Source organism: Pelmatolapia mariae, linkage group LG15 (assembly GCF_036321145.2).
Source record: "Pelmatolapia mariae isolate MD_Pm_ZW linkage group LG15, Pm_UMD_F_2, whole genome shotgun sequence".
NCBI classification, from domain to species: Eukaryota; Metazoa; Chordata; class Actinopteri; order Cichliformes; family Cichlidae; genus Pelmatolapia; species Pelmatolapia mariae.
This window is the reverse complement of record NC_086240.1, coordinates 30,527,479-30,815,836: the sequence shown is the minus strand read 5'-3', so window position 1 is coordinate 30,815,836 and position 288,358 is coordinate 30,527,479. Positions and strand designations below refer to the sequence as shown.

The 288,358-nt window shown below is 40.2% G+C and overlaps 7 protein-coding genes across 12 annotated transcripts; 6 read left to right on the top strand and 1 right to left on the bottom strand.

Moving 5' to 3' along the window:
- The first annotated feature begins 98,613 nt into the window (after positions 1–98,613).
- Positions 98,614–131,375, top strand: lama4 (laminin, alpha 4). Its single transcript, XM_063495680.1, has 40 exons — positions 98,614–99,182; positions 105,294–105,395; positions 105,473–105,600; positions 105,681–105,761; positions 106,419–106,633; positions 107,242–107,342; positions 108,244–108,424; positions 109,407–109,490; positions 109,594–109,745; positions 110,363–110,473; positions 110,725–110,836; positions 110,972–111,136; positions 112,133–112,326; positions 114,790–114,906; positions 115,588–115,736; positions 116,178–116,319; positions 116,412–116,505; positions 116,608–116,724; positions 117,723–117,908; positions 118,073–118,212; positions 119,595–119,759; positions 120,337–120,482; positions 121,323–121,485; positions 121,576–121,709; positions 121,977–122,148; positions 122,350–122,481; positions 122,577–122,719; positions 123,140–123,269; positions 123,442–123,579; positions 123,718–123,851; positions 124,803–124,967; positions 126,972–127,119; positions 127,225–127,418; positions 127,510–127,699; positions 127,793–127,948; positions 129,117–129,276; positions 129,717–129,844; positions 129,952–130,045; positions 130,515–130,634; positions 130,714–131,375. The coding sequence occupies exons 1-40, from the start codon at positions 99,090–99,092 to the stop codon at positions 130,857–130,859; spliced, it is 5,622 nt and encodes a 1,873-aa protein (XP_063351750.1). The 5' UTR covers positions 98,614–99,089; the 3' UTR covers positions 130,860–131,375.
- Positions 131,376–132,483: 1,108 nt separating this feature from the next.
- On the top strand, positions 132,484–149,150 carry tube1 (tubulin, epsilon 1). Of its 2 annotated transcripts, none has more exons than XM_063495769.2 (12): positions 132,484–132,641; positions 132,814–132,887; positions 138,098–138,150; positions 138,262–138,319; positions 139,034–139,149; positions 140,675–140,796; positions 142,126–142,313; positions 142,431–142,603; positions 143,130–143,270; positions 147,079–147,219; positions 147,993–148,167; positions 148,593–149,150. In XM_063495769.2, the coding sequence occupies exons 1-12, from the start codon at positions 132,617–132,619 to the stop codon at positions 148,749–148,751; spliced, it is 1,425 nt and encodes a 474-aa protein (XP_063351839.1). In that variant the 5' UTR covers positions 132,484–132,616; the 3' UTR covers positions 148,752–149,150. The 2 variants fall into 2 exon arrangements, with proteins under 2 accessions (XP_063351839.1, XP_063351840.1); XM_063495770.2 differs by lacking the exon at positions 132,484–132,641 and adding an exon at positions 136,232–136,451 and having other exon boundaries at positions 132,849–132,887; positions 148,593–149,149.
- Positions 149,151–149,163: 13 nt separating this feature from the next.
- Positions 149,164–156,376, bottom strand: ccn6 (cellular communication network factor 6). The gene is made up of 5 exons (XM_063495771.2): positions 156,329–156,376; positions 153,619–153,898; positions 151,612–151,848; positions 149,560–149,732; positions 149,164–149,445 (listed from the first exon to the last, which is right to left on the bottom strand). Exons 1-5 carry the CDS (start codon positions 156,374–156,376, stop codon positions 149,164–149,166), a joined length of 1,020 nt encoding a protein of 339 aa, XP_063351841.1.
- Positions 156,377–161,733: 5,357 nt separating this feature from the next.
- si:dkey-119m7.4 (uncharacterized protein LOC560629 homolog) lies at positions 161,734–178,538 on the top strand. Its single transcript, XM_063495934.1, has 10 exons — positions 161,734–162,084; positions 163,406–163,509; positions 163,650–163,804; positions 165,656–165,824; positions 166,220–166,343; positions 170,771–170,877; positions 173,944–174,155; positions 174,271–174,379; positions 176,834–177,046; positions 178,311–178,538. Exons 1-10 carry the CDS (start codon positions 161,734–161,736, stop codon positions 178,390–178,392), a joined length of 1,626 nt encoding a protein of 541 aa, XP_063352004.1. The 3' UTR covers positions 178,393–178,538.
- A 6,746-nt stretch (positions 178,539–185,284) lies between these two features.
- fynb (FYN proto-oncogene, Src family tyrosine kinase b) lies at positions 185,285–264,175 on the top strand. 5 transcript variants are annotated; one of them, XM_063496556.1, is made up of 14 exons: positions 185,285–185,438; positions 202,940–203,008; positions 232,465–232,721; positions 240,337–240,433; positions 245,019–245,117; positions 247,424–247,527; positions 247,835–247,984; positions 252,715–252,879; positions 253,213–253,368; positions 254,529–254,708; positions 256,816–256,892; positions 257,740–257,893; positions 260,349–260,480; positions 262,579–264,175. In XM_063496556.1, exons 3-14 carry the CDS (start codon positions 232,475–232,477, stop codon positions 262,785–262,787), a joined length of 1,770 nt encoding a protein of 589 aa, XP_063352626.1. In that variant the 5' UTR covers positions 185,285–185,438; positions 202,940–203,008; positions 232,465–232,474; the 3' UTR covers positions 262,788–264,175. The 5 variants fall into 5 exon arrangements, with proteins under 5 accessions (XP_063352626.1, XP_063352622.1, XP_063352624.1 ...); XM_063496552.1 differs by lacking the exon at positions 253,213–253,368 and having other exon boundaries at positions 185,286–185,438; XM_063496554.1 differs by lacking the exon at positions 253,213–253,368 and having other exon boundaries at positions 185,286–185,438; positions 202,940–203,038.
- A 4,863-nt stretch (positions 264,176–269,038) lies between these two features.
- Positions 269,039–271,010, top strand: LOC134642926 (probable G-protein coupled receptor 139). The gene is made up of 2 exons (XM_063495020.1): positions 269,039–269,117; positions 270,001–271,010. Exons 1-2 carry the CDS (start codon positions 269,039–269,041, stop codon positions 271,008–271,010), a joined length of 1,089 nt encoding a protein of 362 aa, XP_063351090.1.
- An 8,183-nt stretch (positions 271,011–279,193) lies between these two features.
- Positions 279,194–282,567, top strand: traf3ip2a (TRAF3 interacting protein 2a). Its single transcript, XM_063494704.1, has 9 exons — positions 279,194–279,209; positions 279,306–279,737; positions 280,626–280,767; positions 280,880–281,064; positions 281,182–281,270; positions 281,356–281,424; positions 281,514–281,618; positions 281,959–282,033; positions 282,421–282,567. The coding sequence occupies exons 1-9, from the start codon at positions 279,194–279,196 to the stop codon at positions 282,565–282,567; spliced, it is 1,260 nt and encodes a 419-aa protein (XP_063350774.1).
- The last annotated feature ends 5,791 nt before the right edge of the window (positions 282,568–288,358 follow it).

Genomic DNA, 288,358 nt, shown 5'->3' with positions numbered 1-288,358 from the left:
CTTTTATCCCCCTATTTAAAACAAAAGGCTGTTGTTACAGTAGCAGTCCCTAAGATGCTCAAAAAACACTTTGCCAAAATTGACTTACTCAATGTAAACTTTGCTTGAACTTTGCTTAAACAGAATAAGAATATTAGACGAACTCTTGCCACGACCACAAACCTTCAGGAATGCATGTCAAAAGAATATGTCTTTAATTAATTGCACATTACAGTGGCTCTGACTCAGATTCTACAGTCAGGGATATAATGTGTTCCATGACATTGAAGAATGCACTGATTGGTTTCTTTCTGGCTAAGATGAGACGATGGTGGAAACATTTGACTACTAGCTTGGATTGCTCTAACATGCTCTCATTCTGCACTTTTACCTGGCTGTCCTTGTCACCAGTGCTGTATAGGAACAGCTGATGTAGTCTTTGGCAGGCCACGCTGCAAAAGGAAATATTCAAAGTAACAGAGAAGTAAAAGCAGATTTGGAAAGCTGATTTTGCCATAAAGCTAATGGAAGGAATTTTATCTCTGTACTTGCCAAGGAAAGACTTGAACTTATGCAGATTTTTATGTATTTTAGGCCCTGTAATGAACTTTTAGAAAACATTTCTCTTTTTTATTGGTTCTCAATTCTCTATATAGTCTCAAATGTTAGATGTAGAGGTATTTACATGTGCTTCTTTGTTGCATGGAATTTGGTCCTTCACTACTATATTTGGTTGGAAGAATGTGTAACAGTTTGTTTCTCCCCCAAGAAATCTCTATCTCACAAAACTATGCCAATGTTGACAGTGTTGCTGAGTAGAGTAGCAGTATCCCAGCAAGAAAACCTCATAGCAACTTATCAAACAATGTCCGGTTGGGGTATATAAAGGAAAAAAGGTTTTCTGAGTCACATCATTGCCATGACAACTCCACGTAGAGCTTCTCTTTGATCTGGTAGAGTTTTCTCCATAATCATTTTTCTTCTATGAACAAAACACTTAAAATTTGAAGAGTTACTGTCTCAGCAACACACAGCTGAGACATTTACATTTGAACTACTTTATTTTCATATGTCCAAACAAAGACTATGAAACTATGCAACTCAAATTTATTAACAAATATTGCAGATGTGTACCTTTTTCTTCTTCGGACCATATATATACCTTTTCAGTCTTCACAAAGGTACACATGGGGTCCAACAGTAGAATGTGACTGTAGAGGAAAAGTTATTTAGGCATCAGTCCACATCATCCAAGGATCACAATCAGATGTTGCTGTTTTGACATTCTTAATGCAGTACAATTTCAATATGGAGAAATCATTTTGAGAAACTGAGCATGATTCATTGAGATACAAAATTCAGATGAGCTTTTTGGTGATTAGACTCCAGTGACCCATCATAAAACAGAATCCCAGCAGTGATATGAATTAGCTCCCCCCCCCCCCCCCCCCAAGTCTAGATGCTGGTGGTGAAAATGAAAATGGAAGCTTGGATGGAGCTCTGAGTGACCTGGTTGAGCCGGAGCTAGGGAGGAGGTGGGATCAAGAATGAGAGACTAAAATAACAAAAGAACAGTGAGTTCAGAACAGTCTAGTAGCCAAACAGCCAGGAAAGCAGGCCAAAGAAATGTCACACCATGAAACTCATCAAAACATTGGTGTCTACACATATGCAGATACTTACAGTTTTATTTGGGAATAGCCCTTTAACAAATGAAACACCGGTGTTGTGTTTATACAGTGATGGACAGATCAGAACTTCCACGACTTGTGGTTTAGCCAAGTGGCCATTTCTGTTGGAGACCAGACCTTGAGCTACTTGTAACAGATATAATCTAAACTGCAAATTGCAAAACATGAAAATAAAAGGTTCAATGAATTACAGGCCTCTTGAGAGGGTCTTATATGAATAGGGAGACAGTCATGTGCATAATCTATTCTCTGTCCTGTCATTAGTAACAACACTGAGACCTTGGTGACAGTTGAATGACTGGTGCCAAAGTGTGACTCATTCTCTGGCAGGCACTCTCTGTCCAGAACAGGACTGCTGATGACCAGCCATGATGGCTAAAGCATTGTGGAGAGAATATGTCTGATCGAGGCCTCTGAATTCTGCCAAAGCTCTAGCTCAGTTGCTATAATGACAATAATAATATAATATAGTTAGAATACATGCAACTGTTTTTACAAAAGCAGACATGTGATTGTCTTGGCAGAAGGGAATAGATGCTGATATTTAAATAACAAAAAATCCAACATAAACTAAAAGCAAAATTAGAGTCAGAATGAGCTCAAAATCTTGATTTATGTAAGCTCTTATTCATACATACATTCATGAATGTGTGTACTTTTACCTGGCCAAACATTCAGTTTGAGTGTAAACAAAACTATTATCCTTTGCCATTGTCAATTTTTGACTCACTACTGCTATAATAGCCTGAGGATCACCTTACACACATCACTTGGATGTATCTGTTTGTCCCCACAGATTGGAGAGGATTTCACCATTGCAGTGAACAAGTGACCTTTTACCTCAGCTATTGTTAAAAACACCTGAGGTGGATTGTTTTTGTGTGTGTCTGTGTGTAGTACCATAGAAAATAAAGAGCTACTGTTTTGTCAATGCTAAGAAACTTGTACTGCAGCATATCTATTCTTAAAAATGACAGGACCTTACTTTCAACACCAAATCCGGTAGATTGATCCATTATGTTAAAAAGCAAGCATGAAGGTCCCCAGAGTTGCACTGTTTTTCTGTATATATGCTATATGTTAGCATGTTAACACATGCTTACACAGTGTTGACATGCTAACATATAGGGGAAGGCATTAAGGGGAAGGCATTAACATTGTTTTTAAAACAATTCAACAGCATTAGCACTGGGGTTTCTTGCAACTAATTGTTAAATATGTCCAATACAAATTTAACTTTGGTTACCTTTGACACCTGAGAAAAAACTTGAATTAGTCCTCAATTAGTGTCTTTTGCCTAAAATATAGTTTGAAAACAAAACCCCAACTAGAAATCCATCCATCCATCAATTAAGGTTCTTACACATTTAGCAAGCTGGGCTTCTAAAAGGAAAGAAATTGCCAATCACAATGGTCCCAGCAGGACACCAACTCTTTATTGCATCTTCTGTTATTGATTCTGACACATGAATTGTTACATTTTATAGTGTTTTCTTAGCAAAAGCTAAATTGCTCCAAACCAATTTAATTTAATAAACTGCTGTTTCTATATCTTTCTCTATCAAGCACATTTAACAACTGTGGGTGCTGTCATTGCCTCAACATACAACTGTCAAAAAAAAGTTATCTGAAAAATTAATTCAGAATGCTTAATGGCATTTCTTTTCTGCCAGAATAATCCCATAGGAACCAGGAATGTCAGTCCCCCAGTTAGATACATATCTAGAATCACAGTTCCAAGTTCTGTTTTCAAAATCTCTAGGAATCATTCCTCCCAAGGATGATCTCAGTGTCCTCAGATGACTTTCTAAAAGAATGAAAACTAATGTACACTACGCTTTTTAGTTCATTTAAAATGTCTTAGAACTGCTGTGGTTCAGCGCTCAGCTTGGCAACTATGATTCTCTGGTTTTCCAATTTGGCACGTTGCACGTAGACGTGGCTTCTGAAAACCATGACAGAGGCAGATTTTTATATTCCTGACACAAGAACCCTTCCAGGAGTCCCGTGTGAGGACTTTACACAGCACACAGAAGGCTTTAAAGGCACATTTCGCGTGACGTTACTTTGGGCTTTAGTGGTAATGTGATTGACAAATGCGAATTCCACTTGATTCATTGATGTTTTCAGTCTTTTTTAAAGTATGATGCTGTCACAATTTAACTCTGAGTCGGCTGAGTTACTTTTATACTACATAATCTTTGGGCATGACTGAGTAGAAACATCTGGAAAATGAAAATTGATTTGGGACTTTGTCCATATCCTTGAACTGTCACTAGTCTACTGTGTATTATATGGCTGGAGTTGGAAAAAGTCCATGTTTTACCTTAAATTAGTGGTCACAGCATTCTTTTTGTTGTTAATTAAACAATAAACACTTGTGACATCACAGATTAAAGGTTTGCTTACTGGCCAACAACGTAACTGACGAACTGGTCATTGCATAATCAGCCAATTTTTAGACCATTTCGTGTTCAACACTCTCCAGTTTGCATAAAATGGTCCAAAGTTAGAACATATAATGAGTGCTGTGAAATTTTAGCTTCATATATCAGTACTTTTCAGTAGTATTTTAATATATACCATTCAGAGTTTGTCAGTAGTTGTCTTTTGCCATTTTGCAAGTTTTTTATATTTGCTCAAATATGGGATTTTTTTTTTCCACGTTTTAACCCGGCAGTACTTTTTTAAACATTAAAGATTGAGAATTTTTTTTAAATTTGAGTTTACTAGAAGTTAGGGGTAACAAAGCCTAAATGTAATAAATTTTACTTTTTATGCAACCTGACGACTCAAATTATTTACTTAGTTATTACCTGCGTCTTCTTGACTGCTTTCTGGAGGTCAGGTTCTTTTGTTGTGAAAAGGTTCAAACCTTTCATTGCAAATCTCAGTGAAAGTGCACATAGACAGTTATTCATCTTTTATTTTCTTCTTTTCTTTCTCTATGCAGGGTTTAAAAGGTTTTCCTTGCTGGGAGATAATACTTGAGTAGACTGGCTTAGCTCTCAGAGCTAATTGCTAAGAGCTAACACCAACAGCAGTGTGGATTAAAGTTTTTGTTAATATTGTAATATTTTTTCCTTTTTTCTTTTTTTTTTTTTTTGAAGACTTTTGTAGAAATAAGCTAACTGTCTAATTTTGAGCAATCTAGGATAAGTTTTCAATTGGAACCAGGTCTTATTGGCATCAGTATCAACATAAAATGTGAGAGACTGATTTGAGCGGATACACTAGTGTAGTGACTTGTTAGAGAAAACCATATTCCCACCCACAAAATAAATCAGTTAGGTATCAAACAATATGTCACACTATGGAAATCTATCAGGCAAAAAAAAGACTTTTTCAATATCACACCAATTATCAGTATTGTTTTCAGTATAATAGGTCTGTGGATTTCCTATTAGGGAGGGGAAGTATTGCTGTTAAAATATGAATGGATATTATTTTATGTCATATTTGATGTTTTCTGGTCTTTACTGTGAAATGATTGCTCAGTGGCTTTTCATAAAGGTACTGATGTGATTACACTAACCTGCCACCACAACTCAGGCGTCTTTCTGTTACCTTACTGTGCCACTGTCAGAATCCATTTCTGCTTACAAGGTTTAAGGAGATCAGGATGAAAGCTTTTCTGGTTTTCACTGCTGTCAGCAAACCTGTCATTCCCTGATACTTTGGGTATTTGTTCCTCCCAGTTAATCTGCCAAATGACACATCCTTAAGTTCTTAACACTGCCAATTAAAAACTGATGCGAGTAAGTCAGTAATATACATCTGAAGTGAAGTGAGTCATGGAATTGACTGATCTGAATTACATGGATTACTATTTGTTTTACTGGAGACTTTACTAATACCCAAACATGCCTGCCTCTGTTTATTCACACAGTATCAAGAAGCTGAAAAAAAGGAAACAAGTGTGACGTTTCCATGGCAACTGTATCTGAAACAAAACTGAAAAGCCTATAGTAATCACAGTTACTGGATACATGAATCATCCTGCTTTGTGAGGGAGCAGAAATTTGCAGCAGGATCCAAACTAAGTGGCTGTTATTGCTCAAAACTGACAAGAGTTTTGATTTCAAATACAGTATGTTCAGGGAAAAAAAAGTACTGGAAGTCTGGACAAGTAGATGTCCTTCAGAGGGGGCCGGGGGTGGCCGATGATGGCCCGAGCAGTTTTTATCACCCTCTGGAGAGCTGCTCTGTCTGCTGCTGAGCTGTTCCCAACCTAGACAATTATACAGTACATCAGGATGCTTTCTATTGAGCAACAGTAGAAAGACTGACAGATTTGCAGACAGACAGGTCTTCTTCAGTATTCTGAGGAAATAAAGCCTGTGTTGTGCCTTTTTTTTTATAATAGCAGCAGCGTTTGCTATCCATTTAAGGTCCTCGCTGATGGCAACTCCCAGAAATTTAAAGCAAACCATTCTCTCTACCTCCTCACCCCGAAATTCTTCACTGTTGCCTGAAATTAAATTAAATTAATGATTTCCTTTGTTTTTTGAATGTTCAGGGAGATGTTGTTATATGAGCACCACGCAGACAGGATTTGTACCTCATCTCTATAGGTGACCTCATTCCTATTTGAGATGACCATGATTTGAGGTGACCTAGGACTAGTCTTTCAAATCATTTAGATATTACAGATGTGAGAGTAACAGGCCTGTAGTCACTGAGGGAGCTTGAAAATATCTGAAAAATATAGTGAGCTGGTGTCACAGTTCTGGAGCACCCTACCTGGGATCTCATTCGGGCCAACAGCCTTCCTGGCATTGGCTGCCCTCTGGGCCTGTTTTCACCTCGTCTACCTGGAAGATAAGTTGTTGTTCAGCAGGAGTCACCTGGGAGAAAACAGTTCAGTCTGGGAGAGCTCACAGCAGCAGTGTCTGTGTGCACAGCCATCTCATCACCTGTAGCTGAATATACCATTCATCTACAGTTTCACAGCATACATATTTATTCGTATTTTTAAAAACAAGTCATCATTTCACATAGTAGCATTACATTTTTAGAATTTCAATGTAAAAAGGTTTTTGGATGGAAATATTGTAATTCAAAATGTAATAATGTTACAGCAGTGATATGACATTTTATGGGCAATAAATCATTTCAATGCATTAAATATGAATTTAATGTACAAGATATTCCACATAAACAAATAATAATGCATAATAAAATCCAACTAAAAATAGTAGTCTATTGCAATTTTGAGCTTGACTATTTGTATTATGACTATTTATTATTATTTGTCGTTATTTGTCAGTCGTTCACAGACTTTTGAATCTGAAATTTTGCTTAAAACACAAATATCAGCTGCAGTGTTTTTAGAGGAAAACATGGTTTGTGATGGTGAAATACCCCTGCACTCAGAGGCCAATTCATCTCTCCTTATTGCATCATCTTGCAGTCCAGCATTTCAGCATCGTAACAGTTTACTGCGTGCAGCTATCTCGAGTGTTTTTGTGTTTTTTGTTTTGTTCTTCATAAAGGCCTAAGATGGCACCCAAACACATATTTAGGGTTAAAACATTCACGGGGGACTCTATGAATGTAACTCCTGTGAATTTTGGGGTCAACTGTATATTTATTATTTTATTATATTATTCATATAATATTTCAAAAAATACACAATTGATTATGTAAAACTGTTTTTTAGTTGTGGAAATTTTCTGAATTTGTATAAATTCACTTCTGTCATTTTACAGGTGACAGAATATAACACTTTTTGTTTGTTTATGTGATTGCAGTTTGTTTTTTTTTGTTTGTTTGTTTTGTATAAAGACATTGGATACATTTAAAGGAAATGTATCTTTTCTCATCAACATTATGGTCATCATAATTCTCATTGTAAATGGATGAATAGAAATAAATGGATACCTGAAACATCAGGAGGTAGATATCTGGGTGGATATGTTTACCCAGAGCTATTTAAAAAATATTTAACTTTGAACATGCACAATTCAGCTTTTTACAATGTTCTGATGCTCCTTAAAGATTCCAGCTTCTAATCCCATGTAGCTCAGTCTAAGAAACTAAAGTTCTTTCTCTGTTTGGCATATGGAGTGTCTGTCTAATGTTAGAGCTGCTCTTTGTGTAATGTCACATGTCAGATTTTTTGTCTGAGTTTGAGAGGAAAGGTTTGGGTGCTGGTAATAGGGTGCAATCTCACTCATAGTTCTTGGTTTAGCCATCTCCTCAGGGCTTCACCCAGTGCCCTCAGTTAGTCAGCCTGACTTTCATGTAACCCTTTAACACAATGAAAGTGATTCACAGTTGAATATCTGGCTGTTAATTGTAAATTGATTGTAACATTTGTATTGTAACTTGTTCAGGGACACTCACAACACAAAGCTGGACTGTTTGCAAAGTCTACTAGCTGTCTGCCACACTGGAAAGAATGACAACATTAGTTACTTATTTCCCTAGCAACTATTGTATTTGCTGACATTGATCTACAGTTGCAGTACACAACATACAGTTGTAAATACTACTTTATACTGCACTGTTAGTTGGAAACTAGATTAAACTAGACTAATATAACATAGCAGCCCTCAGCAGGGCGCACTCCTGTTTCGTCTTTCTCCATTAGGCGGTTCGTGCATCATTGCAAAGAGTTACAGTAGACTAACAGTCCGTGCTACAAGCTACAGCTATCAGGGCCACCAGCATCTTCCACTCTCCATCTCTCTTTGTATTCAGATTTGTTTTCCACTCTCAAATGTAAATCCAAACTGGTCTCAAACCTTCCATAAGAAAACCATTTCCCAAAGTTGTTGCAGTGCACAGTTCAAGAAGCTGTTTTAACATTGGCATATTATACCAACACCATATTTTTTTCATGGACTAATTGAGAATTTCTTTATTGATTCATACTAATCCTTATTTATTCTATTTTTGTGCCTTGATGGAGTGTTGGCTTATTTTCTGTCTGAAACAAGATGTTTTAGCTCCTCACTCATGCGCCTCTTAAACCGACTTTCTTCTGAATGGCTGCTAATTTCTCAAATGTAAGATTTGGACACCGTGTGGGTGGGCCTTCTGTGGACAAAGTCAAACCTGTGTGCCTGAAATGACCACATTAGAAATTATACAGAGCCAATAGTAGTAAAAGCTGCTTGGAACATGGTGGTTAGAGCAGTCTGAAGCATGAGCTTTTTGATCACAGGTATTGCTCACATACACACTGTCCTAATTTTTTTTGTGAAACTTTGGCAATATTTATTAAGTACATCATATATTGTATATGACAGAAAATAAGAACAAATATATAACAGGTCCCCTTTAACATGTCTTTAGTGAGTATGGACCATTAAGAATTTCTCCATATGCACTGTTGTAATGACGTCTCGCACTTTACTCTGGTACTATTGGATTTGTCAGCAAATTGCTGGGATTGCAGAGATCAAACCACTGACCTTATGATTAGAAGCTAACCATGGCTACATCCTAAGCCACAGCCAACCCTTAGGCCTCAGTATCATGTTCCTAAAAAAGTCTTTGCTGACTGTGTACATCGAGACATTAAAAGGAAACATGAACATTATTCATTGGAAACTGTGTTTCTAGCCTACTCACATTTGCCTCTCCTGAGAAACCCTGTGGCTCTCTGTCTACTGCCCTTCTGGGTGGATGTGTGATATACTTCTGTTCACTGCACACAGCAGACTTGCAGCTGAGTAAGTTGTGCATAGTGACATTTATAAGAGCTTTTTCTCAGAAAACACCTGCAGTGGCTGAAAACGTTGAGTACGCCATAATTTATATTTTTTGAGAAAGCTGACACTATTTTACTTAATGTTAGAAAATTGAATCATTATCAGTAATAATTTTATTATTGTAGGGTCTGCCTTACAACATAAAGTGCCTTGAGGCAACTGTTGTTGTGATTTGGCACTGTATAAATGAAATTGAATTAAAATTAACTGAAATAATTTACAACAGCCTGACTGACTTTCAGTATACAATCAAGTGTCAAGGTGATATTCACAATATTCTGTGTCATGTATTAATGACATAGCATTTATTAATTATTGTTTGTAGTTGTGTTGATGTGGGTGTCTGGTATTCCATATGTAATTTTAAATTTCTCTCTCTCTCTATATATATATATATATTCAGTCATTTGAAAAAGATTTTATTCACTGGATTCTATGCAGTCATGTGAAAAGCTAAGTACATCCTTACTGCTTATAAGAGCCTGTCATTAGCAAGTGTGACCATATCAGCACAACCACCTCAAACCAAGGATGGTGATGGAGGGGTGATGATTTTGGTTTGTTTTACAGCCACAGGACACGGGCACCCCACAATCACTGAGTCACTTTGGTATACAGAGTGAACTTCTCTGTATACCAAAGCATTCAAAAGTCAGATGTGAGGCCGTATGTCCAACAGCTAAAGCTTGGTCAAAGATGAGTCATGCACAAGGATGATGATACTAAGCACACCACCAAACCTCAGTGAACTGAAGCTTATTAGAAAGAAGTGTCCTCTTCTTCCACAGCAATGTGTAACACTGGTCACAAATACAAGCTACTGAATCATGGGGTCTATTTAGATTTTTAGGACTGAATAGAATCGTGTCAAAACGTTTTTCCACATGGCTGTATATTCTTCACATATTGCTACTGATAGTTCAACAAGAAGAGCACCCAAACAAAGACAGGACACCAGTCACATAAAAATGTCAAATTAAAATCTATAAAGCTGGACTTGATGTAATACTTTAAGGTCAGAGTTCATTCAACAATTAAAAAAAGACTTGGCAAAAATGGCATTCATCCAAAAAGAACACAAAGACTCACATTTACCCATTAAACATGCTGATGATTCCCAAGACATTTGGGAAAATATTCTGTGGATTAATGAGACAAAAATGTTCTATTTGGTATAAAACTAAAACAGCAATTTCATTAAAATAACTTCAACAGGATAGATACCTGCTACAGATACTACTGGCTGCCAGCAAGAAAGCTATAACACGCAAATGGCTGAATGAGGAATCACCAGCTGTTTCGGACTGGACAGAAATAATACACGAAATTCACACTATGGAACGACTAACCTTCTCTTTGAGACCATCTTCAGAAAAATATGAACAATATTGGGAGAAATGGAAATGTTTTCACAGAGAAATGACTCTAGACTCCAGTGTTATTTCTTTGTAACATTTGTATTAATAAAATATTTTTTTGTGTATATATAACTCTGAATTGGTAACCAAATACATGTCAATTTTCTCCCCGATGACACAACTTTTTTTTGTTGTTTTGTTTTAATTTATTTATTTATTTATGTTGATCCTGCTTGTGTTACTTCATGTTTAAATGAAAAAAAGAACAAAAAACCAATAAATATTAGTTTTAAAAAAATAACTTCATACCAATATTGTGACGGTCTGATCTGGTCATACTGGAAAACCTTCCAGTGTTGCTGAATTAAAGCAATCTGCAAAGGAGATCGGGACTAAATTCTTCCACAGTGATGTGAAAGGCTCATTGCCACTTATCACAAACACTTGATTGCAGTTCTTGCTCCTCAGGGTGGCACAACCAGTTATTAGGTTCAGGAAGCAATTACTTTTTCACAGTACTGTAGTCACTACTAACATAACAAACCGTGATTTCTGATTGAGCTCTTGATGATCAAGTTTCACTGTGGGCAGTGAAGCTTGATGATTTTGACAAGGAATGAGAAAACAGAATACGTTTTTTTAAACTCTCCTTTATGATAGAGCTCGGTTAGTTGTTGGTTGTGTTAGTGTTGATTTCATGGGAAAGGTTTTCATATTGATTAGTGTTCCTGTTCCTAAAAGCACTCTGTACACTGAATGCTCTTGGTAATTATTTTAACATTTGCTGCCACATTTTTTAAAGCGGGCTCTACTCTTGAAAGCCTAACGGTTCATTGAGTTCTGAACAGAACACAAAGCTGCCATTCATTTTTCAGCCCTTTGTATTTCTTTGTCCTCAACAGAGAAATCTTGTTCTCTTATCCCTGGGAGCTTCATTTATTTCCCATTATTTTGCGAGATGTCTATTTGTTCACCAAATATAAGTCCGATGTCCTTGGAGACAAGTGCACAAAAGATCCCTCTTGGTGGTTTGAAGTTAATTCATTACTCTGTAGCCTCCTCCCACCATATGCCTTTAAGCTTTTCATTGCTCACACAAGTAGCAATGAAATTACACAGTGGAGGAGAATAACACCTTCAGTGTCTTGTGAGAAACCCAGTAGGATACTTTCAAATGGATAGAAAAGCTCAGCTAAATATATTACATTGTCTCTCTTTTTTTTTCTTTTTTTTTAACCACAGAGGTCAGGTAGGGATGACAACAGTACAAGAGGAAGCACACTACTAATCCATACACTGATATGTAATATCACTGCTATTATCTAATGCTGATATCAGGAAATCTGAGACTGAGGACTTTATTTTGGTGTGGATGCAGCTCGTGCATTGATCACACTGGCACGCAGTGGACAGTGGTTGTGGCTTTTTCTTTTCTTTTCTTATTGCCAGCTCTCATTTACAATCATCAGCAACATTCATATAATGGCATCATTGCTTCTTTTTCTTTCTTTTTCTTCTTTTTACTGCTGCCTTTAGAAGTTGCCACAGTGGATCATCTGCTTCCATCTCACCCTATCCTTAGTATCCTCTTCTGTCACACCACCCCTGTGCATATCCTCCTTTACTACATCTGTAAATCTTCTGTGTAGCCTTCCTCTTCTTCCTGGCAACTCCATCTTCAACATCCTTTGTCCAGTAAAAACACTATCCCTCCTCTGCACATGTCATATGTTCAGTCTAACTTTGTCTCCAAACCACTCAACCTCAGCTGTCCTTCGGATATACTCATTCCCGCTCCTAATGAAAATCTTAACATCTTAAATTCTGCCACCGCCAGCTCATCCTCCTGTCTTTTTATTATTGCCAACATCTTCAAACCATACATCAAAGCAGGTCTCACTACCATCTTGTAAGTCTTACTTATGCTGCCACTAATCACCCTTGTCTTCACCCACTCCACTCTGTCTGCACTCTCTTCTTTACTGCTCTTATCCACTCTCTGTCACTTTGGATGGTTGACCCCAAGTATTTAAATTAGTCCATCTTCACTATCTCTACTTCTTGTAGTTTCACTGTTACACCTCCACCTGCTCCTTACAATCGCTGCAGGTCACAATGTTGTCTGCTGTCCAGTGCTCCTGGCCTTGCTTTCCTTCCATCTTGTCTCCTGCAGACATTTCACTTCAGTTCATTTTTATTTAACAGCAATCCACAACAAGGCACTTTTTAGTGTTAAATTCCCTACAACACTGAACAGAGAAAGAAACCCCAGCAATCACACGACTCCCTATGAGCAAGCACTTGGCGAAAAGGAAGGAAAAACTCCCTTTTAACAGGAAGAAACCACCTAAAGAATCAGGCTCATGGAGGGGCGGACATTTACCACAACCAGTTGGGGGTGAGGGGGAAAAGAAGAGAGCAGAGTGAGACAGAACAATAGGCAAACTGAGAGAGCGAGAGCCAGAGTTTAAAAACTGCTGATGAGTAAGTACAGTCTTCAGCCAACAGTAGTATAGTTTGCTCTGTTGGCCAACAGTACCAGAAGCAGTTGTTTACCCAAGCCCTGACTGATGAGGTGTGGAAATGTCATAGCTGATGTTTTGTTTTATGCTGAATCCCCTTCCTGATGCACCCCTTCAGATTTATCTGGGCTGGCAACTGCATTGCATTGGGAGTACACTGGCATGTGACCCCCAGAGATGACAAGGACTATATTACATTAACCTTTGTTAGAAGCAAAACCTGCACAACTGAACTGCACAGCATAGTTAAGAGAAGTACTAGAATTAACAGGCAAATATGATAATCTAATACTGTCCATACAACTGAATGTATGCTGAGCTTTAATCATCAGAATATTACTGCCTGTGTGGTGAGAAGTACAGAGAAAGAGTCAGAGAGTAAAAGTACAAACTCAGAAAGCCTGAGAGTTTAAGTTCTTGAATCTTTTGGTAAATGAGATGTGAAGTTGAAATCGTAAATACTGCATAATGATTTTCTAAAAAAGAAAAAAGGAAGAGCTATTTGCCAGCTATGGCAGAGCGTCTACTTAAAAGCCCTGGGGCTTTCAAGTGTTGTGTGTGGGTGTTTTACTGCAGCATAGTTCCTTTACTATAGACCACTGCTGGTGTCTGTGCCTGTGAAAATGTAAGTATGATCAATTTAGGCCATTCGGGGATGATAGAAATCCTCTTAGTTTCCAAATTATTTGGCCATTAATCAAAATAATGAACAAATTAAACTTTTGACCTGCTGGTAGTGTTGGATGAGAAATTTGCGCTTCACCCAGTCATTACTATATTCATACAATTTTGAGACAGTTTTAAAGTCAAGGTTGAATTACTGAATTTAATTGTCTTTTTTGACCTCAGTAGGAGAAAAATAAGTGAATCACCAGCCTGATAAGGATTTATCAGCTCGAGCTAAGGACATTTGAGCCAAACTTCCTTGTAGGCATATGTTTGGAAGTGATGATGGAGCAGTGTTGTTGATAAGGATATGGTTTGCTTTTGTCTGCCATCACTTCCAGCGAGCAACTGTTCTGTTTTTTCTGAGTTATGTTAATGGACCCAGAGCCAAATACATTCTGTAGACAGAAAGCATTGTTATTTTAGCCCAGTATTTAACTCGGCATTAGGAAATATCACATTCCAAATGCTACTGTGAAACAAGCTGCAAGCAATGCACGCTGGTGACACAAACAGCAAACTGCTGATCCAGCCTCAGAATGCCAGTTTCTTGAAATGTGGTTTGATCTCAGCAATCCTGTTAGATGCATCATTTAGCCGCCTGTGTGTACATCTCAGGGTACCTACTTGAGACACATATGTCACTGTTGCCTTGCCTGGGATGTCTCTAATATGCCATAAAATCATCCAGCTACTGCAGGAATTTAGATTTAAATCAAGGTTTAAGATTTAAACAAGAGTACAGAGGCCTGAAGACCCACGACCATGTTCATGCAACATGTAGACAATGTCCTCAGTGACATTATCTGTCAACAGTTAGCAAAATAAACTGTGTTATTAAACGAAGCTAATACTAGTAGCAACATGGGAGTAAACATCTAACTTAGAAGAGATTTAGATAGGTTGTTTTTTTTACCAGTTAGAAATCCATTAAGAGCTTGGGTAACATTTAGGGCCAGAGTTGCTAAATGGGGCAAAATAGCGTGTGACCTCAATCCCCAAATAGCACTCATAGGGTTTGGTTAGTTTAATGGCTCATTTACAAAAACTGACACCAGTCAGTTCATTTTAATATCACCAGTTAACCAACCCCACTAACTGCATGTCTTTGGACTGTAGGAGGAAACCAAAGAACTCAAACAGAACATGCAAACTACTCATAGAAAGGTGCTAGCCAGATTGTGGAGTTGAACTCAGGACCTTCTTGCTGTGAGACAATAGTTCTAAACACCATGCTGTGGTATTTAAACGCAATTTAGCTGCTAAACACTGCATGCTTTTTTCTTCTTCTTTTTTTTAGCAAAAAAAAAAAAACTTTTCTACTCTACTGGAGCACTCAAAGGTCTTTATACAACTTGTCTCATTCATCCATTTATACAGGCACTTTTTTTCTATGCCCAATGCTTTCTAAGATTCACACTCTGATAAATGCACCTGAGAGTGACTTGCCCAAGGACACTTTGGCATATAGACTGAAGCACCCAGGGATTGAACCACAAGCCACAAGGTCATTAGTAAATAACCTGCACCATATCCTGAGCTAGAGTCGCCCCAAACAGTAAATATTAAAATAGCAACAAGTAAATTGTAAAGTGTGTATCATTATTAAATCAGTTTACCCTTGATATAAATACATTCCTCCCTATATTTTGTTTCATAAGAAAGGAACTCCCAGAAATACATACTGTAAGCATCAGGGTCAGTCACAAAAATCTTTCCACATCGTGCATGTAGTCTTGTTACTGCGATCTACATCCTGATGCACTGAGATTCTGTGCTGCCACACCACATTAGCAAATCTGGCCCTTCGAGTAAAGATTTGGGTGTCCTTCAACTTTTCTCAACCTCTATAGAGAAAAGTATTGAGGTTTGGTCAGTATTATTCTGCTCTTTGGTTTAGTTTAGGTAATAAAACTACTTGGCTAACAAAAGATCACATTTACAACTCCTGTCAACGCTACCCCTGTTTACCACTGATATATCTGTGAACTGCTGAAAAAGAGCTTTGTTTATTTACTGTAGTGGCAAGTCAGGAGAGCTACTGTTTGGCAATGGATGATGTCAGTTCGATTTAGCACCCAACCACAACAGTTCCCTTAATGCGCTCATGTGCAACACATAGGTATTTAATGCTCTTTTGGGGGCTTTCTAATGCATTTCATCGATTTATGCCAACAATTCTAATCTGTCAAACTCTGTCTATAGAAATATTTCTGCTGATTTCCTCGGTTCTGTGCCCCTACTGGCTATCATGATCAGTGTGTTGAAATCAGTGGCCAAAGTGTTTGGCTTGTCATGCTGTGAAGGAATTTGGTGCAGCTCTCCAGATGGCAGTGGTCACTCTGTCCCTCTTGGCCTAAAATAATGAATTTGAGCAGTATTGTGCAGGCATGTTAGTCTGTATGTGCCTGCCCAGCAAAACACCAGTGCCCTGACCAGCAGACCATAGGAGGGAATGTACTGAGGGTCACAGACAGGCCAGTCGGCATTTCAGGCCATCTACTGCTGACGCGTCGCTCCCCTCCAGCCTCTCCAGTCAACTGTGTGCACAACCCGTCACACTGCCCGACCTGCATATTGATGTAGATACAGAGAGCCTGAAGCTGTACACACTGCACAGTCCAAAAAAATAGCAATCAGACCAGTTGAATCGCCCTCAGAGTGTCACGTATTGTTGCTTTTGATGAGTTTTCTGTTGCTTGGTTTCTGGCAGAAATCCAGCCTACATTAAATCACACAAGTCTTTTATTCTTCGAACAATGAGTTTGTGGTTTCAGGTCCAGCATGAAAGTGTGTTTGCTCAGCTGTTCTCCACTATCTCCACTTTGACAGAATTCAGAGCTGTGTCCCAGTGCTGAGGAACCATTCGTTCGCTGATCTTATAAACTTTTTGACAGCCAAATGTCAATATTTGGTTACTAACATGATCTATTTTCCAAATGGATTATTTGTATTTGGAAATGATGGATATACTTGCAGAGAAGAACTCTAGCTGCCACACATGAAAAACTGTTTCCTAGAAAGAGTTGATGATTTGGAATTTGGAAAATCCAAGTAATCCAAGCCTCATCAGGTAGTGTAAGCACCCTAAGACTGCAAATAAACTCCCATCCCACAAAGATTATTGTACTGTGGAGCTGGAGCCTTAGGGAACACTGGAAAAGAAACAATATTCATATTTCTTTCAGCAATCCAAAAAACCAGAGAGCCCACAGCCACAGTGATTCTTAGGAAATGCATGCATGCTGGTGGGCTGTGTTTCACATCAAGATCTCCGTTCTTTTATACACATATGTGGTGTGATTGAAAAATCAAATCACAACCAAAATTTCAGAAACTTGTAACTTTATGCGAAGTGCTGTTGCTTTTTGCATGTATTTTAATTACTTCATCTTCAGTTTTTCAGTTGTTTATTTCAATTAGAGAAATCTATTTGACATGTTCTGTCTAATTTCCAACAATTCTGCCCATGAATGAAGAGATTTTTTCAGATGCTCTTTATCCCAATGTTCAGTGATTGTGCATACAATGGATGCTGAAAGATCAATATGCTTGGCTGAGATTGGTTTGAAATTTGAATGACCAAGGGGGGCAAATAAGGAGGTACAGGCTCTGTGAAATGCCACTATTCAGCTTTTTAATCTGAAAATAAAAAGGACCTCCAACTTTGTCTATTACTTTTCTTTTGCTTATACAGTTATGTGAAAAATAAAAATTTTACAGGACAATATGTAGTAATGTTAGAAACTAAGTAGCGCTAGTAACAGTGGTCCAAAGCTCTTCTGCAATGTCGTGAAAGAGAGCTAGAAGAAAACCATTACTTCCAATTTTGCTGCTGCTACAGGTGATTCTCAAAGCTACTGAATTTGTGTGTACAGTGTGTACTTAGTTGTTCACAGGCCTAAAGAGTCCTTTGAAAGCTTTCTATTTTACACTACTGCAGCTGCAATAGCAGTATCTGGTCATACTATTCAGCACAACAAATTGGCTCCTCGTGCTGCAGTAGGGCATTCTGTTAAAGCTGTTTTAGCCTGTATAGTGTTACTGCACAGTGTAAGCTGCTTTACAACCCACCTCTATCCCAGTTTTTCATTTGATGTTGTGTCTGAATAATTAGTTTCATGTAAGTCATTAATGCCTGCTTTGTTTTACGCTGGAGGTTTTGCTATACGCTCCCTGTTGCCATCTTATTCCATGTCTTCACAAGGCAGAGCACAGACAACAGAGCAATGCTGGTAAATTTAAATTACAGCAGCTAGAGAGATTTTATTTTACTATGTAGAATTATCATAGTTATTACCATGAAATTTTGTACTAACCCTGTTAGTCTTCTGAGGTTGAATACTGCTGACTTTGCTGTTCCCAGAATCAGTCAACATTTCTGACATATCGTGCCCATCTTAAAATTTAATATCCTTTGAATCTGAATTTAAATGACTGGGACTAACATCTGTCCTGTGATACACATCAGCCAATATATGTAAAACAGAATTATGTGTGCGTGCATAGGCCCCAACCAGGGATACATCTGGCTCTGCGTATGTGCCGCAGTTTATCGCTAAGTGTGGTAACACAATCGGAAAAACACGTTTATTTTTTGCTTTATATTTGTTCTTGAACCATTATTTGTTGCAGAAATCACAACATCCTGAAATCCACTGTTTCATTTTGTCATAAAATAACCATACCTAATTGTGCTACAGTATGTTTACTGTACAGTAGTTACTGTACAGTAAATAGTGATAAGCAAACATTATCTCTGTGCTAAAAATGTAAGCAGCCATTCTTGAAAATACACAGACTCCTGGTTGAAACCAAAACAAATCAGACAACATAATCACGGCGTAGAAAAGTTTAAAACAACAAAACAATATTCTGAGGTCATAACTTCAACCTGGTCAGTGCAGCAGACCAGTCTGTTTACACTTGGAAGAGGAAGAAATTGCAAGTGTAGCCACAGTCAGAGAATGTGTGTGATTGCTATCTCACATGTCCTACATACATTTTGAGAGGAGGAATGTCAGTGGTTTTTTCTGCTAAATGGTAACAGCTGTCCCTGAGTGATGTTTCTGATGGAGGTCGAAAGAGGGGTTTGCTTTTATTTACTTTGGCCACAGCCTTGGAAGGGGAGTACATCAAACAGACGCAGACTGCCATCAGACGCCAGGCCCAGCGGTCAAACATTCTTTGGTTTCCTGCAGCAAATCATGGCATGTAACCCGGGGTGTTTAGTTTCAATGAGAAATATCCAGCTTGTGTTGGGCACCACAAGGCCCACAGCTGGGATTTTACAGGTCAGCACATTTCAGCTGCCGGCTCTGATTATGGGAGAGGAAAAGAAATAGATTTACCTCAGCCTGGGAATGTGTTTACGGGCTGCTGGTTATTCTCACAATTCACACTCTGGTTTTAGCTCTTACTTAACATATGTACATGTAGTGAAATGAAATGATTCGAGATGTTTTATGGAAAAAGATACATTTTGTCTTGTAAATGTGTGAAGAGGAATGTTGTGGGAAATGTCATGGATTATTTGAAGTAAATTTTTGTATTAAAGTCCAGTAATAGGCTTCACAGTGTGGTTCAGTAGGTAGTCCTTAAGAGTTATTTTTTTAACCTCCTAAGACCCGAACTCTTCCATGGCATGCATTTTTAATTTCTTTTTGATATTTGGGCATATTGGGACCTGATGAATGTAAAAACAAAGAATTACAAGATTTTTTTTTACCTGATTTTTGTTTCTAAGAAAAATGAGAGCCACATATGAGGATATTTGTTTAAAATTTTGATAAGAAGAGTAGCAGTATAAGGTCCTCGTAAGTGGATATCAGGCCCTTGTAGAGCAAAATTGAGTATTTTAGTCTAAATAACCCAAAATGTGATGGCCAGGTCCTAGGAGGTTAATGTGAAGTATAATCCCTCATTGTCTAAAACAGCAGCAGTAACCCTTTATTTATTTTCTGAAATAAAGGGTTATTGCTTTGAAAGGTGTGCTATAAAAAGCAAAGTATTGTCCATATCCACAAATTTCCTCCTCCAACACAAACTGAAATCAGCTGATAGTAGCACAAGTGCAAGAACCGATAAGTGGGATCGATAGGCAGACAGGCTAACAATTCCAAGTTAGACTACTGGGAACCGGTTCTCTACAAGAAGTGGTTCTCGATTCCCATCCCTAGTACTGACTGACTGGACAGACCTGTATAGTAAACTGGTAAGCAAAGGCAGCACTTGCAATAAGATACTGCCTCAGTAAGTATTTATCAGGATATCAGAAATTTGAGCTCTCTGTTGATAATGAAGCTCTTCTCCATAACCATGGGTTACAAAATGATTTTGTTGCATATAGAAAACCTGTTTTACTACTTAAACAAAAAAGAAAAGGAAAAAATATTCTTTCAGAAAAGAGTTTGGAACCAACCTATTTGGTTGTATTGATTATTTATAGGTACAAAGCTTATATGTGTACTTATCAGCAATTCTGCAATACAACCACAGACATGGCCTTAATAGTTGAGATATAAACTGCAAAGTGAGATAGACTCTAATACACCTACCTGTCTCATTTCCATGTGATTATTAAATATTTCTCAGGTAAGAAGGTGAACAAACAAGTTAAACTTTTTATTATATATCAGGTCATCAGGAACCTACCTATTGAGTTGCAATGTCAAAGTCACTGTAAGGGTCTGCATTTAAAAATTTTCAAGCAATATTCTCACTACTATCTGCTAAATCAAGAGGACTCTGATGTATGGTGAGATCTTAAGTGACAAACTGTTTGACCTGCGCTTGATTCCAATTGCTTTTGTCCTGCAGGGCTTGATAAGGTTGACTTTGGAAGAAGATTCTAAAGCAAAACAAGTGCACTCTGGTTTTGTTCAGCACCCTTAATTTGTGTCTGTAATGTTCAGTGTTCATCTACACATAATAATGACCGACTGCCTGACATTTTTTACATATCTGCGGTGTTGTTGGTTGCTCACTATGTTTGGTATTTAAAGTAGTACATTTTTGTGTTAAGTTTCTTCAGAGCAGCATAGCTGATATTAAATACTGCTGTCTGGATGTACATGACATGTAGGGCTGATGTTTAAGGATAACTGATAATAACTGTGAAGTATCATAACCCTTTCCTCTACTACACGTAGTGTCCCCCTGCATCACCACTCAAGTAGTACAATCACATTTATAATATCCTCACGGCAGCTATGTCGATCTGTTTGCAATTAAAGCGATCACAATGAAGTTTTTGGTGCAGCATCCTCTTTGTGACCAATTTAACCTGGTGACAGCCAGGAATCCGCCAAACACCAGTTGCCAACCAGTCAAGAAATACACGTTTCCCTAGTGACCAGAGGTTGCCAGGAGCTTGCCTATCAGTCTAGGCCTGCATGTTGAGTGCTGGATATCAGCCACTTTCTGCCTTTGGTACATACTGTGCAGGGGCCTGTCCTTCCATGATGGTTCCTCCTCTTGCTCCTATTTCTTAGGTTTCTGCTGCCTGAGGTATTTACTGAGCACGCGCTCAGTTGTGGCGATCTTCCTGATGTACGTGTACAAGTTTGCCATCTCAGCCTGGACTGTGGTACTGACACTCACTAGTCCTCGGCCCCCTTCTTTCCGATTAGCATAAAGCCTAAGGGTGCTTGACTTGGGGTGTAGCTGTCCTTGATTTCTGCAATGTTGCTTTCTGGTAGTTCAAGCCCCTCCGTTCTGACTACTTTCCCTCTCTTCGTTACCATCCAACCACACTTCTTCAATCCGAATGACATTCCGATGTCCTTGCTGTATATCCTGCTGGTGTGGATCAGTGAATTGATGTCTTGTTCACTCTAGGCATAGAGCTTGATGTTATCCGTATAGAGGAGGTGGCTGACGATTGCTCATTTCCGTAGTCGGTATCCGTAACCAGTCTTGTCTATAATTTCACTGAGTGGGTTCAGGCATATGCAGAACAGCAGTGGTGACAGAGCATCTCCTTGGTAGACCCCGCACATGATGCTGACTTGTGCTATGGGCTTGAAGTTGGCCTCTAGTGTTGTACACCACATCCCCACTGAGTTGCTGATGAAGGCTCTTAGGGTCCTGTTGATCTTGTACAGTTCTAGGCATTCCAGGATCCAGGTTTGGGGCATCAAGTCATATATATACATGTCTACAGTACTGTGCAAAAGGTTTAGGCAGGTGAGAAAAAATGCTGTAAGCAAAGAATGCTTTCAAAAATAGAGGTGTTAATCATTTATTTTCATCAATCAGCAAATACCAGCAAATGAACAAAAGAGAAATCTAAATCAAATCAATATTTGGTGTGACCACCCTTTGCCTTCAAAACAGCATCAATTCTTCTAGGTACACTTGGACACAGTTTTTGAAGGAACTCGGCTGGTAGGTTGTTCCAAACATCTTGGAGAACTAACCACAGATCTTCTGTGGATCTAGCTTCCTCACATCCTTCTGTCTCTTCATGTAATCCCAGACACACTCAGTGATGTTGAGATCAGGACTGTGGGGGCCATACCATCACTTCTTGTTCTTCTTTACGCTAAAGAAAGTTCTTTAATGACTTTGGCTGTATGTTTGGGGTCGTTGTCCTACTGCAGAATACATTTGGGGCCAAAAAACAATCATTTATATTTCTGAAATTTTTTTTGTTTACAGCATTTTTTTCACACCTGCCTACAACTTTTGCACAGTACTGTATATATTATAAATAAAATATCTCAATCCTGCAACTGTCTATGTCATGCTGGGTTTTTGCTTTTTCATATGGACCAAGTTAATGTCACTACTCCAGTGAGTGCACAAAGTCTTGTACGGTTGGATGGTACTTAAATTTGTTTTGGTCTCAAGGTCTTTGCAGCAAATTCAAAATACATTTTCTCAAGTTCTGTTTATATCAGGTGTAGTCAGTGGTTCAATATGGATAAGATGGTGCAGACCCTATAACTGCCAGTGTTGTGCAAGTTACTTTGACAAAATAATTTGTTATAGTTACTAGTTACTTCATCAAAAAAGTGAGTTACAATATTATAAAAGTAACCGATTACTAGGAAAAGTAATGATTGTGTTACTTTAAAAAAATGTTTAACCCTCTGGGGTCCAGGGTATAATTGGCCATTTTTGACTACTTTTGATTTTATCTCTACATTTCACCTTTAAAACTGTTTACCTTACCTAGTTTGGTATCATTCTTTTCAGCACAACCTCACATGTCTGAATTTACAGTTATTTTAATTTTGACATACTGTATTAACACGATTAATCCAAAATTAGACTAAAAACACAAAATCCGAGTAGAAAATAATCATACAGCCCGACTGATGTAAGCTCTTTTTTCATGAGCAGTTGAAGATGAACTTAGTCAACCCTGCTAGTAATCTCTACTTCTTACACTGTCTTCACCCCCCCTCTATCCCTCCCTCTGAGACACAGAGAAGACAAGGGGGAGCTGAGGAATGCACTTTAGCACCAGCACAATGGAAGCCTTTTGTGGAAGATGAAAAGAATATTAGTCACCACTAATGAGATTTGATGTTGGACTGCCATTGTCAGTTCAAGCCAGATGGGTAGGGTGCACAGTGGAGCCGCCAGTCACCACACATCAAAGACAAGGGGAACCCTGTATTGCGTACTCTTTCGGTATTTAATGAAGTGACAAAAATGAACAGATTAATTAAAAGCATGGCTTTTGTCAGCCCAGTGCTAATGAGCACACAGCTTTGTGCACAGCCTCAAGCAGCAGCCACCTACAATCCATAGCAGGCTCTGAACTTGACAACAAAACATCCTCTAGTCTGTTTTCTTTTCATCTTCAACACTACACTTTCTCCACCCACTGATTCTTGCCTTACCTTTCTTCACTCTTCCGCCTAAGCTTTGTTTGCTCACTCAGATAGTGTATGATGACACACGTCTGAAAATTCTGTAAATCTCTATCATCTAAATGTGTCTCTGTCAAGGCAAACTCAAAGCAATTTTAGTATACTGAAATAGAAGTGATACTGCACCAAAAACATCGCGCCGAGAATATACAGCACACAACTACAGATGTAACTAATGCTTGTTTTCCTATAATCTGCTGAGATTATATGAAATCTGAATCTCCCAAGCAGAAGTATTGTTGGCACAGAAACCCCAGTAAGCTATAAAAGCATTATCTGAGTTAATCTGGAAACAAACCCAAACCTGTTTGTCCAAAGATACGCTCATCATCTGTTGACTGGCAGATACATAATAAAAAAAGTTGAAGGCTGCATACCTCCACCGAGGTAAAAAAGGAGAAAAATTCCCACCTCACCCATCACTGAATATATTAAGAAGAATATCTGAATATTTTCTTCATATGAAGACAATATTCCCCAGTTTTATTACCATTTCAGATGTGTTTGTGAAAATAAGAGACAAAATGTTCGACCCTGCCCTATTTTTTTCACACTACCCATAAATGAACATGGAGCCTGAAGAAAGGCAGCTCACAGTTGGTTTGACCCCAGCCCTTTTCTTTGTGCTTCTCGCTTACTTCCCAGGGCCAGTGGTTCCTGTGGGGCCAGGTGGATGTTTTACTGACCCCACAGGGAGATAACCCAAAGCATTCTCTTGTTGTTCCCGCATTGCAGCCTTTTCCTGTCTGAATCTCACCAACACTGATTTATGCATGTTAAGTATTGATGCAAAGACTGTGAAAGTTTAAGGCTATTGAAGCCAAACTGATACAATGGACTTTAAAATCAGTCCTGTGCCACTTGCAGATTTTTTTTAAATGTTATAATGGCTTTTTGTTTTGTTTTGGGGTTTTTTTTGGGGGGGGGGGGGGGTTATGACAGTGTTATAAATTTAGAAATGAAGCTGTTAAGCGCAAATGAGAATGTTCTGGGCTGTTTATTTTAACTTGTGACCTGGAATTGTCACAATGACCGAAGGCTGGTCCAGAACTGGACTCTAACGCAGAAACCCAAGGCAGAGATGGCAGAATGTTTAACAATGTTTATTAAACTAGCACAGGTTAGATTTAACAGTACTGGGCACAGGGAGACATGGAATGTAACTATGATGTGGTGTGAGTGGTGTGGTGCCGAGGTCGTGGGCCTAGAGAGGGGAATGGTGCTTGGAGGAGCGACTAGAAGGTGACAGGTACGTCTAGAGGTCGTACTGAGGAGAGAGGAGAATGGCGTTAGAATGGTGGAGTAGAGAGGAGCGCATGAAGGATCAGGCCTTAAGGGAGAGGCGGTGAGTATCCGAGTGAGGTGATGGTGCAAGCTGGCAGACCTGAGATCCGTAGGATACGATAGCGTTCGATGGCTGGAGGGCAGGCAGGTGAGGTTCATAGAGATTTTCAGAGTGAGAGAATTATCCAAGACGAGAAGCTGAAGCCAAAGGCAAGTGTCGTGGAGAGTCCAGGAGAGCTGAGGCACAGGAAAACAAGATAAGTAAGGCACATAGTAACAGGAACATGGAGCATGGGAGCCAATTACCAACTTGGAGTAGCTGAAAAACTGGCGATGAAGGAGAGTCCACATAAAGCTTCAATCTCTCATTCTGATTGCCTTGAATCAACTCCAGGTGCGTGGAGCTGGTGGAGAGGTAGCAGCCCTGCCCAGGGGTGGAGACCAGAGAAACTCAGGAACCTGGCGGAAATTTCCAGCTTCTCAGCCGGATCATGACAGGAATGACTATGCAGTTTCTGATTACTGTAGTTTCTTAAATTCAGAATAACAATATAAAGTTCACTATTATGTCTGCACTTAGTTGAGTAACCGAACAGTGGCTTGGAACGACCTCTGGTACCAACACTAACTGTGTCCCTACTGACCTACCGTTAAGATTGTTCTGTTTAAAGTCTTCACAGCCATGTAACAATGTAAACCTCTCCTATAAAATGAAAATTTGTCATCAATGAATAACTGCCTTGATGACATCACATAATAACATATTTTTACTAAATATAACTTATTTTTAACATTTCATGTCTTATTTATACAATTATTAGTTAGTCTGCATTTTATATTTTTGCATTATATATTTTTCTTTTTCACATTTCCAACTATTTGAAACAGGATTGTACCTTTGATGTACCGTTACTGTGTCTTTCCTTCAAACTTAGCCGCTGAAAATACCTTTGACTGAAAATAAAAACATAATAAGTTTTGTTCTGGAGCCCATGTTTCCTTAATGCCAAAGGGACAGTGCAAAACATTTCTCATTTACTGCAGCAACATGTCTGAGTAACAAGCCTGATTTATGCTCTAGGAAATATAGAAACATATGACATGTCCAGCAAAACCTGCAATTACTGAACCACGGATCTGTAGACAAAGTAATATGTGGTCCTAGGCACACCTACTTTGTCTTGAACTACCACTAAGATCCTTTCAAGTGGTTTGACAGATTGGTTACATATGTCTGTCAGTCTAGAGTCAAAATGACAAGCATAAGAGCCACTGACCATGCTCATATAAAGTACGTTTTAACTGCTGTGTTAGCATACAGTATGATGGGATCACTGAAAAAAAATTAAGCCACAGTGGATGTGCCTGCTTTGAGTTTGACTCAAAGCTGTGGCTGAGGTCTAGCAGACACCAGTTGGCTTTAGGTGCCATGGCTGACACCATTCAATCAATTCAGCCAGACACCTAATTTAAATATACAATGAGTTATAAACACATTTAAACCACTGAGTAGTTACAAGCGTGGAAACTATCAGTATTTTATATCAGGCTGTAAATATGCTTCTTTGCTGGCCAAGCTGGCCACAGAATCCATGGGGATTGGAATAAGCTTCAAGTGCCTGAGGAACTGCAGTTTGCATTTACGAATTTCTGTCCTGGCTTGATTTATAAGCTCCAGAGGTTGCCCTTTAGTTAAAAATCACTCAGCTAAAGGCATTAAAATCATATTTAATACCTAGCACAAAAAAATGATGTTGTTCCTCATTGATAGTTTCCCCCGTAAGAACCATGCAGTTTGTTAAATGTTTGTTATAAAGTACTCATTTAGGCACAGGTAACTGAAGATTGATGCTACAGTAGAAAATCTACACCATGGTGATGTAGATTGGTGTCACTTTAAGCACAAACCCCTCTGTAACCCTACATACAGTAATAATCTGCTGGACACTACCCCAGAAATCTAACTACACAAACACTGTAGGCTCTACAAAGACTCACTGCAGAAGTCTAAATCGACACTACGGCCCAAAGTGGTCACTAACTAACAAGTGGATGCAGTAGCTGCTAGCTCTCTGCTGGGTTTCACCTCTTCTATTGGAAGAAACTGAACTGGACCTCTCTGTTGTGTTTGCACTGTTAACTCCTTTTGAAATACTTTAAATGAAATTATCTGACACATAATATCCTCTGATGTGAAGTAAATTTTAGTATTTTTTTATACTGTTTAATAGTGGATAAGGGCCTGTCTGTTGTACATATACAGTTTATGGATACTGCATTAGCAGTCAGCTAGCATTAGTATTCAAAAAATACTTTAAAATGTTATGTTTATATGCGAAATTTATATATTTATAGGACTTCAAATACCTCACAGAGTAAGGATATGAGACATGGGCATAAAGTGTCTTCCCCTACCATTTTACAAGTTGGACCACTCCAACCCACTTAATAGTGTTGTAAATGTACAGACACCTATAAACCCTAGGTGTTTATATTATAAACACCTAGAGTATTCAAAACTACAGCTCCCACTCCAGTGGGTGTGTCAAGGAAGACATATAGTTAACTTAATATATCACTTTATAGTCATGGATTAATTTGGGTCCAGAAAGCTAGAGATCAATTGTGAGAAATGGACTGGTTCTTATATTACACTACCTGAGTACTCAAAGTACTTTATACAACTTGCCTTTGCACCCATACATACAAGCACATTTTTCTTTGTAAGTGCTTTCTATGAGCGACTTGGTGCTGGCATCTTGCCCAAGGATATTTGGCATGCAGAGTGGAGCAGCCAATGATTGAACCATAGTCCTTCTGATTAGTAGATAACGTGTTCTACCTCCCGAGCTACAGCTACCCCGACTCCAACCACAGTGACACTATACAATACACCTGCAACAGACCAAAGTTTTACCTTAGGAAAGACTTGTTATAGGATTTTAGTTTATAATTTATACATTTTTTTGATGTGCAGCCAATTTCATGCCAGAAAGCTTGGCAGTAGAGTGGAAACACAGGGAAACTGTAGTCTGATTTGCTAAGGACTTATGACTGACAAATGGTAAATAGACTCCCAGTGTCAATGCAATGTTTCAGAGTGCCAGCTACAAAGGACAATTTCACTTTTTTTTTACTTTCTGTATGAATTGTCTAAAATGTTATATCCCACCACCACCACCTCCCACTTCCCTTAGCACTTCCTCTGCCTGTTAAAATAAGTCATCTTCTCAACTTCCAAAAACGGAAGCTGCTCAATCAGTCTTCAGATTGCACACAGTGTAACCAAATGCTTTAACAGAATGTCATTGTGGCGACGGGAAGAGTGTTTATCCTGAATTATAGCTGAAGCAAATGACACAAATTTTGTGGTGATTGGGAAAAAAGAATGGCCTTCTACAATTTGATGATGATTTATCACAGTGCTTAATTTGTTCATCACAACACAATTGTTCTAAAAGATTTTAGGAACATCTACATTTTCTAAAAAAAATACAAATAAAAATTAGCAGAGAAGCCCAGGTCTCTCCCTCTCCAAACACTTACTCCAGCTCATATGGAGTCAAAAGAAACAGTGACAAAGAAAACTATACTAATACTAATGTCAATTTTAAATTCATCCTCTGCATCAAACAAAGACCTTGAAGTTCACCCTCAGCCACTTCAATGATAATACACTGAGCAGGCTTCCAAAGGAAGACAAATCCTGAGGCATCAGAGGCTTAAGAAGAAAGGAGTGTTTTTGTTTAGGCACTCAAAGGGGACCATAAGCCGTCTGTCCCTCCCTATCTCCCTTCTGTCTGAGCAGAAGAGGGGGGGCTTAGGGGTGCGTGGTGACTTTTGACATTGGGCATCTGTTGCTTAACCAAGGAGTTCCTTCTGGAGTCCATGTGCAAACAAATACTGTACCAAACATCCCCCTCCCCTGCTGGCTTTTGACCCCAGGCACATGGCCCACACGTCTTGCATTAATGTTACACAAAACCTCAGTGGATCTAATTTCAGTTAAAGGTTTCTTTTGAAATTAGTTTTAGAAACACTTGAGAATTATAAGTGTTTTTTGGGGTTACTTATTGTAAGTCTCCAGCTTATTTTATTCTAGAAAATTAGTTAAGAAGCCCATGCACCCTTGGGAAGACACAAACTGTTTCCAACTGCTTTCCAAACACTATCCAGTAAAAGTCTAAAATGAATCCTATTAGTTGCCAATCACTGTCAATCTGTGCTTTTTCTCTTAATTAAATAAGAGATGTTTCTTTCTTTCATTTTTCTGCTCTACTGACTATGTCTTCTTCATTAATGCTACTGGTGTAATAAATGGCCCCATTTCAAGTAGGCAGTGTCCTGCACCTGTTGTCCTCTCAGTTGGGGGGCACAATCTTCTCTAAGCAATCTTTGCTTAGAGAAGCAAAGATTTGGCTTTGTGGGAGGTGGTGGAGACTGAAATAATAGTAAGGACTTGAAAAATGAGTTCATTCAGTAGTCACAATGAGCGTGAGCCCACAACCAGCCAAAACACATTGTGGGCCAAGTCCTGTCATCATCCCAGGTTCTTGCTCTGTATTTGTTGAGTTTCGTTTTGCTCTTTAATCATCTTTTTTAATCATATTTCCTGGTGTTCCCAGTGCCTCCCTGTCTTTTCCTCCTGATTACTGAATACACAGCTTGTGAACTAAAAAATCTGTGTTTACATTTGAATGAGAAAACAGAGGTTTAGTTTATTTTTACTCCAGAGAAACTCTGCTTCTCTAGGATGCTCTTAATATATACCAATTCTACTCTACCTATTGCCAATTAACCATCTTCTTGTCCTTTTGTCTGCTCACTTTAGGGGTCAACACAGCAGATCATCTGCCTCTGTCTTACCCCATCCCTACTATCCTCCTCTGTCACACCAATGCTCTGGATATCCTCCTTCACTACTTCAGTTAATCGTCTTTGAGAGCTTTCTTTTCTCTTCCATCATCAGCATCCTTTGTCCAGTATATCCATCATCCCTCATCTGCACATGTTCAAACCATCTCAGCCATGTTCCTCTAACATTGTCTTAAAACTCTAACATTTAAACATTTTCCAGCTTCTTGTTGCGTTAACCCAACTCTTTTGAGACATGTTGCTGGCGTCAATTTCAAACTAACCTAATATTTTTCATGAAATAAAAACACTTCTCAGTTTTTTGATACAGTATGTTTTCTGTGTTCTATTGAATTGATGAAATTATGGCTTTATGTGGTTTATGCAATTTGCAAAATGTTGCATTCTGTTTTTATCTACATTTTATACCACATCCCAAGTTTTTTGGAATTGGGGTTGCACTTAATAATTAGCAAGTGACTGCATCTGCATTTCTTAGTTGCATTTGCACAGTTTATGGTTGCGGTTTGCTAACCTTATTTGCTACTGTTAGCTGAAAACAGAAGCTTCTTGGCCAGATAAACTAACTCAAGGCTTCAAAATGTATCAAATCTTCATTTTCCACAAAAAATTTGGAAGATGCTACAAAACACACACAATACTTAAAATGCATCAAATTTAAAGGTCTGATTTTCTGACATATTACATGCAACAATAGTCAGAAGGGACAGATTTTTCCTGGCTTGTATTTGGGGAAAGTTTGGTTAGTACTGTTGCCTCACAGCAAGAGGGTCCCCCCACCCCCATGACCCTGAGAGGAGGATGGATTATGTCTTCCTAGACAATTTTTTTTAGAACTTTATATGGTTACACATATTTTTTTCTTTTTTTCACATTTTCTTTTTCTCTAGTGAACAATGCAACCTCTATTTGTAATTATCAGCAAAGGCAAGTGTTTGACAGGGTTATACAGTAAGTCACTCTGAAAGAACTAAAGGGGTTTTCTCCAGGAGCTAGTCTGTTCACTGAGCCAAAGAAAGCTGTCAAGTGCACCATTAAGCCAGGCTCAACCACCAATAAATCTGACTGATGTCTCATTCTACACACAAGAAAGACACACTGAGGGAGAGCAAACCATGCATGGAAGAGTTTGAATGGTATATGGCAGGCATTAACATTATTTTAGTGAAAACAGGCTGTGCTTCTTAGCACAGTGTTTATGTTCAATTTCCTTCGTGCACAGCACAGCATTATTGTATTCAACACAAGAATGAACTGCAATATCACATTTTAAGCACTGCTTAGCCAGTAATTTGCACTTATAGAACAGTGAATATTTAATTCTATTGATCATGTCCCAGAGTACTGAACTCAGTATTAAGTGCTTGTGAACAGGAAATTAAATGTCAGCCACAAATGTCTGGCACTGTTCCTTCATATATTACATTCTAGCAAATCTGTGACTCTCAACTAAATCAGCTCGTTAATAATAATATACCCTCTAATTTCCATTCTAGAACGCCTACATTTTCTCTGTTAAAACTTCCTGTACAGAACACCATGAAACAAAAGCTGTACTGAGGGGGCTTTTCCTTGGAGACACTAGAACCTTTTGTCGACTCCATTCCTCTGTTTCATTTACTCTTGTTTACCCGCTGAAAAGTCCCTTTTCAAGGCATAGTGCTTTGGAATGATAAGGAACTTTTAGAGTGCAATGCAATCATGTATAACATGAAATGTATAAAAACCAAAAAAGGTTTTTCATTTTAATTTAAAGTGCTCTGGTATATGACAATGTAACAATCTCAGTCTCCTCACCTTGAATGTTTACTGGTGTCACCTTGCGAGGAAGGTCAATCGTCATTTATTGTTTCTTGCTTTAATTGAAAATGGTTCTCTCAATGTTCACCATTCAATGAAGTTGGTAATAACCCACCTGTATTGGTGTATTGGGTCGCTCCCCTCAATCAATGATGACTGAGTATTTATAGAACGTTGGAGATGATAAATTGTGAACATGGTGTCTGAAGCCCAATGTGTAGAGAGTGAAAAATTAATGGATAGCACGGTACCTTGTGGGGCCACTGTGCTGCAAAATACTACTATAGACACACAGCCATGAAGTCTAATGTACTGCAGTCTGTTAGTATGACAATCAATGACACTTTACAGCAATGGCCGTATTGGATTGAAAGCACAAGAAAAATCGAGGAAAATGGCTCAATGACTCTTCAGTGCTCCCATTGTTATCTAGGTGATAAAGAAATTGATGGAACAGAAACATGATTGCATTCTCATTTCAGGATTTAGATTACGATGAAAAATGACCCAAGTTTGGTCTGTGCTGTCCCTGAGAAGTCTGGAGCTGATATCATCCAGGCCCTTTGCCTTCCTTACTTTCATCTCCCTTAACACATTTCTCACCTTGTCTGTCATTATGGAAAGCAGCTGGGGGGGTGACTCCTGAAGGCTGAGGTATAGTCGATTCCTCTGATGTGGAGTGGAGCGGGTGATAGTGTAAAGTGAATGCTGCTGGTGTTAGTGGGGCACTGGGGAAATGGAGGCGAGGTGATGGATAAAACGGACATATCTGGATGGATGCATCTTCTGTTCCCCTTACCATGGACATAGATTGTTTTGAGATCCCTTTAGACCTTCCTAGTATTTTTCTCAGAGAGATGCTCCTCCAAGTCCACAAGTTAGTGGACATGGAGAACGCATTCGACTGTGTCCCTCGGACTGTCCTGTGGGAGGTGATTGTGAGAGCTTGGTCCGCATAGCCAACAAAAAGTCGGACTCGTTCCAAATGGGTGATGGGCTCTGCCAGGGCTGCCCTTTGTCACCAATTCTGTTCGTAATTTTTAAGGATAGAATTTCTAGGCGTAACCAAGTGGCGAAAGGCTTTCGCTTGGGTGGTCTCAGAATCTCGTCTCTGCTTTTCGCGGATGACGTGGTTCTGTTGGCTTCATTGGGTGATGCCCTCCAGCTCGCACTGCAATGGTTCAAAGGCGAGTGTGAAATGGTGGAAATGAGAATCAGCGATAGGGTGATCCGGGAGGGGGTCAGAGTAGTTGAGGTGGCTGGGGAGTGGGAGGTCTGGGCTTCTCTGCTAGGCTGCTGCCCCCACGACTCGGCCCTGGATAAGAGGATGGGTGGATGGATGGATGGATGGATGGATGGATGGATGGATGGATGGATGGATGGATGGATGGATGGATATGCTCCTCCATGCTTTCTCCTGTGGCTGTCCTTTCCTCTTCCTGATTTCCCTTTTCAGCTCCTTTTGCACGCTCCTTTTTGTTTCCAGAGCCAAAAACTCTCTTCTTCAACTTCAGTAGGGTTTAGTTCTGAGGTCAGCTTTGGATTATTGTTTTGTAAAAACAGCATCTTTTTGACAGGCAGTGTTGTCTACACAAAAGCTTTAATGATTTTTGTTAGGGATGATGGTATCCGACAAAACTGCTTTGAGAGGCCTATTGGTTAGACTACATGAGCCCTACATGGTTTTCAGTGAGCGAATCCCCTCTAGGGTGCTCACAGAAATCTTTCTTAGAGGACAAAAAGTGCAAAATTATTATGAAAACCACAAGGGGTTTCTGTGGATTGAAAGCCCATATAGGGGCCCCAATGGAGACTGGGCTTTAAGTGGGCGATTGGGGTTTGTACCCTCTGTGTAAACATTATTACATCCCCCAATGAGGTTATATTTTTGGTAGTGCTTGTGTGCATGTGTCTGATTCAAACATGATAACTTGAAAAAGTTTTGAATGAATTCTTATAAAACTAAGCCTCTGTAGGGTGGGATAATGTTAGCAATCCATTAAAATTTGGCTTTCTGCTGCTTTTAAGTTTCTGATTTTTTGCCTGCTACTGTTGTAAAATTGGTACTGATGCTGTGTGAGAGAGCTACCCTCAGCTTTTTAGCTAAGACATTTTAATGGTATTAATATCAACATTTGTGGTTTTACAATAGTATCATAGATTCAGGATGTGTTTAACATGTGTGGTTTCACAAATGACAGTACTGAGAAAGCTTCACCAACTTGGCAGAGGTTAATCTTAATATTTACTAAACTGAGACTGACTGGAGCAGGTTGCACCACGGAAACAATTCTTTTGGGTAAATTAACTGTTATGGTGTTAAATTATATCAACCAAGTTGCTTCCTGAATCCCACAAGCTAACCAAGCCCAAACCTGTGCAGCCACCTCAATAATGGAGGTGTTCCGCTCTGGGAGGGAATTAAAGAGGTCTACTAAACAGGGCCTCTGCTAGATCCTCCACAGCATAGCTTTACTATATATTTGGGTATGCTAGTCCTGTTCAGCATCATCCCCTGCCACCTGATCCAACCAATGGATGAGTTGAGAGCTCAGCTCCTTCCTTCATTCTCCAGCACCACATCCAGCAACTCAAAGACACCTGGGTATTTTGAACTGTCATTCAGTGCTTAACCACAAATGACAGTAAGGACCCATTTCCCAGCCCGAAGGCAAAGGGAATGGGTCCTAGGAAATACTCCAATCTACACATAACAAACCAACGGGATACAATTTTACCTACCCCTCTCTCACCTAGGACAATTCCAGATTGGGACAGTCCAGTCTAAACTTCAGCTAAAAAACTGAGTTGATGCTTGTCATTGCAGAGTTTTGCAACAACAGCAAAGGTACAAGTCCCTTTTAAAATAATCATACAAATGGTCAGGAGCAATTAAGAAGCAGACCACTGTATTATAGTACAGCTGTCACAAAAAACTAAACTAAACAGGAAAACACACAGAAGAATAAGCTCAACAGAGGAAACAACACAGGAGGTAGAAACAGAAAACACTCACAGATCAAAAGAACTCTTAATATGAACAAGGACTGAACTAATAACTTAAGACTCAAAAATATAAAAGACTATACATTAGGATGAAAATGTAACAAATAAACCAATTAAAATCCAAATGACAAATATTAAATAAACAATCACATATATGTCCAGACCTCAAAACTCTAGATCCAAGATCCAGGACCATAACAGCACACTTTTTAGCTATTTCTGCAGAATATGGCAAACAGGAAAGAAAATACTTGGTGTGCTATATTGTCTTCATTAAATATTGATAGAAAAGAAAATACATTCTGTATTCATCAACACCCTCAAAGTCTCTACCATCTTCCAAGGCATGAGCTTCTGAAAGCCTGTGAGATGGTGTTCACTGCCAGCCATCTGTATAGGGAAAGAAGTGGGTTATATTTAGATCTGGCTTGGATTCATGTGTAGATGCCCACCGAGGCAATCACAGTTACTATCAATACACATCCTGTCTGTTTCATTTGTAGGCTGAGTTACAGGCGGCTTCCTTGGGGAGCTAATAATACAAAAAGCCAAGGGGTGAGTTAGTCAGTCTTCCAAAGCTATATCAAAGAAACATATTGCAATTTATCTTACTATTTTACATTTTGAAAGATCATAGCTTTAAAGGTGCATGATTGTCGTGCATGCCTTCATATGTTTATACATTTTTTTAAGGATTTTAAATTTTACAAACCTGTGGTTGTATAATGATAAAAAGTTAAACTTCTTAAATTTGTCCAGCCCTAGGCCCACTGCTTAAGAACATCCATGAATGAAGAGAAACATCATTAATAAACAAAATTTAAAATATATCTTTACAGGAAAAAAAATCAGACATATTCATAAAAAAAAACTTCTAATAAAAGCATAGGATGTAAGGTTGTTTGATGCAGTGTGCAAGAAAGTTCAGATGCCTTACACCATAATGGTCATAGTTAATAAATGTACCAGTGGTTCATTTGACAGACTTGAGAACTTGAGACCTGATGACCATATATATATAGATATAGATATAGATATGTCAAGATTTGTCTGCATTTGTGGTTCATGGTCATCAGGTCTCAAGTCTGTCAAATGAACCACTGGCACATTCTTTAATTATAACCATTATGTTATAAGGCAATGAATTGATTTTTACCAGGCGTATCAATGCTGTTGAGCATCAGCATTCTGACAGATATTCAGAGGGATTCAGATATACAATGCACAGGAAGCTTCCATGTTACTCAAATCATATTCTTGTACTGGACTGTTCACTTTTATGTAACCCTGTAGTTACACAAGTAGTGCTTGTCACAGTAATGGCTTTCCAACCAAGCATTTCAAGTTCTGACACTTATGTTTGATCTGTAATATGTTTCTGTTTGCTGCTCATTTTGGGTTTTGTATTCTAGCATAGTCTCCTGTTTTGATTGCAATTATACCATTCTCAAACTTTCCCTGTCTCAGTGTTTTGATTAGTTTCAGCTGTGTATCCTGGGGTTTCATTTCTTTGTGATTACATTGTGTGGAAGCAGCCAGTGTCTCCCCTCAGTTCTGTTGTTATGTACTGTCTGTTTATTGAATATTTTTTTATTATTTTTTCATTGGCGTTACTTCACCCTCCATTAAGTTAGTTTTCTACAATGCTGGAAGTCCTTCAACAGCGATGACTAGATGAAGCCTCATGAAGCCTTGAAGCTTTCCATCCAGTTGGTTCAGAAAAAGTTTCATTTATCTAGATTTCATGTGCACACAAACCCCCTGCTGGTCAAAACCTGTATTCTAATTTCAACTATTTGTCATTCCTCTTGGCTGTCTAACAACAGTGTCAGCATGGGAATAAGCACTACCAAGAAAAACAATAAAAACACCTTCATCTGATTTTTGTTGCTGTTGTTGTTTGTGTTGAATTAGTGTTGAATTAATGTCTTCGTATTGGGAATAGAAGTCAATATAAAAAAAAACATGATTTCAGTCAGTCTTTCAATAAATCCAACAGTCTGGTACAAAATGTAGCTAAACAGCCAAAACGCTCTAGAAATATTAAATCACTGAAATCCTAAACCTGACAAAGCAGCCAGTGAAATGTAACTGAAGATAATCTAAAATCAACGATCTTGGTATTCCAATTTTCTTATATCACGGAACTGCTAATACAGTTCTGCAAGTTTTGTTTCACCGGTTCAGGAATGAAAATGACCAGCTAAGTGTTTTTAAGCTGGATGTTGTTGTACTTTTAAACGGGAAACACTACTATCTATGTACACAAGCATAACAGAATTTCATAAATTTAATGTCAAATAAATTATGAACTTATGGCTCTTTCAAAGCAAGTATTACTGATCTTAAGGATTCTTTTTATAACTTTTGTTCCAACAGTATTTGTTTTCTACAAATACTGTTGGGAGGCAAGTCTCAAATACATTAGGTTTCAGGAGCATGGAGGTGTGTATTCTGTATTCTTTAAACAAGATGTACAACAAATTATTCAATCATAAAACTATAAGTAAATCAGACTTAAAAGACAATAAAGATCACGACAATTGACATTAACTTCAATAAATGTCACATGGTGACAAAGTGGCAAGTTTTAGTTTTCTCACTTCCCCATTCTCCTGGAAACAGATTTTCTGAGATGCAGATTTATGTAGTTTTCCTCCATTCCTTAGTAATCGCAACTAACCTAGTCTGTGTTGTGAACCTGGGTGTCATTTACTGCCATGTGAACAGTGCTTCAAGGACATGTGTGCGCAGCCGCTGTTAATCATGGACCACAGCTGCACTCTTGGTTCAACTACAGGACAGGTGGACTTTTAAAGTGTCTCTAACTGATTCTCCAGGGTGAAGAATACACTGCTTAACCTCTACACTAGTGCATGCTCAAGCTGCATTGATTTTCTTTCTTTTTTTTCACATTTATCAACGTGCTTGTCTTGTAAAACCAAATCAGGAAACCGAATCTGAGTATGATCCCCTGCTGCAGCTCCTCTCTTTCCAAATTTATTTGTGTAATTTTTCAGATGGATAAACAGTTGTTCAAAGCAGTCTCATTTTGTTATTTGTGCTAAACCTATTTGGCAGAATACTGACATGTGTCCCCAGTTCATCAACATCCCCTCTTTCAGTCTATAAGAATTTACGTAGCAGAACATAATAAAACTGAATATTTATTAGGTCTTATAATTAGGTAAATAATCATGCAGTGTACTTAGTTTTTCACACATCTTTCACACATATTTTATCATTTTAACATTTTAAAACCAAGTGTTACAAACATTATGTCTAGACATGTCTGGTCAACTTGGATCTGGAAGACGGTCCACTTTTTTCCCCCACCCTAAACAGGTCACCAGTCTGTCGCAGCACTAACACATAGAGACAGACAGTCATTCGAATTCACATTCACACCCATGGGCAATTTAGAGTTATGAATGAACCTAACCTAACTACAGTTGGACTGTGGGAGGAAGCCAAAGTACCCAGAGAGAACTCACGCAGACACGGGGAGAACAGAAAAACTCCAGAGAGAAAGGCCCCAGCCAGGTGGTGAAATTTAATTCAGGTCAGAATGGTGGGACAGTGGTTAGCACTGTTGCCTCACAGCAAGAAGGTACTATTTGTATAAATTTGTCAAAATTTCAGTCTGCACCAAGTTGTTTTAAATCCTCATGTACATGTCACACAGTGGAAATTTGTATTTGTCTTTTATAATCAGTTTTATTCTGAGTGTTTTTGTGAGTGTAGTTGTTATTTGCATGATTTTATTCTGATGTTTGTATTGCATGTTTCCAGTGTTTTTATATGACATTGTTTTAATCCACTGTGGACTGGCTAGGCATGAGACAAATTGGCTGATAGCAATCACCTGCTGAGGTGTGGGTGTGTCCTGAGGTGGCCTATCAGCTGGGTGAAAGGACCTATATAAAAGGAAGCTAGCTGAGCATTGTGAAGGCTCTAGATCTTAAGAGGACTGTGTAGAAGCAAAGTGTGGAAAAGATGGTACTGCCTGATTGTCAGGGGTGTAACGCGGTTAGCAGGAATGGCAACAGTAGGAGACGAAGTGTGTGATCAACAGCACAGCAGAGGTAAACCTCTGACTGCGTTTGTGAGTAGTGTCTCCACTGTTGTTCACCAGGTGCAGCTGTGTTCAGAGGGTCGCCATGGCTATTAGCCAGGCAAGCTTCCTAGACGATGATTCTGGCCAGTATTTGTCAGCTTGCAGTGCGATGCCACAAGGAAAACCGCAGTGGAGCAACAGACCCAGGTGCGGAGTGTAAGCTGGGCTGTGACGAGATGAGGATAGGGGGCTTCTCCTCGTCTGCCTGAGACGAGGCTGCCGTGGTCCCTGCTCTGGAAGAGGAATTTCTCTCCTGGTTGTAAACGCATAAAAAATATTTGTCCTGGGTTGTGAGACAGTGGCATTTTAGCGTACTCCAGCTAGAGGGGACAACACAATAGAAGGAAATGCTCACAATATATACACAGGATGAGATTAGGGCAAAGTAGGCACACCTGGGGAACACAGCTGAACAGAATCTGACTGATGAGCAGTGTTGGTCAAGTTACTTGAAACAGGTAATTACTAACTAATTACTGATTGCTTGTCCAAAAGAGAAATCCCATTACTTTACTGATTACTTATTTCAAAAGTAATTAGTTTCTTAGTTACTTTTTAAAAACATGATACACAACCTAAATACGTAATAAAGCAATAGACCTTTCAGCCCAATGGAATCAAATGGAAACCCTCTTTTTAAAATTTATTTGGAGTTTTAATCTTTTAATTTTATGCACATTGCATTAAGCAAAAAATTAAATTGCAACTGTCTTTGACTTGAGGAAATTGTTTAACATTTAAACCTATTTTCTTCATATTCCAGCATATAAAATGTTTTGTTTACACTCACTCTTTCAAGTAGATGCAAGTAAAACACAGCAAAAATAAATAGTGCCGCTGAATCTTTGATTTTAAGTCCTGTTGGTCTTAAATCTATTTTCAACTGTTTAGCAGGAGTGGGGCCGGTGGCGGTTTGCCCGGTGTCGCAGTCATGTCAGCAGGGCGATCTCAAATTTCACATTCCCCTGGTGGCATGCTAGATGCTTGCTCAGATTTGAAGTTTAATTTTTCGCTGTAGAAAGAAATCTTCTTCCCACGCAGAGTGTACAGTGGACGCTAATGTTTTTGTCACTTTTTTCGGACTAAAACTTAAAGTAATGTACGTCCACGCTTTAAACGCTGCATGATCGTAAACTCCCCCGCACTCCATATTATCCATTGTTGATCTATACACATCTGTTGCTGCACGGGCGTCGCACGTGCTTGCATCACAAACTTTAAATCCTAACTTTAAATCTTTTACTCAGCCTTAGCTTATCAAAGCCAAAAAAATAGATTAAACAAAATCCCATGGGTGTTTTTTGTTTTGCTTGTTTGTTTGTTTGTTTTTTCCATGGACTTCTCCTGTTTATCTGTAAGACTGAAGGTGATTCTTAGCTCTTTGGTGGGACTTGAGTTGGAAGTTGTTCCAAAGAATAATAAATTAATCAGAGCTTCTCATTACTGGTTCCTGAGGAGCAGCTGGTACTGTCATCAAAACAGGGCTCAGAGGGGCTCACAATGTTTCTACCTGATCATCAGGAGGGAGAAAATGGAGAGAAAACTGACAAATTGTAAAAGCCTTTACTAATGGATGGTTCTCTGAACACCCCACCCCAAATTACTCCTCAGAGGAGTTCATGTGCAATTTGTGAGCTTTTTATAAAAAAAAAATCCTGCTTAGTGGAGCACTGGTTTCTGCTTGTAATTCATGTTTGGTCTGAGCATAGACCCACTGATGGAATGGAAACTAACCTTCTGTCAGAAGCAGCATCTGAGTAAAAATGATATTTTAATGCCTATATCACTTATAGGAAGATATTACAGCGGCGTCTGAGTGCTGCAGTCTAATAGCAATAAAATGGGTGTAATTAGAAAAGTAACTTGTAATGTCCTGTTAGTGTCTGCACAGCTATGACTAGTGTAAACAGAGTAAGTCATACTGTAAACCAATAAAAAGATTTGTTAAATTACATATTCTGATTAAAGTTACTCTAGCTTCTTGCATACTTCTTCTGACACACATTTTATGATATAAACATTCCATCCTAAGCGCAGAAATGCACTCATGTTATCTGAACACCAATATAAACCAAGGTTTATAGTACACCTTGCCAGTTCACATCCTCCATTCTTGGCAGTTAGAATTAAAGAAAGACAAAACTGCATTTTAAACGCATAAAAAATCTCAAAGCATAGGATAAATTATCCTCAGTAATTAGAGATACCGAGTGTATTCTCATTTCACTCTGCTCATTATTTATCAGCGTCTCAAATATTGATGTGTGAATCTACTGCCTCCCCATTAGCAACCATGTGGGATTTGAGAGCAGATTTTTCCAGTGAGGCTTAAGGAAACAAATACAGCTGATTGATTAGTCTGTGTAACATGTTTATCTTTGCTCCAGGGTAACAATTTTATACTACATGTAATGCTGCCAGCATAATTTACCTTAATCTCCATTTGAACCATTTGTAGTGGAGAACAAGATCCTATCAGTCAATCGTGTGACAGCAGAGCAGTAGATAAACTCTTGCAAATATCTGTCAAAAGCTTCAGTAAATGTTCAGGCAACATCAGGATGGAAAAAAACATCACTACTATTGTGGTGTTATAAAAAAAAAAAAAAAAAGCCTGATATTTCCATCTGCAGTAACTTATTATTGGCTCTGTTCTGGAATTTCCACACACTTCGAAGTGCATATGTGGAATACATACTTCGATGAACAAAAATGGAAAGCTAGAGGCATCAGCAGCAATACTTTACCAAAGAAAAGAGCAGGGTAGAGTGACAACACGGTGTGACTGTCAAGTGCAGACTATGTAGACAAATTTAATAAACAACAGACAAACCTTCAGCAGCGGTTTAAATGGCAGCTGAAAACAAAGACCATGAGAATACAAGCAGAAGAAATACAGAAGTAAAGCCAGACAGTAATACAGTACAATGAAACGAGAAACAAACAGACTGAGGCATTGAATAGACAGGTAGTCAAAGGAGACGGGAAACACCAATGTAAAAGAGACCACTAAAACAAATTCATGATGTAAAGACAGGAAATAAAAATAAAAATACTGGACAAAAAAGACACAAACTAAAACAGTTGATAGTGGCATTGATTAAGACCATGAATGATTGATCCTGCCCATCATAAATATCTGCAGTCCAAGCTGCTGGGGGTATAATATTTTCATGACTTGAATGCTTCGTCATTGTTCACCATGTCTAGCTCTTTAAGATCACAGCCTATCATCCCCTTATAGTAAAATAACAGAAAATGAGTTCAATAGATTTCATTCACAAATTTCAATGTGTGAGTCAGTGACTGACATAATGAATGTGCACTTGACAAATTTGCTGAAATTATGTGACATAATCATGTGGATATGGAGTATAGTCTCTGTTGAATCTTTCAAATAGTGTGTGGAATCAGTAATACGACAAATTAAGACTAACTGAGAGACAAGGGAGGCTTGTTCCAGTATTAGTAGCAGCAGCATATGTTACTGTACATTTACACCTAGGAGCATTAGCATTAAAAACTCTAAAACTGTGTAATGCCCACTTGTGTCACTAAAATGGTTTTTGGTGCATCAGTGCACCTACATGGAACTCCTCAGGACATTCAGTGATGTGTGGGACCAAGATGTGATTTAGACTTATCCTGGCACATCGGTTGCTCGGTCAGAAAGGTCATGGTACTTTGGAGGTGTTGTTAAAGACTTAGGCTCTTTGTCACATTCCTTGAGCTATTGAAAAAGGCCACTGCTCTTTAAGTGCAATGTATCATGTTTCGAAGTAACATCCGTATAAATGCCAGCACACAAGATTTTTCCAGCAGAATATTTTTAACTAATTGGTGCTAGCCATTTCACCTGTTGCTTTTAAAATATAAAAAAAATCTAAATTTAGAAAGCACGTGGTCGCCAAGTGGTGGGAGGCTTTTACCTTTGCGGCATCAGAATTTTATCTCTGCTTTTTGCAGATGACATGATTTTGTTGGCTTGGTTTTACTTACACTGGAGCGGTTGGCAACCAAGAGTCTGAGGCCATGGTTCTCAGCAGGTAAAGCATGTAGTGCAAAATCCTGGTCCAGGACAAGTTGCTGCTTCAAATTGAAGACTTTAAGTATGTCAGGGTCTCATTCACAAGTGAGGCGAATGGATTGGTTCAGCGTCTAGCAGTGATGTACCGGTCTGGTGTGATGAAGAGAGAGCTGAACATTAAACCAAAACTGTCAGTTTACCAGTTGATCTATGTCTCTACCCCCTTCTATGGTCATGAGTTCTGGGTAATAGCAACAAGAATGAGGCCACGAATACAAATGGTTGAAATTAGCTTTCCCTAAAATGTGGCTGGGTTCACCCTTATAGATAGGGTGAAGTTCAGTTAATCGAGAGGGACTTCATGAGGAGCCAGTTGACTTGAATCGGGCATCTGATCGGGATGTCTCCTAGGGTCTTCACAGGAACGTAGGTTATGTCATACCAAGTGTTGTTGTTGATGTGAGTACGGCTGGCAGCGGGAGAGCTGCGGCCGTTGTTTGTAAATAATGTGGTGAATAGAAGATGCTGGAAAGCATGAACGTGTGGCCGGGTCTGCCGTGGATTCATTACAGTCCTAAACTGTGTATATTAAACAAACATCTCAGACTGCTTGTTTCCATTTTTTTCAAAATCTCTCAAATTAGAAAAACTAGTTTATGGATTTATTACTTCTGGGTGGCAGAGCCTTCAGTTTTCAGGACCCTTTTCTGTGGAATCAGTTTCCAGTTTGAATTCGAGAGACAGATACCCTGTCTATGTCTAATATTAGGCTTAAAACTTTCCTTTTTGACAAAGTATAATGTTAAGGCTGGATCAGGTGACCCTGAATCCTTCCTTGGTTATGTTGCAATAGGTCAAGACTGATGGGGTCTCATCACGATGAGTGCTTCTTTTTCATTCACATTTTTTCACTCACTATGTGTTCACACACCACTTTACATTTAAACATCAGTTGTTATTAATCTCTGTCTCTCTTCCATAGTATGTCTTTTGTTCTGTCTTCCTCCCCTCACCCGACCTCAAACGGCCAGTCAGGGACAACCAATCGTTGTGTTCACATCCAGTCCTCGGGTCTCATTTGTTTCTGTGGAGCCATTAGAGACTCCCCTGAGAGTCTCTCAGGACCATATGGCAGATGACATTAGACCTCTGGGAGTGCGTAGTACACAGCCCTTCTCATTATCTGAAGCCTTGATAAGAATACTTTAATATTCTCCTCCCATACTGGAGATCACGCAGTGCTGAAGCAGAGAATGTAGCTAGGGAATAGTTGTGGTGGAGAATAGGGAAGGAGAGGGTTACCAAGGCAACTGGTTACTCAGCGACAAGCTCACCATAGAAATACGCTCAACGTTACATCAGTTTTATTACTCCATCACTCCCCTCCCCCATCATATCAAACTGAGAGCTATTTTAGAGAGTCACTGAATAAAACCGTCAACAAGTCATGACTCCACTATTAAACTTAAAGGATTCCCCTTGTATCCAACCTTTAAATTAGCTGGCAGAATTAGGCACACAAAATCATCTAATTCTGGTCAGCCCTTACTAGAGCAAGTGGCATTCTTTGCTTTAAAGAAAAGGCACCTACAAGGACTCTTTTGCTTGCAAGTGCTGAATAGTATTTAGGTTACCATGGAAACATCAGGAGCAAAACTAAAATAAAGGCAGTGAGTGCAGTGGGCCTTTCCTGGGTGACAAGGGAGTGATAGTCTCTTTGTAGTGGAGAGGAATGTGAAAGGCACCCTCATCTGTATGCTGGTGCATGAACCAAGCCAAAGATATCATATGCATAATGGCTGTCACCCAAGGCTACTTTAGAGGTAGAGGAAATCTCTGTTTTCCTTCTGATCCATTTAAGATTTCAGAGAAATTGTTTTTCCAATAGTGCTTCCTGGACAATTAGCAGATATATTAACAGCAGCACTCGTGAACCTGAAACTTATCACAGTGAAAAACAGCTTCTCCAGACATCCTGGATTCAAGCTAGTGAGTGGGATAATGAACTGTCTCAGTCCCTGTGCGGCGGCTTCTCTACAAAATGTAGTTACCTCTCTGAACTGTGCTAAATGGCACCTGAGTGGCTAATTTGAACAATTTTTGGGCCAGTGCCATTCTAAGCTGGACCTGAGCCACTTTCGTTGGAAGGCTATAGAAACCTGAATCCCTACACAAGTGATCCAATTGGATGACTTGGATTCCACTGTTGGATGATTTGTGCAACACTCAAGTGTCAAAACATTTGCCATTCCAAGAAGCCCTGCTTGTTGATGTAATTAACACCACAGCAACAGCAAAAAAAACCAGTGCAGAATATGCAGATGGAAAACGGTAATACTTTTCAGCAGTTTTAATTATTCTAGCAGTATAATAATAAATAATACTCAGCGCATTATAGGTTTTTCTTTTGTTTATTTGCTTCGTATTACCTAAAAATGCCGTTTCAGAGAAAAAGAAAGTTATTTCACTTATGTCTTATAATTTTGAGTCATCTGTGTGGTTTCTGCTTTTATGAACCTACAATCGATGTGAATAGAATACCACTTATGGTTCAACAGGTCAAGTGGTACTTGTTGGCTAATGAGAGTACAGTACTTAAAAGCAGACGCAACAGGCAGCAGATTACTCAGAGCAACGACTTTATTTAACACAGGAGGGTTGGTTAACAGGTAATCACGAGGAGTTACTGCCACATGAGAGGGATTCACTGAAAGGCAGGAGAACTGGATTAATCCACTTGTTCTGTATTGGTGAATATGGACGATGTTTTCTGAGGAACAGGAAAGGTTGAATGTCTTACTTGGGAAACAAAGAGCAAAGAGTCCAGCCAGGTGAGTGCCTGGTAGAGCGAGTGAGCGTGGAGCTGAACAGTCCAATTCTGTCCAGAGTCAGAAGAATGGTGACTAATAGGAGGGAACCAGGGAACCATCAAGGAACCAGGTGAATAAACATGTAAGCCGCAGATACTGAGCCCAAGGTGTGTATAACTGAAGGCACAGAGGATTACAAAGTTAAATAGGAAAAGAATCAAAATGACAAAGCAGTAACATGAAAGCCAACTTACCACCGAAGGGTAGCTGACAATCTGGTAGAGCATGAAGGCTCCAGCTGGTCTTTAAATGCTGGATCATAATTGGAGACGATGACCTCTAGGTAAGATGGACAAAGAGTAGGAAGCCTGAAATCCACCCAGGAGGGAGGAACCTGGATCCAGGGGCAGGATCAGAAAAACACTCTCCACAGCTTGATATTCAGCCTGGATTATGATATTTTCAGGAGAATGTTTTTTGGTTTTACACGAGAAAATGCTAAAGCTTAAGGCTAACTAGTTTGCTTTCCAAATCTATCTTTGTTTAACTTCCCCACTGACATTAAAGCTGATTCCCTGGAGATTTTATGTGGCATCTTCCACCACTGACTGAATAAAAACAATGAACATAGCCAAGAGGACATTTATGTAAAAAGCCCGATGCTAAAATTGAAGTGTACTTCAACTTTAGCATTAGGCTGTTTCTAAGTTTGGGGTTTTTTGGAGCCAGAAGTGGCATTTGGATGAGAGGTGGAAGTGCTAATTTATCAGCCGAAGTTCTAAAGCTACAGCTGAGTATCACAAAATATGAGATGACTACAAAGTAACAGAGAAAATATTACAATTTAATTGATCAAAGCTGGAGAACAGACATCATGGATGGGCTGTTAGTACAATTAACCACACACATTAGTGTGATTCTCTTATGGTATGAGTTATGAACCTGAAATTTTCATTTTCTTTCATTGTATTGGCATTGAAACCTTAAAAACCAACACTGAAAGCAGTTTATAAGGCTAGGTAAATAGACACAGAAAACGTCAACATTTTAATATATCTCAAATGACAAAAGCATGACAGTATTTTTCTTTCAACAGCTCCTTACAGGTAGAAACACACATCTGTGTTCAGTGGCGGTCCTAGCCTGTTTGGCGCCCTGGGCGAACACTCCCTCTGGCGCCCCCCACCCCACACACACACAAACATAAAACATATTAAGGATTGTACATTAACATAAAACTGTTGTCGGAACCATACTGAATTTCACCAGAGAAACATACACACATATGAAGAGAGAGAGAGTATGCATAGTATGCAAACGGCTACCAAACAGCCATCATAATTTGTCATACAATGAGAACAGGACAAATCAACAATTGACAATGACTAATTAATATTAAAATCTGTAACATAATGTATTGTTTGGAGTTTAGTCTGTTACTGTTACTATGTTTACCATTTATTCTTGGAGCAACTGTAACCCACATAATTTCCTTAGGGTTAATAATGTCACGGTTTGTGGGGACAGACCATGCGGAGGTGTGTGTGTGGTGGACCCAGGTGCGAACACAAGCGAGGAGACGGGAGTGAACTTAAACAAAAAGCGAGCCTTTTATTGTGGCTGATGAACACGAATAAAACAAACGAGAACGAGCAATAACTAAACAGAAACCTAAACTGGGAACAAACTATGAAAGCTAACTATGACAGTGACCGTGACTATGGCGAGGAAAACAAACGACCTGACAATGACACACCGAAAACAGAGGACTTAAATACACGGGAGGTGATTAGGGGAAGAGGAAACACACGAGGGCAACAGCTGACATACATGAACCTAAAGACAGGACAGGGGAGAGTAAAACTAAGCACATGAACACAGAACACAAGACCTTTTTTCAAAATAAAACAGGAAACACACCGACTGAACGCTACACACGCAAACTTAACACAGACTGGGGGACACAGAACATAGGAGGCTGAAAAGTGGAACAGGGGAGTACAATGGACACAAAACACTAGGGATAATCATAAAAAGAACCCCAAAATAAACAAGACCACAGAATAATAATAAACTTAAACATAAACACTGAGTCCACAGACTCTGGATCATGACAAATAAAGTATTCTGATTCTGATTGTTTCAGGATACATGACCTGCCATTATCCAATGACACATCTGCTTACCTGTATCTTTTGCTCATTTCTCCAACTCCTCTTTTCTCTTTTTTCTAAACTGAGCACCTGATGGCTTTGAACTTTTCTTGTCCATCTTGGTTTTAATTTTGCTCTCCAGTATGAACACCCATTCCCCAACCCGAGAATCACCACAACATAACCTAATAAACCTACACCTTAGTTCACAGATTCACTTTGTCTAAGGTTTATTTCTGGGATTTCACACAGCCCAGGATTCAAATCATGAATACATAATGGGCTTGGATTTACAACATTATGAATGAAATGTGCTCTATTTGGAAGCAGCAGGTCTCCCTCCCCTTTCGATGGGTTGTGTGTGAGACTTTAAATCATCAAACTATAAAATATAAATTTTAAATTGTTATTGATCCCCTTACCCCTGGTCCTAAAGTGTATATTTATTTTCTTACTCTTCTTATATTCATTGTTTGTTTACTTGCACTGTTGTAACTGGAGCCTCGTCGTCTCGTCTCTCTATATACTGGACTGTATGTAGCGGAGATGACAATAAAGTTTACTTTGACTTAAGCAGCGAGCAGGCGCACCGAGGGCTCTCGCGCTCACTTTTCGTGTGTAGAATTTCGAAAAAACATCGGTGCAAATTATAAGTCTGTATCATGATGTCTGGTGTTTTCGTGTTTGTTGGTTTGTTTTTATTTTGTTTTATTTTGCGGGTTGGTTATTAGATGCTGCTCCAGCCAGCCAGAGAATACCCCGCCGCCCCGCCCTCTCCTCCCTGTGCCGCAAGCAGCAGGCGTACCCCGCAAACGGAGGGCGCCCTTACTCCCAGCAAATGGGCGATAGAAAACCGATCGGTGCCTATGCCATCCCCAGTATGCGCTGGCATGACGTCGGGGCAGCATGAATACGAGCAATTTCTTTTTCTTTTCTTTTTTTCCGATGCCGTGATGCCGCCCCCACCACAATGCCGCCCCGGGCAACCGCCTGTGTCGCCCGTATCAAAAACCGCTACTGTCTGTGTTATTTCTGGAACAAGCGTCGGTGGACCAAAAACATGGCAAACATGAGTCAACTGACCCCTGTCCACAGTCTACTGTAGTCATACCACTGATCTTAACTGATGCTTCTGTGGAAACTGTTCATTATCATATTTCATTCCTGCACTTACGTCGCCTGTCAAACACAAACAAAGTAGGGCATTAACCTTTCTCTGCACATTTGTTAACTAGTAATAAGCCAAAGTACATGGACAAGAGCTGGAGCCAGCATGTGTCCAGATGACGAGGTGAGTCATGTGAACCATGCCTGGCATTTAAGTTGCATGCTGCTGAAAATTCACCAGTGTATTAGGCCTTGAGTTTGCCTTGAATGCTTTATTTTTTTAAAAACAAACCAGCCATAGGAGGCCGCAAGCTAGTGTCAATCCCACACACTGAAAAATTGTAAAGGTTGTGTGAAAAAGGGCATCCGGCATATGTAGAAAACCAGGTGGAAGGGAATCATGACCAATAGCGCAGGGGGTAGATTAGGGGTAATGTAGAAGGAAGAGCATGTGAACAGTGTTGTGGAGGTGAAGACACTGTCAGGCAGGCTCATGAGTTTGAAGTTGGAAAGTGAAGCTATGTTTCCCTGTCATCCTGCCAGAATCCCATCCCCAAAGACTGTCTGCTCCCAGACCACTAAAAGAAAAACCAAAAACCAGCAAAAAACAATCTGAGGATTTTCAGGATATTTTGGCTGAAGGTTAACATTATACTTATATTAACACCCAACAGGTCACTAGTGAATCAGTTAGTTGTAGGGTTGGGATTCACTTTAAGTACATGCTAAACATGCACAATTTTAAGAACTACAAGATATTACCTTTTAAATCTGCTTTTAGTTTTATGTTCTTGTGATGTAAAGTATAGTTGCAAATTCTGTGTAAAAGTAAAGAAAAGAATTAAACCAAGAGGTTAAGAGGCTGTTACGAGGTTTAAATCTAGTAGAAACTGTGCACATATATAACTTTTATTCATTGGAAACATATGTATCAATTTGGTTCTTGCAAAAGGGATACAAAACATTCTATGGCAACGCAATGCATGTACATTCCCCAAGTGCATGCAATGTGACAAGCCCAGGCAGTACCTAAAAAGAGATCTACTTTAACTACCTCAACCTACAGGTTTTTGCAAAACATGCCATTCCTACTAAAGGGGGAAACATACATTTGTTTTGCCACTTACAAAAAAGACACCATTAAGTGCAAACAGGTTAGGAAGGAGGAAACATTAGCAGCCGGTAAAGGATTCCACCGAGTGTCGCTGGAGCACTTGCCACTTCTACTCAGCAGGTACACTCGCTACTTGCATTTAATATGACAGAAAGATAGTGCTAATGTTTGATTTGTGCTGTGTCACTGGATAAAATGCTGTGTCACTACTGTTATACTGTAGTTCACCTGGCACCTTGTTTCAGTAGCTTCAGCATTCAGCGGATGGGGTGTACTTCAGATATTTCAATTCCAAATATTTTGAGTTCTCTACTTTAAATGACTCCACTGACATCAGGGCCACACACAGAAACACTTCTGTACAGATAAATGCCACATCAGTACAAAGAGTCTCTTCCTCACCACTCTTTCACTTTCCCGTCAGTCCCAGCTCGTGGTTCAACTACAGGGGGTGAACGGGCGACCCTTCCTCTTTCTCAGGTCACAATAGCCTTTGATAGCCAATGGTGGGAAAGAGAGCAAAAGGGTCCACATTGCACATTCAGCTGAATCTGGGCAGTTGTGGCCAGAGCAGCCACAGCACTTAGATAGATGCAGCCATTGATGGTTAAATCAATTTGGGATGGTGATGGCGTAGCAAGGCTCCAGACTTTAACAATTGCAGATTACAAGAGTACTACACCCCTCCCCCAACATACCCCACTCCGCCAGTCCAACCTCACACTTGCTTCTTGGATAAAGTGTGGGGACTTCAGAAGGGTTTAGAAGGGGTGGGGTTTGAGGGTGAAGGGGGACTTAAGAGAGGCGGGGAGGGTTTAGGGTGACAAAAGAGAAAGATCTCCGATGAAAGAGAAAAGGGCGAGAAGAGAAGGCACATTCAGTACAGCTAAATACACAATACCGTTTCACTTGCTTCTGAAAGAGAAAATAAAAAGACAGAGCTAAACATTACTCAGTGACGAGAGAGCTGCTTCACTCAGCTGCTCCTCCGTCAGTCTTTCATTCTTCTTCTTGCTGCTGAATATGCATGCATATGAACACACACACATACATATACATATAGATAGATAGATAGATATTTACTGCTGAATAGGTGGTCCTCCTACTCTCATAGTTTGGTTTGTGACACAGCAAGTTTGCATGGATTTTTATAAAAAAATTTAGAATTTTGTTTTTGGGGTTCTTTTGTTTGTGCGTGTGTGGTAAGAAAACAGGGCTGCCTTAGAAAAGGATCAAGGGTGCCCTCTTCAGATAAAAAAAAAAACCGAAAAAACAAAGGGCAGTTTTGCATTGCCGTCTCAGCATTCTTGCCTCCACTCTGCTACATGTGCAGAGAATGGCGTCAGAATGGTGAAGTAAAACTCAAAATGCAAGATATGACAATTTGATTGGCGTGTAATTTTGTATTCTTATTAAACATCTCGCATTTCGGTTCTTGTTATGAAGGAGCAAGACAGTAGCATGTTTGTGTATTGGTGGAGGGGAGGAGTGTGGTACTAGCTGACAGATGCACTAGAAGCCAGAGGTGGTCCATGGTCACCATGGCAACGGTGTGGGCTGAAGGAGCTGTGAGCATATTGAGTTTGCAAAAAAAAACTGACCCCAGAGATCTCTGAGTGGATTTAAGATGGCTGTCAGAGGGAGATCTGACTGGATTTTCATTTGCTTTGATGGCAGCATAAGAAGGCACACTACAGAAGGATAATCAATCACTTCATTTAGGCTTCTAGTGCATTCTTTAAACAATGGGCAATAGATGAAGCGCAGTTTCCTTTTTAGAAAAAGATCTATTGATGACTTCAGTCTGAACACGACTTCCTTTAGTCTAGATCCAACTGTTATTTCAGTGCCTCTCAGCTTATACAGAGCTGAACTCCTGTTGAACGCTGCCTTTGCGCAGACCCCTGTTGCCATGGTCACAGCAACTACATGACAAAGCAAAGGAAATAGCTGATGCCTTTTCCAGATGTTGTCTTTCCAGATGTAGTCTTTTTTTATTAACAGGCAGGAAAGAAAAAGAAAATGTGCCGACTTCAAAATATAGCAAAGAAATGTCATAACTCTATATTTGTTATTGAGAGCATACAGTTACAAAAACAGCCTGTAATTGCTTCATTAGCATCCAACAGCAAAAATATCAAAAACTGACTATTTTTTATTGCATGTAATTTAGAAAGAAGCATTTAGCAAAAAGAGCCAATGTAAAATTCTAAAGGATTATTAAAAAAATAAATGTAAGCGGAGAACCCAGATAATCAGAAACAAAAATAGACATATGTATGCTAAAACTGAAGTGAATGTGAATTTAATCTGTTTGCCTAATGCAAAGTTCTCCAGTTCCACTACTTTAAAACCTGCTAAGGTATCTCCAGAGATTAGTCAAAATGGACATAATCCAAAGATAACTGCATAAACAAAATCATTGCTAATACCTGCTAATGCTAAGTCAAGCGCTATCAGCATGCTGATGCTTGTTTTAACACATAGCTTGTGCTTGCAAGCTAGTATTGACCAGAGCAGTGAGACATATACTGTCATGCTTTTTCATCACACATATCAGATCACACACTCAGATAGGTTTTAAGTGATCCGCAACGTTTTATTAAACGTAAGTCAATTTCATGAGGTATTTTGGTTCCATAGTGCAAAAAAGAGATAGATAATGCACTACAAAATTAATGAGACCCATCTGGCCCAGTCTGGCTCTATGGATAAGAATCTTAGCATCTAAAGTACTTGAAAGTAATTGTGTGGTTCTGTATTTAATTAAATTAATAAGAAAAATTACAAACATCACTGTTTTTATTGGGGGGTTTTATGTATCTCTGATGATTGAGCGGATAAGCATGTCTGTTTAGGGGACACAGAGAGCTTTTAAAAGTTACTTACAATAGATGTAAAAGAAAAATAATAAACAGAAAAAAGTTAAATGAGTTGCAACATGAAAAGGAAGATGTCTCAATATAGTCAAACTATAACATAAAGCCTATATGTGAGCATGTTTCTCTAACAGCAGCAGCAGCAGCTGCCACAGAAACACCTCCAGCATTCCACCAACCTCTGTGTGGGCAAAGGCCACCTATTACAGTGGCACATCAAACAGCGTGGTCTCCCATTCATCCCACTCCATACTGTTATACTTATAGATTCATTAAGCCTCTTTTTAGACCTCCACATGACTTCACATGCTATCCAGAACTGTTTCCATCAGATGCCACCAATAAATGCATGTGTTTGTGTGGGGGTGTGTTCTTTCAGACTGTGAACAGATGTAGTTTAGACGGATACATGTGCCAAATAATACACTGTAGTAGCACTGATGAATCAACACTGGAGTCCTGCTTTTTTTTTTTTGTTTCTTTGAAAATCTCAGCGGTTGAAATCACCTGTTAGGCTTTAGCATGTCATAAACAAGGTCCCTTGTGGCAGTAATGTAAGTCTGGAGCACAGTTGGAATCTAGCGCAGTGCTGCAGTCTGACAACAGTGTGCCACCTTCCTGGTGATGTCCCTTCTTTTATTTTGCTTCAAACACTTGAAACCACATGTGAGAAAATATTCCTAATTGAGAAGCGAACATCAAATTCTGCAAGCTGTGCTTGGAGTTTGCTTTCACTCGGGCAGAACTTCTGAGACTTTTAAGCAACTGCAGTTAATTTATGAATTTCAGTTTTCACATTTGAAAGTTTACACTCTCTGTAGCACAAGTCCAGAACAGCTAGTTACTCCCTTACATTGTATGCCAACAGAAGCCACCTGGACATACCTCCCCTGAGTTCCAGTCTACTGCAAGTGGCTACTTTTATTGCTCACAAGGCTCATGAAAAGACCCTTTGATCTGTAGGACCTGTCTTGAACATGAAAAAGTTGCATTCACACTTCTGTACATTGCTGAAACAGCTGTGAAGTTATGCCTTTGTGAGGAGCCTCTTTTTATCGTCTCAAAGCTCCTGGACACAAAACCACATTTCCCTTTTATGGCAGAAGGGAACTTGTTGAGCTGAGCACCCTGAATCCCTTTCTTCCTCCTGTTTGTTCATCCTGTGTTCCTGCTTATAGAATACGCTTTAGAAAATAGCTTAAAAGCTTTATGGAAACAGAACATTATCATTCCAGTGTAGGTTCACGCATTCTTCATCTTTCAATGGACCTTTTGGTGGTTAAATGAGAGATTGCTCCCACTCATATGTTTTTTCCTCCAGAACAAAGACCCTGCTTCCACTCTTTATCCTAAATGAAGTTAACCCCTGGTTTCTATTCAACTCACCATGGGTTGGAGCCACAGGGCATAGCTAACATCACCTAAGTTTTTTTTAAAGATGTATACATTACATTTACGAAGGCAGTGTTCATGGATTGTATGTCACAGTAAGTGCCATGGGCAATGTCTGACTCCTGTTCAAGTATTGCAATTCAATCTGCCAGATGACGGACACACATCAGCCACACAAACACTAAATCTTTTGTATATCAAGTGACAAAAATAAAAAAAATATATATATATATATTGAAAACCGTATGTTTGAGTTCCAAAGTCTAGGATTGCAAAAGGTACAGTATAAGGTGAAGATGAACATAAATGGACTGTAATGGTTTTCTACTCTGAGTGCACAAAGCACTACATTTACCCATTTACACAAAAATGTATTCTGTGCCTTTAAGTACTTTCCTAACTGTCACACATGCTGTACTTCACAAAACTGACCAGAAGGAAAAAACTGAGATATTAGCATTACTTTGTGTGTTCAAGTGAGTGCAAAAATATTAAATAAAATAAAATTATCTGCTATTGACTCAACTCAACATTCTCTAGGGTGACAGTCTTTTCAACCTGTCATTAATGGCCACTCAAGGCGGGCCCCAAAAGCAGCAAAATTAATCCTCATAGTTAAAATGAGACATGGAAGTGACATGTTTGTAATCTTTACAAAAACAATTATTGTCCATCTTGGTTATTTACAATTTTTTTAATAAATTATACATTTGGATAGTGTTAGGGGTTGAAGTTTGGAGGTTGGCCAAAACAGGCCAAAATTCAAAATCAGTTTAATTTCCACTGATTTAAGTGAATAAACTGGAGGAATGCTATAATAAATGTCGGACTCTGTAGTTTTCTCTCTAGTGATGGGATTTCCGGCTCTTTTTAGAGAACCGGCTCTTTCGGCTCGGCTCACTAAAAAAAGCCGGCTCTTTCAGCTCCCAACTGGCTCTTCAGGTTGCTTTGTTGCTTTAATTAATTTATTATTAACAACAATATAAAATTATGCACAAAAGGAATTACTAATGTAAAAAAAACGTGGTTTTATTTATATATGTTTATATATAAATATACACGGTGGCCCCTAGAGACAAAACACGTACAAATTCCAAAGCTCGTACAAACTCCAAAACACATTTCTAGCGTTAACTGAACTTCCAAAACAGAGCTACCTAGATCACTTAAATTACACAATTGAAAGCATATGTGTATTGTTTGTGTATTTATACACAAGCACTCATATATATATTCAAATAATTTAATAAAATGTTCATTTACCTGTTACTACCACACACCAAATCCGGTCATTGGTACTTCCTGGCTTGTGTAGCCACTAGGTAACAAAAGCTCAACACTGCGCCTAGCATCCTGGAGCACTTCTGTTGTATTTTGTACGTGTTTTGGAGTTTGTACCAGCTTCGGCATTTTTACGTGTTTTGGAGTTTTTACGTGCTTCAGGGTTTGTACGTGCTATGGAGTTTTTACGTGTTTTGGAGTTTTTACGTGTTTTGGAGTTTGTACGTGCTTCGGAGTTTTTACGTGTTTTGGAGTTTTTACGTGCTTCGGGGTTTGTACGTGCTATGGAGTTTTTACGTGTTTTGGAGTTTGTACGTGCTTCGGAGTTTTTACGTGTTTTGAAGTTTTTACGTGTTTTGAAGTTTGTACGCGCTTTGTCTCCAGCGGCCACCGTAAATATACTTTTATTTATTCACTCCACATAAAATGTAATAAATAAATCATATAATACAAAAACCAACTATTTACATTTCAACTTTTAACTATTTAAATTTTAAGTTTTTCCCTTTTAAACAAATTTAAAGTGAAACAACACAAAACACTGCAAACCACAACACAATTAAATATAAATTAAAATATGAAAACAAAAAAGAACATGCACATTCTCTGTCATATGGGCCTGCACGAATAAACTTTCTGAATCCTTTATCATCCGCAACTAAAAAATAGTTGTGGATGATTACTATACCTTTCTAATGTGACGTTGTTGTCCCTGGCTATCTTTCTCTCTCTTTCCCTCCCGCTCTGTTCCTGTGCTACTGCGAGTGTAACTACCGCCCCTCCCCCCTCTTCCCAGCGCAAAGCGCAAGGCTCGTGTGCGGAGTGAAGCGGAAAAAAAGTGCGAGAGAGAGAGTGTGAGAAAGAAAAAAAAAACACGGCTCCCAATAAGGAGCCGGCTCGCGTCGTTCACTTCAAAGATCCAGCTCTAAGAGCCATTTCGTTCGCGACCGACACATCACTATTTCTCTCCTCCCCTCCCCAATCAGACCAGGAGTGACATGTTTAGCCGCATGTTCTCCTTAAATTGCTGGCTGTCTGATTGGTGTCCAAAAAACGATGTGGGCTTCATAGATAATTGGCAAACTTTCTGGAGGAAACCTGGTCTTGTTTGGAGAGACGGCATCCATCCCACTTTGGATGGAGCAGCTCTCATTTCTAGAAATATGGACAAATTTATTAAACCCCCAAAAATGTGATTATCCAGAGTTGGGACCAGGAAGCAGAGTTGCAGTATTACACGTCTCTCTGCAGCTTCTCTCCTCCTGTTACCCACCCAAAAACCCATCTCCTTAGAGCAGACCTTCCCAAAGTGTGGGGCCCGCCCCCTAGGGGGGGCGCAGAGCCATTGCAGGGGGGGCGCGGCATGAAAAGGGGGAAAAAAAAAAAAACCAAGGCTTGGACACTGCTAGCACGGGCGCCTACACAAAGGCGATGAAGCATCACTGAATATGTTTCCAAACCAACTTCATTCTAAGCCAAAGACTAGAAAATCTGGTGAAGCATATCTTCCCTTTGGTTTCACCTGCACAAGTGCCAAGGTAGGTCTCCCCTGCAGAATTGGTTTTCCCTTTGTCGGGAGCAGTGCTGGGCTGTTCAAATCACGGGCAAACAGTATCCCACATTCTTGATTTTTAGTTCACAAACACTTGTTGTAATGACTAACTACTCCTGACATTTCGGAGATGTTAGCTCTTTATACAGTAAAGTTACAGTGGGATACAAATAACATCAGGCTGATCCTGCCACAATTTGTTCCCCCTGTTCAAATCGGACAAACAGTTGTTTATGTTTTTGAACCCATTTTGCAGAGGGATTGAAAAATGTATTGATAGCAATGTTTAATATTATTACACAGGAAAAAAAACAACTACATGTAAAATAATTACACCGTGATGCCTCTGCCTTTCTAAATGGAGGGACAGTAACTGCGTGTGTATATGTAAGGGTGTAAAACCTGCAGATAGTCAGATTAACAGTATTGTGTTTCTATCTGCTATTCTGCAATTCATCTCGTTTAAACAATACTGTGGCGCACAGCGTGATGTGAAAAAGGCACATACCTTTGACGTTGCGTGACGAACTCTGTATTCCTCGTCCACACGTAAACGCAAAAAAGGAGTTTTAAAAAATCTCCGTTTTCGGTGATTCGAAACGCCGTTTATGTGTGGACGAAACAGCTGCGTTTTCAAAAATACCCGTGTAGGTGCGGACGTAGCGTAAAAGAGTTAGTAGTTTATTTTCTTACTACCTGTAATTTATTGCAGATTACTTGTATTTGCTTAATTGTTTACTAAATGTTTGAGGTGTGAAAGAAACCGCAATGGAGCAAAATATGGGTGTGTGTGGTTGGAGGATGTGTTCGTGCGCGCGCGCGAGGGGGGGCGCGAACATTTTTCTTGTAAAACAAGGGGGGCCCAGCAAAAAAAGTTTGGGAACCACTGCCTTAGAGACTGTGTCAGCTCCCAAACAGACAAAAAACAAACTAAAAACCAGCAACAAACAACTTAAACATAAAAAATCACAAAGAAAGAACAACACAGTATCCACATCGAACCAAAGAGTAAAACAGTGAAATGTGGATTATTAAATATTAGGTCTCTCTCCTCCAAGTCTCTGTTAGTACATGACTTAATAATTGATCAACAAATCAATTTACTCTGCCTTACAGAAACCTGGTTGCAGTAGGATGATTATGTTAGTTTAAATGAATCAACACCCCCGAGTTATTCTAATTACTGGAAACCTCAAAGCACAGGCCGAGGGGGCGGTGTGGCAGCAATTTTTCACACCAGCCTATTAATCAACGAAAGACCAAGACAGACTTTTAATTCATTTGAAAGCCTGATGCTTAGCCTTGGCCACCCCAGCTGTAAAACTCAGAAACCAGTCTTACTTGCTATCATCTATCATCCACCTGGGCCTTACACAGAGTTTCTGTCTGATTTCTCAGACTTTTTATCTGATTTAGTGCTCAGCTCAACATCCATGTAGATGCTAAAAATGACAGCCTAGAAACTGAACATTTAACAGTGTTTCCTGAAAACCCTCTCCTGTCTGATCATTTCCTGATAACATTTACATTTACAATAATTGATTACACAGCAGTGGGGAGTAGACTTTATCACAGTAGATGTCTTTCTGAAAGTGCTGTAACTAAGTTTAAGAATATAATCCACCCACTGTTATCATCTTCAATGCCCTGTACCAACACAGAGCAGAGCAGCTACCTGAAAGCTACTCCAACAGAGGTCGATTATCTTGTATCAACACTTCAACTTGTTAATAATTTTACCTCCTCACTACGTACGACTCTGGATACTGTAGCTCTGGTGAAAATTAAGGCCTCAAATCAGAAGTACCTGACTCCATGGTATAATTCTCAACCACGTAGCCTAAAGCAGATTACTCGTAAGCTGGAAAGGAAATGACGTGTAGTAGATGATCATTTAGCCTGGAGAAATAGTTTGTTGCTTTATAAGAAAGCCCTCCACAAAGCCAGAACATCTTACTACTCATCACCGATTGAAGAAAATAAGAACAACCCCAGGTTTCTCTTCAGCACTGTAGCCAGGCTGACAAATAGGGGGTCATATGATTGTTGGGTTCTTCTCTGTATGTATTATTGTACGAATATAAAGCGCCTTGAGGCGACTGTTGTTGTGATTTGGCACTATATAAATAAAATTGAATTGAATTGAATTGAATCTCTCAGTCATGGTTGTGCTGTTAGTGTCTTTGGATTATTTTAATGCCATTATGTGACAAAAACACAGACCGTCCACACATTCAGTAAGAGAAATTCTCATATTTGGTCAGTTTGTTTTCCATCTGAAAATATCTCAATGATGAAGAGTACAGAAAGTCACAATGGTCAATCTTCTACACACATTTGCTGATATACAGAAGCAAAGAGCAGTGACTACTGTAGTTCAATTTCTTGTGGAAACATTGCTTTGTGTGCTGAATGCTGCCCAAATAGTCCCAATTTCTTTGGTATATTAGGCTGAAGAAGACACTGTGATAGATGGAAATTATTATACATATATTACATATATATGTATAATAATTGTCATTGTTCATTATGTCTAAGTAATGTGAAAATGTGTGAATACTTACAGAAGAAACCATCTAATTCTGTTTTCACCCTGACAAAGAAGCATTTCAATTTAATTTTTCACAAAAGTTAGTGGATCTAAGTCCCACTAACAGTTACATGAGGCATTCCCAAATATTCAAGCTGTAAGGTTGGCCAGGATTTAATTAAGCAAAGGAACAGCTCTCTCCTCTGCATTTGGCAGTACTTGATAGTTCACCGATTCAGCTCATTAGCAAAGAAATCTCCATGACAGCAGAGAAAAATGTGCTTTCAAAGGCCAAAGGGCAACGTTCCTTTTGACTGCTCTCACACAGGCAGTTCCTCTGTCAACCCTTTTCAGTTCCTTGCTGCAGACAGCACAAATGGTCATGACAAATATCGCATCTGCATGCCCATGGTTCCTGGTTGCTGCTTTCATTGTGTGTAAATGAAAATGGTTGCTGGACCATGACATTTGCAAAATGCACTTTTCCTCAGTAATCAAACCCAAATCCAAGTCTTGATCTTATATTTAGCATTAAAATAAAAAGATACCTCAAACAAGTTTATTAAATCAACCAATACAGAAGAAGAGAAGAGAAATTAATATATATATTTTAGCACTGTTGCCGCACAGCAAGAAGATCTTGAGTTCAATTCCACCATCAGGCCCGGGTCTTTCTGTGTGGAGTTTGCATGTTCTCCCCGTGTTTGTGTGGGTTCTCCCTGGGTACTCCGCCTCCTCCCACAGTCCAAAGACATGCAGTTAGTGGGGACAGCTTAACTGGTCAATCTAAATTGCCCATAGGTGTGAATGTGAGTGCGAATGGTTGTCTGTCTCTATATGTTAGCCCTGCGACAGACTGGAGACCTGTCCAGGGTGTACCCCGCCTCTCGCCCTATAACAGCTGGGATAGGCTCCAGCACCCCACGCGACCCTGAAAAGGAGAAGCGGAAGCAGATGGATGGATGAATATTTTCTTTCAAAAACAGGGATCTGAGGAAGAACTCCAAACTGGCAGAAATAGTCCAGTCCAGTCAAAGAGACCAGAGACCCACTACAGTGACATTTGTAGTAGCTACGATGATCTGAAGTGTGGAAAACTGAACTAGTCCTTAAATACACAGGAGCTTGATGAGGGAATGATAAGCAAATGCGTCCAGGTGGAGTGGCCAACAGCTGACTGGAAAGCCCTTACCTGTCAAAAGACAGATTGAGAGAGAGCAAGAAACAAAGGAGGTGGAAGGCAGGCTCTGCCAGGCCGTATCAGTGACATAATACTGATATGCACATGTGTCAGTCTATGACTCTCACCAAGCATTAGACATTTGGAGCAGGTTGGTGTACATTTGTTTCACAGAGCAACATCAACCATGTGCCTTGCCTTCTTCAGACATTACATGTATTTACCAAATATTCAAATATGTTGGTCACACCAGAGCCACGCTAGGGAAGATACACCAATTCCTATGAATCCCATTGTACAGAAAAGTGCTGCAATTCAAGCAGGCACACTCCTCAAGGAATACAGATAAATGACTAAAGTAATTATTTTGTTCTCTACCTGGCGGATGTTAATTTAAATAATGTTGAATATCTGAAACTTTCAAGATTAATGAACTATAATAAAAGATGATGCTGTTATACAATTAAAGTAACATTAGGGTTTAATTCAATTCAATTCAATTTTATTTATATAGCGCCAAATCACAACAAAAGTCGCCTCAAGGCGCTTTATATTGTACAGTAGATAGCACAATAATAAATACAGAGAAAAACCCAACAATCATACGACCCCCTATGAGCAAGCACTTTGGCGACAGTGGGAAGGAAAAACTCCCTTTAGCGGGGGGAAGTTCTTTTTGTCAAGAAACTCTACAACAAAGATTTCACAGATGTCTTTTTATTTCTCGAACAGAAAGGAAATGAGTGTTTACAATCTAAGACTTCTCCAAACATGGTAGAGACACAAATGGTGACCAAGGAACACAGGTCATTGCCTTCCTCCTCCCCCACAGCTGTAGCTGAGCTTCTGTAGGCTAGTCAGTCTCAGGGCCTCCCTGCTTCCTGACCCTGGAAGCCAGGGAACTCTGGGCTTCCTTGTCTAAAAGAAAGTAGTCATGAACTGTGAAATATCTGCAAGGTAGTAGTATTGCTCAGCCACAATGGCAGAGCCCAGCACACAATGCATGGAAGTTCTGCACAGTAGTGCAAGATGACATATCCGGCGTGGGCCAAAAGAACACATCATCCTATTGTATACTATCATTGTGTGGATGGGTGGGCGCTCTCATTGGAAGAGAGGTTGGAAGAGAGGCAATGTGTGCTCTTTGGCTTTATCTCCAACTGTCTTAATCCCTACGTTTTCATAGGGGCACTCTGGTTCAGACTTGGCCCATAGAACAGTTACAAAAAAACCAAAAAAAAACTGACAAAAGCTGGCAAGAAACTTCCTCCCACTCGAGTCAGGCCATCATGGCAGCAACTTTTATGTATTTGTGTTTTGACAGTGAGCTAACCTGAATTTCATCTTATCTGCTCTTCTTCAAATATACAGTAAAGCAGAATCTTCCTATCTCTAGAGGAATGCTCTAATAAAATTTCATTTCCTTGGCACTGTGACAGTTTGGCCTTGGGTCAGGTGAAGATTCTCCTTAAGCAAATGCATAAGTAAACATTATTATACCACTAATTATTGTACTCTAAAGCTATCATAGCGCATGTTGGTCTGCAAGTCAGGGCCAATAGACAGGAAGCACAAAATTTAGTTATTAATGCTCTCTTTTCACCATAAAGCGGTACTCGGGACAAAGGTCTGTAAACAGCTTGGATCTGGTTCAACAGGTACACTGATGTCTCAAATGAAAAGTGTGGGAAAGTCACACAAATGGTTTTCATAAAATGTTAGACATGCAATAACTTGCATGTGTAAACATGCACGCTGGTGTCGTTTTGAGCTTCCTGGATTGCTTTGTTTATGTTGTAATCTCCTTAGTGGAACTGGAAGTACATTATAAACTTCTCTTTCTAACAACACAGTAGCTGTCGCCCAAGGAAATCAACAACCTTGAGCAAACAACCTAGATGTTAAACAAGCTCAGGCTTGACTATGGGGTCACTGGAGTTTGTTTTAAGCCAAATCCTGGCAAGAAGAAAAATATACAGTATTGCTTAGTGTGGCCTTTGCAGAATGCCTTCTACCATAATAAATGAGGAAATGCTTGTATTTGAAAGGCACAATGCTACTATTACAGTACTAATGTATGTAGCAGCATTAAAATTTGTTAGAGTGAAACTGCAATATAGATATATAGATATTATATAGATATAGATATTATTGGCCATAGTTCTGACCTTTGTTTTCTGACCTGAGGGGTGGCAGGCTTGTGTTCACAGGGTCAGAACACTGTGCTGCTCCTCTAGTCAGTGTGGACAGACTGAGTGGGAGCCAAGCCATAAGAGCAGCCGTGGTAGCCGGGACCTATGCCAAACAATGTGGGCATGCATTTCAGCCGGATGCAGCAGGAAGCTCATTTACACCTTTTGACTCAAATCTAAAGTGGGCAAAGTTCCCTTGTTACCTGACAAGTAGTCTGTTAAAAGTCATTGTAATGACACAGATGAATAGTTTTGTTGTTCATGGACAAGCAGTAATACTGTAACCAAAGACTGGACAGAGAGGTTTGATGAGCTGATGAGTTTTCACATTTCATTTACTTTTATTTTTGAAAAACAGTATTTTATCACTGCTTTAATGAGGTTAAATCTAATAAAGCTTAAGGGTTGCAGTAAGTGTTTTGAAAATAACCTTATTAGTCTTTCTAAAAAGATGAAAATTTATGCAATTTATGCAAAGTCAGTCTTGACTTTGGAAAAAAGCAAAACCTTTTTCAGCATATTCAATTATTTCTTACAGTCTTTGAGTTTCTGCCTTTACATTCTTCCAACATGTGTAATGAATCTTGGCAAGTTATCAATAACCAGTATATTGATTTTTTGGCTCATTTTGATCTCACCTGAAGTTCACTTTCAGGTGGCCTGTGACTGACAGGGACCTGCAAGCCCTGGCTGGGCTAGACCAGCTGTACCAACAGGAGGGATATTGATCCTCTCCCATCCCATGTTTTCCTTCCACTAAGACAATCTTCAAACAATGACCTCACTACTGTGGCAACACAAAAACAATCAAGAAGAGAGTCCAAGCTGAGGTAGGGACAGTTTAAGCTGAAGTCAAGGGCATCACAGAGCAAAGGGAGACTCCCATCACACAGGAAGCAATCATCAGACATTTATTGAAATATTTCAAGTGTTTTATGAAAACAAACTCTGGTTTGTTCTTTGCAAAGAGAGAAGAATCATGAAGCAGCCCTGGTGACTGCACAGTATTAAAGAACTGTTTGTCTGTCTTGAAATGTGGCAGCTCATAAAGTGAATTTGAGTTGTGCCACTTCTCACTTTTTAATGCCAGATTGACCCCATGAAAAACCAAGAAGTGAAAGTGCCCTGCTTCTTGTCTTTAACACTTTGGGCACTGTTAGCAGTTCTGATTTTTGTTCTGTTTTTTGGGGTTGTTTTTTAGGTTCTGCTGTTTGCATTTGTGGTCAGTATTTGGCTTCGAATTGTACTATACTTACTACATATTTAGTCTTTTTCTCTTTTGTTTTGTTTTTGTGTTTTTAATGCATAACCAAGCAGCTTGCTGTAATACACTTTGGTAGGTTCACAGGTACAGCTATTATCATCCACAACATCATCATTATCATTCACTTCTCTTTCAAATAGTGTGTTGCTGATGGATAACAGCTTTTGTTGAGATGTATTAATCATTAAAAGCTCACATTCTTTTGGCTGAATGATTTATGGAGTTGTTATCACCAACACAAGGACACAAAACCATGGGATTTGGGGAAGGTTGTGGAAGGGTAGACAGCGACTGAACATCCATATCTAGCCACTAAAGACATACTGTCAAAAAAACCAAAATCATTTTCCCTCAGTTTCTGCCACCTCCAGCGTGATATATTATAAAACATATTTTCCCTCCCTTCCCTCTCCAGCTGTGAAAATATTTTCCCTGTCAAACATCTGTTGGAGGAATGTGAGGACAGAAAGGGGGCCCACTTCCTGTCAGTAAAGCTACAGAGTGGTAGACTCTCCTAGCCCCCCCAGTGCATACACAGTTGCTGCCAACAGCTTCTCACAGTAGTTTCACGACCATCCAACCCCACAGGTGTCCTATCATCCTTATACTCATTTACAAACATCGTTTTCTGTGTGTAATAATACTGTACTGAGCAGCAGTTTAAACCAGCTGGACCACAGTATAACCGATGAAAATGAAGAACTCTTTGACCTGTAGGAGAAGAAGAAAAGTTTCCTAGTTCAGTGAGTTCGATTTTAAATTCACTTCATCATTGAACCGATGAACTGTTTTGTGAAAAGGGGTTCCCATAAAAAGTGAGGCAACCCAACTCTTCCCTTTAGTTCTATGGAGCTTGATAGACTTTTTTTAATTAACTGTTTTGATTTCCACAAACTCCAAGATCAATCTTGTTTTAAGCTGCAGCTGTTTCGTGGAAGAAAAACGACTCAATGCCAAACTCTGCTCTTTCAGATAGAATGATGATATTTATGATACTTAATGTAAATTCCTGAGTTAAAAATAGTTTAAAACTTTCCACAATTAACAAATGCTTTCAGCAGTTTGGAGTATTCATTTTTCTTCCTGTGCCTGTATTGCATTTCATCGGTGTGTCTGTGGCTCAGGAGGTACAGCAGGTCATCCACTAATCAGAAGGTTGGTGGTTTGATCCCTGGTTGTAAATGGTAAATGGCCTGTATTTGTATAGCGCTTTACTTAGTCCCTGTGGACCCCAAAGCGCTTTACACTACATTCAGTCAGCCACCCATTCACACACTGGTGATGGCAAGTTACATTGTAGCCACAGCTGCCCTGGGGCGCACTGACAGAGGCGAGGCTGCCAGACACTGGCGCCACTGGGCCCTCTGACCACACCAGTAGGCAACGGGTAAAGTGTCTTGCCCAAGGACACAACAACCGAGACTGTCGGAGCCAGGGCTCGAACCGGCAACCTTCCGATTACAAGATGAACTGCCAACTCTTGAGCCACGATCGCCAACGGTTGCTCCAGTCTGCATGCCAAAGTATCCTTGGGCAAGATATTTAATACTGAGTTGCTTCATGTGTTTACGGGAGTCTGAATGGTAGATAGAAATAGATGTTAGATGAGGTGAAGTTCCTTTCTTCTATATCAATTCTGTATATTGTTGTTGTTATCGGTGATATGACCTTGTTTTCCAGCTTATACGTATTTAGTTTGCTCCATGCACGTTTTACATTTATTTTGCCTTTATCTGAGTGCAGTTCAGATAAGGCTCAGCAGAAGTCCATCATTCACTCAGAAGTCTTGCACTCAAGGCTTTTTGACCTTCCATCCGTTGTCTGGGTAACCTCCAAGGTCAGACAGGCCAGGAAGCAGATGGGCAGCAGACTGAGATATCACCACGGGCTATGGTTAGTTGTGATTGGCCACGTTCCTGTGTGGCTGGGATGATGAGATTGTGTTAGGAGGACAGAGAGTGAGGGGCCTGCTGTTTGGTTTTGGCTACACCGGGGCCTGACTGGAGCAGCTGGGCTGCTGCACAGCATTCCCATTATTCATGTGAGGACCTGACTCACAATCCTACACGTAACTGCCCTGTGTGTGCTGCACCAACTGCTTCTTACTGTACTAAGAAGCAGTTGTCTGTCAAGGACACAGCAATGAAGAGGGTATGCGGAGTGGATAGGCAGGTTTCATGCTGGGACTCCTGAAAGACAACAGCAACACTGTGTATCTCTGAGTGTAGATCTGACACAACAGATACTTTTCATGTCATGGCATTCAGTATGGAAACTGGCTGTAAAATTTTGTAGCTACGTGCACTCACTTCATCAATTACGACACCAGCATCTTAACAATTTCATCCAACGCAAGAAATGTCATTGACTAAGTGTCCACAGCAACCCTGGCCCTGGCTGTGGATGTTGTTTGAAAATCCTGTAACACCTATATTTTTCATCTTTTGTGAATTTGAAGGTCTTTTGTCTTTATCAGAGGATCAGCTCTTTTATATTTTCAGACTTTTAAAGTTTTCTATTGTCGTGAGCTATATTAATGACAAGCATGAAATTAGATCCATGTCCCAAGTATAAATACCAGCGCAGCTATTCACTGCATTTCAGACAATGTAAGTCCTTGCCCTAACCCAGGACATAAAGCAATTACCACGGATTTTAGTTTCTCCTTGGCAGTCACTTCAGTGCATACATGCTCTCACAGTTATTTTCTACTTAATTTTGTAAATGAACAATCAAAAAAGCAATGATCTCCTTGACTAACGGCATCAGGTAGCTGTTTTACTGATTTACACTTTGGCAGGGACATAACAAACATTCTATAACCTATTTGTTTCTAGGTATAATTCCACTGATTTGTAAAGTAAGGCATATTTCTGTATTGCCCTTGATACACAACAGTGCAGATCACAAAGCACAGACCCAGCTGCATCATTATATATTCCACAGACACTCTGATTACAGTTGTTGCCTCCTATACTTCCTTTCTGTGGAGCACCAGGACACTTAAGCCTCATTTGGTTGAAAAGCTTGTCCTGTCTTTGCCTTTCTTTTAATGAGAAAGTACCATTCAAATGTGGACAGTGAGCATATGGCATTAGATCTGGGCTAGTCATCACTGTCTGTTTCCTCTGCCCTCCTCTCAGGGTAATAACCTCCTTCCTTGCACGAGTTATGTGGGGGTGCAGTTTACCAGAGTACAGTTCTAAAATATTGTTATTACAAGACCACTAACTACAAGAACCGCTGGACCAAAAGTCTCACATCTAATCTTAAGTGCAGTGTGATGATGATCTTCTGCGTTTCATCCATAGACTGCTATCATATTTGGAGAAGAGGGTGGAGTTCTAAATGATCAACTATAGCTCACAACTTTGAATGGCAACCTGCATCCGTAAATGTGTAGACACAAATTTAAATTCGATTCACAACAACAGTCGCCTCAAGGCACTTTATATATGACCCCCTATGAGCACTTTGGTGACAGTGGGAAAGAAAAACTCCCTTTTAACAGGAAGAAACCTCCAGCATAACCAGGTTGGGGTGCTACATACTTTGATCTAATCCAAAGTTTGTAGCACAAACTTCTTTGACAGTATGAAAGATGAAGCAAGTCATGTTATTTGTCAGAGAATTCTATAAATGCTTGAAAAGTCCCTACAATTGTCTGAGAGGTTGATTTCACAACTCAAATTAGCAGAAGTAAGTTCTGCCGGACAACTACCAGCAATAGTCCCATTGTCAACATGCCTGATTTGGCATCCTTAACAAACTCAGGCAGAGGAACCGGCATAAAGTGGTCAAAAGAGGAGCCTCATTTTTTCACCCCAACGTTTGAACCTGATGTCCAGTACCTCAAAAGATACAGTGGTGTGAATACATGTTTCCCTCTTCCTGATTTTCTTTATTTTTTGTCTGCTTGTCACACTTAAATGTTTTAGATCATGAAACGAATTTAAATGTTAGACAAAGATAACACAAGTAAAGGCAAAATGCAGTTTCAGATCTCTCAGTTTGAGGAAAGGTTATAAAGCAATTTCTAAAGCTGTGGGACTCCAACGAACCACAGGGGGAGCCATTATCCACAAATGGCAAAAACACAGAACAGTGGTGAACCTTCCCAGGAGTGGCTGGCCGACCAAAATTACTCCAAGGGCACAGCGACAACTCATTCCAGAGGTCACAAAAACAAAACCCCAAAAAACATCCAAAGAAATGCAGGTCTCACTTGTCTCGCTAAGGTCATTTTCATAAGTCCACCATAAGAAATTGGACAAAAATGTCTTGCATGACCGAGTTTCTAGACGAAAACTACTGCTGAGCAAATGGAACATAAAGGCTCATCTCAGTTTCCTAGAAAACATCTTGATGAACCCCAAGACTTTTGGCAAAATTCTCTGTGAACTGAAGAGATAAAACTAACTTTTTGGAAGCATTTCAGAAAACATCATACCAACATTAAAATATGGTGTTGGCAGTGTGATGGTCCGGGGTTGCTTTGCTGCCTCAGCACCTGGAAGACTTGCTGTGGTAAATGGAACCATGAATTCTCCTGTCTACCAAGATATCCTGAAGGAGAATGTCTGGCCATCTGTTCATGACCTCAAGCTGAAGCCCACTTGGGTTCTGCAGCAAGACAATGAACCAGTCCACTTCTAATTGGCTTAAGAAAAACAAAATGAAGACTTTGGAGTGGTCCAGTCAAAGTCCTGACATGAATCCAATTTAGATGCTGTGGCATGACCTTAAAAAGATGGTTCATGTTCAAAAACCCTCCATTGTGGCTAAATTACTACAATTCTGCAAAGATGAGTGGACCAGAATTCTTCCACGGAGCTGTGAAAAATGCATTGCCAGTTGTTGAAAACATTCGATTGCAGTTGTTGCTGCTAAGGGTGGTCCAACCAGTTATTAGGTTTAAGGGGCAATCGTGTTTTCACAAAACACCATGTAGGTTTGGATTTTTTACTTTTTTCTCTTTTTTTTACCTTGAAGATGTTTAATAAACACTTTCATTTAGAAACTGCATTTTGTGTTTACTTGTGTTATCTTTGTCTAATATTTTAATTTGTTTGATGATCTAAAACTTTTAAGTGTGACAAACATACTCAAAAAAATGGGAAGTCAGGAAGGGGGCAAACACTTTTTCACACCACTGTAGGTTAATATTCTTGTGCTTCAAAATAACAGAATAGCCTGGGATGGAGTTCATTTCTAGGCCAGAATTAATCTTTCAGTCCATCCAGTACAGGGAGAACTTTTTTTTTAACATTAAATAATGATGCAATGTGCTATCAATAGATGTAGTCACCTAAGGATTTAGTTCAGCAGCCGCCTCAGCTGAACTAAAAACATAACTTGTTAGTGTGTGAATGCAGGTGGTAGTGTTTTCAAAGCAAGGGTGCCTTACTTTGGAATGAAACTCTTGCTTCCTTAGTATGAGTCACATTATAATGCAGATTTAATATTTGTTCAGAGACTGAGGGGTTATAACCAGAAACACCTGTGTACATGCTGATCATGTCCCAGTGGATAGAAAACAGCCTGTACATCAGCTACTTTTACAGCACATTGTTTTCCAACGCCTACAAAGAGAAACATTGGGAAGGTACCAAAAATGTCTTGGATGAATCACATCATTAATAATAACAAATAAACCCCTTTTTTGTGCCGTAAAGATCTGCTCCATGATCACACCTTTTACCTTTGAGTTTGCTGGACTGTTTCACTGTTGAGGTTCTTTCTTAACACCATTTTTTAACATTGAAAAAAATGCAGGAGTACAAAATGTACCTGGTTCACTTAATCATTAAAATGTTAACCCATATTGGAATTTATCACACATGACCTTTTCTGTCAAATGGCTTATTACATAAATATGAATTAAATATGTGATGGAGGGATTGATGTGTATGGATTTTCCAATTGGACCAGCAGAAAATGGAAAAATATGTCCAGTTTCTGTTGAATTATACTGTTATTGCAGTATTATTGTTGTACTCTGGTTCAAAACCAGCATTACATAGTTTGTCTAATCCAGCAAGCTTGTTTTTAATACTTCATAGAATAATAATTCCATAAATCCCTTTTCTGTGGGAAATTCTGAAAAGCATGTTACAGCATGTTTGCTCTTGATATCAGAACAGTGAAGTAAACTGTTTTTTTCAGTTAGTATGAGTAGTGAAATTTTTTCCTAATATAATATATGGCAGATATGTAATTTTGTTGCAGGTACTGTAGGCACCCACTGCAACTGCTGTAATTTTGTTAAATACAAATACAGCAAATACATGGATCGGTTACCAGTTTCACACAGGACTCCTTTTTCTTTGTTAAGTGCCATGATTTAACCACAGACAAGTGAAGTGATTGTTATCTAAGAACAATGGTACATTTCAGCAGTATTTAAGTTGCCGTGTTGAAAGCAGGGAGCATAACAACCAAAGCTCCTTTGCGAAAGGATATGTTTTGATGTATCATAAGCAGATGCCTTCATTGCTGACACCCTGCCCTAACCAAACATCTGAATTACCTGACACCAACTGTACATATGCCACACTGAGTTCCACTTAGTTGTATAAGCACAGTTAGAACATATTGCTAAACACCAAAGCAAAGTTTGTTATGTCACAGTTTAATCTAATGGTGTGGTCAAACTGAATGAGCTGTAAATGTTCCATTTGCTAGTATTATTACTAGCACTGATTCAAGTACTCAAAGAAGCTCAACACAGTATAGTAATATCTAGCTCTCAGAGAAGGCCAAGCACTGAAAAAATTGTAGATAAAGTGGAATATACAACATTTTTTTTTCAGCTGGATTTTATTTGTACAAAAAAAAAATCAGTGAGACAATATGGAACCTTTTATTTGGAGATTTGTTTTGTAGACACGATACACTGCATGTATTAAGGATAACTTACACCATAAAGCCTTGCTTTGAAAAAAACTGTCACAGACTTAACTCTGACAACTGTGAAGCTGGATTTAAAAGATAACAGTTTGTAGTGCAGGTTTTTAGAGCATGCTCAGCGCCATCTTGCACAAGTGCAGAATGTGACATCACTGGGTTGGTTAGTTGGTTAGTGCTACTAGACTTACATTAGTTGATCCTAGCTAACTATTGAGAAAAGCGATAACTCATTGGAAAACAAGAAACCTAATACTGAAAAGCAATCTAAGGGGTCACTTTTGTACTGCCCCAGACTGTAGAAATGAGTTTTGTGTTAAAAAAAAAAAAGAAAAGAAAAACTGAGGCTATACTGTCCATTTTCACTCTCTTTGTCTTTAGCAGTAAGTGGTTCTTCAATGTTAGCTAACTGTGTGCAAGAAAATTCACACGTTAGCTGAAATGTTAGGGTCTGTAGCACTTTATAAATGAGGACTGTGTGGGGGAGACCTTTTTTGAGTCAGGTGGTTCACCGGACCAACATGCTGAAATCTGGTACTGTCACCTCTGCATTTGATTTTTGCTCATCGAGTCAGGTGAACAGAGCAACCAGCACTATCAGCTGAAAGACCAGACGTCCACAAGATGTGATCAGCACTATTTTATGCAACATTAAGATGCATTTTTAACCCCCAGTTATCTCAGGATTGAGCCTCTTTTACCAGGCACAACCAAGCTGTTTAAAATAAGAGATGTTTACATGTGCATCACAAAAAAATCTTACCAGGATCAAGAAGCCTGGATCTACATATGTATGCAGTAAATTACAGTTTTTGAAATAAATAATCCAAAATGTGAATACGCAAATCATCCAAGAAAAATATAATTATTGCTGCATCATCTCCAGTGTTTCTTCTACCTCTGTAGGAACTGATATATTGTCACATTAAGAAGCACTAACAGTTGATTGGCATAGTGGCAGTATGACAGTTATTATTTTACCTCCAGAGAGTAAAACTGTTTCTCTGGTAGTTATTATAGCAAATATTGAAATATGGTGCTGCTTCAGGCGTAATTTCAGGGCCTGTGTTTTGCAGTTTTTACACAAATTTGTAATATGTTTCTTAAACTCTGAATGTGGAGAATGAGAGCTGGATAGCTATTATCCTGTTTGTATTCTGATACAAACAGGATAATGTTGACAGAAGCAGTGCATTTAACGATCAGCCCTCCTCTCACATGTGAAATGCAGGAAACATAAACATCAGCAGTTTATCAGTTTACCGGTGTTTTTGCTGATGTTTGTTGCTTTTTGCGCCCATGATCTTCATTTTGCATGACTTATGCTGTATTCACATCTGTGTAGTTATATTGACACATCTTTAGTTGCAAAGCTGGGGCACATCATCATGATGTTTTGGGGTCTTTCGAACATCACTCTGTGACGACCCCTAGGCACAATGTGTCTCTGTTTTGGATTTGGTGTGGTGGTTTGTACTGTGCTTTGTTCTTCAAGAGCTGATTGTGGTAATGGACTGCATGAGCTTCACCTTGGCCCAGTGAGCCTGGCTATAAAATGTCCCTCTTTTCTGCAGTGGGCCTCTGACTTCTCTCCGGTTCTCTAATTCGCTCTCCATCCTGATTTGGACACCAGTTTCCCAGACTACACCAACGCAGCTATAATGCGTGCTTTTGAGCCTTTCTGCTTTCTAAAGACTTTGCCACACACCCATGCATGCTTTGCACTACTGATTTGCTGACAAACATTCACTTTAATTATATCCTGCAAAATAAATCACTCTTTACTCGTTACTACCTCATCCAGTCTCCCTCTGTTTTGTTGCAGCCTATGACCTGTGTTGTAACACCTCTTTCAGACGACCCAGATTAGGTTGATCAAAGCTGAGCTTGTGCACTGGTAGCACACTCCCACAGATCTGTTCTCTTTATACAGAGCTACCTGCTGCCTTTATGCTATTAGAGCTGGCCCTTCTTTTCATTTCACCTGTGGTGCCAAGTACAGTAACAGCCTCTGCAGCAGCACCTTGCCTTCCAGCCTTCTCTGTAGCAGTCACTGATTAGTTCTTGGTACCTCTCCCTACTCTGCTCAAAGGTCTTCTCCATTCACTCTTCCCACAGCACAGTGAACATTACAGTGTTCTTTGTTGCCGCTAACACCGTCATCATGTCAAGTGTGAGGGTGGTCTTGATGGCATGCTAGGGAGAATTGGGAATTGTCTGCCAAGGTCCACTAACAGCTGTCAGACCTGTGCAGTGTTTAGAAGCCCCAAAGGTGCCTGAGATGTTATTCTTGGCTTCTCTAGTTCTCTGATGAAGCTGGTGGCTTTCTTTTTGTGTTTTGACCTTTGGCAGTTGGTGATCACATTACAGATGCTCTCGGCGATGGTCTTAAACCACTGGTAGCAGCCTTCTCCCAGGGCAACAACTCAGAATATGCTTGAGGTTCCCTGTCTTCTGGCAAAGGGACAATGAAAGCCAAGCCCCAGCAGTGCTGGTAAGATGGCCCAGAAAGAACGTCATAGAGAATCTGAACCAAGACCCTGATGCAGTGTGGGTCTGTCTGCCATCAGGACTCCATGGCACAGCCATTCTGTCTCTGCTCTCTGTTTCCTGCTGGTCATGACTGGCACTCCTGCCCCAGAATCTTTAGGGTTCAAATGCTTTTACCAGCATATACATTGCCAGAGAAAACAGGGTCACTAATATAGTGGTACCTGGCATGATTCCGACCTCTAATTTGTGCTGCTCTGATGTTATTGACCCTGTTGAAAATCTCAATCTGAACTGACTGTAAAAAAATGATGCCTCTTACCGTGGCTGGAACATGGTGCCTCCAACATCAGCTTGTGAGATATGCATTACTTTGCTAAGGTCCTGACCTATTTTCATTCTACAAGCAGTGCATTTGAATACAGATTAGGCAGGAGTGACATTGAAGGATGTATTTGTCATTAATCTCAGACAAGAGCTTGATGGGAGCTGAACACTGCAAATGGAAATGTCCATCACTCTGAGTGAGCACTCCGTTTAAGACAAGCAGGTTAAATCATTCACTCAGATATTTGAAATGGACACTTTCTCCTGTGTGGGTTCAGTTTAGGTGGGTGGATATTAATTTACAACACAAGGAATGTTGGAATGCACTGTGATGAATCACATACAGAATTGTACTTGAAGATAGTCCATCTGGTTTCAACAGTCTAAATTTGTATTAAATGCATCAATGATTCCTTTTATACTCTGTCAATATCCAAGCAAGTAAGGATGAAGCAAGCTACTGCCAAAGTTGCAGTTCCCACTTGAGACTGGATCCAAAAGCAACTCTTCCCTATATTAAAATGCCAAAGTTTACATCAAAAATGGTACGAAAACTGTCACTGTGGACAATTTCATCCTTCTTGACAGCTGTACAGGCATAAAAAAGGCACATGATATGTTTGCCAGCACAGTTGGCTACACCTCCTCCATTGTGATTGTGGTGTTGTTGCCATTTTAATTACTTTTAATACAATTATCTGAAACACAATATGGCCTGCTGTCAGATGCAGACTGTCTTGGACACAAATAAGTTTAGTTTGAATAGACTTTAATTTAGCACTCTAATTACTCTAATATACAGTCCCGATGAAAAGTTTAAGGCCACTTGAGCAACGGCAAAAAATCATATTTTGCATGGTTGGATCTTAACAAGTTACCAAGTAGAGCTTCAACATGCAGCAAGAAGAAATGGGAGTGAGACAAAAACAATTTTTGAGCATGAAATTTATTGAAAACAACGCTTAAACTGAAACAGGCTGTTTTAAAGCTGATCAAAAGTTTAGCATCACTTGCCTTTAAACGGCCAAATCTGTGCAAAAATGTGGATTCATTGTCATTTTCTGTCAGGTAGTCACACTAACATTGACGTTCTGATGGCAAAGGCAAAAAAACTTTCCCCTTTTTGCATAAGCAGGGTCTCTCGCAATGCGCCATCGCTGCTGAGGTGGGACGCAATAAGACGGTCATTAGGAATTTCTTAAATGAGCCTGAGGATTATGGAACAAAAAGGTCAAGTGGAAGACCAAAAAAAAAAAAAATACAGTTATCATACCTTATTTTTCTTTTTACTCTAGGAAGTACTGTGGTTACTTTTTCCTTCCTCTATAAATACACTAAGAATTAGTAGAGATAGAATACAGAAAAAAAACTCCAAAACCTAAGAAAAAAAAATTCAAATCTTTTTATTTTTTCAATTTTATTTATAAATCAACAAATGCCAACAGTCACCTCAAGCTGACTGTTGTTGTATTACTATATTATGATGAGCAGGTACAGTCCTCAAGTATCCTAATAACATTGACAGAGACAACTAATAGAATAAAACTAACCCCACATGCAGCTCTTCAGCGTACACACTGAAAAATCTTTACTATGCCTTTGGAAACAATAATGACACATAAATTCCATATTAATCAGATTAGACAACACAGTCCTCCAATATCTTGGTCCAAAGTTAACCTCTGTGAGCAATGATTCAGCATGCAACAGTTTGACAAAAATGACAGTTAAACACTTGTGAAGGCTGCACAAAAAATGCACACATCAACACTTTCAGCAAGTTGTTAGTTCATTTTACTGAATATTTTACCATTTTGTAACCGTTGTTGAGGTGGTGTTTCTTGACACCAGCTACATGTATTATTGTCAGTGTTAGGAAGGTTTAGTCTGCTAATGATGGAAGAGTTGAGGTTAAGAGTAATAGCTCCCTTGGTCTTATCTGAGTGCAGGCTCATGGCTGTATAATATGAGGTGGATGAAGGAACTATATGTTAGTTTTTTCTTTCCCTGTTGTGTAGTGGGCCACACAGAAGGTTACCAAGGACCACCTTTGAGTTAGAGTTCTCCCTCAGTCTCGTCATGAAATTGTAAATAAATAGCATGCTACTACTGGCACATTTTGCAAGTCAAATTCCTGCATTCTCTACTTTTTACATGTCATTTTAAGGTTTTATCTGACACATGACACGTGATCAAGGGTATAATTAACCACAACGCATGAAAACACATGTTGAAAATAGCCTAACATTAAATGTCACAAAGTTCTAATGTCATAGAAATTGAATGATTTCATGATACTAGACTGAGCACCCAGATATATTAATATACATTATCACAGATGGAAAAATCTTTAAAGGAGATTAATATCTGGATCAATCTGCTTACATATTTTCAAGGATTAAGAAAAATTCCCTTGGGATTTGATCACATGCAGCATGCAGGATTTTTGTATTGTTGAATCATCCAAAATCTCATCTAAACACTGATAGTTTCTCTTTCTCTGTAGCACACCATCTTTCCAACCTTTCCCCCTTGAATTGTAAAGAACCCTCCTCCACATATCCAGAGTCGAAGTCCCAGATGAAAGTGTGGAGGAATACATTTGTTGTGAACCGACATAGATAAGGTTATCCATCTTTGTGCTTTAACAAAATCAGGTGTCTTGTAGGGATCAGACATCTGAAAGCAAACACAATACATAATTCATCACTTTCAGCTGACACTTAAAGTTTTCCTTCCTTTGAGGAAGGTTTTCTTTTTCATCTAAGCATCTATTTACCCTGTTCGAAACCCTGGGGGGAAATACAGTGCTTCTCTATTGACTGACCTGGGCCATAATTGCTGTATAGCTACAGCTATAACACTCAATAAGGGAGCTCGGCCAGTGCTACTGATTTGTGATCTGCCAGCTCTGCCACACAGGTCTTTCTTCTGTCTTAATTTTTTCAAGGGAAGGTTGGCAGGAGTCCTATCCGAGAGCAACTGGGAAACAAAAGAGGAAGGCAGCCTCCTTCCTACATTCCAGGAGCGCCCTGAGGACACGCAGCAGCTGGTTCCTGTGCTTAAATATGAGAGCAACACTGCCCTCTAGAGTGTCTGTTGCTGAACTTGCAGCTTAACAGAGATGTTCGGGAGACACAGTGGTAAACAAGGGGCCCGCTCTTGGTGATAGTGTTGGGCGATGAGAGCAGTGGGCCTGATGACAAATTAGACTGTTTATCTCAACCAGGGTCTGAGTCAGTGCTTTGTTTTCCCATCCTATCATCCCATTTCCCATGCTGTCAACCAAGCAACTGCATCTTTGTGTCTCTCTGTGGGCATGTGTATGTGTTTGCATGTCTGTCCAAAATCATTAGCATAGATCTTAGTGCTCTGATGACACCCGGGGAAATCATTTCAAACACAGTTCAGGGTTTCAAGCTCAGCTCTTTAGCTGATTATCTCAGACTGGGTGACAGTCATTGACTCATTAAACTGATTGAAACCCAGTCTTCTTCCTCCTCTACATGTGTATTCTTGCTTCATCTTGTTTATCTCAGCTGTCTTAGGGTAGGAGGCAGGGTATACCCTGGACAAGTTCTCAGCCTTTTACAGGGCTAACACAGAGAGATAGACATAGCCTTTCATAACCTATGGACAATATAGAATCACCAATTAACCTAACCCCACCACCTGCAAGGGTACCACCGCACCCCGATGCTGCCCATGTTCTTGCCATATGACATTTAAGGTTTTATGTCTGGTTCTTGAGTAATGAGTTGCTGTTTTCAGAGCAGAAAGATGACTCTCAGAGCGCTCTTGTTTTCTGGTTTTGACATGGACCTAGAGCACCGAGGTATTTTTCCATAGATGTACAATAAAGCTAATAAGAAAGCCATGTTGACCAGTCAGAACCAACATTCTGAATAAGACAAAGGTTTTCTTTTCAGTGACCAAAAGCTGCATTTTCATGTGGACAATGGCCAAAATCCAGTATACATATACTAAACCCTACGCCCTAATCCACACATATACTGCAGCCCACATTGCTGTCTTGTGTGAGTTGTGAATGTGAAAATGCATAACCCAGTCCAGATGGATCAGATATTCAGTTCTCTTCAACACAAGTGCTCTTAAGTCTGCATGATGTCCAGCTCTGCTAGGTAACTGTATGACCAGTACACAGCAAGTATGTGGGCTTCATGTGTCCTTAAACCTGCATGCTGTATCCAGGCAGAACTTCTCTTTTGTCTTAATGATGACTCTTATTTCTCTTCTTGCCCCTCTGATATTTCTCCAATATTAAAATTACCTTACTAATTTTTAAATGTAATAATTTTCTCATGTCTTTTTTTGTATGTGTTCCTTTCTCCAAAGGAATAAGGGTTAACTCCAGGCAGTATTCTCATTCAAAAAATCTAATCGTATTGTAGCACAGTATCCATGCTGATAGCAGTAGATTCAACTCAGAAGTAGCTGTATATGATGCGAAGGGGGAAAAACATCTCAGAAATCATTCTGACTTATGCAGGCATATGTTTGATCAGAGCATCAGTCATCTTCCATTAGAAAAACAGACTTAACAATTTGAGTTTAAAGAGATGTTTATGAAACAGAGTATAGGTTTATTGTGAACACACATGACTATATAAAAGTTACTGTGGTGAACCTGCTAGCAAACAGTTGGCAGGTTACACAACAAGCTAGTAAGCTAGTACAGAGTTTAGTTGGAGTTTAGCTTCAGCTCTCCTGATGAGTAAAGCTTTTTCAGCATTTATAACTTACTGCAAATGCTTTACTTTTTTAAAGTCTGGTGTGACCAGGATTACTTGGTGAATCTGAATATGAAACAACGTCGCACTTCGGACTCACACATTAGCAATTATTTCAAAAACGTAGTTGGCCCACCGTACATGCTTTATTGTTCTTTTCAACTCTAATTGAGACCACTAAATAAATGTAATATTCTATTCAATAAAAGTTGAAACCATTAATAGATCTCATAAACTCATGAGAACACTGTTTACTGAGGGAATGGATCAAGACAGCCAAGGGTTATTTTCCTATAGACGTCATGTATCCAGACCTCTGCTGCCACTTGTACACTGGCTTAATGTCCATCTTTTCTATACACTATATCAGTGGTAGCCAACATTGTGCCTGCGAGTACATGGTAGCCCAACAAGATATCTTCTAAAAATACCACTAGTCACCATGGAGATCCCTCTAAAAATTGTATTTAACTGTGTACAACAGTCACACATCACAGCTGATAATGTTTATCCAGGTAGCATTTTGATGATTTCTCCTCAAAATAAAAGCTCCTGACACTACTGCCCATGTATACAACAATGAAGGGAGTGGACATCTATCACATGGAAAAGAAGTTCTTTGTGGAGAAAAAGTTGGCGGGGCTGCTTGAGGACACTGAAATCAATTCCTTTCATGCAAGTGGAGCGTTGGTGAGAAACTAAGTGCAACATTCAGTTTGCATGCTGGACAGATTAAAATCCTAATGTTGCAAAATGACCTCCACCTCCACCTCACGGTGCACCAGACTTTTATTGCCTTATGGACACAGAAAGCACAAAGGTGTATGCACAGCAGCTATGAATGTTGCCTACCTGTTTTGGTTCAACCTATCTCTGTGAATCATCCTTTTCTGACATAAACTTGATCAAGAGCAAACACAGAATATGCTTGTGAGTTACAATGAAACCAAAATATTTTTTAACCCTACATGTAACCTATCGTGCCATTCAGTTGTTTGTCCTGTGTCAGCCAGATGTGTAGGTACATTTCTTGGGAGGTGCACGTAAGGCTATGTGGAACATTAAAGCATAAGGTTTAAAAGGGGTTTCCAGTTACAGTTAAAAAGGTACTACTACAAATGTACTAAAGTACAAAAGTGACATGAATTTAAGATCCTCAAATGTTACAGCAGTCATTTGTACAACATTATAATAGGTGTGATATCAAGCACAAGGCTACAAATCAATAACAGAGAGAAAAATATTGAAAAAGATAAAACTACAAAGAGTGAAAGCAATTGGTGTACTTTTTTGAGAACAACACTAAACAGAAATAGAAAGAAACAGTGGCAATAAAACAACAGAAAAAGTAAAAGGTAAAAAAGGGTAAATAAAAATAATAACAATACAATCACAATAATACTAAACAAACAAATTACAAAAAGTAATAACTAGTAAAAACTAGCAGAGACTAACCTTTTTTAAAAACTGGGGGAACTTATGGAATTATGGATTAGACAAGAAAGAAACAGCACACACTGGAGAAATAATTAGACATGAAAACAAAAAACAAGTGTTAGGGTTCAACGCAGGGGACTCAAACGCGGGACTCCTGAATCAGCTTAAGACAAGGGTTTATTAACAGGGGTCACCAAAGTGTATATACAGAGAGTGCGGGGTAGTGCTATATACAGAAATGTGAGGGACGGGCTCCAGGGGATCCAAGGGGGGAATCACTCGCTCTCCAGCTCTCCACATACACGACAGCAGTCCTCTTCTTTCACACTCGACACAGATTCACACGGGAGGGGTTATCCAGGGGGGTCTGCAGATCAGAAGACAGGAATGAGAACAATATTTACAGAAGGCACTTGACTTATCTTGAGCTGAGGTTCGACTTTCACTGACGCGTGGCAGACAACGATCCAGCGAAGACCAGCAGTCACTTCCTGGCTTAAATGCTGTTCACCTTGATGGGCACCAGGTGTGTTCTTTCCCGTGGGCGTGGGCCGAGGGCGTGAACCCGCAATGAGTTCCGCCCCGGCGACAGAGAGGAGGAGAGAGAGAGAGAGCACAAGAGCGAGAGACAGATGGAAAAGGCCAATCAGCGTCTCGCTGATCCCTCAGGCCGTGACAGTACCCCCCCCCCAACGGGAGCCTCCCGGCGACCCCCAGGCTTGTCAGGATGGGCCGCATGGAACGCCCGCACCATGCCACGGTCCAGCAGGGCAGACCGCGGAATCCAGGACCGCTCCTCCATCCCGTAGCCCTCCCAGTCCACCAAATACTGCAGGCCACGCCCCCGGCGCCTGACGTCCATGATCCGAGAGACAGCGAAAGCCGGGCGGCCAGCAATGACCCGGGCGGGTGGCGGGGGCCTGGAAGGAGGGCACAAAGGACTGGACAGGCAGGGTTTCACTTGAGACACATGAAACACATTATGGATCCGCATATTCCGGGGCAATTTGAGACGAACAGAAACCGGGTTAACCAGAGAGTCTATAACAAACGGACCAACGAAGGTGGGAGATAGCTTCTTAGATTCAGCCCGGAGCGGAACAAACCGGGTTGACAGCCAAACCTTTTGTCCCGGGACGTAGGCAGGTGCAGGGGTCCGGTGACGGTCCGCCAGGCGTTTATTGCGATCAGCCGTGCGAAGAAGAGCGGCCCGGGTGGCTCTCCAGGCGCGTCGACACCTCCGTAGATGCTGCTGGACAGAGGGGACAAAGTGCTCACCTTCTACAGCCGGAAAGAGAGGTGGTTGGTAGCCCAGAGATGCTTCGAAGGGGGACACCCCGGTGGCTGAGGAGGTGAGACTATTGTGGGCATACTCTATCCACGCAAGTTGCTCACTCCAAGTTGTCTGATTGGTGGATGCCAAGCACCGGAGGGCCGCCTCGAGTTCCTGATTGGCCCGTTCTGCCTGGCCGTTAGTCTGCGGGTGGAACCCAGAGGAGAGACTGACCTGCGCTCCGAGGGCGTGGCAGAATTCTTTCCATACCCGAGATGTGAACTGCGGTCCTCTATCAGAGACGATGTCCGTGGGGATTCCATGAAGGCGAAAGACATGGTTAGTCAGGAGTTGAGCCGTTTCTAAAGCAGTGGGGAGCTTGGGAAGGGCGACAAAGTGAGCAGCTTTCGAAAAACGATCAATGATAGTAAGGATGACTGAGTTACCTGAGGAGGGAGGGAGACCCGTGATGAAGTCCATTGCAATATGTGACCATGGACGGCCAGGGGTCGACAGGGGTTGGAGAAGGCCGGAAGATGGCTGATTGACGCTCTTGTTTTGAGCGCATGTAGGACAGGCAGCAACGTATTCGTGGACGTCCTTGGCCAACGATGGCCACCAGGCGAAGCGTTGTAGAAAGGTAATGGTGCGGTGGACCCCAGGGTGGCAGGTGAACTTGGCTGTGTGAGCCCAATGCAAAACTTGTGATCTGACGGTAGAGGGAACAAAGAGTAGGCCCGGGGGACCCGTACCAGGGTCTGGTTCCATGCGTTGGGCCTCTCGAATAGCTGACTCAATCTCCCAGGTTAGGACCCCGACAACACACGTGGAAGGAAGAATGGGGGTGTCCTGGGCAGTGTCTTCGGAGGTAGCAAATTGGCGTGAGAGGGCATCGGGTTTGACATTACGAGAGCCGGGTCGGTAGGTGATTGTGAATTGGAATCTAGTGAGAAACAGAGCCCACCTAGCTTGCCTGGCGTTGAGTCGTTTCGCGGACCGGATGTATTCCAAGTTCTTGTGGTCGGTCCAAACCACGAACGGTTGGGCAGCTCCCTCCAACCAGTGACGCCACTCTTCAAGGGCCAGCTTGATGGCTAGTAGCTCACGGTTCCCCACATCATAGTTCTTCTCTGCAGGGGAGAGACGGCGAGAGAAGTAAGCACAAGGATGAAGCTTACCGCCCTGTCGCTGGGAGAGCACCGCCCCCACTCCGGCGTCCGAGGCGTCCACCTCCACGACGAAGGGTTGACTGAGATCGGGTTGGATAAGGATGGGAGCAGAGGCAAAGCGCTCCTTCAGACACGAGAAGGCCTGGCGAGCCGGTTCATCCCAGCGGAAGGGGACCTTGGGTGAGGTGAGACGAGTCAGGGGTAGAGCGAGCTGGCTATAGTTGCGGATGAAACGGCGGTAAAAGTTGGCGAAACCCAAGAAACTCTGAAGCTGTTTGCGATGGGAAGGAGTGGGCCAGTCTAACACAGCCTGAACTTTGGCGGGGTCCGCTCTCAGGTTACCTTGTTCAATGACATAGCCCAGGAAGGAGACTGTGGACGTATGAAACTCACATTTCTCCTCCTTCACAAAGAGACGGTTTTCCAGAAGGCGCTGGAGGACCTGCCTGACATGGCGTTCATGCTCGGAGACAGAATGAGAGAAGATGAGGATGTCATCCAGATAAACGAAGACGAAGTGGTTAATGAAGTCCCGAAGTACGTCGTTGACCAGGGCCTGAAAAACAGCTGGAGCATTGGAAAGACCAAACGGCATGACCAGATATTCATAATGACCCAGGTGAGTGTTAAAGGCTGTTTTCCATTCATCCCCCTCCCTTATTCTTACCAGATGGTATGCGTTGCGTAGGTCCAGTTTGGTGAAGATGGTGGCCCCCTGAAGGAGCTCGAAGGCAGAGTGTAACAGAGGGAGTGGATATTTATTCTTCACTGTGATATTGTTAAGGCCCCGATAATCAATACAAGGTCGTAAGCTCTTGTCTTTCTTGGCAACGAAGAAGAAGCCGGCAGCCACAGGAGATGACGAGGGACGAATGAGACCGGCAGTGAGTGATTCGTTGATGTACTTTTCCATACTTTCTCGTTCGGGCTGAGACAGACTGTATAGGCGGCTGGTAGGGAGGGGTGCGCCGGGAAGGAGATCAATGCCGCAGTCATACGGCCGATGCGGAGGAAGCGAGCGTGCTCTATCCTTACAAAACACTTGTTTGAGATCATGGTAGACGGGTGGCACGGAGGAAAGGTCCGGCGGCTCGGAGAGAGAAGAATTGGTTGGCGGTTCAGAAAAGAGGGTGGCAGCTTTAAGACAGGACATGTGACAATCTTCCCCCCACCCCACAATGCTCTCCTTTTTCCAATCGATAACGGGGCTATGTTGACGCAACCAAGGGTAACCCAGAACTAGCGGTGTGAGCGGGGCTTGAAACACATACAACTGGATAGTCTCGGAATGATTGCCAGAGAGAGTCAGTAAAACGGGCTCAGTGATATGAGTGATGTTAGGAAGCCGCTGGCCACTGAGGGCGGTGACCTGGAGTGACTGTGGCAAAGGCTCGGTGTTCAGGTTAAATCGTCGGGCCAGCGAGGCATCAATGAAGTTTTGTTCTGCCCCTGAATCGATTAGAGCCTTAAGACGGTGGACCTGAAGCTGTACAGTTAATTTAGCTGCTAGCATGAGCCGTGGAGGAGATTGTGAACTAGAGACCTCGCCCACCCGTATTCTCCCCTCTACTGGTGGGCACGACCTTTTGGCAGGGATGGGCAGGCATTGGCAACATGACCCCTTTTGCCGCAATAAAAACACTCACCGGCCCTCCACCGACGGTGCCGTTCTTCGGGTGAAAGACGAGAGCGACCCAGCTGCATAGGTTGCTCACCCTCCTCCATGTTGTGCGCCTCCGAATTTCTTCCGCCACTCGTGGCACTTCCGCCCGAGGCTTCTTCGCCGCGTCCCAGAGACCTCTGGGAAATGTAGTCCCCGGTACTGCGGCGCGCACGTAAATGCTCGTCCACCTTAACACACAACGTTATCACATCAGATAAAGTCTTCGGTAACTCTCTCATCATGAGTTCGCCCTTTAATTCATCACACACGTTATTCAACAAAGTACTTATCAAGGCTGGCTGCCCCCACCCGGTCTCCTCGGCCAACGTCCAGAACTCAATGGAGTATTCCGCCATACTCCGTCTTCCCTGCTTGAGATTTAGTAAACGGTGAGCAGCTGCCTCGGCGCCAGTACCTCTCTCAAACACACATTTAAACTTAGTCAGAAAATCCTGATAGGAGATGTTGGCGTCAGTTCTAAGAACTGCTTGAGCCCAGTTTAAGGCTGGTCCACGTAAGAGCTGGACAAAAAAGGCAATCTTTGCCCCATCAGTTTCATATGTCCTCCGCAACTGTCTAAACTGCATTGTTATTTGGGTTAGAAAACCGGCACACTTGTGAAACTCACCCGCAAAGGGCTCCGGTGTTGGCAGAGCTCGTTCCGGAGGCTCCGATGGAGCGGGGTGAGGCTGAGCCGAAGATCCGGGTATCGGAGGCTCAGAGCCCGGTAACTGTGAGGAGACAGAGGGAGGAGAAACTGTTGGGCTTGCCAAAGGTACGTGCTGGGCGAGGGCCTGCGTTAGAGCAGCCAACTGCTGATTGATGTGCCGCAGCATTTGTTCGTGGCGTTCCAACACTTCCCCGGCCGTGACGGCGTGCTGCTGGGCGGCAGAGTCCGCTGAGTCCATATTCTGGCTGGATCGTTATGTTAGGGTTCAACGCAGGGGACTCAAACGCGGGACTCCTGAATCAGCTTAAGACAAGGGTTTATTAACAGGGGTCACCAAAGTGTATATACAGAGAGTGCGGGGTAGTGCTATATACAGAAATGTGAGGGACGGGCTCCAGGGGATCCAAGGGGGGAATCACTCGCTCTCCAGCTCTCCACATACACGACAGCAGTCCTCTTCTTTCACACTCGACACAGATTCACACGGGAGGGGTTATCCAGGGGGGTCTGCAGATCAGAAGACAGGAATGAGAACAATATTTACAGAAGGCACTTGACTTATCTTGAGCTGAGGTTCGACTTTCACTGACGCGTGGCAGACAACGATCCAGCGAAGACCAGCAGTCACTTCCTGGCTTAAATGCTGTTCACCTTGATGGGCACCAGGTGTGTTCTTTCCCGTGGGCGTGGGCCGAGGGCGTGAACCCGCAATGAGTTCCGCCCCGGCGACAGAGAGGAGGAGAGAGAGAGAGAGCACAAGGGCGAGAGACAGATGGAAAAGGCCAATCAGCGTCTCGCTGATCCCTCAGGCCGTGACAACAAGAACAACATGAAAAAAAGAAGAAACTTCAGTAACACCACGAATGGAGGTCAAAAGACAAAAAGTAAAGCATAAAACAAAAACTAAAGAGGCAGGATACATGAGGAACAGGATATAGGAGGAAATAGACACAATAATAGAAAATATCAAGAGACAAACCGTAATAACCTGGGTAAAAAGATGAGGAAACAGGAACTAGACAATGGGAAAACAAAAAAAAGTGACTGCTTCAGTCTCAGCTGACTACAGGTTTCCCCAATCTTAGAAATAGTACATTTGCATAATGACTAAAACTAGCTATTAGTACTATTAGCTGGTACTATTAGTACCATTCACAGAGTTGGGGAATGGCTGCTATCACAGGATTGTAAGATGGCGAAAGATGTACCCTAGGCTCCCTTCTCAATTCAGAGATGTTCTTAATCTTTTCACGTAAAAAGCCTCTTTGACTCCCCACTCAAACCAGCGTTCCTCCCTGTTCAGGATGTGTACATCCTCATCATTGAAAGATGATGACACCTACCTGGCCTGTAGGTGTAAATAGACTGTAGAGTCCTGGCCTGACACGGTAGATCTTCAGTGTTGTGCCATCTGCTTAGAGGTTCTTTGGTTTTCCCGATGTATAAATCATGGCAATCCTCCCGGCACATAACAGTGTACACTATATTACTCTGTTTGTGCCAGGGACCCGATCCTTGTTCACAAAGTGACAAGGATCGGAACCCATTGTTCCTTCAGTGGGCTGGTTTCAGTCATTGTGCAAATGTACTGTTTCTAAGGTTGGAGAAACCTGCAGTCAGCTGAGACTGAAGAAGTCACTTGGATGAGTGACGAAACGTTTCTCCGACTGAAAACACTACGTCCAGATGAACAGAATCAACTTTTTGGGATTTGCTGAACTGGATAATTGAGCATGCATCAAGACATGTAAAATCACTTGAAAATGTATAGTTATCATTTTCATTTGAAAAAGTTTGGAATATTTAAAACACTGTCAAATTTTTAAGTTGTGTTAAGAAAAGCACAATAAACAGACAAAGTGTACAAATGTGTTTGCAGTTGATGAAAAGCAGCAGCTGACTCACCTGAGTTTCTTTCAAAAGCTCCAGGATGAAGGATGTTTATCGTCTCATACACCAGGTTCTTTGGAAACTTGTTGAGTGCAGCAGTTTGAGAAAAACTCCATAGCAAATATTCAGAAGCTGTCTCAATGTCACAGATGAGTGTGTAAGTGAAGTGTTTGATGATTCTGCTGCATTCTGCAAACGTGGAACAGGCTCGACAAACCAAAGCTGCTGAAATCTGAACAGAGTCTGAGAGCGAATGAAACGGGAAAGTTTAAAAAGTTTCATGCGATGGAGTCTACATTTGTTCCCATGGAATAGAGTTTATGTGACACATCGCTTCTATGCTTTCTTTCCAAGCTGTTAGATTACCATTACCTGGATGATTGAGAACCTAGGAAAATAAAAATGAAGAAAAATAAACACGGCGTAGATAAAAACATGAGGAAACAGGGTTTGCACAAGGATATTTGGCATGAGGACTGGACTTAGGGATCAAACAACCAACCTTTTTTCTAAGTGTTTTCCCCATGCTATACTCCTACATCTGATCGCGGGGTTTCCCCACCTGACAATTTTTACATTAATTCATGAGTATACTGTATATATTATGGAAAGCAAGGAAAAACATAGGTTCCAAGGTAAATGGTAAATGGCCTGCATTTGTATAGCGCTTTACTTAGTCCCCAAGGACCCCAAAGCGCTTTACACTACATTCAGTCATCCACCCATTCACACACACATTCACACACTGGTGATGGTAAAGGTAAGACTGTTGCTGACATGAGTTCAGGAAGGATTTAATTCAGGAAGTTTGTATCAAAATAGGAGCCCCTCATATTACTCAGTACCCTTGAAGTTGCTCTCAGTTTGTAAAATGTTGGTGACCTCAGCACTAAATGCTTAGTTATTGTAATTAATGTATTGATTTGGTGATGCTCATTTGATTTGACTGAAGTCGAGAGATGTTAGTCAGGTGAGAATCAGCTGAGAGTCAGCATCTCTGTGCTATGTTAAGGAAAGTCTAAGGCACCTCAAAGCAGGCTGTGCAAACATGCATAACACTTGAATGCATGACTGAGCGAATAAGTCTTCTTCACAACATCAGCCACTTTCTTTTTTACTTGACCATATCCAAAGCAGAGGTACAAAGAGAACAACCAACAAGCCTTGGGTCTGTTATTTATGAATGTTAAAACATATAGTGTATTATTTAGTATTGTTATTGGGCTTACTGTATTCTTGGTTATATCTCTTACATGCATTTCAGACAACTAAAATCAGCTTAAGTAAAGTCAGACTGTGTCAAACAGTAATGAAGACGTCGGAGAGACTCAGCTCAGACTGCAGGTGTTTTCACTTGGCAGATCGAGCGGCCCGCTGGACTCACTGTGAGGCTCCCTTCTAAAGATAAATGAGAAGCAATTTGTTACTCCTGCCAGACTAGACACTGACAGCATCTGGTCAGTGTGTGAAACCATTTAGATAAAAATGAATTTGGTGACCCAGAATTTCTGCAGGTCAGGCTTTTCATGACGGGAGAGATGGATGAAGTTTGTGGTGCAGATGGAAATAAAATGAAGTAAATTTGAGTTTGTGCAGTGGCGGACAGGTTGGTTTGTCTTTTAGGGCAATGTGTGATGCTGGACCCACTCAGAGACTGTGTTGTGTTCACAGCAGCAGAGCAGACAGAGTGGACAGTACGTAGATAGACTGAAGTGGAGTCTGCAGCTCTTTGATGTGTGGGGTCAGTGAGTCTAAAGTGGCTATGCAATCTAACCTTGACCATATGTATATGTGACTCACTTAAGGCTAGGTGGAGAGGTTAAGGTAAAGAGGTTAGTGGAACCAGCTGTGAATGGGTTTTTTGGCCAGTCTTGCCTGAATGCATATAGAGTGAGCTGTTACTCAGTGATGGAAAAATCAGCATGCACAGGTCATTAGAAAAATATTAAAGAGCAAATAAACAGTCAATTTGATGAGCAGGACAAATTTTTTCAGTACAAATTTCACAGTTTTTAAAGAAAATAATGAAATGTGGCCCTGTGCAATTCAAACTTTTATTTCCCTGCTGCTTTTTACACGTTTTATTTATCTGAGTTTATTTGACCAGGTGGCTGTTTTTAGAGTAAGTAGACCTGAGCATCTTTGGGCTTGAAACTAAGGGGCTTAAAACTCTTCTTTAAAAGTCCTGTGTTTAAAAAAAGATCAGATTTGTGGTTAAAACAAACAACTACAGTTTTCATAGCCTTAATAATTAATGTATCAGTTAAAATGATTAAAATGTAATGGTTTAAAGAAACAATACTTATTGTAGTCTGATGATAATGTCCTTTGCCATCTCATCAGGTTGTGTTTTTGGTAGTGTTTGGATGTGTGCATACATGCATGTCATCATTCTGACAGTAAACATGATCCAGTTGTTAAGTAATGATGTATGAATCCTGCTTCCCGGTCCAAACTACTCTGAGTTTATTAAGGCTGTTGTGTTTTTAACATGCTTTATATCTTGTTCTATTTAATCTGAACAAGCCCCTAAAAGTAGTCAGTGATCACTGTCGACCTGTCTCGGTTTTTATTACCACTATTCATTTTAAAGCTCAGTTTTTAAAACCTTAAGATGTAACTACAGCCCAGCCCATGCAGCAGTATATTGTTGACTAACCTCGTATTGTGGATGGATTATCTCAGTTGTTCTCTTGACTGAAGTTTGGTCAATTTACAGCATCCTGCCATGCGATTGCATTTGTCCCTAACTTTTGGCAACCTTCATGTTAACTTTTATCGAGTGGAAAAAAGTTAGCGTTCATCCTCTAGCTTCACTGTGTTTATATTATGCTAACCATAGCTGTTAAACTTCATAAATTCTGTTTTCATGGATGCCTGCATGTTAAACTTAATTGTTACACGTGTAGAGCAGCCACACTGATAATTTTATTAAAGATGAAAGAATTTAGACAGTTTGTAACTCTCAGTGATGCCGCAGTGTTTTATTTGACTTTGGGACCAGAAGCGAAGTTTGGACCCGGAAACAGCAGACTTAAAGACCGGATTACTTGAAAAGTTTTGAATGAATTCTGATAAAACTTTGTAGGGGTGGAGAGTGGGGACATGTTAGAAATCTACTAAAATTTGGCTTACATCCACTAAGGTCTCCAAGGTTAACTTAATGATTTATCAGTTGAAAATTGACAGAAAGCCATATTCAGTTAAATTCAATTCAACTGTATTTTTATATAGCACCAAATCACAATAACAGTTGTCTCAAGGGACTTTATATTATAAGGTAAAGACTCTACTGTATAAATATTCAAAATATGACACATTTGATTTTTAACATATATCCTAATTTCATGTAGAGCTTTTTAATACTATGTTTCCTACTGCCATTGTTAGTACTGACAACATATAAGCATATAGGAAGTGGTAAATAGGGATTCTAAATATATATATGTGGATATTGTAACTTTATGACTGTTATGTACATTAGAGCAACAGATTATAATTGTTTAAATATATAACTATTTTAATACATGTACAATTTTTCGGAACTTTTGGGGTTTTTTTGGTAAACAAAAAAAATAACCTTCTGATCAAAATCTAACATTTAAACAAATTTACGGTGGGCCCATGGTCAATAAAGGGTTAAACAAATTTACTAAACAGTAAAATGAATGCTTCACATGTACCATTTCCACATAAATACAAAATAATTGTATTCAAAATTGTGTCAAGTATATTGAAATGGGTTTCAACGCAGCAAATAACAAAGCACAGAAAACAAAATGAATATACAGACACTATGCTATTCCTTTAAGAGAAAGCATTGCCTACGTACTTAATTAGTTGCCCAAGTGTATAAATATAATATAAAATAAAGACTTTTGTTCAGTCATGGATAAAAGATTTTAAAGGATAACAAGCACTAATATTACATTCATGATTTCCAAAAAGAATTTCTAATTTGGATTGGTGAGTCCACAGTTTTCCACTTCACAAAAGCTTCTTCAGGATAGTGGAGGCACCTGTGGTTCTGGTTTAGGTATCTTTTAACTTGCAGTGGCATTTTATATGCTAAGAGTTAAGATTTAACTAAGAGTTAAGATAATATATTATACTGGCCTGAGCTTCACTCAGCAAATCACTTTGGCACTGCCAACATTTTCACATGTGGTTTGCAGCAATCTTATCTGTCGGGTAGTTTCAGTTTTACACAAGTGAAGATTAAATCATTCAGTTTTCCCATCAAGTCAGACCTCTGCTCTACATTTTTGAAATCACTCTCTCACACCCCCTCCTCCTTCCATCTGTTTTTAATCAACGCTCACTGCCAAAACCAAGATACACTTCCCTGAAGAGGCAACTCACATGCAGGAAAGTCATAAAGCAGTCTGCAAGCTGGACCTTAAGTGCAGGGTCCCACAGGAGTATTTTTTATCATAGTATATCAACACCTAGTTCCAGCATTTCAGAGAAATTAACATCTGTGGTTGTGTTCCAACTGGGTGTTCGAAGGAATCATGTCAGGCTGTTTGGCACTGACATATACATAACTAAAGATTTCAGTCATTGGTTGTAGTTGTGCTTCCATTGAAATGTGTCCAGTTTGATCAAGGACAGTAACATTAAGTACAATTAGGTCCAAAATTTGTTGGGCGGAGACACATCTATAGGTTTTCCTGTGTATAACGCCACGTTGCTTTTTGTACAAACTTGCAGCTTTGATTCGGATTTCACACATGCATAGAAGCCCATTTTCAGATACTCAAAATTAACTGGAGAAACATAACAATTTTAAATACAAGGATTGTTTTTAATACTTGGATGACTGCCTGAAGTCTTGAACTCTTGAGATGCACTGCCAGGCCTTTACTGCAGCCAAATGCAGTTAGTCCTGGCTGGTTGGTCTGTTAGCATGTATTTTGTATTTAATAAAGATAAGCATGCCCTATTGGGGTGAACGCAGGTGACCAACTTGGCCATTAAAGAAGATCTTCTTTGAGAAACTCTTGGTCTGCTTCTGGAGTATTTTTTGGGTCATTTGCACTGTGATAATCAATCCGGTCAGTTTTGAATCTGTGCAGAGAGTTAGCCATGTGCACTTCAGACTTCATCCTGTTTCTGCTATCAGCAGTTACATCATTCAAGTATAATTCCAGTTTAGTTGAATCAGTTCAGCAAAATGCTTACAATACTGAGTCTTTCTCACACCGTTTGAATTCCTAGTATGTAAAATAATGCACTTTTGTCAAAGCCACCAGTGCTTCTCAGTTACACTCGAGGGGTCAGCTGGCAGAGGTGTGCGACATGCCTGGTCATGACCTTAGTGAAATGGAGCTGGCCCTCCCAGCACTAGTGATGGGATTTCCGGCTCTTTTTAGAGAACCGGCTCTTTCGGCTCGGCTCACTAAAAAGAGCCGGCTCTTTCGGCTCCCAACCGGCTCTTCAGGTTGTTTTGTTGCTTTAATTAATTTATTATTAACAACAATATAAAATTATGAACAAAAGGAATTACTAATGTAAAAAAAAACGTGGTTTTATTTATATATGTTTATATATAAATATATATGGTGGCCCCTAGAGACAAAACACGTACAAACTCCAAAACACATTTCTAGCGTTAACTGAACTTCCAAAACAGAGCTACCGAGATCACTTAAATTACACAATTGAAAGCATATGTGTATTGTTTGTGTATTTATACACAAGCACTCATATATATTCAAATAATTTAAAAAAAAAATGTTCATTTACCTGTTACTACCACACACACCAAATCCAGTCATTGGTACTTGCTGGCTTGTGTAGCCACTAGGTAACAAAAGCTCAACACTGCGCCTAGCATCCTGGAGCACTTCTGTTGTGTTTTGTACGTGCTTCTGAGTTTGTACGTGCTTCGGAGTTTTTACGTGCTATGGAGTTTTTACGTGTTTTGGAGTTTTTACGTGCTTCGGGGTTTGTATGTGCTTTGGAGTTTGTACGTGCTTTGTCTCTAGGGGCCACCATAAATATACTTTTATTTATTCACTCCACATAAAATGTAATAAATAAATCATATAATACAAAAAACAACTATTTACATTTCAACTTTTAACTATTTAAATTTTCAGCTTTTTCCTTTTAAACAAATATAAAGTGAAACAACACAAAACACTGCAAACCACAACACAATTAAATATACATTCAAATATGAAAACAAAAAGAACATGCACATTATCTGTCATATGGGCCTGCATGAATAACTTTCTGAATCCTTTATCATCCGCAACTGAAAATAGTTGTGGACAGGGGCGATTCTAGGATCAGAGCTTTGGGGGTGCTGAGCACCCAGAGAGCTGCCCATCCAGGCAAGGTAAACTTTACTCGTCACAATGAGACTTCTTCCCTGTCTCTGTCAGTCCCTGCATCCTTAAATGTCTCCAGTTGTCCCGAGTTCCCTCTGACTGTCTCCTTGGTGCATTTAAACCCCTGTTCCTCCCTGTCCTCATCGTCTGTTGTCTTCATCTCCATTATCAGTCATCATAATTTTACCATCTCTGTGCAAGTCTGCAAATTTCTTTATTAAATCATAAGATTCTTAAATTCATCAAGTCTCTCTGTGCCTGGGTCCTCGTCACAAAACATGACATGACTGTTTTGTACATTTTAACACAATTTAATCCCACATTTGTGAAAGAAAAGCAAAACACTTTTTTGAAAAGTCTGTAACAAAACCATCAAATCTGATAAAGGTTATTTAAATGTTGCAAAAGACTGCTACTGCCAAAGAAGAATGGATTGGAATTTTAAAAAAAAATACATATCCTAACCTTAATTACTGCGGGAGAATAATGAATGATGCTCACAGTGAGTAAAAAGTAAACAGTGCATTTTTTGGACAGAGATTCACTTTTAAAGTGTATGTATAATATAATACAGACACATAAAAAAATACACTCCAAAAATAGAAGAGTCCTTGAATTTACAAAATATTATTAAAAAATTTTAAAAATTGAGACACCTTGGCCTATGGTACAATGTATACAATGTACGAAAAGATCTTTACTGCAGATACTACTATGGCTCTGCAGATTTTTTCTTTTCTTTTAACCTATGTCGCCTCACCTTGAGGTTGGCAAATCTGTCTATCACATTTTGGTGGTCAACTCTCTCAAGCATCTCTTTCTCAACTGACATCACAGCCAGGTGCTGGAGTCTGCTTTGACCCATGGTCCTTCTCAGCCAGGTATGAAGCTGACTTAAGACACTAAAAGACCTTTCACAGCTACAGCTGCTAACTGGGTTTGTTAGGGCAACCTGAATAACAGTTTTCAGTGTGGGGAAGATCTGATTATCCAGAAGATTGTACAATGTTAACATATCTGGAATAGCACCAGCCTCACTCTTCAGCTTCAAAAAGTTTTTGGCAACCGTGACTTCCTCTGACTGAAGCTCAATATGGTAATGCAGTGCCAGGGCTGACAACCCAGTTTGTTTTGCAGATTCTGTATAGCAGCTTTAATATAGGGAGAACACAACTTCCAGATTATATGAGTAAAATTAGTTGCTTTTTTTTTTCCTTTGCCAGTTTAACAGTTTCTGTTTTGCCTGTTAGTATTCCCTGTCTGTTTTCTTACCTGGTTCTTCCTGACCTTGTACTTTCTCCTCATGTTCTCCTCTTTCCTCTCTCCCTCTTTGGACTGACAATCATACACAAATAGATTATATTCAATTAGATTACAAAAATACTATTAAGATCACTAATAAAAAAGTCCTCTCTCAGTGTACTTTCAACCAAAAGGCAAATAACTAAACCACATGTACATCTAACAAAAGATATAAATATTGAAACACACAACACTTTTACCTGAATGTGGCTCCTTTTTTTGAAAAAACTTCCTCATATCCATTATGAACCTGGCTGTCTCTCTGTACACACACACACACACAACAGGAGCTATAAGGTTAATGGGCATCCAGTCAGTTAGCTAGTTAGTACCTTGGGTTCAATATCGGCACATGCACATATGAGAAAATAACCAGTTTCTCTCATTACGTTTCAAACAGGACGGTGGTAACAGCAGCAGGCTACGGACAATGTTAAGTTTTAGATTTTAAATAGGCTGTATACATTTCAATGGGAGCAACAGGACGGTCAAATATCGCTGATTTTACTACAGAGCAGGACGGATTGTAGGGTAGCAAACATAGTCGGGAAACACGTTTTCAACCCAGCAGGTTACCTGGATGTAATGTTTTTCAGCTAAAAAGAAACATGACCTGACTCCTACCTAACTATATAAAGAGTAACTGAAGGTTAAATGCAGCTAATATGTCCTGTTTTAAACCAGGCGCTTCCACCTCCGCTCCGCTGCGTTTCAGCCACCATCTCTCTGGCAGCAACGGAGCCAGCTAGAGCCAGAGCAGGGAAGAGCCGAGCTGGAACAAACCATTTTGGGAGTAGGGGAGGGGGGGTTATCTATACTTTTGTTGTTAAAATGTTCCATCTCAATTACGTACTGTATGCTTTTTATATTTTTAGTAGTGTGTCACACAAACAGCAAATATTGCCAAAAAAAGTAAGAAATCTTTGGGGGTGCTTTGATTCGTTTTGGGGGTGCTGAAGCACCCCCAAAAATGGGCTAAAATCGCCCCTGGTTGTGGATGATTACTATACCTTTCTAATGTGATGTCCCTGGCTCTCTTTCCCTCCCGCTCTGTTCCTGTGCTACTGCGAGTGTAACTACCGCCCCTCCCCCATCTACCCAGCGCAAAGCACAAGGCTTGCGTGCTGAGTGAAGCGGAAAAAAGGGTGAGAGAGAGGGTGAGAGAAAGGGCAAAAAAACCCCACGGCTCCTCGCGTCGTTCACTTCAAAGAGTCGGCTCTAAGAGCCGTTTCGTTCGCGACCGACACATCACTACCCAGCACATGATTTTTGAATGTCTAGAGTTGCTGTTACACAGTCTTGCCTAAACATAGTCAATTAGTTTTTAGTGCCTAAACCTAATCAGTGGGTAGAAGTCAAAGTACTTACCCAGTGAAAAATCAATAACAGGTTTTTCACTCCAGTGTAACTGCAGCGCTTTTGTACCCTCCCACCATCTTATTCACAGGATCTTACTGAGTCTTCAACACTCTGTCAAGCATAGTGTGTGATTTTATTACAACTGAGATCTGAGGTCTTTGCTCTGATAGAGGTTACAGTTTTCTCTGTGTTCAGAGAGTAAGGAAACACCAGAGGCAGGAGGCGCAGGTCTGACCCCTTGGACTTTTTGGCCTCTTAGGTGTCTGAAACTAAAAAGCAGTGTGGAGAAGCATGTAGCAGGCTGCTTTCAGAATCACTGCGAATTAATAATTCATTCTTTGTCTTTCTTTTTTTGGGGGGGAAAGAAGTTACTCAAATGTAACTTTGCAGGAAGTCAGAGAAATTGTGATGAATGCTCAAACTGCTCAAACATAAGGGTTTGTTTGTAAACCATTTGCAATGGTTTTATGTACAGCAAAAATAGTTCACAAGATCTCATTTGTAATTATTAGAATTTGCTGTACTGCAGGACAGACATCAGAAATACATGTGTTTGCTGTCAGTAACTCCCTGTGGTTGTGGCAAAGCTTTACCGATTATATTAAGTCAAAGCAGTGCAGACGGATTTCTCCCTGTTGGTTTTGGCTCAGAGGGCGGTGTTACTCTGTGTTATACACTGTGCCACGCACACTGTATCGCTTGGCTGCCAGACCCAGCAGTGGCCTTTGATTACATGAATAGCCTTAGCTGAATAGGTTGGCAGAGAAGACCACCCAAAGGGACAACCTCGTTGCTTTGTGGAGAAGTTAAGAATGCAGTGCTGCTGCTGTGAAAACCTCCCCTATCACTGCCTATGACCCTGGCCCATGAGTGATCGTTGGTGTTTATACTGTGGCTGTGCTGAGAATACCAATGTGAAGCCGACCAAACATGGAGAGAGAGCCTCCACCCTCTTAGTGAGCTGGTGAAATAAACAGAACGTGGATGAAGTAACATTAACTTAAGCCTCCTGGTTGTTAGTGCAGTTCAAGGCTATTTACCTTTCATAGAAGTTTTATGAAGGCTGAAATTGCATTCAGAAAGTCCTCACTTAAGTACACAGTTATTCTTAAGGTAGCAATTAACTCTGATATGGCATTACTGCTTTTTCAGGCAGGTAACACAATGCTAGGCAAAAAAAGTGATTCAGAACAGAGTCAGGGCTGATACTTTATATTTTAATTTTTACTGAAATTTGCCCATTTTAGTGCTATTAAACAAAAAAAAGAAAGCTGGAGCTTAAATGGTGTGAACGCTTTTTCCTCAGAAAACAGGAACTCAGATTTTTAATGCCCTAATTTCACAGTTTTGAAAAAAGAAGAATTCAAACAAAAAAATCTATGCCTAGCTTATTCGAGAATACTTATGCAGAAACACAGAAATTAGTTTAGATTAGTAGCTTCTGTGTTTAAATATGGTCATATTCAAAAACAACCTTTTAAAAGAGGAACCCAAGTGCACGACTCTAAAGACAGACATGAATTTGAGAAACAGCTTTATTTCTGAACTACACAACCCTAGAACAAGATGCACCAATGCAACACAAAACCAAGGCATGACTAGAACTAAGAACTAGACCACACAGCGAGAGGGAAGACATGACAACATGACAAAGAACAGCAAAAGACTCAGACGACATATACACAAGAGGTAATCAGAGCAGAGGACACATCCAGGGAATATGGCTGAACATAATCTAACTGATGGAACATGATGCATAGGAGACAAGGGAATGTCAAAATAAAACAGGAAGTAACATACACTGAGACCTAAGACACGTGAACTTGACACTGGGACTGGGGCAATAAACGGAAAACACACAGAGGGATGAACGTGGGAACAGGAAGGAAACAACACATGGACCAGGACTACAAATGTATCATCTAGACAAGACAGGGAAAGCACACAGACACTAAGAAGAGACGCTGAAGACAGAACACAGAGACAAGACAAAGACAGACTTGATATGAATCATGTGAAATAGCTGTAATACTTAAAATACTGTAGGAGTGAGAAGAGTCAGATTTTATATCAATTTTCTGTTCAGAGGGGTAAACCTGGGCTGGCCTAACAGGCCTCTTAATCCTGTTGTTTTAATGCACCACTGCCAAACATAACCAGTGTTTATTGGTTACTTGAGACATGGAGCATAATAGGACATATTTGGAACTGCCTACAACACGATCTTTGTGGTGTTAAAAAAAAAAGTCTGTCTTGGGACCAGTGTGACTCGCAGAGTTATGAGTTATACCTACCCATCGGTTTGAATCTGAATCTAAAAATACCTTCCTCAGACTCTGACAATGCCTTCTCTGTGCTGGAAGTGTCATGCTCAGTCTCTTCCTGTTAACAGACTCACACTGTGTCTGCAAACTTTGCAGCTTTTGATGATCTAACCTTGCAAAACAAAGAGAAGGCTCATGTCTGGGATTGTGAAGAGAAGATGGGCCAGAAAATCAGAGCAGCTTTTTCTTTTCAGCCTGCTGAGCGCAGAGTGAGTGCTGAAGGTTTAGACCCTCTGCCCACCCTGGCTGACCAGAGGGGAAGGGGAGGGGGAAACAACAGAAGGAGGGATCCTGTGTTGAGCTCAAGGTGAAAAGGGTGCCAAAGTCCTGCAAATGGAGACGAGGGTTTAACACTCAGTCTGACTCTGACAGTTGAGTTGGGAGTTGAACAGTTTGGATGGCTGCACTGTCCTAGCGTGCTCAGCAGACACAAACCCTCTGTGGCTCATTTCCCGCTCTCTCTGCTGTTCTGTCTCTCTCACTGTTTGTCTCGGTTTCCAGTCTTCCCATCTGTATGTGATTTAGGCACAGGCTCAGGGGAGAGGCAGGTCCACTAGGGGAGAGGAATCGGGGCAGGGAGGGAGAGAGAGAGAGAGAGAGAGAGGAAAGGAAGCAGTCAACACAAGTTTGTTTTACAGGACTCAGCTAGGGCCGGGATAAGGGGCAGTGGTGGATCTGGACGTCGCAAGCTGTGGAAAAGCGAAGCCAGAGGGTGCAGCCGATCATAAGGAGCTGCCCAGGGACTTCCCTACAGCCAGAGGACACTGAATGAGACTTAAAAGGAGGATCAGTGGGCAAATACAAATATGGCTGCAAAATCTCTGCCCTTCTGCTTTCTCTGCATCTTCTTATCGACTGCAAGAATAACTTCTGGGGAACAACAGCAGTTAGTTCTCAAAGTAAGACACATTTGGTTTTCCTTCTTTTTGGCTTGTATACTGTGAATGTTATCACTTTCTGACTTTCTTTGAGTTATGATTGAGTATATAGGCTTTTGGAAAGCTGGAAATGATGTCTTGGGAGTTTGGGTTCTTTGCAAAGCTCTCTGAGGACACAGAAACTCCACAGTGGTCTTGCAGTGTGTTCGCATGTGTGTTTATACCATCAGAGGTACCCCAAGGCAACAACTCTGATAGGCTTTGAGTTACTGTATGTGATTCAGGCACAGGCTGCTCCTCCTGCCCCTCCCTGACAGTTCTCTAATGGAAAGCAGCTACAAAATGTTGAGCAACAGCACAGGGAGGGGGCACAATACACAGTAAGGGCATGGAAGCCATTAATGACTACTGGCACACACTCTACAGTTCCATTGGCAATAGTTTTAATACTTCTAAGCTCACACACTTAACTTAAAAGTATTGAATTTATGATCATAATAAACTTAGAGTGTGGGAAAAGATGCATGGAGATAAATAATGTGATAATGTGAAAGTCTGAGGTTGTTGCATGTGCATTTTCACATAATATAAAAACCCTGGCATGATCATACGGCACAACACTGGTCTTCTTTCTTTTTCTTTATGTTATAATACGACTCAGGCCGGTGTTTGTTTGTGAGCTGGTCTTCTGGCAAAGCAGTCAAAGATATGTTTCTTTCCTTCAGTGTTCAAAGAATAACTTGCTATTAGATCCCGAAATCAAAGTTTGCTCCGACCCCACAAGTACTCAAATCTTTGACGGACTTCTAAAAGTCCATTTATGCATCTTCATTATAGGCTGTTCTGTTTATGACGACCCAGTGCCTGATGTAAATACAATGACTGCATTGTCTTGTGCAGCTACTAGACCTCGAAAGTGGTTATGGTTAAGGGCAGTGTTTATGGACCTTGTCTGAGCTTTGCTTTTCTTGTCTAAACAACAGAAAGAAAATATAGCAAAGGTCTGACACAGGACAGTAGAGAAGAAACTGGACTTTCATTTTCTACTCTACTGAAGGGCCTACTCTTCTATTCATCTACTCTTTGCTGGAGCCTCATCAGAAATGGTCTCAGTGAACGAGTACTTGTCATGAAGTCATTCTTCAGGAATAGAAACAGGGAGAAAAAGGCTTAAATATGCCAGTGAGAAAAGGCAGTGACAGGTTTTATCTAGTGGTGAATCCAAACGTAAAATTTTATGTTCATATCATCATCAGTATGTACAGAAGATGTGTGTCTTCAGCCATCTTTAAAACACGCTCAAGGCCCTATCATAGTTTGGGGCTGTATTTCAGCCAGCGGTGTTGGAAGACTTGTCAAAATTGATGGAATTATGAAATCAGAAAAGACTGGTAAAAGAAATTACAAGAAAACCTGTCTAAGAGGGTTCAGACTTTATTGAAGAAAAAAGCTGATTATACCAAATACTGATTTTCAAGCTCATTGGAATTGGACAAACGCTGTTTTTACATTCTATACTGTGTTTCCAAAAAATATATGCATGTTTTAAGTATAAAAAAATGATCGGTGGGTGGTTCAAGACTATTGTATAATACTGCAAATCACTGCAAAAATTACGTTTTTGTGGTGCCTTGGTAATGCTTGGTAATTATTAACATAATATAAATTTATAGTTAGAGATAAATCTAGCACTTTAAGCAAATAGGGATATTTATTAACTATAACTTTACATTGTGATAATAAATATGAGATCTGTATGAGCAAAGTCACTTATAGTCGGGATGAGATTCTCATGACCCAGGGTATATCCGGATGTTCAGAAGAGTTACAATGACTAAATCCACTGTCTGAACATCCCTTCAAGGTCAGTCTAAGTACAGCAGGTAACTCCATTTGGGAGGCAAAGCGGAAATGACATTCAACCCTCAAGCATTAACATTTAATCAACTTATAGTGCCCTTGTGCTAGGAAAATCTCAAAAAGCAGGCAGAAGTACATATATTATAAGCAACAGCACTCTACAGATCCACGATAAGAGCTCCATGTACACACTACATTGACGTGGCATGACTGTACAAATTTGAACCTACATTATGGGACAGGGTGTTGATTTTAGACGAGCTAATCTGTGGAGCCATATAATGTTTTTTGCGTGTGATACCTGCCTTATGGTCCATCCTCAGAGCCTAGGTCAACACACAGATAACACATACTGATAAATACCTAAATGTCAGAGTGAGTGAATCATTGGAAAAGTTATCTTCAGTTAAAAAACAAATCGAGGTTATATAATATACTGAATGTAAGCTTTGTCCTGCCCTCCCAGTGTAGGAGGGCCACAGAGATTGTTCACATTACTAAGCCTGTTCACAGCTGGCAGAGAGCTTCAGATGTTTGTGAACGTTATTAATGCTTTCAGGTTTAAGGTTTTTTTTCTTCAGGTTTAAGTTTCTATCAAGGCTATCAAATCTATTTCTATTTGGCATAATCAAAGGGAAATCTAATAACACAAACACTGTGAGGCCGCAGAATTCATTTGAAAGATGTAGTTTCTGAAATTATGCTTGTTTTAAATGTTGCTCGTTTACCCTCTTTCATTTTTTTAATTTTTTTTTTAAGAAGTGGCTGAGAGGCTATAGATTTTTTTTAAGTTTGTTTGAGCAACATAAGCATTCTTACAAATCAAAGTATGCTGAAACTGTAGTCAAAAGCAATATTCACCTAAATACACCTAAATATTTTGCTGAGAGTAAAGTTGTAAGATTGATCCAAACTGTTTGTCACCAGTTCTGTTCGTAATTGTTATGATCTGAATTTCTAGACTTAACCAAGTGGCAGAAATCCTGGTAAACAAGACTGGTAAAAGAAATTACAAGAAAACCTGTCTAAGAGGGTTCAGACTTTATTAAAGAAAAAAGCTGATTATACCAAATACTGATGTTCAAGCTCATTGGAATTGGACAAACACTGTTTTTACATTCTATACTGTGTTTCCAAAAAATATATGCATGTTTTAAAAAAATCACAAGTATAAAAAAATGGTCGGTGGGTGGTTCAAGACTATTGTATAATACTGCAAATCACTGCAAAAATTACGTTTTTGTGGTGCCTTGGTAATGCTTGGTAATTCTTAACATAATATAAATTTATAGTTAGAGATAAATCTAGCACTTTAAGCAAATAGGGATATTTATTAACTGTAACTTTACATTGTGATAATAAATATGAGATCTGTATGAGCAAAGTCACTTATAGTCGGGATGAGATTCTCATGACCCAGGGTATAAGAAAATTGTTATGATCTGAATTTCTAGACTTAACCAAGTGGCAGAAATCCCAAAAAGTTTATTCTGTTCATCTGGACGTAGCATTCTCAAAGGGAGAAACGTTTCATCCCTCGGTGGCTTCATCTTGGCTTTTTGCAGATGATGTTGTCCTGTTAGCTTCATCAGGTGGTGCTGAGTGTGAAGCAGCAGGAACAAGCATTAGTGCCTCAAAGTCTGAGGCCGTAGTCCTCAGCCACAAAACGGTGGAGGGCCCACCCTGGTCAGGGAGAAGTGGCTATTCAAAGAGTGCCTTGCAGTTTTATTCATGAACAAGGGGAGATTTGGCTTGTCTCTGCCTTAAAAATTGGCTGAGTTTGGTGATTCTCAAGATAGACTGACAAGAATCAGATGAGGTGGTTCAGGCATCTGATTAGGATGCCTCCTGAGTGAGGTATTCCGGGCATGTCCTACCAAAAGGAAGAGCAGACCCATGGCACACTGGAGAGATCACATCTATCAGCTGCCCTGGGAATGCCTCAGCATTTCCCCAGACAAGCTGCATGAGGTTGTGCGGAGAGGGAGGTTTGGTTATCAGTTTAATCTACTTCAGTCTTTATGCTGACCTAAGCTATCTGGTTACCACTGTTTTGTACTTCTTGGGGAAATGTCAGATTATCATGGCGAAGAAATTGAACTGACAAAAATCATATCACAAATACGGTCATATGACATTGATGATTTGTATTCATATCAATTGTAAGAAATCTGTTTTATTAAGTATGAATGTGATTTGCATTTCTCTTCTGTCTTTCTGTTTATGGCCAAATAAACATAATGTATAATGTAACTGTTTGTTCTTCTGTTTAGGCCCTCTTGTAAAAAGACATAGTCCCTAACATTCAAGTCTAAAGATGTCCAAGTCCTAGCAGTATACCATCTGCTCTTCGGCTCTCAGCCCCCCTTCCTCTATTCCCCTGTGTATATGAACTGCAGCTGTTTGACCCATCACAGACTGTCACACAGTTAATAGGTCTGAACTATTTCAGAAGACTTTAATGTGCTTTTACAAATGATAGATAATTGGGATCTTTGTGGTTTTCCCATAAACTTTAGGCTCATTAGTTCTAATAGCTTGAACTAACATTTGGGGCTATTTTATATTTTTTTCCTTTGAGCACTGATCCCATTGCCACAATTAATAGGAGTATGTGTATACATGGAAGGTTTACACATAAGTGTTTACGTGATAATAATAGATGTCTCGGTGGATGCTTTTCCTGTAGACTCAGGGAAGCCTACAGGAAATGGATCAGCAAGAATAAGAAGAGCTCCTGTTTGCAGGATGTTTCACATCAGCTTGCAACATAATAACGTCTTTGTGTCGCAGCCCATCTGTGAATAAATCAAAGGAGAGTATGAATCACATGTGGGTATACACTACTGTATGTCTTTGGAATGTTCCGTCGTCTGGTTATTCTGAATGCAAAGCATCAATATCCAGCAGAGTGAATGGAACAAGGAGATCAAACTATGGTGGTCTTGCAGACTACTGCAAACAAAGTGCTACTGTACACCTCACTGAATGGTGCTGCTTCAGAAAATCAAAGATATTCAGAGGGCCGAGTGTGTGCGTGACGCCTCTGAACTCTTGCATCACATTGTCGTCAGAAAGCCTGGTGAACAAACATCAGACAGGATGTAGTGTTTGGACTGATCTTCTGTAAAATGTCGGGATGCTGCATTTTTATCGTGTTGTGTGTTGAAACTGCTAAATTATCAGCCATCGATTAAAATGCCCAGAAAGTGAGAGCCATGACTGAGAACCCTGGGTCAATAGCATTCTTATATGTTGATAGATAGCACAGGATATGTTAGCGGTATTTATCTGTATTTGGTTCTATAATATTTTAATTTAACTGAACATCAAGCAGCTTCTTGGTGATTAAAGTTAAGCTGCATTTTAGCCACATGCTAAAACAGCATACTTTAAGAAACTGAGAGATGTTACATTTCAAATCAAGGCTCTTATTGTGGTCTATTTTGTAAACTTAACTCTAACCCTAATCAGCTTTAAGAGATTAACTCTGTGCAGTCATCATTAGCGATGACATCAGTCCTAGCCCCAACGCTAAATGCTAAGGTCAGTAGCTCAGTCCCTGAAGAAAATGCACCCGAACATTCTCCCTCTATCACCACTATCAGTCAACATTTTGCATTTAATGAACGAATATTGCACGTGGCACATGACATATACATCAGTTTACCATATAACTGAGTCCTGGTATAAAACTTAGTTATGTGGCAGATTCACTCGTATTAAGTTTTGCTTTACCCTGACAATATACTGTATATAACAGATGGACTTAGCCGCTGATGTTCCACACACTGTTTTTACACTTGGCTTCAATGTTAGTATTTTATTTTCTGTCATGTTATATTTTCGTTTGTTTTTTTGGAGCTGGAGGCGACTATATATATATATATTCAAATTTTACTCATCAAAACTGAAGCACAAACTTCCTATAGCTGCTGTACCACAAACTGTTTGTCAGATGATTCCATTATAAATGCTCCAAGTTCAGTGACTCAAGGAGAAGCCTAAAGGGCAGCTGCCAGCCACATTTGCCTTTGCCAAGATCCACCAGTCAAAGTCTTAAACTTCCAGTAAAGGAACCACAGTTTTAGCATTGTTATTCCACTTTTCACGCCCTGAGGATGTTGTTTAAACACAAGTTTAAACAACCAATCAACTTAACTTTGAGAGTTCCTCGACTCTTACCTGCAGTTAGTTGGGTTAAGTAGACACACTAGAGTTTTCTACAAATTTTTACTTTACAGAAAACTGACATTTCTGTTCCCACTGCAGGTGTGTGGCAGGGGATTTTTCCTCAGTGAGCAAAGCGAATGTCTGCCATGTAACTGTAAGGGGCATGCTGACTACTGTGAAGACATCACTGGCATTTGTATAGTAAGTTGACTGCCTTTCACTCAGTAAGGTGCCCGGGTACACAAATGTTGTCGTAAACATAATATTTCCTCTCGCAGAACTGCAAAGACCACAGCATGGGTGATTTCTGTGAAATGTGTGAAGATGGCTACATTCTGACTCCTGGCCTGGGTGGACGCCACACCTGCCAACCATGTGCCTGCCCCCTCCCCATCCCATCCAATAAGTAAGCTGCTCTGCTGTTGCTTGTGTTGCCACAAGACTGACAGACATCTCAAAAATATTTTCTTCTGTGTGTCCGCCCAGCTTTGCAGTGCACTGTGACAAAGGAGGTGCCACTCTACGGTGCAAGTGCCAAGAGGGCTACTCTGGAAATTACTGTGAGAGGTCTGTGCTGAGAAGGCCTTGAACAAGCAATCAGTAAATTATGTAAATCAATTAAAACATAACTGCATTATCTGCGCATTCAATAAAAAGGTACACTTTACAGACTGAGCAGAGTTTCATGTCAATGCAACACATAAAATATATTTAGGTTCACAACATTCACACTTATTTTATCTTACTTACTCAATATTGGAATGGCCACAATATCTATACAGCATCTAACTTTAACTATAGCTCCAACTGCCATATATAGCCCTAAACTTTTAAACACCACAACATTCATGAAAACATAAGATCTCTCTAAAGTGCAACATCACATACACTGTCATTTATTTGCATAGGACTTATGCTCACACCCAAGATGAATAGATTTTGCTAGTAATTTGCTAAAGCTTATGGATCACTTCTAACTGGTTCATGAGAACAGCCTTAGCTTTGTTTGTTTTGTTTTTTTAAACAACGAGGAAGAAAGTCATGAGCTTTTAGTGATGTGTTAACATTTAAAACTGAATAATGTCCAATTTAGGCATAAAGCTACAACAATCATTAGCTTTGCTTGTCTTGTACCAAAGGTCAAAAAGATTATCCAAAAGTAGATTTTACTTTACTGTGTTAGACAGTGAGGCTCTCAGTCATCTGCAGTTTTCTTCCATCCAGGTGTGCTCCAGGTTACTATGGCAGCCCGATGACGACTGGTAGTTCCTGTAAGAGGTGCGACTGCAATGGTAACACTGACCCCAACCTGATTTTCAACGAGTGTCACAATGTGACGGGCCACTGCCAACACTGCTGGGGTAACACTGCCGGTGCCAACTGTGAGATGTGCGCCCCGGGGTTCTATGGTGATGCCATCAGTGCCAAGGACTGCAGAGGTGGGGATAATGGGTGAATACCCATACTTTGGGGGGTATTTCATATGGGATAGCTAATGTTTGATGCGTGAAAGCATTGTTGCTCAATGTTTTATGGCAGCTCTCACACGATACCCCGACAATGTAATTTGTGTATCTTAAGCCAGTCGCATAGATGGGCGTGTAATGTAATGATGGGAGATTAATGAAGTTTGTTGATGCAGTTGTTCTGGCTGGCTGTTTGACATTCTTGTCATAAACTCAGTGACAGTAGTCAGGCATTCCAACAGTTCACTGCAGACTGCACACACTGAGCTGCACTATTGTGTCACACTGTCCTGAAGTCGCCATAAAGCACTTCAAAGGAGGAATATTTTTTACAACTTATTTACTCAGTTTAACCTCAGCTGCTTGAAAGAGATGACAAAAGGTGACAAAAGTGCAGTTTTTAGCCTCACTCAACCTTGAAGTTGCTCTGTGGCAAAAACACATGGTCTCAATTCCATATCAAGGATTATCGTATGCCTTTAGAGGCCCTGCGAGTCCAAAAATAACCCTTTCCACCATACTCGTGACATAATTTGACCTCTGGTGTTCTCATCACTCCATACATCCCGTGTCTTTTCCAGAGTGCGAGTGTGACAAATGTGGCACCTCTTCATGCGATGACAGGACAGGAGTGTGTCACTGCAAGCCGGGAGTCACTGGACGGCTGTGCGACCAGTGTCAGGTGAGACACAGAACGTGAGCTTCTTTATTGTAGCTCTTATTTCTTCTTTATTAATAAAAAATATGTCCCTTCGTGTACAATTAGGCACTGACAACTAGGCTTAGGCAAGTTCCTGGGTTAGGTAAGAATAATAATAGAAGATCGTGGTTTGGGTTAAAATGCATTTTGTATTCTTGGCTACCATGGTAACACCTTCCAACTTTCTCTGATATCAAAAAAACTTTCTGTCAAAATAGATAAGTTAGAAATTGATCCTCCCAAACAAGCAGAAAGCCTTTTTCCCGACTATTTCATATTCTGTTATGAGACTGGGATGGAGTGGCTACAGGGCAGGACCACCCTTACATCACTCAGCCACTGCCCAGGATAAAACCTCATAGAACATATGAGGAGCAGACTCAAGAAGGCAGTTCAAACATATTATAAATAAGCCAAGATTCTTTAGAAGAAAAGGCCAACATAAAAGCCAAAATAGGTCTAGTTTATTTTTTGTGAGTGTATGTATGCGTGTGTCGATGAAAAGATGAAAGAAGTCGATACATGAGTTCAAGCAAAAGCACAAAAAGCTGCAGTTACGAAATGTCTGCAAGGGTCATTGTGAGGTTAAGGGAAAAGTACTGAAAACAGGGCAACTGTTACATGAAGTGTGAAAGCTGCAGATGAAAGCAGCTGAAATCTCAAGTGAGAACATAAAAAAGATGGAAGCAGTTACAGCTGAATGATTTGTCTAAATTTTTTTTTCTAAGATCTACAGTAGTTACTGCGAACTGTATTTTGACCCTTACATTGACATCTGAGCACAGCATTTATCTCTTATATTATGCACCAGAGCATGCTTCAAAATGAACTGGAACAGCCCAATAACTGGAGTCTAACACTGTTTTTCACTCTTGTAATCTAGGAAGGCTACTCGGGTTTCTCCAGCTGTCAGGGCTGTCGGAGGTGCGACTGTGGGCCAGCTTCCCTCCGGTCCACCTGCCATCCTCTCACCCACAGCTGTCCATGTCGCCCGGGGGCTGGAGGTCGTTACTGCGAGCGCTGTCTCCCAGGATACTGGAACTATAGCCCCTCTGGCTGCCAGAGTAGGTTATCTGCCTGTACACAGTAGGGCAGATAACTTGACATAATCAGCATTTGTTAAAAACATTCAGTGTAGATTCCCAGAGGAAAAGACTGCACTGAATGCTCATGTTCCCACACCCACTGCTGCTGTAATGTTCATTGGATGTGGTAAAAGTACAAACTCTTCACTTAAGTAGAAATAAAAATTGTTTTTAAAAACACTCTGGAAAAAATTGGAATATAATAATATTTTTTAAAAATACCAATTCAACTGAATATAAACTTTTCACATTTTTTGATATTGCTGAGCCGTTAAGAGTGTTGTGTTTTTCAGTTTTACTTTTCAACAGCCACCTTGACGCCCAAGGAAAAACTCCCTTTTAACAGGAAGAAACCTTCGATAGAACCAGACCCATCTGCTGTGGCCGGTTTAAATTTTAAAAGTAGAGAGGGTGTCTCCCTCCCACATCCACACTGGGACACGATCCCATCAGACAGGGGACTGACATCATGAAATTAGATGTGGGTTTTTTGCCTTTTTAATCTGTCGTGTAGGTGCTGGACATAATAATAGAATTGTCTTTTATGTATTCCTCTCAAATGTATTAAACCTAATAGCAATTAGCCTTTTTGGAAAAAGTAAGGGATCCAAAGTAAAGTAAAGCACAGACACCCAAGATTCAATGTAAGGACAGTAACAGTAAGTGTTTTATTTTCTTACTTCTGACCTCGGGTGTTAATGATGTCAGAGGAACATCTGCTGGAAGCTGTGATAGTCTCTGTGGCCAGTGACTATCACCAGAGAGTTCAATGACATCACCCCCCAATTCCAAATCTATATACATACACAGCTGCTAAGGAGTCACACACTAAAGAAACCACAAGACAGATGTGCAGGCCTCAAGCCAAGTGAACATCTGTAGATTTTACATGTCTTGTTTCCAGCTGGTGAAAATTTTAAACTGAATGAAGTGTCTGTTTTTTGTTGGGTTTTTTTAATAGAGTGTGACTGTGAGAGTGGCTTCTGTGATATGCATACAGGAGGATGCCTGGCAGAGTCTTCAACGGTCAACCTGTGCAACATCAGTAAGTGCAACAAACAACAGCAGCAGAAATTCACTAACTGAAGGAAAATTATGTGAACAGCTGTAATCCAAGTTGGGTTTTTCGTTCTTTTTCCTGACTTTAGCTTGTGATCAGTGTATCTGGCATCTGATTAAAGACATGGAGCACTCCAATAAGACACTGGACCAGCTAAAAGTTGGAGTGTTGAACATTACCACAGGTGCTGCTGCTAACGATAGAGTGAAATACTACAACTATACTGCTCATCAACTGCAGGTACATGCACATTTACATGTATTACTGCTATAAAGATAAAATAAAACTGCACTAGTAAAACCTTTTTATACAAATAATGTGCAAAGTGTATGTGTGCTGGGAAGTACATTGCTCATATTGATGAATCTAAGAATTAGTCATGCAGCTTGACATTTGCCACACAAATGTATGAAGCATTTTAGCTTCAGTAGCATCACTGTTTAAGCTCATTGTTTTGGTTTTCGACCTCACAACTTTACTATTTTGATTTGATTTTTCAATTTCAATTTCATTTATATATCGCCACATCACAACAATATTGTAAGGTAAAGACCCTACAATAATACAATTTGCATAGCACCAAATTAGCAAGAATTAGCAACTACATCCAAAACATTCAGTTTCTGTTCATAGTTTACCTTCAAATTAATTCTGATAGTTCGGCTTTATTTTTGCATAAATATATTACAATGTTAGCTCTATCATAGTTGTAGCTTCCTTTACATTTTTAGCTTTAAATGTGTGGAATGTAAGACATTTCTACAGAGACAGACAGAAATGCTGCTATTTAAATTCTGATGCATGAATTCCTGCAGTGAGTTTTCACCATTTCTACTTCACTCCTGTCTTCCTTTCAGGCTGGGTATCGAGTTTGGAGAAACAAGTCGTCTGTAGTGCAGGCCCAGACTGAGGAGCTGAAAGAGGCCGCAGATGTTGTGGTACTGGACATCAGAGAGCTAGGGAAATCGGTGAGCACCATCAAACCTTTAGATGTTTAAAGCTAGTGTTTGTGTGTCTGCAGTCTAGCTATTTTTTCACTTATAATAATGTAGAAATTATATTACTCAATATCAACTTGCAGGTCATACTTTCCCGATGCATATTCTTATGCTTTTATAAATAATAACCTGTCACAGCATTTAAGATGCTACATTTATTTACATTTATTAAAATGTTTGATTTTAGGCTTTGACTTATCTCTTTATTTGTGGCTTTTCAGGAAAGTGTGGTGAACATTCTGTGGAACATGTTGGATAATGACACACTGGAGACCTTCACACTCGCTGAACAGCTCAGCATAAGTCTGACTGATCTAAACATACGCATTGAAGGTATCGAACAACTGAGCTCAAACGCAAAAGCCTGTTTTGTTGCTGTGTCCGGTGAATTAAATAGTGAAATTGTGTGCTACGTCTAAATGTATTTTACCTAGCTTAAAAGGGTTTTGATGTTACACGTTCATACAGAGATGATCCACGATTGGGAGGTGTACAGTATCCAGCAGGAAGTGGATCCTGAGGTGGTGAGAAAGAGCACAGCGGACGCTGAGGAAATAGTGGCTTTGATGGGGAAAATAGACCTTTCTCCAGGAGAACCAATCGCCACTGGCGAGTCCACAGAGGCCCATGACTGTAAGACACACAACAGTTACACGGCAAACACCTGCACATGATTACCTCACTATATCCCTATTACACTGTAGTGAGCAAGGGTTGGAGATGCGAAATTATATGAACATTATTTTCATATTCAAAGCATGCACATTTTTTGTAAACATGCACATGTGCAAAACAGGCTGGTGGCCTTAACTATTTAGCATCGAGCTGAATGGTGGCAACCTTTTAAGGTATCGGGTTGGGTTCATACCTACCCCCTATATCCCAATGGAATCATACCACAGGAGAACTGTAAGGCCAAACATGCATGTAGGAGACTGGTTCAGTGGTTCAGTCATGACCTGGTAGATGTTAAAAGGTTAAAAGAATACATTTGCTGCATCACATTGTCAGGGTTCCTGGGTCGGTGACCCAGTGCTTTCAGTTCTGTCACGTTTTGTTTCTGTTGCCACATCAATGTCTTCACTTCCTGTTTTGTTCCCATGTCAGCTTGTATCATTAGTCAGATTATGTTCAGCCCTGTACTCACCCGTTTCCAATCATTGTCATCATTCCACCTGTGTATTTAAGCTCCTCTGTTTCACCACTTCTCTGTCGTGTCATTGAGGTTCTCGTGATGTTAATGTCGTATGTTCAGATCAGTCAGCCAGCCATTCAGTTCTTCAGTCAGTCGTCCACTCAGTCAGCCATTTCAGTTCGTGTTCTGTTCATCCAGCCTGCTTACAATAAACTCCATTATCCTGCACCGTGAGTCCAGCGTTTGGGTCATCCTTTCCTCGCCTCCACACACGACACCCCTGACACACATAGTATAAAAATGTATGTAGCAGGTCGCTTTGAGTGCTCAGATAGAGAAAAATGAGCTACATAAGAACCAGTCCATTTACCATTTACAATATAACTGCTGTGGATGAAAAGACTCACAAGTTCTACAGAAACAGACACTGAGTCACTCCAATGTGTTAGCAGTGGTGATAAAATTTCAGCTAATGTTTCTGGTCGTGTTTGCAGTGCTGGGCCGCATTCGGCAGTTGGAAAAGAAGCTGATGATCACAAACAGCCGCCTCCCGTCTGTCCGAGAGGTCTTGTCCCGCTTTTCCGGCAGACTGTCAGAAGCTCAAGGCTTTCTTGCGAAAGCAGACAGCAATGTGCACGAGACGGAGAATAAGAACCGAGCTAGTGTCCTCAAATTCCAGAGGCATGAGGTAATTTCCCGTGACCCCCCTCAGCTCTTACAGTGCCCTACTTCCCTCTCCCATCTACGCCCAGCACTCTGTGCTAAGTTTGATTCTCTGTTAGTTTTTAGTTCTATAGAATGGCTTCTTTCTTCCTTTTTTCAACTCAGAATACTTCAAACAGTGTTGAGTTGTGATTTTTCACACTAGTACCTGGCATTTAAAGACAGAAGTACAGTGTGTCCTTAGTCCGAAATGCACAGTTGCAAAAGAGCAGTGAGAGAAGGAGATCTGGTTGTACTTTACCAGTCATGTCAGAGAACTCTATTACTGTGGTATTTAGGTGATGAGAACAGAAACTTAAAACCATCTGTGGGAGTTACATTAGAAGGGGGGCCTGCACAGGGGAAAAAGCAACATTGCAATGCAAGTGTTTTTCCCACGATAATATCCACAGCCTATCCACACAAACATGACTGACTTTCTCATGATGCACCCAGCCAATTCACAGAGTTATGACTGTTAGTCTTATCCCCAGAGGAAAGAAAAACACAAAATACTGCTCTGCTAGAACACTAAGATGCACATAATGTACATGTTGAATATACCGAGAGCGGGGGTGTTTTTTTTAAACATCCGGGAAGCATTTACTCTATAACTTCCTCATTATAACTTTGAAGCATCTGCAATATCTCTCACTGCCATAAAGTTCCCATCACACTATTGCATGATAGAGCAAATGTTTAAAATATTTTCAGTTGGAAGGGATCTTGTTGTTCATCATAGCAGCTTGGCCTTGCAAGACTACTTGCATAAATGAACCCTTTTCTCATCACATTGTAATGCCACTTAGTATATTTCACACTTTACTTGAATTATCAGAGACCTCAAGGGCAGTAGGTCTCAGAGTCGTAGAGTAGGTTCAGTTCAAATCAGATGACACCCGCTGTTGCACTTGGCGACAGCAGGAAATAAAAACTCCCTTTTAACAGGAAGAAACCTCCAGCAGGCTCAGGGAAGGCCAGCCATCTGCCCTGAGTGGTTGGATAGGAGGAGAGGAAAAGGTCATAAAAATAAAAAATATGTACATAATTAACAAATTAGAGATATTTCCACGATACAACTTGTTGTGTTTGTTCAATCCAGCATGAAAGTTGATTTAAAATATAATTTCCTTCCTTTTTGTGACTAAGAATTTCATGTTAAAACAATATTCAAAGTTTTCTTTTGCATTTTTATGAAATATAACCATATGTATGCCCATTCAGACATTGTCACTAGTTGCCTTTTGCAATGTGAATTTAGTTAGCTAGTGTGTGCTCAAATATTTTTTTTAACTAGTGAATACTCCATAAAATTTTTAGGCAATTTAGAGACGGTTGAGCAGAAAATGTAAAAATTTGCTGACTTGAGATGGAATGGCCCAATATCTCTCCTCTTCAGACCAGATACTGAGGGATTTCTATGAGTCCTAAAATTAATTTTAAAGTTTAATTGGTCAGAACAAAGCTTTAACCATTTTTTTATCTAGCTATAGCACAGTTTTTGTTTTTATAATAGAGTCAAAATTTTAATTGTCGACATAAAAACGTGGTCATAATCGAAATCCAGGGATGTAGCAGAGCAGCTCCTGTTGGACTCTGCATTTGGTTACTTGTGAGAATGCATGTTATCAGGAGTGGGGATCCCCATTATCAGGGTGTCTGCCATGAATAGCTTCCTAGCCAAACACAGAGCCTCTCCTAATCCGGGGCTCTACCTAGCCTCAGCAGACTGGTCGACACCAGTATGCTGCTGTATGCTGCTGGCTGACCACAGCCAATCAGATGATCTCATCTCTGTGCAATACTCAGTCATGCGGTCAAATTAAAAGTGGGGTGTGGATGCTGAATCTATTATCTGTAACATACATGCCTAATATACTGCCTGAATGGAACAGCATAAATATTATGATTCCAATAAATAAGATTATTTATTAAATAGTATAGCTATTAACTATGTGACATTTAAAATTACTTGCAACAAAAATATACACAAACACAAATACTTCTACGCTGCATATGAAAGATTAACATTGCTTCCAAAGTAATGCCAGTGATGAAGTGTCTTAGCCCTTTAGTCTTTTTAGCGCAGTTATTTCAAAAATGCATCAGACTCAAAACTTGGCTTAAAGTCTGTGGGAATATCAGCTTCATTGATTTTTGACCTCTATAACCACTTTAACATTTGTTTAGTCTTTAAACAGGACTAAACAGGAAAATCTTTAGAATCTTCTTGTGAATTTTATATGTATTTTTGTAAACCTATTCAATGATAATCACATATTGGCACTTATTAGCAGTATTTTCTTCAGAATCTGCAGGAAAGCCTAGAATTTTAACATGTTAAGAATATCTAACAAACAAACCCCCAAAAAAGTATTGGACTCTGGTAAAAAAAATAAATAAATAAATAAAATAAAAATGGTGCTCTCTTTCTTTTCCTGCATCCTAGGTGAAGTTGCAGAGGCTAATGGAGGACCATGACACTGTCAACGACACTCTGGAAGCAGCCAGAGACTTTATCGCCCAAACAGAGAGAACTGTGGCTGAGGTGGACGCTTTGGGAAAGGTGAGGCAAATTACGGTCTGATGAGACTAAAAATATCTCAGGCCCTACTTTTATAATGATGGTCAGGTTTCTTTATGGCCTACTGAACAAAGCCTATGTATCATACCAAGGTAGCATAATCTAATACGGTGCCAAATGGAGTTGCAATATCCCAATATCCCAAGGATTAAATTGAATTCATTCCAGAAATGATTCCTAAGGCTTGACCTGGTCTGTGTTACATTGCACTGCTGGGCAATTTGATTTGGAAGCAATTTATGGATTGCTGGAAAGAAAATTGAATAAGCAGCATTCTCAAAGTGCTTTCCTGTTTTAGTCAAGTAGCTCTGTATTAAGTTTCTCTGTAGGGAATTACAATAATCTGAAAGTAACAATGTTAGCAAGTGTGTGTGTGTGTGTGTGTGTGTGTGTGTGTGTGTGTGTGTGTGTGTGTGTGTGTGTGTGTGTGTGTGTGTGTGTGTGTGTGTGTGTGTACATCTGTTACCTACAGTAGTTACCAGCATATTACGCTAAGCAGAGATTGCTGAGTCTGATAGGCTGGAACATGAAAGCACGTCTCGAGGTAATTGAGATATTTGTGTGTGTGTGTGTGTGTGTGTGTGTGTGTGTGTGTGTGTGTGTGTGTGTGTGTGCGTGCGTGTGTGTGTGTGTGTGTGTGTGTGCGCGCGCATCTGTGTGCAGAACGTGACTGAGTACCATGCAGCAATCGATGGCGCCAGCCAAAAGCTGACAGAGAAGACGGAGCGCCTCTCACTGGTTGACAGAGATCTGGTTCAGAAGGCTGACAGACACGCTGAGGGGCTGGAGAGACAAGCCAATGAGCTGGAAGAGTGAGACACCCATCTGAAAAAAACCTATGTAGCACACAGTTGCACATAGTAGCTTTTAGTAGACTTTTGCCCAGATAGGACCCGTTTATTAAACTTATTAAACATTTAATGCTTCATATAGTATTTAATTGAGACCTATGAAGTTTGTCCTAATTTCTATCATATATAAAATGTTAGAATAATACAGTTTCTTTGCATGTTTTTTGGTGACGATGATAAACGTATGGAATACACACTTTGAAACAATAAATTAGTTGTTAAGTGATGTTATATATGCATTGTGGAGCAGGAATCAGCTGGCTCACCAGAGAGTGGACAGATTCTGATGCTGCTGTCTTGCAGTGCGACTAGTGACAGCAGTCCGTGTTCTGCTCTGCAGTTTCAGTGAGCTTGAGGTAGCAGACTATGAACACTTGAGTTGAATCACACTGTCTCCCCCAGGGACCTGAGAAAGAGTGACGCCAATGGCTTTGTACAGAGGGCTATAACCGCTGCCAACGTCTACAACAACATAGTGAAATACGTCGACGATGCCAACATCACCTCACTCACCACCTTCAACTTATCCGAAAGAGCTGAAGATGTATGTCAGATCATGCAGTTTTAAGGCATTCATTTACTGCATTCAACTTTCTATCAGTCTTTGTTATTTTTCTTCATACATCTGTCTTTTAGGCCACCAGTGGGATCAATGCGCAGCTTGAATACCTCATAACACAGAGTGACAATGTTTTCAAGGAATCTGTCACACTGCGTTCAGAGCAAATTGGTATGGATATCAACAGAATTATATATTACGGACATATTAGTCATATTTAAGCTGTATACTGTTCATAGTATTTTTGTTGTCTAATACATTTTTCTGTAACAGAGCTAAAACATGAGGTGACTGACAAGCTAAAATACATTGAGGAGACCAAAGAGACCATGGGATACAACATGAAAAAACTCTCAGAAATTGTGCAGGACATCAGTGAACTCCAAACAGGTGAGAATATACTTTTCTTATATGTTTCAGAAGGAGACCCGTGGCATTTTTAAACTATATTTTATCACACAGACTGGAACAGTTGTAATAGCTAACAAGGCAGGCCTTGCTAGGATTTCCAATTGAATGTGTGATAAAAAATAAATAAATAACACACAAAATAAAATGTTTTTTGTTCTTTTACTTGAGTGGTTTGGTCCTAAAGTCAGCCAATGCATGAATCCCCCAGGGGTTTTATATAGTTAAAATTTAAAAAGTAGCTTTCTTTGAAAATCAGAGATGTAGGCCTTACAGAACTACAGGAGCAATAGAGGATATTCACAATTAGCTTGATCTGTTGAAATTCAGCTAAAATGGTTAGACCTTTTATTCTAAAATCCAGTCTGACTTGAATAAAGTTGCCACTTTGATGAAACTGTGAAACGGTGAAACTCAAGCTTGCATATACACATGGGTGCGGGCTTGACCGATACGCTCTGCTACTTAAACAAATAGCACTATACCTCTGTCAGGAATGCATACTAGGAACAATATGTGTAGATTTTGATTTTAAACTACTTTAACTACAGCCTTCTCAAATAAACTATCACGACATCGTGATCTGTTATCAGCTAGCATAAAAACCTAGCATATGGCCCACTTTGTCTTAAGGATAATATTTTCTTCTTCCATCCAAAAATTCTGCATTTAGGTTTGTGCAGTTTCCTAGTCTGTGTGCATGGTTTAGCAACTCATTTAGCTGCATGCGCCCACAATATCTGTTCCCCTATTTTAAAAATACGTGCAGACAGCCTCACTTCACAGATATGTCTTCTCTGTTTTGGCCATAGCAATTTTTTTCCCATAGTTTGGCAATACTGACCCAAATTAGTTCTTTACCTTAAAGTTTCTGCATTATCAGGACTAAGGAGGACATTGGCAGAAATCTCCATCAATTGAATGCTTTAGTTGCTAACATGCGAGTTTGCGGTTTGTTATAAATGTGCACTAATTTTCAGACAGAACACCACAACGTCTGGAGTTTACCTCAGAAGTGGCTTCAGAGACTCTGAATCGCTCAGCAGAAGTTCTTCAGTCTATCACCCCCATTAGCAGCAAAGTAGAGGAGTGGAACAACAACATGAAAAATAACGAATATTCCACAGCTGCCTATGAACAGGCTGTTGCCTCTGCAGGGGAAGCAGGTATATATCAAAATTACTACATTTTATGAGATTTGTATTCAATGAGTAGAACACACTATTCTGGTTTTCATGTTAGCTATTGTTATTCCTATCGGCTTTTTTGACTTACAGTTCCTTTCCACACCACATTTAAAGTTGATTTTTCTTCGTTATTTTTTTGGCAGTGGAGAACCTGAATTTGCTTGTTCCTACCCTGCTGGACAAGCTGAAGGTTGTTGAGGATAAGAAGCCTGTCAACAACGTGACCACCAACATCATGAGGATCAGAGAGCTCATAGCCCAGGCCCGGAGTGTGGCCAAGAAAGTTAGTTCATTCCTTTTGACAAATGATATCCCAATTTAGTCATTACCACTATAGCAAAGGATGACTGACTTCCATGTGCAATCATTTTATATTTGATGACATGGCTCTGTTGTTGCACCCCTCCTACCCTTTCATTTTGAGCCATAGAAGAAAAGACAAAAGAGGGAGAACAGCAACATCACCTTGATTCCATTAGACAAATTATATAAGGATCAGCTGGACTGGAATTGGATTTCAAAGTGGCTTGCAGCAGCTGTGGCTCGTATAAAGCTGCTTAAAATCATGCCATATGGTGCAGTCAATTGGTAAAAAGTTATCTGACAAAATTTTAAACACTTTCAATTAAAAAAAATGTTTTGCTGGACTAAAAGAAGGAAAAAAGTAAAGTTATTAAATAAAAATAGTAAATATAGCAATACAACACAAAAACAGAAAGCAGAACCACCAACTGTAGCTGCAGACTAAATAAAGCCAACAAAATATTAATCAGAGAATTTAAAAGATGATGATATATGATCATGATAATTAATGAGCATTGAAATTAGCTTTAGCTAGCCTGTAACTAAGGCCCAATCAAACAAAATGTTGTTATACCACAATATTTAGAGGAATTGATATTAGTTAATAAGAACAACCCAAGGTCCTTGCACCTTAGTCATCGAGCTGACCATGAGTTGACATCCAGTTGACCATGAACTTTTCTGTATGCCACAGTATTCTGGAGTCAGATGTGAGGCTGTCTGTCCAATAGCTAAAACTTGGCAGAGACTGGGTCATGAAACAGGACAATAATCGCATCACACAACAAATCTACAACAGCTGAAAAAGAAAAGAATCAGAGTGTTGCAATGACTCAAAGTCCAGACCTCAACCCAATTGAAATGCTGTGGTCAGACCTTAAGGGAACTGTGTATAGATGCAAAGATCGGTCAACTGAGGGAACATTGTAAAAAGAAGAAAAAAAATGGGCCTAAATTCTATATGATAATAATCTATTGAATCATTGGGTATCCATAGTTTTCACACATGATTTCTGTATTTTTGCTTATTTTTTGTTTTTCTTTAAAATTTTAGAAATGAAATTTCTTCTTACCATGTCTACACAGGTGACCACTACAAAAAGAAAGGAAAAGTAAAAACTGTCCACATACCTGACGTGTTAGCTTTGTTAGTATTTCAGCATCCCCTCTTGACTATCAAAATACTTCCCTATAATTTTTCTACTTAATAAAACCCTTCTACTCCACTCCACTACTCCAGTTAAAATTTTCACACCAGTCATTATGAAGCTGTAAACCTTTTTAAATTCACGTTCTGCTATCAGATATCAAGATGATAATTGCTAACAAAGAGAACTCAGTTTCCTGTATTTTCTGCCCCAGGTCCAGGTCTCCATGAAATTTAACGGACAGTCCTCAGTGGAGGTTCATCCTCACAGCAATTTGGAAGAACTGAAGACAATGACATCCATCAGTTTATTCATGAGGGTGGACCCTGACAAGGATCCCATAGAGGACCGATTCATCCTATACTTGGGAGACAGAAATGTGAGGAATCCAGGCAGAATAAATTTTGTTCCTTTCTCTTTCTGGGTCATCAGTTATGATAAAATAAATGCCAACTTTCAAAGATGAAAAGGAGCTTGTGTGCATGAATAGCATGTTGTGATCATGAGAACAGAAATGACTTTGAATGGCTTTGAAAGCACCCATTTGCCCCCTTCCAAAGATGTCCAAGAGACGCCTGAGACAATGGTGCATCTGTGTGACTTCAAAGTTCATTTACATAAATACTGTTTTCCCCTGCCTGCCAGGGTATAGAAACAGTACAGCATACCCAATGTGAGGCCTCTTTGTTCTCTTTAACAGCGCTTCACCTTGGTGATTTTACCATCACTGTAATCTATGCAGTGATGTTTTTCACTGTGGAATAATAGGCCCAGCAGTAGTTAGTCACAAATGATGCATAGTTATGCTTTTGAAACCACTGTACACTGAAATAAAGTAACACCACACAGTTGGAAACTCGTACCACCATTATAACATGCTGAAGTGTTTTAAAATGACACAGCTAAAGCCTTTGTAGTAAAATGAACACTCTGTTTTCTGCTACTCCTGCCTTCAGGGTGTAAAAGACTACATGGGCTTGGCCATCAAGAATGACAACCTGGTGTTTGTTTATAAACTTGGAGCTGAAGAAATTGAGATCCCATTGAGTTCAAAGCCTGTCAGCCAATGGCCAGCAGTCTTCAATTACGTCAAAATAGAGAGGTAAATGAGCTTTAACCTCTTAACATCCACATGATCACTGGCAGCATATCTATAGTTAAGGTTGGGGTAGGTTGGGTTTTGGGTTATCATTTGGCCCCTTTTTTTTTAGAATTTTTATGTCTTTGAAACACTCAAATTTATGTGGCTAAAAGAAAAAAAAAACAACCCTAATCTTTAACCAAAAGTGGTTGCCATTTTAATTGTGCTAGGCATTATTTGAAAATCATACATACAGATTTGTTGTAGCACACAAAAGTGACTGAAACCTCTAAAGCCTTAATCGTCATCAGAGGTGACCCTAACCCCAGTACTAACCCTGATTATAATCCTAGGCAAATGGAGTATGTAATAAAATATAGGGTTAGGATCCAGTTTGGGCTAGATTCAACACCTGAAAGGCCTAACTAAAATTTATATACATATATCACGTGAAGTTTCTGAACAGTAGCAGAACTATGGGGCCATTTATATCCAAATATTTAAAGTCCAGGAAAAATGTCCCATATACTAGAGCACCTTCTAGCTTTACACTCACTCAAAAAGGTGAGCGTGATAGAGTCATAGAATGATACATATTGTTGGGCTATATTTAAAATCTTTGCTATATAAGTTACTAATACACTGATCTTGACAAGGAACTGAAAATTTGTTCTTGGTCCCAGTGGTTTCGCTTCTCCTCAAAACACAAGGGAAATCCTGCTAACACACATCACAGTTGGTGTGGCTAACTTTTGTTGTGATATGTGCATTAGCAAATTTTGAGAAAGCTGAGCAGGTAGCATTCATGAAGTTCAAGCTAGGAGGAGGTCACAGTGGTAACTTGCAGATCTTTGCTTGCAGACTGGGCAGGCATGGAAAAGTCTTCCTAACAGTCCCAAGTCAGAGCTCCACTGATGAACAGAAGTTTATCCAGAAAGGTGAAGCTCCAGGCACTGAATCCCTGTTTGACATTGACCCCCAAGATCTAGTGTTTTTTGTTGGGGGTGTCCCACCAGATGTTGAGGTAATATAAATTACAACATTTCTTCAATATAAAGAAATCTTTCTTTCTTTTAGAAATCTGACATGTGACTGTTTCTTTGTTACAAACCAGCTTCCACCTCCTTTGAGTCTTGCACCTTTCGTGGGCTGTATTGAATTGTCATCGTTGAACAACGACGTCATCAGTCTTTACAATTTCAAACAGACTCACAAAATAAATGTAACCACATCTCCACCGTGTCCCAGGTAAACGTTTGCATGGCTAAATGTATGTGTCAAAGGGTCTCAAGGGCAAAAATATACAAGTTCAACAAGCATTGACCACCCACTGTATAATTTAAACACAACTTACCTGAACATTGCTACAGAAATCTGACATTTTTTTGACATCTCAAACATTAAGTTCATATTTAGCCTGTCTGATTTTCAAGGGATGTATCTTAACTTAATTTGTCACATAGATGGTTTGAAATTGTCTAAGGTACCAAATCATGTTTCCAATTCTGCTCTCAGGTACAAGTTGGCATTTTCACAGAGTCGCATTGCAAGCTACCTATTTGATGGAAAAGGCTACGCATTCATCAGTAATATTGAGAGGAGGGGGAAGTTTACTGCTGTCACAAGATTTGATATTTCAGTACGAACTATCGCAAGTGATGGTGTACTTTTCCTCATGGCTAATGAGGTAAGTCATCTGGAAAACTAACAAGAGTCTCACATCTCGAAAGCTTTTAGTTTTTCTTACCCATGTGCTACCCGTCTGTAAAGCAGGTCAACTGCCAACATTTCTATTCTCATAATGAACCCTATAATAATGACCATCAGTAACTGGTTTATTACAATTGTATAAGGCCAATATAAATATGTTTCATTTCTGTTTTTTCAGGATAAATTCTTTCTTTTGGAATTAAAGAACGGCATCCTGCGTCTAATGTATGACTTTGGCTTCAGCAATGGGCCAAAGCTTTTAGAGAACAACTTAGCAAAGCTGCAAATAAATGATGCAAAATACCACGAGGTAGCTTTTTGTGTCTTTATTAAAACTCTTAAATGATCCCAAGTTAAAAATGCGAATGTCTTACAATAACTGTCTGTGATGGGACATTTCCTCAGGTGTCAGTGATCTACCATCAGTCAAAAAAGGTTATACTGTTGGTGGATAAGAGTCATGTTAAGTCCATGGAGAACCCAAAAACCACCCTGCCCTTCGCAGATATTTACATAGGTGGAGCTCCCTCCAGCATCCTGAAATCCAGGTGAGCTAAACATACATGCAAACAAGGAATAATATTTATCCTATTTAGTATTTATCATTTAAGTCCCAATATATAGCCATCCAGCTAACTATAAATTACTCCAAATGGAAATAGCTCTGTTCTTTATAATCTATATTCTTATTGTTAACAGCTTTTTGTAGAATATGTGGAGACTACATTAGAGCTAATACATCATTTAAAATTTGTTATTTCATCACATGGCCAGAAAGTTGCTTTCCGTCTCCAACAATAACTGCATAATATGTCATTTTAAATAAGTGGTTAGTTTTTCTCGGTTGCTTCTGGAGACTGCACCTTCCTCTCTAACAGCAGAACTTTTGGAGTAGGTAGAGTTTTCTTTTTTAACTTCCTGACTTTGTTTCTTGCAGCTTTAAATTTGAAATATATGTGTTCCCATAGGCCAGAGCTGTCCTCTGTGGTTGGCCTGAAGGGCTGTGTGAAAGGATTCCAGTTCCAGAGAAAAGACTTCAACCTGCTGGAAGAACCTGGCACCATTGGTATTAGCAGCGGCTGCCCAGAGGAGTCCTTTGTAAGTTGTGCATCTACCACGTCACATCTTAAGTGATAATGCAATGTGACTGTCCCTCTGAAACCAATACCAAATATAGTAAACATCTGCACAGACAAGATACAGTGTAGTCCAGCAGCTTTAGCCCATATTGTCACTGCTAGGTCACTGAAATGTGTTTTCGTCTTGACAGATGTCGCGCAAAGCTTATTTCTCTGGAAAGAGTTACCTCGGTTCCACAGCAAAGATTTCACCATTTGACAACTTTGAGGGCGGATTTAACTTCAGAACACTGCAGCCCAGCGGACTCTTGTTCTACCACAATGAAGGGGTAAGCACACCTACATGTACATACATGTTTACTGTGTGTTAGGACGCGCATTTTCAAATGCAAAACGAATGCTTTTGCAATGTTAAAGCAACGTTGTCTTTTTTAAGCGCTGCTTAAAAAACATTTCTTTTGCTTCAGTCTGACGAGTTCAGTGTCTCCCTGGAGAATGGCGCAGTGGTCCTAAACAACAGAGGCGTAAAGGTCAAATCACACAAGAAACAATACAATGATGGAAGGTCGCACTTCTTACTGGCTTCAGTGAACAATCAGAAGTAAGTATTTAACTTCACTGTTGGCTTCTGGTGCACATCTGTGTTAGTCTTTGAGGCTCCACATCCTGTTTCCTCTCGATTATATACATTTAAATAAAGTCTCAAAAGAAGAATGGATGCACTGGTTGAACCTTCATATAGGAACTTAACCACGTGTTAGCGGTGGGTTTTGTTTGTTTGTTTTTTTACTCAGTAATATTACACAATTACATTTAGATCATTGTTTTTGTCATACAAAAATTATTTTATCTCATTATTTTAAATTGCTAGGTTCTGAAAGATGTCAGCATGCTTTGGTATCAGATCCATTATGTATGCTTTACAGCAACACTGAGAAAGATCTTAGTCACAGCTTGTTGCAGTTTAATCCAAACCACATTTTTTTCCAAACACCTAGCAAATGTGAATGCAAAAACACAACTAACCAGTAAAAGAATTACACCACAGCCACTACATCCACCAGCTAATATGTGCTTTAAAATAGGTATTCTAAACATGATCAATGGACATCATCTGGATTACTGTAAAGTTGCAAATGCATTTGTCATTTAGTAAACATTATTAATTATCACATTATATCAATTTACTTGTTTATTGATAGTAGTTAGTCAAAAATGTTAAATATGAGGATATTAGAGCTAAAAAGACCAAAAGCACACATATGTAACATTTCAGCAGACCTTATATATCTTCAACAATTACACTGCATGTGGCATAGACAATATCTTGCAGGAAAATAACAACTTTGGGCAATGCAACAACAAATAAGAACAGCAGCACGAGAATAAGACAACACGTTAGTGCAGTGCATGATGCCTGCATCTCTGATAAGATCTGGTGATCCTTTTATAAACATGGGTGACAAGTTAATGTCACATACGCCCCTGCACCCAAAGGGGCGCATCAACAACTAAAGAAAATCTTCTGAGGGGCTTCAACTCCTTACTTCAGATACTCATTGCTGGTGGATGACGAAGACAAGCAGTTCAAGAAGCGGCCGACATCAGCCGCGGGATCGTCATACGATTCTGATGTGAAGACTTTCTACTATGGAGGATCTCCGAGCAGCACTTCCAAGAACTTCACGGGCTGCATCAGCTATGCCTACATCAACAGGTAAGTCACCCCCTCTCTCCAGTAAAAGAGGGGGTATTATGTTATTTCAAGTTAAACTGTGAGGAGATGGAGCTTGCTGCTAAAAAGATGAAAAATTTAGCAAATATAAAAATGCCAAAAAAAATGCATGTTACCATATTTAGCAGCATTAAAAAACATGTTTACAGTTTGGTTAAGTAAACCGTATAGCTGGCCCTGTAGGTAATTCTACCATCTATGGTGAAAGCAGTAGTATTGCAGAGTGTTCATTTAGCTCACTCGGTTGAGTAAGTGACAAATATATTGTGAGGTTAATGCAGACACCTGGTTTGAATCTGCCCTGAGACCATTCATTGTGTGTCTTCCACTGTCCTAGTGAAGTAAATGTTAAAAAGCCATTTCATAGCTAGATAGATAGATCAGTGTTTCCCAACCAACCAATTTCACATTAGAAAAATCACACGACACACCACCAAACAAAAATGTCACAAATAGCATAATGATAGTTTTTCCCCACGCACCAGGCATAGCGTGCGTAATAGTTCTTCTTCGTCTTCTTCTGTTTTACTGGCAGTTGGAAACCCATTTAATTAGAGCAGGTAGTTGAACTGCACTCTAGTGGAAGAGAATCTAATTGTTCTGCCCGTTACTCACACCGGTCGCTTAAAGTACTAATCAGGTGAAACCAGATAATCTTCCACGGCACACCTGATCACTTTTCACGGCACACCTACGTGCCGCTGTACAGTGGCTGGGAAACACTGAGATAGATACATAGTTTTGCCCTTTGCAGCTCCATTTGGGCAAACCCACTATGGCCTGCTAGCAGAAAATTGTTATGGGGCCTCCAATGAAAACAACTGCGCGGTCTGCATGGACTAACCATAAGGAGGCCAGTTTGGGTGTAGGGTTTAAAGACCCAAAAGGGCATAGCAAAACCCACACTTACCCCTGAGGGCCTGGGTAACTGTGGGTTTTGCTATACCAACCCCCACCCCACAGTTCACCCACAGCTACCCACTGTAGGCCCACACAGGCATATTTGCTAGGGTCTTAGTAATAGGGGATCATCTGATCACAGCTTGTCCCTCTCTAATATTGTATGGCCTTTACCTTTCAATAAAAAACACCTTGAGACTGCTGTTATTGTGTATTGATGATACACATAAACGTTAAAATGAACTCCATCATCTAGAGTGGGTTATTTTTTTCATAACTCATCCATTTGGATTTTGACAAGTCCCAAAGGCGTGGTCACTTTGGCTGATAAGTGTACTGACAGTGGTAACTGTAGTGGATTGTAGTCTGCTACACCTCACCTCCACAATTTGGACTCGGAGAAATGGATCACTCACTGTGTTTGCATTTTTAGCAAACACATTTAGCATTTTTAATGGAATTATCTGTGTGGGTGTGTAGTACACACCAATCAAGAAGTTTGTGCTTTAGTTTTAATTCAATTCAATTCAGTTTTATTCATACAGCGCCAAATTACAACAACAGTCACCTCAAGGCACTTTATATTGTAAGGTAGACCCTACAATAAAACATACAGAGAAAAAAACCAACAATCATATGACCCCATATGTGCAAGCACTTTTGCGACAGTGGGAAGGAAAAACTCCCTTTTAACAGGGAGAAACCTCCAGCAGAACCAGGCTCAGGGAGGGGCGGCCATCTGCCGCAACCAGTTGAGGTGAGAGAAGGAAGACAGGATAAAGACATGAGTGAAAACTGATGTTTCGTTTGTTACGTGGCACTAATTGGAAGGTATGTGTATTGGAGAATTGACAGCATTAGCTGGCAACTTAGTAATTCCTCCTGTCATCCATATAAATTATATTCACTTCTGGCTATTCCAAATAATAACAAAAAAAACCCAAAAACAACTCACAATATTTTGGGAGCCAAAACACTTGCTGAAACCAAAGGTGACATTATGGTTAGTGCTTTCATCTTTTATATACAGTCTATTCAATGAATAATGTGTTGAGAGTGTTTGACACTTCTGCCGTGTCACTGTAGACTAGACCGGGACATTGAGCCTGAGGACTTTAAGAGCTACCCAGAGAAGGTCCAGATTTCCCTGGAGGGCTGTCCTGTACAGCGACCCCCGGCTGCACTGCTGTCAAGGCACAGGACTAACACTTCTGGAACCAAACAGTCACAAAAGGTGAAGTGAAAATAGCACGTACAGGAGACTTAGTTAAATATGAATGTGTTCTACAAACATTTTTGGGCTGACTGATAACCTGATATTTAATAAATGTTCTCATAGGTCACCAGAGATAAATCTAGCCTCCCCCCAGTGCTGACTGAGCTAGAAAGTGATGACCAGGAATCAGCAGAGCCAAACATCAAGTCCTGCTTTCTTTCTTCAAGTCCCAAATCGATTCACCACGCCTTCCGGTTCGGCAGCATTGCCAACAGCAGGCAGCACTACGCAGACTTCCCAGACTCCCTTTCTCAGAGGTAGATCAAGACAAGAACTTTAACCTCAGTGTCATGTCTGCTTAAAGCTGCACAAATTCTTGTGTGATTAAATGCATCTTTGTTCTTCCAGGTCCCACTTCTCCTTGTCAATGAAGACCCACTCATCTTTTGGCCTCATCTTTTATGTATCTGATGCCCAAGAGGACAATTTCATGGCACTCTTTCTGGCCCATGGGAAACTTGTGTACACTTTTAATGTAGGAGACCAAAGAGTTAAAATCAAGAGTGAAGACAAATACAATGATGGTGCCTGGCACAGTGTAAGTTCATGAATTCATTCCATCACTGAATTTTATATTTATGCCAGCATGAGTGTTTGTTTATGTAAGAGACAACCTCTTCTCATCCCAAAGGTTATTTTTATCCGTGATGGGAATGTGGGGCGATTAATAGTTGATGGGCTCACAATGCTGGAAGACAGCGTTCAGGGAAACAACGTCTCCTGGCACATCAGCAGCCCCCTCTATGTTGGAGGAGTTCCTGCAGGGAGAGCCCAGAAGAATATTCAGGTACAAGTCAAAATTTGCCATGTGAAAAACATTAAGCAACAGAAAAAAATGGGACAACTGGAATCTTATAAAGGACTTTATTTATAGCCCTATGTTTGTCCGGAAAATGTGTGGACATCCAGCCCTGTCTGTTCCCACAGACAAGAGGAAACCGCTATTGTGACCTTAAGAAAGAAGGTTTCCTCTCAGTTTCGAGTATTGGAGCTGATATAGTGGAGCCCTTCTCCTTCCTATTAATCCCACTGTTCAAAAATTGGCTGCTTTTCAGATGTGGGCGGAGCACAAGGCACTCAGAGATCGTTCCTGATGAATAAGAATGACTTTAGCTAACAGTTTAAAATAATAATTGCTGCATTCTTCTGATGTACTAGCTCCATTTCACTGTAAGCTGATAAAATGTAAAAGTGTGAGGTGATAATTCTCTGTGGGGTGTGACACTAAAAGCAATGTCTTGTACATTGCACAAAGTCACCAAATGACTCAGTCTTACTATGAAAATATTGATTAATGCGGCCTTAAAGACAGCTTATATGACAACTACTATGGTCAAATGTGGGGATTACTGTTAAATGCTGAAATTACATAAGATGAGCTTATAAGGGAAGAGTCACAAAGTTATCAAACAGACCACTAAGATTGCACAGCTACATTCACTTAAACTTTGCTTAGCATTAGCCGTCATTAGCCATACAGAGCCACTAGTCATACCAGACCAAATAGGGCTATAGCTGCAGGGTCCTCAAATATACTGTAGTGAGCAGGAGTTTGTTGTGTTGCTTGTAAGTAGAGCTCTACTCTACCATTATAGGTTGTCTACTGAAAGGTCAGTGGCTCGGTCCCCAGCTCCTCCACCCTACATGTTGAAGTATTCCTGGGCAAGACAGAAGAAACTGAACCCAATGCATTCACTGGAGTGTGAAAGTGTGCATGAATGTTAGAGCACTTAGAGTAAAAGTACTGTGTTGATGTGTATGTGACTGAGGCTTGTAGTAGAAAACACTTTCAGTACTTAGTACATTAGAGTAGAAAAATCAGTATATGAGCACTACTGTGGATAAGTGGATGTGTTATTTAGTAGTTCTTTAAAATATTCTGTGATGCCTTTTTAGGTTTGTTTCTGTGTGGATTATCTTAATTTATCATTCTTTTTGTTATCTTTCATCTTCAGAGAAACTCTGCATACAGCTTTACTGGCTGTATAAAGAACCTTCAGCTTGATGGAAAGCAGCTCTCCTCTGTGGCAGACACATTTGGGGTCACTCCATGCTTTGATGGAGTCTCTGAGGGAGGAACATACTTCTCAGAAGAAGGAGGATACATTGTCCTGGGTGTGTTTCTAGCAATTTCACGTCTGTGTTATTTTTCTGTAACCTAGAAATATGTTGTATGCAGAGTTTTGTGCAATCTTTCTCACAGTGAGTAACACCACACATATTTTTCCACTATCTGCAACTGTTTGCAAACTGAGCATCTGTTAAATTACACAGTTCATTAGCCTCACAAGGCCCACAGTCTCTCTCGTGTTCACGAGGAGAGTGTGGCTGGCTGAGGGAACTCGATAGCCTAAGTGCAGCTGTGGTAAAAATGTGTGAGTGTTAAAGAAGCACAAAAGAGGAAAAGGCAAAGCTGAGAGCCCTAAGAAACTCAGGACTCAAATGATTTCACACTCGCACCCACCTCAGAATAACTGATGAACGTAGCTAAAGGGTTATGGGGCCATAATAAATAAGAATAACTCAGACCTCACGTCATCTTCCTCCAAATTCAGATGATTCTTTCAACCTGGGACTGAGGTTTGAGCTGGTGATGGAGGTGCGCCCTCGTGTGGCATCAGGGGTGCTACTACATGTGCACTCAGCAGATGACTATTTCACTGTGTACATTCATCAAGGAGCGGTACGTTTTTACGCAAAATACACACATTCGTGTTGGTTCAAATGAAGTTTTTTCGTTCAAAAGAACTGTCGTCTTCTAGACAGATTATAGCATTAGTATTTTTGCAGGTGGTGGTTCTTGTAAATGATGGGACTCGTGAGTTCTTCACAAAGGTGTCACCAAAACAGGGAGTGTGTTCGGGCAGTTGGCACAAAATTACCGGTAAGAATTCCTTTGTGATCACACTGTAGGTTTATTATTCAGAACTGATGTGTTCTGTGGCAGCACTGTTAATGTTACACTAAGATCACTCTCTGAAAAATAATCTGGCATTGTATATTGTATGTGCAATGTTACATCTTCCACGTCTGAAAAAGGAATAAACACACAAATGCCTTAATCCAGCATTCTATTTAAAGACCACCAGGGGGCGAGGCCTGTGGTTTCAAAAAGACTGACTGAAAATAGCTTTCTGTGTCAAGGAATGAGTTAATGGGCTCAGTCACTCTTTTTGTGTCCATCCATCCATTCGCTTCCGCTCATCCTTTTCAGGGTTGCGGGGGGCGAGAGGCACCACCGCCTTTTTGTGTCATAATGAAAAAAAACAATCAATTTTATTTTTTTATTTTTTTTTACAGTAGCTAGTCAAGTTTAATGTTTAATGAAAGCGTTCTGTAATGTTTGGTTTCAGTGATACGGGATGACAACGTTGTCCAGTTGGATGTGGATTCTGAGATCAACCATGTGGTGGGACCTCTGAGCCCCAGCTCCACAGATAGCAGAAAGCCTGTATTTATTGGTGGCACTCCAGGTGAGCTGGTGACAATTGCTCCTCCTGATTTTGTCCTGTCGGTATAAAGCTGTTAATAATGCCTTCTACCTCCTCTCAGATGGTTTCCTTCCAGAAAGTGCTGCTACGAGGAAGGCCTATGTGGGCTGCATGAGAAACCTGACAATCAACAACAGCCGAGTAAACTTCAGCAAAGCGGTCCTGGTCAGCGGAGCTGTCAGTGTTGGAACCTGTCCAGCAGCATAAGATTTCTGTGATCTCTAGTTCAGCAAAGCAATGACCAAATGCATAGTAGAAACCCCATATCATCAGTCTTTTTCCTTTCTGACACGTTTGTGTGCTTTTTGTGTAGAAGTTGTCGGTTTTTGTTTTTCACTCCCACCAAGAGTATGACCAAAACGTCCATTCAATTAAAGCAAACACCCGTTATAAATAAACAAATCAGATTGATTCCTCCAGCCCACAGTGTGAAGCACACACACACACACACACTAACTGTGTTACTGTATGTTCCTCCACTTCATAATCTTGATGGCACATGTGTTTTTTTGTACAAGTTCATTTTCAAAGCTTTCCTTTTGTACTGTTTTATTTCTGATAATAAATAACATTTTACCTCCACTGAAGCTTTTTTACATGTGTGTTCTCCTATAGTGCACTTGTTCATTTCATTAACACCAAAATCAGCTGAGACTGATTATCAACCTCGTATATGCATGCAACAATGCACAGATATACTCAGTAAATTAAAAATGGTCAGAACACAGGAGTGTTTTCTTTTGGTTTTTTCCACAGTCCAGTGACATGTACATCCAAAGTGTCCACCCAATGACTCAGATGAAAATTAAACAACTGTCACAATCTTGTTGAAGGTAGTTAACTTGTTTGCAGTCAGTTTAATCAGCCACTAGATGGCGACACATACACATACACAACAATCCAAGCGGATCAGCAGTCTAATGGCTGTTTAGTTAGCAGTTGAATAGTGTACCTATCAAAGCAGCCAATAAGTATATGTCCTATGTGGGCGTGGAAATTAGAGCATGCTCGTGATGTAAGATGAAAAGTCATAATAAGTGTTCAGTAACTGTTTTTTGTTTGGGGTTTTTTCTTTCAGAAATGTTTGTTTTTTATTTTGTTTTTACTCAGAAGAACATCATTTTCAGGGGGGAAAATATTTCACGACAGTTAAGACAGAAGGTGAAATAACTGGGAAGCCTAATCACAGACAAGCAATAAATACCAAGGCAAAACACTGGAAAACTGGTTGAAAACTCTTCGTTTTCTAATTGTTTTAATTGAGACACAAAATTCAACCATAATGTAACATCACTGACAAAATATAGGTTACAGTCATAAATGCTTTTATTCTGCTTTTAAAAACCAGTATCTCATACCATCCTTTATTTTAACTTCATTAATGGAAGTTAAACTACAGAAGAGATTTCAATCATTAAATGTCAATTTTCTGTGTGGTTTCTACAAAACTGCTATATTAGATTGCTACAAACCTCTTGTTTTTCTTTTTAAAAATGTCTTTATTGTTTGTTTTGTTAGTCATTTTGGGGGGGGGGGGTAAGGGTTTTTTTGTTTTGTTTTGTTTTGTTTTGTTTTGTTTTGTTTTGTTTTGTTTTGTTTTGTTTTGTTTTGTTTTGTTTTTGTTTGTTTGATTTGGATACAGATTGTAAGCTCACTGTCTGACCCATACTCCGGAACAGTAGGAGGCGGTAATGCTCCTTTACGTTGGTTGCCAACCGCCGTTAAACACAAAGAAGAAGAAGAAGAGAAGATTTTTTTCGGGGGGGGGGGTGCTGTCATTGGCTGAAACGTACGTTCCGTTTCCATTGAAATTACGTCATCAATGCTCGACCAAACATAGCTAAGGCGCGAGGAAGAAGAGGTGTTCAAAAGTCTTGTGAAGATCTTATTGATGGACAACATAAACGGAACATTCATTGTAGATTAGTTCCGCACTCTGACAACGTGTATGGGGTGTTGTTGTCATGACACAGTCCGTTGTGGTCCAAGGTGAGTGAAACTCAGCGCGGTAAATGACAGGTAGGAGGCTAGCTTAGCCCCCAGGTCGGTGTTTATGTCAAGTAGTTCCGTTTTATGTGACGTAGCTGCATATCTTTAACAAATGAAATCTGTATTACCACTAATTGTGTTTTTTAAGTTAAACTGAAATTCCGTTCTGCAGTTGGACAGTGCGGCAACCAGGTTGGCTGCAGGTTTTGGGATCTTGCTTTGAGAGAGCATGCCCATGTCAATAAAGTAAGTGCAATTACACACACAGCACAGCACAACGAAGGTATCCGACGAATAATAATGAAGTCTGACTTGTTACGGCAGGAAAAGCACATGTTTGTCTTTCTAATGTTCTGGTGACCCAGACTATACAACCAAAAATCTCTAGACACAGCATTTCTGGGTGAAACACAGCCGCTTTTAACGTTTTCATAATTACACCTGTGCTTTTGAGCTGGATAAGACAATATGTTACAGAGCTCAGATCATTTCAAGCTGGTTTCTTGAACATGAAAAGGGGGTTACTGTACTCGAATGGCTACCAGAGCCACCATACCTCAATCCAGTAGAGCACCTTTGGGATCATGTCAAGGCATTGTAGTAAAAGTACAAAATAGTAAAATGTAATTAAAGTACAAGTAACTTTAGTTAGTATAGGAAAACCTTTAAAGCTGAGCATATTTAATCAACTCAGAGGAGAAACTCATTCAAAAAGCTGGGAGCAACAAACAAACCTTCAACTGTTAGCATTTCTTAGACTACAGCAAAAGTGTCATTAACCTCTGGCACATGCACCTCCAACAACCAAGGCAGGAAAACTGTCTGCTTTCTTCAGTCTGTGATGTTTGTCCATGTGTTAAGGGGGGGCTTGGAGGCTTTCCTTAATTTAATAAGGATTTGAGAGAGGTTGAAAAGGGCCAAATTGTGATGGCTAGACAACTGGGTGAGGTGTGGGTGCATGTGCATCACCTAGTGGGGGAACACATAACACCAGGATTCACTATGAGAAGAAGATGAGCTGGTGGAGGCGGTGGGATGCTTTGTGCAATGTTCTGCTTGGAAACCTTGAGTCCTGCCATACATATGGATGTTACTTTAACATGTAGCACCTACCCAAGCATTGTTGCAGACCATGTACACCCTTTCATGGAAACAGTACTCCATGATGGTTGTGGCCTCTGTCAGCAGGATAATGCACCCTGTCACAAAGCAAAACTTCAGGAATGGTTTGAGGAGCACGACAATGACTTTGAGGCGTTTTTTTTCCCCTCCAAATTCTCCAGATATCAATCTAGTCGATCATCTGTGAGATGTGCTGGACAAATAAGTCCAATCCACTGGAGGCCCCACCTCTTACAGGTCTTAAAGGATCTGTTGCTAACATCTTGGTGCCGATACCACAGCACACCTTCAGGGGTCTAGTGGAGTCAATGCCTCGATGGGTAAGGTTTGTTTTGGCAGCAAAAATGGGACTGAGACAATATAAGGCAGGTGGTCATAATGTTATGTCTGACTATCATCAGCAAATGTGCATTTCTATTAGCATTATTCTAATTATTTTACACTGTGTAAATTGGGACTCACCAGCTGTTAGTAATGAACAGACCCAAACCAACTGTCGCCTCCCTGTCTCGCCAGCATTTTCTGTTATACTTGTCATTGCAGAGTGAAAGATTTTGTGTTTGCTTATCTTTAGTTGGTAACTTAGTCCACAGTAAGTGTTGATTATGTGCTTGAATGTATCTATGTTGAGGAATTATAATGTATAATGGGGTATTTTGCTTTAATAATCAGTGTGGGTGTTATTTTTTTCTCAGCTTGGTGTAACGTTATAATTACCAGACTTTCCAGCCACATTGTCATATCATTTTTAAATTGCATTCCAAACTGACTGTGACAGAATAACAGCAGTTAAGTGTCAAACACTCTTATATAATACACATTGTAATTTTCTTCTCTGACTTGTGTGGTTGTCTTAAATCAATTCCAGCTCTGTTTGTCTGCTTTGTGCAATCTGTTTGAGATGATGTGAGAGCTGTCAGTTAACGCCTCAGCAGACACGCCCTAAGTGATTCAGAGAATGCTTCTCATTTTTTCATGATTAGGAAACCTAATTTTTCAGCGCTGTATTTCAGCTGGGTAGTTAATAACACATTTCTTTAGTGTGCCAGAGACTCGGAAGACATTTACCTTGGCTTTGTCCGAACTTTAATCATTTTGGTTTCCAGTTTAAACTTTAGCTGCCTTCTGTAGTTCATAAGCTTTAGGGATGTTGGTATTAAGCACTAGAAACAATTAAATTTATTTTCCAAAACTGAAATCCTGATTTCGCATGAATTTTATCATGGTAAAACTGAAAGTGTTCCAGTGATATGTGCAGTAATTCTCATGATTTAGGTAAAATGTGTCAGCTATGTAGAAATTACTGATTCACACGATGAAACCATTTCACCAGATACCCAGGCTTAGTCTATTATAATCTTATGTTTAAGTGTATGAAAAATGTAGATGCAGCTGGTATAAACAAAAACAAAAACAAAAAAAATCTGGAAGAGGGCAAATACTTGTTCACAGCACTGTAGATTTAAGTGGCCAAGAAAAACTTTCAGTAAATTTTTTAACATCTTATCTATGATAATCAGGGAAGTCATTATGTTTTTCTCACTAAGCTTTTGTTCTAAGGCAGGGGTCGGCAACCCTGGGCATACGTGCCACAGCTGTCACGCGAAGGGTTAATTGATGGCACGACCATAGCTGGACTGGCCATCGGGCATACCGGGCATTTGCCCGGTTGGCCCATGGTGATTTTTCGTTTTTATGGGCCGATTATTTTTTTTTATTTTTGTAACGGTATAAACAATGAAAGGTGGTGGATTGGCCAGATGCTGGCCGATGTGTAAAAATAACTCAGTTGTTTGGTGGTGGCTATGGTGGAGCTTCCACAGAGGCCAGCAGGTGGATAAGAGAAAAGGGAGACAGGAGGAGGAGAGACCCGAGGCGGCCACCGGTCCGAGTGTCAGGTGAACTGAACTTCAGGTAAGAAGTTATGACCTGCAGTCTATCTGGGTCAGATATAAACCAAGTTTAGGTGGAGTTTATTTTCGTTGTGCTGACTTTTTATAGTCAGTTACAATAACTCGTACTGCGTACTAGCTAGCATGACTGAGTTTCTATAAAGCTGGGTGGGTGCTATGATGTTATTGATAGTGAACTTTATTTTATTCATAAGGTTAGTTAGTAGAGTTCAGTTCAGTTCATTTTTATTTCAAACATATAAATTCACCAACATTTCATAATATCATTCCATGCAGTTGTTTGAGTTGCAAACCGTCCCGTAAAAAACGTAATCGTCCCGTATTCAGAGAAAATATTACGCGTTTCGTATTGAGGTGAAAAGAAACACAGTTTGTCCCGTACTTCAGCTAGAATAGAAAAAGACACAAAGTTGGATTTAATCTGTCTTTACGCTGCAGCTGCCTCTTCTTCTCTCATTCTCTCCCCCTCCCTCGCCTGTTGCTAATCATGAAACTGATCAATGATCAGCTGATCAGCTTTTCTCTCTTGTTTGTTTATTGCCCACTTTGCGCCAGAAAGAAGAAACCAGCGGATGTCGCGCTAAACAACAGCAGCATGTTTAAGCTTGATCAGCTGTTGTTAGAATTTATTTAACATTAATTTCTAGTGTCAGCTGATGTTTGCTGGAGCTACAGCTGTAAAAGCTGCTGGTCATGATGTCGGTTTGGATATCTGAGAGGGAAACATGAAGATGAATCCAGGAGATGTCCTTACTGAATCATCAGAGCTGAACAGGTGATGGAGAAACAGGTTTACCTTTTAGGTGACATGAATGAGTTGAAGGGAAGTTATGAACAGTTTCTGAGAGACAAATAACACCAGGATCCCTTTTTTTACGTAGCTGACAGCTGGTAACTGTGCAGGGGCGGGTCTAGCAAAGTTTTGCCAGGGGGGCCAGGCAGGGCATTAACAGGGAAAGGGGGGCACAAAGAAATACTTTTCTTTCTTATTCTCATTTAAAATGTCTAGCTTTTAATAATCTGAATCCTACAATCAAAGTTTTTATCTGATGTAAAATGTATAGAAATCATACATATACCAACAAGACAGTGTACATCACTGTCACAACAGCGTCTGTTTTCATTCAAAGGCTTTATGGCTTTTCCTATAATACCTGGTGGGCCGGTCTCTAGTCAAAATGCCCGGGCCGGTTTTTTTTTCCCAGTCCAGCCCTGAGCACGACACGCAGTGAATTAATCTGAGAAGGTGCATTAAAAAATAAATGGCCCAGCCAGCGGTGCACATCGCATATTAGCTCACATAGACACGTTAGTTGTGCCGCTTCTTAATGACAGTATCTTAGCTAACAACCCCAACTACCAGATTCAACTTGTAATTGGCTAAAAATTACTTCACCTACCGGTGAGAGGGACGTTGCTAGCTGGCAGTTTTTTCAAGGGATGTTGAAATTTTCACATTCCAACACTTCAAATGCTTCAGGAGCTTTCCGCTCAGCGCAGCATCAGCACCACGGAAATACACGGATACATCCGTAGACTGAGACAGAATTTACAATGTGTTTTCGGGACTTTCAGGTGTATGGACCAATGTTTTCTTTTCTGATCAAACCAGAAAGCTTTAATGAGCAGCTGGATTTGTCTCGCATGAACTGGCTGAGTTAATGCCAGTTAATGCGACATCGAAATGCAGCTGATTGAACTGAAAAGCTCGACTCTGTGGGTAGCAGCTGGTATCCATAGCAGTGCGTGTTCATGGAGCTTGCATTTTCACTTGCTGGACATCACTACCTGACAAGTTTAACTGTCTTCAGAACATTGCAGAGGCCTTATTGACAGTACTTGGCTCTACATATCTGTGTGAGCAGATTTTCTCTCACATGAAGAGTGTCCTCAGGTAGCCGTCTGAATGCTGGACACTCGGAGACCTGTGTCTCTGAGTGGGAGACCAGAGATCACATTAACATGTGTATCTCTGTATTAACAAACGTGCCATATTGACCCAGTTTATTTTTCTTATCATTGTTGTGAGGAGACCATAAATAGCATTTGCATTTTCTGTTGTACAGTTCATTTGCTGTTATGGAGTTCTTGTTATGGATAAAAAGTTTCTTTTTTTGTTTCAAAATAGCTGCTAACTATTCACTGATAGGTGCCAACATCTGCGAACAAATATAATTGTATAAAGGTGTTCTATATAGTGTGTAACTGTTAATATAGAGCGTTATTAAATTTATTACTAATGCAATCATATGGCACATTGCCTTCTGAGGAAATTTTAGATGGCACTCATAATCAGAAAGGTTGCCTACCCCTGTTCTAACGGATGTCTGTTTTCTGTGTGCCCTGTTTTGTCCTGTAAGAAACAGACATGACTCCCACAGCTCCTAAACTCTAACATCGTTTTTTTTCCTTCATCCTCAGAGGGGATTGTACGATGAGGCCCTCAGTAGCTTTTTCCGAAATGTGGATTCCAGGTATGTTAAACCTGCTTTCCTCCAGTAGCTCATTCACGTATAAGTGTTCCAAATGTATTTCTTTCTTTTTTTTCTTTTCTTTTTTTTAAATCGCTGACCGTCCTTTTCCAGGAAAAGTGACGGGGCTGCATTTGCTGTTGGTGGGAGAATCCAACACCTGAAGGCCAGGGTAAGTTCTAGAAGGACTCTCAAGTCCCCGATTTTCACTTATTGTGTCAAAAATGGATAAAAATTAAGGAAATAAGAAGTTAGAACTTCAGAAATTTCAGAGTTGGTACTAATAAAAGTAGAATTACATTATTTTCTACCACAGTTAAACAAAAAAAAGTTTATGTTATCCTATGCATACAAACATTTTAACCTATGGAACATTCACAATAGCAGTGCAGGCATAGTCAAGTGTCTTTTACATACAAAGCATAAGGCTTTGAATGTTGCTAGTATGAACTGATACTGAAAGTAAATTCTTTGTGAACACCTCTTGGTCAACTGTATCAAATGCAAATTAATTCCATATCTGATTCTCTCAGTCATTGAGTTTGGCTGTAGCTTTTGCTGTGCCACAGGTGCCGCGTCTTTCTGTTTCCATTAAATAACCCTTCTACTAGAAATGAGCAAAGGGCTGCCACATCTCAAATTTCACCCTTTGGGGTTAACTTTGGCCCAAAGAAAAATGATAAACGGCTTTAACATGGATAATAATAAGCTTAAGACTGATTGATGTGCATATTCTTTTCGCATTTTATTTTGGAGTCGAGCTTACTGAAAGGTTCAGCATTCATTGGGTGAATTATGAAATGACTGGGGTAAAAGGAATGTGCTCATTATATGATAGCATTGAAATGTATGAGCGGGCCTCATTTTCACATATTTGAATCCACAGGCGGTCCTGGTGGACATGGAAGAGGGTGTGGTTAACCAGATCCTGCAGGGCCCGTTAAGAGAAGTGTTTGATAGCACGCAACTACTCACAGACGTGTCAGGTTCAGGCAACAACTGGTAAGAGACAGACAAGCCCCAGGATGCCACCGAGCTCACGTGGACTTTACCAACTGTTGCACGCCATAATTTAAATCCTGCTGGAGTTGTGTTACAATTGCTCACGTGCTGTTACACTATATGCAGTTCTAGTGGTATTCAGGGAATAGTCTTTGAAGAGATTGCAAAGAAAGTATTTTTTGGTAATTGTCTGAAAGAATTAAAACATGTTTTCTTAATAATCCACTATATGTTGAATTTTGTATAATCTGAAAGAGGAACACGGGTGGCTTAACTGTTGTTTTTTCAGTTTTCACTTTCTCAAGTGTGCAGAGTATAATTTAATTTAGGGAAAAGATCAGCCTGATGTGAGTAGTTTCTCTGTATGGTTTCCCTGGTCTACCTACCTGAAATTGTAGGTAGACCAGGTCTCCAGAATGAAATCTATATTTAGCAAAGTTATATTCTCAGTTATAAATAGAGTACCATCTTTCGTTTTAAGAATTTCATGTTTAAAGGTATTCTACATGCATTATTGTGAAATACAACTATGTACTATCTTTTGCAATGAAGTTTTTTTTATTAGTGTGTGCTCCAATGTGGGACTTTACGGGACCTCTTACATTTTTTTTCATATGTTAATGAGCCAATACTCTATATTTTTCAAAAAGTATATATCTCTTGTAAAGTATTTAATATATGACTATAAGATTTCACGATTGGAAATGGTCAAGCAGAAGGCCCACAGTGATATCAGATACTATGCAATGTTATGGGATGTTAACGGGAAGTCTACTTGACACAGAGTTATATTAGCACACGCTTTTAATTTCTTCAAATAATCTTTATCTTCTGTAAATTTTTCTCAGCTGCCGGTGGCTTATTTTCTGTCTGCACAAAAAAAGTGCAACTTGTTTACAGTGTAGCATTGCCTGTGAATGAACCACCAATGGATTATGTAGTCAATCCATGACGCCTGTGGTAAATCCTGTACTTGGCATGCCACAACAATTTGAGACTGTCAGTCTGATTCCCGCAGTTTGTTGCTTAGAGGCGAGAAAGCCTTTACACTGCACGGCAATCTTTTTATTAGCCCACATAATTATACCCCATGTTTAAAATTCCTTATATTGAGTTTAATATTGTTTTTGCCATGAATGACTTTTGCACTAAACTCTTTTATATGCCCTACAACACATATAACGTAGGGAGAGTTGAACTTTGACTCTTTTATCTTGCATAGTTTGTCGTAATGAAAAAAACACAAGAGTAACATGGGATGCTCCAGCACATCCTGACAGCCCCTTCAGTTGCTTTTGTCTGTTACCTTTCCTTTCCATGAACACACTAGCTACTGACAACTTCCTAACACATCATGCATGCTGTGGGAGCAACGGGCAGTCTGTCATGTTGATCACTCAATATAATTGCTTAATCTGATAAGATGATGATTAAAAATGATACTTATCATTAATGTTCAATTTTTGGCATCATCTTATGATTAGGGGGGGAAAAACCAAGGTATTGTTTTGTGCTTGTCATTCAGGGCAGTTGGAAACATGACGTACGGCTCGGCCTACAGGGAGAAGATAGTGGATAAGCTCAGGAAGGCAGCAGAGCAATGTGACTGTCTGCAGTGCTTCTTTCTCATTCACTCTATGGGAGGAGGTAAGGCTCTGATTCAAGGGCATCCTTGCATTAATGCTTCACAGTCCAGTACTCCAAGCTTTACTTCAATTAATTCATGTTAGATTTGTAGTGACAAAAAAAATGAATAAAGCCAATAAGAATACATTTGTGCATGATTTCATTTCACTTACTTAATTTTTGTATCTTTGTTGTCACACATGTCACTTCTTTACTTTTAGATCTGTGTGAAGGCTGTAAGAGTAGTTAGCTGAAATGAAATAGAAACTAGAATTTAGAGAAAAAACTTATTGAAATAATATATTCAAATATTCATCCATCCATTTTCTTTGTCTTATCTGTGACTGGGTTATGGGGGCAGCAGTCTAAGCAGACAAACCCAGACCTTCCTCTCTGCAGCCACGTACTCCAGCTTATTCAGACCAGCCAACAGATATAATCTCTCTAGTGTCTCTTGGGTCTACCCCAGGGGCCTCGTCCACATTTCTCAGCTGGAGGCCATTCCCTGATGAAGCAACAGGACCATTCTGCAAAATGCAGAAATCAAATTCTGAGGCCGTTTGCTCAAAACCTAGACCCTCCTGGGGAGGCTGAGGAGTGTAATCCCCCTATAGTTGGAGCACACCTTCTGCTCCCCCTTCTTGAATATGGGAAACACCACTGCAAACTGCCAGTCCAGTGGCATTACCTCGATCTCCATGCAGAGGTGTGTTAAGCAGGCAGCCCTGCAACATGATGATGATGACATTCCTGAGCCTTCAGGAATTTTATCAACATCATCTAGCCCAAGGACTCTGCCACCGATAGTTGTTTAACTACCTCAGTGACCTTGTCCCCAGACTTGCCTCCTCTATAGAAGGCATGTCAGTGGGGTTAAGTGGGTCTTTAAAGTATTCCTTCCACTGTCTGACTATATACTCAGTTGAAGTCCGCAGCACTACACCCGCAGAGTAGAGCACTGCTTTCCTGACGATTTTCCAGAAACACTTCGAGGCAGACCGAAAGTCTTTGTCCAAGGCTTCACTGGACTCCTCCCACAACCTAAGCTTTTGCTTCACCCACCGCCCAAGCTATATTCTGCTTGGCCTGCCAGTACCAATCGGCTGCCTCTGAGGTCCCACAGGCTAACCAAACCCGATAGGTCTCCTCCAACTTGATCGGTCCCTTCATCTTCAGTGTCCACGATCTGACTCAGGGATTACCAGGGATTGCAGCTCTACTGTTATACGTCAAAGTGTTCCCTTAATTTTTCAAGCAGTGTAGAAAGAAGATTTAAATTGTCATGTCAGTAAATTAAGGATTTTACTGTAGACAGCTGATAATTAATTAGTTACTGACTATGGATTTAAGGTACTGGCTCTGGCCTGGGAACCAGAGTGCTCAGCTTGCTGGAGGAGGAGTTCCCTGAGGTGTGTCGCATTGTCACCTCCATCTATCCATCTGGGGAAGATGACGTAATCACCTCACCATACAACAGTGTCCTTGCCATGAACAAGCTCACAGAGCACGCTGATTGTGTCCTGCTAGTGGAAAACCAGGTTTGTGCATTCAGAAATGCCTCCCCTCTCTCCCTGCAAATGTCTGTGCAACGCACATAAATCAAAACTGTCAAATTGAATATGATTTCTTCTTTTCCCTCATCTCTCCCCTTCCAGTCATTGGTTGACATTGTGAACAAGATTAAAGTTATGTCTCATGGTACAAAGCCCGGTTTAAATATCAAGAGAAACAGCGCAGTCACCTCTGGACAGGGAGGCCTCAGTGGGGCAGAAAAACCCTTTGATGCTATGAATAACATTGTGGCTAACCTGTTGCTCAATATTACCAGGTATAGTATTACTGTTTGCTCATATACAGTAGAAGCCCGTGTGCTAAGGAAAAACATTAACACCCTTTTGACCATTTTTTCTAGTCCATAAGATTGCCATAATAAATGCATTAGTATCCATTCTCTTCATAATAACAGTCAGTAAAGCCAGTTTGGGCTTTCATCTGCAGTCTCCTGTCTGTTTTAACTTTGGCCCTTTGAGTCAGCCAAAGTTAGAGCATAAGACACTAACCAGAGATGTCAAAGCATTTCAGGTGTTTATCACGTGATGCTATCTTATCATTAAGATAAGATAAGACTGTGACAGAGTCCTGCAAGGGCTTGAGAGTCAACCTGGAGATTTGGTACTGTCACACAAGTCAACTTAGGAAGTTATTTATGAATAAAAGTATTTTGATCTTTTGCACAGTGTTATGTATCAAGAAGATATTCTAGATTTGCTTCTTTTAGTTATGCCTAATTAGTGGAACTTAACGTTATTATGCAGTCAAATTGAGCATGTCATTATAACTTTTTTTATTTGCAGCTCAGCCCGTTTTGAGGGCTCCCTCAACATGGATCTGAATGAGATTGCTATGAACCTGGTGCCCTTTCCTCGTTTACACTACCTGGTGCCCAGTCTCACACCCCTCTACACATTAGCAGATATTAATGTGCCCACAAGGAGGTAAGCCTTGTGCCCATCAGTGCAGTTATTTTTACCTGACAGTTGTTGTGTGTCCTGCAGAGCTCCTCCTCACATGAACCCCTCCATTGATGACTTGAGCATTTAGAAGTGGTTTCGGTTGGTTTACACCGAAACTTAAACTGTCATTTGTAACATGATGATGAAACGGCACCAGTCAAGCAGGACTGACTCACGATTTCCTACAGATGGGGTGGCTGGTATGGTTAGTGGCATAATTTAGATTCAAATATTTTCCTGATATGAATCATGTGAAAGAGTATAGGCTGAAGCTTGCAGCTTACATAACTCCTGTCCCTGACACCATTCTAGACACAAGGAACACAACCACATCCTTAACATCTGGTTTAAACACAAAATCACTATGAAAACAGAAATTATTGACCTTTGCCCCAAATTCAGCTACAGATGAACACTAAACATGACATTTTTAAATAGTTTCAGTGTGCTGCACATTAGGGCTGGGCGATATGACCCAAAATTCATATCTTGATATTTTTTAGCTGGATGGCGATATACGATATATATCTGGATATTTTTTTTAAAGCCATAAAGTAAGAACAAAAAGAGAGTTCTTAGTCAAAGCTGTGTCCCAGATGTCACACAGGCACTTTTATTGACATACAGCATAGATGTACATGAAAAGATTACTCAAAAATAAATTATGAGCATATAATAAATAATAATGCTCCATAAATAAAAGAAAACTATGTTGTTTTTGTGCATAACAAAGAGCTCACAATTGTGCAGTCAAAATGTAAACTAAAAGACACTGAGCATAATAACAAAGACAGATTTCACAGCTGCTCTGTTCCCAAAAGTTCTACTGCGTGACTGACAGCCTGGAGTTTGAAATCCTCTTTGTAACCACGCCTCTTAACAGGTGCCATTTATGGTCCTTATACACACACAGTACGGTAATATTACGTTGAAGCACAGTATGTATCACTCCGCGAGGCTCCTCGGTAGCCGTAATGCTCCAACAATCCATCAAGCGGTGCAGCTCCGTAGCTTACCAAAGTCGTACTAAAACATTTTTTGACAGATTGCTGAGCGCCGTGTACCACATAAAATCGGTTCGCGGTCATCAAGCACAACCAGAGTTCATACATAAGGCGCGCTGTCAACTTTTGAGAAAATGAAAGGATTTTAGTTAACACGTTGACGCCGTCCAGCCCCACGCACGGGGCGATGCGCAGTAACTCGTTAACGGAGATTTGCCGTGTCCATCTTGTCGCTGCCTGCAGGTGAAGCGATGGGGGAGGAGGGGGAGTTGTGTTCAGTGAAGGAGAGGCGAGGCCGAGTAACGTTGCGTAGAGACAAAAGTGGACGGAAGAGAGGCAAACTTGCGGCTCCACAAGTATAATTATAACGTAACATAGACTATATCGATATAAACGATATTGTCACATCTTATATCTCGTATAAAAATATATCGATATTTTAAAAAAAAAAACTCGATATATCGCCCAGCCCTACTGCACATTTCAGTTTTGTCAGGACAATAGTTCCAAACTCCTGTAAAAAAAAAAAAAAAAAAAAAAAAAAAAAATACACAATGACATCATTGGTTTTGTGTTTATCCTTCATTCATATCCACACTTTGTGCATATTCGGTGGTAATTGTCTATTATATTCTTTGTACTTAATTGAAATTATGTTATGGTCTACTAGATTTTTGAATTCAGGGTATTTATTTGAATAAATAATGGATTTTTTTTACTCATAGAGTTTGCAATATTATGCAAAGTCAAAAATAGAATATATTTCAACAGTTTGGTTTTCATAATTTCTATGCAATTTCCATTTAAGTGGTTTTATCCAAATAAGCCATACTTGTTCAGTCTTTCTTTTTTTTTTGCAATTGTACTGTCATGACCTTTAACATTTACCAGGTAACAGAGGCCTGTAGAATCTGAGTTGTAGCTCTTGGGTCTTTTGGATTTCCTCTTGAGCATTGCATGGTGTGACCTTGGGAAGACTTGTGGGGGATTGTGGTGCTGTTTGCACACTAAATGCTTCACAGTGGCAAACTGCCCAAATGTCTGCTTTTACAATGGTAATAAATCTTGCTCATGATCAATTAATTATCTCCTGTGAAAGCTTTCTGTTGGGTCTGTTCCCACAAACCCCGCTAGTTCTAGATACTTATTCATCATGAAAGAAAACAAGGCAACAGTGTTCGATCGATTACTTGCGCAAGGGAGGCCTCATCTGTGTCCAGCACGAAAATGACCCCAAATCTGGCCTCCTCTCGCTGCCTTTTATTGAGAGACAGTTCACACAAAACACAGCAAAGCAACGCCCACATAGTTCTAAGGCATTGTATGTACATGTGTGAACTTCTGTATGTAAGTAAGAGTGTGTGTGTGTGTGTGTGTGTGTGTGTGTGTGTGTGTGTTACCTCCTGCTGACCAAAGGGTCGTAAACGCAGGAAGCTTACATCAAAAGAAGCAGATCTTCCAGATAGGATGTATCTGCAATAAAACATTACAGCCCCCCCCAACCAGAACCTCGAGAATCTGGGGGGAAGGACAGTGGAATCCCTTTCATCAGAGTTGGCAAGCATAGAAATGACAAACATTTAACAATTCACTCTAACACTTTCTTTTTAAAATGATTCTATGAATGACCTGGTTAGTCTATGATTTTCAACCTGAAGTACAAACACCCCATAGGTTAGTGTCCAAGTGGTAGAGTGACAGATTAGCTTGTCTGGTCACAAAAAAATTGGAAAAGTAAAGAACTGAATACCTCAAGTTTGAGCAGAAAAGTTATCAGTTAGGTAAAAGTAATAGATCAGATGTAGAATTAAACTGCCAAATAATAATAAACATATATTGTCTAATATTTACATTTATTTGATGGATATTTAATTGTGACAAACATACAAGAAATACGAAATCAGGAAGGGGGCAAACACCTTTTAACACTTCTGTTAATATAAGCAGTGATGCAGACGTGGGGAAAACAGCTGGAAAATAGAGGTGTAGCTAAGCGTTGTGAATGGTTTAAATAATAATCCAGTACTTAATGATTAATAGTTGAGAAATTCTGCTGATCATTACTGAAAAATAGTATTAAAGTAAGATCCAGTTCAAATAGGTTTACACTTTACATTAGACCTTGAGTTTGTATTAAATATAAAACTAGTTTTTTTTTTAATGAACTCACCTGATCTGAATAACCAAGGTGCTAAAAACTCAGAACAGCACTTTTCTTCCTAGTTAAACAGAAGCGTAAGAGTTTAAAACACCACAAAGCCCCAGCTTTCTTTTTATTATGTGAAAAAGCGGCAAGTTCAATTTTAGCCTTCCAGACGTAGGATTCTTTTAAAAACACCAATCTGCCTACCTCCTCCCAGCAACAGCTGCCACAAAAGTGGCCTTGTGTGGGCCACAGAGACCTTCTCTCCTCCTATGAAGATGCTTATTGGTCAAAAAGAGTGGTGGTTTTACTGGATAACTCCCAGCAGTAAATATATGTGACTGTATGAATGCAGGGCATGGTGTTGCTTAAAAATATCTCGCCTGCTCTTTGGGACTTCCCTACATAAATAAAGGTGCAAACATTCTTCTATGCCAAACACTGCCGTCTTGGTTCCCAGTCTTTTTGAACTTCTGATAAAAATCTTCAAGGCATGTTCAGTTAAAATCGGGTTCATTGAGTTTGGAAGAAAAAGCTATAAAAGGAATATTTAACATGATTGATGCACATTCATTTCTTGTAAAGCTGATCAACTGATACAAGCATTTCTTTTCTTCTTCTGTCTTCCAACCGTGCGCTCTAGACTGGATCAGATGTTCAGCGATGCCTTCAGTAAAGACCACCAGCTAATACAAGCTGACCCGAAGCACAGCCTGTACCTGGCTTGTGCCCTCATGGTCAGGGGTAATGTGCAGGTTTCTGATGTCCGCAGGAACATCGAGAGGTCAGAGGAAAATCCTTTATTTCTGTATATAATTCTACACCAAAACATGTAATGACTTCATGCAACCATCCCAACGTACCCAGTGATCCACACGCTCACCTTCTCCCATAGTATACCCATTGAGCACTAGCAGTAAGTCATGATTACTACATTCAGCCACAAGCTCTTACTATATTCTCCTCTAACCACTGCCCTCACAGAACCCATTTCAGTTGGCACACACATTTTTTACTGTGACTGTTGTGTTAAAATTGTTGGCAAAAGAGGTAGGAGGAGGAAGGAAGTACTAATATATATATATATATATATATATATATATATATATATATATATATATATATATATATATATATATGTATATATATATATATATATATGTATATATATATGTATATATATATATATATATATATATATATATATATATATATATATATATGTATACTTAATGTACAAACAGGACTAAGCATCTTAACTATAAGGATACTTGTAGATGTTGGTAGTCCTCTAATCTGCAGACAAGTGATTTTTTTTTTTTTACTGTGTCATTCCCAATTGTTTCATTGTTGTTAAAGCTAGTGAGGTAAATATGCTTGGTTTCTGGATTTAAAGTCATAGCTCCTAGCTAGGGAACTGTTCACATATTGATTTCAGGATAAAGTACAGTTTAAAGTACAGTAAACTGAGACTAAACAAAGTCTTTTGGTTGTCATGTGGAGCTCACATGTTAAACATTACATATACAGTTATTTTCCCCTCTCTCCTGGCTTTAGACTGAGACCATCACTGCCCTTTGTCTCATGGAACCAGGAAGGCTGGAAGACGAGTCTGTGTTCAGTGCCTCCTGTGGGACACTCCCACTCCCTGTTAGCTCTGGCCAACAACACCTGCGTGAAGCCCACGTTCATGGAGCTCAGGGAACGCTTTACCAAGCTCTACAGGAAGAAGGTGCGTCTCAAGCTGTCTTTGTGAGGACATTCTTTGATAGTAATGCATTCCCAGACCTACTATCTTAAATTTTATTATTACAAACCTATAGTCTACTCTTAGCCTAAACCTAATTCTAGCTTAAACCCTAAACCTTTTAACCCATCTGTAAAATGTAGCTACAAAAGATAACTTGGGATATAGTCTTCCTGCACTGGTTTAAGTTTAGAGGCATACATGGATTTCAAAATGTGTATTTTCTTTTATTTAATTCAATATGTGGTGCAGGTATAGCCACAGAAAACGAAGCAGTTTGTCTTCAGGTGAAATGATATCTCAGGTTTATTCTTCAAGCTTATTGGCAAATGCATATCAGCCTCTAAATCTGACAAACACATCATCAGCCTGAGTCAGACTCAGTTTAATGTTTTGTTTTTTTGTTTTAGGCTCACTTACACCACTACCTGCATGTAGAAGGGATGGAGCAGAGCTTCTTCTCAGAGGCCATTGCCTCTCTCAACTCACTGATTGAAGAATATCATCATCTGGATGCCACCAAGGCCAGACTCACGCCTGATGCACCCAGACTCTCCATCGCCAGATGAAGGTCTGCTGTGCTGTGAATCTGGGAATCAAACTCAACGTTATCTAATTTATGTCATGGTCAAAGTGTTCCAAACATCACTTAAAGAGAACATCAGTTTAATCTACTCTAAAGCTTCTATTTGCTTTTCCAAGCTCCCTGATTGTTCTGTTATGAGGTAATGTTAAAGCTAGTACACTGGCCATATTCCTTGTTGTTAGTGCACATACCTGTCCTGAAGAGTGCTTCATAAAACCTTGTTTTGTTTTGTTTTTTAATGATCTGTCGTTCTTCTTTCTCAAAATTAGTTTTGTTTTTGTCCTTTTGGAGGTGCAAAACTGTTACTAAGGGAGAATTAAAGTGTATGTATGTTTCAGTCCTTAGTTTCTCACAGCGGGGCTCGCACTACTCTGCGTCTCTGATGTTTGGGGTCCTTAGAGTAACCGCAGGTCAGAAAACATGTCGCCCGGATCGTTGCACTTCCTCTGACACACACAGGACGTTATCCACTGCATCTTCCACTGTGTGTTGGAGCCTCCTTTGCAGGTGAAGTTGACCTTGATCATGCGTGACTTGTTGGGGACACAGCAGCGCTTGTCTGTACACACACCGCAGTATGTGGGCTTAAACTTCTTGTTGCTGGTACAGCCAGAGAGAGTCAACTTCTCTGCTTTCTTTGCCTGGAATTTGGGTCGGCACGTCTTTCCCTTTGGCACCTAGAAGTGGGAATAGCGATTGGTGTCTTTCTTTTTAAGAGTTGGAAAAAAAAAAACTTTAAAAATTAAATGAAAATATTAAAGATTTAGACAGATTAAAGCTGAAGATGCCACCTTAACACTCCTGAGCACGCTTTTCTCACACGGTCGCAGCAGGCACAGGCGGCGGTCTTTTCTCATCTCACACTTGCTGTTATCGTTGTTGACGCGTACAGAGATGCCCAGGCCGCAGGTCTTGGAGCAGGGACTCCAGTGGGTGGTCTGGATTAGGCAGTTCTTCTTCCAGGCTAAAGGAGGGTCCCTGTAACCTTTCAGTGTTACAGTTAAAGGGTACTGTGTCAAGCAAAGCACAGATCAGAATCATTCTAACAAGCTACTGTGTCTCCATCAGAGATGGGCAGTAATGCATTAAAAGTAATGCATTACTGTAATCTGATTACTTTTCAAGTAACAAGTAAGGGATTACTATTCCAAAAAAGTAATTAGATTACTGTTACTATACCATAAGCACACTGCGTTACTGATTTTGTTTGTTAATGTCTGATGACAATGACGTACGAGCGTGCGACATCTGTGGCAGCAACAGACGTGTGAAGATCAACAGTGGATAATATAGAGATGTTATCCACTGTTGATCTGTGGCAGAGAGCACAACCATGCAGCGTTTAAGGCTTGGAAGTACTGACATTACTTTGAGTTTGATTCTGTAAAAAGTGACATACACATTAGCGTCCGCTGTGCACTCTACGTGGGAAGAAAACTTCTTTCTACAGTGAAAAATTAAACTTCAAATTATTTCTTGCTGTGTTTTTCTTGCATCGATTTGAAAGAGTGAGAGTAAACACAAAAATTATTTTATTTTAAATGCTGGAATATGCAGAACATAAATTTAAATGTTAAACAAATTTCTTCAACTCAGAGAATGTTGCATATAATTTAATTTTTGCTTAATGCAATGTGTATCAATTTAAAAGATTAAAACTAATAAAACAAGTTTGAATCAAATCAAAAAGTCTTTTCAATTTTATATGATGGATTATGCAGGAAAAAAATTAGAATTGGGCTGAAAGGTCTATCGCGTTATTGCGTATGTATCATGTTTTTAAAAAGTAAATAATACTTATTACTAATTATTACTAATTACTTTGTTGGAGAAGTAATCAGTAATTAGTAACAAATTACTATTTTCAAGTAACTTGACCAATACTGGTTGTGATTAGGTGCTATAGAGCCTTATGGGAGCAGTCCCAATAATCGATTTTGATAGAATTCATTATGATATGAAATTGCTGCTACATAGAAAAGGACAAAAAATTAAAAGATCTGCATAGAAATGTAACACAAAAGAATCTGAAACACTGTAAACTTACCAGCTCACTATACAAACTCAGCTATATGTAAAAGAATACCTATCTTTACTTATTATTATTATTATTATTATTATTATTATTATTAATAATAATATTGAGGAGCAGAAATATGTGGAGTCACCCTAAACATGTAAGGTTATTGTGAGCTACTGGGCAGAGCCCAGATTTTTGGCACTGGAGCCATCCACTACTTCTCCATCCAACCATCCAACACTTCTCGAACCACAACCAGATCAGACCCACAAACACCAAAATAAAAGCTTCTTTTGTTATTAGATCACCCTCAGAACTTTCCCCTCTCGTTACTACATTTTTGTGACTATAGCGTCATGCTCGTTTGCACCACTTAGTAAGCTTGTCCTGTCCTTTCTTGACATTTTTAGTCAAAATGAAAAAGTTTCAGCCAAATCTCAACGTTGGGACAGGGACGATGAGTTTTTGTTGGGTGGGAAAGTGCTTTGTTTTTTCACAGTGGCAAATCACTGTATGTGGCTCAGATAGATCATGTGATAGATCTGGTTCAGCTACATGCCACGCCAATTAAATAAGCTTTGCAGTACATCAAAGTGGCATTTTTATGGCTTTTAATAAAAACCAACTTGTCCCTCTTTCTTCTCCTCCTCTAACTGGAATCATATGTGTCAGACAGTTTAACCACAGGCAGTCACACCTCACACTGACTGTACTGAGTAATGAGGCTCCCCCTTCCCTTCCAGCTACCTAACTTGGACAGCAATTAGCATTCCAGGCCAGACAGCCTGGCCCTTCTCCATGAATTCATTCTCTAAATACACACCTGACATGTAGGTAGTGTCCTGCTGGTGCTTGTTTGGGCTCTGGCCACTGCGAAGGCCAGCTGGCGTGTTGCTGATCAGTGGTGCAGAGCCTAAGAGACCAGCAGGCTTCTGGATGAAAGCAGGGGTACAGCCAATGGCTCCAGCGATGCATGTACACTTGTAGAGGGGGCTGGACTGGAAGGCTTCTCCATTCTCATAGTGGACCCCATTCAGGTCACAGCCTACCGCCATCATGTCTGAAGGAATGAGAAGAAACATGCTGGTGCAAATCTCAAACTCTGATTATGGTGGATCTTAAGACTATAATGCAAATTAATATCTTTTTTGTTTGTTTGGGGGAGTTTTGTAAACCAAGAATTTTACTGTGCCTTTTTCCCCACAAGCATACAAAATATGAGATTTGAGTGCAAATTAGCTTTTTAAAAATGGCATACTCCTTTATGCTGGCATTGATTCCCAGCCTAGCACCCAATTTGCGCATTTGGAATGATGACATGGAATGTAAAAACATGTTTTTGCAGGGATGGACACAAAAACCAGCGGTTTTTGACTCACGTAGGTGGAATTGTTGATTGGAGTTTAAGTTTCACACTGAGGTTTGTAAAAGCCCCTTCAGGCTTCTTCACACTTGCATATTTTTTTAAATTGCTTTCCCGTTGAACTGGTTTAGAGCGGCCTCCTCTGAAGCCACTGTGTGGCTTTATGCAAACACTAATAAAACTCATTTAAATATACAACTTTTATGGTCTTTACAAATGCTGTTTGGCTCATGGTAGAATAATTGTGATGTACACTGCTTTAAAATATACCATTTACAATATATCCATAATTCTGTTACTGTTGCAACACGGCAGCCCCTGGGGCTGAATCCACAAATATCCTCTTGAGGTTGAATCCAAAAGTGAGGCGAGCCCCACAGACTGCGGTTTAAAAAATGTTTATAAGTTAGTACAGAAAGGTGTTTTGGTCTCAGTAGCTAATATTTCCCTTCATAAATTTCCAATAACTAAACTTTTGAACTGTACTAAAGCTTAAAGTGAGAGGTGAGGTCAGTTTGATCATGATTATTATAGGCTGTTGTGTGCTATAGACCATTCAGGAAGTCTCTGCTTTAGTTTTTGGAGAGTAAAATTCAAATATTTTATTGGTTTGTCAGCATTAATTAGCAGCTACGGTGCAGCTATATTTATCAGCTGCATTAGTTAAAAATAATCCAGTCTGCACTTGTACGGTTATGGATGCAGCTTAGCATTAGCTTATAACTAAACCTGTGGTCTAAAGGTATATCCGTCCATTACGGTTGCTCTGCAAAGAATTAAGATGGCCATGGCTATGAAGCTAAAGTCAAGGCTTCAAAATACTAAAACGCAAACCATTGGGTGATGTTACTATAGCCATGTCCAACTTTTACAGTGTTTGACCACCTGCCAACAGCCACCATCACACTGTCATAGTTGTAGGAAGTAAAGCAGCATGTACCCCTGTAATCAGAGCTGGACTGGTAATCTGGCACAACGGCCCTATTCCCGGTGGGCCGGAGCACCGATCTGAAAGGCTGCTGCACACTGGTCATACAAGCGCTGACAGCACCCATTCATTCATATTCATTACAAATCTTTTCACGAGCTTGTAAAGGTTTAGTGGTGAAAAAGTGAAGCTGAGAAGCCAAAAGAAAATCTGTGTCAAATTAATCAACACATTAGCTGTTGGCACCATGAACAGTAGTACCAGCAACAAGTTGTAACAGGCCTCACAGTCACAGGAGGCTGCTGTTGTGGGCACCAGCTGTGGAGAAGGGAGGAAGACACGAGGAAGATGAAACAAACGTGGTAAGATAATAGATGGAGGGACATAATAAGGAAGGATTCGAGTAAAATAAGTGGCTGCTTTGACCATGAGTCATTGCTGCAGTGCAACTAAGGAAGCCTGATTAAAACCCGTGTTGGGCCCCTTGACTCTTTATTGTAACCCTGCCTGCAATAAAGTAAAAGACCAGGTCCACTCACATGCACACACTCCAACCTCGTATCTTGGCTTGTCTGCTGAGAAGTCACAGTACATGCCCTTGTGTGGGTCGCACACGTCCCTCTCGTTGCACGGCTCTCCAATTTGTCGGGCGCAGCTCTTACAGCAGCCACACCCATCCAGGACAGAGCTGACACCAGGGGCACAGTAAGGTCTCTCCCGACACTTGCAGGGCCACTGGCAGAATTGGCGCCTCTCTGTCGTAGTCCGTCCACCCTGAGGAGCTTGCAGCAGCCCATTGTTCTGCGCCCTGCTGAAGCACTGAGAGGAAAACAGCCAGGAGTCAAATTTTTGAATTGGCAGTATTTTTTTTTTTTTTTATTGTTATGATGGAGATGATACAGGAAATGCACAGTAAAAAAACAACGCCGCTCCTTGAACCAGTAGCTTTTTTTAAAATAAATTGACAATTCAAATAATAAAATGTTTACATGTACCAGTAATGTCTATCTACATTCACAACCATCTTTCTGGACCCTCCTTGTCCAACCAGGTTTAGTTACTCTGGAAAATGTTAAAGTAGAGCTCTTCAGCGTTCAGTGCTGACACTCTAATAGGAGACTAAAGGAACAAAATGCCTTTGCATTTTACTATAGTGCTTTTTACCAGCCAAGGTCAATATTTTGTGTCAGATATTTTTTAGCCCAGCTTGAGGGAGATGAAAGTGAGGAGACAGATGATGCCTCAAAGGTGCTTTTAGTTTTTCCCCTGGACTGGAAAAATGATCTCATTGCCACAGGAGTAGCAACTCCATGATAGGCCCTGGGGCTTTTTTTTTCCTGGGGTCCCTCACTGCCACGTTGTACTAGAGCAAACATAAAATCTCACTCTGTCTTTCATTCTCTGTCTTATACACACGCACACACATAGCTTATGTACGTTTGGCTGCTTCAAGAGGCGTTGCCACAGCAGGTCGGTCCACATGTTTGATTTGGCAGTTTTACGCTGGATGCTGTTCCTTATGCAACAAATAACAACGACAACTGTAAGAAAGACAACTGTAATGTCTGTGGAGACACAGATGAGAGAAACAGCCGTCCTGAACAAGCACACTCATTTCTACAATCCCTCGTTCATTTCCAGTGAACCTGCTTCTGGATTCATTACAGTCATATATATGGGAGTATATATGCATATTTTCAACATATAGGTGGCAATAATCTTTCAGTCATTCACAAAAATACAAACTACTCACTCATCTTTCAGGCTATAACCAAAGTCCTGGCAGTACACTTAGTTTATATTTACAGTATATTTAACACATTTTGCTGTAGGATGAAATGTTTTCAACATAAAGGTAAATTTACCTCATAGAGGAAAAGTCAGGTCAACTCCAAGAGTCATAAGGAAGTTTGATGGGAATACAGCTTACATCTGAGTTATTTGAATATACTTGTTCTAAAAAGTACAAGTACATGCTTTCTAAATTTCTCTAAAGCTGCTAACAGGATATGACTTTAAGGTGCAGTGAGTGCATGTACCCCTTATTTAGAGTGGTGCACTTGTGGAAAAAAAACAACAACATTTTTGTCAGTGCCACCATCTCCAAACCATATATCATAGCAGGTCTCCCTGCTGTCTTGTAATCCTTGCCTTTCTCTCTCACTGCTATCTTTAAGTGTTAAGTCTGTAACAAATCACACTTAACACCCATCTCCACCCACCCCACTCCACCATGCCGGTTTCTCTTCTTCATCTCTCTTGTGTCCATTGCTTTGGATGGTTGACTTCAGGTATTTAAACTCATCTACCTTCACTCTCTGTGTCTAAAAACCACGAGTAAAATCCTACCTGCAGTGGCTGTACTCAGATCCATGTGTTAGCTTTAGCTAAAACACATTTAGCCACTTAATTTCTGATAATCTTTAATAATTATCAGAAAAGATTGAAATTTGTTCTCTCTCTCTCACTTTCAGGTTTGAGGCTTAGACATCTCTAATCCCCATCATACTTCTAGTTTAGCATTGTCACTGTAACTGTGCAGGGACAGTCTGGTTAAGGGGAACTCAGCTCTACCCAGTCTTTCTTGCTTTGTATTTTTCACTGCTAAGTGCAAAACAAAACAAAACAAAAATTCCAAATAGAAACAAAAATATATAAGAAACCTTTCAACAAAGCGTGACAGCCAAAAAATTCAACATCTAACATAGTGACACACTGCACAGAGCTCAGAGCAGCGAGAGGCCAAAATGTCTTAGATATTTCAATGTATTCCAGTCCTTGAATCTCCATGTTTACCTGATGGTATTTGCTGTGATGAAATCCAGCCATGGCACTACTTGTGCTCCAAATACCCCTGGTCTCTCAGAGCTTCCAAGGGTTACTGAGGGTTATGGCAAAAATCTGAAGCCTGTCTGCCAGGTTTGCTGAATCAGCTCATTTCATGGTGTGAAAATGAGTCCACGGGAGCTTGAACTGCACATGCATCCCAATTTTGTCATCTTTTCTCACTTCACGCTTCTAAAATAAACCCTACACTAAAGCCAGTAAACTACTAAAGCCTACATACAAATAATACTATCAAACAGTCAAGTCTGAACTGGGGTGTTTTGGTATTCACTTGCAGTCAGGTATCCCATACAGCTACGTGCTTTCCTCTAGATTTATATATAGCAGTTTCTGAGTGGCATCGAGTGTTGTCTTATCTGCAGTTTGAGGGAAAAAAAGGTGAAAGGGTAGTGCTCTTCTTACCTGTTGAGCAAAGATGAGCAGGAGAGAATGGCAGAGAAGCAGTAGCATCTCTCAAGTGGTCAAGGTTTGTGTGAGCTCCAGGAGAGAGATGGGGTGACGAGGGAGCAGGAAGGTGGGATTGAGGGAGGGAGACTGGGTGCTGGAAGAGGGAGAGGATTGGAATGGGGTGGGGTGGGGAGAGATTGCGAGAGCTGACCTGACTGGGGAAGGCCACAAAGCACCCTTCTGTCCCTCCTCAAACACACCTTTCCCCCCATTTCACTGATCCAGAGGGGAAGTATTTGATGCTGGGTCGCTCCACAGCCTTCAGAACCTGCCCACTTCCATAGTCTTAGCCTTAGCCTTACTCACACCTGAATGAAAATACGGGTTAAATCTTTAAACCGTGTGTGTTATAAGCTACTATTGTACATAACATCTTAACAAACCTAATTTCATGTTTAAAAGTCTTCTCAGTTGACACATTCACTCTGTGCTGTTTATTTAATGCGGTGCTGAAGCTGCGTGCTTCACCTAATGTGGACTGACATCTATTTGAGTTCACATTCCATTATTATTTACACTGAGTATAAAGGCTCCTCTCATAGCTAACTCTCCACCTACATTCTCGTAAAACCATCAGTCCTTTGAGACTTCATATGGAAACACTGATAATACTCGTATTGCTGCTACTGCGTGCTGTACTACCATGAGTACTGCCAACAATGAGAGGCCAGAATGTCATCAGATGGTTATCAACTTTAAAAACTAGTCGCAATCTAACTATATATATTCTATAACTACAAGTAATCAACGTGTTGCTATAAAATCTTGTAGAGATATTAATGGTCTCTTTTACTGATACCGCGATGGAAATCATTCCTGAATCCTCTGTTGGATTTTTAGTCTGAAAACAATTTATAACTTTTATGTCATTTTTTCTGGATTATTGGTAGATATTCTGTCTCTCTTAATTTAAATGAAACTGCCATAACAATTTGAGACTGCTCATTTCTTTGTAGATAATTAAACTTCAGTTTGGAGGATGTCTGGACCCAGCAGTGAGAGGCCAAAATGTCTTCGATATTTTAATTCTGCAAAGATCATTAAAAATCGAAGATTTCCAATTTTGATTCACCAGTCCATAATACCTTCTTCCAGTATTCAGTAGTCCAATGATGGTGTTTCATGCAGTACAATACTGTTCGACCGATGCTCACGAGATTATGGTACCACAATATGTTCCAACACTGCTTTTATGCAGACAGAGGGGGTTGTAACCAATCCAGGAAAGTTGAAACAACTGTAGGAATTAGTAGAACCAGCTTTCAAGGCTTCATCAACCTCCATTGCTGCAGAACAGCTTTAAATTGGAGTTTGTAGTAGTCTGAAGTGAATGAATCTTAATAGTGCTGGTGATTCGCTAGTGTTTATGTGTAGCACCATAGTGGGACTGGCATTACTAGGGTTATTGACCAAAACCATGGCTAGAGCCTTTATTCAACTGCATACTTCCATATGCTAATGTTTAGTACATAATCCTCTTTACAATATCATGTACTCTGTGAGTATCTGGCTATTGTACTTGCAACCATGGGAGGATTATCACGACTACACACTTTGGATACAAACTTTCTACACACCTACGCATTCAAAGTTTTATAGCACATTACTTTGAGATTATACTTCTTCTGCTATTCTTTTACATTCTGTGCATGCTTTAAAATCACCTACCTAAAGCAGAGCTCATTCTGGCATTCTTTAAAGCAAAGTCATTAACAGGAGGCCTTAAATTGTCTTAATAGTCCTCAACCCTGGACCACAGGTGACATCAGAGGGTTCAGCCAGTGTCCCTCTCTGCCGGCTAAGCCACCATCCTGCCTTGAACTTGGACCCACTAATACAATTCAATTTGCCAACCGGCCAAATGTAATCTATGCTGTCTGTGCTTTCACCGTGTTGTTAGCCAGATACATGTGATTATATAACCCAGGTCAGTATTAAGTGTAATTTAACTTTGAAAATAAATAAATAAATGAAAATATGAAGGGTAACAGCCCCTACTGGTTCCAAGGGATGTGCCCCCATGGCCTAGTAATTCACCCATGTTCATAACACTCAAAAGGAGTAGAGGAATATGTACAAAACAAAGGAAGGCACACACTGGAGAACAAAGTGCTAGGAAGCAGTGAAAAAGGACTTCTCTGGGTATAGAGTCCTGAGTATAGAGTGCCACTCATGCCACTGTGTGAGTGGCATGAGTGGCAATGGCTTCCAGGGTTGGCAAAGGTCAGCCAATGAGTTTTTGAGCTAATTACCCTCTGAGCACCCTTCCTGTTTACAGTTGTGGCCCCTGCAAACACCCAGGCAGTGGTAAAAGGCCAGCAGCAACTTCTGGTCAAGGTTTATTCTTCCTCAGGACACAGAGGAAGTGCAGCTGTTGCTAGGCCTTCTTTACCAGTGTGATGGTGTTGTGGGTCCAGGTGAAATCACCTGAGATGTGGGTGCCCAGAAACCTGAAGGTGGAGACAGATTCCACCAGACTGATTGAGGTTGGTTGGTGAGGAAATCTTTGATCCAGGAGCAGGTGGCAGGGGGGATCTGAAGGTGGTCCAGTATGGTGGCCAGGATATCTGGTATTATGATGTTGAAAACTGAGTGTAATCCTCTGATATCTTAAAATAAAATTTTAGAGGATCTTAAATTTAGTTGGTGTATTTGGGTCTGGTGGATTTATTTTTGTTGTTGTTGTGGTGTTAATGTGTTGGATCAGCATTGCCGTTCATTCACATTTCTTTAGTTTAGACATGTTCAAATTGTCATTATCTACCACAGTAATGTAGTTACATTCTTATCAACACCAAAGGAACACTTTCTCACAGTGGAAAAGTGTGAAAAGCTTTTTGATCCGGCAACGTTTTTTATACACCATAAGAGCATTAAAATATGTTAGTTTTCATCATGACTCAATGATGAATAGTTAACCCTATAGTAATTAGAACATACATACTGTACATATGCATAGATAAAAAATATTTAGTCATAACATTTGCTGTTTTTGTTTTTCTTTTAGGGCTTTTTTGGTTGTGTTTTTTCCCTCCTGGTCACGAATGATCTGTCTTTGGTTAGTGTTGAGTTTTATTTAAGCCACATGGTAAACAGGCAGATTTTCAAAACCTAAGCATTTCAATTCTGTCACAGTTTGGCATTACAGTTTTTCCTTTCAGGAGCTTTCCAACTTGGCTTCAAATAAACAGACATTCTATGAAAAAGCTGTAAATGAATTTTAAGTGGGTTGCTACTTGCCTGTTGACCTTTAAAAGGTGAAATGATATTTTCATTGGCAATCAACATACTTCAACAACACATCATCCACACACACAATAACCTGCTTTATACAAAATATCCAAATATCCCTTGGCTGCTTTGTGGGGTGCATGGTAGGAGTTACAGATGGGTTTAAGCTGGGGGTGGGATTACACTGGGGATCAGCTCTGAACTGCTTCTTGTTTAGATACATAAATACAGTAAACACTTACAGTGTGTTTTTATAAATGTACAATCAAATTTCTGTTTCAATATTTGATATATTCTCTTTGTACCATTCTTAATTACCTATAGATGTTAAATAATTAGCATCAATGCTTTCTGATTTTACATACATTTTACATAGAAAACAATGAGAAAATGAGAGAAAGAGTAATGCGGATGGAGGAAAGATAGAGAATCAAGACGTCTAGAGGATTAGTAAGGAGGACGTGGGGGCAGCTATGAAAAGGGTGATGAATGAAAAGGCAGTTAGTCCAGATGTACCTGTTGAGATATGGAGACTGGCTAACACAACATTGGAAAGTGAAAGGATATCTCAGGAATGGAGAAGACATGTACTGATACATGGAGGTATGCTCTGGCGAGAAGAGGAATGAAACTGTTGAGGGTATGATAGATGTTTAAGAATGAGAGCGAGACAGATGAAAAGGTGAATACTGAACTTGGTAGAGTTTAAATATTTGGGGTCGACCATTCAAAGCAGACACAATTAATTAGACACACTGTCCACACTGACTACAGAAAAGCTTCAGTATTGAAAATATATTGATTCTTTGCACCTTTGTACAGTTCCATTTATTTCCATGTAACCACAAGATGGTGCTGCAATGTGGAATGAGTGGCAGTGCAGGTGGCACAGAAATGAACACTGTTAGAAGCTCTTGAAAAATTAAAGTTGTTTACGCCACTTTTTCCTTCTGTGAAAATGACGAGTAGCATTTATGTAATAGTGCCGGAGTTGTATTTCCTGCTTAGAATTCAGTAGCAGGTCTTGTACTGAGTTGCCTCTGGTCTTTTTTGATCATTTTATGAAACTACTCCTCTATTCTTCCTGAAGTAATTTCTTGTACTTCCCACTGACAGTGTCGGGAGCCCCACGCCTAATCAAAGAATGCCAGTCTTCTCAGATTACCCCTGGGAGCTCTGTTCCAGTTTGGTGAATGGTTTTTATGGTGTGCATATAAGTTACTATACATGAGGATTCCCCGGAGAAATAATCGAGGTTCTTTAAACTATACTATCAGCAGCACAAGCCAAGAGATGACTGGATATGTTTGGGAAGTGGTGAGCTACTAGTGATGGAATAGCATAAAAAAGCAGCTCTAATTCCTCCTCGATAGTGCTCTGAAATAGGTAATGCTTCTTTGCTTCACCACCAAAGGACCCCCCCCCCCCCCCCCCCCCACATGCCATCACTCAGTACTTGTTTGAATGTCTATCCGTTTCAGTCACACTAACAACAAGTTGAACTAGTCTGACAACTGAAATACAGGAAACTGCAGAGCCATGTGATGCCTCTGGGTTTTCTCATAAACAAACAGAACTTTTTTTGATCCACATTTATTGCTGCAAGAAATGCTGGGCAAATAATTCAGCTGAATCAAGTTGTTTGTCAACTGGGAGAGACAGCCACAAATTCCTGGTAAAAAGTCAAAACGGGTTACCTAATTTATTCTTATGAAACTTTTTGAGGAGGGGCGGAGAGACAAAAGGCAAGTAGCCCAGTCTTCACTACACAGCAGCTCCTCCCACAGTGAGGAACCTCCTCCCTCCTGTTTTGGTTCACTCCCATCACTCGGAGGTTAGATCACCCTCAGAGAGCTGCACACTTTCCTACAGATAGCCACAGGTTGCTGTTGGAGTGCGGCGCAGCACAGGTGTGACTGCATATGAATGAGAGTGACTCTGCCTGTTAATCATCAGCCTGGCACAGGCATAAATTCCAGCCTTTTTTTTCTTAGATATTTGACTGAAGCTTTGTCTGCTTGTGCATGTATTCCAGCTTCATTTTAGGAGCTCTTTTGGACTTTCTGAATTAGATCCGATTAGTTATAATAAGGCAGATTTTAACTGTGCATTCACCAACAGTCAGCACAATGAATTTTGATGAAATCCTCTCTGTTATCGGAGGCTTTGGGAAGTTCCAGAAGATCTTATATGTGTGGATCTGTCTACCTCAGATCTTTCTGGCATTCCACATGCTGGTCTCAGTCTTCACCGGGGCAGTCCCTCCTCATTTATGCCGCTTTCCCGGGCTCTCAGCGGGGACTCCAGCCTCTTCAAACTTCAGCCTTCTAACCACTCCTGATGGACAACCTGGCCTGTCCTGCAACGTCCCTTTAAACCACAGCAGTGCTGAATCTCTTGGCAATGGACATCCTACTGTGAGCTGCCAGGAGGGCTGGGAGTACAGCAAGGACACATTTCAAAACACTATAGTAACTGAGGTGAGTGAAAATCCAGCAGCCTCTTGGATAAACCCAGATGTGTTCAGCATGCAGATACGGAATGTGGAGAGACTTAACACTTTTATTACAATGGCCTCTGGTGACATTTGAGACAGGGCTGAGTGGGGTTACAGTTGAGAGCTGGACTCATGCAGTGCATGGCCCTCTAGGCATCCCTACATACTTTGATAATGTTTTTGAAACATACACGTGAGGGGCGGGGAGCAGCAGCAGTTACATGACCAAAATGATGTAACTGGACAGGGCACTGTCACATGTGAGTAAGACACAATTCATCTCCAGTAAATACAGTAACTAAGCAGAAAATTAAGAGATCTGCAGTTGATTTAGGACAATCAAGTCATCACTCGATTAGAAGATGTATGTCGGCCTGGAGCATTTTAGCTTTTTATGCTATGAAGGACCTCATTGGTCTGTAATGTTAGTTCTAAAACCTACAAACAAATGCTCTAGCACCTTTTCTTGAGACAAAGTTAAAACTACAAAGTTTATGAAAGGCTGCAGAGTTCTCTCTACCACAGATATCCAGTCGGAGACAATGAGCAAGAGACACACAGAACTTAAAGAATCCACCCATCCATTTTTTTCTGTTACCCAACTCAGAATCACGGTCGGCCTGGAGCCTATCCTACCTGCCATAGAGGGAGCGGAGGGGTACACCCTTGACATGTCACCTGCTTGTCGCAGGGCTAACACAGAGAAACAAACAACCACTCACACTTACGTTCACACCTACAGCCAATTTACAATCACGAATTAAGCTAACCCCACTAGCTGCATGTCTTTGGACTCTGTGTGGACAACCCATGCAAACGCGAGGACAACATGCATACTTCACACTGAAACGCTCCAACCAGATGTCAGATTTGAACCTAGGGCTTCTTGCTGTGACCTTTCTGCATCACTGTGCTGCCCAACTTAAAGAATCCTGAATTCAAATTTATGGGAGAGTGCTATAATGTTTTAAATGACTCCCGAGTTCTTAGAAAAATGTGAAAAATTCATGTTAGTGCCACCACTATCATTAGACCTTATTCTGTGAGGGACATGAACGTCTCCTGCTATCTCGCCGAATTTCATGATGATCACATCCAGTCTTTCTGAGATAGCATGTCCTTGAGTAAAGATTTTGTCTAGGGTGACTGTGGGTATCAATTTGTATTCTAGCTGTTTAAAATCACAGAATTGTCTCCAATCGCTTTCAAAGTAAAACATTTGTACCAATGTGCCACTCACTTCGCCTTCCTGTTTTCCACTGTTTAAGAGTTTTCATGAAACATCTTGCCTTTCTTCCTCCTAGTGGGACCTGGTGTGCGATAATGCCAGCCTGAACAATGTGGGCTCATCTATCTACATGTTTGGCCTTCTTGTTGGAGCGGTTGTGTTTGGACACTTGGCTGATAAGTAAGTTAAACATAGCATACCCATTTCAGAGCACTATTGATGTGAATACAAAGTACTTTACTTTTTTAGGATTTTGTAGTGGTAGAATTTTTTGAGTTTCATTTACTGGAATGACTAACTTCTGAAATCTTTTGTTGCAGATACGGTCGCAGGATAATTATCCTTGTCAACCTGGCTAGCCAGGCTATCTTTGGAGTCGCTGCTGCTTTCGCACCTAATTTCTACATCTACACTGCCCTTCGCTTTATGGTTGGAACATCCATCTCTGGTGTTATCATGAATGCCTTTGTCCTTGGTCAGTGTCCTGCAGTGGTTACACGAAAACCGAAGTTAAACAAGATGCTAAATGTCTTCACTGTTGAAGTGTCAATAGTGCAGATAAAAATTCTGATCAGCACAATATGTGTATTATCCTTTGACCAAGATCATCAACTTATATGACTTGTTGTTGTTCAAAGGAATTAAAAGAAAGGAATTCAAAGAAAAGTTTTCTCACATTACAAAAATATGTTACATTATCTATACTGGCTAGACTGGTGTGGTTTTAAGTACAGTTTTTGCTTCTCCTTCTTTACTTTGAAGATAAATGAATGTGGTGCACAGTGCTTACAAGATTACAAAGCAGTATAAACTAGGGGTGGGTTTTGATGATCAATTTATCAATTAAAATCGATTCTAGCTTAGATAACGTGATATCCATTCATTAAAATCCTGAATCGATTTTTTTAATATAAATTTATTTTGCCCGAAATGCCAGAATCTCAGGTTAAACCGCACAAAATTTCAACAACCACCAAACAGCTAAAACAGTAAATGAGTGCAGGTACACGGATTCTGCACAAAGATGTAAACACGGATCAGAATCATTGAGATGTCGCCTTTCTCACGTGACGGCACGGTCACGGTTGGGGCTGAAAGACAGCTCGCTGATTCTGATGCGTTGGCGGTCCGTGCTTTGTGTTTACGTCCTTTTTGCGCTAGATTTAGAAGCTGTTAGTTTTATCTCTCTCCAAACAATATTGACTGAACCAGCAGCAAAACAAGATCCAAATTACGCTTCACATAAACATCGTCATGAATTCCCTCTTACTTTCGCTGTTTTGCTTCCACCACGATAAAATCACACTTCATGCACAGCTCTCTCTCTCTCTCTCTCTCTCTCTCTCTGTGTGTACTTCAAGAACAGTTTCCCGTCTAAAAATCTGTTTTCTGCATTATTCGCTTGCTTATTACACACAAGTCTACTGTTGTTTACAGCGCTGTCGGCCGCTGTTTTTTGTTGTTGTTCCTTTTACTTACTTCCGAAAAGAAAACCTTATTTCTGCTGTTCAATACTGAACAAATTTAAACTTTTTAAAATTATGCAAAATTGCAAAACGCTTAGCTGTGTGTCTAATCAAACCTCTGTAACTTTGCTCTGCTTCACTTCAGCAGCATCAGGTAATGTTCATATGCTGATTAATGGTTTTCTTTCGTTTTTGATCTACTGCAGAATATTTTTATAAAATCCCAGGCCAGGAAAGTCGCCTTCATGTTTCTCTGTGTTTTATCCTCAGCTACTTTGACACAAAGGCATCTGCTGTGATGCTTACACCTTTGACTAAGTCTCGCAAATGTCAGCTTTCTTTTTATAGATATAAAAATATGGAAATTTACTGATACGTGATCAGAATTATAATATTTCTGACTGTCTGAGGCAAAATTTCCCCAATTCAAATCGAATTGAATCGAATCGTGGATCAAAACGATTCGGGACCTTGTGAATCGGAATCGAATCAATTCTAGAAATCAGTGACGATACCCAGCCCTAGTATAAACCTAAACTAAAACCTGCATTTATAATTACCATTAGATGTTATGAAGGGAGAAAATAGTTTCTTCACTTTTAATTTAACAAGAATGAACACTTGGGCTCAACCACAGTTTTAATGGTGGCACTCCACCATTTTGGCACATGCAGGTTAAATTTGTAAAAAAGTACTAGAGTATGTGTACAGTGACATTTCTAAAATAGAAAGTAGTTTTAATCAAAGACTTCACTGATGTTTTGAGGGCAGTGCTCTATTTATTTATTTTGGTATATCTTTCATACAGTATTTTGTACTGTGTGTCAAGCTTTGTGTATTAATGTGTTCTTACTGCACAGGCACAGAATGGACCGGATCAAAACAGAGGATGTTGGCGGGTATAATCACAGACTACTTCTTTGGCTTTGGCTACATTTTTCTGGCCGGTGTGGCATATCTCATAAGAGACTGGCGTAAACTGCAGTTGGCTATATCCGCACCTGGCTTCCTCTTTATTTTCTACATCTGGTGAGTGTGGAGCAGCCCAGCCTAGAATTTTGATTAGTTTCCAAAAATGATTTGGTAAAAGTATCACAAAGCAAAGAAAGAAGGGAAATAATCAACAACAGACTGAGTTTTTGAACATTGTGGTTCAGAAAATAAAACCTGCAGCCAATGCTCACTGTTGTGGTTTATATCAAATTCCTCACAAGCCATTGTGGTCTTACAGAAAAACACACTGACCTACTTTTGAATTCTTCTTGTTTGTCCCTCACTTTAATACTTTAAAACTACAGTCAATAATAGCTGAATTCTACTAAGATCTTTGAGAGTTAGGTGATGTGACAAGTCATAGCTTCCAATTAAGGCACTGAGAGTCAAGTATGTGTGTAAAGAACAACTATCTGTAATATATTTTTTAGGGTTTTGCCAAAGTCTGCTCGCTGGTTAATGGCCAATGACAGGACAGAAGAAGCATGGAAACTGATCCAGAAGGCAGCGCAGATAAACGGGAAGCCCCTCATTAAAGACCTGGAGATGTGTCAGGTACAGGTTAATTCTGTCTCTTACACATGAGCTTTTTTTTCTACAGCTGTCATTATAGAATAACAAACAGCAAACACTCAAAACTGACATTGAGTGTTGTGCTGACAGATGTCTGATGGTGGGCCACTAAACCTACTAATACTAGTCTACTACTACTACTCATGGTCTTACTGCACACTAAGGTCTCTATGTCATTAAAAAACTAACTCATTGAAAAATTTAAGAGACCATAAAAATTTAGTTTGTTCATCAAAGATCTAAAAAGCTTTTTTTTTCCTACCACCAAATTTTAGGATTAGCCTGTATGACATAGATCTCAGAAAATTAATGTTTTAGGATTAAAAAAAACCAGTTTGTCACATTCTAAATATTTAGATACGTCTAAAGCTGAGATCATTCTGTTACTGGACTCTTCGTTCTTCATATTGATTAGACACTGCATTTGTCTTTTTGGTCTCCCTAACATGCACAGTACTGCAAATAAACTGATGATGTCTGGAATCTTATCAAGTGTAAAAGTACAATCAGGGATGCATCACTAAAACCTTGAAAGTTTGAAAATGTTGAAAAACCGAATACATAGCAAATTTAGAAACCACCGAAAGGAAGTGAGTAAGCATGTTTTTGTCATTTTGGTGATAGAGTCTTAAAAAAATAAGTTTCTCTTCCTGTCGTGAGCTGAAATTATGGAACTTGCCATTTCATGTTGCTGACTAAGCAGTTCTTAGTATCCTTAGTAACACATGTAGCACTGGCCTTATTAACAGTCCCATCAAATTAAGTAGCTTCATTAAGTAGCTGTCCTACATGAGTGCTTAGATGATCATTATAGATTTCCAGATATTCATTTCAGCTTTAAGTAAACACCTAAAACAAAAATTGCCAAATTCAGTGAGCAACAGCCGCATAACTGTTTTGCCAAAGCAAACAGTCTTGGGCCTTACAGATGAAAGACACGTGGAAAAATTTCCAAATGTAATTAAATCTGTCTCTCTCTCACTATTCCGGGGTGAGCTTTGACAAACTACAGCAAATGTTATTTTTTTTATATGAGCCTTATGACAACAAAGAAAAATGATATTATTAACTGTCACAGTGTGCGGATGCAGACTGTGTGGAGTGAAGAGGAGGGCCCAAATGCAGACACGCAAAAACAAAACTTGATTCTAACAGAAAACCTGCCGTTTATTATGACATTATTGAGCAGTACGAAAAATAGAAGGGCAAAAATAATTTGAAGCTAAGCAATAACCTAAAACTGGGCAAAACTTGAAAGAAAACATGAAACATCCTAAACATGAAAAAACCTGGCAAGGACAAAATAAACATGAAAAAAACCTTAAACGTGACAACTTGGCACAAATCCACAAAGACCTGGAAATATGGCATAACGTGGCAGGACAGCAGACGATCGGACAACGAATGAATGAAGACTCAAAGATCAAATGCACACAGGAGATGATCAAGGAAGTGGAAACACATGGGGAATCAGCTGACTGGAATAAACATTATGATGCCACTGGGGAAGTGAAAGTAGACACAATGAACATGGGACACTAGACCTCTTCAAAATAAAACAGCAAACATAACGGGACGCAGACATGAAACACATGAAGGGCGAGGGAGACTTAAACACAGGGTTGAAGACACAAGGGGAATCTAAGAAACAATGAACTATAATGGCAACCTAGGCATAGTAGAAATGACCTTAGATAGCCGAATGAACTTAAACATAAACCATAAACAGTAAAATATATTAAAACTTAAAACGCTGGGTGAAATGACCCGGGATCATGGCATTAACCTAGTTTTAAAAAACACTTCCCAAATTTGATCCAACAGAAATGAAGTACAACAATGCTACATTGTAGTCATGGCAATACCTGGTGGAAGAGATAAAGTCTTTGTGGTTGGTCGCTAGCTGATGTTCAGTCGCTGTTTGCCCCTGTAATGTATTTACCACTCCGTCATTTGTAAGTCACCAGTATCCTGCAAGGAGCCACTGCTGAAAAAGGTTATCTCGCCTACCTGCCCAATTCGCATCAATAAGTGGTTATTTTCCCATCTTCACTGGAAGTTGCTGAAACTCATTGACTCTGTGTGATCTTGTTACTCCCTGTGTGAACAAGACTTAAATGGTGCTCCTCTGATGCTGATAAAAAAGGACGAAGGTGCCAAGTTGTCCCCACTTTGCAAGGTTGCCAACAACTTGTCACTGAACGTGGATGTAGCCACTTTAACATCACCCACTGCTTTTTGCACTTTGTTTTTTGAAGCCTGAATAGTACCGTTTTGGAGGATTAAATTGACAAGGGGGTAAAGTGCTCAGCTATCAGTTTGGTTAAACTCTACAGCATTAATTAGTGCTAAGAAGCTTAATAAAACTTCCAAGTCTAGCAAAAACATGAGTTTTTTGGTTCTGCATAGTACACTGCACAGACATGATGCCCTTAAGGTTCTTTATTAAAGTTGCAGTAGGCTCTTGAAAGTGTACATTTTCCTGGAGTCAGATTAGAAAAAAAATAAAACTACAGATTTTGAAGGTGTTTTGTTTTCATCTTTTTTCCTTAATGGTAGTCTAAAAATGCAGTTTGGCTAGTAAATGTGCTCTTTGGCCCTGGGATTAATGGGGTGTCTATAATACAGGGCATTTCAAGAGCTTTTAAATTCCCCATTTTGCATGAGTATGATCAAACGTATATGGAAGCCCATTTCCGCCACCAAAAAAAAAACAAAAACAAGTATCTGTAACTCAAAATTTCGAGTTATTTTCTTGAAATTTTGAGTTACTAATTCGAAATTTCGACTTGTTAACTCGAAACTTCGAGTTATGTTTCTCAAAATTGCGAGTTAATAACTCGAAATTTCGAGTTAGTTCTGCCAATCAGTAATCTACGTGAATGAGGTCACTTTCTTGTTACCCGGAAGCATATGGCGCAGAGTAACGTGCACTCAAAACCGGATCGCAACAAATTGGCGCTTTCGCGAGTACGTTTGCTGATAGTAACGCCATGTGATTCAGCTAATAACACAAGCATTTCATCATTTTTGAAGCCACGCTGAAAATAATCAGCAATCTGTGCATTCATGGCTGGATGTAATACCGGTAGCTTAGCTGTAGCATTTGTACCTGAGGGCTTCAGCTTCCGGGTAACAAGGAAATGATGTCATCCACGTAGATTACTGATTGCCAGTGCTAACTCGAAATTTCGAGTTACTTTTCTCAAAATTTTGAGCTAATAAGTCAAAATTTTGAGAAAATAACTTGAAATGTTGAGAAAATAACTCGAAATTTCGAGTTATGGATCCTTTGTTTGTTTGTTTTTTGTGGCGGAAACGGGCTTCCATAAACGTATATACACTAATATGAACTTTAGAAATATCTGGCCTGTAGAGAGAAGTCTGCCTCTGAAGTAACCCAGTTTAACATCTAAGCATCTTGTGGAGCTTTTCTTCATCTTTTGTTAGAACTGAATTTGTCCTGTAGAATATGCAAAATCTAGTCATTACTTACACCTCACAGGTTTTAAAAGAAAACTTGCAAACAGAATCTCTTTTTTGTTTGCTCACTGTCATCTGCAGTTTCAGCAAAAAACATATGTAAAACTACAAAAACCACAGGCGTCTGCTCCATGAAATATCTCTGACTTTATTGAATGTGCAGTAAATCTTTGTGTCCCGATGGCAGTCTAAGGTTTATGTGAACCAGCTGCTGGGATGGTCATATAACCGCACATTTCCCATTTTTTTTCATGTTACAATGCAAGAAATCACTGACTAAAATTTGAAGCCCTGCTCATGGTCTCAGAGACTCACAGGTTTTGTCAAAAGTCTGTGTGAATCAATTTCAGACAAGCACACATACAGCGTCATCTGTCAGCAGGAGCCAGCCGTCTTTCACCATTACTGGAAAAGTGCACAGGCTCAGTAAAAATAAAACACAAATCAACTACTGGATTTGCACAGAAGCTCATCTCAATGTATTTTTACACCTTGTGCATTTCTTTTTTTATTCAGTGCTACTAAACATAACTGTTTCCACACAGACAGCTCTGCTAACGTGCTGCTCATGCTACGCTCTTTATACAGACGTGGCTTTCCACTCAGCTGTAGTGTTGTAGGTAGGAAGGTAATTAAACACAGCTTAGAGCAGATATCATTAAAGCACTAGAAGCAAAGATAAATAATGTTTCATTACAAATGAATGTCAAGCATAGTTTTTATTAGCAGTGAGAATATTCCCTCTATGACACTGGTATTCTATTTTCATCCTCCTCTGTTATTCAGGAGCCACTACTTATTTTCATGTGTTTTTTGATAAGTGGGTATCATTTAAACATGCAAACTATTCAAACAGAACTACTGAACATATTTTGCACCCTCAACCACAGACACTGATACCTATTGTCTTGCTCGTTTCACAGCAGGTCTGTAAAACCGAAGAGAAAACTGTGGCGAAGAACAAACACTCGTTCCTTGACCTTGTTCGAACACCAAGAATGAGGAAGCACTCTCTGATTGTCTTTTATCTGTGGTGAGTATAAGCACATGTTTTTTTCAGTCAGAGTCAGACTCAACACAAGACTGCTCCTGAGGGTTCACGCTTATCATCCACATCCCCATCTCTGCATGTCGGCCTTCAGTCCTGTCTAAGGGGACCTTTTAAACTCTCAACAGGGGCTGAAGAGTCTGTCTGAAACATGGATTTGGGAAAGCAATAAGGACAAATTAGTGCTATAAGCTCAATCAAATTTCAAACAACAACAGAAAAAATGACCATGGGAAAAACAAATGAGTAAGCTTGTCTTGCTTCTAAATACTCGAGCCTTATTTATCCAGGAAAAATGTAACATCTGAACAAAATCTCCATGTAAGACCTATTTGAATTTGAACTCAAAACAAACAAATAAATCAAACTTATTTGATATACTTCATAACATGGCTGAATATTAGCACTTAGCTCATGCTAATGCCAGCGAGCTAATTTTGGTAAATCTGTATTTCTGGGACATAAAATGAAATTTTGGCTAGCAAAAAAATACTGGGCTTAAAATAGACTTACAGTAGAAAGAGAACAGCTGAAATAGCAGTCAGGCACCTAAATATTTAAGGTCGAACTGTGAGCTTATCAGCTAATAGTAGTGTTGGCTTGCTAACCTATATGTAATGCACTTTGATAGCATCTCTGGCACATCTTTGCTAACTGATGTCACACAGGTTGCGAAAAACAGCAAGCCACGACTAGCTGGGATGTGCAGTCCATGAACCAAGTCACAGAGAGCTTATCTATAATCAGTGAAACACTCATTAGCTCACTGGGTTAAAACAACATTAAAGCTGGAAAAACCCCTCGAGTAATAAAGCCACACCACACTGTGTGCACAGTTTTACTTTTGGCCCTAAAAAGATAGAGGAAGCAGTTTGGAGTTTTGTGGCTCTTCAACATTCCCGACAGTCTGGAATTTTGCTTTTTGACAGTTTGTTTTTCTGCCTCTAATCTGATTATGAAAAGCTACAGTGGAAATATCATTATTAACAAGACAACAAAATATAATATCAACCAGCCTGAAGGATTAGTACTCAGAACTTAAACTTGATATATCATAGTAAAAACTCCACATATAAAAAGGAATTGGCAGTTACCCTTCTCACTCAGGAAAAAAAGGAAAAACTGGACCAGGATCCGAGCCTGTGGAACTAGTTTGATTCTACTTACAGTTGAGGTGAAGCATTAAGACTTATATCGTTCCTAAGGGCTAAATGTCCTGTTAAAAATATAAAGGATGTCCTGTCATATCACATTTTTCATGACTAAGGATGAGTGCCTTTGGTTTTCGCACCACGGAATTCTCAAATGTGAATCCATCAGTGCAATAAGGGGTTTATTCACTGCAGCCCTGCTAAAATATCCATGTTTACAGATAGTTCTTACTGACAGTCAGATGAGGAACAGTTAACCCTGTGTTTTTTTATACATATTGCCCTATCGCACAAGCATCACAGTCATCAAATAGCTTTTATTGATGCATTTCCTATTAATTGAAATGCGGATGTTGCTTTAGTCGCTGTTCCTGTCGAAACACGAGATAGTCATCTGTGCCCGAGCAATAAACTCTTTGTTTTTGTCACTTCAAGCTTTTCCATTTGCTGTTTTGATGCTATAATCAGAATCAGCTGACCTTACTCTGCATTTCTTTCATACTGGCCACATATCTGGCGTGGATGGTGATTGCTTAATTGTACCAAACAGTGAATTGTACCAAAGTGGATTTGCAGTGTTACTCCAAGCAGGCTGCAGGCTGATTTTTACAGCCAGTAAATGTAAAAATGATGCAGAAAGTACAATGTGCAGAAGATGGACTACAAAATGCGCAACTTAATTCACCACAACCTGTTCTACCCCCATTGTTTTATGTGGGGCATTTAAATGAGAACCACGCGTGAAAGATAAGGTAGGAATTTTAGAGAAAAGGGAAACATGTAGAGCCACTAACGTCTGCAGCAGCACAAAGCCTCCTTTTGACTTTAAAAAGCAGTTGGATTTACAAAAGAAACACAGTCTCAGTTTGTGACTAAATGAGTCACGCAAATGTGGCACACAATTCCCTGCAAATTTCAAAACATCTAATAAAAAAAACAACTTATGTCTTATGCTTGTTGTGTTTGTTACAGCTGCAACTAGGAGAGTTGAGTTTTTTAGGAGGGAGAGGTTATCGGAACAAGTATGTAATCTGCACTTTGGCTCAAAGTTATGTCAAAACTCTCTGTCTAAAAACTCTTCACTCAGTCCTCCTGCTCAGTGTTTAGATGCGAACCCCACTTAGTGCTCCTCAGTAACACAGCAGAAATGAACTGAACCGTCACTTATCCCTTGTGATCATACTAAAGGCTGCAATACAGCAAAGTGCATTACTAATTTAAACCAAATTATACGGAACCTTAAACAGACTTTGATCAGTTAACAGAGTTCATAATCTTTAAAGAGCAATTCTACATTCTTCATGCAGCAACAACCTAACGAGGTTTTCCTTCCAGCGTTGTGATGTTCAAAGATCAGCCTTGTTGTTAAAACTCTAAATATATCAGCAGGTTATGAAAAGGAAAATGCTGTTACAGTTTACATTTCCATGAGTTGCTCCACTTTGTTGATGCTTTAGATCCTTTTTCTCGAGTTTTCGAATGGTCAGTAAAGATAAAGCGGTTTAGTTGGCTGTGTTGAGATCAGAATTTTGCTGAAGAACTTACTCACATGCTCGCAAGAGAAAAAAATGGGGGTTGAATCAGAATAATACAAAGCGACCGGTGACCTGTCGCCGGTGTCACAAATGACATTTCAGTTTGCTGCCTCTTTCTATTGTCAGATTGTGACAGGGGAAAAAAGAGAATTCTGGGACTGCATGGCACTTCTTTCCTTAGTATTTAGAGAGTTGGATCAGTCACTTCTTGGTCACTTATCTCAAAGACTAACAGCAGTGGGAATTATCTCATTTTTCCATGAACAACAAGTAATACGTTCAAAGGTATCAAAGGAATGACATTTACCATGACATTTCCCTCCAAGCTGAAGCATTTCTTTCTTTCTTTGCTCCTACATTCTCAGGTTTGTCAATGTCCTTGTGTACTATGGCCTGTCCCTCAACATTTCTGACTTTGGAATGAATATATACCTGACTCAGATGATTTTTGGTCTGGTTGAGATGCCTGCACGCACAATCACCCTGTTCACCCTGAACCGCTCCCGTAAGATCTCCCAGCTAGCTTTCTTAGCAGTTGGAGGCACTGCCTGTCTGCTCACCATCTTCATCCCCGATGGTAAGAACACACGCTCAGGACATCTTAGCTCGACTGTGTATGATTAACTCTTTGCCCTACTTGTTCTAAAAATGTAGTCTACAGCTTTTCTCGCCATCCTTTTATCTTCTTTTAGATTTGTCTGTCATCAGAACGGTTTTGGCCATGATTGGAAAGTTTGGAATCACAGCCTCTCTGTCTATTATTTATGTGTATTCTGCTGAGGTGTTCCCTACTGTTATAAGGTGAGTGTTACCCTCCAAACACCCTGGAGTCTTACAACACAAAGAGTTCCTTCACTAACTAAAGCTAAACATGTTCTGGCTAGCAATTTCACTTAAACAGGCTGTGTTATTATCAGAACTGTGGAGTCTTCTAAAGGCAGCTGCTAATGGTGCCACAAAAGCAGTTTGACTGGAGGCAGTCAGTGATTGTTACCTAATGGTATTTTATGAAACACAAAACATTTTTGGCAAGTTGTTTCTGGAATAATTTTCCAAGTTTTTGACTGTATTACCTGTATTACCATGGTAAGGTAAGAAAAAAACATCAACATGTGTATCTGAAGATATATATAATATAATCCATATTATAATAAATAAATTAAATCAAATATATATATATATATATATATATATAGAGAGAGAGAGAGAGAGAGAGAGAGAGAGAGAGAGAGATACATATATATATATGTTTAAAAAGTCTTAACTTGGAAACATGACTTTTGGTGTTTCTTTGTTAGCTCATCCAAAAATCCACTTATTCAGCCCATGAAGAGTTCTTTCATTAACTACATCACTATATCAAAGCCTGGGTAAAAGGCTTATCAGGCTTATAGAAAGGCTTCGTTAGCCAAAATACTTACCAACAGCAAACCAGGTTTTAGATGTATGGCACACAGGATTACTGGTCGAACTGTCTGCAGAGCAGTTTTGAGACTTGTCCCATTATGATTAATGTTGAAATTGTTTACATTTATTTTTCGGAAGTGCTAGATTAAATTTAATACGGCATGGTTTAGGAAAACTTAAAAAAACTATCCCATGATACTTAAAGTATCTCACTCATCTGACTAACTAGTGTTAGTGTTAGAGTTGGTTTTGCTAACGAAGTTTAGAATGTGGTTAAAACGCTGCAACTTTCCTGTTAAAAGCTTTCCTTTACTTCAGGCGTATCAAACATAAGCCCCGGACAGACTTCTATTTGGCTGACAGGATACTGGAAGGGGAGGATGACAGGAAAAATGTGAAGGAGGACATAGATTTTGGACTGCATTTGGGTTATGTTTGATAGCTTTTTTATTTGTGCTAACATATTTCTTTCAGCTATTACATCAGCATTTCTTTATAATGTAGAAAAACTGAGACATACTATTATTAAAGAGGATTTAATGTATAGTTGAACATATTTACACTGGCAGGAAGAGACTTTAAGGCCAATAACGAGTTTAACATCCCTACTTTAGATAGATGAAAATCCCACAGGACTGAACATTATTATAACCTAAAACCGACCTCCCTAACCCTATATAGGTTTCTGGTGATCTGGTGAATTTAAGCACTTATAGATTTACCTTGTTGCCATAAATACCAACTGGAATTATTTAGATATCATTAAAATAATGTCTTTATGATCATTGCTGGCTGTATCTTAATCCTGTGAATGCTGTTGTCATGTATTACAAACATGTGTTCATTCTGACGCATAAGGAAATCACTATATCTATATTAAATTGCAAGAATCCAGCTTTGTTCCATTTACTAAGATGGATTCATGCATGATTTACATTACATGTTTGTTATTAAGAGTGTTCACAGACAAGAAAGGTGGAATAGTGTAAGTGAAAATATAAGGTATACATTACTATCTATAAATACAGAGTGAAAGTGAGAGCGAGAAAGCAATAGCTGTAATGGAAATTAAGTGCAGAAACGACCCCCCACAGAAAAGACAAATGCCATAAAGACATTGTCTGATAAGAAATCATTAACCAACAATGGCACTCAGAGAGTGCAAACCTCTGTCAAGGCAGCTCTCTCTTGGTACAGTACTTACTTTTAAGGGAAATGATTTCTGGATGCAAACTATAATGTGATATTTAGAATCCCCACACACTAGTATTTGTTTCCTAAATTTTACCAATACAAAAAAGGCTGGAGAATTTACATTTTTAAAGACAAAAGATATTTCATCAAAGTCTGACCTAATTTGACCTTGAAGAAGAGGTCAGAGGTCCAAAGTAATGCAATATTTAGTATATATCATCCCTTTATGCTTAACTGTTGTCAGTGCAAACAGTGGTGGTAAGAAGCATAGTTTTAAATAGCACTATTATCACTTTGAATTTCAGGTCACTCTATTGACCTTGAAGGACTGGTAAGAGGTCAAATGTGACATGATATTTTAAATCTTTATACAGTACTTTCTATGTGCTGACAATAAATACATACATACATAGTTTCTAAGGTATGACTCCTTTTTTTTCTCCAATAAATCATCATGTTGACCTTGAAGACGTCAGTGGATGTAAACCACATCTTGATGGATTATTCACATGACCCAACTCCACACACCTAATAGATTTCATCAGAATTTATTCAAAACTTTATGGCAGGGGTTGCAAAGTGTAGACAGAGATCACGCTGATATCCATAATAAGCACCTGTAACCGGGCCCTTTGTATTCATTGTATTTTTCAGACAAAATGGGATTGGTATAGGCTCTATGTGTGCTCGCACTGGTGGCGTCTTGGCTCCCATGATGTACCTTCTGAGGGGGATCAGTCCTCACGCTCCCATGGTTCTGTGTGGCCTCTGTCCCCTGTTGGGTTCAGCCCTCACAATGCTGCTTCCTGAGACGGCCAACAGGCCGCTGCCTGATAGCATTGAAGACGTTGAGGGATCCAATCACAGGTTTGACTTAACTGTTGACTTAACCTGAGCAAGATCATCATAGGTGCTGATCCTAACCCTATATTTTGAAGAAAGGCAAAATTTTCATTTTTAAATAATGAAAATTATTGCTGATCTGTGTCACTTTGATTGCCAAAACTTAGGAGAACAGTTTGATCAAAAAATGTATATTCACATAGCCTAGGGGTAAGGTTAGGGTCATCTCTGAAGCCAGTAATACCAGCAAAATGAAAGAGAACTGAGAATTGGTCTCAGACAATTTCATCTTGCTTTTGGTTAGAGATGCAAAATAAGAGTGCTATGTAAGTAAATGTAATCAAATACTTGCTGCACCAAGGAGGCTACAGTGTTGCCTGGAGCCACATCAAGAAGCAGCACATGCATCTTTTTTGTGAGCAATTCCATGTTTTATCAGAATTATTATCTGCAGTGTCAAGAAACAGGTATGAAATCATGGGGAAGAAAAAGAGAATTAAATATGACGGTATAGATCTTTCTTTGATCAATAAATGTGCGTAAATGTACGTACCAGTACGTACATTTGCTCGGCCACCAGAACTTTTACTTCCAGGAAGTTAGAAAAGAAAAGTGGCTTTATATATATATATATATTCCCTCTCGCCCCTGTGGACGGTCTCTTTATCCTATCCAAGCTCAGGTCTTCTACCAGAGCCCTGGGAGCTTGTGCCTTTAGATGTTGAAGGAAACTGTACTCAATGACACGTTGACTTTCTTTGCGATTTCTCTGTAGGAAAGACCTGTATTTTTAGGTGTTATGATGGTCTGTTTCCCTTCCATTGTTAATTGCCTTTTTCCCATCATTTTTGTAGCAACACACTACTTCTATAGTACAATACTGTTCATCTGATGCTCACGAAGTTATGGTACCACAGTGTGTTCCAACACTGCTTTTACAAAGACAGAGGGGGGTGTAAGTAATCCAGTAAAGTTGGAACGCCTGTAGGAATTAGTAGAATCAACCTCCATTGCTTCAGAACAGTTTTAAATTATTAACCCATGTTGTTTTACCTGAAAACGCCCTTTTTGTTTAATTCTGAAATGTCAGGTAATTCTATTAAAATTGTTGTTTTTTTTTTTTAAAAAAAGCATCAATACCACCAGCACTATCAAGGAGTCCATTACTTTCTTCCTCTTGCAGGGTCTATATGTGCCTGTAGATCTGAGGGCATCTTCTCCAAAATTCCATGCTAAGCAGCGATTTTTTTATGACCTTCTAAAAAGTGCCCTCTTTTTCCTTTATTAGTGAGGAGGACAGCTGTCTTAAGCCAGCCATCTTCAATAACTCTATGAAGACCATCAACATCTGCAACACCAGTATGGACTGAAACACAACCACAGACCACAGACATTCTGTGTGTTTTCTATGACTGGTCTAGTCTATGCTTCCAGTGGAAGTCATGATGAGACTTAGGTCCTGTAAGTCACCCTAACTCTGAAGATTTATATCACAGTTTTTATTTCATTTGTTTTCAAATACATTTCTAGGTCAGTGTGTTATATTAGATTTTTTTGTTGTTTTGATATGGTCTCACCAAGTGTTATACATTGGAAAGGTTTATTCTTTTTTTTTTTTTTTTTTTAAACCTGTCCCGTTTGGTTCTTTTGCCATCAGAATTATTGTCTAAAGGCGAAGAAAGATGCCCAACGGATTTACTTTACCAAATGGACCATCCCAGCCTTGCCGTAATGGTCCATTTGATTTACCTTTTATTGTTTATTTTATTTTATTATTTTTTTTTTACTTGCTCGATACGGGACAGGGGAAAAAGTTTATTCTGAAATCCATTTGGAGTCCTCAACAAGACACTGGTGCCATGGCAGATGCACTCAATGAAAGATTTGAACAGTCACAGCACCTGTTCGCTACATTAAAGCATACCTGAATATTTCTGCTAAAGTTTTTTGAACATACTTTCATATTACATGAGTGTGACTGTGAGCACATACTGCTTGGAACATGCTATTGAGAGATATATGGCTTTGGACTTACAGTCTAGAAACTATTTACACTGCTTCACTTGTTCCACATTTTGTCATGTCACATCCTTATTCCAAAATGGATTAAATTAATTTTTCACCTCAGAATTCTTCACACAAAAGCAAAGGGACAAATTGAAGTTTGCTTCAAATTCTTGCAAATTTATTAAAAGTAAAAAATAAATAAAACATGTCAGTAGGTATCCAGCTCAGTACTTTATTGAAGCACCTTTGGCAGCAGTTACAACCTCAAGTCTTTTTGAGTATGATGCTACAAGCTTGGCGCAGCTTTTTTGAGCAGTTTCTCCAATTCTTCTATGCAGAACCTCCATCTAGTCAACTGGGGAGTTTCTCTGCACAATGGTTTCCTCCGGACATAATGTTTGGCTTTTAGTTCAATCCTTGTTTCAGCAGACCAGAGAATTTTGTTTCTAGTGGTCTGATTTAGCAAACTCAAAGTAGGCTGTCATTTGCATTTTGCTAAGGAGTGGCACAGGTCTTTCAGGTCTCCATAGGTTTAACTTTGTCATTACACGGTATTGTGTGTAGAATTCTGAGGTGAAAAATGAGTTTGATCCATTTTGGAATAAAACTTTAAAATTAGAAATGTGGAACAAGAGGAGCACAGGACAACAGGATGCACAGGATGCACAGTAAAACTGCATTAATGTATTATGGTTTTTTGTTTGGTTACGTTGTGGCAGCTCAGCAAGGTGTGAATGCAACGCTAACATGGCATTACCTCCAAAACTGTTAGCAAACAGTTGCTAGTTTATGCTGATATAATGTAATATTGGCATTGTTAGCACATTAGCATAAGCAATTAATTACATCTGCTTGATGAATGCCCAATATCCAAAAAGAGACTTAAAGACACTGTAGAGCATGGATGGGCTATGAAATACAATGAATTCATGGGTTTATCTCTATAAGTGGTCTGTTTCTGGTCTGGTGTTTGGTCTGCAGTTTTAATTATTGCTGCGTACATACACAGGCACGTACGTAAGCTTACTTTAACATTGTTTTGTCTTGGTGAAGTGAATGCTACAGTATGCAGTGAATGTTTTGAACAGTGTTCTAACAGTCTTTTATAAGCAGTTTGCACAAAGCCAGTTTCATTTAAAAACAAAAATCCTAGTTTGCTATGGAAGAAGTAGTGCTAGTCTATGGTCAGTGTCTTCACAGGATAATGGTGTGCGAAGTGTGGGAATGGGTGATGTTAAACTGCACTCATGTTTACAGTAAGAAGCAACAGCAGCAGCAGCTGTGTTTGAGGAAACGCTGACACTTACTGGTGAACAGTGAGTGTCACATCGGTTCTGACAGCTTAGTGACAAATACTTGAAACACAATATTCAAACATTGAAATGTTTTGTAAGGCTCTTACATGCATTTATATACAGCTGCATTGTTTTTGTGTATTTTTGTATTGTTTTGACTTTGCAGAAGAGAAGTCTGAATGAAGCTGTTATGTTTTTTACTGACTTTCTTTGTACAATAAACGTTTGTTTGGGGAATTTATTCTGTGGAAGCTCATCAGTCATTAGTAAGAAGTGGAACAAATCATGTAGGAGAACTAGCAGAAAAGGTTAGGAATTAACCCTTGGCTAATGGTTTGACACATAAGACTTTCAGAGTGTTGCTGGAAGACATGCTGCCATCAAAGAATGATTAAGATTGAGAACAACAGCAACAACAACAATTTTTGCCAAAAAATATGCTCACGTAGAAACCTGTCAAACAGGTTCAGTGACTACTCTTGAATGAGAAACAATAAACCAGTAATCCATATTTACATAATATACATTTTCATTCATTGCCAAAGTCTACTTATCCTTCTTAGGGTTAAGTTTTGAGTGAGCATGGTGGTTTATAAAGGCAGGAACATAAGAAGAGCCACGGACACTTAATATCCTAGTTAATTACTAGCAGTAATGTACTAATGACTCTAGTTAATTGCATTGCACTGCATTTATTTCGAAGGTAAGGGATAATAAGGGAGACTAAGACTTTAAAATCTATCAATATTTTCTTCTGCTTCTTTCATGCTATTACTTGGAGGAACATGGGGTTCATTCATGCAACATGTGTATTTTATACAATTTCAAATATCTGCTGTGAAAACCATCTATGAAGTAGACATAAATAGAGATGTTCTATAAAGAACATCCAGAAAATAAGAGTGTTTTTAGGCCTTTTTTATCATTGGGAGAAAGATTTGACTTCTTGTTTAAAGAGGCCCGCATTTCCATTGGAAATTAGAAAAAATATAAAATGACTAAAATAAAAATAAAAACTAGATTAAACTAAAATAAAGGTGCAGCTGTGTGGCTGGTAGGATAGGCTAGAGTCATTAAGAGACCAGACAACAGAAGTAACAAGAGCTAAGGACTAAACACAACTTTAATAACTTAACTAAGAGCTCCCAACAACAGAGAATGCTTACTACAACAAATAAAGATTCAGTCCAGAAACACAAAAAAGTTTTTTCAACACAACCAGTATTGAGACTGTGAAACGCGTTCCTTCTGAAATTGTTGTATTTGTATTGTAACACACACTTAGAACTTTTTAAATCTACCCCTGGCAACCAATTAAAAATATATTATTAGATTAATATTATATTAATTTTTAAAAAGGAATAAGTGAAAATCTAGAAATAAGGAAAATAATCAACTAAACCCAATCAAAACCTAATAGCTGGGGTTTAGACCATGGCCATAACGGCTGTGAAGTCAAATGGGTAAGTAAGAAGTGAAATAAAACTATTTGACAGAAGTTTAGGTGGTAGTTTACCTACCACCAGGGGGCGCAGTGATGCTGTCAATTAAGCTGGTGTTTCTTTTATACCAGCGGTCCCCAACCTTTTTTGCGCCACGGACCGGTTTATGCCCGACAATATTTTCACGGACCGGCCTTTAAGGTGTCGCGGATAAATACAACAAAATAAAACTAGTACCGGTACCGAAAAAAGAAGATTTATTCATAACACACGTGAAAAGACCCAGGAAAACCGAGTTAACGATAAAAACGATAACAAAATAACGCTGAAAACCGATAAAAACCCTGAAAACCATACATTTCACACCTGAGCCTCAACTCTCGCGGCCCGGTACCAAACGACTCACGGACCGGTACCGGTCCGAGGCCCGGGGGTTGTTGACCGCTGTTTTATACGACATACATCAATATTAAAGAAGAATATTAATTGAAACCAATTAAAAAAAATTTAATAATTACTTAAGGCTTTTTGTGTGTGTGAGAAGCCCAGACCTCCCTCTCCCCAGCCACCTTCTCCAGCTTGTCTGGGGAAACACCAAGGTGTTCCCAGGCCAGCCAAGTGTAACAGAATTCCTCATCTTTTCCCCAGTAGTATTCCATAACTACTGAGTTTCTATTAGACACATAAATGCTCTATTCCATAAGTAAAGCATTCATGTTTCTGGGCCTTTGTGAAAGATAAGGACAGAGCAGATGAGGGTTCCAGGAGTGTTTGGGACAGGACAACACCCAATTAATAATATCAACAAACAAGCAGGCCAAGCCTAACCAGCTAGCTGTAACTTATTTATGATGCCTGAATCTAGCCACGGTTAATCTGCAATGATGCTGGGAAGGGGTGAACTAGGGGTGATTAGTATGTACTAATGTCTACAATATTACACTTGTGTATATTAGCATGAACTGATGCAGCTGGAGCATTATAATGCTAGGGTATTGACAGATAAAGTTGTTGTGACCCGACCATACTGGATTTTGGTGACTGTACATCATGTATAGTCAATGTAGTGTCACAAACATGTTAGGTGTGGTTTGTTATCTGAACTAGTGACATTGTAATGCAGTCATAAACAATTGTGACATGACATACTTTTATGATGTTATCAAGACCCCAAAAATGAGACCGCTGAACTCAACATGCCATTTACTCTAGTCCCCTTGCTAAGATAGGTGATGAGCAGAAAGACAAAAGTTCCTTGATGTATGGGATGTCAGGGCTGCCTACATAGAAGCATGTAAGTAATGCTCAGTGTGTTACTCCATCCTGCCAAACATGAACAGCTGTAGGATATAAGTTGAAAGGAGCTGGCAGAGGGTAGAGTGGCTGTCATCACTGACACATCAGCCTTAAGACATCAGACATCAACTGGAAAGCAGAAACCTAAATTAGCAAAGGGTATAGAACAAGACTAGACCACTGTCCTGATTCCACATTTAGCCTGTTTCACTGCATTCCCATTTTTATCCACCCTGTTTGTAGAAAGGTCTACAGAATGCATTTTTTTAGTGCAGTTTTCATCCTGGTGTGGAACACTTAACTATTTCTTCATCCTCTTGAGGACATCTAAAGGTGTGTGACTAGTCTAGATATGCTATGTATCCCTTGGTGCAGTCTGGGAGAACGGTGCTCTGAGATTGTGCATTATCAGGGTTGTTGTTATAGGCAATTTGGTCCCTATATATTCATATCAAGAGCATAATCTAAATTTCTGGCAATAAACCACACACGTTCTTAACCGGCACTAGACTATGCCAGAGCTTGCTCTTTGTCAGTTCTATTAATAACAGATTACCTATGCAAAGCAAGTGGAAGGTATCTGGTTTGGTGGCCTCATGGTCTCATCTTTGCTTTCTGCAGATGATGTGTCCCTGCTGGCTTTGTTTAGCGCTGACCTCCATCTGAAACTGCGACTGGGGCTGTTTGTACCTAGGTGCAAAGCAGCAGGGACAAGCATTAGCACCTCCATGTGTGAGGCCACGGTGCTCAGCAGGAAAAAAAATGAAATGGCCTCTTTGAGGAGACTCCTTTCTCTGCTGATAAGCACTAGAGGAGGTTTGGCATAGAATAAGTAGTAAAAATTGGAAGGATTCTACCACCTGACAAAAAATTAGGCGTTTTTAAGAACTGGCTATGTATAACATCACTGACTCATGGCGGTCTCTGGCACAGATTTACGTTTGTAAGTATGGAAGCCCGAGGGACTTTTGTCTGTTTTTTTTTTAAGTTTGTTGGGAAGTCCTTGAGTATCTGAGCTACCCTTTCAACATTTTCAAAGAAGCATGGATGGCAGTGGGTCCGTTTCATTTGTTGTTCCAGTAAGTCAGCCCAGTGAGCTACAATATCAGCAGATATTATAGCATATAGGTCAAATAAAGATAAGGATATTACACAGAATAAAGAACTAATCTCATTAGCTTTTCATGCTAATTTAGTCAAAATATAAGTAAATACAACTGAATAACTGTTTTTTAATGCCGCTATACCCATGGAAGATATTTCTACTGTTACATTTTAGCAAATATTTATATTATTTTGTTTTTAAAAGAAGAAGCAACTAAAGGAAAAATAATAAAAACTGTGTTAAATTAGCCATGTGGCTGCTGCTGTTGCATCAAAGTGCTGCTCCATGTGCAGACAAAAGATGGCGCCTTCACAATATAACAAAACAAACAAACCTCCACAGCATCCCAAACAGCTGTGTGTCTCTTCTTTTGTAAAGTCAAACACTTCATGGCAGGTCATTCACCTTGCACTTTATGATATAAAAATCGATTTTTATTTTAAATTTTAACAACAAAAGCCCCACATTATTTCACTGTCTCTAACTATTCCCAAATGTATTTTATTTTTGCCTTATTGAGCTTTAACAGGCTAATAAAAGACTGTAATTCAATAACTTCGGTGTAAACAAAATTTTTCTCGAAGTGTGTCACGATGAAATGTTCGTCGAAGAAATCTATATACGGACAGTTCCCTGTTCCGCCTCCAAAACCTTTCCTCTCCTCGGATTGGAAGGACGTCCTATCAGTCAAACCGCCGGGTTCGTTATGTGCCCTTCGAAGCTTCTGAAAAAATACGGATTTTTAACTATCGATTATTCAAACGCCACAATAAGAACACCAAGGTATTAAACAAGTACGAAACAAACGTGACAAGCTTCACAAATTAGACCAGCGTTTAGTCAGTGTTTTTTTATTTGAAAAATAACCAACGGTCATCTACCACTCCAGAAACAACATTAAATGAATTTGCAAACACATTCATCACCGTAACTTTTTAAGTCTTACGTCCTCTGAGTGTAGCACTAAACAGAAGATATTTAGAATGTCACGGAGTTTCTTTCTTTCTTTTTCCCCCGTTCTACCATACAAATGATCCATGTAGTCTTCTTTCCCCTAGTTTGTCTGTGCCGACAATATCCGATGGCTCGTGAAGGCATCAGCCGTTTCATTGTGGCCCTGCAGAGCCAACGCCATCACACTGAGCGGCTACGGCGAGCAGGACGGCGACAGCAGGGCCACCATAGCAGTGCAGTCTTTTATTACTGTCACATTATTTTATTATAACGACCATGGAATATAGCGCTGCGGACTATTAGACGTCTCTGAACTGGTAAGTGACACCGTTTTTTCGTTTCGCTCATCATTCTCGCTCCTGCTTCCCAAACCGATTGAATTACTTTGATTTTTTTTTTTTTGCTTTTTTGTTTTGCTTTTCCCCAGGTGATATTATTATTGACGTTTTTGAACGTAAACGTGCTTAGCCCGTTCGCTAGCTCCACCGCTCAGTTTGTATGGAAAGGCTAAGGTGAGCCTGTTTGAATGTGATAACCGGTTTATATATGGTAGAATAAATATACACACATCCAGTATGTACAAGTGGGATGAAGAAACAGCACCCGAAGCTAATTAAACAAGTAGGTTATCCACAGTCACCGATGGAAACCGAGCCTCTGACATGCAGGGGGCTTCAAAGCATCTTGACGCATTCGTTTTTGATCCACTCCAGCTCGCTTGTTTACCATTCCCCCTCCCCTTTTTCTCCCATCCTCAGCAGCAGCAGCAGCAGCAGCCTCTCCATTGATGCTCAGTGAAGTCAGATGAAGGACATAACCTCACATGATTCAGTGGCTCTGTTTTCTGCCATGCTTTTCCTGTGTGTGCTTCAGGGAGAAGCCTGGCTGCTCTGTTTACTTTGAGGACCGGGCTGCATTCGTGCACGCAGTGCCATGCAGCTGTTCGAGTGTATTCGCTTCTTGTTAATGCCGATCCAAGCAATCTCTGTCTCTTTCAGAGGTTGGTTGGAAAGTCTTTTTTTCCTACTTTCCATCGGTGACTACTTTCACTGTACCTGTGGATTTTTATGCTCTGTGCCGATGATGTTGTTTGCATTTCAGGCTGATTTCTCCCTCCTTTACTTCAGTAATTGGGGTTAAACACTCATCACCTCTATTTCCGTTTAAAACAATGATGGGCATCCCTCCATCTATTGACTTCAGACCATAAAACTGCATACCTCTGAACGGCAGCCATACGTTCCCTGTGTTTTGATAGCAAAATGGGTGCAGTATATATATATGTGTCATTAGCAATCCTTAATGAATGACCCTCTATTTGCAGAGTTGTAATCAATGTGTTTTTGGTGGCACTTAAAGGGAAAGTGCAGAAACTAGAGGGCCTTGTAATGTGTGATTTTATTTTGTTTTTTTAGAAGTACTATTATGGCCTGTTTGCAGAAAGGCAGCTTCCTCTGGTTTTGAGCATGCCAGCAGCTGGTGTGCAGCTCCTCCGCCTGCACTGAGTGCAAGATTTCTGCAGTAGGAGGAAGAAGCTGGGATGTGGTCTGCTGAGTTTAGGTTCTGCAGGTGCACTGTGTAAAGGCACAGTATATGCATCTGAGGACGGATGTATCTCTAGGATGATATCAGATATCTGCTCACAGCTAATAGTCTTGGAAACAGAGCGTTGGAACCAGAGTGCTTTCAGGTTTTTTTCTGCTGATCTAAATCATTACTGTAAATCACCATAAATATTAGTTTTACCAATTTTAAATTAAACATTTGTTTAACATGCCAGTCTTTGTAATAAAGTTCTAGATTGCACATGTCGCCGTCTGACTCGTTGCTGAGTTCAGGGCTGCTTTTTTTAATACTCTGTCTTAACCAAATCAGATGAGACATGCACATCGTCCCTGATGGAAGTCACTCATGTTTAGTGAGGCAGCTTTAAACAGCTTGTTTTGCCAGGAGATCTGATCAGGCAGGTTATCACACAGAGGTGATCAGGTCAGGAAAACAGGAGAAGATGAGTGTTTGCAGTGAATTTTGCCAATAATAAACTGTGGATAACTGCAGTCATAGACTAGTGCTTTCGCCTCAAGCTTCCAAAGATTGAAGATTAAATCTAAACTAGTGCAAAATTTCACACAGAAGTCGATTCTGTCTGCGGCGGACAGGGATGTGCGCAAAAGGAGACACACCCACATTTTGTTAAATGAAAATAAGGGTAAAGCCCTGTTGTTGTCTTTGCACTGTATTTGGCTGCTTCTTTGGCAATTCAAGCAATTCATATTGTTTGTCCCATCAGCCTACATTAAATAATCTATAATATCAGTATGTTTTAATATCAGCTGTGTGCAGTGGTACAGTACACAGTGAAACAAGACAGCATTTCTCCAAGACCATGGTGCTACATATAACATACAGTCAGCACGGGGCTACATAAAGCGCAAAGCGTGCAAAAATTGCCAAAAAACACGCAACAATGACAGTGGGTTGTGCAAAAAGACTGAGCAACTCTCCAAACTATGTGTGAAAAATGCAGTTTATTAAACAGTTGCTTATGCATGCACCAAATTCCTGTCCAGCAAACTTCTCAGAGGCTGTTTGGGTAAAAACCTGGCTCAGTGAAGCCACACACACTTAGGGGTGCAACATGGCCCAATAGTGTTGATGTTTCTGTATTTATGCTGTGGTGATAATGCTGCATGATTGTGATCAGATGACAGTGTCTTGAAAAGCTGGTGGAGTTTTTATCAGAAGTTTAATGTTTGATGAACGTGCTGCAAGTGACTATTTGTCTCTTTAATGGTTGTCACTAACCTTCCAGTCAACATTTCATAGAAAATTTCATGATAATCTAGAAGTTTTTCAATTTTAGGAAATATTTTGGACACTGATTTTGTGTGCTTACAGAAACTGAGTGAAAGTACAGGCTTTGATTTTTGCAGCTCTTCATTGTAAAGTTTGCACTGAACTACGCTGAACTGAACAGCCTGAGAGACGCAAGAAGCATTCACTGCTGTAGCAGTCTCTAGCCTAACCCTAATGTGCACATTATACTCTCTCCATCTGCAAGTGTGCTGGGATCCGCGTGATGTAAATTTCATCAACAGACAGTAAATGTGACCGCTCGGAAGTGGAATTCCGTGGGGAACTTAGATTATAACAAGAATGACTACCCAGCCATGGGGTCTCCAGCTGTCCATATCCACAGCAGAGTATAATGTAGGCTTGCCCTTTTTGGCATAAATATGATTGAAATTCATAATTAACTACATTATAGCATTTAAGAATATCTGTTCTGAAGGAAACAACATACTGTAGGACCCGTGTACTGTAGGTACTCCTATATACACAGCTGATCCCAGTTGGTAATTTTAGGCTCTTGATTTAACTTAATTGCTGGAGGGTTAATTAACTGTGAGACAGCTCGAGAGCCTAATTGGACTGCTCCTGTGGTGATTTGAATCAAACACACCTATGAATTTAAGATCTCATTTCACACTTGAAGCATATCCACAGACGCACCAGGAGACAAAACACAAATATTTATTGATCAGTTTTGTTCATTTTCTTCAGGGTCTAAAAAGTGAAGCCAAAGTAAAAGTTCTTAAACCCATATTTTTTTACAACATGTGGGGGGAGACTCCTTTCTGTTCCACTTGTGTGGAGTTCAATAGACTTAAGTAAACACTTTCTCAAAGATTTAATGGGCTCAGTCACTGTTTTCATATCATACTGTATAAAAGATGACGTTTATTTTATGCATTATGATAGTTATCAGAGTTAGAAAGAGGATTATCCTAGGATTGGTCTTGGAATAAGGACTAGATTGGTATGAGGCTGGTCAGTCAGAACTGGCCTCTGCTCATTATATCTAAGGACAGCAGAATCACTGAATCATGATACCATAGTAATTCTGCTGATTGTATCATGAGAGTATTGTATGGTAAGTTGCTCTATCATTGCAGATGAAGCTGATAGTATGAAATTAGCCTGGGATTTGACCCACATAGGACCAGATTGAATGTCCCCTGATCAGTAAGTGTGACTGTCATTCACTTGTGTGACTTTATTTATGCTGCTTGCTTCATGTATGGTACCGTAATGATGCACTCTCATTGTGCTTAGTGTTCCTGTTTGAGGAAGGTGTTCGGGTGTTATCATTCCCTCTTATCCTTTTGGTTCCTGTCTGTGCACAGTGTATTTGGCTAGATCCATTTTGAACAGATTTGGGGAGCTGACAGCATCAAGGCTAATGCTAATCCTCATCTTTGTGCAATCTTATGTAATCTTTAATCTCTTACTGCACAATTATACACTTTTCTGACAGAAAATAGACATTCTGGAAGACTTTTACTCTTAGTAGCTAAATTCTGCAGGATGGACCTGCAGATAATATTTATTTAGCAAAAAAGAAAAAAAGTTGCTTCTTCAATGAGTGTCTTGCATCCCACAGATGGACTTAAAGTTCAGCTGGCAGTGCTAATACTTGTTCTGGTGAGTTCAGTCAAGTGGCACATGAACCAGTTTTCCACCTGCTGGAGATTCTGGTTATAGTGACCCTCCAGGCCCACTTCCACTGCTGCTGTTCAAGACAGTAGAGTTTTGAATTTGGGATGCAACAATCCAATTTATTTATGGGTGAAACAAGATTAGGATAAATATTTTTTTTAACATGTTGACAGAGGAGAAACTCTCGTGGTAGGACAGCTTAATGCTTCCATACTTAAGGGAATATTTTGCCCTCCATTAATAGATGTAGCAGCACAACTGAGTGGCGTCTGTGTGTAGAAAAACCACTGCAGGACTTCGTGTCATCACATGGAGGTCAGATTGTTCAGGCTTACACAATCTTAGACAGCCGTTCATCTGTGCTCAACCTCTCACCAATGAAATGTGCCTCTTTTCTCTTAGTTTCTTATTTATTTCTTTGCTCTGGTGGTTAGGTTGTGACATGCTTGCAGGCTGAAATTATTGTCACGCATGAGTAAATGTTGATCCGTGTATGAATGCAGGCTCTGACTGAGCCAGTGGGGACATACGCTGACACGTGGGAGCCGAGCTGTAGATCACACGATGGCCTCTGAATGCCTGTGCTCCCTCTAGGATGTCCCCCATGATCCATCACAACAGCTACATTTCTTTCTCAGCTAATTAAAAACAGAGGCTATTCTGCTTTTGTTGTCTCCCCAATCCATCAGCTTCATTAATGAATTAGGCATGTTTATGAGCCAAAAGTATTGCCACCGGGTCATCGTCGTAGCGATGTCAAGGGAGGAAACGATGTGTGAAAGCGATACACTGTCATGAAAAAACTTGTCAAAACAGGGCCCGTGGAGATGTCCATCTTTGGGGTGTTTCTTCAAAGGAATTCAATTAGTGGGAGTTATTTGTCTTGCTTCAAGGACCCGGGGAATACAGGGATCCTATCATGCCGATCGCATCATGACAGTCCACTTCAACCTGCCACACTCTTTGTATTTGCTCACAGCGTACTTAAAATGCACAAAGTTGGTCGGTGGTGCTTGAATGTGGCTTCATTTCCTCTGAAAAAAAACCTCACACTCGCTCGTTTACATCTGGAGTACAGGCAAAGCAAGAGAATTTGAGCAAGCATGGCTGCCTCTCATATCCTGCTCAACATTTTCCATTTTTAATCCCCCCCCCCCATTTTTTTTTATTTTAATCTCTCCAATTCCATTTAGCTCTCAAGTCCATTTAGCCTTTATTCATGAGTTCAGCAGTGCACTGGAGCTCCTCGGTCTATATTTAAAAACCTCACCGCTGAATAAATCGAGCAGAAATCTTTTAATTCTGCCAGCCATCTCCCCACTCCAGAGTTTTTACAGTGGAGCTGGAGCAGAGGAAAGACAGAGATAGGTTCCTTTACCAGGCTTCAGCCATACGCTGGCCTCTCGGCAGTTACACAGAGATACAATTGACTGAATGAGTTATCCTCAGACTTTGTAACTGTGTAACTATTTTCAAATATTTTGTTGGAAAAAGCCAGTCGATGCTGACTATGTATAAAATTATTATAGATGTCAGCAGTCAAGATTTATGCCAATTTTATGGTGGCTAATCTCATATCTGACATAAGTTATGTTTATAAAGAGTTCTTGGTTTCAAGAAATAACAAAAAAACAAGGAAGGACATTAGTATCAGCATCAGCGTGTGCAGATCAGTCGTTACATAAAAGTCAGTTTTAGGCCAGTAAAAAGTGCCGAACAGGTTTGTGCATAAAAAGAACTTAGAGAGAACTCAAGTAACCAATTGAAGCTATAATATTGGGTTTAATGTATTATTAGATATGTTTATATTTTTGGATCTTAACATTTGTATTGGAATTTGTTTGCTTGCTTGCTCATTTTCTCAGAAATTATTTGTCAGAGAGCCAAAGTTGTATTCAAGACATGTCATCATTTCCTCTGACATCAGTGGAAAAACTTAATTATAAGCAGTGCGGGCTGTTTCTGTAATTAAACAGAATTTGTCTAATATTAGCTAATTAGCCAGCACCAACCCACATATCAACCTGCTTTCCAAGCCACAAAAATACAAAAACATACAATCTATTAATTGTATGTTTTATAAAATATCACACCTATTAGTTTTTCTGTGTGTGTAGTTTTGCAGTAACCAAGGGACAGTTACATACACGGGAAAACTGCATATATTCAGCATATTTCTTATGTAATAAAATTCCAGATTTGCTCAAACTCTTAACAGGTTGTGCGGTGTTCATCATTTTACTACCACTAGTCTGCAGAGTTTTACAGGCCCCACACATATTTTAACTGGCATGTTGAGAAACAAGCAAAGAATCAGACAAAATAAAGCTCATTACTGCAGATCATATACTGCAGAGAAACTCTATCTGTAATTATTAGGTTTAGTGGAGTAAATGCTTTGCCACCCGTCAGTTGGGATGGTTGCTGTCATCCTGCACAAAAGTTTGAACATTTTTTTATTGAATTTATTTGTACAGCACCAAATTACAACAAAAGCCATCTCGAGGTGCTTGATATTGTAAGGTAAAGACCCTACAATAACAGGGCTCGCAAAATCGCTAGCCCGACATCCCGGGGCTAGTGATTTTTTCCAGTCGGGCTACCAAAATCTAACTCAGCCCTGCCCGTCGGGCTATCATAGGAAGGAAAAATATATGTCAATGCTGTTCCACTCTTTCGCAAATGTAGCTGGATAATTACGTCATTGGCATCGATGAGCCACTGTCAATATGTGAAATCGAGTTTGAATTTGCGCTTCTTCTTTTTTTTGGTATTCACTTTCACTTTGCGATCGTGCGAACTGTGTATAGAGAGCGGCGGTACTGATTGGTGGGTGACACATTAATCGCGCACCAATTCCTCTGACATCGTCTTATCACTCATTAGCTTACTATTCAAACGTGACAAGTGAAATTTCCCGCAGCAAGCTTAAACATGTGATAGAGGTTGATTGCGCAGAGAATCGCTGACTGTTATGTAAGTACGTGTGTAAAAACAGATGGATTTACGCAGGAATTTTAGTTCTGCAGAGCCAAATAAGACAGGTCAGGGTGAAGAAGGGACAGCCAAAGAAAAGCCGACCACAAAACGGAAAAGTTATGACAAATCAGACTATGAGGCAAAAAGAAAGCATAGCTTTTTTGGTTTCATGGACAAAAGAATTTCTGTGGCTGGAATATGACAACGTAAATACCATAATGTTCTGCCGGGTGTGTCGTGAGTTTCCCTCGATATCTGAGTCCACAAGCGCCTTTGTTACTGGGACCAGTAATTTTAGGAAAGACCCCATCAGAATCCATGAGAAATGCATTATTGCTCAGTCTGCAGTATCTTTCCCAGAACAAACACCAATTGCAAAAACATACTAAAAATAAACCAAGCACAACAAGAAGTCCTGAAAAAGCTGTTTAGAACAGCGTACTATGTTCCACAGAGTATACCATTGGTAAAATGTAGCCGTATTTGCAAACTTCAAAAAGCAAATGGCCTAGATCTTGGTTCCACTTACCTCTTACCCGGGACTTAAGCGGAAATTTCAGATTCAGGATCTGACACAGACTGATTCATGTTCTACACAGTTCCAAATATTTGAGTTGATGATTGTAATTTTTATACAATTGTTGTAATTTGTGTTTTAACAATTTTTTGATGGATGTTTTGTTTCCTTTACAATATTATACTTTAAAGTATATTACTGTAAAGGAAGCAAAACATCCATCAAAAAATTGTTCTCATTTTTTTTTCGGGCTACTTAAATTTACTTTGGGCTACCAAAAACTGAAGAGTGCCTGCCCAAAGGGCTACCAGGGATTTTGAAATTTTGCGAGCCCTGAATAAGACAGAGAAAACCCCAACAATCCAACGACTCCCTATGAGAAAGCACTTGGTGAAAGTGGGAAGGAAAAACTCCCTTTTTTAACAGGAGGAAACCTCCAGCAGCAGCAGGCTCAGGGAGGGAGGGCTATCTGCTGCACCACTTGGTGTTGATGGAAGAGAGACAGATTAATAACAACTCATGATTAAATGCAGAGTTTTTTGTAAACACACATCACACTAAGCTAGGAGTTGTCTGCATGCAGACAGCTTGTTCTTAAGTCAGCTGTGCTGATTGTGAGAGGATCGCTTTACTTCATGCTTAAGCTTGTTGAATACGATGTTTCATATGACTCCTGTTGGCTTTTCACCTACTAAGGATTGGATTTGCTTACAGCAACTAGTGCTGCTGCTGTCAGCTCTACAATAAGACAGAGAAGAAAGGGCTGCAGAGCTAGCATAAATTACACACTGTTGTTGGGTGTGTGAGGTTACTTGATTTGAATCTTCTGTTTTTATTTGCATATGTGCTTCTCAATATGTTTTATAGTCTGCACGTATCTATTTTAGTCATAAACGTACGTGCTACACAACCGAGCGCTGCAACACTGCTGTCACTTTTGTACAGTATTTTCCACGTCACAGCCTCTTTTTTTCTCTCTTTCCTCTTATACTGTTTTTTACTGCTATAATACTGACTGAAAGAAAAAAGCTAGATGTTAGAGCTCTGTTCAGCCAGTGCGCCTGACAGGTGAGCTGTGATTGGTGGAAAACCATCAGCTGCCCATCAACTTTCCCAGCATGTTTTTACTGGTTCAGGGGCACAGGGGCATCTTTCTTGCAGGAAATGTGTTAGACATTAAGCAAAGCAGAGAGTCTTGATGTAGTCAGCATCATGTATGTAGATATTTCGTCACAGGGGCTGCCTAAATGATCCAATGTTTCAGGCCGATTATGTGTAGTGAATGCATTCATTGGATTGGGTCAAGGAATGGCTTGCTGTAAATTCACAAGGACGGTGCTTCTCCAGAGAGCGTTAGCATGAGCATCTCCGAGCTCTTTCTCCGCCAGTCACAAGTAGCAATCATGTGGGCGTTGATCTTCCCCACCGAAGCGACGATTGAGGCGCGTGATACATCTCGCTGTGCTTTATTATTTATTAATGATATGTTTATGGTGGTGGCGTGAGACTGATAACGAGTGTTTGTGTTTTGACTAAAACAAAAGTGCTTTCTGTACACACGCTAACGGCACTGAGAGTTTTCATGCATTATTAAGTTGCTGTGAATTTTCCCTGCTACGTCTAATGTCACGTGTGGCACAAAGGCTGGATTCTGTCTCAACAAAGCCTTACTGTGCCACATGTTGAAATCTGCATAGCAGAGAAGCAATTATGTTTTATGGTTTCTATGAATTTTAAATGCAGACTTTATGGTTTTGCTTTGTGCCCACAGATTTTCTGTCAGATTGGACAAATGAGTGTTTCTGTGTGGAAGCTTTTGTTTCTGAGCCTTTACCTTTGTCTTAGCAACTGTGACAAAGTCCTCCATGGATGGAGATTTTTATTATAGCCAGTTTCCACCACTATATGGAGCCCCCTGATCCGTGTGCTGTCTGTATTACGCTGTGGTCTACGTTTCACTGTGCAGCGTCATTTCTCTGCATTGCTGATGCAGCTGCAAGATGCTGACAAAGGAGATGATTGCTCACCCTGGCAGCAGCAGTGCACTGGCACACCAGGCCAAGGCCTACACCAGGCCCCCATTAAAGGGCTGTGATGTTGCCAAGGGATAGAGCTGCTGGCAGAGCAACAGAGCTTTATCTTCAGGACACCCTGGCACATGTTAGATGAGTTCCACAGCTTTGAATCAGCATATGCCATACAGTTGTCCAGAATCTGATAGGATTTTTATCATTTCTCAGATTCCCGTAGGAATAATGCACTATATTGCAATCGAAAGGATCGGAATCGTTTGTAATGAGATTTGCATGGTTATGAGTCACATAGCTTCAGAAATGAGTGATTTGTCTATAGAGGCTGCGGCCAGGGTTGAAAAGTTGAATCTAAAGCTGAATCTTCCCTAAGCTGCCATACACTGATGCTCCTCTAAGACCCCGACTGAAAGAGATGTGAAACTGAGCAGCACTCGAGCTGAAACATGAAATGTTCAATTCACATTCAGTTTTGTCACCCGAACATAGGGTCCCATTTGTGTCCTCCAATCACACATCAGACATCCATGGAGGTTTTGTATATCCACTCTCTCTCCTCTGCACATGTCCAAACCATCTCAGCTTTGCCTTTCTAATCAACCCGACTTGTTCCTCTCAGTCCATTCTGCTCACTCGCACTGAAAAACTTAACATCTTTGACTCTGTCACCTCCAGCTTATCCTCCTGTCTTTTTATCTGTGCCTCTTTCTCCAAACCATACATCATAGCAAGTCTCACTACCTTCTTGTAAACCTTCTCTTTCACTGCTGCTGTGTGTATGCGCAGCTTCATTCACATATTTAATAAAACCATTAAAAATCTCCTCTCTAACTATTTAAAATAAATAAATAATAATATGTTGATGCCTTTTTGCACTGCAGTTAGCAAGCAGCAGTCTGTTGGTCCTTGTTGAGCTCAGCATGGCAAGAGAATAAGTTCCGGTTAGAGCGATCCTCCGGGTCACGGGAGATCATTTTGGCTTGTTTTAGATACCATATCAACTTTATCTATACTGTACTAGAGTAGCTTTTCAGTTGAATATAATCTTACACTGGCTCTTGTTTTGCCTTTTCAGGCCATTCTCTTACTTAGTGGAAGTAGAACTGCAGCATTCCAAACCTCCCCTGGCATTAACATCAACATGAAGCGTCATGGCACACAGCTGGCCGAGCAGCTCCTCTAGGTATACTGTTTAGGCACCTTAGTACTTTTAGCCATATAGCGTATGTCCTGATAACACAAAATACAACATCCTCCATATCACCCACTCTCTGTCTACCAGTCATTCTGGAGTTTCCCTCACTCTATTGTCAGTGCGGTCTGTGGGAGTAAGATCAGTTGTTAATTCTCTCTTCTTATGAACACCCTCAGTTTTTTTCTCACTTTAATCACCTGGCAAATCCTTCTCTGATGTAAGGATGCAGAAACCCAGAGGAGGAGGCCTAATGTGCTGTTAGGATAATGGTTCATTTTAATCCACTCTTCAACAGCGTATGCCAGTCAGACTCTCACTGGTGGTGCTGGTCAGTCAATCAAATTAAATCTCTGAGGGAAGCATTCGGGATGTTGTAACGTGGTACATCTTTACCATGAGTTGTATCAGAATGTTGGAGGACAAAACACGCAGCTGAATATAAAATCACTGGTGAACTACCACACTGTCTGCAAGATTGCTCCACATCCATGTAAAGGCTACAGCCTGCAGCTGTAAGCTTTGCCAATGCAGCTATTATTGAAATGGCAAAGTGCCCTACTTACCCTTTAGAGACTAGCCCTAGAATGAACCACAAGTGGGTGGCTGACAGCGAGCTTTATGTTCAACTATACAAGTCAGAAACACAAAGTCGCCCACCACCACAGAAACTTCTTGGGTTCGCTTACCAGCTGGGGTCCCTCCAGCTTGGCGAGGGTCCCCAAAGAATTGTGGCTTCCTCTATGTTTCCTCTCCTTCTGCACTTGCACTTGTCTCCTGCTATAATTTGCTGGAGGAATCAAGGAAATATGGAAGGAAATGAGTCTCCAAAAGGTTACAAACATGTATGGTATGATCCTCAAGCCTATCACTTGTGTACAAATACAGATGTAAAGAGCATCTGCTCTATTTTACAAATGCATATGTCTAAATCTGAAAACCTCACTTCAGCACAAATGTCTTTTCACTCACTGATTGCATGAGTTGTGTGCATAGATCATATCACATGTAAATGAGGTTGTGAGACAAATCCACAAATGTGTGCTATATTCAAATGCTAGATAGAAAACTTAGACATCTGGGCTGTAACTCTTCACTTCTCGACTGTAACGTATACATTTACCAATTCCAGACTCTGTATAGTAGCATATAAAGGTTACTATATAATTGAAAGAAATTCCTGCTATATGGTGGATGTTCTTCTGCTGAGAAGACAGTCGGACAGTGTGAAACAATACAGAACGATAACCCTGTGGCTCATATCTTAGTTATAAATTCAGAGGAAATGTTGGTAGTTAAGGAATAGTTGGCATGCTCTTAATAAGACTGAAACATTTATTGCTTGGTAATATTTGACAAATAGTAGAACCAACTATATTAGTTATGAGCTATTATTAATGTTATTGTTCTGTTATCAGAGAATAAGAAGATGAAGATCAAAGGGTCAGATTTAGCTACACCTCTTTACAATTCTTACTATCTGTTTAAAAATCTGTCTGAAATAGAAGTATACTAAATTAAGTATAGTACAGTTACTACACTGCTTATACCCTAGGTGCACTGCACAGTGCATAAACATGAGTTCATGGTTGTAATTAGGTTATTATCTTATTTGTATCATTGCTAAACTTAGATGCAAAGGGCTAACAACAGAAAGCCACGACCATGGCACGTGTTGGGTCGGGTTAGGAGTTTGGTAAGGAAGTGAAACCAGCGTGTGTTAGAGGTGAAGGGGTGCACTGAGGTCCAGCTGAACTGTGAATCACGTAACGCCACTCCAGAATAAAAACATGGAGCAGGAAATGAGCAGAATAAGAACACTTTCAGTATTCGGATGCTTTCTAAACAGGCAGCTGTTGTGTTTGGGTGTGTAGCTGTGTGTGGTTGCTGAGTTCGGGTGACGAGGACTGGAAGAATGTGAAAAGTTTTTAAAGGACAATAGAAGACTTGTGACCATTAATAGATGCGCGTATGGAGCCGCTGTTGACTGTGCTCACTCGGATGAAGTACAAAAACAAAAGCAGCACAAACCCTGATTTTTGTTCTCGTGCTCAGTACATGCAGCGCATGTATTTCAGCCCTCTGTCCCTGAGTGGCAGCTCAGCACACTGAATCCGGATCCTGCTGCGTGTCCGGCCACTTTAGCGGCCCACTCATCTGTCCCGCTAGCCAAGTGGCAGCGAAGGAGCAGAATGACTGCTGTTGTGCCCCGGCCAGTCATGTGACAGCTTTCGTGTGGCTGAATGACTAACCCCCCCCCCCCTCGGCCGGGTGGGCTGCAGCTGAAGGGAGAGAATCAGCTCGCTTTCTCTGGGGCCTGACACGCTCATGGTGAAGCATGTCGCTCGTGGGAACACTGCAATTTTGTGCTGGTAAAGAAGACTTAAATCACAGGTTTCACTTACACGCTAAGGTCATCGTGAGTATTTTGAGACTCCCTCACAGTTTTATGTACAGATCACCCAAATTGGAAACACATTAGTGCAGACAGTTGTGTTTCTAGGACAAGTTGAATTTACTGTTAGGTTTGTGACCTGCTGGTTTGTAGTCCGTAGGTGTACCGTGCTGCTGTTGACTGTGAAAACCTGAGACTTCACAGGAAAGAAAGTGTCAAACCATCATCCTGTTGTCCTCATATCTTTGTTTTCTCTCATTTCCTGTCTCTTCAGCTACTTCTTTTTCTCTTTTGTTATCGGCTAAGAAACAGAGTAGCCAAAGCACCCACCTCGGTAACTCCACCCACACCTACACCATTCAGATGTTACACCAGGCTGTCCTCGATAAATATCTACCTTTATACATTTTTGCACTTTATCTAGACAAAGTCAAAAGCTGCGCATTAAGGAATGCATCTTTTTCAGGTCATTTCCCATCATACCTTGCTTCGTGCTTATTGATCTTGAGCAGCTGACTATCACCAGAGAAACCACTCAGACATTCCGTGAAGGCCTAACTCAACCAACGACAGGAAGTGTTCATGTAAGAGACCCCCCAAAAAACCAACAACAGCAGCAGCACCGTTCAGCGTGGGCGTCTGCTGTTGCAGAACAAACAGTTGCATCACATCAGCAAAGCCCGCCTGCACTTGTAGCGTCACCGTTGATCCGCTCCAGCAATCAGCAAAGCCACAGAGGCAGATTAAATTAGATTAGCAGGACTGAGCTTTAAAGTCAGATCAGCAGCTAATGGCTTCTAACATATTTTGGCAGCAGCGACAGTGCGTCTTTTGTAAATAAAGGGCAGTTAGGAGGAGCGCCATGCAGTTAACCCCGGCCCTGCTGCCACACAATCACTCCACTGTGTAATTCCGCTGTCAGTCAGAGATCTGGCAACCACTGCGAAGTTTATTCACGCCCGCGTGGAGATTAACTTGTGAGAAAAAAAAGAAAAGTGTGTGCTTTATTTCTCGCACTTTTGCTCCCTGCACTTTTGAGTTAACAAATGAATGCAAGAAGAGCTTGGTGCTAGCATTGTAGATACAAAAGAGAGCCTCTGTTTTCTTTTATAACCAGTGTGTGTGAGCAAAATACATGGGTTTTTCTTTAACTACAGGTGGTAGGAAAGTACGCTGTGTGGAACTAAAATAAACTTCAGCAACCTCAAAAGTATCTAATGTATTAAGACAAGTCCAAGATAGATCTGAGTACTGGATGCGGACCAGTATGTGTGAGTGGGCATACATGGGCACGCTCCTCTCCTTATCATACCTGGGGACAATATGTGGCTAAGACCAAAGGAAAAAGAAAATGAGCTGCAAACAGACAGAAGAACAGAATAAAGTGAATTTGAATGATTGGAGGTGACAAGAAAGTCTAAAGCTGTTGTATTACATTTTTCACGTGTCAAATCTTTCCACTTATGGCTTCCATGGATGGGTGTTTCATTTAAATTTGACTTAAAAGATAAAAACTCATTTTAAATATTTTTAGGCTGAGTTTTCACAAAACTTACCAAAACCCATATTATAATACTTATTACCGGGTGGCACTGCCGAAAAGGTCTGGGTTTTGAATCCACCATCTGGCCAGGCCCTTTCTGTGTCGCGTTTGTGTGTTCTCCCTGTCTGCATGTGCTCTCTCTGGCTGCTCTGGCTTCTTCCAAAGACATGCCTGAGCTTAGGTTAACTGAAGATGCAAAGTTGGCTGTAGCTATGAATGTGAACGGTTTTCTGTCTCTGTGTTTTGGCCTGTCCAAGGTGTACCCTGGCTCTTGCTTTGTGCCGGCTGGGATTGACTTAGCCCCTCTGTGACGCTGGATTGGATAAATGGAAGAAAAGGATTGGATGGATAATCATCACTGAGTAAACTGTAGTCACTCACTTAGGGATAGTTCAGTGTCTTTGGAGTGCAGTTGAATGAGGTTCAGATCCAGATGCAGCACAGAAAACACGAACTGCTGTAAAATGGATTTTGGACTGAACCTCCTGGTCCTCCTTGAACAATGACATTGTATTAGAGTTGAAATGCGGTGCCCAACCCCAGTGAATGAATCCGTTGTATTATTCTGTGTTAATTCTGTGGCAGATAAAACCTTTATACCCATCCATCTTCTTCCACTTATCCGGGGCTGGGTAAGTGGAGCAGAGAAGCCCAGACCGCCCTCTCCCCAGCCACCTCCTCCAGCTTGTCCAGAGGAACACCAAGGCATTCCTAGGCCAGCCAAGAGATTTAATCTCTCCAGCGTGTCCCAGGTCTGCCCCGGGGCCTCCTCCCGATGGGACATGTCTAGAACACCTCAACCAGGAGGCACCCAGGAGCCATCCTTGTCAAATGCCCAAACCACCTCAACTGGCTCCTTTTGATGTGGAGGAGCAGCGGCTGTACTCTGAACCCCTCGCGCATGGCTGAAATCCTCACCCTATCTCTAAGGGAGAGACCAGCCACCTATTTCCCCCGCTTGTATCCGCGATCTCATTCTTTTTGTCACTACCCACAGCTTGTGACCATAGCTAAGGGTAGCGACGTAGATCGACCGGTAAATCAAGAGCCAAGAGCTTCCATTTTACACTCAGCTCTCTCTTCAGTACAATACACACACACACACACACACACCCTCCAGAGGCACAGTATATGTCCATACAGTAGTCAAACCATACTTTTGCGAGCATGTCTTCGGTCACAGCAGCCACTGCTGTTGTTATTCTACCTACCAGCAACCACCCTCATATTTTGCTTCCATGCGCCAGATTTTCCTATAATTTTTAGAAGTGGTCATGAATAATAGTTATCCAGACTTCAGAACTCAATAAATGAACCAGCGTCTGGTCAACACATAACAGAAAATCTAGCAAGTTGAATCTATGAAAAATGCAAACAGTAACGCAATTTGACACTAAAATAGTATTTTTTGCACCAACAAAGTGATTCCCTGATAGCTATTAAGAGCTGAAAATTGTACATATGTTCAGTCTACAGCCATCTGTAAATGACAAGGAGCAGAATTTCCTACTAGGGAAGCCAGGAGAACTATTCCGTTACAATACAGACTTTAAATATATCAAATATGGACTTTCAAGCTCTTTAGATCTGTACAACCTTTATTTTGCCCTATATTATACATGCTAAATTTAATAAACATGCAAACACATGGAATGCACCTATAAAATAACTGCATAAAATTTACCGAATTGAGAGGTGGCTGCACAGTACTGTATGTGTGTTTTACTTTAGGCACTTTAATTTGGTTTTGTTGCAAAAGCTTCTGTTCAATAGAAAATAATTTCAGTAGCTTAAGCAGTGGCACTCTTTACATAATAACAGGGCACAGGAGCCTGAAAAATCGTAGCCAATCCCAGGACGGCGATGCCCAAAAAGTCCAGATCCTCCTCCTGTCTTGCTGGATCCACATGAAGAGTGGAGGTTTATTAGTCTCTGGACGTAAATAGGCATGTAGAAAACTATAAATGTTATGTTTTCTACATAGCATTTATTTCCTCATTTCCTGTGCTCCCCACCCTGTGCTACCCCATTAAAAAAATCCCTCCTCCTCTGAGGCAGTTTGAAGCACAGAACAAAAGTGGAAATCAAGTTGTAACTTGAAAAATGCAGTGAGAGCTACAAACACTAGGAAAGTTGCATTAGACTATATTATTATAAGCAACATTTTCTAATTCCAGCATCGTTCATGCTTAGAATGCAGTCAAGCCTCGTTCAGTGGCAGATGGCAGTGAGGGATGATGTCCTACATTTAGCAGCATCGTCTCATTTGCACCTGGACGAGTGAATGAATAGATTTCCAGAATGCACCTGCTGGAGAGGCAGTCAGAAATGGGGCCACCGCACAGGCCTGTGATTAAAGCCAGCAGTTCCTGCATGCTTCGCACTAACCTGTAGTTGACTAGTTGAATGTCACAAATACAGTGCCGCCATGCTGCTGTGTAAGGGGGGATTGTGGTTTGTTCTGTTAATTGGATCGAGGTCATTCATTCCAGCTGGACACATCTGCTGCTTTGTTTTGTTTTGTGTCTTTTGTGTGTGTATGTGTATAAGACCCATTTTTCGCAGACTATCGTGAATGACGGGGTCTGGCACATACGCAGTTGATATTCATGTTTTATTGAATCGCAACAATGAATAATTGAGCGTCTGTGTGTCTCCGCAGGGCCTCTGTTTTGGCGGCGCACAACGCAATGTGGAGGAAATAAAGATCCTGATACGCTGAAAACCAGAGGTATGAGTCTTCACACTCCACTGGACATTTGTAAGCTGACACAAACACACTTGTGGATGAACTCGGCCGTGTTTACTCTCTTGCTCACACACACACACACACACGTACACACGCATACATACACACTGCCATGTGAAAATAACCTCATAGCAGATGGCCCACAAAACCTGCTCATTCTGGAGGATTTTCCTTCAATGGATGTGGGTCATAAGGATAGTAGAGCAAGCGCACACACATGCATTAAAGCACATGCGTACACATGAAGCGGAGATAGTTGCCACAAGCTAACCTGCTTTCCCAAGTAGGCGCTCATACCTGTGGTGCGTTAGCTTGGGGCGTGCAGCATAATAGTGGTGCGCCGCTGATGTTGTTACAAGTCTGACCTGCAGGTCAACAGATGCCACCAGCTAAAAGCTAAAGTGTTGGATTCCTTCTTGACCTCCATTTCTGCTGCTGCCATCTTTAATCCGCAGTGCAGCACTAAGGTCAACCTGAAAAATTCCTGCGGGAGTAAAGGTAAGGTCAGCCGGTGCCCACCGCAACCTCTCCTCAGCTCTGACACATCAGTCCTGTGTGTGTGTGTGTCTGTTCTCTTAGTCCCATGCTGCATATATCCGGGGGTAAAACTGCAGCGGAAAAAAACATGTTCCCATTATTTCCTAATCCGAGTGCGGCTGCTAGGTTAGACTGGAACATGACGGCACTTATATTAGATTGGTTTTCGACAGCCAGCAGCAGCACTGTGTTCTTTGTCTCCTTCTTGGAGTCCACAGTGCACAAGCACGTGATACGTTTTGTTTTTTTTTTGTTTTTTAAGTGAGCACAATGTTGCATACAAAATGCACTTTGTTCCTTTGTGTGGGTTTTGTGAAGGAGGGATCTGATAAATAACAATGTGGGAATGGTAGAAAGTGCTGATAAGAGAGCCCCCATCATGTATGACAGAGAGTTAGAAAAGAGCATAACTGACACTAGACTCTGCCTTTGATCATTGTTTGATGTTGTACTGTGGTTGCCTGAGGCTAGCAACTACTGTAACTGACCTGAGATGCATGGCACAGTAAAAGTTGTACTCTAGTATCGTTACCATTATCGTTATTCGTTCATACACTTGGACCGAACTGGCTGCACTGGATATACCAGACTGATACAGAATTCAACTTGTTTAATTCATTTAATGCTTTTCATTTAACATAAACAGTAAAACTTTGTAAACAGTAAACCTGATATTGATTCTTGAAATCTAAAAGAAACATTGCAAAGACCATTGTACTGCGTAGAAACATACGTCTATGTCTACCTTGATGTTCAGGAGTCCAGGATCTGCAGAGACAAAGGACAGGAGTTGACTTTTAAAGCATGTACTTCATCGGGATTCCTACTGTGATCACAAAAGTTTAAGTCAAGGGTTGAATGTCACATGTTTATGTCTTGAACAGTTGAATAGCTCTCTGTAGTTCTGGAGGTCCAGAGGTTAAAAAACCCTTTTTATTAGTATTTATAAGAACTTTGTAGTGGATAGCACCACCAGAGAGGAGCATGAAAATAGGATAAAAACATAAAGACGGAAGGACTGGCATACAACAAAGGTTTTCTGCATTCAGATGGATGTGCCTTACATGATTATTCAGGTTGCTGCATTTCCCATTAATGGTTCTTATGAACGGTTTATCCTTTAACTTTTCACTGTCCACTTAAGATATACTTGGCAACTTTTGATATATGTTTATATATTTAGCTGTTTCAACTTAATTGAGGATCTCCATACAGGAAATTTTTCACTGTTGACCTTAACATGTCCTATTCATATACTCATGCAAATTTGTTTGTGACTGGCTTTGTAGAAATTCAATATGTAAAAACAGTGGATGACCCTGTAGATCATTATGAAGACAACGGCAAGTCATTTTATCTTAATGGAAACTTACCTGCAGCCTCGCAAAGCTAAATGAACCATAATGCAAGTCGAAAATTAAGGCTAAATTAATGCAAACTTTAACTTTACATGACGAAATCACAGACTGAAATACTAGAATTACTCTTGAACTTCAGCATTTCCCCAGTTAGCCAGTTGCACTGCTTGATCTTCACGTTGTCAGTCACCGTGTCTTAGTTTAATTTAAATGACATCGTTGGTGGATGTTTGACCCTACAGAAGTTTTATTCATATATGCACAGAGAACTTTTTTACATATTCTTCTTTTTTGTTGTAGTTTTACTTGCTAATATAAAATGTCTCAATATTTCACTGTGTCCCCTACTTACACAGCCAAGTGTTTCACACCCAGTTTTTCACAGGTGGAAAAAGAAGTCGAGGAGGGGAGATGTCATTGTCTTTTTGCAAACTCACAGTTACATTAAGATCTGGTGTCAAATCAGAACTACAGAAATACTTTATTATATAACTTTATTATATTAAAAACTGTTTTAAATGTGTAAAGATGAGTAATGAGAACAGTAGGCTGATATGGTGAATGAATTTAGTTGATGTTTCTAGCTTTTGTGCAAAAGCTTGTAGTTATGGGATGAGTGGAAAATCAGATTGCACTAGTATTTTTTCATCCTCTGTGGAGGTTGAGATAATGTGTCAAAGGCCTATCTGTGCTAAATGTTAAAAATTATATTCCAGGGCAGTTTCTGTGAAGTCACAGGACGTTCTTGACCTACTTTTAGTACCGAAAAGATGTCAATGCCTGGACTCGTCCAGAACATTTGACTTTGTGATTTCTTCCTCGTTGGAGTTTCCAATCCAGAGCCAGCCTTTCACAAAGGAGACACATTGTAATAAAAAGGCAAAAACAAAAAACAAAACAAAACAGAAGAGCAGCAGAAGAGTAGCTATAAATGGAGAGCAGGGTTTTAGGGGTAAATTTCATCAATGGTTGAGTGGAAAAACGCTTAACAAGGGCATTCTTCCAGGAAACCGGAGTCAGCTGAGCAAGTGTATTCATTATGCAAGGTTCAGTCATATTTACTCTGATAGCTCCTTTATTATGTGTGCCCCAGTTTCCTGTGACGCTTCGGCATGTTTCGATGGAGCGTACAGCTCGGGCTTGTCGGAGAGCGGAGTCACAGTTTGGCATGTTTCTCAGTCTCTTTTTTTTCATTTTCTGTTTAGAACCTCTACTGTAGATGTGAGGTGGTGGTTGAAATGTAAGAAAGAGCGATGCAGCGAGCGTCAGAAGAAGCTGTGCAGAGCTGCAACTGTAGCACATCAAGAGCATCCTCGTGGTGGGAGCATGGAGCTTGCGAGTGTGTCTGTGCTTCAGCGTTCTTGCTGAGTGGGTGTGATTGTAGGCTGGTGAGAAACAGCAAATGAGTCACCAATTCCAATCGTGTTTTCAAGCTTCTGCTCCGTCTCTCAGAGAGTTTCTGCACTGTACAGAGAAGCAAGCTACAACAGCATATTATCATGACGTCGTCCCAGACATTGATATGCATTTCAGCAATCACTTGCAGCCATGGAACAAATGCACACTTGTGCCTTGAGCCTTTAAATCCCAAGAGCTAACTGTTAAACCACTCCTCCTCCCAGCTTGTTACCTCCACGATAATGGCCATGCCAGTGTGGGCTGGGCAGCTATTCACTGAAATGTCAGTGTTGCCCTCAGTCTGCGGTTCCATTGTGGTTTCCAGTTTTTCTGATGGTAAGGAGATGCAGTTGGGGGTGGAAGTGGTGCCGCTAATGAACAGCATTAAGCTCCACTCTATTATATTGACACATCTGGTGGCATTTTTCATCCGCTTGCTTTCCGTCCTCAGCCTAATTAAGTGATCTGGGCTGCAAACTAAAGCATACCCACTGTAGAACACACAGGAAGCACTCTACGGTAGCTCTCTGAGCTCGTTAACCAGCCTTGAAGTGACTTTGTGAAACCTCAGTGTAATACGTCACTAGCAGATTCAGCCTCAGACTTCTTTTGCCCATTCGATGGCTGTCAATTATTCAACTTTACAGAAAGAACTTTCCTCAGGTGTTGTGTCTGAGGAGATGTCAGTGAATTAGCAGCAGCAGCAGTAGTGTTCGACCACACTGAGGCGTCAGCTCAGTGCGCCAGATCCTTGGATCATCAGTCAGTACCAGTCAGGTAGTGAGATCTCTCTTAGCTTCTGCTTTGTAGAAACCGTGCTAGCAGAATTCTGCTCATGTGTTTATCAGTTAATGTAATTATCATCAGGTGAATGTGGCCGCCTTTTCAAACTTGTTATGGACTCTCCAGATATGTAGAACACTTTTTTTGGTTTTAGAGTAGGACTGTTTGCTGGTTTTCGAGTTTTGATCAAACTAAATGAGCAATCTGAGCAAGACCTTAGGGCTTTAATGGAAATGTACCTCTTATTTCTCACATTACATCAGCAGCTTGTATCAGTATCATTCTTGACTGACCAGATTTAGCCACATACTTAGATTCTGTTGGTGGAATATGTATGTAGGGCCGTGTGGCACAAGTTTAAACAGCTGCAAGCCAATTGAGCAAAGTTCACCCAAAAAAAACACAGGCAAAATAAAGCATAGCCAAATCATGGAATTCCGTTACTAGACCACATTTGAAAACCTGGCTACTATGTTATCCAAATTTCTAGCATTGGGGAAATGTACTTTTATGATTAAGGTTAAATACTCCTCCTTTAAAAAGATGTGGGGAATTTTTTTGTTGTTTTTAAAATGTAAACATACGACTGATGATGAACAAATATAATTGTACTCATTTGATTTAGATGGGAGATGTACTTTTGTTACTTTTTAAAGCAGCCCTGATGTAACAAACTTAAAACCTGTTGTCTCACTGCGTTGTACCTGTTTTTAATACGTGTGTGTGTGTGTGTGTGTATATACTATATATATATATATATATATATATATATATATATATGTATATATATATATACATGCCTACTAGGACTGGGCGATATGACCCAAAATTCATATCTCGATATTCTTTAGCTGGATGCCGATATACGATATATATCTCGATATTTTTTAAAGCCATAAAGTAAGAACAAAAAGAGAGTTCTTAGTCAAAGCTGTGCCCCAAATCTCACATAGGCACTTTTATCAACATACAGCGTAGATGTACAAGAAAAAAATACTCAGAAATAAATTATCAGCATTTATTAAATAATAATGCTCCATAAATAAAATAAAACCATGGTGTTTTTGTGCATAACAAAAAGCTCACAATTGTGCAGTCAAAATGTAAACTAAAAGACGCTGAGCATAATAACAAAGACAGACAGATTTCGCAGCTGCTCTGTTCCCAAGTTCTACTGCGTGACTGACAGTCTTGATTTTGAAATCCTCTTTGTAACTGTGTCTATTAACAGGTGCCATTTGTGGTCCTTATACACACATATTACGGTAATATTACGTTGAAGCTCGAAGCAGAGTACGTATCACTCCGCGAGGTTCCTCGGTAGCCGTAATGCTCCAACAATCCATCAAGCAGTGCAGCTTCATAGCTTACCAAAGTCGTACCAAAACATTTTTTGAAAGGTTTCTGAGCGCTGTGTACCACATAAAATCGGTTCGTGGTCAGTAAGCACAACCAGAATTCATACATAAGGCACACTGTCGATTTTTGAGAAAATGAAAGGATTTTAGGCGTCAACGCGTTAGCCCGGGGTGATCCGCGGTAACCCGTTAACGGAGATTTGCCCCGTTAATGCAGTTATGGCGTTAACGTCACTCTGACAGCACTAAAATAGTCATTTCCAAATGTTTTCTTTTTACCGACCAGCTCCTCTTTGATAGCTGCCGTGTCAATCTTGTAGTTGCCTGCAGGTGAAGCAATGGGGGAGGGGGAGTTGTGTTCAGTGAAGGAGAGAGGCGAGGCAGAGTAACGCAGCGTAGAAACAAAAGTGGACGAAAGAGAGGCAAACTTGCGGCTCCACAAGTATAGTTATAACGTAACGTAGACTATATCGATATAAACGATATTGTCACATTTCATATCTCGTATAAAAATATATCGATATATTTAAAAACTCAATATATCACCCAGTCCTAATGCCTACTATACATGCCTATCCTGTAGACCTGTAGACCAAGCTCATCAGCAGGATCCTTCTTTGAGTGTCCACTTGAGCCTGGCTACAAAAGGACCTGAATCCCTAAAAGGTTCCCAACTTTACAGCATGAAAAGCAAGTTTACAGCCTGGTACAAAAAGGGTTTGGGCCTCTATGGATAGTTTCCCACTTCAGAACAGCTGTACATGGATGGATTTTTTTCTTATTTTACAACTCATCCACCTGGAGTTAGGTGTGTGTTCCCTGTGATTGGCCGTCATCTCGAAACTGTCAACTTTAGGCTTTCAGGTGTCGGCTAATTTCAGGCGCTGAATTGAACTTCTCCAGCCCAGTAAATCAATTCCAGATCTTTCAGATGTATTAAAAAGATAATGTGACTCTCCCTATATGTGTTGTTGTTTACTAATATACCTGGTTGGACTGGCCAAGTAAAGTCTGTGTGTTTCTTACTTACTGCATTTCTTACTTATGAAAATAATTTGTTCTGTTGTTCAAGACTCTTTCCTACGTTTCCCAGAGATCACAGGGTGCTTTTACTACGTGTCGGGGAAGGATGATGTGTTTTATTCTGGTCTGTGGAAAAACTGGTGCATTTTATTGCTACTGCAGCAGGTTATTGCCCCGTACGTTTACAGAATAATGTAACAGGAATATCAAGAGTTATATATAACTTTCTGGTCCATTCTTCATCTGCCTACCCTGAAATGTTTCTTCTTTTTTTTTCTTTTTTCAAACAAAGCAGGAGGAGGTGGAAAATCAAACAACCATAGAAGAGGTGGAATGATTGACCACCTGCTCTGAGTGGTTTTTATCTCGACCTCCTCAGAAAGTTCTTTTGATGCTTCACCCCCTCATTCACTTGAGTGGAACTCAGTGTCGGTTGGAAACACATTTCAGTGATATCACTTAACCCCTCATCTATCCATAGCCAAGCCTGTGATCGAGGTTAGGCATGTGGGCGGGGGCCACAAGCAGAAGGCTGAAATTTGTCTCGGATTAAGATGTTTATGAAGTGCGTCTCCTTAAACTGATCAGTCGTGTTTGTTTGACTGGGGAAGTTTAAAGCTTGTGTATGCATGTTGGCAGCAGTGTGTTGCTGCGCCTACTGTGCAGATGGAATAGCAACATAACCTCATCCTGCTTTACTGACTGGCCAATTTGCTAAAGAGCCCACCAAAAGCACATCTGCTGCAGCATGCTAATGACTTGCCCTGGATCTGTTAAATAATTTATGTCTCGCACCTATTTCCCGCATCTCCTTGTGAAATTAGACGGGTATTTTTCGTGATGACGTTGTCAGCACACCCTCTTTTCTTTCTTGTTAATCTCGACTGCGTGTAGTGGCGGATAAGCACAGAAATAAGAGAACTGGGAGAGCTCCTTGTCTGTAGGCATGCAGATTAAGTGACTAGGCCACCATATGGCCAGAAGATGAACACTGATTTTATTTTATTTTTTTTTTATGGGCTAGTTTAAAAATAAGCAGGGTGGGGCAATCACACATCCTAAACAACAGCAGCTGTAGCTCTTTGCTGACAAGCTTTAGACTTATTGCCCAGCCCACTGAGAGCTGTGACAGGTATATTGTTGCTGAAACTGTGGGACGCTCTGGATTTAACAGGGCTTCCTTCCCTCACATTTCGATGGGCTTATTATGGACCCGTCTTCATGGAGGCCAACAATAGAGTCTTTCAGTCGGCCATTGCAGGGCTGGAAACCTTACACTGGCAGGGCTGGAAACATTTCTGGTTTGCAAATTAGCCTAAACTTAACCCACCCAGGCAAGACGACCATTGATCCAACAAAGGAAACTTCTGTGGCAGAAACCTCTCAGTCTCCAGGGGTGTGGAGATCACTTCGCAGAGGTTCAGTTATCGACATGTAGCACATGAAATGGGCCATCATTCCTCACAGCTTCCCGAGGTCCTCCTTAGCTTTCTCATTATGGGTTATTTAACAGTTTACTGACTTCGGGTCGTCGAGTGGTTAGTGGTTGTCAAACACTAAGAAAAGACCAATTTGATATGATGCTATCCAGTGTGGCCTGTCAGTAATCAGCCACAGTTTCCATCAGTGTGGTGATGTAGATTTAATTATAATGGGGGCGGGGATAAAGATGGCTGTTGGTCTCCAGCCATATGCTGGCCTCGGGCCCCCTGGGACTAAGCCCACAGCTTAATAATAAGCAGCCCTGCAGGAATTAGTGCTACTTTAACCACAGTGTTTTGACTGATGGGAGAGGTCAGCTGCTCAGCTGATTTGCAACCGCTCATGGGTGGAGGAGAATTAGGAGGAGCCTGGGATGTGTTCAGGATCTCATCTTCTCTGTTATATAGACATCTGGACTTCGGCTGGCCAGACTAATGTTTGAGCTTACTGACAGTAACACAGTTATCTTCCATAGAACATTAAACATTCTACTTTAACATATTCCTGAGAGCTCTTCCAGTTCTGCTTCAGTATCTATCAGTACCAAAGAATAAAAATGTATTTTTGAGAATTTTATGAGAATTAGTTGTTTTTCTATGAACCGACCTGTGTAATTTAATTCAATTACAGAGAAAACCCAAACAATCGGGCAACTACTCTGAGGAAGCGCTTTGGCCACAGTGGGAAGGAAAAACGCTCTTTTAACAGGAAGATATGTCTGTCAAAGGTTCTCAGTCATCCAGGTCATTGTAGTATAAGGATCTTGGAAAGGAAAGCCCTTTTACTTCTTTAAGTGTCTTAAAGATGTTTCGACTCTCAGATGAAACAACCAGAGATTACTAATAACAAATGATTAAGTGCAGAAAGGTGTATTAACATAAAGATAGTGAGAAGTGAAAAAAAATGCTCAGTGCATTGTGGAAAACCCTGACTATGCTATGTCTTTTGCACTAAGGGGGAGAGAAAACGACTGAAGGAAAGGGAAGCTGGATGTGAGGCAGAGTTTAACCTCTGAGTTGATGACAATATCAATCTTGTGTTCTCAGTTTTCTACTGCATGTGTTTCCAGAATGAATGCATACTGTATATTTAGTCCACTAAGCTGACTCGCCACTCCAAAAGACTCCCGTCTATCAGTTGCTGCTACATCAGCATCTCTTTAGACATTATCAGTGGATTGATCTTAATAGAACTCACCCACTGTGCTGCGTGGTAGCCTCAGTGCAGACATGGAACAAGCAACAGGGGGCAAATTAGTTGTGGCCTGCCTCTGGCCTCTTTACTTACCGTGGTGACCTAAAGTCTGCCTCAAAATATGGAAGCTGTGGTTTGGCAGAACTAATGCTTCCACCAGACAGGGTACATTGATTCTGAGGTGAAATGCAGATGGCAAAGAGATGAAACCCATTTTTAAATTGGCACAGTGAGCCATAGTGTTATAAAGTATCTGTGCTTCATTTACACACCCATTTATAGATGTATTGATTGAGGCTGGCTATGCCCAATGTTGTTCCAACTGAGCTACGGTTAGGCATCTCCAGAGAGCCAGGTCCTACTTGCTGTGTTTGTTTCCATACGGCTTATCAAAGATTGAACAATGATTGAAGATTGAGTGATGTCAGTCGGTCACTCAGCATCACTGCCCCATCGCTTGATGCAGCCTAAAACCGCAAAGAACAGGTCGTCGTTGCGACACTCCAGTGCACTCCAATTCTGCTAGGTGTTAAATATTAATATGTACATTGTCGGTGCTTTGATCTCCGGCTTCTCTACATGTCAAAGAATCCTTGAGTAAGACATTGAACCCTGTATTTATCATTGTATGCATTTGTGTGAGTGTTGGGTTTTCAGTGCTCTTATGGCATTGCCCTCAAACAATTCAAACATGATACGCCAGTGTTGCCTAAAGAAATAAATGCTGACATGCAGTTTTGTGATTAATACGTATGCCATCAGTTTCCACTTATGCAACCAAGCAATGCTGACAACCTGATCAAGAAGCATTTCAAAGAGCCCGGTTTCCATCCCCAACTAGTCAGATGTATTTTAAGTGGCACAATATTAGGCTGGTGGTTTTAATCAGCCTTCTTAGCTCAGGAGGTAGTGCAGGTGTTTGCTGGTTTTCTTCCAGCTTCCAAACTGATAGATAATATCCCTGGGTACACACTAACCTCAAGGTGCTGCCCCCTGTGCCTGGTTTTGCCAGAGGTTTCTTTATAGGAGAATAAAGTTTTAATAAAAATGTACTTTTAAAGTTACCCTTTAAGAAATTGTAATTGTAATATTGTAAGATAAAGACCCTACAATAATACAATGAAAACAGAGAAAACCCCACCAATCATATGACCCCCTATGAGCAAGCACTTTGACAACAGTGAGAAGGAAAAAAACCTTTTTAACAGGAAGAAACCTCTAGCAAAACCAGGCTCAGGGAGGGCCACGACCAGTTGGGGGTGAGTGGATGGAGACAGGACAAAGACATTCTGTGGAAGAGAGCCGGAAATTAATAATAACAAATAATTAAATGCAGAGAGGTGTATAAAGACCTAGTGACCCTAATGACCCCAATTTGTCATTAGGGTCTATACACATAGGCGTGTTGTTTTTGTTGAGTGATCAAAGTGGCTTAAAGGCAAATTGTTTAATCAGAAACTGTCAGCATGTGCTGTAGGCACCCTTGCAGTTTGGTGTGTAACCCTGTTTGAGCGTGTAGCCACATGCATAAAGCGAGCAAAGACAAAGAATGATGAGCCTCAAAGATTATCCCCAGCCGGAACACAATCCTCTTTGGAGGCGCTGTGCATTGGGGGGGCGTATCTGAGTCTGGGTGCTGTCTAGACGCTGCTGCTGCTCATCTGTGTGTGGAGGAACGTGCTGTACTAAGCCAGACAGCTGCACACATTGGCGCAAAAAGTCACAGCTGGATCACAGCATCTCATGTCAGAAGTCGCCCAGCCACAGTGACAAACAAACTCACTCTGATAGAAACGCTTGCGTGCAGTTTTCTATACACTCTCTCCTAAAAAATGTCCCCTTGTGGGTCGGCTTCATTCACAGGCTCCTAAAGCATCGCGGTTGCTGCGTCATTTGCAGTCCCAGACTCTTCCGACCCAACTCTGGCGGCAGAGCAAGGACACACAGTACTGAGTGTGCTCTGGAATGTGGTAACCTAGCAACAGGGCCGGAGAGACAGATCAGGTTGGCGATGGGCGACCGTGGCTCGTCTGCTTAAAGGAAAACCCTGCCTCTAAATAGGAAGTCACCCTCAGCTGTCATTCATACGTCTGGAATTTTTTATTGGTTTCTCTTTGCTTTCAAGTCTGTTACCACAGATTGAAAAGCAGTCCATGCATGTCTGTTCTGTATTTAGTTCATAAAGGCTAATGATGCTACCCAAATGAACATAATCGTTTGGGTCTAATGTTTTCGGCTTCTGGCACTTAAGGCTCTCACAAGTGTCGTCTGCGCCAAATGTAGTCCACGCATCAAGTTCTTTGTGGGCTAGATGTGGCACAAATACCACCACATATCTGCTCGCCCATGTAAGGTGGACTTGTGGCTGCATTGAGACAGCCACACTCACCGTGAAAGCAGCATCAGTCTAGGCCAGGTGCCTGCAAATATACAACCAAATATATCTTGCTGTAGCTGAAAAAAAATCTGACAAAGAGAGAGCAAAATCAGGCCTGAACGCCAGCTTGTTTGCTGTCTATGATGTAAACTCCGCCATTAAGTGAGCTAAAGTATCTGATACGTATAAATAATACGAAGAAGTTATATACAGTAATTAAATTAGGCTAAATCATTTGCATTTCAATGAGAATGCATTTTACTCAGTGCACTCTTGGGGTTGTATGTACTTATTTTTTATATGATCTGTTACTTTTTCTTTGTGCTGTAAGTGGAAAAATACCCAGGTGTCTCTCCCAGTGTGCCGAAACACTGTGGTGTTATAGTGGATGGTTAATGCTACATGAACAGAAAGCAACATAACCCTCAATAATAATAACTGGGGGACAAAACAACTTAGATAAATGTAGTTTTCTGTGGCGAAGAATTTGCAGTTTAAAGATGAGAATTGGAGCTTCGTTTTAACCGATTGATGTCAGAGTATTGCGTCAAACTCGTGTGTCCTCTGTGTACAACATGATGCATGCATGTTGCTGTTTTGTACTAAAACATGCATATGATATGAAGAAGGAATACCATACAAGCTTTGGACGAAAACGTCAGTCAGCTGCCTGAAACACCTTACGAGCTACAAGAGCCACAGTCAAACCCCTGTTCAACTAAGGTAAAATGCAGAGATTCAGAGCAGGGCACGTAGGCCTCTGTGGCCTATTTTTAGAATGACTGGTAAGACATTTCCTCAGCAAAACTGCCTTCCTCCAAATGGAAGAACTGAATAGTTATTTTCAGTATATTTTTTTCATGCCTAAGCCATTATTACGTAGCTCTCCTACAACCTTATTGTCAGTGACATGAATGGAAACTTGCTTGCATGCTTTAAGGTATATTTGGGGCTTTAACCACATCCTGCTAGCAGTCATAATGTGACAATGCTCAGCTAGCTGTCAATGTGTTATAGCGCTCTGCCAGGAGGATTCAGCAGACTGTTGCACCTTCTTCACATTTTTACATTTACAGGAAAGTGCATCACCCACTAGTTACAGTAAACATGGTTGTTTTTGTGAGTTTTGACCTTTTGTTAAATTTTCTTCTATCAAAATATTTCCTCTTGATATTAACGTGAATATCAGCTGTTAAAATACAATGGTTTCTGTTTCTCAAAGTATTACGTAGATACAAAACTATTGACATCTCACATAGATTTTAAAAAACATGTATTAGCTGGTGACAACAGAGCATGCTATGGTGTGATATAGTGAACCGCTATAATTGGGCCTTAGTGATTATAACAAGAATCAAACCATTATGGCCTGTTATCAGTTTCACCATCAGCCAAATTTGAATAGTTGTTGTATTGTTATGGTCAAAGTATTCATGAGCTAATTTGAGCAGACTGTTTCTTTTAAGGGACTTGTTTGGGATTCTCCAGAGGACTAGAACTGCTTCTGTTGTCTGATTTGTGATATTGTGGTAGCGTAGCAGGATATGGGTTTTGAATGTAAAGGAGGGTTCGAATCTGGCTTATCTCCTAAATGTACACCTCTGATGGTATGCATTACTTGAATAGTCATCTTCTAGGCAGCAGAAAGTCTGAGTGCAAGCCTCCCAACGGAGAAATGCATTGTTGATCTCCAGCAGAGGGCGCTGTATGGAGCAGCTCTTTAGTTTTAGAGCAGGTTTTAGAACACAGACTTTTTACCTATTGCCCCAAATGTGTTACAACACAGCATCTAGCTTATTAGACGAGGTCAAATAAAGAGCAAGGAAACTGTTCAACTTACCTTCCGACGTCAGACGTCTTTTATACCGCCCAATGGTCAGATGTTGAAGAGTTTGTTTTTAATTGTAGCTCAAGAAAAGTTCTTTGTTTCAGTTTATCTAATTTGTGTTTTTACTGGTGACATCTTTGTGCCATAAACCAGGAAACCTTCAGAAGTCTGTAGATCCTTTTGCCCTGAATCATTCTTTACTTACGCTGTAATATGCCCAGGATGCTCGAGGATTTCCATGATGCACTGAGCATATCTGTTTATACACCACTCTGCATTTAATCATTAGTGATTATTAATATCTGGATCGCTCTCACATCTTTTGTCATGTCTTGCTCTCCTCACTGCCCTCACCAGACGGCTCCGCTCTCAGAGCCTGGTTCTGCCGGAGGTTTCTTTTTGTCAAAAGGGAGTTCTTTCTTCCCACCGTCACCAAGCGCTTGCTCAAAGGGGGTTGTCTCATTGTGGGGGTTTTCTTTGTATTATTGTAGGGTCTTTACCTTACAATATGAAGCGCCTTGAGGCAACTGTTGTTGTGATTTGCACTAAATAAATACATTTGAATTGAACTAAACTGCATTGAATTAAACTGAATACAGCATTCCTCAGTGTGCTCAGATGTGTTGGTTGCCCATGAAGGACGAGCAGCACATTAGCCAGGTTTTATCACAGTGAATGTGTTCCATATCAGGCAAAAGCCCTTATATTGCTTCCCTGCAGTCTAAGTAAAAGCCCCTACCTCATCATCATCTGTACAACTGGTTTTCTATTAATAGCATTTGAATAGAGAGCATGACCCTGACACTGCTGGCATTTGTCGTGCTGTCTTGGATGCTGAGGACTTGGGGAAGTTGCAGCATTACGCTCTAACAATGTTTTATTTCCTCCTGTTTCCTGTTGAGAATGCAGTCAGCGCAGCAGCAGCAGCTTCAGGCTGTGCTTGCTAATGCGAGGATGTCTTGACAGCAGGGCTTTCCTGTGCAGGGCACTAGAAGTGTTGATCTGCAGAATTTCTTTCTCTGGTGCAGAGCATAGAGAACACTTTGATCACACAGAACACATTCATCTGTACATGACAGACAGTCACGGCCTGTAGACAGTCTTTTTCAAATCCTCTCTTTGGGATGTCATTGTAATAGGGTCAGGTTAGGTGGAGTGTTTGTTTCTACTTCCTATGTGTCCAATTTATCATCATTACTGCAAAAATAACCTCTTAACCTCCAGCAGGTCACCAGAAAGCCACTTACAGGAGAGATTTAGGGATGTTCGAAGTTTAGCAGTCATGTAGATATGGTGACAGAACATTTATTTAAGATATGAACATTATATTTTATATACAGGACACAGACTCAAATGTTAGGATGGTTGCAGAATATCCTACTAATGTTTCAATTCCATTATGTTAGCATAATTATGTTATGTTAGCCATTGCAAACATTGCAGCCTGGTGTACAAAACGTGACCTGACAATGGCAGTGCTAGATGTATCAAACAAAAAGGTAGCATGCAGTTTAGGATGATGTAAGAAGGATGATATTTTGGATGTTTTTACTGTCAACTGAAGTCTTTGGACAGATCTGGAGATTAGGTGATTTGCTAAATTGGAAGTATTTCCTTCCTTATTCCAAAAAAAACCCATAATGCCTTTTGAGAATCAGTTGTCATCCCTGGGTCCCCCTTAAACACAAAGTACTTCCATACGCTGCCATTCCTATCAATGAGTCAGAGCAGCACTATCGTAGCAGCTGCATGAGTAGCCATCTTCCACGTGTAATTGTTACTATGCCATCTGTAGTTTTTTGTGCTTGTGGTCTTCCCTCTTCTTCTTCTTCTTCTTCTTCAGTATGTAAAGCAAGATTAGAAGACTTGTGTCCTTAGTACATGTTGTACATTAGCAATGGTATCTACAGTACCAAAGAAAAAGTGCCTTTGCTTTTTACATTTTTTAAAGTATCAGTTCTCGTGATGTAGGAGTAAAGTTAGGCTGCATTGTGACTTTGATTAGTAGTAGAAGCTATCAACTTTTTTCTTTTCTTAATTTGTATTTTACAGGAAGGGTTATGATTGGACTCACATACTTTGAATCTATCTATTCTCCTTTCCTTCTCCATATTTTTATTGTTAGACTCTACTTTGCATAATTCACAGTTAAAATGTGTAGTTATTTCATACTGGGGATTGATGTAGCCCCTTTCTTCATCACTGGCCTCAAACTACTTAGATCACTTATGATACACAACCACTGCCAAAAATAAAAAGTTTGCACTCATGGGAAGATTTGCTCATGGGTCTATCTTAATAATGAACTTCAAGTGTGTGTTCTAAGGACATCGCTGACATGCTGACCAACTACCCCGACCTGCAATTACTGTTACTGAAAAACGATCCTTTAGCCAAGATGGACATTTTAATGCCCCATGAGAGAGTTGGTGTTAGTACTCAATGTTGTGTTCCACGTTCCACCTCATGTAAACATGTGATGCGAATGACAATAAAGCTCCTTGAATCCTTGAATATATATATATATATATATATATATATATATATATATATATATATATATATATATATATATATATATATATATATGTTAGAGGTGCAACGATACACAAAATTCACAGTTCGGTTCGGTTCGATACTTTGGTGTCACGGTTCGATATTTTTTCAATACAAAAAGATTTTCATGACTTTTTAATTTGTCATTTATTAAAATTATAAATATATATTTTAACTCAAAAGTACAGTTTTTAAATTTAATGTTGCTGAAACAACAAAATAATAATAAAAAAAATCTATCTGATCGAGAAATCACTCATCTTTGGAAAAGAGAGTTTATTACAGAGAAATGGCTCTTTCCAAAATAAAAGCTATACTATACCCTTCTTCTGGGCTATATTCTCAGCAGCATATTAAACATATCAGGTCCCCATAAGGAGAATCATGTGCTAACGGCTGTCTAAATGACTCGGGTAAAGTTTGTAGCATGCGTGCTTGTTGTTTTTGTCTGCTTCCACTTGTCTTTGCACTAGGATGATGTCGCGTAAATGTGCAGTCATATTCGTTGTGTTCCCACTAGTGCTGTCAGCATTAATCTCGTTAAAATGACATTAACGCCATAACGCGGCAAATCTCCGTTAACGAGTTACCGCGGATCGCCCCGTGCGTGGGGCTTGACGGCGTCAACACGTTAACGAGCAAACTGCGCTAACGCACTAGTTCCCACCAATTGAGCATTGCGTGGCACATCCGACATACTGTTTTACTTTTGTCCATGACATGCTTACCATCAGGGTCATACTTCACATGAAGACCAAAATAGTTCCAAAGGCCAGATCTGAATGAGGGTGGGGGAGGTTCAATTTCGGCTAGCGTTGAGGCAGTTACCATGTTGCAATGAGCTTAGCTTCTGTCTTGCTAGCTTGCGCTGCGCTCAGTGGATCTGCGCTCGACAGTGCAGCTAGGTGGAGTAGTCAAACGCAGATCCACTGAGCGCTCAACACAGACAGCATCGTCAGAAGAAAAGTTGATAAAATAAATAAAAAATTTTGTATTGTTCGATACATATGCGTACCGAACCGAAAGCACTGTATCGAACGGTTCAATATCGATACATGTATTGTTGCACCCCTAATATATGTATATTCACATGGCTCAGTCCTATCACATGATCACAAAAATATTTCTGAGGTGACAAAATCACAGTGACATTTGTGAAGTGAATGAGGAACTATGGCTTATTAAGGAGTCAGGATTTTTGGATGTTTTTCATTTTAACAGTTGTTTTCTTTACCAGATGAACTCCTATGGGAGGAAAGTAAAGCTGAAACACATATTTACATGTTAGGTTTTCTGCCTTGCTCAGTTGAATCAAAGCACTTGAATAAAACCAAAAGCTAATTGACAGTTTCCTCCAAGCAGCCGATGAATATTTCAATGAGGAGAGCAGACGTAGCATCTCGTGTTGGTGTTGATTCATTCAGGGCTCAGGGGAAGAGTGGGGGGGCTGCCAGGTCAAGTCCTGGACACAGCTGCATTATTAACAGAAGGTCAGCTGTCAGCACGTCTGCAGGGTTCACATCAAGCAGCTCCCTGTGTTTCTGAGCCTGCGGCTGGGATGTTTGTAACCTTGTAGGCCATTTAATGAAGGTTCATGAACTTTCTCTCATAGCCTCCACATTTTTTTTCTTGTTCAATAAAGCAGAGACAGACCACAAGGAGCACATAACACAGAGCATCTGGAACAAGTTTTATTACTGAACCATAAAAACACATATAAGATGCAGTGTTGTGAGTGAGCAGCTGGGACTATTGAGATGAATAAATTATAGGGTTGTAATAAAATAAGGGATTTTACACATTCATATTCTCTAAAATACTTAAATTACACACCTATATATCTGGTTAATAGGAACAAAAGCCCAAGATTTTTCTTGCGATCCACAGATCAGTGGATGAATCACTTGCTGTTAAAGTTGCTGTTCAGTGTTTGTAGGTTCAGCTCCTACCTGAAGACACAGCATGTCTGGAGCAAAATAATCGTTTTCTAACAAAGTCTAAGAGTTCTGTCTCCACCCTGGAGGATCACAAGGTGTCGACTGTCATCTTCTTCCAGCTCTTCATCACTGTCGGTGCTTCTGACGCTGAGCCGCCCTGACACAATGGTGTCACGGCGTGCCCCACCCAGCCTGGGTTATGCTGACAGGAGTAGGGGGGACAGAGACACGTACCTTTTTCCACAATGTGGAGAGTGCTGGGAGAGATGCAGTTGAGGCCTGTGTTGTTGTGATCTACACTCACCCACCAGGAAGGGATGCAGACAAACATGTTGCGTCTCAGCTCTCTCCCAGCAGAGGCAGGAGGAAGGCTTATTCTTGCTTTGACAGCTCACAGCTCATAATCCCAACCAGAGCGGAGATACTGCACCCTGAAATGAACCACGAAGCAGTGCATTTTATCCTCTATGGCGGTATCCTGTTCAGGCTGAGGAGCTCACAAGATAGAGTCAGATTTTTAATGAAGGGGGGTTGGGGCATCCTCTGGAAGACCTCCTACAGAGACAAAGTGCCGCTGAGCACACGATTATGAAGCCCTTTGCTTTCCAGACTCTGCTCCACCCAACCTCTTTAAAATAAACTGAAGCCAAACCGCTGCATGACTACTTACTTAAGGGCAAAATGGAGAGTTTACCTCTTTAAATGGGGAAGCTAGTAGCAGCTGCACATGCCAAGTGAAAATATATTTTCACATTTCCTGCCTTGCTTTGTTCCTGGGTCGTTAATCAGGGCCTGTAGTCATAACCGAGTCATTGCCAGCTAAAAGTAGCTTTCTCCACGTGTTCCTTTTGAAACCCGACCAGCTGAAGTGTCTTTGGTCACTTGTGTGTATTTTTCCTTTGCTACCCTGGTTCCTTAGAAAACGGAGCCTGCTCTGTGTGAAATGGTTTGGTCGGCCTGGCAGAGGCCACCCTCTAAGCAGCAGGATTAGCTGGGGGAGGAAAGGACCGCAGATGCTGCAGCAGTGCTGTTGTGTCAGCATTGATTCCTCTGTGATGTGGCAGGTGACCTCAGTGAACCCACAGCTGAATAAGGACTACCAAGCTCCAAGCCACACAGTCATGGTGATTTTTAAGTCCATCATCTGACTGTAAAACTTGATTGTCAAATTAGAGTGGGATTAATTCCATTTTTTTACTCCTATTAAACAAATGTATCTTTAGCAAGGTTAGATTATTATTTTACCGACGATCCAGATCAAATAAAAGCAAATATAAAGACTAGAATGCAAAGTTGACATAATTTAAAAAAAAAAAAAAACCCATAAGTAAATTATTGAATAAATACACTATTTTTTTTTTATCTCAATTATTCAGAATTTAATGTATATACATACAGGATAATTAATATATAGGTAAGTTAATACAGAAGCAAATTAAACTGAAATGATTAGTGTGAGGTTTTCAGGAATGAAATAATTACCAGATGAAAGAATATCAACTAAAAAAAGATTTTTGGTGCAGTACATTTAAAAAAAACAAATGTTGATTGAGTTTTCATTTACTGATTTATTTTGATTCTGGCAATTTTGGGGTCGCTGCATTTACAGGTCCAAATTCTTTTTAAATTAAAGTGCGACATTTTGCTCCAATGGCTAATTTATTTTTCTTAACCTGACCTTTTCAGTAACCCTTTTCAGTATTGCGGCTGTTAAATAACTGATAAACTCTCTAAGGTTGCCGAGCATTCAGCCAGGCTATTCTTAGATCCTCGCCAGTGAACAGTGTTTCACAGCTTCACACAGTGCTGTGCAGAGTAAAAGCAGAGCGACTGGACGCTGAGGCTGCGTAAATATTATCGTTGAACTGTTGATTCAAGTGTAGTGACCTGGCTTCTTAAATCGGGAGGCTGCTCACATGTTTATGCCCGATAGGTTGCATTTGGTAATCTGCAGCTGTAGTGAGAAGCAGGTTGTGGGGTGTACTCTTATAGTTGGTGTACATATCAGTAAATCAGACAGGAAGCAATGGAGTGAGGCCTGTGAGTACATCCTTCCATCTGTCTGTGTGTGAGCGACTGACCTTGACCAGCACAGACATCCTCCCTCACACAGGGCGCTGCACGACAGCGGTTGGACGGCACGCTGCGAGGGCAGAGACAAGGCTTTCCCCCAGCAGAGACGGGCGCAGCATGTGACACCCCGAGCCCATCATTAGCCTGCTCCTTTGTCAAGCCCCTGCACCCACGTATATTTTCCTCTCTTTCTGTCTATCCATTTCAGCACTCACCACCTTCTTTTCCACCCCCCTGTCGACTCACTCCTTCACTTCAGCTCCGTCTCACACTTGCCTCCCCGATCTTCCTCCAGTGGTTGAGCCACCGTTCTTCCTCCTTTGCTTCATGCCCTCCTTCCGGGCCCCGTAATCATTTTCTTCTGCATTATTACTCCATGCCAACCTCTGATTCTCTGTCTCTCTAATTCAGGGCACAGATGATGTGAAGTGGACATTTATTTTGTGATGTGTCGTCTGTTCTACAACTGTGAGAAACGAAACATTTGGTTAAATGATCAGTGGCCAACCTGTGCAAGCTGCAGAAAAAGGTGGTGCGAGCAGCTTCGTGTTGGGACTTCGTATTACTTGGGCAGTGTCAGATAGCTGTCACGGACACCTCCTACATTTTGGACTTTCTGGGTCTCTCTGTTCCCTCAAAGGTCAGCATTGTCAAGGGAGCTTATAAATGAATTTGCATGAAATTGCACGCTGTATTAATGCACATGAACTGATGTTTTTAACAGGGGGCAGAAAAATAGCTCATGCAAATACACTTTAATTTGACTTTTATTGTTGCTCGCTGTGCGATTTCTATATAAACTGTAGGTCAGATTAGAGAGTTTACACTAACTCTCCTGAGCATATTTTTGCCTTTATTTAACCACAGCAGGCAGGAAATATTAGGGTGCGATTGCAGTCAGAGTCAGCTTTAAGTATGAGCTTATGTTATGTTAAATATTTACACCATATATAAATGACAATTATTTTATAGCCTGATGTTTCTAATTAGGCCGTTGCCATCTTCATGTTTTGATGCTAGAAGTAACGAGTGAGAGATCAATGGGAAAGTGCTGTGCACTCCTGTACAGTTTGACAATAGCAAGGTTGCCACACACTAAATCATACCCTGCTTTATCATGATTATCCATCTGACTCTAAATCGTATGATAAAATCCATAGTGACCTTCAGTAGTATTAAAGAAGAGTATAAAAGTAGCGATTGAGATCCTAATCCATTAGTAAAATGGGAATAGTGAGGTTATAAATTAAATGAGACTGACTTTTATACAAGAATGACTTCTTTTTTGTAACTAGTTGCCCCTTGTTGGCTAATAGAAAGAACACAAGGTTTGGCTCTACTTATTGAATGCTTACATCCCCGTCCTATATAAATTATGTTTGGAATACGAATTAAGAGAAATAAAAGTAATAGTTCAGTCATTCTTGGAGGTAACTCCAGTTCCTTGAGTGTCGTGGGCACTTTTACCTTTATCAACTCCTTCACAAGTCATCATTAAAACAGAGTGACTTCTCCTTGTTGTTCTCCCTTAAACAGTGAGTAAGTACAGGAGCTGGCGTTCTTGCTCTGGAGAAGTCACCACTTTCCTTTCTTCTCAATCATTAGTCTAGACAGTCTCACCAGGATCTGACCTAAGCCCTTCAGTGTTCAAGGGGAAGGAAAAAGCCTTCCCTCAGGGGTTAATGTAACATTGTGTCCTCCAGCTCCATCTACTTCAACCACTCAGAGCCTTCTCCCTCCTCTCCTGATTTTAATGAACCTCAATCCATCACCTCCCCATCAAATATGAATGCAGTCAGGGAGCGCTGCCTTCAATGGATGCCTCCAAACACAGTGACATACCTTCAGGCCTGCACAGCCATCCAATGAATTATTTACCCAAGCGCACGGTTGGTCGTGCCTCTGGTCAAAGCCCCCAGTGCCCTCCTTTATCCCCCCATCTTTTCTTTAACAGGAATCATATTTCACACCAAGTTAATCTATATTCATTCCTTTAACTCCTTTAATGATGCTCTTCACATCTTTAGGTGCTTTAGGTCTTTGGCTCCAATTAAAGAGCCTAATGAATTTTGACCATCCAATGAATAGCCTTTTGCGTTAACTAATTATAGATCCAACTCCACTACTGGTCATGTTCTGCTCTGTAATTGGATTTTCACCAAGAGTTTATTGATTTCATGTTGAATAAGGATGAAATATAGAAGGGGTGCTTAGCCTGATGTGTAGCATGCGAGGACGTGGAGAACTGTATTGCTTTCTTGTAAAGATTCATTTTAAAGGCAAATAATTCACGTTGAATAAACAAATTTTAGAGGCATTTTGCAGAAGTGCCTAGTGTTGGTGGTGGGCAGTGATTAGGCACCTCTATAGCAGCTCCTGCTTCACTCTGGGTGAGGAGAAGAAAGACTGCAGGGAATAAACAGCAAAACAGCCCCTACGGCAAGCAGGTGGCTTTTTTTTTCTGTGGAGGAGGAATAATTAATCAGTGGAGAGGGCAGTGTGAAAAGGAGGGAAGGAAGTGGAAAAGAAAGAGATGAAAGGGACTTCAGTTCAAAGACAGCAGTCAGTGATGAGCACTCAGTGGGCCTGCAGCAGGCTATGGAGGAAGGCCCCAGACAAACAGGGCTGTCTTTGGAGGAACGCAGAGTACATTCAGCATGGAACCAGCAATCCGATTGCATCAGTGATTGGTCTAATTGATTTGAGTTTTAAGAAAAGCAGAATAATTGCATTGTGGCCTAAAAATATTTTTAACATAAACAAAGTTTCATAGCTGCTCGATAACAATAATGAGGGAATATTGTTTAAAGAAGTGAAGGTACCCTCGGAATAGGATAAAAAAAAAGTAATCTATAACAAGGAGAACTGAAGATCTTGTTGAAGCTCATTTTTAACTGACACGTTACAAAGACTTTTTTTTCTTCTTTCATTTGTCACCACGAGCCTTGTTATGTCTGTCTGGAGCATCAAAAACTGTCAGCTACCAAACGTCTGGCATCAAACGTCTGGCCAGAGGCAGCATGCCTGCATGAAAATAATTGGCAGTTTTTTTGAACAGCTGGTAAATGAGTCATTGATCGTTAAACCTGAATGAAATGGCTGATCCCAATTAACAGCTGTTCAACCACCAACCTTTCACCCATCCACTTTCTATGGCTTATCTCAGGTTTGGTCACAGGTGCAGCAGTCCAAACCACCCTGTCGCTGGCCAGAGCTTATAGCTCTTGTGGGAGGGATACCTAGGCATTCCCAAGTCATCACAGGGACAGTGTGTCCTCTGTCTGCCCGGGGGTTCCTAAATGGTTGATAATCCCAAACACCTCAGCGAGGAGGTTTCTAGGAGGCCTTCTATCCAAATACCCAACCAACCTAGACTTTCCTTTCAACGCAGAGTAACAGCAACTCGTCTCTGAGCATTCAGATAAAACTGAGGTTACTGTACTCGGCCCCGAAAATCTTAGAAATATGGTATCTAACCAGATTCTTACTCTGTATGGCATTACCTTGGCCTCCAGTAACACTGTGAGGAACCTTGGAGTGATTTTTGACCAGGACATGTCCTTCAATGAACATATTAAACAAATATGTAGGACTGCTTTCTTCCATTTGCGCAACATCTCTAAAATTAGAAATAATAATCTCTGTCAGAGTGACGCTGAAAAGCTAGTTCATGCATTTATTACTTCTAGGCTGGACTACTGTAATTCATTATTATCAGGATGTCCTAAAAACTCCCTGAAAAGCCTTCAGTTAATCCAAAATGCTGCAGCAAGAGTACTGACAGGGACTAGGAAGAGAGAGCATATTTCTCCTGTATTGGCTTCCCTTTATTGGCTCCCTGTTAAATCCAGAATTGAATTCAAAATCCTGCTCCTCACATACAAGGTCTTAAATAATCAGGCTCCATCTTATCTCAATGACCTTGTAGTACCATATCATAATACATTTCTCTGTATGTTGTTATTGTAGGGTCTACCTTACAATATAAAGCGCCTTGAGGCAACTGTTGTTGTGATTTGGCGTTATATAAATAAAATTGAAATTGAATCTCTTGAGTAACCGAGCTCCTCACCCTGTTTCCGAGTTCCTTCGAGGAAAACCCATTTCTGACATTTGCACCTGATATACTATCGGATATATTACCAGCTGACTGCAAACATCCAATAGATTAAAAAGTTACTGCATAAAAAAGTACCCAGTGGAAATAGACAACCATTTTCCTCTGCTCTGCAGGAATCCCATAGTTTGCTATTTCAGCTACATGGGGAAAGCAACAGATAGCTAAAAAGGCCCAATGTAAGTGCCTTTTTCTTCATGTTGGGGTTGGGCAATATACCATTTTTCCACGAGATACTTATACCTGGTGGCAGACAGACATGCATAGTACTTGGCTTTGTTCTTAACAACAAGTTGGAAGTCTCAAGCCAGCTATTCAGTTTTGTGAAGTTTTTCATTGCTGTTGCTAGCTGGCTAACACATAAGCTATGGTTATCCATTATTTATAAAAGTTATTTTTCCCATATTTTAATGACTACAACAATAAACATGTTCTTAGCTTAAAACAGAGATATGATTTCTATGATTAAAATTGCTTTAATTTAATAAATTAACGTCATTTCACCCACTCGGCCTGCAAAGTTCAAATGTAAAGGATCTTTTAACATATTTAACATAAAGGTAACCTAAACAATTAAGAGGTGCCAGGGCTGCTTCTATCCCAGCAGAGTAAAGTAGAATAGAATAACAATCCTCTGACTTTACACTGTCTGTATCTTCTGCTACCACTCTGGGTGACAGCAGGGCCTTCATAGTGCTTTCATATTGCATATTAGTGTTGAGAGATGCTCTGTGTGTGCATCATTGGGTGCATTTACAAGTCTATTTTTCTCTGTGTCATCGCTCTTTATCTGCCTTTAATCAGAAGCAAAAATGTGTCAAAAGCATCGAGCTCTGTGTGACCAGCTGTAATGCTAAGCCATCCATCCTGGAATATAGACCTGATCTGTCATCATCCTTCCTCCATAGATTAGCGTTTAACAACAGGAACAGCTTTCCATCCAGCTCAGAGGGATCAATACATCGGTTTCCCTTCTATAAAATCTGATTCTGCCTCTGCCAAGTGTGGGTTATGTAGAGGGTCGGAATACACAGCAGTTGATGTTGGCTTCTGCTGGGAGCGTACGATTAGAGATGCTCTACAGTCTCGCGCTGAGCATAGTGTTGCTGCTGTTGTCACCTAGCCTTCCCTGCCTTCCCTGCGTCCTGTCACTGATCATTACATCGTCCCCTGACAGAGTCGTCATGGCGTGTGCTGGTGCACTGCTTCTTCATGCATAAGCCTTCTATTCACTCTGTCTGCTGGTTTCATAGCTGTAGCATAGGTCAGATCAAGTTCAGCCAGAGGATGAAAAGGGCATTGTCCACTCCTGATTTTCATCCTTACATAACGAAGATGTCCACACTTCGTGTTTTGTATAATACCTGGCATTATACAGTATAAAATTTCCTTTGGAATTAATAATGTATTTCTGATTCTGATTAATATGAATAATACACAATACAATACAATACAATACAGAAAGAACAAAGAGAAAACAGAACACTTTGTTTGAAAGGCATATCTTTGCCGAAGATGTTAAACACAAACCAATATTACAGTAAGATTGGTCTCTGTTCTACACCTCCACTTGCTGTGACAACCTCTGATTGTCTTGACAGGCATTTCGGCCTCTGTCTGCACTTTGGTGCCATCTGAGGGACTGGTCTATAATTATGTTGAAAGAGAATGGTCACAGTGTGTCAGTCAGCATGAGGCACCTGTTCTAAATGGTTAGTGACTGTTCTGGCATCAACAAAGAGTCGAGCCCAGGAGAGGGTAGCGCTTGGAAGCTCTCTCTTTATCACGGTGGACCGATGTAGCATCCACATCATTGCAAAAGCATATATTGAATATTCCATTTTATTTATAAAACAACTGTTTACAACAGTCTTCTTAGGCACTTTCTATTGTAAGGTAAAGGCCCAACAATATTAGGGAGAAATTAATGATATGATCCCCTGTGAGGAAGCCCCTGCGACAGTAGAGAGGAAGAAATCCCCTTTAACGGCCAAAAAAAAAGCTTAGGAAGGTGCAACCATCTTTATCATAGGAATTTCTTCCCAGGGATTACAGGTATTTTATACATAAGGTCTAAAGAGATGTTGATGCAAATGAAGGAGGTCATACTCTGAAAAACCAACATCAACCCACATAGCAAAATTGGTATGGCCCGGATCTGGCCCACACAATGTGCTTACACATGGCCCACATACCACAAAGAATGACGGCCCTGTGCTGGCACAGAACAGTTTCAGCTCTGGCCCCAGATGTCAGCCTAATGTGTACCTTAATCAAGCAATGTAATAACAACATGTGCCGGAACATAATAGTGCAAAAGTAACATGACAAAACTCTGTTCAGAGACTGAATTAACTGATTCTTATATAAGGCTTTTCTACTCTCCCGGATTACTCAAAGTGCTCTATACAACATGCCAAATTCACACACTTTCTCTAAACTGGGTGCTTCCTAACTACATTCATACACATTCACACTCTTGACATGCAGACTGGAGGAGCCAAGGATCAAACCACTAACCACTAACTTTCCGATCAGTAGGTGACCTGCGCTACCTCCTGAGTTACAGCCACCCAGTGGTACACATGAGTAAACCGTCACTACGTTTTGGATAAAGTGTACACTCACAAACCTGTCAAACCTGCGTTTGAAACGTTGGCTACCATAGCAGTATAGTATTGCAACATGGCATTTGGGTCTTTTAACTAAAATAGGAAAATAGGAACATAAACAGTGTCATCATTGCCAGACCTGGCCCACATCTGGTTGACATACACCCTGCCATGACACCAGTCAGTCAGAAGTGCCGGCTTGACACTAGATCCGGGCCAGACCTGTCTGCTATGTGGGAACACAACATCAACAACAATTTTGGACTGGGAATATCAACCATCTAATACATTCTCAAAAGTACTGGCAAGAGCGCCAAAAGGCCTGAAAGACCACAGTAGACAGATTTCTTCTTTGGTTTTGAAGGAGATGTTAAGGAGGAGATGTTAAAGGAGGTGTGTCATTGTTAAGGGCTACTGACAAAGAAATGGGATATACTTCGATGACCAACTCATAGACCTGATCTCATCCCAAAAGAGCATGATTTTTGCTTATTGAAGGCAGAACTGAAGGAAGAGGGACCAGCAAACAAGCTGCAACTGAACACGGACACAATGCCTGGTAGAGCATCTTAAGCAGGGGTGTCCAACTGCAGGCCTCAAGGGCCCGTCTCCTGCAAGTTTTAGATGTGTCCTTGATCCAACACAGCTGATTTAAATGGCTAAATTACCTCCTTAACATGTCTTGAAGTTCTCCAGAGGCCTGGTAATGAACTAATCATTTGATTCAGGTGTGTTGACCCAGGGTGATATCTAAAACCTGCAGGACACCAGTCCTTAAGGCCTTGAGTTGGACATCCCTGATCTTAAGGAAAGAAAGTGAATTTTGTAATGTCAATGGTTCTAGAGCTCAGACAGTCACTTCACTGTTTGATTTAGGCAAAGTTAATATCTAGCTGGTAGCTTGTAATTCTGTTAACTGTTAATGCTAAACAAGCAAACTAGCCAAAAATTATATGTCACTTTCAAGTTTCACGGATCAGTTTGGTCAGTTTTAACTTTTCATATCCATGAACAGTGATAGGTATAAACCTAACGGTAATCTGTCTAAGCTGTCAGAATCCAACCCTCAGTGAGATACAAGACAGGCAGTATGTAAAGCACCCTGCTATCTGAACAGCAGAAACAACATAAGCATGAAAATAAGACTGACAGTGTAAACTTGTCCTGGGGTAGAATACCAGTGGAAAGGTCATTATCAGTTCAAAGTGAAAATGGTTCATCCTCTAGGCAACATGAATGTGCTCAACAAGTTTTTTGACACTCTGTCTAAGCAGATGAGAAAATTCACATCAAATCGGGTGTGATGGTGATGCTGGCAGACACGTTGTTGAAACTGCAAGAGATTATTCTCCTAGAAAAGTTAAATATCCTCAACAGTTTTTCTTAGTCGTTGGGTATAATGGTTCATGATGTGGTTCTGTCTATCTGTGTCACAGTATCCTGTTTATCAGGGACATTATCGATTGATAAAAGACTCAGATTCCTTCCTATGATCTGTGATCCACTTGCAGGGGTGGGGAACTCTAGAGCTCAAGGGCCGGTGTCCTGCAGATTTTAGATATCACCCTGGGTCAAATGATTAGTTCATTACCTGGCCTCTGGAGAATTTCAAGACATGTTGAGGAGGTAATTTAGCCATTTGAATCAGCTGTGCTGGGTCAAGGACACATCGAAAACCTGCAGGACACCAGCTCTTGAGGCCTGGAGTTACCCACACCTGCTGTAGATCATGGATCATGGGAAGAAGAAGGGGAACCCTACACTCCTTATTTAATATTCTCTTGTCACAATTGAATAAATTAAATGCTTATCTGCAGTCACTAGAGGCAAAAGACAGAAGGAAACTAGGGTTGAAAAAGAAACAGGAAGTGAATATATATTTTCATGTAACAGGCCAGAGCTTAAGGCCTGATCGGGACTTTGTTTTCCAAGGAGAGACAAGATTTATTGCTCATTCTGTCTTATGTTCCATTCCAGGAGTCTTATATTTATATATTTTTTCCTTTAAGGAAACAATTAGATGTTTTTCATTTATTTAGGAATATACTAAATTGGGTAAGAAGGGTGAGCTGCTTTCAATACTGACCAGTCTTATTTGATCTGTCTCTTGTAAGCTAGAGGCAGGGATGCATGAACTGAGATTTATAGGTACAGAAATCTTCGAGCACATGAAAGACAGGTGAAGATTGTTACTGACTTTGATTAGGAGGCTCTGTGATAAAACTAGCGTCCAATCGCCGACTCTCTGTCCTCCCACAGCTATCCATTAAGATCGCCGAGGTGACGTTGACAGCATGGCTCTGTGCCTCCGCACCGTCAATGTGATAGGAGCTGTTTTTCTTCCTGGCCATAAAAGAGAAACACTGTTTGTGTGACTCATCCAGAGACCAAGCTGTATGTCAGGCTATGAAAAAAAGGTTCGTGTGTCTCAGACCAGAGTGCTAATCAGTGGAAGGATCTCAGCTGTAGCAAAAACGGTGTGAACTAAAACCTTTGAACAGAGCGATGGCTTCAGTTCTGTTTGTTGTGGAGTGTGGCTAAGCTCTGTTCTCCAGCTCATCCTATCGATCCATCCATCAGGTTGAAAGTATATAATTTTTATTTATTGCCTGAATTAAGGCTCTTGTAGCGTGTTTATTTCCCTTGCTCATTATTAGATTTCATTCCTTATTACTTATATAATCAATTGGATGGGTTTTTTTTTTTTGCTTAGCTGCAGTCATTTTGTTTTTAATGACCTGTCACTCCAGTCAACAGTTATTATCCAAACTCAAAAAATGCCTCTTGTTTCTGTGTCGTGAACAGATTATAGATAATGGGCTGTGTGCAATGCAAGGATAAGGAGGCAACCAAACTGACAGATGACCGAGACAACAGCATCTCCCAGGGAGCGGGCTACCGCTATGGGGCCGACCCCACGCCACAGCACTACCCCAACTTCGGGGTCACCGCCATCCCCAACTACAACAACTTCCATGCTCCTGTAGGACAGGGGATGACCGTCTTCGGGGGAGTCAGCACTTCCTCACACACGGGAACGCTGAGGACCCGTGGTGGAACAGGTAAAGGAATCACAATTCTTATTTCTGAATGTGAAAGTAATGAAACGTGATTCAATATATATATATATATATATATTAATTGCACAGTAATATACAGTATGTTTAGCATTTGCTGTAAGACCTGTCCTGATTAGGGTTTTTTCCCCTGAGCTATAAACCCTAAGCACTTGCATGTTAGCTTCAGAAAAGTAGATCCATTTCTTGAAGATCCCAGTGTAGGAAGACTAAGCAGTGCTGTCAAAATTCCCTTCTTTATATCTAATTTATATTGCCATTCTCATCTTGATGGGTTTTCCACTTTGTCACAGTACTACTGAATGTACCTGCACAGGCAGGCCAGCAGGGTACCTCGCATGTCTAAACCACTTTGACATGAAAGAGCGTTGGTACTTAAGGTTGATTTATCAATATCCAGAGCTTTACCAATTCAATTTAGTTCAATTCAATGCGATTATATTTACAAAGGGCTAAATCATAGCAACAGTCATTTCAAGGAGCTTTATATTGTAAGGTAAAGACTTTACAGTAATACAGAGAAAAAAATCCCAACAATTTAGACGGCCCTCTTTGTCCAAGCACTGGCAACGGTGGGAAGGAAGAACTCCCTTTTAACAGGAAGAAACCTCCTGTAGACCCAGGCTCAGGGAGGGACATCAATCAGCTGTAACCTGTTGGTGGTAAGGGGAGGGAGGCTGGGAAAAAAAATAACTATAAGTGATGATTAAATGCAAAGTGGTGTACAAGCGAGTGGCGAGTGCTGTGTCACTTATTGTTCTTTTGCACCTGTGTTTGAATGAACAATGTTGAGTTGGAGGTAATGTTTTGAAGAACTGTGATTTTTAATGTAATGACTTCAACGCAGAAAACAGAGAACATACGAGAACCAACATATACAACATATGATAGCATGATTATTGCTTCCAAGTAACATAGTTGTTAGGCTACAGCTTATGATGGCTGACTACACTGTACCTATGACTACCTACCGACTGTACCTACTTATATCTACGCGTTCCTTACAGCATAACTACACTGTACTTATGCCTTACATGTGTATATACCTAACGCCTTACTTATAAGGCGTATTTAGATTGTGTTGAATCTATGTAGAGCCTTCAAGAGGTCGATGCCATTGCCAGCATTCATGTTTGTGCATGACCTTGTGGTCATGGCCACATGTTTTATGTGGTGCCAACCACGACAGAAATAAGAGACTGAGACTCTATTTTTTTTCAGAGGCAAACATATTTTTCCCTCAAGTGTTTTGCCTTCCTACATTCCTTCATGTCTATCCTGATATATAAACTCAACACAGGAGTGTAGCTGGAAATGCACAAGAGGAATCAGCAGCCTTGGACCGGCCACTCATAGCTACAGCGTAACTTTGTCACAGATGTATACATCTCCTGTTGCGCCTTGACTGTTTTTATCTGTGCTGTACCTACACCTTACCTTACCTACACTGTACCAGTGGCGTACTTACACTACACCTGTGCTTTATCTACGCACAAAAGGTTTAGGTTCAGTGTTAAATTATAAATGAAGCGTTAGTTATTTCCTTTCATCTCCGTACAGTCATAAACCCTCCATTAATTATCAAATCTTTTATTAAAACATTTTTTCATGTGCTCTAAAACTTTGCCCTAAATTTGTGATTAAACACAGTGCTGGTATGCCAATTTACCCTGCAAAGGAAACTGACTGAAGTTTCTAGTATGCCTGTCGACAGGTATTAGTGTTGTTGTTGGATGCTGTAGTGTTCCAGCTAAGATCGTGGCAGAACATGACGGTGTTGTCGTAGGCTTCTGAGGACTCAAACACAGAGACAATAACCTTTTCGTGTATCACAAGTTTATCACGGGTTACATCATGGACAGCTGTGATCTTATTAGTTGCAAATTGGAAGGTCAACGGCAAACAAATTCAGAGTTGAAGCTAATTGAACTTTTACAACAGTGAGGTATAAAATCCAACGGTGCTTCAGACTTTAGGATCCCAACAAATATGACTGCAATGTCTCTCTTAAGTGTTAAAAAGCATTTAGTTATATTTTATAAGTTATATTTTCTAAATTCTAAAAGCACAGTAACAGGGAAGACAAAAGTCGTCCCTTTCACTGTGGGTTGAAAACGCTTCCCTTGGCCACCATAATCTCCATGAATTGTGTCTTTTGAACTTCTTTGTGTCATTAACATTAACAAGTGGGAAAGAATACCACTTTCCCACTGCAGTTCTGCCATGAGGATGCCATCAGACAATTCAAGTTCATTTGAAGCGTATCAAGACTTTGATGACTCTGCTCACAACAGCCAGTTTTGATCCCTGGACTTGGATGATAATAGAATGGGAAAACAAAGAGTAGAGCTTGCCTGTCACCACTGCTGTGACATACGGCAAAAAACCCTTTATATTCAGCTTCTTTTGCAGATCTGCTCAGTGGCAAACAGATTAGACTGTGTTTGTAGTTGTTAGTTACCATTTGGGAATAGTGTGACATATAAAAAGAGCAACTCTCTTAGGAAAATTACCCCTTAGAAAATCACTGCAGAAGAGAAACAGAAAATTGGTCATATCCTTGTTCCATCTTTGCTTTCGCATCTGAGCAGTCCTGTCATGTGAAGTGTGAGGACAATGCTGCTGAGAGACAAATGGTATTTTGCAAACAAGCAACATAGAGGGAGTAAATAACAAATTTCTTGGAGAAAATACTCTTTATTGCTTGACAGAAGACGGGAAGGATTTCCATCACAGCCTGAAGTGTGAGTGTTAGTTCTTTTTATTTCAGTCCCACACAATTAAGGTGCTGACTGGGCCTAGTGATAGTGTTGTGATCACAGCCAACCACAGGCATACGCCTCCATATGCAAAAGCAAACTACGAGTGGTTTCTCTTGCTGTTAAAGACTTCCCATAACATCCCAAAAACCTCGACAGTCCGACCCCAGGCCGGCCATGTCAGGAATGTCCGACTGGCATTAGCACCGGCCTTTGTGTGCCGGTTTCATTGTTTAGGTAGGGAATATTCCTACTCAGGATATCCTTTGTGTTTGACTGAGCCCAGGCTGCTATGCAGAGGAACTCTGCATTTCCACTCAACTTAGCAGAACACTCCCTGAAAGTGTGGATTATTTTTCTGCTCTGTATAATCCAAATCCACACGGTGATAGAGAAGCAGAAAGGGGTTTAGCTCTTTAATTGTCTCCTGGTGGGAGAAATTTGGATGTAAGCCGGCCTTCTCTTTAAAGCCTTGTTATAACGCAGCTGCCTAGCTCATTCTCCTCAGCCCCAGTCACCCCCTTCAGTGGAGCTGGTATCTGAAATCTTATTGATTAGTTGATCTTTTGCTGATGTCATTCTCCCCAAATGGAAACTTTCGGCTAGTCCCATGGCCTTATGTAACTAATTGAGTGGCATCGCAACAGACAACTCTGATCGATAAACTAGTTTATAGTTGGAGCTCACCTCTGCTGACCTAATGGAACATTCAAACACCGCAAACAGCTGTTCTGCCTTGAAGGTTTTGTTGATGTTGTTCGGTTGGAGAACTCGAGTGTTTCAATCAAACACTCTTTTTAACGGTCTCCTCTCACATCTGTGTTGGTTATCACATGAGTAGCAGCAGGTCCTCTTTATCTGCAGTTCCATCACCCAGAGCGCCACAACAAGCCTCTTCATATCACTGCTGCCTCCTGACAAAGAATCCGTTTGATGAGACTCTGATGAGAAATTACTTGAATTATCAAGCCGGTGTAAGTGGACTCTAAAGAATTGCCCGTTCAGCTTTCATATGTCAAACACTCCACAGCATCAAACAGCTGCTGTCGTCTCAGACCTGAGACCTGTTACGAGGCGAGACAAATGGAGCGAAACTAAAATTGGATTTCCGAGCTGTTAAAAGATAATATTTGATTTTGGGTCTTATTTTCATAACTGGAGCCATCATTTGTTATTGATAATATAATTACAGTTACAGTTGATGAAATGGTGGAAGAAAGATGAGCATCCAGATAATCAGAGAAGTTTTTGTTTGTCGTTAAGATAAATTCCAGTTCAAAGACCAACTTTCTTGTTCAACTTTCAGGAGCTTTGTGTGCATGCGTATGGTAAAGTATGGCTGTTTACATGTTCTTGTCTGCACTTTAACCTCCCATAAGAGGTAGTTCTGTCATCTCAGTAGTTTTTTAATTGGCGAAAGACAATCATTCAAATAGCATTAAAAAATGGTCTGTTTGATATTATCTATTTGCCAGTCTATCAGTATCAGTAATAGCCATTAAATAAAAAAAGAAGAAATAAGAAACACCCTTCAACTATGTTATGTGTGTTAACGTTGCATAGCTTGTCCACCAGAGGGCTTCCTTGTTGGTGGCATATGTGTTTGGAACAATAAAGAACTACACTTAACTTTATGTTTTATGTGTTTCAAGAAAAAAGAACATCCGCCAATATGTTGAAATTAATAAAATATCACGCTCTGTAAATGACATTATATATATCCACTAAAAAGTCAGCAGAAAACTATTTTCTTTTAAATAACTTACCAGAACTATATTTTTGCTTTTTCTCTACATATCTACGTGAAGCATGTTCGCCTAATATTGAAAGAGGAAAACTTTCCATCAGTGTATTTCACAAAGTAGTTACCAACTTGCCATATTATGCCACTCGCATGTGTGTTCAACTGTGCTCCAGATGGTGCAATCGAGCTAGAGTTACTTTTCTGTACAAATTATGGGGTTATTTGTAAATTACCTCAAGTATCATTTTCTGCTTACCAAAAAATGGGTAAACTCAGCAAATATCAAAGCATTATATACCCACATTAATAGATGTAGAATGGGCCAATAGCAGCTAATGATATCAGCAGGTTAGGAGGAGGTAACTGTTTAATCTGTTTTATCTGTCGTAAAATGTTATAGAAAATACAAACACAGCTAGATTACAGATTCTGTCATGTAAAGCCTGTTATAAAAATGATGTTTCGACCTTTCAGATGTTACTGTTAATAACTTTAGATTTCGAAGTTGTATCTGTTATAAGTAACATTACAAATACAGTGTAAAGACAATTGGATCAGTGTAGAAGAGTAAGGGTTTCACACTGTATTAATAAGTACTCATATTGTATAAGCAGGTTGTTTTGCTCTCACTTATCCAAGTCGTTGCATTCATTTGACTCAGTCCCAGTCAGTAGAATCGTTATTTGGACATTGAGAGCATTACATAACTGCTTTAGTTTCACACATTGCGAGGTTTTCCAGTTGAACTTTCCACAACACCTGCCTTGTTGTCAGGATTATTGCAGTTTGGTGTGACAAACAGAGAAGCAGAAAGGCATTCGAGATTTGTTCATAAAAGTCACTTTGTAATGGCTTTTGAAAGGGAACACAACAACTTCTGCTCTATTTCAGCCAGCTTGATGTTTTCAGTCTTGTCTGTGTGGAGTCGTTGAGATAATGCTGGCATGGCTGAAAAGGTTTTGCAGGCCACTGGTCTTTATCTCGAGTTTTAGCCAGTCTGATGGGAGTCAGGCTGGATTGAAGTAAGTCCATATTCAAGCTTCTGTCACTGGACAATTCAATGTCGAACCTTTGGCTGCCCTGCTGCTACATTCACATTACTGTCAGCTTTATCTAATTCAAGTGGTGGATTTGCTTTAGGCGAGCAGAAGCTCTGGCTTGTAAGGTCAATTTTGAACTTTTGCCAACACTTTGAAACTATCTTGTAGCAGTTTTAGCAGTTCTGTGTGGGTTTTAGCTTCAATTAAAGGTAAGAAAAGATCACTCCATGTCACAATGTTGCCAGAATTTGACTGAGCCAGTGTTTAGACTAAAATGCCTTTTTGATTGTTTCTTCTATTGCTTTTTTATTACTGTATCATGTATGTTTGAATTTCTTTCTTCCTTACACTCTCTTTTGTATTGTTGACCTTCTGTTATCCAATAACATATTCTATAATAAGCTGAAACTAGAACATTTGTTACAAGACAGCAATAAAAAGGTGTGTAAGGGTCAGAAAACAGTGCTGAGAGAGATATTTAAAGGATACTGTTCTTTCTTACTTCTGTGATAAGAGGTAAATTAACAAAACTGGTGGAGGAGAATATTGATTCTGCAAAGGTTAGTCTACAAATATAAAGCATATAGTGTCACAGAGTAAACGTGATCTGTATGATTAAGACTAGCTGGTTTGTTTAGGGAAAAAGGACTAAAAGCCTTCCCGAATCCTTAAAAAGATGACAATGACAAAGACAATAATCTAAAAATAAGGACTTAACTGGTAAATCAGGCCTTCAAATATTCAGAATGCTAAGACCTGAGAAGCAGGAATCAACAGCTATAGCTTTTTTTCTAACATTACAATTTAAAATTACAATCTCAAAATATTGCTCAAGGGTTTCGATCCTGGCACAGAAGGAATCAAATCAGTGAAAAACAGCAATTCCAGGTCAAGCAGCTCTAACATATTAGCCTAAATTGATAGCCTACATACAAGATTTCCTTGGTGACGAGGACATGAGCGAGCCTGCAATGAACTACATGAACCAAATATTATTGCTTTGTCAAATTGCTTAACCATAGTGGCATTAACAAAGGTATTAGAAGGTCATAAATATAACTTGTGGTAAACTGCAGGAAGCTGGTGGATTTAGTTTGTGTCTGACGTGTCGGTTTGATGGTTTGAAACCATTATAAAACAAGGTTTCTAATATGTGATATTTCAATGTTTATGTTTTGTATTATCTTTCAGATGATCCGGTATTCATATCCACCACTCACCATGATTGTACAGAAACTGAACTTGTATCTTTTTAGCTCGTTTCTGTCTGTTTCTGATTTAGTCATTGGACTTCAACCCAGTGCAATCGATCAATGTCTCTCTGGAAAGATGGACTGTGCTGTTATCCATCGCTCTTTCCAATTTAGCCATGGTTGACAGCATCGTATCTCCTCCTTGATCTTCTTTCAAGAATCTTCAGCATTTTGTGGTTATCGGTGAAATAAATGCTGCAAAGGGAATTAAGGGCTAAACATTCTGACAGTCTATCCTCAAAGACCACTTGATTATATACACAGAAAGTGACGGCAGTACTTGTGTGTAGAAGGAGTCTCATCAACACTGAACATGTTAAAGAGGGTTTGGATTATGACTATGTTAGAAAAAGCTTTGAACGGACATTGCCGAGCTACAACAGAACCTATCCTAGTGTATGTACAGTCAATTTCTGCTACCTAAGGCTAAACAGTTCCAGTTCCAACTGCCAACCAAAAAATATTTTTAATATATTTTAAGAACCTCCTTAGTAGCATACAATAGTATACAATCAATCAAATAGTTCCATTTTTTCTGCTTTTGTCTTCAACCATTCGGCTGAAGTTCTTGTACAAGATGTTTAATTTTTACCTTCTAGGAGTTGCATCTAAAAAGTAATCTTGTTCTGATTTTAAAAGTTTTAAAAGATCTGCTACCATACAATGTACTTCACACATTTGTTCCTATATCCTCACTGTGAAGGAGCTGCTGTTGCAGCTCATTTCAGTTCAGAGTGTAATTTTAAACTTGATTTTCTTGCTAATCCTCCTAGCGCTGACACTATGGTTTGGTCCCTCCTGCAGGAGTCACCCTCTTTGTGGCACTTTATGACTACGAGGCACGGACAGAAGATGACCTCAGCTTCAAGAAGGGAGAGAGGTTCCAGATTATCAACAGCACGTAAGTTGCAGCTGCTTATCAGTCTGTCCACACTCAGGAGAAATGCAAGTCTACGAGAAGATGGCGCTAGCTACTTGGAGAGGCGCAGACAAGTTTTCAGATGAGTCGAAAGTGGCAGCTTGTACACGAAAAAGAAATGTTTTGGTTTCATTATGTAGAGCAGGAAAGAGCCCAAAATAAGCCTGCTTTACTGCTTCAGTTTGTGAATCTATAAAAACCATAAAAGCTGTATTCTGCTCTGGCAACCTCAGTGTTGAAAACTCAATTATTCAAACCATGAAATAAGACCCAAGACCACAGTAGCTGGTTGAGAAAGCCAGAATTGGCAGCAGCTTTTCATAGGCTATGGCATTAAAGGGTGCAGAGCCTTTCACATGAGGTAAAAGTGGTGGCTTGAACAAGCAATATGACAATCATGATTTTACAGAGGGTGGAGCAGGATCTCCAACCAGCAGTGATGAGTGTAGTGTAACTTCAAGACTTCCTTCTGAACAGGAAGTGCCTAGGTTACACCCACAGTCATGTTGGCTTGCCTTTCTGCCAGTCAGCAGAACTGCAGCAAAGTGTGTGTGTGTGTGTGTGTGTGTGTGTGTGTGTGTGTGTGTGTGTGTGTGTGTGTGTGTGTGTGTGTGTGTGTGTGTGTGTGTGTGTGTGTGTGTGTGTGAGACTGAACGAGAAGAGAGCCACAATTATCTGCCAGCTCTTTAACTATCCTTGATGGTTTTCATTGTCTTTGTGTCTGCATCCGGCTGCATCTCAGCCTGCCTCTGTTTGTTTGGGTTCCTGCAGCAGTGCGCTGACATTTGAGGAGAGCATGAACACTGCTGGGACTGCGCTCTGACCCTGTTCTCCTTCACATTTCATTGTAATAAGGTTGCTCAGTACATGTGCAGAATAGCACTGCAGAGGGGACCCATATAGTTTCAGAATTAAACAGTAGGCTGTAAGTGTCGCTGTTAGTTTTGTGATTTCTAAGCACATGAACACAGTGGAGTGACAGTATTATGTTGCTGGTATATTGCTACTGGATTTCAAAATTGAATATTTATTTTTCAGAGAGAAGTTGGGTTTATTACTTGTAAGAAGAATGCAACCATGAAAACATAGTTTCTATCAATCTAGTATATAACACTGTATAGTATAGCGTAACACTGATATTGACTTCAGTTTTCCTTATAAGGCTAAAAAGATCAAACTTATATGCAAAGATGAGAAATCACAGAAGCTTGTTTACTTGCTAACGGTAGGTGCAGATGGTAACTGATCTCAGAGCAGTGAAAGCAGAGCCAGCAGCAGCTTGTCTACCTCGCTAGTCTCTTGTCTCTTATCAGTTTCTTGTCAAATACGAGAGGTTTATCCACAATGCTCACACACAGACACCAGAAAAAGCTGCTGACTTTACATTGTGACAAGCTTAAATCAGGACAGATACATCAGCAGAAATGAGAGACACTTCAGATTTCACTGGACTCATAGTCATTCAGAGTTAAGGCTGCTTCCAGCGACAACAATATGGCAGTAATTTTTAAGAGACGGAGAGAGATGAGACAGGCTATGATGCAGAGCGCTGTTTGAGATGCAAAGGGAAAGAAATCTTTCTCTTTGAAATTGATGTTTATTTTTTGATTTCACTGGGCAAGTAGTGCTACCTTGCTTTCCCTGACTGAAATCAATGTATATAAATAGTAATTGTCACCCACTGGTTTTGGAGTGACCATATTGAGATAAGAGGGTGGACTGCTAAGTTTTCAGCTTTTAGCTTTTACAGTCTTGATTTCCATTGTCCTTTATAAATATAAATAAATCAACATGCTAATATGGGTTGTCAAATTAATCGGGCAGCAGCTTGAAGTAGTTTGTTAGAAATAATGTGGAAATTGCACAAATTTATCTTTTTGGTTTCAGAGAAAATTCTAAGTAAATTCTAACGGTGGAGCAATCTATCTAAACCTTAGAGACTAAATTTAGGTCAAAAATGGGAAAAAAGTTCACAAATTCCCCATGATTCCTTGTAGAAGTGAGTCTCAGTACTGCTAATTTTAGTAACATGGATGTTTGTATTGGCGGTCTTACTGATACTATATTATAAACAAGCACAAGCCTCTATTGTTAAAAGGTAATGCAGTTCCCATGTGAGTTTTCTTCTGATTCATTTTCATTTTCAGCCTCTTGTCCATACATGAGTGCCTTATGGTATTAGACTTTGGCACAACAAGGTTAGCCTTCCTTCTCGCCACACCCACTTAGCCGCTGTCTTGCACATTCCACAACACACCTCGGCCTTTCCAGGGCTCCAGTCAGAGCAGGAAAATAGTGTCATTAAAGCCCCAACCTCCCTCCTCTTCCTCCTTTCTGTATGTCTTCCTCCCCAGCATAAAACATAGAGAGCTATATCTTTACTCCCTTACTTCTCTCCTTTCCACCTCTCTCCATCCACCCACGCCTCAAGTATGGTCAGGGCTCCTTTCAGCTGCCCACACTGACCCCTGGTGGAGAAAGGCAGTAAAATTGCCTAAAGCCTTCGTCTGCTCCAGCCTGTCAGAGCTGGCAGTGACTGACAGATGCCCCCGCCTGCCTGGGCAACAAACTAGTTCTGGGAGAGTCTCAGCTGACAGAAGCCAATGTGTCTCCTTTGTGTTACATGATGGCATCCTAAAGGAAACATCCCTGAATGTTTAGAAGCCACTCCCTTCAGCTCAGGTTTTTTATAAGCCACCATTGAGCATGTTATTGTGTAGCTTCATCAGACATAATAAAAAAAAAGAATCCTACACTACACGACTACACTATTAGTAAATTCAACTTGAATTGTTCTGATCCGACCACAGGCTATGAATAAACGTGTTGTGGTGTGAATGGCCGTCTGTACCACTCGTCTCAGTCGACACAGTGCTGTATTTAATTATACTCTCATCAGCAGTCACCACAGGGAAAGAGGATTTGAATCCATTTGGAGACAGGAGGGAGGTTCCTTGTTTACTCTTGTTGTTGTTTTCAGTCTTTTTGTGGTGGTGCAGAGTTGGTTTAAAGGGTTTGTTTCTGGAGACAAAAGAGGCAGCGTGACAGACTGGGGCCCACCCCACCCCGTCTGTTTATGCCTCCCCGGTTCCATGCAAACACACATATCGACATTACACAGAAAAACACATCCTCTTACTGCTGCATACTTTTTTACCCTCAGAAGGTTTATTGTTGAGACTTCATGTATGCCTCTCTCCCTCCCTTCCCAAGGGATCCCCTCTGAACAAAGGGAAGCGTGCCTGTTTCTGCCTGGGATGTCGTCCCCAGGCAATCCTCATCATGGCTTTATTCAGAATAAATGAAGGCTCAGCAACGCCTCTGCGCTCCTCCCCTTTCCTCCACTCCCCTCTCTCTGTCTCTTTCTCTGTCTTATAACCGTCTCTCTCATGCACAGATAAACTCACACACATCTAAAGCCATTCCTTCCCAGTGTGTAAGGGACATGATAGTAATAAGTGCAGAGTGGTACAGCATGTCAGTGAGGCACTGTTTTAGCACAGAGATGGAGAGACGAAGGGTACATTGTTAGATACTACAGTACATTTTTATTTTTGTTGGCAAATCCAATCTGAAACTCTAAACTACTGGTGTGATTCCACCTCTCAGTGTTTTGTGATCTTTGTCTTTATATTTTTAATATGGATCAAAAATATTGATTTAGCTAGTTATGAAACTATAGTGCAGGACGTTATTAATGTCAAATTCCTTTTTGACATTATAGTCTTCATATCAAGACGTCTGTTTTAGAACTTTAATTATTATTTGATTACAACTGATTGCTTATTATTAATTAAGAAATTGGAGGCCAGCAGTAGTTTTTCAAAAACCACTTCAGAGGATTGGGGGAAATAGTGCATGTCCTTGGAGATTATTTCTAGTAGAACATTATAGAACACTCTAGTGAGCATTTTTCAGACCTTCACGCTGACTCGGTAATTTCAATGGATTCATTTTTCGAGCCATGCTCAAGTTTTCAGATAAACAGAACTGACTAATCAGATGACTGCATTTGGCAACGAGTGTACTCGTAGCTCAAAATGCAGCCTGGTTGAATTATTATATTATATTATAATTACCAGTATAGTACTATTTCACCTCAGCCTCTGTGAATTTTTTTCTCTGCCAGATGTGGTGCTTTAACTCGAACTCCTGGTTTAAACCATGAAAGTCTCCTTGCTCCTGCCTTCTCATGAGGATTGGACGAACCCAGAATCTCAGTTTCTTCCTCGTCTCGTTAGGAAACATCAGGACCAGCTTCAGCTTTTTATAACGTGTTTTTTGATGATGAGGAAATAATAATATACACTTTCAAAAGAATACATTTTTTATCATGTCATGATTATGTTCTTTCTTCAGCAGCTAAAATATGCTCTCCTGAACTCGTTGAGCTGTTCTTTGATAACATGCATTTCTTTTAGCTGTTTCTTAGTTTTAAACTTATATAGAGATTATAGAGTTCTATATATGTTGCACAAGTGAGTGGACCAGAGCATGTCAGCTCATATAAAATGAAGTTGTATGAATGTGCTCCTTTCCTCACCCTATTCCTCTTTTTGTCTTTCAGTGAAGGGGACTGGTGGGATGCTCGCTCCCTCACTACCGGTGGCAGCGGCTACATTCCCAGTAATTATGTGGCTCCAGTGGACTCTATCCAGGCTGAAGAGTAAGTAGCATATGTGTGTGTGCGTGCACTTGTTCATACCCGCTGAGTTTCATCGAGAATGTGCTCTGAAGTACTTTGAGATTAGTGGATGTGAAGCTTCAGACTGACAGCCGCACGTTAACCTTCTGAGAAAGGAAGTTCAGGAGAGAGGAACAGTTTATACTTTATACTCAAGGCAAGCTTTTCTACTGGCCTTATAAAATGGCATTTATGTGACACTATAAAGAGTATTATGTTTGATTCAGACATCAAATGGATGGATTATTGTAATCTTCCGCACAGATTTTTTTCTGAATTAAGATTCGGTCAATTCACTGTGAAGAATTATATTATTCTTGTGCATTTAGCTTTGTAGAGAAGCATTTTCCTACAGTGGTAAGCTAACAAGAGCTCACATAGGACAAGAGAATGAACCACCAGTGGCACACTGGAGGTCATTTTGGAGGGCTCTGGTAGTGATGCCCCTGCTCACACAAAGAAGTACATACTGGTCCAGCTTCAGGGTTAGTGGATGTATATATCCCTGCCCAGCTCTTCTCATGTCTCTTGCTACTCCTGAACACTTGTGAGACTGTATTAGGAGATGCAGCAAACCCTATGCGCCTTTCTAAAAGAGCCAGACTACTTCCTCAACTTGAATGGACTACAGGTACTGTCTCATGCTACCAGTAGTGACAAGGATCCTATTGAAAACAAAAAACTAAAGAAAATTGAGTCAGGGGGACAAGGAGAGAACGACGATCTCTTGTTGGAGGTTGTCTTTGTCACGTCTGCCGGGGCAGACGGCATGGAAGGAATGAGGCTGAGGACCCAAGTGGAGGCAAACTGAGACGAAGGTGGATGATAACAAAAGCCTTTATTGATGGTTGAACAAAACTACAAACAGGTGGAACAGAGAAAACTAACCAAAATCTAAACTGGGGAAAACGAAGCATAAGATAACACGAACCTGAAACTAGAAAACTTGGAAACACGAGGACAGAGGTAATCCAAAGGACACACAGAGGATGATAACATGCAGGAGGAAACGCAGACGATCAAACTGAACAAAGGGAAGCACACACTATATACACACCAGGTAACGAGGCAGGAATGCACAACAGGAGGGACACACGGCTGGGATTAATCTGGCATAACGAGACACAGGAAGTAAAGCAGACTACACTGACAAAGGACCAGGACTATCAAAGTAAAACAGGAAACACACAGGCTGAACTCAAGACATGTAAGCTTAACACAATGACCGGGGACACAAAGAGAACATAGAGACCTGAAACGTGGGACAGGAAGGCACAGACTAGACACAACACGGAACACAGGGAAGGCACATAACAAAACCTGAAATCAGCAAATACTAAAAAACTAGGGAGCTAGAAATACTGAAACAGAAACTAGGAGACTAGCAGGGACAAATCATGAACTCAGAAACTATATAATAATTCAAAAATACAAAACCACTGAGTCACCGACCCAGGACCGTGACAGTCTTGTTGTTGATTTTATACTGTACCTGTTGTTATTTTCATTTACACCAAAGCATTTAGAATCCATTCACAATAGTTTATGCATCCTTGCTGGACAGATTGATATCCCTAAAGTTTAATTGACTAACTTATACTGTGATGATCAGGTGTTCCCTTACGATTTTTGAGCAGTGTATTTTTTTCTATAAAAAATGTAGCTAAATGTAGCTAACAAAGCAGTAATTGATGCTGTTATTGATGGAGCTTAGGGTTGTAGTACATCCATCAGTTGAAAGGGCACTTATAATTAACTCAGAAATCTGTGAGGGGAGCAGAGACAGCTGCTGGGTAGTGTTGAGCATGAATCGTTTTCCAAATTATTGCTCTCATGCTGCCATGTTGTGATACCCAAAACAAATATGTAATGTAGGAATGTAGATTGTCAGTGTTACCCTCCATCCATAATATCAGTGTTGACCATCTCATCATCACTTGATTTCATCATGTGTTACATAATGTTAAAAGGTCAGCTGGCAGCAGGGCTCTCAGTGATGACATCACAAACCCCGTGTTCCAGTGCTATCATACACATTTTGGCCTCAGGATGTGGATAACAGTGTTGGACAAATGAATGGCCTCTTGAGAATTTCGCTTATCTTAACAGTCTTTCAGCATCATCAGACTAAAAAGCTCCACGATACTGTCCGGGATTTTCTGAATCCTTGTCAGAACCATTTTTGGCAATACCCCTGGAAATAGTAGTACTATGATGTGACCTTATGCATGACTTGAACACAGTGACTGCAGTGTGTCTGTGTTTGACTTCTTTTCCTATATTTGCAGCTGGTACTTTGGTAAACTGGGCCGTAAGGATGCAGAGAGGCAGCTACTGTCTACTGGCAACCCTCGAGGCACCTATCTCATCCGAGAAAGTGAAACCACAAAGGGTAAAAAAAAAAAAAACACAGACACACTGACACACATCGACCTGTAAGTGTGTGTGTTTATACCATGACAGATTTACTACTTAGGAGTAAGAAGTGTTCACAGCTGCCTGATGGTGTAATTACAAGTAGAACGCATGGAGTATTTTCTAAGCTCTCATATTTCCCATAAGACTTTTGTGAGCTACTGTAGTGTGATAGCCTCTGCTTTTTGAATAGCAGCAGAACTGGATGGGTAGAAGTGAGTACTGAAGTGTTGAATGGGAACTTGGTGTTCAGTGATTCGAACCTCCTGGTCTGTCTTCCTCAGGTGCCTTTTCCTTATCCATACGGGACTGGGATGATCTCAAGGGCGACCACGTCAAGCATTATAAGATCCGCAAGCTAGACAGCGGCGGCTACTACATCACCACCAGGGCTCAGTTTGAAACACTGCAGCAGCTGGTTCAGCACTACTCAGGTAAAATACAAAGATTCTCCGTGATATTTGTCATGTTCTGTGAAGTTGTAACTATTTTTGTTTGTTGTGTATTTAAGGTCCACTTAAAAAAAATTTAGCTTTGCAGTTGGTTCTTGTAAATGTGTGACTGTTCAGTTTGAATGATTTTAGATTGTAATTGCTTCTTCCACATGAGCCACAGCAGTGTTCAGTGCCGTTTTGGTTGAATGTCATTAAAGCTGATGGAGAGGTGGAGAATGGCTAAAGGAAGAGTCTGTGCAGGTGTAGAGCTCTTTGTTTCAGAAACCGTTGAGTATGAGCCATTGTCATTATTTATTCAAGTAAATTTGAAGAATTTCAAAATATTCTCATTCTGGTCTGTTTGGATTTTCTCGTGTTTGTTAGGACAAAATATAACATGAGATAATACAATATGGTTTTATATGTTTGTAGAGGTATAGGGCTAAGTTTGTGTGTTAATCTTTATATATTTATATATTTTAAGTATATATAATTATATATTTAGTATTTAAAAGTAGAATGGGAGGCAGAGCCTTTAGTTTTCCGGCCCCTCTTCTGTGGAACCAGCTTTCAGCTTAATTCAGGAGACAGACACTATCAGTCTCCCGCTTCAAAGTTTCCTTTTTGCTAAAGCATATAGTTAGGGCTGGATCAGGTGACCCTGAATCCTCCCTTAGTTATGCTGCAGTAGGTGTAGGCTGCTGGGGGATTCCCATGATCTTTCTGACTCACTATGTGTTAAATAATATTCATAATATTCTAATATTATCTAATATATCTAATATTCTAAACTCTACGCTTACAGTACAATGCTTCCACTAAAGCTATTAGTTTTCCCTTTTTTCATATGGATATATATATATGCTGTTAAAAGCTTATGTTTAAGATGGACAACCAGTCAGTCAGTCAGTCTAAATGGAGAGGGAACAGAGCTAAAACAGCCTCACTAATGCACAGTGTAAGATAATAAGAATCAATTTGAACCTAGAAAAAACCAAATAAAATAGGTTGATCTTAACAAAAATCATCCAGTTTTAAATGTGTTTATCCTTTTTACATGCTCCACTTCTCCACCAGGTTTTATGAAATTCAGCTTGGTACTTTCTGCTTCAGTCCAGGTAGACAGGAATGATCACATAAATTTAAGTTCATTTCAGATAAAAATCTGGTAATATTTAATGCTGTACTGGGAAATGCTGAATGTATGATGCAGATGTCAAGAAAGTGCATTGCTGGCCTGAAAACAAGCAGATCAAACGGGAGAAATGCCTTTTCTTTTTTTAAAAGCTTTCCAGACAGACATTGCCGTAGAGAGATTTGTTGGTGGATGCAGAGCACTGACACTGTGACCCCATTTTCACAAGCCCAAATAGGAAAGTGTTCTGTGTGGTGTCCGTTTCCGTGAATTGATCGAACATGCATTAAGCATACACTGTTACGCTGTTATTGCATTTTCACATACAGGAATAGAAGATGACTCGTACTGTGAGACACAAAGACATGGACTGTGTTGGAATACCTGCTAGTTTGTGTCTCACGTGCAACTGGATTCACATTAATTTTTAATGCAGCAAACAAGAGGCCATAGAGAGAGCACTCTGACACCCTGAAGAGCCACTGTGAGCCCATCCTGGTGTTCATATTGAGCTTATTGGAGACGGGCACCCCACTGGTGCACTGACACATATATGTTTTACTTATTACTTGTTAACACGGATTCTGTTTTTCAGCATTTTCTTGCTGTCTCACTTCTACTTGTACTTCTGTGAATACGTGCTCATTTGTTGTGTTTGATCTCTCTCATTCTGCATCCCTTTGACTAAGAATGGTGCTTTTCCAGTCACGCTCCAGTTGTCATTGACATATTGATCTCTTGAAGTCCTAAAATCAGTGCCATGGATTTTCTGTATGCGTTAGCGTCATGGCACATTAACTGTCCGTCCTGCACTTTATCGCCACTCTAAATGGCATATGGAGCACACCTTTGCAAATAACCTTGACTCTTTGCAGGGCTTATGCTTTTATTGCTTTCTGCTTTGCGCTATTTTACATGTTGCTGAAGAGCCGAGGAGCATATCGGGCATCGTAGAGCATTGTTCTGTTCTTCGCATCACCTGCAGGGGTCAGAAAGCAATAACTCTTGGCTGCTAATCTGGCCAAATTCACTAACAGGCTGAGAATCAAACCTAGCTTTACTCTGTTCAAACGAAATTTCTGCTAGTCACGAAAGAGAAAATTAAAAGCTGCACGTGATGAAATAAAATAATCAGTTTCAAGGAATACTAAGTTTTGTTTGTTGTTTTGTTTTTAATTTTTATCGTTTTGCATTTTTAGTTGTAGAAATCCGATTCCTTAAGTGTGTTTTTACAAATAAATGGCTGCTGTTCATGATGATGCTTTTGCTTTTTGCATCCCACTGATGTCAAGATCACTCCCTGGTCTTTACCTTATAAGGTCAAATGCCTTCTTGTGAATTGGTACCATATAAATAACGTTTTATTAAAATGCATTGATAGAATCAGTGGCTTTAGTGGAACAAATTATAGTAGGAGTGTTGTTACCTGCTCTCACTCATTCACATTCTGGTTGCGTAATAATGTCTTTAAAGGCAACTGACCCAAGAGAAGACCAGGAAACAATCCTCTGAAATGATTTATTGCGATTATAAAACGGTTAACAAGCTAGCCCTGTCTACTTTTATATTCTGTTTATTTATTTTTTTCGTGATAAATTGATTTGATAAGGCACTGAATGGATTTGTGTATGATCCTACCATCATTCTACCAAAACCAGGTGTTGGGAATTGCTCAGGTTTGTAATTGATTAGAGAGCAGAACATAAACTTTAATAACTGTCAGCAATAACACATTTATGAGCAGGCAAAATCGAGTTCAGCAGCATCACAAAGACTGACTTGGTCTTCAAAATAAAATGAGCTTTCCACACTTTAACACGCCACCTCTTTCTGTGAAACACCCTCTGCTTCTGTGTTTTCTCCGTGGAGACGGTGCACATATTGACAGCTTTTATGACAGCCAGTGGAGAATACACAGAGCCGTATTGATGTTTGAGCGGAGCAGCTGTGGCAGCAGGCAGGTGGCCCAGATGGGCTTTGATGGCTGTGTTCCAGGTTTAACACTCCCGTGGGTGAGACACGGGCCTTTATCTCATCTTTACTGCCCTGTGCAAACACCCTGGGGTCTTACCAGTGACCGTGAGGATAAAGCCAAGGGTCACTTTATCATTGCTGTCAAGGCAATATCTAAATATCAGCGTGAGGATGCCTGCGGAAACTCTGACCTAATCCACTGGCTTAATCAGTCGGGGGCAAACATGAGACTTCCTTCAGAGTATAAGAAAGAATGATTTGAACGAGCACATAGACGTCGTGGTGTTATCAGCTAAAGTGACAGCAAACAGGGCTAATCTAAATGGAAAGGGCACTCATCGTCCTAAACAAGTATGGTCGATAATGCTTTTCATAGTACACAAAGTACCTATGATTTAACGTTACATAACTATAAATATATACATTTTCCCGTGCATCTGTCTTTTTACGTAAATGGCCATTGTTATCGTAAACCGTATGCACGTCGCCATGCCCTTAGCCACAGGGAGCCTTTAGAGTCTTTAGTTCTGCTTGCTGCTATTGAGTGTTGAAGATTTTTACTGTTATACTGTGTTATACTGTGATACTCTACCAACCCAGGCCAGAAATAAGCATTAAAGTTATTTAAATTTCAGCTGTAACTGCAGAGCTAAGTACTGTTTTATTTTAGCTTTCCAGCAACAGATGATGCTTGTGAACATATAGCACACTCAGAGGTAGACTGCCAACAATTTGAAATGACAACCGACCCCCAGTTTGGCTGTTTGGCTACATGTCAGAGCTGGCGTTTGTATCTCTGTTTGCTGTTTTAACCCCTTCACCACCCCACCCAACAGGCCCAACAGTCTATAAATCATTACTCGCTTGTTTTACAGATTGTTGGGAGTTCAGAGGGTAGACTTCCAACTCTAACTATGCTCTGAAATCATATTATAGAAAATGAGAACATTTTAATAGATTTCTATTCGTTTTTGCTATTAGGAAGAATATATTTAACAAGTTATTACATAAAAAGCAAGTCGTGAAAAGTTCATCCGCCAGTGCTATGTCTGTGAAGGTTCTCAGTCATCCAGGTCATCGTAGTCTAAGGAGTTTGCAAAGAAAAGCGTCTGGACTTCTTAAAGTTGCTTGAAGACGTTTCACCTCTCATCCGAGAAGCTTCTTCAGTTCTAAGGTCAAATGGCCGAGAGTCCCAGATTTAAACCCAGTGGGAGTATCCCCCCAAAGAGGGACAAAGGACCCCCTGGTGATCCTCTAATCACATGAGCCAAGGTGTGAAAGCGGGTGTGGGACCTAATCAGCCAGGGCGTTGTGCTACATCACAACGCTCTAATTTTATAAGTATGAGACGCGTGTGACTTGTAAGCAAACTGATTGATCTGATGATCAAGATGGATGAAAGAGGCCACATCCTGAATCTTTTCACCTGTAATCAGCCCATGTGCCCTCCAGAAAGTGAAAACAGAGGCGCTGGTTCTCAGCTTTGATGTTTACTATGCTTCCAGTTGTTGTGCTACTCTGAAGCTTGTCTTTGTCTCCTGCAGGGTGCTGCGCTAACCTTCTGTACGTCTCCCTCTCTCTGTCTCTGCTCTTTTTGCGCGTTGCCGTGTGCTGTGTGCAGATCGAGCCGCGGGGCTCTGCTGTCGCTTGGTGGTTCCCTGCCACAAAGGCATGCCCCGCCTCGCTGACCTGTCCGTCAAAACCAAAGACGTGTGGGAGATCCCACGGGAGTCGCTGCAGCTGATCAAGCGTCTCGGGAATGGGCAGTTTGGGGAGGTTTGGATGGGTACGGATCGAGTCGCCTCCGAGTAAGGGGGCCACTCGGAAGGAGCCACACAGAGCTGACGGAGACACCAGACACAGTCCAAAACACAGGCCAATAATCTGATGGGTTCGATCAAATGAGAACATGGGGCAAAAATGTTGGTAATTCTTAGATTGAGGGTGTTGCCAGTCAAATTGTCCTTGTTTTCCAAACTTTTCTGCCAAAATAATCTGGAAAATCATCCAGTGTGTCAGGAAACTCTCACAGCCTAAAGGTGGCCTCCTTCCATGTGTACCTCACTGCATGTTCCTTTCCCCTAACCCTGTTTGCCTTACCTCCCCCCCTCCCCTGTAGAGAGTGCAGATGGTTTGTGCTTTAATTTAACGGGCGTGTGTGTGAACTACATCCCTGACACTGTGGGCTTGAGTCATGATGCCTGGGAGATCAGCAGAGACGCACTTGAGTTGGAAGTAAAGCTGGGAACAGGATGTTTTGCTGATGTGTTTTATGGTAAGAAAATTCAAGACAAATCTTTGAAACTTTCACTCTGGCCCACCCCACAAGTACACGTGGAGAGTCTCATTTATGCTGTATTCATAATTGTGCCAAGAAGCTATTTTTCCATTTCAGATGCAAGCTGGAGCTTTCTTATCCCTCTCCAGCACTCCCACAGTATTTTTGTTTTAGTTTCTTAAGACATAAACGATAAAGTCTCTTTGAAAATCAGCTGATACCTATAAGAATAGTTTTCCAACCCACAGTGTATGTTTGCATTCTTATAATATTCCAGTTGAACACTGAGGTGGCCCTGAAAGGTGAAATGCATTGCAGCTTAAGAAAACACCAGCAAACAGAAAAAACTCAACAAAAGTACACACATACTCACACAACAATACTTTTTGTGTGCTTTTGCAGTATTTCTCTATTTGCTGATGGTTTCTCAGTTGCAGTATGTTTGACCTCTCTGGGCCACTGTAGCAGCAGGTTACCAGTCCTGACTTCCAAAATTGAATGCACAGCCGTGATGCTACAGAAGCCCACTCTGATATATGAGCTTAATCTTAAATTAAGCCCCTTAAAATAAACAAGTAGGTAAAATTTGTCTTTCCTAAGATTCTTGTATGTTTACTGTAAAAATGATATAAAAAGGGTACTGCTTTAATAAAATAATTGTAGTCATCCATACCTTTACCTACATTCACACACAGTATTTTGATAGAGTGCACATTGGAGGCATAGCCATGCTGTGTTACAGTCACTGACATGTAACCAGTGAGGAGCTTACAGGCTTGCCTTTGTTGATCATCCTACAAAGGATTATCCGCTCCCATGTTGGCGTATTGTGAATCTCAAAGCCCTGCTGAATCTCTCTCCAAGCCTTTAAAAGCCATTTCAAATCAATGTCCGCTCCAAATCCCATACACATTTAATTATCCTTCAGCCCAACCACTGTGCATGAAAGATTATTCCCTCAGTCTCCCGATCGCTTCCTGTCTTGCATGTTTATCTCGTTGTCATTTCAAAGCAAGACTTTCCCCATGTTTTTAAACTACAGTTGCCTCACACCTGCCAATCATGTCTTCTGGTTAGAGCACAGGGTTGTCAAGCTTGACTTTGAAATGACAAGAATGCATTTTCCCACTGTACTGATGCCAGCTTCTGTGTACCAGGAACGTGGAATGGCACCACTAAGGTGGCAGTGAAGACTCTGAAGCCTGGCACGATGTCCCCAGAGTCCTTCCTGGAGGAGGCTCAGATCATGAAGAAACTCCGTCATGATAAGCTGGTGCAGCTTTACGCCGTCGTGTCTGAGGAGCCCATTTACATCGTCACAGAGTACATGGGCAAAGGTAGATGGAACACACCCACAATCTCCAGCTGCTTACTTGCATTTTTCATTGCACCCCAAAAATGCAAGTTATTTACCTGTTAAAAAATAATTATTTTTATAAAATAAGAGTTGATGCAACAGTTTCCTGTTTCAAAATATGCAGTTTCTCTCGCTTTTACAAGCATCTTATACTATGTAGAGTGATTTTATTGGCAGGAGGTGGCGGTGATGCGTATAGAAGAATTTTGTCATCACCATTCAGTTACAAAAAGATGAATTTTTACAGCATTTCTGTTGAAAGATAAAACTAATAATGGAGACACAAGCTTAAAGCTCTGTGTGACAAAAATGGGTTGTAAAGCAGTTGATCTTGCGTTGCTTGTGGTTGCATGTCAGTTTGCCTCTCACCCTTGTGCAGAAACAAAGTGTGAGAGAGGAAAGGACTAACACCAAACGAGAAATAGCTCTTGGTATGGTTTTGTGCGTAAGCTGCAGACTCAGAAAACGTAACACAGCCAAGTTTTCAAAGCAAAGTTAACCATGTTTTATTAGTTTCTATCTAAAATTTATATAATTTCCATTAGTAGAAGAGTTTAAAGTTCTATGTTATGTTGTCTGTTGGTTGTGTCACCACCTCAGTCCAAGCCCCTGTATGTCTTCACTGACTAGGGCTGTGCGATATGACCAAAATCTCATATCCCGATATTAAGACATCTATCGTCCGATAACGATATAAATCACAAAAATGTAACATTTTCTGTAAATTCTGTGAATCTCGGGCAGGTCGACTTGCGTGAAGTGTTTCCAGCTGGGCGTCGCGTACATTTTTAGACATAGGTTGTAACGGCCGCCGTTTTCTTTATGAGTATTTATTACACAGCGTGCTGCGGGGAAAAGCCTGTTCTAACGTTCGAGTAAGGTTTATTTTTTAGCACCTGGCGGCTCTTTTTTGCTTCTCATCCGTAAACACTCTGCATCTTTCACGTGATTCAGTTTATTTTGAAAAGTCTCAACAGGATCTTGAGCTTTATTGTGAAAGGTTTATGTGGAACAAGCGGACATGCGGTGGTTTTACCGTCGTTGTTGCTAACGACAACGCATTAAAACAAGCGCTTGTCTGTCTGTAGTGTGGTTATATTAAATATAAGAGAAAGAGAGAACTTTAAGAAATTAATATAGGCACTACAGTGACCATCAAAATAATGAAAAAATATTGCCGTAAACAGTTTATTTTGCGACACCACGAAACAAACGATAGCGTAAAATGAAACGATAGACGTTTTTATATCGTCATCCGATATATATCGTTATATCGAACAGCCCTATCACTGACCACTATCTCAGTAAAAAGCAAAATATCTGCAGGAGATTCTGAACATTCCATTCTTATGTGATATCATCTCCTTGCTTTTTGTTGTTGGCATGTACACCAAACAGTAGAACTGTAGAGGAAAGATTAAAGAGTAAATTTAGCAAAGTAATCACAATCTGCTGGTTATAGATATATATAATATAAAGCCATAAAAAGCATATATTGTGGCCTAAAAGTGAAACTTGTGGCCAGTTAAAAAAATGGCTGTCAAAGCACTTTGTTCCATTCCAGTCTGAAGAGTGAGCGCTCTGGAATGGCAAACCCTGCCTTTCAAAGAGAGTGAAGATGATTAAGGCCTGCAAAACAGTCCTTCAAAACACTGGAGTTCAGAGATGCCACAAGAAAGCGTTGTGGACGCGCATTAATCACCAGAGAATGCAAGAATGGAAACTTTGATGTACATTGCTGTGTCTGTTGCGTGCAGAGCCTGCCATATCTAGGTCAGCCAATTAAGCTGGAGAGGAGTGCCTTTAAAAGAGCCGATCCACTGTGGAATTGTATGAATGTAGAAGTTTATGTGGGGATCTTTTTAGGTCCACCAATCCGATATTTATTTTTGTAGCTAGCTAGCTTTTTGTGGCTTATTTCTAAGAGATATTCACCTGATTTTTCTTCAAGGTTATTTTACTTCAGATTTACAAACACTTCCTGTGTTCCTGTATTGCACAGCGCACGGAAACCAAAACTGATTTAATAAAGTTGTGTTTTATTTATTTTATTGTGCTAACATAACATGTTTTTATGCGTACTCCAGGAAGCTTGCTGGACTTTTTAAAGGATGGAGAAGGACGAGGGTTAAAACTGCCTAACCTGGTGGACATGGCGGCACAGGTATGCCACAGACTTCAGGTTATGGTCCTGAAAATAATCCTGCTATGGCAGCAAAATCTGTTTCTGCAACCATAAATTCCAAAACATCCCAAAACAGTTAGGACACTGAATAAAATGTAAATATTCAATTCAGTTTGATTTATATAAAGGTAGACCCTACAATATGCGGTACTATGAAGTCTTTTAAGCTAAGATGGGGCCTGATTATTCAAGACGTTATATGTAATTAGAATAAATTTAAAATAGATTCTGGATTTAAAAGGAATGAAGAGAAGCCAGTAAAGGAGAAATACGCTCTCTCTAGTATTCTCTGTTAGGATTCTTGCTCCAGCATTTTAGAACAACTAAAGGCTAAAGTCCGCCTCTAGTGGTCACTCCAGAAACTGCACTTCTGCATTGACTTACTTTTTCAACCCCAGAACTTGTGCCAGTAATTCTACAGTTTTTTTTTCTTTATAAAATATGATTCTACACTGGTTTCAGTGTACCCTTATTGTTGTCCTCTTTTCAAAACAGCAACTTTATGATTGCTCTAATCATGTGATTAGAGGACTTCATTAAGAGATAACTTGAGGGCTTCTATTGTCAATTTCATTTTATTTGACCCAAATCTTTAGCAAATAGAGAGTCATCAAGAGAGAAGTTGAATCAAACCAATCCAAACTGCAACGACATATCTTACTGAGGGCTGCCCTATCAAAACACAAGCTTTACCTACCATCAGCACAGATATAGATATAGATAAATAGATATAGATGCTATTAAATTTATTTTCATGAAGTGAGAGCAACTCACAGTTGAGACAGAAATTTCTTTAGCTATTGTTGCCTTCTGTGCTGTTCTCAAGGTGGCAGCAGGTATGGCCTACATTGAGAGGATGAACTACATCCACAGAGACCTACGCTCTGCTAACATCCTGGTCGGCGACAACCTGGTGTGCAAGATCGCCGACTTTGGCCTGGCAAGGCTCATCGAAGACAACGAATACACAGCTCGGCAAGGTAGAGCTTCTAACTCCTTCCCAACTCGCTCAGACACGATGTTAAATGCACATACTTAATGCTCCCACTCACACAAACTCACATGCTGCCTGACTGCATTAGATCATGGAGGAAATTCTCTCTGGGGGTTGCAAGCTTTGCATTACACCCACAAGAAAATGACTAGCCAGCACAGCCAGTCAGCTCCAAATATTTTTCTCAATAACACAGACATTGAGGGAAGACACTCCCTGCCCCAGAGACACAGAGAGATTTTAAACTGGACATCATGTTACTTCACTATTGACCCTTGAAGCCTTTGAGATATTCGGATATCAGGCTGTGTTAGCTGTTCCCTGATTTGGAGAAAACATATTTGTACATTCTGGATGTATAAATAAATATCCACAGACCTTTTTCTGATCTAATTGCCATTTCATCCATCAATCCATTTTCATCCGCTTACCCAATTCAGGGTCATGGACAAAGTGGAGCCTATTCCAGCTACCGTAGGCGAGAGATGGAGTACAACCTGGACAGATCGCCAGTCTGTCTCAGGGTCAACGCCCCACCACCAATAATAGATTTTTCTGAAACCAACATAGAGTTAAAATTATATAAAGGGTCAAGAATATACAGTTTTATTTTTTCTCAGAAAAAGAACAGTTCAAATTGTGCTCAGTAGGGAACACAAGGAAAACACCACAGTCGAGTATTCACAAAAAAACTGACAGCCAACAAGAAGCAAACAGTGGTGATTACAGGGGAAGAGACAAAATTCAAAGCAGGCTGTGAACGCCTTCGTACAAAGAAACGAGGCTTTAAATACACTCAGACACACTAAGTGCTAATAGGGAATGAGACACAGCTGGGGGAAGTAAAACTAAACACAATACACAAGAGACAGATGCTACCAAAATAAAACAAGGAGCGAGGCGCACACAGACACAGAGCTAAACTAAACATAGGCAATCTGACACAGACGGTAAAGCCAGGAAACACTGAGGGAATACACAAAGGTGAAAATCTGAACAGTAAGCAAACTAAGACTGAAGATCATTCATAAGAAACTGAATCTGAGACACCAAAAACTGAAACACTGCATTAGTTATTTCAGTCTGTGATTTGCCTAGTAAATAACAATATAATAAGATAATTACTTAAGAAAGAAGCAACATAAGATTTTCAAATTGATACCATAAGTATAACTTAAGGCCATACATGCCATAGCACTGCCTCAGCTGTGTTTGTCTATAACACGATCACATGTTCAGAAGCTCTCTCTCTCTCTCTCTTCATATTTTCTGATCTTGAGTGCATTAGTGGTTTGCACAGTGTTGTAAACCACCCGTATTTACATTCATGGAGACATTTCTTGATTGCAGACTTTAGCAGTGATACACCTGCCTTCTCAAAAGTGTCCTCGAGAGGAAAGAGGGTGTTTCTTCTGTTTAAAACCAATCAGATTGTTGATTTGGCAGCTTCTAAAGTTCAACACTTTGAATCAACTTCAGATATAATCTAAGTTTGATTTGTCATGAAATAAAAAGGAAACAACCCTCGTCTGGTTATGGAAGTATTTGTCAGTTAAACCTCTTGAATTAAAGCTGAAAATCTGCACTCAATGATGAACTGATAAGAATATATTTGTCAGATGTCGCTGTGACCTCATAAAGTCATTCTTGGGTTTAATCCTTTTAATTCAACAAGGGAACATTTTCTTCCACATTTGAACTTTAAATGTCCAGAAAGACAGTTTCATGCAGAATTATGGGTCATGTTAGATTAAACGTTTATAACAAATGTACGTGTCAGCACTCAGCATACTGTAAATATCGTCATTTCCCAGCTGGTTAGTTGAAGCTCATAGCAGCTGTTCATGCCATTTCTATGTGCTCAGCAGATACTGTCATTATGTTGTAATTTCTTTCCTCCGTTTGACAAATGAAGTCATTTTGTTGCACACATGTTCTTTGCTCTCTGCTAGATGCTTCACTTCACTTTTAAAAGTCAGACCTCTGATGTTTAACCTCTGGTCTCTAATTTCCTTCCTGACTTTTCCCAGGAAGTACTTTTAAAGTTTAATCAGTTACAATCAATGACAGCGTGTGAAGGGGAACCTAAGAGAAAACGTAAATGTTCCTTTTTTATCCTGTAATTTTTTTTTTACAGGCTGTATTGCTGATATCTGTAAAAAAAAATGTACACGTTAGCATTGTCCACCCTGCCAGCATGGTGAAAGCTCTAACTTAAAAGAGAAAGACCACCACATATACAATAATATACATTTACACACACACACACACACACATATATATATGTACTTTAAAGATAAATTCATCAAGCTAGCTTAAAATGACAAGGGACTGTGAAGGCCCAGTATAACAGAAAAAAGCATCATGTTGAACTGAATAAACCTGAAGTGTAGACATGCTCTCCTCATTAATGCTAATGTGGTCTCACTGCTCTCCTTCAGGTGCAAAGTTTCCCATCAAGTGGACCGCCCCAGAGGCCGCGTTGTACGGGAAGTTTACCATCAAGTCAGACGTGTGGTCGTTCGGCATCCTGCTGACGGAGCTGGTCACCAAGGGTCGGGTGCCTTACCCAGGTAAGGAAGGGGAAGGGTCAAACAGTGCAGTAGAAGCTAAGCTCTGCTCGCTCAGCTGCTTTCACCTTGAGCCACTCAGTCTACACTGATTAAGGGGCTCGATAAAGGGGAACTGCGAAACACTGAGCAGTTACCAAAGTACACACAGCTATCACAACAGGCAGCTCCTGCTGCTGTTTATGGGATTAAAAGGTTCCTTTACGCTTGGGTAACCTTCGTTTCCCTGCCAGAATATGAGCTAACCCTTAATTACTTCTGCTGCCCTGTGGGACAAGATACATTTTACACAGAAACAAAAAGAAAGAGAGTGGGAGAGGCTGGGGCGTACTCCGTATACAGCTCCATGCAGGGAGGAGGAACACATGTTTGACCAGATGGTGCTGGTGGGCTGGTTCTGCTGTAGAGAGAAGCTGAGGAAGGTTAGCTTGCAAGTGAGCTAAGGGAAAAGAAGCACCTCAACAGCTTTATAAGGTAGTGGACAAAATAGCAGAAAAATGGACTCAAGAAAGAGAACTATCCTACCCAGGAGTCACTTGAGATGAAGATTATTGCCAGATTCAGTTAAAAACTGGAAGGTTTCTCAGATCATCTGGAAAGAGACATCTTAGAATTCAGCTGTTTTTAAGAAGGGAAAAGACATCATTTGAATTTATATTGAATTTTATCTGATCTCAGGGTCAAAATTATGCAACATCAGTAAAATTTAGTTAAATGTCTCGTGGCAAGTTTCACTTCAACGCTTTTGGGAGCCAACAACAAGCTTCTAGCATAATTCAGACTGGATATTTGACTGTTCATTTAAGTAGGTTGGCATGAAGCATAGTCCACAAATTTTAATAGGCATGAGGTTGGTGTGTTGGGAAGGCCTCTGTGTTAGAACACAGTTTCAACTTTCTGTCTGTTACTTTGCCATGAAGTTGGAGAATTTGGAGGTAGTCCTGCCTCCGTTATTCCGTTCACTTTGTGCAATGTACCACTAGCCTCTAGCAGCACAACATCCCAAGAGCATGACGCTACCACCACCATGCTTGGCACTGTTACAGAGTTCACCTTTGCCTCATCTTTACTACTGCAATAATATCTCTCGTCATTGTGGCCAACTAGTTCAATTCTTTGTCCCATTTGACCATAAAGCTTTTCTCCAGAAGGCATTTGGCTTCAAATTTTAGTCAAGCACCGAGGACAATGACTCTGTGTTCCAGCAGATTTCAGTCTTTGGCAGGTTTTGAGCCACAGTGGATCATGAGTTGTTCCTAAACAACCTAACCAATGTTAGACCATCAGAATAACTTTTACTTGAGTACAGTTGTTTCAGCTGATGATCTGAATCAGCACTTGTCTAGAAGTGGCTCTAGAAGACCTTCCCAACTTGTATAAATCTACAATTCTTCGTCAATGTTCACTGAGTTCCTTGTCCTTTCCCATTGTTCTGTATTGGTCAATATAAGGCTGCAACAATGCATTGAGTAACTCGAATAACTTGATTACAAAATGAGGGATTACAAAGAGCGAAGAGATGGGATTAAAGAGATTAAAGAGATGGTGAGCTCAGGTGGAGTCAAAAAAGGGGTTTTCTAGCGTCCAGAACATCCAGCTGTAATCAACATTCAAATCTTTACTGAGAAAAAGCCGACAGGAATCCTTCATCAAAGCACCTGATTAACAACCTCCAACGTGAAGAAAAGCAAACTTTGTAGCTGCTTCCATCCACTGCTGTGTGTCTGTTTGATCACCTACTGAAAAGAAAATAAGCAAAAAGAGAAGAACATAGTAGGGAGACCACAGCAACAACCAACATAAGCCTAAGTGCCAGTAAATAATGAATATTGAATGTTACTGAGGAGCACTTAAGACCGACAACGCACGACATGTTCAGACTAGGCCATGTTTATTTCAAAACTTTAGTAACATTATTTTGTAGATTTTGCTTTCTGTACCCACTTTTTCAGTTAGAGGTTTTAATTAAACAGATCTTCATTAAACAGCCCTTTGCAGATTCAGCACGTTAAGAACTGATTTTTTGAATTTGATCACTGCGTGATCCCAGGCAGAGCTCCCGAGCGCTCTTTCTCACCTGCTTCCTGCATTTAATTTTCAGGTATGAACAACCGAGAGGTGCTGGAGCAGGTGGAGCGGGGCTACAGGATGCCGTGCCCACAGGACTGCCCCATTTCGCTGCACGAGCTGATGCTACAGTGCTGGAAGAAGGACGCAGAGGAGCGGCCCACCTTTGAGTACTTGCAAGCCTTCTTGGAAGACTACTTCACAGCCACCGAGCCTCAGTACCAGCCCGGGGACAACCTCTAACCCACCGCTACCACCCCCCACACCCTGTTCTTGCTTTCTCTCTCTGTCTCTCTCTCTCTCCCTCTCTCTCTCTCGGGGTCAGCTCGAGGCCTGGACACGATTGGCTACAGCAGTGCTATATAAAAAACAAAACAAAAACAAAAAAACTCTGGATCCTTTTCAGCCTGGCCTTTTTATGTTAGGGATGTGTACAGCTTCCTCAGCTCAACTTGGGTTCCAATACAAACCCCCTGACGACACCGCCCTCAGTCTCCGACACGCCCCCTAGCGTCTGAACTCTGTAAATGCCATAGTTAACAAAGCTGATGGAACTGGGGTTAACTGGGGGTTGTGCTAATGCAGTTCCTTGTATTCAATGTAAATAAGAAAAGCTTGTTTTAGTTTGTCTGCTTCCGTTTCAGATTTTATTTTCTTCTGCACAAAAGTAATAATAATAATTAAAGGAAGTCAAGTACCTGAGGAGGCACAGTTAATCTGTATGTGTATTATACTGTAGCTTCTCTATTATTTTCTAGAGATTGAATTGGAAGGCTCTATATTTTTTTCTCATTTCCTATAAAAGAGAATTAATCGCTTTATTCTCTACTTTTCAGTTACACGTGTTATTGCATAAAGTTTCTCCTGGTGAGCATGACACAGTCCACCTCTTTTTTTTTTCTTTTTTTTTGCCTTCCCGTCACAAAAGCTTCTAGTTAGGCTGCTGCTGCTGCAGGTTCTTTTACAAACGATCTGCCACATTTTTGTAAATCACAGCAACGTACAAGGATTTTGACATATCCCTCATTGCTATTTGGGTGGAAATGTTTCTGTCTTTATACCACTGGTGTGTTATTTTGTAGCTGGGAGACAAGAAGGATTTTCATTTAAGAGTATAAATGTCTTTGATTGAGAATCTTCATTTTGAAACAGATCGTGGGGTTTTTCCTCCTGCACGTCCTCCACCCGAGCCTGCAGGATCAACAGGCTGCACCTGAACCAGGACCATCTTACCTCCTGAGCTGCTTCTTCTTTTATGTTTAAGTGACACGATTATATTGAGTCTTTGATTTTATTTAACCCTTTTAGGTGATCCTTCGAGAGACATTTGGACTATATGATCAGGGGAGCTCTGGACCAGTTCATGTGACAGGAGTCTGAATGTGAAACGCATTGAAAATAAATTGAAACCAGCTCTGGTCTGGTCTGGTCTTAATGCAGATGGTATCACAGCCATTGATAAATCCTCATTTTTCAGTTGTACAGCTAAATGGGTTTTAAGTGTCGCTAACTTCTCTCCTTTGTATCTTTCATTTCCATTTTTTATTAACATGACTCGTTTTGTTAATTCAGTGATTTGGCGTTTGGAACTCAGAAAAGACCAATAAACATTTTACACTCTTTCCAAGACACTTATTGACCAATGCCAGTGTTTTACATGTATGTGTGCATCTGCCTGAGAAACCAAGAGAAACTGCATGCTCACAGAGCAAGAGAGCCAGTGGCAGCCAGGCCCTCACCTACTTTCCCTGTGCCCTCACACAACTTGAAGTGGCCAAAAGGTGGAGCTGAAAAGAGAAAAAAAGAAACTAAAAATAGATGCAGCACAATGTGACAAATTAACTGACATGTTAGTACCAGCACAACTGGTAACAAGCCCTCACAGTCACAGGAGGCTGCTGTTGCTAGCACCAGCAGAGCAGGAGGAGGAATCTTATTCTGGATCTTGTTGTGACATATACTAAAAACTAAGATTTTACAGTATTCCCTGAAAACCTTCGTTTGTCTGATAATTTCTTAAAAACATGGATTACACAGCAGTAGCAAATACATTACATTACTGTAGATGTCTTTCTGAAATTGCTGTAGCTAAGTCAAGGATATAATCCGCCTGCTGTTATCCTCTTCAATGAAATGTGCCAACACCGTGGGAGTTTAGTTTAGGTAGCTGCTCTGCTCTATGCCTGATTATCATGTTAATAGTGTGACATTCTCACTGTGTACGATTCTGGCTGGTACACAGTGAATAACTTCTGTCATCACGTTGTTCAAACCAGTCTGTCTGTCAGATTCCATTCCTACAAGACTACTCAAAGAAGTCCTAGCATTAAATAATGTGTCAATCTTAAATATGATAAGTCTGTGGGCTATGTACCATTAATATGTACCCCTACAGGCCTTTAAGCTGGCAGTAATTAAACCATTACTTAAAAAGATTTGATCCAGCTGTCTTAGCCAATTGTAGGCCAGTCTCCAACCTTCCTTTTATCTCAATAGTTCTTTAAAGAATTGTTGTAAAGCAGCAACAGAGGAATGGTTTATTTAAAGCGTTTCAGTCAGGTTTAGGAACTCATCACTCAGAAGGTTAAAAATTATCTTCTTATGACCTGTGACAAATAGACCTATCTCTTTGCTTGTCCTGCTAGACTTCGGTGTAGCGTTCGATACTGTTGACCATATTTTATTACAGAGATTAGAGCAGGCCGCAGGTATTAAAGGTCCTGCGCCGCACTGATTTGAATCATATCTCTCTCCAATAGACTCCAGTTTGTTCATGTAAATAGGGAGCCTTATTCACACACAAAGGTTAATATTGGAGTTCCACAGGGTTCCGTGTAGGACCAGTTCTGTTTGCATTATACATGCTTCCCCTAGGTCACGGGTGTCAAACTCCAGTCCTTGAGGGATGGGGTCCTTAAACTTTTGAATGTGTCCCTGCTGCAACACACCTGAATAAACTGAATAAACACCTGAGGTGGCAATTCAGCCATTTAATTGATGTTACAGCAGCTCATGAGTGAATAAACATGGTGCAATAAAAGTACTTTTAGAAGTAGATTTTTTTCAAAAACGTACATATACTTACATTTCTTTAAATGTACTTGAGTAGGGTATGCTGAGGTTGCAACCTCAGCATGCAGTCAAGTTCTATGGTCTTGCTAATGACCTAATAATTTTATTCAGGTGTGTTGCAGCAGGGACACATTCAAAAGTCAAGTAGGATTAAAGTCAGTGTTCCAGCACTGAAAGTGCAGGTCTCTGGCTCACCAACTGGTAACACTACCATTAATGGCTATTAATGATTATTGCGCCTATGTTTGACTAATCAATATGTCTTCTATGTGAAAGGTATCACTTCTTTTCCATGACAACAAATTTTCCAAACTCAGCTAAAGCATTCTGTTTGCACACTGCTGTTTGATTTATTGATCAGTAGGATTTGAAGGCAGAAAAGAGGACAGCTAGTATGAGTACAGTAAAGAGATTTGCTAACTTTTTTGAAAAAATAAATAAATAAATCAGCCATACAGCTTGTGAAACATCTATTTAAATCTTGTTGAATTTAATTGGCTAAATTCACAAAAAAAGCAGCTTTAGAGTAGCACCACATCTCACCTGATCACAACCTTATAAAACAAGTTATGTTACTCATTTCTAAGTAATTACTTTAATCACACTGTACAGCTTGTCATGGCTAACAGATGAACGCAGACAGCATTCTGGCAAGCAAAAAAGGTGACAATTTATTGACACAAGAGTGAAACCACAGTGATTTGTATATACAGTGAGTGGGGCAGGGGTCCGGGGCTCCAGGGGATGGAGGGGAGGGACTCCACGCTCGTTCTTCACTCAGTCCAAACTCCGCCACTCCTCTTCTCACGCACACTCACTTCTCCTCAGCCACTCTCGCTCCAATTTCCACTTCTGCCGACACACTCAGGGATCACAGGTAAGGGTCCACCACCAGTTCCGGGGAGATCTAAACACAGAGAGCTCGATTAGATTCAACACGCCAAATAACACCGAGAGAGTCTTTTTAGAAGGAGAGCTGAGTGCACGAACACGGGAAGTTCAACGTTCCAGCGCCGACTGCTCCGTGCCGCAGCGTTAAATAGGCAAAGGGAATGCCAGCTGATCAGCAACAGGTGTTGTAATCACCGCAGGTGCGTGGGCCAAGAGCGAGAGACCACAATGAGCTCTGCCCAGGCAAGCAAGAGCGAAAACAGAACAAACCTGTGGCCAACATGAGCCAGTCGAAGAGACACAGGGACCATGACACAGCTACACCTGATCTTAGGGTTTCCCCACCTGTCAAATCCCATTTTAACCCCTGCCTGCCACCCACTAACACGCTCCATTACCCTGTCATTATAAAGTTGAAAAATAAACAGAATTAGTTACATTAATAATGCTGAATTCACTTAATTGATACATTTCTTATTGTTGGTTTTTTGTTTTGCTTTTTGGTACATATGGACAGAAATATTATAACATTTCTTATCAGAAATGAAAAATGGGGAAAAACAGACGTGGGGTCAGATAAAGATTTTGATTTGTTGAGATAATAAAGGGTTCACATTTTCTCTCAGTGAGAATTTGATCTTTTCCAGCTGTGACTGAATCTTTATATCTTTCAGCCAGGTTAGATGGGTTGGAATAACATAACTGGACCAATGTGTACTGATCATTTGACAATTCTAGTGTGGCTGCTTTTACCCAAAAATTGTGCTAGAAATTCTGAAAAGGTCTGAAATCTCTTAGTCCAAAACATGTTTGAGCAGTTCCAGAATCTATGAGCTGAGGAGACTAGTGTTTGTCCACCCCAGTCACAGGACGCATTGGCAGAAGGAAGCCTGCACAGTGTTGTATAACATAATGGTGGGTTGAATGTATGATTGTTTGTGAGTGGAATTAAAGTTGAGCAGCACCACCATCCAAAATAATTTGCTAATTTTACTTTGGGAGAGTTTAGAGCTTAAAAAGTCAATGCTGCCAGTGAGAAATGGGAGCAGCTTTGATGTTCCATCAATGTGCAACCTACCATTTTAGACAGACACCAGCTGCAGAATCAGTACTACATTCGAAAGGAGGGAAGCACATCTTTTTAAAAAGAAAAATCTGCCTTGAAATTTAGCAATTTAGTTGAGCTCAGCACTGCAGTGGTAATATGCAAAGCACACAATAATGTCCTAAAGTGTATTCTCAAGTTTTTCAAAATTAGAGAGAGAACATACTCAAAGGAAAAGTTATGTTCCAAAAAGCAAGGATTAGGACAAAAAAGGAGATGTAAATGTGCCTGTGTCATCCAGGTCATCATAGTCTAAGGAGCTTGGAAAGAAAAGCGTGTGGACTTTTTTTAAAGTTGCTTGAAAACATTTCACCTCTCATCTGAGAATCTTCTTCAGTCCTAAGATTAAAATGGTGGAAAGTCCCAGATTTAAGATGTAAATGTGTTAGAGGATAAACTTGTAGAGTAATTGTGATGAGCAATTCACTATGTAAATTTACAAAAAATTATCAGAAATCTCAGAGTTTCATTTCAAATTCATATGACTTTCTATTTCAGTGGAGCTGTCCAATGAAAAGGTTTCGCAAACCTGCACAGTGAGGAAGAAATAAATTCTGTCTATTTTTCTTGCTTGAAGCTTTTTCATTCAAAACACATAGAACACGAGTGGGAGGGGGGTCATTTCAGTAACCTAATTTGGTCTGTAAAGGTGTGTGTTATAAGTGCTGCCAGAAATGAGCTTCCACTGTGTAGGAAAATTCCCTTCAACCGTATGTCAGGTGGTGTGACTCCCCCCTCCCAAAGCCTTATTGGAGCAGCAGGTGGAGCTCCCTCACCATCTCTCCTGCATATTATCAATACCATTGTCTTTGTGGACTCATAACCAGCTGGGATGCATCTCTGTGGAAAAACTCCCCTTTATGTGGCAACTTTATAGCTAAAAGGAGCACAGCAATCACATCCTGCAGAAACTAGGTAAGTCTAATTTAATTCACTTTAATAGTAAAGACTGCTATATTCATACGGAGTTTTGAAGCTTCTAAAAGGTAAAAAGGATGAAAGAATAAAGCTATATGTATGGTTCTGTATGTCATCAAGATTACAGTGGATCCCTAACTTCTCTCAAGTAACACAGGGCCGCAGACAAGCAATTTCCAAGTGACAGAGATTTGAAGAAAACATAACTTTCTTCAGAAACCGTTAATGCTTTGTTTTAGTTACACCCAGATGAAACCCACCTAACACAGTAGGCCAGCTTTCATGTAGAGTTATTTTGAGTTTACAACAAAGTAGCTTACAAAATGTAAATCTATTTTTAGCACCTTAAACTCAACAGTTGTCATCATGTACAATATGTTATCCTAACAGTTACACCTAAAACTTTCCAAGTAGGTCTTAAAAAGCTGCACAATGCGGCACCCTGAACATTATTTGTCTTACTGTACATCCAGTGGTTTTATTGCAGGTATTAGCATGTGAGCAAACAATGGAGGGAGCCACTTTATCCATCTTTGTTACTATCCAGAAGATCTACTACCCTTTACTTTGTGTCATCGGCATTCCAGGTTTGTATTGCGTTTGGCTTTCCACGATCTATCAGGAATAATGGACATCAAAATATAACAATGCACAAGATTAGACGTTAAGAATGTTTTAATATGTCAATAAATCCCTTTAGATTTTAGATTTAGATTTTTCATATATACCAAGTAGAAATAGAAATGTGACATTGCGTATTTAGCTACGGAAGAGGATTAGGGCCACTGGGGAAAAAAAAAAAAAAGTGGGCACGTCTTTTTTTTCTTCTTCTCCAGAATTCTGAGAAAAGTTAGAATTCTGACTTTAATCTCAGAATTCTGAGAAAAAAGTCAGAATTCTGAGATTAAAGTCAGAATTCTGAGGAAAAAAAGTCATTATTCTGAGATTAAAGTCAGAATTCTGAGAAAAAAGTCAGAATTCTGAGATTAAAGTCAGAATTCTGAGAAAAAAAGTCAGAATTCTGAGATTAAAGTCAGAATTCTGAGGAAAAAAAGTCATTATTCTGAGATTAAAGTCAGAATTCTGACTTTTTTCTCAGAATTCTGACTTTTTCATCAGAATTATTTTTTCTCAGTCTTCGAGCCTTTGTCGCGTCGTTGTGATGTAATCGGCCTACAAATGCGGCCTCAGGAGGATGTAGCCTCTGAATTTGGACACAGCTACTCTGTTACCAACAACATTAGCTAGCTGATGTATGCCATCTACCAAATCCTTGATGAAATCCATGAGATGAAGTTTCCTAAATAGTTCCTGAATAGTTAAAAATGTATGAAAACTGGATATCAGATTATTTTTGCTACTTATCTTGTGGATGTGTACAATATCATATGCATTCTTAGTTTTAGCTTTTATCTTTGACCAAATGATCAATAAACAAGTGTGGGTCTGTGTTCCTACCCTTTGTTCTAGGAAACCTCTTCACATTCTACATGATCTGTTTCCGTAATTGTGGGATGTCCAGCACAGCCATCATCTACCTCAGTTGTCTAGCTATTGCTGACATTTTCTACTTGGTGTGGGTAATTCTTATTGACCTAACTCTCACCTTCTGGACCCTGCAGCCCTTCTGGCACTCTTACCCCTGGTGTAGCATTCTGGGATTTTTGCAGTATGGGTCACTCTACAGCTCCTCTTGGATTGTGGTGGTGTTCACCATCGAGCGTTACTTGGTCCTCCGCAGCACGGCTGTCAAACAGCATTTGTCCCAAACTAGGGTCACTAAACTTACCTGCATAGCTATTGTGCTGGTATCCCACCTGGTTTCTGTGCCTCTGGCTTGGATCAATATTGTCACACCTGTGAACCTCACAGTGGATGGAGAGAACATCACATTGCCCAGATGTCGATACCGCAATGAGACCTACACTACTGTTATAGTGTGGATAACTACATTCCTCTCAGGAGGAATTCCGATCATGTTGGTTATCATTTTCAATTACCTCATTGGGTACCATTTGTGCAACGCCAGTAAGCTCTTCACTAAAGAGGAGTGTCGCGTCATGCAGGGTAAAAGCACGAGGGGCATGTTGAGGAGGACCATTCTCCTGCTGGGAACCGTCTCTGTGGCTTTTGTTGTGCTTAGCCTTCCTCGTTTTGTCACGTATTGCATCTTGAGGACCAACTACAATAATGAGAATTTTAATAGAAATGACTACAGCATTCCAATCAACGTTGCCGGAGACATTGCCAACATGCTGCAGAACCTGAACTCCACCACAAACTTCCTACTCTACTGTATGGTCAGTCGCCGCTTCCGGCAAGAGCTGGTCCAGGTACTGACTTGTAATGAGAAGGCACTTGAACTGGGCTCTGTCCTCACAAATACTACCATGAAAGTTTTTTCAGTGGTGGATCATAAGGCTTCATCATCCAGCAACCCTGTGTCTGTGGTGCTAACCAGTTTAAAACCTACAGAATAGAAAGAACTCCAAGAAGATAAAAAGGTTAAAGGTTCTTCTTTAAACTAGTTTTAACACAAAAGCCGTGAATCAAGGTACACTTACCTACTTTTATAGGCTGTATCCCCGGAAACTCATCAAATTCAATATTAACCTAAAGCCAGAATGATGTGTTTGGTTGGTTTACACAGGTAGAACAGTATCAGCATATACGCAGATGGTGTATATGAAAAACTTATCAAACTGATCAAAGACCACTGATCAATGGCCATGAGCACCATTCACAGAGAGTTGGGGAATGGCTGCAATCATGGCCATTGATCAGTGGTCTTTGATCAGTGGGTTTTGGTCAGTGGTTGTTGATCAATGGTCATGAGAATTTGCATAATTAAGATTAAGGAGCTGACCTCCCAGCCCATTGTTCTTTCAGTGGGCTGGTTTCAGTCATTATGCAAATGTACTGTTTATAAGGCTGGGGAAACCTGCAGTCAGCTGAGACTGAAGAAGTCACTTGGATGAGTGACGAAACGTTTCTCCCAGAAAATGCTACGTCCAGATGAACAGAATCAACTTTTGGAGAATTTTGGAGAAGTTATACATATGTCCCAAAAAGATGAATCCAACAGATAAACATATATTTTGTGAATTAATGCCACAGATAAGCCTCTATTTCTGAAAAAATTTATGACTGAGATTTAAAAAATTTATTTTGTATTCAATATGACCAATGTTCCCTCTAAGCTGCGCGCGTGCGCAATTGCGCACTGCTGGCACGGTCTCTGCACACAGAAAATCTGCGTTGCGCACAAAAAAAAAAATCTAACCTGAATTGCAATTAAAATTAAAACTTTAACAATTCTGTTTTGCAGTGTTAGTCAGTAAGTGACTGGCTGCTCCTGTATGGGATTAGAACGATGCCACCTTATCCCATAGTCCAGCCAATAATGCGATTCACATTCGTATATACGCAGCTAATCAACGTCGTTAACAGGCTATGACAGCGTCCTTATGTGCCGACACCGGTGTTTTAGCGAGCAAAGCGGTGTGGCTGATGTGGAGTGAAGCCACGTTAATGACAACGTGTACAACCATTGGAGATGTGAGCAGGACAGACGGAACAATTGAGGAAAAAGTGTGGACTTTATACCAGTTTTTAAATTGTGTTGATAGGCCACGTAAAACCAGAGTTATGATAAAAATATATGCAATGTTTGTTTTTCTTCCTGAATACTATCGTTGTTTATATTTACTGCGGGAAGAAACGGTAAAAACGGCGTTTTATAAGGAAAACGCTACAAAGCACTCTCCGCCTGTGAGCAAAAACAAAAAAAACCCCACCCTTTCCTATTGGTCGCAAAATGTACCATGTCCACCAATCAAAAAAATGATATGGCAACATGGCATTTATTGTTTAGGAAGGGGGGACGTTTTAGGAGTGACCGCGGTGTTTTGAGATGTGAGAGATTTGCGACGTTTAGCGCAAATCTTGTGTAGTTAGTGTGTAGTGTAGTCAATAGTTTTGTTGTGTGTGTCAGAACAATGAGGCGACTGCTGAATGTTACAGGTGTTACAGGAGTGATACATCTCCTGTTGTCAGGCCTGCAGGTATCAGGCTGTTGTTCTCCTTTATCTCATAGTGGACAGAAATTATGTTTTGGAGTGGCACAAATAATTTGTGTGGCATCAAATTTGATGCAGAACAGCTGATTGTTCTGTAAATAGTTTGAAATGTTTATTTACAAAAAACGCCTTGGCTGCATTTTTAGGTAAACAGCTGCAAAAAACTTTGTTGTTTGCAAAACTCAGTTACTTTTTTGAAGAAGTAACGGCACACGGCCCTGTCATTACCCCAAACCGATATTACCTGCTGATCGGTCCGCCACTGACTGATGTCCCCCTGGTCCCAGCTCCTATATTTGTTCCACTTTTAACAGTAATACACAAAACTCTGGACTCGGACCTCTCTCTCCCACAGTCAACACAATACCCGTCATAATCACAAACAGAGAGCAACACAATTATCATAAATCCAGTAACTCCAAAAACATTAATAACCTCCGGCCTCTTCAAAAATGTCAGCATTCATTGAACTCTACTGTCAAAAATCCACCAGTCTCAATCAGTATGGCACTTTTAAATGTCCGCTCTCTGTTGAACAAGTCTTTTATTATTAATGATTTAATTTTAGATAATAAACTTGATTGTTTATTTTTAACTGAAACATGGCTGGGTTCGGATGCACCAGTTGTTCTCACTGAGGCCTCCCCACCAAATTTTAATTTCTCTTTTTCTATTAGAAGTGGTAAGAGAGGTGGTGGGACTGCATCTTTAACCAACAACACACTCACCACCAAACAAATTTTATTTGATCATTTTACCACTTTTGAATTCCATGCTATTGTTTTTAGCAGCCCTCCAGTTTTATCTGTCACAATTTATAGACCACCTAAAGACAGTGCTGCTTTTATCAAGGAATTCTCAGAATTTTTAACAAACATACATTCAAAATATAATATGATAATTCTAACCGGTGATTTTAACCTGCACATAGATAATCCGTCTGACTCTACATCAAAAGAATTCTTAAACATTCTTCACTGTATGGATTTTACCCAGCACGTCACGCAGCCGACTCACAACAGAGGACACACTCTGGACCTGGTCATCACCCATGGGCTGTCCACCAGTGTGTCCTCTGTTGTTGACTTGGCTGTCTCTGACCACTACTGTGTGTTTTTTAAAATCACCGGTTTTATTCAGCGGGAGACCTCGGTGCGAACTGTGAGGAGGCGCTATCTAACCTCTGAAGTGGCTGCAAATTTTACCAGGGTTTTATACGAATGCCCCCCTGTGATTCTACCTGCACCCTGTGATTTCATTTTTAATCATTTTAACAGCAAACTGAAGAAAAGCCTTGACTCCGTTGCTCCACTCACCACCAAAAAGATTAACGTAAAAAGTGTATCACCCTGGAGAAACAAAGAAGTCAAAAAACTCAAAAGAAATTGCAGGGCAGCAGAAAGGAGATGGAGGAAAAATAAAAATGAAATCAACTATCAAATACTTTGCGAGCAACTTAAAATGTACAATAATACACTAAGGAATTCAAGAAATTCATACTTCACCAAAATAATCAGTAATAACAAAAATAATCCCAAGGTCCTCTTCTCCACCATAGATCACTTATTTAACCCTGATTTTAACAGCTCCCAAAGAAGCCCCACAGACTCGCTCTGTGAGCAGTTTGCAGACCACTTCAGGGGAAAAATCAACACCATCAGATGTGATATTTTATCTTCTCGTGTTATGATTTTAAACACATCTGAGGGCTCGATTGTACCTGAGGAGACACTGGACAGCTTTGTCCTGGTTAATGCTGAGAACCTTAGGAAGGTTTTCTCCACAGTGAGACCCACCACATGTCTTTTAGATCCAATCCCCTCTTCACTTTTTAAAACACTTTATGGATTTTTTGAAGCTGAGCTTTTATACATGATGAATTGCTCTCTTCAGTCGGGTGTCTTCCCTGCTGACTTTAAAACGGCGGTGGTGAGGCCCCTTCTGAAGAAAAGCAATTTGGATTGTAATGATTTTAATAACTACAGACCTGTATCCAACTTACCATTTTTAAGTAAAATTATAGAAAAACTTGTTTTTACTCAGATTAATGATTTTTTGAATGATAAACAGATCCTGGAGATATTTCAGTCTGGATTTAGGGTGAACCACAGCACAGAGACTGCTCTCCTAAAGGTTTTAAATGATATTAGGTGTAACTGGGACTCCCAAAAGCTCTCAGTCCTGGTGCTACTGGATCTAAGCGCAGCCTTTGATACAGTAGACCACGCTATACTTTTAAACAGACTGAAACACATGGTGGGCCTCTCTGGTGCTGTACACAACTGGTTCACTTCCTATCTCTCAGACAGAACTTTTATGGTGTGTATGGATACATGCTCCTCTAAGATCCATAAAATGACATGTGGTGTGCCTCAAGGGTCGGTTTTAGGCCCTGTACTTTTTAATTTATATATGCTCCCTCTTGGCGGTGTCATCAGGAGGCATGGAGTGAACTTCCACAGTTACGCTGATGACACTCAGCTGTACATCTCCGTGTCTCCTGATGACACCAGACCAATGGATGCCCTTTTTAACTGTATTCTAGATATAAAATCTTGGATGGCAGAAAACTTTTTACAGCTTAACCAGGACAAAACTGAAGTTTTAATCATCGGTCCTGAGGCTCAGAGAGAGAAACTCTTCTCTAAATTACAGGCATTTTCACTATGCCCTTCACTACAAGTGAAAAACCTGGGTGTTATTCTTGACTCTGAGCTTGGTTTTATCCCACATATTAAACATGTAACCAAAATTGGATTTTATCATCTAAAAAATATAGCCAGAGTCCGCCCTATTCTCTCTCGGGCCAACACGGAGATGCTGATGCATGCTTTTATTACCAGTCCCATTGATTACTGTAATGCCCTGCTCTCTGGTCTCCCCAAAAAGAATATTTCACCTTTACAACTTTTACAAAACTCTGCAGCTCGTGTGCTGACGAAGACCAGAGGGCGGGCCCACATTACACTGGTTTTACAATCACTGCATTGGCTCCCCGTGTGTTTCAGGATCGATTTTAAAGTTCTTTTATTGGTTTTTAAATGTCTTAATGGTCTTGGGCCTTCTTATCTTTCAGATCTCCTTTTACCATATGAACCCTCGCGGACCTTGTGGTCCTCTGGTACTGGCCTTTTGATTGTCCCTAAAGTCAGGACACATACTCACGGAGAGGCAGCTTTTCAGTGGTATGGTCCTCGACTGTGGAACAGCCTGCCGGAGGAGCTCAGGGCTGCAGAGAACATTCACGTTTTTAAAAACAGGCTCAAGACCCACCTTTTTAATTTAGCTTTTAACTAACGCTTATTTATTTTATGCTTATTTATTCTATGCTGTTATTCTATTTATACTATTAGTTTAGGTTTTACCTAATATTTATTGATTTTATTCTTATTCATTTTTTATCTTCTTACTCTATTTATCTTTATATTTATATTGTATCCCGTTCTTATTTATTTTATCTCTTTATCCTGTTTATATTCTTATTAGGTCATATCTCCAGTGTTCCCTCGGAGGGGGCTCTCTGCACTGGGGCTGTGATCGACCGTGGCCGCTTGGGCTCTCTGGGTCCTCTCAGCCTGGCTGGGGGGCTTCTTTGCCTCCCTCCTGCTGTGTGCCCAGCCTGGAGGCTGCGGTCTGTGACCGGCTCCCGGTGCAGACGGCTCCCTGTGATAGTGTTTCCTCACTTGGCTAATGCGTACCCAGCCCAATTTTACTCTTTAAGTGTGCGTGTCTGTCTGTGTGTGTGTGTGTGTGTGTGTGTGTGTGGGGGGGGGGGGGGGGGGGGGGAATGTGTGTATTCATGATGGTTTATGTTAATGAGAGTGTGGGGAGTGAGTGGGAGGGTGGGGTGGGCTGCTTTTAACCATGTAAAGCACTTTGTGCTACATTTTTTGTATGAAAAGTGCTTTATAAATAAAGATTGATTGATTGATTGATTGATATAATTAATTGCCCAACATTGGTCATTATATACTGTATTTTGCAGACAGAGAGTTACAGGACTCTCTCCCAGACCACAGACTCATAATACAAGTCAGAGCTTTATATAAAGAAAAAAAAGAAAGAAAGAAAAAAAGAAAGTTTTGTTTTCAAAATTGGAGTTCAAGTTATTTTTTTTTCCAATAGTGTTAACATACTACACAGGTCATGAAGAAAGATTTTTTAAATTTTCATTGTAAGTGGGCTAAAACAGTTAATTAAAAGTAGTCTAACATAAATGTAAATGCTGTAATTTGATTATTTTAATAAACCATATAACTTGGATGGATTTGATGCTGGCGTGACGACAGTGCACACGTCTACTGTTGCTCACAGTGGTCCAAGGGACCGCTCAGGGAGTTTGTGTGTTCGCTCAGACACATGAAAAATTAGAGAGAACATTGAATATGACCCAAAATGAGTGACTAAGCCCATAAACTTAACCTCTCAAAACGCTTTCCTTCTAAGTCAGAAAGCCATTTTTCCATGGACTTCTATGGGACTGGGAGTCCTTTTGCATTCACAGCTATCGTTATCAGGTGGACTTGAGACAGAAGGCAGGTTTAAGGAACTGCATATTGGCTGAATTTTTCCAACTGGGGTCCTATGTCTATGTTTTTTACTGTCTGTGATGCCAACATATAAAATACATCTACTGACATCGTCACCAACAGTCACTGGTTAATAAAGTTACATTATTAACCCGGAAGGTTGATTTTGGGCACTCTTGTTGTTTTAAAATCAACCTTCTGTACTACTGAAGGGAGTACTACAAAGGAAATAAGCCAGGCTTTCTTTGTAAGCTGACTTGACAAAACCTAAAACCCCAGTCAGAGACGAGAGATATCACACTATAATTTCTGCAAATTTCTCTGTTGAGGCGGCCTTTCTTTGCTGTGTCATATGATCTTTTTCCATACAAAATTATCCCTATGAATTCTGCCTATCGTTCACAGTAGAGCTCTGAAACTTTAAAACTGGCCTGTACCTTAATAAAGGCGATGTGGAAATTTAGTTTGTTGGCAGAAGTTAAATCAATTTTATTGATTGACAGGTGCTCTTTGTGTGTGTTCTGCATTCTACTAACTGCACTGTAAAAGAGCAGCAGATCAGAATCAAGTATATAAACATTTACACATTTTCTGCATCCCCAGATGAATATTCCAGCAACATTGTGACGTTTGTACAGCTGCGCTTCATTTGCAATATCAGTGAGGTACAGTACAGAGGTACAATTTAAATTCTACTATGCAAAGAAAAAAAAAATCATATGCAAGTCCAGCCGATTGTATAAAGAAATCCTGAACATAACCTGCTCCTGTTCAGGTTAAATTACCACAATGTTTTAGTCAGGTAGAAAGAGAGCCACTTTCATGACAAACAACTTAAAAACAAGACTTTCTTGCTAACCTAGTAATCTAGCTTAATGATACACCCCTCTTGGTTTCTTCTTCCAAGCACAGGAATGACCAGTGTTGAACATCAGAAAGAATGCAAGTTTAAGATATTAAACTAGTTCTCTTTTCAGACCCAGAAGTTACATGCATTTTTTTCCCCATCCACACAAAAACATGGTATGCATTTTGCTCAAAGAACCATTATATACAGCCTTTTGCCCGACAGTGGGCCTTTGTCAATACAGTTTATTTATAAAACAAAAAAGGAAAATCAGACTTGGGTGTGTCATTGTGGATTCTGAGTCATATGGATCATGTCTAGTTATGAAACAAAGACATGTTCTTGTTTGATGGCCTTGAAAATGGGTCACTGTATAAAATCCACTGAGAACACAGTTCAGTACTGTTTTATACATGCTGCAGAATATATTCTTTACCTGTCAAGTCCTGTGTATCCTTTTTCCCCCTGCTGCTTCAATTTCATTGCTTCACAAAGTGTGATGAAAACAAAACATGACACCTTTCCAACAAAACAGTTGAATGTGGCTGGCTGCAGCCTGCCTACCTGGTTGAAGAAGCAACCTGATTGGCAGCCCTGGAGTTCACGCTCCACACCTTTTGCATAAATGGGTCACGAGACTTCCAAGATTTGCATAAGACAGGAAGGAACAAGCAGCGGGAATGTTTCCTGTTTGCCACAAAACAGGTTTGTGCTGGGGCTGAGCAGCTTTAAGCAAAGGTAGGTGTGAAAACACATTGGCTTTGTTCTTTAACTTGTAATGTCAAACACCATGTTAACTTTTGACATGTGTTTTTTTTTTAGTTATTGTTTAAAAAGAAATACTTGGCATTGCTTTTGATGAATGATTCTGACCTTTGTACTTGTTTGTCACGATCAGGTTACGCTTCAACCCACCTGTAGAGATCCTCCGTTTTCACTTGTTTCAGTGTGAAAAATAAAAGAACACATGAATACTTCTACCGAGAAGAGTTTGCCGTATTAAGGGTAATGCTTTTCCCTGTGGTTCTAGTCTCGGTTCGTAACCGCCATGTTGATTTTATGTAGGGCGTTTTGCTGTGTGTGTGTGTGTGTTTTTGTGTGTGTCTGTCTTTAAGGTGCCATGTTGCAACAGATTATTTTAACACTGCTTTCATTTTCACCACAGAGGCCAAAGACACTTTTAATTGGTTAAATAAAATTTTTAAAAAATGGACCCTTTTAAAGGTAGGAAGGCACAGACACAGAGCTACCAGCTTGCCAAAAATGCCATTTTCAGTGAAGTGAGTAAAAACCTGTTGATCTTTTCCTTCTTGCTTTCAGGGCCTTGTCCCCATCATAGCATTCCTGTTGAAATGGGTGAGACTCTGGACTTGGAACGGCTCCCCCCATGTGAACACTGTAATGCACACACAGAGACCGTCAAAAGGCTAGAGGCCCGTGAATTTGAGCCTCCACAGCGGGCAGCACAACAAGTGGGCTTGAGTAAATTCCCTGAGAACCAGTATAAGCACCAGTTTCGCATTAACTCCCCAGCAGCACCACTCTCAGGACATGTGAATGCCCCATACACAGAAGATTTTTGGCATGTTAGCCTAAGACAGAAAGTGCAGTATAAGCAAGACCCCATAGGTCCTTCAAGCCAGCACTGGAGCCACTCTGTGGACGATGCAGACTACTTGGAGCCCCCCCAACCGCTCAAATCGGACTTCAACAGCATCAACTATGTTAAAATGCCAATTCCACATATGCCACGTGAGTATGTCAGTGAATTACCACTGGATTGTTTCATTTAAGTAGATCTTAAAAATGATCCAAAATTATCCAATATTTACACAGAACACAGTAAAAGAGGTCACAAATTAAAGGAAAAATAATCTGTACCTTAATCCCTTACAATGTCTCAGTTTTTGCTGATATTTTTGGAGTCCACAGATTTACGTGGAAAACAAAAAAATACGTAATCCATAGGTTTCTCTACTGTTTGCTGAAACCTTTCAGCATAAACAATCACACCCACAACTTTAGGCCTGTGAAAAAAAAAATCCAACCAGGTGAGCAGGAAAACAAATTCACACAGAAGTCAGCACTGTTGTACCACATTGCAACAGGCTGTAAAAATGTTAAGCATTTTAAAATGGGATTCTATAGGGACTGACAAGCTGGTGAACCGTAGCTTTTAGCTTCCTTTCTCAGCCCTGTTTGTTGATACTGTGTCATAGGACACTAAAACACCAAACTCATGCCCACTTTAAGACATCTTTACTTTGTGGCTGGCGCTCAATAACATGGAAACATCGAGTGTCCCATAACAAATGATAACTATAATTGGTCATATTGTGACTATGAATTTGACATATGATATTGAATGTCACTAAAAAAATATTGGTTGTAGGCAGCAATCATTTAAAACCATAATTTTAGCACTCAAGAACAAACAGTAAATATGCTATTTAGAACTGAAGAAGCTTTTCGGATGACAGGTGAAAGGTTTTCAAGTCCAGACACTTTTCTTTCCAAGCTCCTTAGACTACGATGGCCTAAATGTGCTATTGCATTCCAGAAGCAGGACAATCTGCATCTCATTTCTGCTAAACCATCCGAAAGGGGAACTTATGTCTGCTCCTCTGTGTCTGTCTGCAGGCCACATGCCAATGCAGGGAAGCTGTCTGAAACAGTGCGCGTGCTGCCCTCCAGCAAACCCACGCGGACGCGATAATTATTGTCATCAAGACCCGGGTTACCCAGCAGGTCGACACCAGGAGCCTCAACCCCACCAGAAAATGTTTGTCATTATGATCTACTAATTCTAGCATTGGTTCACTGGTAGAATACTTTCCCCAATACCGTATGTTGTGAGTCACTCTGTGGTCATTTCTCATCATTTCCCTCCGCAGGAATCTCTCTCAAAATGGGCACCAACTTAAAGGTGCTCTAAATGGTCACTGTGGTTCTGCGGCTCCCTATGCAACGCCTCCTCTAGACGTGATGCATGAGGTCAGCGTGGGTTGCTCCGACCTTGCAGGCGCAGGATCAGGCACGAAGGAGATCAGGAGGACCATCAGTCTTCCCGAGGAGTGCAGTAAGTCCCACCATGTGCCAAAGCGTGCATCATTCCCTTCTGTTTCATGTTTCCTTCTGTTCAGGATAATGACTGATGTTTTTTTTGTTTTCTGTTTTTCCCCTCCCTCATTGACAGGAAATGTTTTTATCACATATTCAGTGGACATAGCCAAGGAAATGTTCATTTTTGTTAAATTTCTCGTGGGCCAAGGCTTCAGACCCTCAGTAAGTCCACTCATTCATCAGCCTTTGATTTCCCGCAGATGCTCACTCCACTTCAAATGTTCTCACTCGCTCTGCCTTTCCTCAGCTCGACATGTTTGACAGTTCAATCCGAAACATGGGTATCAACCAATGGATGGACCGTTTTCTGAATGATGTAAGTGTGACGGCTGAGTTTGATTAGGCAATTCTTCAACTCTTATCACAGCTGTGCTGAAAAATTGACAATGAGGATTGTTTTGACAGAAATCAGTGCTGATCATTGTGGCCATCAGCCCCAAGTACAAAGCGGATGTGGAAGGAGATGGAGTCGATGAGCATGGCCTGCACACCAAGTACATCCACAACCAGGTAAATGGCCTCTTAGGAACTGAGAAGCAAATATTTTCTCACAATGTCTCCCTCTTGTGGCTTTTCTGTATCATTAAAGTACCTCCTCTCACATGTCAATTGCATGGAAGAATGAGGAAATACCTCCCAGGAACCGAAAACGGAGCCGTTCCTCCTAGATTCCTCACTGTGTTAGTGTGCCAGAGCAGAGTGTAGTCAAATTCTTCTGCTTTCTGTCAGAGCATCAATCACAATGTGTAATTGTGTCAATGTTAGGTGGCAAGGAAAATACATTTTGGTTTAACTCATGAGTGAAGCCTTTGTTTAGTTCTATCACTGACTTTCTTTTCACACGGCACAGATTCAAAATGAGTACATCCAGCAAGGCTGCCTGAACTTCAGACTGGTTCCTGTGATGTTTCCCAATGCAGCCAAGGTAAGACTGATCAACACATGATTTGGGGGGGGGGGGGGGGGGGGGGGTCTATGAAAATACCTCATTCACTTCTCTCTGCCCAGTAAAGATCATGTGTAGTAACACAAGAAACACATCTTTGTGATTTGTGTGAACTGACCCTTTAATAAACCACTCACCATCACCCCGGCATTGGAAGCACAAGTAAAACCTATGTGAGGAAATAAAACCCTCCAAAAAAAACTGATTGAAAAGAAAAGGACAAATAAAGTTTACAGCTTTGCGTAGACTATAAACTGGAAAGAGATGAGGGCAGTTAGGGTCCAAGTAAAAGGCCCATGAATCCAGAGGATTAAGTACTTTGACTGTGCATGCTAACCCACGGCTACCCCTCATATTCTCTTACAGATTCATGTACCCAGCTGGCTTCAGAGTACCAGAATCTACCGTTGGCCCCAGGACACCCAGGATTTGCTTCTGCGTCTCTTAAGGGAGGAGCGCTACATCATCCCACACCGGAGTGCTGACCTCACCCTCACGTTCCGTCCTGTCTGAGAGCAGTAAAAAGAGGACTGGGACAAAATCTGTGGCATAGTTAAAATTGTTTACTTTACCCCAGATTTACTGATCTTTTACAGTGTTCAGTTATAAACAATCAATGAAGTGGCACATTTAACTTTTACAAGTAGATTAAACGTACTCGTTTATTTCCGACAAATCTGCTTTTACACTGGCCAATCAGAGCTTTTGCTGCTAGTTTGTGGGTTTCATTTTGGTTTCTTATTCTTTCCTTAACATACACGTCAAATTAATTTAACCAATATTTGAGTGTAAAAGGCTTTTTTCTGGCTTATTATATTACCATAGTGAGAAACATTAGTACATATCTGAAGTTGTGATTTTGTGCATGTGAAAGATCTGGCTTAGTCTTCACCAACACTTACAAATATCTGGATATTCAGCCACATAATTATTTATCTAATCTATTTTTTTCCTAACAGTGTACAGTTAAGTGCTGGGCAGGCACAGTGCTTTAAGAGTAATCTCAAAACTGAGAAGCATTAGTATATTTTGAGAAGTGTGTTTATTTTAAATATCTTTCAGCTCACAAGGCAACACAGGCCACTACTACTACTAATGCTAAAAAACAACAACCTATATATATATTATTTTAACATTACAAAGTGCTTCACAGACAGAAAATCAACCAAAAAAGGAGTGCTAAGTAGGATTGTAAAAAAAATATTCTGGATGTAAAATTGCAAAGCATTTAGAGAATTCATGATCTACAGTAAATAAGTATCACTAACATATCTGGAGAAATTTCTGTACATAATAGAAAAAGCTGAAAACTGAGATTAAGCGGCTATGATTTTCAAGACGTGATTCAGCGGTAGACTGCATGGGCTAAGGATTTGTTCTGAAAGAGTCCATGGACGTGATATCTGACTGCATTTACAAATGCACGTTCAAAAACCACGCAAGCGCACAGACCACCACTATGATCCAGGAATACTTCTACCCTCTGGAGTAAAGATGAGAGTGAACATCCTGCTTGTTATCAGCATGCAGTTCAAATGCCAGCACGTATGATGGTATGGAGGCCATTGGTCCGCATAGCACCAATGCCTGAACTGTTGAGCAGTTGAAATCCTTCATTAAGCAAAGATTGTAAAATATTTTGCTTTCACAGCAACATGTACTCCTGGGTCTCCCCCAGTAAACACAGTGTGTTGTTTTTAGAAATGTACAGTAAAAAACTTCTGTTTCAATATTTGATGTTGTCTTGGTATGATTCATTACCAGCAAATCATGTAGTTTTTAATATATATTTTACATGGCACAGCTTTCAAGGAAACAATGTAGAAAATTAGAGAAAGAGGAATGCGGATAGAGGAAAGAGAATCAAGGAAGTGCAGAGAATTAGTAAGGAGGAAATGAGGGCGATGAATGAAAATGCATTTGGTCCAAATACCTGTAGAAGTGCTCAGATGTCTACAAGAGATGGAAAGTGATTTAAACAAGACTGTTTAACACAATCTGTGTTCAGCGTGACAGCATGTCTGAGGAATGGGGAAGAACTGGTACTGATTTTCAAGCTATGCAGGGATAAAGTTGTTGAGCCCTGCCATGAAGCTATGTGAAAGCGTTGTTGAAACTAAGTTAAGAAGAGAGGGGATCATCAACAAGCCTGAGTGTGGTTTCCTGCCAAGAAAGTGCATTACACACATAACATTTACTTTCAGTCAGGAGGTCAGGAGTGACAGAAGTATGTAAAGATGGCGCACAACATTTATGAAGACGGTAAAACAATGGTAAGGTGTGCGGTATGAGTGCCAGATGGGTTCGAGGTGGGGGTGGAATTACATCAGGGATCAGCTCTGAACCCTCCTTGTTTGCAGTGGTGATGGACAGGCTGATAGATGAGGTCAGACAGGAGTCTCCGTGGACTATGATGTTTGTAGGCAATGTCTGGGAGAGGTGGAGGTATGCACTAGAGAAAAGGAATGAAACTGAATAAAAGCAAGACAGAATACATGCAGCTGAGAGGGAGAGAAGCTACACGGAGTGGAGGTAGTGAAAGTGGATACATTTAAGTTTGAGAGCCAAAGCAACGGGTGTCAAGGTGGGATCGGTGACAGAGGGATAGCAGCGAGACTGAAAAATGTTTACATGATAGTAATGAGACCTGTTAAAATGTATGGTTTGGACATGTTTGCACTAACATAAAGACAGGGGGTGGAGGTGGTACTGAGTTGACTAGACTAAGATTTTCATTGGGAGATATGAGAGGGACAGATCAGGTTGAGTAGGTTGGAGACAAAGTTGGAGAGGTAAAGCTGAGATGCTCGCAGATGCACTGAAACAATGTTAATTACAGGATAATTGCCTTCTCAATTCAACACAAATTTGCTATAAATATATAATGCAGGTTTTTGAAAAGTATTATTTAAAATGTTGCAATGCTGAAATAGAAAATGAGATTATGAACACAGGACAATTTGAATCTGTTGTTCTTATTTATTTGCGCTTATTTAAAGTAAACAGCACATTTCCAGATAGCCACATGCTCGCAGAGGTCGAGTCTACAGTAGCGCAAAGTCTATGGTGAACCTGGACAGTTATGTAGACGATCCATCCCCGTTCGCAGAGAAGTACTTTGGTGTAATGCAGAGGCTAACTGGAAGAACCAGAAGATGGCAGCATGTACCAAACAATAACACCCAGCATCATTCATCTGTTCATGGTGAAAGCGCCAATGTCTTCTCCAATTATACATTGTTTTATTTTTTTTTATTTAAAAAATACATGTAAAAATGTGTATTTATTTATTTTTAAACTGGGGTCACCTTTTACTTTGAACAGATTACAAAAAAGAAAAAAAAAATGTCGGTCATAAAGCATCAGTGTGATAAAACATGTAGACAGGGGCCCAGGAAGCCTGGCAGAAACATCCGGTCCATATGTTCCACCACTGACTCCCTGATAAGCCAGCATTGTGTGGGGCACCTTTAACTGCCAGATTTTCACTCTGAACTTCATTTCACTCTGTCAGTGTGCACAGCCTGTTTACCAAACCTGACAGAAAAAGAAAAAAATCCACTGTTTGTTATCGTTTCAGGACCTGCACACCACTCCACTCAGTCTTATCTGGTGGATCCAAAGCACCCAAATGCACATATTCTTCCTAAAGAGCATGAAGTTACACCTACAATACATGAGAATCCTACAGAAAAGCCCTATGGGGAATCAAAATGACATTAATATGTTCAATTAGAGGTCTGTCACTCTTTTGCCTGCATTGCCTGCTTTTTGCAAATTGTACAGAATTCTTAGAAGAGACTGTTCATGAAAAATGCTTTTCCTCAAGTGTTACCATTATTGGGAATGCTGTAAAACCCAAGATCCAAACCCTTCCCAGGATAATGTGGGCAAAACACTAATGTGTGTTTACCCACGTTAGGTGAAACGGCAAGAACATGACCTGTGCAACAATTAAAAATAAAAACAGTTTCATCAACAAAACTTTGACCATTAAGCTACCCTTCCAATATATATCCATCTCTCTCTCTATATATATACATCTATCTATTGATTTTCCCCCCCTAAAACATTGCATTAAAGAATGAGCTCATGCAACCAGTGAATGTTTCACAGTAATCTCAGTAACCTCCACACATACTCAATATTGTTATCTCAGTTCCAGGAAGCACTGAAACACACAGTCCAAATGCAGGACAAAGAGGCTGATTAACATCCAGGCACACATAGCCTAAAGGAAAACAGCAATCCCAGACTAAAAGCATGACAAATGCTACAAGAACACATGGCGCACAAACAGATGCACTGACAAAGGGAAAGGCAGGACTATATAGCATTAGACAGAGGTGAAGCCCATCAAACACAGGTGGAACTAATGAGAGCGGGGCAGACAAACACAAAAGTGGGCATGCAAGGTAAGCAGGAAGTAAAACTACAAGGAGACACATTAGAACTAATCTTCAAAGCAAAACATGACATAACCCAAACAGAGAACCCTGGCACATAAAGGATAACCCTAATAAACACAGAAGGCACAGAGAAAACATCAGAAACAAATAAAACCTGATATGTACATGATTCTTCAGACTCATCGCCTAACAGAGAAATGTGCAACATATTTTGAACACACACCAAATCTGAATATATCCACAAATGTTGCTAGATTTTAACAAATCTGAGATGGTAAATTCCACTGATTATTCACTTACATGAGAACAGGTGGGACATGCGCATGTAAGAAGGTGACATCGCCAAACAGGAGACGCAAAGCAGGCTGATATCAGAAGGACCTGAACCAACTTGTCTCACACTAACACATCTAAAACCAGGTGAGAAATAAAGGTCTTGCTGTGTTCTACTTGAGATGGCTCTACCTTAGACTGATGTTGAAAGGGTACAGATTGGTGCAAAAGAACTGACCGTAATGGAAGAAATAAAGTCTGTGATAGTGAGAATTGTTTAAAATCAAGTTTTGGAGATAAAAGGCAAAAGAACCAAATTTGTGATCTATGTACAAACCCACTTCCATTAAAGCATGTTCAAACTTATAACTGTTACACGTTGGTTTGACAGAAGAATATGTAAGAGCTCAAAGTCCTTAATGGCAGACACATGAAACAGCTCAAGGATGTCACTCGTTTCCCTCCTCTCCTTCACTGAGGAGAACAAATCCTTAAGAACAGATTGCCTATGAAGCAGGAAGTTTTAGGCTCTGCTCCCACTGGGCTCATCCATACTAAAAATGTATGCACTTAGCACTGTAAAGCACTTTAGCTAAAAGCTCCCACCAAACACTACATTAAATATGGCATCTATAATATTTTTGGATTTGTTTGATAAGTGCTCTCAGACCTCGGGCATGCTGCTGGCAAATGCAAGCATACGACTGCCGATTGGTTCATTAAGAGGGCCAGGCTCTTACTCAAGGTCAGCGCACACTCCAGCAGACAGAGGCTCCCTCTGTCTGCTGGAGCGTATGCTGATGAAAATGCTAATGAAACATTTTTATCATCGGGGAGTCGTTGACTGCCGTGTCCCCAGCATGAACTGGACCGAACCAGCTGTTTGTAGAGGGTTATGGCTCTGTCACCGGAGAGGAGAAAGCAGTGAGCTCAGCACATCCAGTACTGCTGCCTGCCATGTACTGGCTGTTTGAGGAATCTGAGCAGAATTATGAAGAGCTTGGAGATGTGTTATAGGCATCAATAAAAAGCACCTGTGAGTGCTGGTCACACCAAATCATAGAAAGTGCATAAAAAGTAAAAAAAAAACAACTTGTTTCAAGGTGTTGCAACAACAGGATGCTGTTGATACCATAAGGAACAAGGACAAGCTTAATAGGCAATAAAGCAGAGAAGCATCCGCTGATCCTGAGATCTGCTGTAATTCTGAAACATTTCCCAAGAACTGAAGGTATTTGATCAATGCGCTATTTCCAGACCATTATAAAGAACATGTGAACACCAACATTGGTTTCTTATTTCACAGCCATAAGCTACATTCATAGTTTTAAAATACTACTGTATAAAAAATTATTTTGACATGGAATGAATCAGCTTTAAGCAAGAAGTCTTCTTCTTCTTCTTTTCTGTTTGGAACAAAAGAAAAGAAGAGACATTTCATAAGCTATAACTTCATATGCTCATTGTTCTCATATGAGTCAGAAATATACTTCCTCCTACCCCTTATAACTTAAAGTCAAGTCAAGTCAATTGGACTTGTACAGGTCAATGTACCATGTAAAGTCTCAAAAATGCTTCACAGACAGGACATGTAATCATCCTCCTCTTATTAGGATAATTTT

What these genes read in the sequence shown, in the direction of transcription:
- lama4 (XM_063495680.1), top strand. Translation starts at nt 99,090, where the DNA reads ATGGCTGCAAAATCTCTGCCCTTCTGCTTTCTCTGCATCTTCTTATCG. An exon ending in ACATCACTGGCATTTGTATA is followed by an intron (nt 105,396 to 105,472) that starts GTAAGTTGACTG and finishes TTCCTCTCGCAG; the next exon opens with AACTGCAAAGACCACAGCAT. An exon ending in TGTACATTCATCAAGGAGCG is followed by an intron (nt 129,845 to 129,951) that starts GTACGTTTTTAC and finishes GTATTTTTGCAG; the next exon opens with GTGGTGGTTCTTGTAAATGA.
- tube1 (XM_063495769.2), top strand. Translation starts at nt 132,617, where the DNA reads ATGACACAGTCCGTTGTGGTCCAAG. An exon ending in TCCTGCTAGTGGAAAACCAG is followed by an intron (nt 142,314 to 142,430) that starts GTTTGTGCATTC and finishes CTCCCCTTCCAG; the next exon opens with TCATTGGTTGACATTGTGAA. An exon ending in CTGTTGCTCAATATTACCAG is followed by an intron (nt 142,604 to 143,129) that starts GTATAGTATTAC and finishes TTTTATTTGCAG; the next exon opens with CTCAGCCCGTTTTGAGGGCT.
- ccn6 (XM_063495771.2), bottom strand. Translation starts at nt 156,376, where the DNA reads ATGCTACTGCTTCTCTGCCATTCTCTCCTGCTCATCTTTGCTCAACAG. An exon ending in TGCTCATCTTTGCTCAACAG is followed by an intron (nt 153,899 to 156,328) that starts GTAAGAAGAGCA and finishes TTTTCCTCTCAG; the next exon opens with TGCTTCAGCAGGGCGCAGAA. An exon ending in CGAGGTTGGAGTGTGTGCAT is followed by an intron (nt 151,849 to 153,618) that starts GTGAGTGGACCT and finishes TCATTCCTTCAG; the next exon opens with ACATGATGGCGGTAGGCTGT.
- si:dkey-119m7.4 (XM_063495934.1), top strand. Translation starts at nt 161,734, where the DNA reads ATGAATTTTGATGAAATCCTCTCTGTTATCGGAGGCTTTGGGAAGTTC. An exon ending in TTTGGACACTTGGCTGATAA is followed by an intron (nt 163,510 to 163,649) that starts GTAAGTTAAACA and finishes CTTTTGTTGCAG; the next exon opens with ATACGGTCGCAGGATAATTA. An exon ending in CTCTTTATTTTCTACATCTG is followed by an intron (nt 165,825 to 166,219) that starts GTGAGTGTGGAG and finishes TATATTTTTTAG; the next exon opens with GGTTTTGCCAAAGTCTGCTC.
- fynb (XM_063496556.1), top strand. Translation starts at nt 232,475, where the DNA reads ATGGGCTGTGTGCAATGCAAGGATAAGGAGGCAACCAAACTGACAGAT. An exon ending in AGAAAGTGAAACCACAAAGG is followed by an intron (nt 247,528 to 247,834) that starts GTAAAAAAAAAA and finishes TGTCTTCCTCAG; the next exon opens with GTGCCTTTTCCTTATCCATA. An exon ending in TGGTGGACATGGCGGCACAG is followed by an intron (nt 256,893 to 257,739) that starts GTATGCCACAGA and finishes GCTGTTCTCAAG; the next exon opens with GTGGCAGCAGGTATGGCCTA.
- LOC134642926 (XM_063495020.1), top strand. Translation starts at nt 269,039, where the DNA reads ATGGAGGGAGCCACTTTATCCATCTTTGTTACTATCCAGAAGATCTAC. An exon ending in TTGTGTCATCGGCATTCCAG is followed by an intron (nt 269,118 to 270,000) that starts GTTTGTATTGCG and finishes CCTTTGTTCTAG; the next exon opens with GAAACCTCTTCACATTCTAC.
- traf3ip2a (XM_063494704.1), top strand. An exon ending in CCTCAACCCCACCAGAAAAT is followed by an intron (nt 280,768 to 280,879) that starts GTTTGTCATTAT and finishes TTCCCTCCGCAG; the next exon opens with GAATCTCTCTCAAAATGGGC. An exon ending in GCCAAGGCTTCAGACCCTCA is followed by an intron (nt 281,271 to 281,355) that starts GTAAGTCCACTC and finishes GCCTTTCCTCAG; the next exon opens with CTCGACATGTTTGACAGTTC.